Below are 208,669 nucleotides of genomic sequence, written 5' to 3'. Positions count from 1 at the left end.
TCAGAGAGAGCTGCTTTGGCCAGGAGGCACAGGGGCGTCTCCAGTCTCTGAACGGGGGAAGGCAGAGTGGGGGTGGGGTCGCTTGGGCAGGGCAGGTGCCGCCTAGGGCGCAGACCTCAGAGGGGCGCAGAGCTGGCACCGTTTGAAACAGATGCGCTCCTGGAAACGAAGGTTTTGCATTGGATTTGCCACTCTTGAGATGCACTTTCCCCCCCAGCTATATTCTCAAAACTCAACAATAAGCCGCCATGCAGAGTTTTGAGAATTCAGATGGGGGAAATGTGCATCTATAGAGTGACAAATCCAATGCAAAACCTTCCATGAATAAATGGCCAAAATAACAGACTCGTAGAGCTGGTCTGTGTTTAGCGAAAGGAAGAACGGTTGCTTTTAACCTCCTCCTAGTTGTCTTTATTGGGCTCCGTAAGACAACCAGGCACTTCAGAAGGGACCACCAGAGTCATCTAGTCCTACCCCCTGCACAGTGCAGGAAATTCCAAACAGCAGCTGACAATTTATATATATAGATATATATAGATATATAGATATATAGTTTTTTTTTTTAAGATAAGTACCACACTGTCTGAGAAAAATATACACAAGTACTACTGGGATAGTTGTGGAAATATAGTACTAGGCTCAAACCAAATAATATAAATAATATTGTCGAAGGCTTTCACGGTCAGAGTTCATTGGTTCTTGTAGGTTATCCGGGCTGTGTAACCGTGGTCTTGGAATTTTCTTTCCTGACGTTTCGCCAGCAACTGTGGCAGGCATCTTCAGAGTAGTAACACTGAAGGACAGTGACACTGTCCTTCAGTGTTACTACTCTGAAGATGCCTGCCACAGTTGCTGGCGAAACGTCAGGAAAGAAAATTCCAAGACCACGGTTACACAGCCCGGATAACCTACAAGAACCAATATAAATAATACACAAGCAAACTATGCAAACATATATTGTAAACAACGCGTAACATCTACAAACAGCATAATATCACTGCTGTTTTCACTTGTTTGTAGATGTTACACGTTGTTCACAATGTATGTTTGCATAGTTTGCTTGTGTATTATTTATATTATTTGGTTTGAGCCTCGTACTATATTTCCACAGCCTCCAGGTACTAGCAGGAGATGTCCTGCTATTACAACTGATCTCCAGCCAATAGAGATCAGTTCATCTGGAGAAAAATGGCCGCTTTACCAATTGGACGCTATGGCTTTGAAGTCTCTCCCTTCCCCAAACCCCGCCCTCCTTAGTGTATGTGTGTGTTAAATGCCGTCAAGTCGCTTCCGACTCATGGCGACCCTATATCCAGAACCACAGGGGCATTTTCTCCTCATATGGCATCTTTCTGTAGCGGCCCTCCTGGATGGCTGACGGGAGGGCTTGGCATCTGGCCAGGTGAAAGCTCTTCGATGTTTTGGAATTTCAAGTCTGCTTAGATACTCCATGGGAGTAGTAAGCTATCTGCGGGGTTCACTAATAATGAAGTTTGGTGTTATGGCTAGATCTGTTTGACGCTCTGTGTCGATGGTACGTTGTTTAATTGTTGCCTTAGCCCATGTGGATTAGTACCTGCGGTGTAAAGCCTAATGTAGACATTTTATCAATCACCGCTTGTTTCCATGAGGATTGGAAATCATCCTTAATAATTAAAGGAGCAAGGCCTCAAGGTTGGCAGGATAGCCTGAGCCAGGCATGAACACATTAAGCTCCTTATACTGAATCGGACCCTTGGTCCATCAAAGTCAGTATTGTCTACTCAGACTGGCAGCAGCTCTCCAGGGTCTCAGGCAGAAGAGATCTTTCACATCACCTACTTGCCTAGTCCCTTTCACTGGAGATGCCGGGGATTGAACCTGGGACCTTCTGCATGCCGAGCAGATGCTCTACCACTGAGCCACAGCCTTTCAGAACAAGGTGGTCATTTTTTCCCCTTGGTGGTAGAAAGTGCCATCAAGTCACAGCCATGTTATGGAGACCTCGTAGGGTTTTCAAGGCAACAGACCTAGGGATACCAGCCTCCAGGTGGGACCTGGGGATCCCCCAGAAGTACAGCTCATCTTGACTGCAGAGATCAGTTCCCCTGGAGAAAATTGATGCTTTGGAAGGTGGACTCCATGGCACTGTATCCCACTAAGGTCCCTGACCTCCCTAAACTCCATCCCCAAATCTCCAGGAGTGTCCCAACCTGGATCTGGTAACCCACCCCTACCGGTGGCCAGGGAGGATCTGATAACCACAATACAGACTTTCAGAGGTGATTTGCTTTTGCCAGCCTCTGCTTTAGCAAGCATGGGCTCCCTTTGTGGTCTCCCATCCAAATACTAACCAGGTCCATCCCTGCTTAGCTTCCAAGATGTGACCAGATGGGGCTGGCCTGGCCCATCCAGGTCATGGCAAAAACTATAGTTTAGTGCCTCTCAATATTTAGCGCCCACTAAATGAGTAAATATGTTAAATCACCCTCATTTTAAGATGCCCCATTGGGGAGAGAGTGTGGTAGAGTATAAACGAAGTAAATAACACGTGATTTGTTAGGACATCTTTGTGAGGATGCAGAAGTTACGGTAAGTAACAGAAGCTCTTTTTTTCCTGGCCTGTGTGGAAAATGTGGCTGTCTTGAGGGCTGGATAAGAGAAGGGACCAGATCCAGCCCTTAGGCCTTATGTTTGACATCCCTGGCTTAGACCCTTTCACCAAGATCCCAGTCTGAATCAGTCCTGCATGTTCCTGCATGTGCCTGGGAATTAAATTCCCAGCGTGGAGCTCCCTTTGTAATGTGGGGGGGGGGCATGATATCTCTACAACAAAAGCACAATCTCAGGGCTGATATCTGGAGTCTGGATTATATGATATGTATGGCTCACTGTATATTTATTGTTAAATTATAATCTGAAAGTTATAAAAAAAATTTTTTGCATCGCTTGCTGTCTTCTGCAAGTATAAGCCAAATCCAGAGTTGCAGCAAATAAGTTCTGCTGTGAAGTAAAGGGGAAATTAGAGGGACACGAGACACAAATAATTTCAAAGGTTACAAGATTCCACTGTGCATGGAACATGGGGAACTAGAAGAGTACAAGATAATAGCTGACGGATTTCATCTTATATTACCTGTTTTGCCAGAGGCAAATGAGACTTTCTTTTCCAAAGATGACTGAGAAGGAGGAGAGGGAGAAAGTTGCAGAATATATAACTACATCAATTGTACTTGTTAAAATTCTTGAGGAAGCGCATATGCTAATGTTAATGCGTAACAACCATTCTGGTTGTTTGGTTAAGTATATAATTTATCTAAGAAATCACACTATCCACATTATAGCCATTCAGTTTGGCCTGATAATGATATGCTTTGGGCACAAGTTTTTTTTTTTTTCTGTAGGAGAAAGATTACACTTCATTATATACCCTGCGTTCATGCAATCACGTATTTAAAACTTGTTAAAAGTTTGCTTTTTGTAGAACAGTAAGAGCAGCAAGGAACTTTAAGCCTGTAGATATGATGGATTTTGTGTTTGTGTGCGTACGTGTGTTTTTAATGTGATCCTATTCTGAAAATGCATGTGGAATGATATGGTATTGCCTAATACCATCAGATCTTGCAAGCGAAACTGGGTCGATACTTTGATGGAAGACTACCCAGGAAGACTGCAGAGGAAGGCAATGGCAAACAGTTTAATACCTTTTGCTGGAACTGCCATAAGTCAGTTACGACGTATGTATTCTGAACAATACAATGGTGTTGGTTTTTTAATTGAACCTACCCTAGGGCTTTATGAAAACCTTGTTTTTAATTCTTCGGCACGTAAACCTCAGAACATCATATGAAGAAGATTGCTGTGGGCTTGGGTGACTTCAGATTAATATTACGTATTTGCACTGAACAAAAATTTAACTGATAGGGAAGTAAAAGAGGAAGAATAAACTACAATACTATTGGGAATTTTATGATATAATTTCAAGTTAAATATGTTCTGGCTCCACTTCCCAGCCCACAGAAGCTCTGTCTCCATTACATGCAAGATAGTTCCTACTTGCGCAAAAGCTTTTACCCTCATACTGGAGAACCTCCACCTACAGAAGCTGCCCTGAACACAGATGTTATTCAAACAGTTTTAATATAAGCTTATTCTTCCATAGGGAATTGGTTTATTCCATTTTGGGTCAGTGGAGTTGGAATTCAAAGATCCGTCCTATCTGTACAAAATGCCCAGCTTCCTGGTGAATTGTGTTTTATGTCTAACCATATATGCTCTCTTTACTTTTCATGGTCTAGTAACATTTCCCCCCCACACCCGTTATTGGAAGGTTGTTTATGCCCAGATGGTACTATCTGCAGTTACAATAGGAGATGTGACCAACACAGAAATTATGTAATTTCAATGAACTCTGGGTAATTAATAGCTTTAGAAAACCAGTGAAACCTTGCTCAAAATTGTAAGTAATCCAACATACATTTGCCTAGATTTTGCTTCTGAAAGACAAGGTCTGAATGCAAAATTACCATTATGTTCTGGTCTGGGATCCTGACCTCCATATTTACCATTTTCCTTTATATGTTTTGCATATTCTGCACCCAGTTCTTCCAATGTACAGGCTTCTTCCCTGTTGTCTATATTTTGCTATTCCTAAAACATAAATTGTAATACTCACAATACTGTAATTACAAGGGAAACTTATTTGCGTGCATGCTTTTAACTCTCTGCCTTTTCCTTTATTCACTTTTTTTTTTTGCATAATGTAGACTACGAGGGAGGAATTTAGTGTTATTTTACCCTTTTTGAATAATTCCAGGCTTTATAAATAAAAATAATAACAGTAATGGTAGCACAAGCAGATGAAGTGCTGCTAATGTCATGGTTTGAGTTTAACATTCATACTTTGACCTCCTGCCCCTGCTCTCATTTTAATTAAGTTTTTACTTAGGATCCTGTTAGTGTTTTTAAATCGGTTTCTGGATGCTCCTTTATCTACAGCGTGATAAATGGAATACACTTCTGCAGCCATCATCAACTAACATTAAAATAATAGTGAAGTGGCTGTATGTCATCTGTTTCAGAGCAAGGAAATTAAAATTAAAATCTCACCTATTTCCATAAAACCCAGAGTCACATGTGCTTGTAAATTACTCACTAGCTCAATATTTATTTTACAGATTTATATCCCACATATTCCAGGATATGCCCAATTCTGTACCATTTCCACTGGAAATGATTGTGTTTGAATTGATACAGGTAAAACGAACGTTTCGACCTATCCAACATGAAGTTGGATCCAGGAGTTTCGTTTTCTACTCCCTTGTTCCTACAGCACCTTCAGCCAACTCACTACAGTGTCTGTTTCTGTCTTCCAGAATCTAAATTTCACACGTACGCTGTTTCCACACAGGATATCTGCTCCAGGTTTAATGCTGTTGGGAAGTGGGGGGCGGGGTTCCCGCTTCGCCACAGCACTGTAGTGCACTTCCTGGATTTTCCCCAGCTTTTCTCAAAACTTTCCCACCCCTGCATTAGTCCAAAGTTTTGGGAAATCCTGGGTGTCTACAGTGTGGGTAGGAATGTCTGGAATTTCAGTGGCCAAACATTTCCTTTGGAGTTCCAAAAACAGGGCATACAGGCTGAGGCCTTCCTCCTGTTGCCTCCTGGCACTGGGATTCAGAGGTTGACTGCCTCCAAACATGGAGGTTCCCTTTAGTCACCATGGCTACTAGGCACTCGTAAACCTCTCTTTCATGAATCTACCCAATCTCCCTTTTAAATCTGTCTATGCCTGTGGCCATCATCATACCCTCTTGCAGCAAATTCCACATTTTAGTCACTTGCTGTCACAGAATCATAGAGTTGGAAGGGGCCATACAGGCCATCTAGTCCAACCCCTTGTTCAGTGCAGGATCAGCCTAGAGCATTCCTGGCAAGTGTTTGTCCAGCCTTTGCTTAAAGTGTTCCAGTGAGGGGGAGCTCATCACCTCCCTAGGTAGCTGATTCCACTGTCGTACAACTCTTCCTGTAAAAAAAAATTCCCCAGATATCCAGCCGGTACCTTTCTGCTTGCGATTTAAACCCATTATTGCGAGTCCTATTCTCTGCTGCCAGCAGGAACAGCTCCCTGCTCTCCTTTAAGTGACAGATCTTCAAACTCTTCTTCTCCAGACGAAACATTCCCAAGTCCCTCAGCCTTTCCTCACAGGACTTGGTCTCCAAGCCCCTGATCATCCTTGTCACTCTCCTGTGCACCCGCTCCATTCTGTCTACATCCTTTTTGAAGTAGGCCTCCAGAATTGTACACAATACTCCTTCCTGGCCTTGCAACCCATGACTGGGTCCTGAGAATCACTGTTCTAAGGCTTGTCGATGTCACATATTCATGTCAGAGAAACAAAGACAACCAAAGGCAAAGATATCAGATTCTGAATATCCTAAAATCACAAGGATGGAGTCAAAAGGTGACCATCGTGATCTTTCCAGTTTTAACTGAGCCAGTGTAATAGCTGACTTCATAAAGAGCTGGGGATATTGCATTGGTCATTGATAATGGTGATTTATACTCCAGACTTTCTCATAGGTTGAATAACAGGTATTCTGCTATGGTTGTCTGGCAATGCTTTTTAAATTGAATTACTCCTCCCCCTTCACTTCTCCTTGGTATCTCAGTACAATACATTTTAATTTATTTTTTCTGTTGCTTTGCCTCATTATTCCTACTCTTCTCCAGTTTTTTTTCTTAGTAGTGATTGTTCAACTGTAGTTCCTCACCAAGACAGGTTTGAGACACAAACACGGTTTGTGGCATTAATTCATAAACAGAGATTTCCAAACTTGCTTTTATATTTGCAAGATCCTGGACCCACATCAGACCCCAATTTGACTTCATTTCAAGCTGTCTGCTCACAAATCCCACGTCTACTAGGAATAAAATCCTTACTCAATCATACATTTTCTTGTGAGAAATGTTTAGGATAACTGTAAGCTGGTTTGTTGCATGATAAACATTTGTGAACCCATAGTTTCATTTACAGGTTCTGCTTTCTCTTGCTCTAGGATGAGAAAAATCTCACGTGTAGAGGTTACTATTTTGAGAAAGGAATACCTATTACAATGAAGGTAATTGTATGACCCTGAGCCAGTCATCCTCAGCCTAACCCAGCTCACAGGGTAGTTGTTGTAGAAATAAAATTTGTAGAAATGGAAGAAGGGAGGAACAAACAGTTTTTAGACCCCGTTGGGGAGAAAAGTGGGTGTAATTATCCAGAATCTTCTGGAAGGTGTTTGGGAAACAGATACTATGAGGCACCAAACCATACCCATGTTAGTTTCTACAACTCCAAATTCAATGACTGAATTCTAAGGTTTAACCTGGGAAAAATTACACTGACCTAGACATTAAAAATCCTCTCCATACCTGTATGGAGTCTTTGCCTTACACGCTGGTTACAAATTTCCCTAGATGTCTGCTCCATAGGTAGGAGAACTTCTGCAGGAAAGAGTAATGAAATGGGGACCCCCCTCCCTTCTGTTTCACCTAATAATTAAACCAGCAGAATGGGAGTAGTCAAACAGCATATAAAGGCTGCTGGAGGTGGCCACTGCCATGTGCCAAACCGCATACCTGAGCAAAGGCTTCAAGGTAATAGGAACCCTTTAGAATAACTATAACCTTCTAAGCTAAAGAGCCTGCCTTATGCTAACATCCACTAGGGCGTGAACAGAGGGAGGGACAGATGAACTGCATTTTACTCTTTTCTTTTGTATCCCTTGCTCAATCTATGTCTGTGCTCAGAGTATGCATGTGGATATTTTCTTTTCAATAAATTCTTCATAACTTTTAAAGCAGGTAGTATTTCTCTGTACCACATTAGACCTCCATCATTCTGGACATGCTATTTGCAAAAGGAGTGCCAGGGGAGGGGGAAGGCAGTCAATTGGCAAGTGGCTACTCCATCAGTGGTGCACAAGGCAGTAAGCTGTCCCCATGGTAACCGGACGCTGGACAGTGGGAGACACAGAGGTGAGGCTTCAGAATAAGGAGAGGAAGCTGGGAGCCCTGGTCCTCTCGGTGTGCAATTCCTACAAAAGCCAGATGGTGGAAGTGAGTGAACCCAGAGAGGGAGAGAAAAGCCCCTCCAGGTGTTGGGAACATGAGGTGGGTAGCACATGCCAGGCAGAGACCTTAGACAGCCACTGGGACCCAGACATGTTGGAAGGCACAGAGGAATTGGGCCTGCAGATCAGAGCAGGACTGTTCTAAACTGTTCCACCACACATACTATAGGCTATATTCCAAAGCACAGAATTAAATGCTCAAGTCATACAGTTGATATGACATTTAGAAAAATTGACGGGCAATGACTCACCTCTTTGATTTAGAAACAGCCACTGAGAATAACAGTTGTCACTCAGTTTGCTTCTTCAGCAGTCCAATGTCAGCAACCTTGTCAGTAAAGCAAGTTCATTTTAATGGCTTCTCCAATAACCTTCTGAATCAGTAAAGTAAAACTCCATTGGTAGGGTTTCCAGGTCCCTCTTCGCCACCAGCAGGAGGTTTTGGGGGTGAAGCCTGAAGAGGGCAGGGTTTGGGAAGGGGAGAGACTTCAATGCCATAGAGTCCAATTGGCAAAGCGGCCATTTTCTTCAGGTGAACAGACCTCTATCGGCTGGAGATCTCCAGCTAGTACCCCTATTCATTGGGTACTTACAAAGACTTCATAAGAAGCATGGTGGCTTTGTCTCAACTGCAGATAAATATTAAGAAATGCTATCCTAAGCACCCTTCTTGTCACTGGGCTCAGAAGGATGTGACTCTCTTTAAGACTGTGCTGTTGGACAATGAATGATGGGGGGCTAAGATGATGCTGGTTTTAATTACATAATTGCAATGTGCTTTACTTGTTCAGGGGGGGATATTTTGGGTAACTCGTTTTCTTTTGTATACAGATATTTTACAGCCTATACTTGCATTTGCACATTCATTTGAATTCTTTGTTCTTTTTGTGTCTGTCATGATTACCTGTTGATATGTGTCCTTACTTTTACTGTATAACTGGGAATCCCTTGTTTCTACATATTGTCAACGTTATTAGGAATCGAACGGGGTAAATCTGTGCCACAAAATTACTGGACCACTGTTTGGAAACCAGAATAGCTCTGAGAAGGCAAACTGGCACTCTCAGCTTTAGACAGTGATAGCAGTTTGCTTGTAAATTCAAAACATCTTGTTCATAGACTTTGCTGTTAGCTACTTTGTATTCTTTGATTCTAATTCTGCTGTCTGCCTAAGCCTTCATTATTTTTGAGATAAACCATTTTGTGACACAGTAACCATCTTTTTAAAATCTAGAAAGGAGCTGCATTTGTTATCGTGAATCAAGCTTAACTTGTAATTATTTCATCATTATGGATTGCAATGCACACAGCTAAGGGCAGTAGGGTATCAAATGCATTTGTTACACACAAATTGGGGGGGGCAGAAACTAGATGTGGCTGAAATTTTCATATGTGCTTTCCATCAGACATCCTGAATTATTGCTCCGAATGCCAAGATTCATTTAGTTGATGCCCACAACACTCTCCAGATCTGCTATTTGCCAAATACCCAGTGGGATACTTGCAGATCACATAACAGGATCTTCATATTGAATTAGTATTTGACATATGCTGTCTAATATTACAACCATACATTTACCCATCGGCCTCTTGATCATAATTCAGAAATTGGAAGGAAATATAGAATTTTTTTTTCAGAACCTTCTTCAAAACCCCACCTTTATCATAAATCTTTTGGTTTAACACCTTAATTCCTGTCTCCAAAGAAAATGAATTCCACATTCTCATAACTGCATTTTGTTATATTTTTAATATTAATTTCCAGGCGACAGAGATCAATTTGCATGGAAAAACTGGTGGCTTTGGAAGGTGGACTCTATGGCATTATACTCCACTGAAGTCCCTCACCTCCTCAAACCCCACCCCAAAATCTCCAGGTATTTTCCAACCCAGAGCTGGCAATCCTAGTTCATAGAGAATATCCCTGCCATTTTCCCACTGCAAGCCTATAAGCTCCCCCACCCAAAGAGCTCCTACAAGTCAGGGAATATCATGGAAAATTGGTGCTGGAGGGGGGGAATCATCTCCCCTCTTCCTCTGTTTGTACCTCTGTATATGTGTGTGATTTTTCACCCTTTCCCTCCTCTAGTGATAGCCTGCTACAATGCATCCCACTCTGAGGGTAGCCTGGTCCTCAGGAGCAGGTCTGGAGGGTGGATCTAGTGGGAAAGGAGGCATCCAAGAGCCCTTTTGTGAGTTACACTCTGTCCAGGGTCCAAGGATCTATGTTTTGGTGGTTCAGGAATAAGCCTCAGGCTTGCAAGTGCTCTCTTCCTGTCACATTCTCTAACCCAGCGTTTCTCAACTAGGGTTCCACGAGAAATTGCTAGGGGTTCCATGAGAAATAGGCTGATCATATGTAAATCATATGGTAATCATATATAATCATATGTAGGGGTTCCCTGAGACATGAATATTATTTCAAGGGTTCCGCAAGGGTAAAAAGGTTGAGAAGGGCTACTCTAACCCATTCCTGACTGGTGGTTAACCATAGTTTGCCATTTCAGTTTGTTTGCAGTTGCCTTCTAACCCAGAATCACAAATCAAAATCTATGGTTTGCCACATTCTGGTTGTGGAATAAACCACATGCCTTACGGTGGAATCCTATGCAAAGTTACCCATTGAAAAGAATAGGCTTAGACTGTTGTCTGCCAGTTCAGACAAAATGAGAAACTACGGTTTACAGACAGTTCAGAAGTGTGCCAGAGTGAGAATGTATGAGCCTGAACCATGGTTTGGATCCCACAAGCCACTAGTGAAAAGCACTAATAATGGTTTGGTAAATATGTCTAAAACCTAAAAGGTGGCGTATCTCGGCAAAAATAAAAGTGGGTGTTCCCGGCTTGAAAGGGCTTTGGAGGCCACCTAAAGATGACTCCTCTCCCAGCCTGGCGCCAGAACGCCCCAGGAACACCTCCCGAGACGCCAGGACGCCCCGGGAACGCCTCCCAGGATGCTGGCGCGGCCTTTGACAGCCTTCAGACGCCGCCAGAAGGCCCCGTCGGCATCCCAGGGTGGTGCTTACATGGCAGCACCCCACAACCAGCGTCTGGGACTTCCTGCCGGCGTTTGGGCCACTAACACCTGCCGGATGCCGGCACGGGAGGCCCGGACACTGTCACAGCGCCTTCCTGGCCTCCTAAGGGCTTCTGCCCTTAGATCTCAGGAATGCGCTGTGAGTTCTAGTTGATGCTGATTTGATAGGCCCACATAAATCAGTGTGAATTAGCATCACTCTGCTTGTAGTGATGCCCATACAGTCCATCTAGGGGTGAAAGGCTCTGATCTTTTCACAGGAGGGATTCCTCAACCCTCGGTTGCTCATTACAGTACAGAACACAAGACAGCCATAATGAATGCCTTAAGCACCTAGAGAACAGCTGTGTAATTATTAACATGCAGCCTGGATTTGTTTAAAAGCAAACAACCCAGACAAATCTAATTTTCTTCTTTGATAATTGAATAAGTGGATAAAAGAACTATTTGTTTAGTCTTATCTAAGATCCCAGTGTCTTACCTCTGCTTATTTTAGTTTCATCTCCCTCAGTGTGTTGTCTCCGTGCCTCCTAAAAAGCCTTTTCTGAGTATCAGGAACTGTCAAAGCAGATATATGATGCAGTCCCGGGAGGCACAGTGGAAAGGGAGACATAGAACGAGAATCTCTTCCACCAACTCCAGTCTGTTCACGGTAGTTCAGATCCAGGATGTACATCAAACTCTAATGGGGACCTAACATCATTGATGTTTCATTGTTCTAGACAGCAAATGAATAAGCCACCAGGTTGCATATTTAAGATACACTGTACACAAGTTTTATTCGGTTATGGTGGCAACCAAAAGATAGATTTTTTTATTTTTGATCGATAGAAATTTTTGTTTGGACATTTTTTATTCCACCAAAAGGATGATTTACAATTTACTAGTGAATTAATGTGGTGCCTATTCATGCACATTCTGATCTTGAGGCTGATTCAATCTATCTTCAGATGGTGAACCAATATTCAGTCAGCAGACATCATATTCTAGGGTTGGAACATTAGCCAATTAGTTCCTTCCACCAATTTTCACTCCACCTTAATCTAAATCTAATCCAGTTTTCCTTATGATATGTTCTGCATATAGACTGAAGAAATAGGAAAGTAAAATACATCCTTGTCTGACATCTTTGCCAACTGGAAATGTCCATGTTCTGTCCTAACAGTAGTCTCTTGACCAGCATACAGGTTGCACATCAAAACATTCAGATGTTGTGGCACGCCCAGTTCCAATAATACCAGCTATAGTTTTTCTTTAGCCACAGTCAAAAGCTTTGCTGTAATCTATGAAACACAAGCTGATTTTCTTCTGAAATTCTCTTGTATGCTCCATCAATCAATGTATATTTGCAGTACGATCTCTAGTGCCTCTTCTGAATCCAGCTTGAACATCTGGCATTTCTCGTTCCATATATAGTAATAGTCTTTGTTGTAAGATTTTGAGCACCACTTTACTCACGTGAGAAATTAATGTGATGGTTTGGTAGTTACTGCAGTCTTTGGCATCTCCTTTTTTCCAGTCTGTGGGCCATTGTTTTATTTTCCATATTTACTGACATATGCTTGTCAAGGTTTTGATGGACTCTGTTTCTGCAGCTTGGAATAACTCTATTGATCTCCTATCTATTCCTTGTGATTTGTTTCTCCCAATTGCTCTCAGTGCAGCTTTCACGTCACTTTCTAAAACTGTAGATTCTTCTTCAAAAGATTCTTATTGAAAGCAATCAGTCATCCTTTCATCTCTTTTGTACAGTTCTTCATTGTATTGTTGCCATCTTGTCTTTAGTTTGTCCTGTTCAGTTAATGTATTTCCATGTTCTTTCAGCATGCCTGTGCTTTAAATTTTTATTTGATTTCCTGGATCTTATGGAACAGATCTCTTGTTCTTCCTTTTTTGTTGTTCTCTTCTGTTTCTTTACACTAGTTATTATAATAGTTCTCTTTGTCTCTACATGTGAGTTGCTGGAATGCTGCATTTAGACTGTGGCCAGACAATGATTCAGGACCTCTACCGCATCATCAGGCAATTTGCATAAGGATATATAGAGCTGAGTATCATCAGCAAGTATGACAACCAACCCCCAAACTACAAATGATTTGTCCTAAGGGTGTTGCACAGAGATTAAAAAGCACGGGGGATAGAATTGCACCTTGTGGAACTCCACAGCATAGGTTCCACACTGATGACAACTGCTTTCCAATAGCAACCCTTTGCATCCGATCCATGAGGAATGATTTGAACCAGCACATCCTCTGATACCTACTTCTGCCTCCAAGCTACTCAACAAGATGATGTCATCTACTGTATCAAAGGCAGTATACAAAGCCAATAAGAGCAACAGAGAGGCTTGGCCTTTGCCTACACTCAGACGGAGGTCATCAACTAAAGCTAGAAGAGCCATCTCTGTCCCATAGCCTGGCCTGAAACCAGACTGAAAAGGGTCTAGAGCAGATGAGTTGTGCAAGAAGACTTCAAGTTGGTCCACTACTGCTCTCTCAATCACTCTGCTCAGAAAGGGTAGATTAGAGACCATAGAATCATAGAGTTGGAAGGGACCACCAGGGTCATCTAGTCCAACCCCCTGCACAATGCAGGAATTTCACAACTACCTCCCACACACACCCAGCGACCCCTACTCCATGCCCAGAAGATGGCCAAGATGCCCTCCCTCTCATGAACTGCCTAAGGTCATAGAATCAGCATTGCTGACAGATGGCCATCTAGCCTCTGCTTAAAAACCTCCAGGGAAGGAGCACTTACCACCGCCCAAGGAAGCCTGTTCCACTGAGGAACCGCTCTAATGGTTAGAAAATTATTCCTAATGTCTAGATTGAAACTCTTTTGCTTTAATTTTAACCCGTTGGTTCTGGTCTACATCATTTTGTCATAGGGATGCATTTTCAAGTAGTGGCCAAATAACTGTCTTTGAGTGGCCAAGGAAAGGTGCCCTGAGTTAGTGACTGATTTATAATAGATGTTAAGGGTTTGTAGATATGGTCCTTACATGATTTTAGCAGCCAGGATGGGCAAAGATGGGCAAGGATCCACGGTACGAGTAGTGGCCTTTACAGATACTAGGGTTTTGTCCATATCCAGCATGGAAACTGGGTCAGAATGAACAATAAGTAGCCCAGGTGGTATATTCGGCCTTTCTTCTGGTATACCTATGTTATAACTGACATACAGATCAAAACATATACTCAATATTTTATCTGCAAAAAACTTGACAAAAGTATCACAGCTAATTGTTCCTGGGTCATTAGAGGCTCAGATTTAGGCAGCAAGCAAATGCTGAGCTACCTTGAACAATTGGAATGAATGTGAACTAGCTGATGATATAATAGTGGTGACGTAACCTTTCTTTGCTGCTGTCACCGCCGCTTCATAGGTCCTACAATGAGCTCTTTAGCACAGTCTGTCAAATTCAGTACAACTTCTATGACAGCACTGTTCTAGATGTCTTCCAACCATTTTCAGATCACCCAGCTTCATGGTAAACCTGGAGGCTGGGTTTTGTTCCATGGGCAGGAGAGGTCAAGAAGAAGGAAAAGGAGAAGAAGAGAAAGAAGGAGGAGGAGGAGGGTTGGTTTTTATATGCCAACTTTCTCTACCTTTTAAGGAGAATCAAACAGTCTTGTAATCTCCTTCCCTTCCTTTCCCCACAACAGACACCCTGTGAGGTAGGTGGGGATGAGAGCGTTCAGAGAGAACTGTGACTAGCCCAAGGTCACCAGCTGGATGCATGTGTAGGAGTGGAAAAAACAACCTGCTTCACCAGATTAGAGTCCGCTGCTCATGAGGAGGAGTGGGGAATCAAAACCGGGGCAACCTTGTTGATAGCTTCAAGGAGATTCACATTCCATGTTTCCACTGTGACCTCAACAGAACACGTGTTTGGAAACCTGAAATTCCACAAGGCATTCTGTCAGGGCCACATTCACCTTGGCTTTAAGTAGGTAAAGGACTGTGTCACACAGACATGAAATGCTACACACTGACTTGGCTTTTTCTTTTTCTGGTAGCTATAGATAATAAAGTCATAATTCACTTAGAAGCCAATACCCTTTCCAGGATGGGTCAGGCAATCATTATTGCAGTTAGAAGATCAACCTTCCCCTTTATGAGTTGTAAATCAGGTATAGAATGTTGGCTTCTCCTCTGAACAGAATATCCAAGCTGCAGCCATCAATCTTACTAAAGGCAACAGTCCGAACAATGCTAAGCCTTGATTCAGTATTCTGCAAATGTTTAGATTAAACGAAGCCTTGATTCACAAGCACAGTAAATTGGCTTGTTTTCATTTTGTGCCAATATAAAACAAGCTTAAGAAAAGAGAAAACAAGTAAACTTGGAAACATTTGGGTGCCCTGAAATGACCGTCAGTGAAACATCTTATTACTTTTATAGGCTTGGATCCATTGGAGCATTTCTGGGGTAGGACAATTTTGACCTACAGAGCACTTCCTTCCTCCTGCTCCCCCAAATGCTGTTCCTAGGAGGAGAAAAAATTATGCTCTGTGGATAGAAATAGTTGTTGACTGAATTGTTCTGGGCCGTGCTAGGAAACGAACCATTTATGACTTGCTGCAATCAAGGTTTTATCAACACGGATGTTTTATTTGCAATTTTGTTGAATTAAGTCATCATTCTTTTAAAAAGGATCAGTTCTTAACATGCTTTGTCTGTTCTTGGCATCACACAGCTGAAGTGATTACAGAAATGAATACATAGCAAATATACAACATATATAGCAGATACATAACATAGCATGCTTAGGGAGACTACAGTTCAATCGATGGAGGATTCCCGCATTAGCCCTCAAGAATGTGTGCGCGCGCGCAGAACCACACAAATGATACCCTGCTTGAGGTGGTGAAATGGCAGCTACATTGTACACATGGTTTGCTTAATCTGCATATTCCTTCCACCCCTTTGGAGAGGAGCAAGAGGATCTATACATGATGGATGAATCTATATGTGCAGTTCACAGACATGTATAAGTGGCCATTTGTGTTTGCTAGAGACGCATTCCAGGTTAAAAAAATGCTTTTATGGTCCTGAGTTTACTGGATGGAAAGATTTGTATATAAAACAGTTTTAGTGATCATGAACACAAGAGTCACCTGCATTCCATAAAACTATGGCCAAAACACCAAGATAACTCATTCAAGACATAGCTGTGAGCGCCAAGACTGGATTTTTCTGTAATGGTGCTGCAAGGGGAAAGAAGAGACTGCTGTTCATTGTACAAAAGCAAAACTGGTATGAACTTACCTCTGTTTCCCACCACACACCCCAGACTCCATTGGGGATCATCCTTCATTCCACCCATATGAATGTAGAAGAAGAAGAGTTGGTTTTTATATGCCAACTTTCTCTACCACTTAAGGGAGAATCCAACCAGCTTACAATCTCCTTCCCTTCCCCTCCTCACAACAGACATCCTGTGAGGTAGATGGGGCTGAGAGAGCTCTAAGAAAGCTGTAACTAGCCCAAGGTCACCCAGCAGGCTGTATGTATAGGAGTGGGGAAACCAACCCAGTTCACCAGATTAGAGTCCAGCGCTCATGTAGAGGAGTGGGGAATCAAACCCGGTTCTCCAAATTAAAGTCTACCGCTCCAAACTACCACTCTTAACCACTACATCATGCTGGCTGTCATGTAGTATGCAGAGGGTAGATAACACTGCAGTTTTTGCAGAAGTTTCTTATTTCAAGCCCACTGCACAGCAGAGATTATTTAATGTGTATGGAACTGGTTCACAAGAGTCCAAGCCACCATATAGAACTGCTGTGATTAACGCACATTTATATGGTGCTTTTGAAAGTGCTCAAGGCACTCCACATTTTGTCCACTATTTTCAACCACATCCCCCTCATGAATTTCCAACACTCCATTTTTTAAAAAGATCTGTATTTTTAAAAGCTTGTAGCATCTTTAAAATAACTCTAGCTTTTTCTGCTTGGGAAGGAAGGAAGAAAAATATACAGAGGGAGAGTTTCACTTTTCAAATGTAAAATTGGGTGTCATAGAGAAGACATATCCTAAGCCAGGATTGGCTGTGCATGTGTTTTTACATCCAGGGATATAACTGTCACCTAAAAACTCAGCTGCTGCACATCCCAGGACAGGGTTAGTCCAGAGAGAATTAGTGCACGCATTACTTTTAAGCAATTATCTCCCTCCACCAGGAGTTCTGAATGAGGATGTCATCGTTTCTGGTCTGAAAAAAGCCCAAGAGCTGTGCTCATCTGTCCCTACCCCACTACACCCTAACAACACCGTGTTATCCTATACAAGAAGAAAATCAAGCCACACATTTCCATTGGCCACAAGGTGGCACTCCATACCCCCGTTCAAAGTGAATTTTAACATGCAGGAGTTCAAGAAGGACAGCTAGATTTTGGTCTAGGAGCACCTTAGAAATGTGCTCAACGAAATGTCCAACGGGATTTTGGGGGTATGAGCTTTGACTCTCAGAAGTTCATACCCCAAAAATCTTGTAGGTCTCTAAGGTGCTCCTGGGCTCGAATCTAGCTGCTCTACTGCAGATCAACATGGTTAGCCTCTGAAACTCATAAAAACCCATAAAAGCAGCTGTATTCATTTGCTGCTTTGTTCTTTCACAGCACACACTTTGGAAATGCAAGATAGTAGAGAAAAAAGGGGAAGAGGTGAGGTGAATATTAATCTTCTGCAGAGCACATAGGAATACCTTCCTTCCAACATAGTTGGGACCCGAGAGGAGACAGCAACAAACAGAGAAGCAATAAAGTAGTATAACGTTTAAAAGCAATGAAGTAGTGTAAAATTTAAAAATAAATTTATTATAATAGCAGTACACACACTCAGCTAGCTAGATTATTTATAAACCTAAATTACAACCTCCCCCCCACTGTAATTGGGGGGGCTTTAACCCCAAAATAATATCCAGCCAGCTCAAAATTTAATTTTAATCCATTCAGGTTTACAGCTCTGCCAGAAGACTAGTTAGGCGTTGGCTTTTGCTCACCTCTTCCAGGAAGCTGTTCCAAAGAAAAGAGGAAGCATCTGAAAAAGGAGCACATTGGGAAGATGAAAACTCTGTCCTAGGTTACATGCAAGGAGAGACAGCCTTCAAATGATGGTTTATCCATGCATACAAATCTGCACTTGGTGGGCAGAGCCAGAGAGCTGACACTCTGAGCTCTGAGAGAGAGAAAGGATTCGAAGCTTGGGATCCAGCCTAGATAGAAGGCTGTGATAGATTGGAAGCTTAGGAACCAGCCTGAGAGAAGGCTGTGAAAGGAGTCCTAATATTGGAACCAGCCAGAGAAGGCTGTGATAGATTCAGAGCTGGGTGAGGAGACTGAGCAAAAGCCAAACTGTACTCTGTGAACCTGAGGGGTTCTGTTAAAGCCGAAGCTATTGAAACACACAACCTGTGGTAGTGACAGGAGTGAGAATTGGGTTAGAGAGGGCCCATTCTCAGGTCACAAAGGGGAATTAGTCTCTGAAGTAGAGCTATTCCGGTAGCAGGGAGGTGTGGAGGATTACAGCCACTGAGGTGGGGTAGTCAGAGAGAGAACTGGAAGAGGGATTTTGGATATTTCCCCAAACTTCTGTGAGTTCTCTGAGGAGAGGAAGGAACTCAAACTTCCTTTGCTCCTGTGAGCTAGGCTGGGGACAGAGTCTGAGAGTCTGAATCTGAGTAACAGTTCTGAGGGACAGAACTAAGCTTGTAACTAAGAACGAAAGGAATTTGATTGAAGAAAACATCTAAGCCATTTCTCTGAAGTAATCTTATGTAGATAAATCTTTGAGTTTTCCCTCCAATTCTGCCTTTTCCTTGAAAATCAATCTCTGTGAGTTCTGTTCAATAAACTTCCCTGTTTTGTCTGTTTAAGTTAAAAAGCCTCTTGTGTCATATTTCTCTCTGAGGTAAATACTGCTGTGGGGCTGGAGGAGAAGGAAAATAATCTCCTCACAAATACACTCAGACTAACGCTTTTCCCTCAGCATATACAGTCGGGCTGAGAGAGTGGGATATTGAAGTGGTTGAAAGAGGGGGTGCATCATAGATGACAAGTCTGGTCAGCACACTTTAGCCTCTACCCCTCTCAGTAGGGAATCCCCAATTACCAGCACACCTTCTCCTATCTTGGGGAGCAGACGTTTGAGTCCTCTTATCCACAGGGGCCTGAGAAATTTCCTTCAAGCTTCGGGGAGGCTGGGGGAGTAGCCCTTGTTCCAGTGGTCCATAATCAAGTCTTCAGTACTTTCTCTTTGAATTCCTGTTAACCTTGTCCTTCACATCCAGGTTTGGCTGTCCTTGGTCTCATAGGTGAGCCGAAGATTAAGAAAACAAGATAAAAAGTAAACAGTATGTTCAAATAGTCCAGAAGTACAAGAAGTATTACATGTAAAACTCCTCCTGGGTGGGACAAAATGCTTCGTGCACACAAAGAGAGATTTCGTACCTAAGGAAGGAGCAGAAATGAAAGACCTATGTCAGAGCAACAAAGAGTTCAGGTCAGGACTTGGTTGAAAAATGAACTCCGTTAACAAGGCCTTTGCATTCAAATGTTGTGGTGCTGGATTCTAAAAAGAGATACAGCGATATTTTAGGACACTACAGTGACATTGATTATATAAGAATACAGCACCAACACCAGTGCAAATACTTGTCAACAGATCTATGAAACCTAGAAGGAACCCCAGCAGCTATTGGAAGTCGGCCTGCTCCAAATTTTTAGTACTGCACAGATGCATTTTGTTATGGAGGTTTTTCAGGCATGCAAAGACATGAAATTTGAATCCAGTGATTTAGGGTGCAAGGAACTCAGATTTCTCCTACATTTTCCAGCAGTCCTTTCTGACACCAGGAAAGTTGATTTTCAGAGTCATGGCACCCGTGTAAATTAATAGCCCCATGGTTGGGGTGCTAGGCTCATGGCCACTATTATTCTTGCCAGCTACGAAATGTGTGGAAGACGAAATGATCATTTTTATCCCATGCCTGGTCACTCCCCACATAAACGCACAAGATAAAGCACAGCAGAGAAGATAAAATATAGCCAGACCTGCCAAAACAGTTTACCCTCCACCATGTGCCCTCTGAAATAAAACCATTTTACACATCCCTTTGAATGCGTAAAGTGAAGGCACCCTTCCACATCCCCTCTAGTAAGTAGGGCTGCCAACCTCCAGGTACTAGCTGGACATCTCCTGATATTACAACTGATTCCCAGCTGATAGAGGTCAGTTCACCTGGAGAAAATGGCTGCTTTGGCAATTGGATTCTATGGCATTGAAGGCCCTCCCCTCCCCAAACCCCACCCTCCTCAGGCTCCGCCCCAGAAACCTCCTGCCAGTGGTGAAGAGGGACCTGGCAACCCTACTGGTAAGCCAGAGGACTGGATCCACCACAGAAAAAATGTGCAAACTGTTGCCAGATGGACAATTCTAACAGAGGGCACCTCAAGGTCAGGGCTATCTGAGGAATGTGGCTGGCAAGGACTGAGGAATGTGGCTGGCAAATGGGCTACATTGCTATATGCAATTAGATCCACGGAGAAAATATTAAAGGAAAATAGTGCCATTGCTTTGCAAAAATAGGCCCGAATTTTCTGTGAGGTAGCTTTTCTGGCAAGCAAGCAGGTACAGAGCTTCACCTAGCAATATTAACTCAGCAACTGGCTACAAAGTTAGCCTAGTCACAATTTAACTAAAAGAGCATGTTTAAGATAATTGAAAAATTGACATAAAAGTGAAGACCTTTCCATGAATGCACATACATCCCCCCAAGAAGTCATGTCCTGAACCAAAGTATTTCCGAACCACATACCTACTAATCTTCCCCATTTTCCTCTCTCCATTTCTTGTGGATATCTGAATGTACATCAGACAAAGGCTCAGTTAAGGGATCCTGAGAAAGGGCAGAGGGTACCACCACAAAATGGCTATCACAGGGGAAGGGTCAACAACCAAGCGTCTTCTCCAACTAGGCTGATCACACATTGCTGTGTTGCACCTGTTAAGACTGAGCTCAGCACACTGCTAGTCATTCAGATGGTAAGGAGTAATCTGCATTATTCAGAATAGCCATTTCCACAACCCACTAAGGAAGAGAATAACAATAAAATTCAAAACAGTAATGATTAATTGCACATTTAGGCAAAGTCCAATTAAAACTTTTAAAGGTTCATTTATTCCACAAAATTGATGAGCTTGATCCAGTGATACCAGCTTTTCAAAGTCTGATAGTCATTTAGCAAGACTCTTAGATACCACATTTAGTAACTACTTCACCATTCAGTAAATTCTTAATACAATGAATGGGCTTTATGAAGTGATACCAGTTTCCCAATGTCTGGTTTACAGTCACTTAGCAGGAGTCTTAAATCAACCACACTTGGTAATCTGGAGTTGATTTCTTTACTTGGAGAGAAGTTGGATGACCACTCTAAAACCATGTTCCACCAAATATGGTTTTGGAAATCAATAAGGAGCTTCTTAACCAGTATCCATAGTAAAGGATAGTGATCAGAAATATGTTTCTGTAACCAAAACTCTTGGTACAATTTCTTAAACTCTGGCTTCAGGTCAATGTCATTTTGTAGCTCAATTCTAACTCCACTACCCCAACTTCTTCAGTATCTAAAAACTGATTTATCACCCAATTTGGAATTTCCATTGTAAGAAGAGCCTCAGATCGCTCAGACATATCTTCATGCAGCAGATCATCTTGTATCTTTATATTGTGTTTGGAATACAGTGAAATAAATGTAGATGACAGATTCAGCCTTAATAAGATTGTCCTCATTTCCTTGCAATCGCAAATTCATTTCATTGAACTTTGTAAATAGTTCTGATAAATTAGCGATGTCATGTCTGATCTCTTTGAGTTCATCACTGAGCAAAGCATTTGTGTCTTCAAAAAACTCCGCCACAATGTCAAAAAAGGTCGTAAAAGCATCTCACACAGGGATTTTTTTTTTTTATAGCCAACAAACTTTTGTATGAAGCAGCAACTGTTCAAAATATTTGTCATTCTCAACACAGAGCTCCCGGAATAGTCAATCATTAAGAGCATGGGCTCTTTAATTTTGTTCACTGCAGTAATGAAAGTGTGTAATGACTTGCACAGGTGGTCAGTGAGGCTTTTTTCAACCAGATGTTGGCAATGAATGACACAGTGAATGGAAAAGACATTTGGTGCTGCTTTTTTCAAGTAAGCAACACACGGTAATGACCAGTCATTGTTGGTGCTCCATCAGTTGCACAAGGAAGTATGTTAGTAAGCGGAATTTCCTTGTATTTGAAGAACTGCTCATTGACACAAAATATTGACTCCTCTTTAGTATCGGTTCTTAGTTGCTTTGCAAATAACAACTCTTGAGCCAAACTGTCATCTTTTATAAAGAACACATAAGCGAGAAGCAAAGATTCATTGCCTGGTAAAGTTGATTCATCCAGCTGTAATGCAAGTTCTGTTGTCCTTAGTATGCTGCACAATGCTACTTCCATATTTTTAGCCATTTCATCTATGTACCTTTGCACTGAATTGTTGCTGAGAGGTCTCTCAGGACTTACCAGCAAAAACATGAAAAATGACTAACACAAAAACACATACATGATGACACTTTCTCAAAACGCGATATACTTGTCTGGCTAGAGCTCTGGTGACATATTTATTTAAAATTCCAATAGTTTCCACCAGATTGCAGTACTACGCAGAGTATTTAAAGATAAGGCTATTACTCTATCCATAGGTTATTATTTAATGGCTGCTTTGAAGATACGCCGAAAGTTATAATCAAGTTATGCCTAAATGCTTATTTGCATTCAGGCGCTCATTTTGCACTGGAACTGCAACTACGCAGAGGCAGAAACTTGGAGTGCCATTTGCTAGCATGGTGCCATGACCTGGTCAATCATAAATAAGTGAACAATGTGGTCAAAGTGGCCCACCTACAGCACCCCCTGCCACCCCTTGCCTCTTAGTGCCCCCCTAGGTAATCCCACTGCCCCCAAGGGGCAGTACCACCCCCTTTGGGAACCACTAAAATTATTCTGGTCTAAAATTATTCACCAGTTACATAAATCATAATTTGGCTGGTCTCCATATCATTGGTCTAATGTTAGAATTATGTGGCTATTTATCTTCTACCTTCTTACAGAAGACAGAATAGCTACATATCTTCTTTTCCAATACTTGACAGAAGTATTATTGATATTTCCTTTCTACAAAAGATCATTTTTTCAATTGTTTTATTCTATTTGTAGCCCAAGCTTGACAATGCTTAGAAAAGTTAATTGCTACATCTGGAATACAAACATTACTAGTTGACAAAGGAAATTCTATCAATGCATTCTTACTTAAGGATCAAAACAGTAAGTTTTACCTGCTTTTAAAAAACAGAAATGAAATTGAATAATCATTTACACTTCTGTTCATCATACTGTAGTTACGTCAAAATGAATGGTATAAAAGCAGAGCAGGTTCCATGTTTATGGGTTATCCAGGGAAGTTGTTAAATGTTATCTGCTTTGATAAAGCTTATAACACTGAACACATCAGAAGTTATGTGCAAAATACGCAACGTGAAGAGTAAAAGGACATTTGATAGCAGTTTTTTTGTACCCACCTGAATGATTTTGCTTATCAAGTTATTTAACAGAACAATAGTTACAGTGGGTTGATACCGTTGACTGATAATGAATGTAACCTTGACGACTTTCAAAAGGAAAGGCTATAAAATCAAAAAGGGTTACCTGACCATTTCTTTGGGCACCAGCTGAGAAGTACTTGTTTTCTCAAAGGGATCCTTGTTTCCAGGAGTGGGTGGGAGAAATGGCAACTTTAAACGAAAAGAAGACCTGCAGTCAAAGAATGGAAAATTTCCAGCGTTTTGTGTGGAACCCAGATACAGGACAGTTAATGGGAAGAACCTTGATTAACTGGGGTATGTGGTCATGAACTTACAAAGAGGATAGAATATTGGCAATTTTGAGCTGCTGGAATCTGCTCATTTACAATGTTACTATATGATACAAAATACGATAAATGGTTAATATGCCTTATAAAAAGGGGGGGGGAATCAGTTACCAAGATGGTATAAGGCTGAAAAAGCTAAATATTATATTGAAACCTGTTTTACGAGTTCAACTGCATTGGTGCAGATGACTTTACAAATCACCTAGAGTGATTTGTAAATAGAATACAGAACTATTAACAATGCTAGTTTGTGGAAGAAGGAATACAAGAAACTGTGGAAAAATAATGGATCAAAAGAATCACAACAATTTCTATTCACTACGGGGAATTTGGAATGGTGTGGCAAACCTCTTGTGACTTAGGAGAGTTCCATATGATATGGCAGAGGGAAAATATATAAGGAAAATATATAAGAAAATGAAACTGGGTATGCCCAGCATAATCATGAACCCAATCCTTTTAAGATATGGTCTTTATCTTCAAAAGGGTGCTAATATTTGCCTCTCAACCACTGGCTTCTGAAGGACAATGAACTGATAATGTGATTTTTGTGTGTAATTATAGTATGTTATTATGCATTAGTTAATGTTAGATACAATGTATACCCCACTCATTCTAGCTCTAATACATTTTAAAGCAGCAAGCTAAATATTTGTTCCTTAGATTTCAACAGAAACATGTTATTCTTAGCCCTTTTACTGAGATTACAAATTTTGAATTGCAATTTTTAGTCCTAGATACTGAAAGTTGGAGATACCTCCACAACTTCCTTAGTATTTGAAAATCAACTTCAGTTGTCATAAAAGGTATAAGCAAAAACTATATGGATAGGTCTGCATGGATGAGTCTTTCAGGGCACATCTGGTCAGTCAACTTCTACAGGATACATTGGGGCATGTGCTGCAATCCTGCACATCTCATTCCACTACCACGTCCAGCCATCATAACTGGAAGTTCCTCCCCAATCTCATTAGTAACACTGTATAGATTCCTCCTGAATCACATTGCTTTGGGGCAGGAAGTACTAATATGCTAAACTGGGAATGCCTATAGTATTCTTAAGGCCTAATGTAATTTTGGCAATTTGCTCTTCATCCACAACCAATAGTACATACTTCACTGCTGTTCTAAATCTTAACTGTACCCTGAAGCATATTACATCAGATAACAATTGACTATCATGTTTTAAACCACAATTGCTGTAACCTATTTTAATGCTTTATTAATAGTATGGATCAGTCTTTTTTATGTTGCTTTCTACGTGGTGGTGACTGGGCTGTTCATACTCTCCATATATTCTTTAATGAAGACACTCAACCCATACACACCAGACTATCAAGATCGATTAAAATCACCAGGTACTATATGATTCTATGAGCTATAAAATGTCCAGATTACTAATTCTGTAGTCAACTTGAATGTATGATTTTTTGTGGCTTTAGTGTTTTCAGGGGGCAATTTCACACAGTCCAAATAATGTACTTTCAATCCACTTTCAGTGCACCTTAACGATAATTTGCAAGTGGATTTTGCCGTTTCACGCAGTAAAATCTACCTTCAAAGTGCATTGAAAGTGGATTGAAAGTACATTATTTGGGCTGTGTAAAAGTGCCCTAGCCTTAATGCTCATGATCTCTACATCTTTTTGACAGTGATGCTAGATTTTAGAAAGTTAGAGGTGAAGTTTTGATGGGAACATAGTTTATGCAATTTGGTTTTTCTGACAAATACCACGAGACAGAAACCAAGGCAGAAAAACACAGAAATATTCTTCAACTTGTGTGTGTGTAAAGTGCCGTCAAGTTGCAGCCGACTTATGGCGACTCCTTTTTGGGGTTTCATGGCAAGAGACTAACAGAGGTGGTTTGCCAGTGCCTTCCTCTGTACAGCTACCCTGGTATTCCTTGGTGGTCTCCCATCCAAATACTAACCAGGGCTGACCCTGCTTAGCTTCTGAGATCTGAGGAGATCAGGCTAGCCTGGGCCATCCAGGTCAGGGCATTCTTTAACTTAGTGTGTGAGATTTTTATGCGCAAATGTAAATTAAAACAATAAAAAGTGATAGTAGAGAGAATAGATGCGAAGAAAACTTGAACGAAACTCTGTGGTAAATTATATGGGAAAATACACAAAAGAGGTTTAAATTATCACACTAATATGAAATAAGCTCCTGCCTTTTTCATTCAACAACCCCCCACGGGTAAGAATCAGTAATCAGTGAAGATTATTTTTTGTAGCTGAAGTTACAAGTGGTTGGAAAAATGTAAAAATCATTATACATGTAGTTGGAAAAATTTAAAATCTTTTGAAAACCACTTGATTGCTAGGACCTGGTTCACAAATATTTTCCCTATAGCTTTATGATCAGAGAAAATCAATTTTAGAATCTCTTTTTATACACACACACACACACAAACCCCTCTCTGCAAACAGAAAACCAGCAGAGCAAACAAAGTAAGGGCATAAAACCTCTGGTCCTGATGTGCTAGTTTCCCATTTGTGTGGATTGTGTGTATGTGTGTGCATTCTCTTGCGCATTCTGAGAACCAGGACTAAGTTTCTGTTGCCAAAGAAACATCCAAAATAGGTTTTCTGTAGAATGTATAAATAACATTTCTGAAATAATTGAGATTTCTAGTAAGCTGAAGCCAAAGGTGGTTGCGAGGAATAAGGAATTGATACACATCCATCAGTAGGTTTTATTCATATAGATTTAGTCCGAATGGAAACAAACTATCTAATAACACAATTGTTTCTTTGCTTTCCCTTTACATTTGTATAATTAACGTTGTTCTTCCGATAAAGGGGTGACATTACGACCAGATAAGTATGGAGAGAAAGGACTGGAAATTTATTACAGCCTCTCTTCCAATAACTCCTGGGAAGGTTTTGTGACGTCGCTTGAAAGCTTTCTTGCAGGTAACCAAAAAAGAAAAAAAGAAAATGAATATAGTTACAAGTTTCTGGTGCTTCTGGAGATGTTTGGGGGCATTTAGTTGATGAGGCCGCGGGTCTAACCATGGAGCAGCTAGTCTGCCCCCTAAAGGGTTCCATCAGAGACCAGGAAGCAGGCAAAAGATTTAGAAGCAAGGTTGCAACCACGTCAGCGTCCCCAGCAACCATGCGGTCCTCCCCTCCAGGTCATATGGTGCGATAGCAGGGCTGCGATGGACAGAGCAGACAAAACCAGTCACAGGCCAGCAGGAGTGAGGCAGGAAGGAGAACATGTCACAGCTGAGGGGCAGGAAGGGGTGGGTCCAGACTTCAGGGCCCTGAGTGTGGTGCACACCCCCGCCCCCTGCAAGGGAATGGCTCCAAGAGTCGCCTGGCAAGTTGCTTCACCAAGTAGAGCGGGGCAGCTGCCGACCCCCCTCCCTAAACCACCAATGAGCCCTGTCCTGTCAGGAGGGCTCCAGGCAAAGGAATGAGCTAACAACCCAGTGTGGGACTTATAACATCCCCCCCAACAGTGCGCCAGGGAAACATTCCTGGGATCTTTTCCCATGGTATGCCACGGTGCTTGGAGGCCGTGGCTTATGCCGCCCCTTGCATGAACGCAGCAGTGCTGGGCTCGAGTGTGGGAGGCAGCATTGCTGGGGCAGTACCTGACCTCAATCTAGGGGAATGGGGAAACAGCTTGGGGTTCCCCACCCTTGCTTACCTGTCACCCCACAGCCAGTCAGACGTCTCTTTGGATCGAGCCTCCAGAGGTGGGGTAGCTGCTAAGAGTTCTGCAATCAGATGTGTTAGCCACACAGTATGGACTTTGTTCTCCCCCATGGGAGTTTGCACTGTGTGTTCACCCAGTTGTGCCAAGTGCCCTCTGTGCTTTTCCACCAAAGTGCCATGCCGCTCGTTCTAAGTCTGCATTGCAGGGAGGTTTGAGACAGAGTCCTGCGTTGTGCAGGCACTTTGGTGGAAAAGCACAGAGAGGGCACTTGGGCACCTAAAGCATTCTGAGGCATCCTGGCTTGGTTTTTTTTGTAGGGTTGGGGCCCAGCAATTGGGTGCTGGCCGCCACAAGAAAAAGGTGATTGGTTGCACCCATAGTGCTCCTCCAGGCCTTTTGGGTGTGGCCATGTGTGTGGGGGGGTGGAACCTACTTTTTTAGCTTGCATGGGTGCCTATGGGCTATGCCATATTTTTTGCTGGCATAACTTTCCACCACTGGTGTGTGTGTGTGTGTGCGGGGGGGGGGTGTATTCCTGGACTGAAACAACTTAGGTTGGTGACTACCTCACACCACACCCCCAGGCCGCCCACTTCCACACCTGCACTGGGACCTACACCACTGGTCCAATGGGCAGCTGCTGCAGGTCTGTAACAGTGGCTGAGAGCAGTGGGGCAGAGCTCGGGTGCTATATCAGCTGACTTATGCTGGATCTCCGAGATATGCCAGAGTAACGGCTATTTGGCTCCCTTAGCACTTTTGCCCCTCCCTTAGGATTGCCATTCTCATTCCTTCTGCTCACAAGTAGGATTAGTTGCTGCTTTACCTCCCCAACCTGTGTTTTGAATTGCTAGTTTAGCGACACAACTGAGCCAAAGAGGATGAGGAGGGGAGAGAGGATTCATTGTGGGACACTGGTTAAGTTACCTGCTTTGAAAAAGTTTTTGTAACACCACCTAAATATAATTCTCTCCTACTTTTTCTATCAACCCACGTAGCATACAATGAAAGTAAACAACGTGACAACATAAACTGTACTGGGGAAGACTACTTCACCCAGAACTCATTCCACCTTCCAAATCACACAAAATATTCTTGCAAATTTACACGAGAGATGCTTCAAAACTGCTCGGGTCTTCCGGACCCCACTTTCGGATATTCAGAAGGGAAACCATGTTTAATCATAAAAATGAACAGAGTAAGTATCAAAGTAGATATTTAAAAGCATGATTTGTTAACCTGTGTTACTAAATTCCCTCATCTGCAAAATGGTAATCTTTACTGACGATTTTGAGTCTGCTCGTTCCACAGTAAGAGTTCTTCAGGACTCTAAAGAGAGTCAAAAACATCTTAAGATCACTGTTTGTCTGAAAGAAAAGGGAGAAGCCCAGATTTATAAACAGCTAATACATTGATTAAAAAAGGTAAAGGTCCCCTGTGCAAGCACCGGGTCATTCCTTACCTATGGAGTGACGTCACATCCCGACATTTACTAGGCAGACTTTGTTTACAGGGTGGTTTGCCAGTGCCTTCCCCAGTCATCTTCCCTTTACCCCCAGCAAGCTGGGTACTCATTTTACCGACCTCAGAAGGATGGAAGGCTGAGTCAACCTTGAGCCAGCTGCTACCTGAAACCGACTTCCGTCGGGATCGAACTCAGGTCGTGAGCAGAGCTTTGAACTGCAGTACTGCAGCTTACCACTCTGCGCCACAGGGCACCCAATAAATTGATTAGTATAACTAATAGTCCTAACGAATAACACATCTCCCAGCATTCAAGCAAAGAAAACACAACCAGAAGACATCCAATATCTTAAAGAGCTCGTATGTCTAAGTGGCTAAAAAGGGCAGAAACCAATGGTTCCAAACTTGTAGAGCCTCCATATGAAGGTAAGTGAAACTCTCTCAACCATAGCCAGTGCTGAGCTCACCTAGTACCACTAGCTGGGATGAACCTTTACATAAACCAACTGCATCCAGGCCTGGTGTTTAAGTTGTAAAAAACAAAACAAAGAAAACCCCTCACTGCAGTGGTTAATGAAGAAATCTATTTATTACAGATTATCAATTTTCGCCCTGGCAATGGCACGGCACCTAGAGTGATTTGCACAACTCTGGTAAGTACAGGTGCCAAATCTATTTAAAAAATGTGACCGCTCTTTTTCTACAAATACCAAGGTCAGAAATATTTGGCACAGGAGAAGCTTTTTCAAGTAAAACTTAAAATGGTTTTGTCTCTTTGAGAGAAATGTAAAAGTCAAGTTAGCCGGCCTTCATAACATGAATGGGGTTTGCAACAGAACAGGAATGAGGAACTTATGATGGTTATATACAAGAGATATTTTGTAATTCAAGGTGTACCTAAGGTGGTTCACAGACAAGTGTTGACACTTTTATTATGTACTGAGATGGATTTCTCTTGGCAGTCACTGCTTAGTTTCATAAACATAAGCTTCTTCAAACAGTAGTTCTTAAATTAGAGGAGTTAGGGACGTTTGCTCCCAGTTTTCGTCTTTAAACTGTCATGGGATCACTCTTTTTTTCTTTAGAGCTATTTTCCTTTAAATGCATAGGGGTCATTCTGTAATCACTAGAGCAATTTTACTTCATAACTGGTTATGGATCCTACTTGATGCCAAACCAGTTTGTTCCTCTCACTCCAGAGGAGAATCCTCTACCAACAGCTTGCAGCTCACTCATCTGTCTTCAAATCTATCCATTAACAGCTCTTCTTCAACTGTCGGTTTTTAAACTGCCATTTAGAATTCCATTCGAACTCCCTGTCAATCAAGGGGTTCTATGACTGGAACAACTCAGAATGCAGCATTCCGTCTCACCCACCTTTCTGCCTTCATCAGAGCTGTCAAGGAAACTAAGATTAAAAACATGCACAATAAAAACTCAAAACAAAACAAAAAACACATTATTAAAACCAAAGCTAAAATATGCATACAAATCTTGTAGTGTGGTTATTCCTATTTCAGTTCTACCTGCAGCCCATTCCTATGCATTCAGAATGAAGATCCATTGGGCAGGTGTAGAAACTTGAGCTTGCAAAAAAGGGTGGAGGAGGGGAGCTACTCTGATGTAGAGAGGTATAGAGAGCTTATTGCCCCACCCACCACTTCTCTGCTCCGAAATGTCTTGAACACTCCAAAAGCTAATCTGTCCTTGCAAATGTGACTTGAGGCCATTAGTTGCAACTCCTTCAAAACCCATTTAATGCTATTCCAACATCAACTTTGTTTTTTACACACTAAAGACAGCAAGCAGCCAAAAGAACTGAAACTTTATGCTTCTATATTCTACAAGTATATATATCTAGTGTAGCCCCATTTGCAAATACCATGCCAGGGTCCAAAAATTGGATTGGAGTGATTAATTAAATCCGTGAAGATGAACAAACTGAAGTTGTCTCAACTAAATTATCTGCTTATGGTTCATATACTAGTACTGACACTTGCTTTCTCTGTAAATACTAGGAAGATGAAAAGCCAGTGACTGCTGAATATTATCCTGCAAATGGTACCTTTAGCCTTCACTACTTCCCTTATTATGGATGTAAAGCACAGGTATGTTTCCCCCCTCCTTTCAAAGGATTTATTACCAATTTTAAAATAATGGAAGAGCTGTTTATGCTTTTGTTTTCATCTCAGCCTAGCTATGTAAATCCTTTGGTGGCTGTGAAACTTCTCAACATTTCACTGAACAAAGAAGAAGCCATTGTTTGCAGAGTTGTTGGTGCCGGAATTACGTCTGGTAATGCTCACGACCCATATGAAGGAAAAGTAGAATTCAAAATTTGGATAAAAAATTAAACAACATTAATGAACTGAGAGTTCATAAATCACTGCAGAGTAATATTTATGTATCTTGTAATTTTGTGTTGCTTATAGTTTCCACTTAAAAACCTGTACTTTTGAACACAAAAACATGTTCAACATTTACCACTTGTATATTAGTGCTTTTAAAGACGTTAACACAATTTCTTCTTCACATTGAAAAACACCAAGAAGCATACCATCTTACTAAACAGGGCAATTTTTTTTAAAAAGTACATGTTTGTGTAATTTCATGAGAAGTATTTTAACCAATATAGTGTTCTTTTAAAAAATATTAAAATGAAATATCTTACGTTGTAATGCTCATGTATTATGTTTGGTATAGAGAGAACTTTGGGTATACGTGGGATATTCCTGACTGTTAAAAGTTTGAACAGCAAACCCCACACTTGAACATTTTCCCCACAGTTTAAAGATAGCTTAGTCATAGAATAGTGAAACTGCTGTTTGAAACAAACACATAAAGCCATACTGGGACAAAAGTTAGTTGCATGGAGATCTAATGAAGATCTAATGAAGGCAAAAAAATCCCCCACAATAACTGGTGCAAGGGAATTGTGTTTTTATAAATTCTGTAACCCAAACACGTTTTGCACAAGTTTCTTCATGGGGATCTAATGAATAAAAATAACACAGTATTAACATAAATATATGTGATACAGTTAAAAACACTATTTAAAGAAACTTGTAAAGAATTTACACATAGGACAATTCCTGAGCATAAACAGAGTGCAATATTAAAATACATCTTAATACTGAAAACATTAACACAATACAAACAACACTGTATTCTATATAAATTTACAAAAAAATCCCTTCTTTAAAATCACATTACTACTGACCTTTCTCCACTTCTGCGTCCCATGCAAGCAACTGTGAAGCCTGCTCCAGCAGCTGGTTTCTTATCTACATATGTGCTTGCCAAGAGTTCTCATTTAACCCTTTGGGTTCACAGTCTTTAGCTTCAGTACCCACTGGGCTTCTACCCTTAACAGATTTCTATTGTCCTGTCTGATTTATATATAATCCAAAACAAGAAGTCAGTAGGTTTATGTTTGTACTTTAAGAAGCGTTCTACCAGAGGAGCACCTATTCTTTGGCATGTTATATTACTCTTATGTTCCGAGAGCCTGCTTGTCTTACCTATATAGTTTTCCATAACCACAAGATATAGCATATACCACATGATCAGTATTACACGTTATAAATTGTTTGAGGTCATATTATTTTTTGTAAACAGTATTAATATTTCATAGATTTTGAATTTTTACAAAAATAGCAGTGCTCACAAGGGTGGTGACCTAAAGGTGGACTACAACCTAACAAAACAGACTGTGGTTTCTTGGGGTAATAGGCATTGCTGTGCACTAGAACATCTTTCAAACTAGCTGCTTTTTATAAGCAACAATAGGTCTCTTTTTGCACATTGGAATGTCATCCATATGTTCCAATTCCTCTAAATACTTTTTTTTAAAGCTACACTTACAGAATTGTAAGTTAGACTGCACATTGCCAAGTTTTTCTGTAAAATAAATGCTTGTATTCTCGTGCAAGATTCCAGGGCAGAATGGAGATTTGAAATGAAGGTCTTCCAGATTTCAGTCCAACACTATGACCACTGCACAGTGTTGTCTCAAACATGTATAATACCCAATGGCTTTAGATCAAGGAGTTAGGGGAAATAATTAGTTGTATGTGTCTGGTTACATGAAGGGCAAGTATTTTCAAAGAAGAATGTCTTGGGTTGAAGATTACGACTAATGGCTGAAAACATTTTTGCTACTGCAAGTCTTCTAACACCAAAGCAAGGCTCCATCGAAAGCTGACGAGAGTCACAGGATCCAACTCAATGACTGGATTCTTTAAATTGCATATGCAAGTATAACAAGTTACTGCACTTCAAAATCAACCAAGCAGTAATGCACCTGGGAATTTGGGAGTGGACACTAAGCTCTATCAAGGCCAGTTACTATGCAGTCACATACATGCCACTTCTCTGAAACTGCAGGGGTCACCTGAGTCAAAGTGCCGGTGCTTCCTTTTAAAACTCTAAAAGGCAGAGCCCACATACCTCAAAGAACACTGCTCTGTTACAATCTCTCAGCCACCTGCATTCTGTACATCAGGTACTGCTCCAGATGACCTTGGGAAACCCTTTCTGAAAATCAGAGCCTTTACTATGACTGCCCAGCCATTGTGGAATGATTTTCCTTGGTGTAGAATGGGATTTTTCTTAAGATTTAGAAAGCTTTTGGCTTCTGATTTTTGTAGAGATTTTCCTTTGTAATATTGGTGGTTTTGATTAGCACTATTAAAAAAAAACACCCAGCAAAATGTGTTCCATTAGCTTGTTTGTGCTTTCAAAGTTTTATTTTTGGTAAGCCACTTCAAGCTGCGGAGAGATGGCACATAAATATAATAAATATCAACAGAGGTCTATGTGCGAGAGAAAATCCCTTGTGATGAACAGTGAACATCAGCTACAGAATATGTACTGCTTTCTTTAACTGCCAGTAGAAGTTTGATAATGTTGTTTCAAACTATGTTAAAGCTAGGACAAAAAGTCTTCCCCCCCCCCCTTTACTGGTTTATAAGACATGCAGGCCAGGCATTCAAAACTGCAAGACATCAGTCCTGCAGAAATATAAACTTGGCTCTCTTGTTAAATTACAGGAGTTTAAGAAAACGGTAGTGAGTTGTTACTGGTTATTGCCTGAAAAATGAAGACAAATACTGCCAGAGGAGGATTTCTAACTAGCTCAATATGCATACTTTGTGTATTCAAGAAAATAGTTTTAAACAATATGTTAATTTTAAAAGGCATCCTGTGAAGCAAAGCTTTTTCCTGAAATATTGAAGACTCGCTAGCAGAATTATGCACAGCCTCAACCCCTGAAATTATGTGGTTGGTGTTACCTTCTGCAGAAACCATTTTGTGGTTGTGTCCACCTGTGTCAAAATTTTAAAGGTGCCAGCAGGCTCAAAAAAAGTTGGGGACCCCAAATAGGGCTTCAAAGGTAATCTTTAATACTGAGAAATACTGGACAGGCACATCTAACTGCATTTTAATAGCCTTACTTGTTAAATTTTGGGTATAGTTGGCCAGTGTGGTGTAGTGGTTAAGAGCAGTGGTTTGGAGTGGTGGACTCTGATCTGGAGAACAGGGTTTGATTCCCCACTCCTCCACATGAGCGGCAGAGGCTAATCTGGTGAACTGGATTTGTTTCCCCACTCCTCATGAAGCCAGTTAGGTGACCTTGGGCTAGTCACAGCTCTTAGAGCTCACTCAGCCCCATCTACCTCACAGGGTGTCTGTAAGCTGGTTTGATTCTTTCTTAAGTAGTAGAGAAAATCGGCATATAAAAACCAACTCTTCTTCTTCACTTAAAAGGTGAAATGGTAGCAACTCATGGTGTTTTTTAATAGAAGTTTTCTGGGGTCCTTACTTAGGTCAGATGACAGCCAGTCATCTGAAAAGCACTCTGCAATGCCCCCAAGAAGACAGACCATCTATCACCCCACTGAAAACCCTCGCCAACAACTTACCAGGAAAGGGAGACCTCCAAGAACAGCTGAAACTGGGAGGAAATTTGTGACCACGACCTCATATGAATGCATGGAAGTATTTCGTTCTGTTTTGTGGAGACCTTTGTGTCTAAGACAGCCCCGCCCCCCCAAAAAACACACACACAAACTCACAGTATCAGAAGACAGCACAGAAGCACTACAATATACAGAATTTTCATGCCTGCTTGAAAAAAAGAACCTTATTTTAACTTATCGATGAAAGCCAAAATATTTCACCAAAACCCTCTTTTTTATTTTGGGCATATTGCAGTAAAAGTATACACTTACGTACTTCTGTGACTGTTGGCAACCTCTTAAGGATCTTGAACTTCACAAACGCAGCACTGTTGTCTCTCACACTTAAATATACCTACATACCCACCCATTTAAAAGGACCCTGAAACTCTTCCAAACGGAAGAACAGTATCAGTCAGAAGAAAAATACGAGGTGAAAATAGGACCCCAGTTGGGCTAAGGAGAGCGTCGCAAGAGTGGCTGTGTTTTGTGAAAACAAGCATCTAACGATTAACTATGGCAAAACCAAAGTGATGGCCTTTGGCAAACGCCCTATCCATAGGAATTGGGAGTATCAATGAACAAAGGCTGGAACAGGTGACCTAACACCTATGTTGCCAATTTACAGTGAGGGAAAAAAGTATTTGATCCCCTGCTAAATTTGCCCGTTTGCCCTCTGATGAAGAACTGACCAGTCCATAATTTTAATGGTAGGTTTATTGTGAGAGACAGAATAACAACAGGAAAAAAACCAGAAACCCAGAAGACAAAAGTCAGAGATTGATATGCATTATAATGAGTGAAATAAGTATTTGATCTCCTATCAACCAGCCAGATTAGGGTTAGGGTTCTGCTGTCGACAGAAGCAATCAATCCATCAGATTCCAAACTAGCCACCATGACCAAGACCAAAGAGCTGTCCAAGGATGTCAGGGACAAGATTGTAGACCTGCACAAGGCTGGACTGGGCTATAAGACTATTGCCAAGCAGCTTGGTGAGAAGGTGACAACCCTAACCCTAACCCTGTCAACCTCCCTTGGTCTGGGGCTCCATGCAAGATCTCATCTCGTGGAGTTGCAATGATCACGAGAACGGTGATGAAGCAGCCCAGAACTACACGGGGGAAACTTGTCAATGATCTCAGGGCAGCTGGGACCATAGTCACCATGAAAACAGTTGGTAACACACTACGTCGTGAAAGACTGAGATCTTGCAGAGCCCGCAAGGTCCCCTTGCTCAAGACAGCACATGTACAGGCCCGTCTGCAGTTTGCCAATGCACATCTGAATGACCCAGAGGAGAACTGGGTGAAAGTGTTGTGGTCAGATGAGACCAAAATCCAAAATCGAGCTCTTTGGCATCAACTCAACTCGCCGTGTTTGGAGGAGGAGGAATGCTGCCTACGACCCCAAGAACACCATCCCCACCGTCCAACATGGAGGGGGACATATTATGCTTTGGGGGTGTTTTTCTGCTAAGGGGACAGGGCACCTTCACCACATCGAAGGGACGATGGACGGGACCATGTATCGTCAAATCTTGGGTGAGCACCTCCTTCCCTCAGCCAGGGCATTGAAAATGGGTCGAGGATGGGTATTCCAGAATGACAATGACCCAAAACACACGGCCAAGGCAACAAAGGAGTGGCTCAAGAAGAAGCACATTAAGGTCCTGGAGTGGCCTAGCCAGTCTCCAGACCTTAATCCCATCGAAAATCTGTGGAGGGAGCTGAAGGTTCGAATAGCTACACATCAGCCTCGAAATCTTACTGACTTGGAGAGGAGCTGCAAAGAGGAGTGGGACAAAATACCTCCTGAGATGTGTGCAAACCTGGTGGCCACCTACAAGAAACGTCTGACCTCTGTAATTGCCAACAAGGGTTTTGCCACCAAGTACTAAGTCATCTTTTGCAAAGGGATCAAATACTTATTTCACTCATTATAATGCACATCAATCTCTGACTTTTGTCTTCTGGGTTTTTTCCTGTCGTAATTCTGTCTCTCTCAGCTACAACAGACCTACCATTAAAATTATGGACTGGTCATTTCTTCATCAGAGGGCAAACGGGCAAATTCAGCAGGGGATCAAATACTTTTTTCCCTCACTGTAGGTGTGAGTTGAGCTTGCACCATAATTAATTTCCTCTGGACAAAGGGGGCACACTATGTTCTGGCTGCCCTTAGATTTTTTTCAGGCGTAAACACTAGCTCAGATGCTCTACAGAACGCACCTTGGCATTCCATCTCCTTGCTGTTGATCTGGTGCAATCTAAGTTCCTTAGAGCTGCCCTTCAGCTTCCCAAGATGAGTGCCAAATTCTTTGTTGTGATAAGAAACTGCATGATAAAGGTTCAGGCAAGGATCTGCTTATCCTCTCTTTATGCCTGGCTTAGGATTAATCTAAATCCTAAAGATCTTCTGCCACGTATTGTGTGATACCTTCAGGTCAAAGTGGATCATTGTTACAGAAGACAAATTAAACAGCTTGGGCCTTGCTCCCTCGGCACTCCTACAGCTGGATCAGTTGTAGGCCAAAGAGTTAAAGATACTGAGCACGAAGCAGACCTTTCGAGTTCCCCTACATTTATAGTGCCCCCATTATTCCAGGTACATCTTAACACCAGCAGCCTATCTGCACTCCCTGGAAATAAATACACACAGGAAGGCTTATACACTGACTAGATGTGCAGCCTTACCTTCTGCCATTTTGGAAGGGAAATTTAAGAGGATCCCTAGGGTGGAGAGATTTTGCCCCTGCAATGGAGGAGAATTGGAAACCACTGAACATGTTTTTTTCCATGATTGTTGAACCTCTTATTGGGAAAAAGGGTGCTGGTGGAGAGGGTGAATGGACTAAAAGGTTTCTGTTGGGAGATAATTTCCCAATTACCATTCAGGTCGCAAAATACTGCACAGTTGCACTTAAGGTACATCACCTTAGAGTATCTCCCCGAACTAATTTGGAAAATGTACAATCCAGTGTTGCATAACTGTGTTAGCCTTAGACTGTAAATTTATTCTTTGTAAGGTTTGTCTCTGTTTTATCTGGCATAATATCTGTAAATAAATTTTATTATTATTACAAGATGAAAACAATCTGATTAGAGAAACAAGAACTTGTTAAAAACGCCCACACACATTTTATTAATAAAAACTAATAGTGCCACAGTTAAACAAGTAAAACAAACTGCTTATATTCCATAAAATATTACAGAAAAGTTTATTTGTGTTTCAATAAAAAGACTACTGTCTTAGAACAGGCAGCTGACAGTATTTGTGCAGTTAATTCTTTGTGAATAGGTTTAAAAAGACCACCACCTGCCCTGATTTTTTTTATTTAAAAAATGAAGTATTAAAAATGATTGACAATTTTTTGAGTTAAACATAAAACATTTTCTATATTTAATTTCAACTTTATAATAAGATTATTGGAAGATGCTTAAGAAACAAATATAAACATTTGTTTCAGTACATGTCTTTATATGATAGACTTATTGGTATGTAAACAGCTATATAACAAATTGTTTTCAAAATCTACCTGTAAGAAATCAGGCAAATTTTCATAACCAAAAACACACTTCAAACCTTCAAGACATTTACACAGCTGCACCAGCTTGGCAACAAACATTTGCCAAAACTTGTAATTCATATGTCCTAACATTCAGCAAACACAATATATAAATTTGGAAATTTATATGGAAATACAATGATCAGTAAAAAAATTTAAAAAGGGAAATAAATTCATACTATTTTTTGCAAATTAACATTTAAAGGAGGCTCTCTTTGTGTTTGTTTCTTTGGACTCTGCATGATCAGCAAAACTTTCTTTGCTGCTATACTTCAGTTAGAAGTGTCACCTAAATGTACTCTAAATAAAATGCCATTCAGTGTATGCATTTTTGACAGGCGGACAGATTTTATTTTCCATTAATGTGGGCTACATTTTCAAACTTAACAGTAACACTTAGGGGCAAAAAATGCATTTTTTTCCTTCAAGTTAAAAATCCTAAGCAAGGGTAAATAAAGGTTCTGCATTAACACACCGGTATCAACACACACATCCTCACCACATATATAAAAAAAAACCCTACATAAAAACAAACAATTTGCTTACTTTACTGGAGGTGCGATTTCTAAATTCAGGGCTCTTACCAGTATCTCCTTGATGGGGCAATTTTAACAATTCTCTTCCTAGAATTTATTCCTGAAGCTTGCTGAATTTTAACATTAAAAGAGTCTACAGCCAAAAAATGCATCAGTCATCATCATCATTCTCATTAAAATCATCGTCGTCATCATCATCGTCATCCCCGACATAAGACACTGGCGTCTCTACCCTGGAGCCGCTATACTGAGATCCATTGGAACTTGTAGCCAACACCCCATCGCCTCCATTCGAATAGTCACTGAAACGTGAGCACATTTAGGCCAACCTTTTAGTGCAAGGAGCAGTCACACACCATGCAAGAGCAGCAGTTATGGTTTAGGTTGTCAGTACTCTGCAGAGGAGCTGTTTCACTTCTGCTGTTTGGCCCAGTATACACAGGAGTCACTACACTGGTCGGGCCACACAGTGGGTTGGATCCTGCCTAAAATTACCACCTGCTCAAGCGGGGGGGGGGGAGTCACTACATTGGTCGGGCCACACAGGTGGACAGATTGTATTTTCCATTAATGTGAATAACAGAATCACAGAATCATAGAGTTGGAAGGGACCACCAGGGTTTTCTAGTCCAACCCCCTGCATCATGCAGGAAATTCACAACAACCTTCCCCACACATCCCTAGTGATCTCTACTCCATGCCCAGAAGTTGGCCAAGATGCCTTCCCTCTCATCATCTGCTTAAGGTCATAGAATCAGCACTGCTGACAGATGGCCATCTAGCCTCTGCTTAAAAACCTCCCAGGAAGGAGAGCTTACCACCGCCCGAGGAAGTCTGTTCCACTGAGGAACCGCTCCAACAGTTAGAAAATTCTTGCTAATGGCTACATTTTCAAACTTAGCAGTAACACTTAGGGACAAAAACACATTTTCCTTCAAGTTAAAAATCCTAAGCAAGGGTAAATAAAGCGAGGGTAAATAAGGTTGGTAACCCTATCCCCTGCAGAGGTCCCACCCCCTCCCCAGGCTCCACCTCCAAATCCCCAGGAATTTCCTAACTCTGAGTCGGTAGTGCTGCTTTGCATATTTGCTTGGAAGTAAGCCCCACGACAACAGTTGCTTCTGCATTTTTGTCTGTTTCTAGCTAGTTGGCCCTCATTTTGCAAAACCTGAGCGAGGCTGTTGACAATAAGACGTTTTGGAAGACTCTTAGGGAGCGGTGCTGACCTGCTTGACATACACTGGTAGGGAAAAGGCACTAATTAAATGTTAAATCTGCACTAATCAGATGCCATCTATTAATCGTATCATCTTCAACTATCACTTTAGCTTAAGACTTTCTCTTGCATCCAAGAATGCTCCCAATCTGTCTCATCTCAGTCCCTTGTCTTCCACTGTCCTCTTACCTCTTTCTTTCTATCAACTCAACAGCGCCTTTTCGCTTCTGCATCTTGTAATACTGTCCCTCGCGCCTAGTTTTTTTTTAAATACTTCCATGGTTTGAAAGCCTTATGGCACAGGATCAGCTTCTTAGGAACAGCAGATGGAAGCCAGCATTCCTTACACTGTAATTCTATGCAGTTACTCATGAGAACATAAGAAAGGCCATGCTGGATCAGACCAAGGCCCATCAAGTCCAGCAGTCTGTTCACACAGTGGCCAACCAGGTGCCTCTAGGAAGCCAACAAACAAGACGACTACAGCAGCGTTATCCTGCCTGTGTTCCACAGCACCCAATATATTAGGCATGCTCCTCTGATCCTGGAGAGAATAGGAATGCATCATGACTAGTATCCATTCTGACTAGTAGCCATGAATACCCCTCTCCTCCATGAGCATGTCCTATATATGCCTACTAAAATTAATGGACTTAGAATAGCATAGGATTGCACTGCTTGCATGCTACAGAATGAGAGAACTCTATGATGCAGTCTATACTTAAAATTAAAATATAGATTTTGAGTGTGCTCAAACCTGTTAGAAAATCTTGTGCCATTTGAAGCAGAACCTGATGAGGATGAGACATAGACACTGCTGATTGATCCCTGAGCCATTTCTGTAAAATAAGAAAAGACATATGTGTAATCAATCAGAAAGGGTTACAACTTTTCCACACCTAGAAGTTTTAAAGAGAAACCCCATTATCAAGAAGCCCTAGTCCAAGGGCTTCTCGGGATGGGACAGCAACACACAAATTTACCAAACCCTGGGGTATTAATTCTCACACCTCAGTCTCAGTAGCTGCCACCAGCCCCTTTTTACTACCCAAACAGCAAGAAGCCAAGGGGCAAACTTCCAACCTTCCTGGGATTAAAGTCAAGAAAGTCACCCCTGCAAGGTAGACAACTTGCAGAATGAGTTTCACAAAATAATTAACCTGGTAGGGGTAGCCACTTAGGCCTAGGTACTGGAATTAGATTGAAGCCACCTGAAGATAAAACACCACAAGATATAATTAAAGCGATTTATTAAAATTGTGCAAGAATATTTATTAATAAGAAGTGAACAGTGAGGGTTAAAATAACAAAGGCTAAATCAAAATAACTGACTACACAGTAATAGAACTGGTTCAGTTTTACCAATGTTACTCTTACCAGTGTTACTTTCCCACTGAAATCCTCCATCATTCCAAGTCCATTCTTATCCAAGAGTCAACATGACAGACAGCATGTCTAACCCATAAAGCAGACAAGAATCAAAAGGTCCAAGGTGGATCAAGGAGCTTTGCTCTTGGTACCATGAATCAGGTACCAAGAGCAAAGCTAAACTAAAAATGCTAAACTTTATAGCCAAGGGTCTGAGTTGGTCTAAGCTCATTTGACCAATCTGATCCATGGCTGGCAATGTCAATTAACTACGTAACCCTGTTACTAGCCATTTAACCCAGGGGGGTCAGAGTGAGATGATGTGGTGGGGGCTTGCTTATCTGCAGCCAAGCCCACCCAGTTCTCACAGATGGCGAGGCTCATGATTTCATCTTCGTCAACTGGATGGAATGTGGTTCTCCGCCTTGAAGATTATAGAGGGGAGTCAGGATACAAACTGCCTCCTTTCAGCACCTGGACTCTTAACTCAGTTGCAAAAGGTCCTAACTTGCTGGAGCTGAAGCAACATCACAGTTATTTTCCAACTTAAACCTTTCTATTGTAGGCCTGACGCCTGAACCAATGTGTAAGAGAACAAGACATTGCACAAAGGGACTCAGTTTCTTGATACCCATAACGAAGAGATCCATTTTGCTATCATCTTATTAATGTCCAGACTCTTACAAAAAAATTTGTTCAGCATATCAATAATGTGTAACATGGAAAACTATAACGTGTTCTAAGTCAGTTTATAAGCTTAATCAAATCTTTAAACTGAAAAACACTGCCAACTATGAAACACAGCAAAATGTCAACATTAATTTTTGACACAACAGCCTCAACTGAGTTTTAATAATGGAAACCTGTTCCGTGGCAGAAAGAAAAGAACTGAGGATGAAAATGCTGTCGATAGTTTCATTATGATTTCCACGTTTTCAAATATGAAAGAATACATTAGTGAAAATTGTTTTCTCAATGTTAATGAACTTCAACAGTTTGCATGAGCTCAAGCTGAAGAAATGCCTTCCTTGCAACCACTGCTTTTTGGTTTTGCAGAACCATAGGTAGTCGGTAATGGGGAAGAGAGAACTCTAGATCATATTGTGAGTGCTAGAGACATCCTAGCTTGCACTGCAATTATTGCAGAAGCCCAGCTGCACAATGAAGAGACCTTCATTGAAGAGACCTTCTGCTGCAATCTTCCTTGGCATCAAGTTAGGATAACAGCATGTCACTCGTGAAGACAGTGCCCATTTCTCTAACATCTTCTAGGAATTATCTGGTCTCTCTGACCTCATGTGGCTGTCTGGTAAACTAAATTTATTATGACTCCCTTAGGGATCCGGAAGTTACTGGAGTATTAGAAACGTCACTGTAGCTACTGGGTCACTTAGGAAAAAAACGTGACGTTGCTTTTTCACTCTTAGCAGCTAGATTCGAGTCCAGTAGCACCTTAGAGATTAACACGATTTCCAGAGTATAAGCTTTCAAGAGTCAAAGCTCCCCTCTCAAAAGCTTATACCCCTGAAAATCTTGTTGCTCTCAGGTTCTACTGGACTCAAATCTAGCTGTTCCACTGCAGACCAACATGGCAACCCTCTGATACTATCACTCTTAGCAGCTACTTTACAACACATTTGTATTCTGTGCCGTTATTATGTACTGTAGTTGCTTCAAGCTCCAACAGAGGCATATTTGCTTCTCAACATTTCAAATATATTACAGAAACTTACCCGTCACATATGGTTCAAGAGCTTTGGGAACTAAGCTTCTTGCATTTTTTAAGTCTTCCGCTGAGCAACTTCCAGACTCCAGCCCAAAAGCCATTCCCATGCGCTTTAACACTTCTATATCGTCATGTATTTCAAATGCATTGTCAAAATTAAACAAGTATTCAAACCTGGAGATCGGAGGAAGATAACTGGTCAACAAGCTATGAACGTATATTTGAAGTTCTTTTACAAAGAATCAAAAAGGTAACTTTTCAAGATACAGCATAATTTGAAAACAATACACAGTTTCAATACAGACTTTTAAAAAGCAATTCTAGAATAAGGCTGTCTGGAACTGCCTCATATTGAGACACTTAGTCCCATTTAGCACCATCCACTCTTGTGGGTAGGTGACACCTTCAGAAGTTCTATCAGAAACTGCTACTAAGGCAGCTGCACAGTAGAATAAACTGTAGTATGTCAGAACATAAGTGTATCAAATAAAGAACTAATTTAGTCTTTGGTGAATTTGAGGGGGAGCAGGGAGATAACTGAAAATCCTGCTTCCCGCTTCCACAGAGAGTAGTGCCTGCAGGTGGAAGTTAGCATCTAAGATACCAAATCTGTCATGCAACCTGGACCATCTGGGCAGTGGATTCTGGTTATTTCCTTAGCCTTTACATCTCATCCTCATCTGCCAGTTATTGATTAAATGGTTAAAAGAGACATACTGATCATCTCTGAACCAGAAACTGGCTGTGCCCATCAACGTTGTGTTCTGCATTCCAACTTTATAAATCTTAACTTTTGTCCCCTCTTTTCACAAAAAACAACTGCAATCACAGATAGAGAACACATTTCTTTTCCCTCTATTCACCTACTTGTCGTTAGAAATGCTGCAGTCTATCACAGTCTTCTTGCTGGTGTTTACAATTATAAATGGCAGGTGAATCACGGAATTGGATGCTGGTGGTCTATTTGCCTGCTGCTCTGCTTGACGGTTTCGCTGAACAAGATTCTTGAAGGCAATTTGCTGTTAGGGACACAACAACTTAAACTTAACAACTTAAATACAGAGTTTCTTTACCAACAGTGAAACTGCCATGACCAGTTTCACTTTAAAAAGAAGCCCTACACATCTGAGTTCTCCAAACAAAGCAAAGTAAATATTCTTTGTATTCAAGAACTACTGAAAATGCAGATTAATCTGTGAACCTAAAATTAATTTGTGAACCTGAATGCTTAGCACATACCCTTCATGTTGCTACAGCAATACACATCAGAAGAATCTAGCAAGAAATTAAAACATTTTTCATTTTACACGGCAACATTTTTCCTTCTAACCTTTTAGACATTATTTCACAAATATAGGTCTCAGCCTCAATTTGAAAACAGTTGCCATTTTATGCAAATGAAGATTTCATGCAGTGCGTGAGCTGGGGAGAGTCAGGATCGCAAGTGTCCACCTTCAGACCCACAATGTCTGCATGTGAACATCCCATCTGAACAGAGGCCTACACACATACACACAATGTATGTAGGCCTAACCCATGCAATCATTAGCTCAAAATTTTGAATGGTGCCAATTGTATTGACTGAGCTTGCGTTAAAAACAGTGTGCAAACATATGGATGTCAGATGAGTTTTGAGGCATAATGGGCATTATTCTGTTTCAGTAGTTGTCCCTTTCTGACCCCAACATCCCTCTGGAAATCTGTCACACTCAATCAGTAGCAACTTCCATCAACTCTTCTTGGCATAAAATAGCTGTGGAAGTGGCTGAATTTTCCCAGCTCTTCCAAAAGGAACTGATTGGGATACTGTTGATGTGTATGTGTAGGGATGGGGAATTCAATTAATTATAGGGACAGAGGATTAGCAGCTGTTAAACGACATAGATTACAGAGCACAAATATAAACTAAAGCAGTCCAAGTAACAACAGGAAATTAAAAAGGGAATTTATCACTAAATGGGAATTTAAAGCCTATTAAAGGGATAAATCAGAAATTCAGCAGGATACATTAATGCTTTCATGACCAATAACTTATCTTACTGCATCAGAGATCTAATGTAACAATGCAAATTGATCTGCCCAGGAGCATAAAGTGTTCCTTGAGCATACCTGAAGAATTAGTTCTTGTAGCTGCGACTGTTTTTGCTTTATTCTTTCAAGTCTCCTCTGTTTCTCCACCTTAATAAAAAAGGAACTTTGTTAGTTTTAAAGTCTAACTGGATACACGCAAGGAGTACTGTAGATTTTAATCAATACTTTAAAACAAGTGTACCCTACCTATCTTCCAGACAAACAAGCCACAGTTCTTAAAGCAACCCTCTGCAACTCTGCCATTACTGGAGCAATGGCTATACATCTGATAAAAAGTCCTTACGCCAGCGTTAAGACGGTCCTGCTGCTGCCCTGGTTACTCTCTTTTAAGGGGCTGCAGTGAGCCTGGCAGGTATAACCTCCCCCCCTTGTTAGTTATGTATCAGTGAAAGGAATTAAATCAGGCACTATATATGGTTCAGGCTGGAAAGAGCCATGAAGCTAGGTCTGCAAATCCAAAAGACCTTTATTTACATTTATTGTTCTCAAAAAAGCAGCATCCCATACTGTCAAGGAATTGAGCCCCTTCAATCCTTTGTTTATACTTTGGTTCAGGCTTTGAGGCCCACATAGAATTAATGGTGTGATATCAACTCGAAAGAGCTGGAATGCTAAATTCTGATTTACAAGAACTTTCCACTTTTAAGGAGATAAGCCAGCTGACTCTAGCTTTTTTTTTAAAAATGTTTTTATTTTCAAACATTGAACAGCATAAACACAGACACCATGGGCTTTAATCCTATTTCAGTACCTTAACCTGGTGGTTCACTTACCAGAAACTTTATTTGTAAGCCCACCTTGGGAGTGGTCCGCTCTGCAGGGTTGGTGTTATTGTTTAAGACTATCTAAAGCAGTGGTTCCCAAACTTTTCGGGCCACGGCTCCCTTGGTTCCACAAACTCAATCCCAGCACCCCCCATGCTATCCAACAACACAGTTGAAGGGGGCTACCTCTAGCACCCCTTGCTGCCCCCTTGCCTCTTAGTGCCCCCTGGGTAATCCCCCCCAAGGGGTGGTACTGCTCACTTTGGGAACCACTGATCTAAAGATTGGTGGCTTGCTCTTTGGCCTCTAACTGAGTTTGGTGCTGAAAAAGAGCTGGGGGCAGTCAGACTACCTTGTTGGATCGTGAGAGATTTCAGGTTTGTTAACTGTGTACTTGATGCTACCCTAACGAGAACTCACAGGGTGGCTTACTCTGTGACCTTCTCCACACATACTGAGTAGCAAACTGCTTTTGAAACAAAGTGGAGTTTCAAGAGCAGATTGTCTGGCATGAATACCAACAGTTCAAAGAAAAAAATCCTTTCCGCTTGATATGCCCAAGACCTTGGGAATTCCTAAAGCACTCTGAACATTTCTCGTCTAAAAAATAAAGTTACCAACCCAAACTGACAATGTAATTTCTCCGCATAAAAATAAATATTTCAAATTTGCAACATCTGAACACCTAGAGACACAATGAAAGATGAACTGAAGACCAATGGGACGTTACTTTAAAACTTGAAAACCATTCAATCAGGAAAAATAATAATTCTGGAACGAGAAGAAAAGGTAATATTGCAAATAACAAATATGTGCTCAATTTTTACCTCTAAATTCTGACATTCCTGAGCTGAATTAGTGGGTAGGCCAATCCATTTGATTTCCTTCTTCTCCTTGGAAATAATATTCATGGCCATAAGGACATTTAAGGCATCATAGACACGGCGTCTAATATTCTTCTGATCATAAGCCTGCTATAGACAAAGTTCATTAATTAAAAGTGTTAGCTGCAATTATATTTCAGAAAAAAATTATACAGCAGAAAAAACAACTGAGTTTTACGTCACAACTATTCCAGCAGCATCTGTTTCCTCGACAAAAAAAGACACTAGAATTGTACAACAAATGCACACTCATTTTGGAGACAAATTCTGGATGCTTGCAGTTACAGGTTGTGCCCACCTGCGGGTATTTCTATGACACAGAAGGACACAATCTTTATGGGGAAAGTTTATCAATGACAAGGGACAGCCTGAACTTCCAAAAACACACCAGCCTCCTCTAGTGCATTCAGAACATGAATACACCTACCGATTCATTTGGTGAGATGTGGGTATCTGCGGTACTGAACTCTGCAACTAGTTCATCTGCTACCTCATTGTAGGAGGTGGTTCCTTTCCTCTGAACCTTTTCACAGACCTTCATAGAGAAATGCCGCAAACCCTTGCCATTCTTTTCCCCCTTTTTATTTCGCTTCCTATAACACACATATATATACACAACGAGTTATACAGGCACATAACTCCCAAGAGCTTTAAACAGACAAATGTATGGTTTACGCTATTAAGTTTTTCAGGTACTGAATTTATTTAATGCTATTATGAGAGACCGGACCCGGGCATTATCCACTGTAATGATTACAATTTTGGCCTACTGCATTTAGGAGATGTCTGTATAGAAGTAGGATACCTCAAAACCGAAACAGTTCTAAATATAAAGGATTTTGTAGCAGCAAGTTTTATAACAGTGGTTATAACAGTAGCTTTGTACACTCAGATTTTTCTTCCATGTCAATCCTCCTGTACTAGTGGAAGCTCCACCGGAAGGAGGGGGGGAACGCAGATTTTACGGATTCTTCCTCCTTTACTGCATCCCCGTGAAAAGGCTCCCAAAACTCCCCGCATCAGCATTTTGGAGATCTCAGAAGGCTACTGGAGCAAAAGAAAAAATCCATCTCCAGGATCTCAAGATCCAACCCAAGATTTTGAGGCATCTATTCTAAACATGCCCGTCAGGCAGCTGTAACTTAACTTAATTCTACTCACCCAGCAGACCAAGGTGAAGAATCTGCAGTCTGGTTCTGTGATACAAAGTGAGTATTAGGCGTGTGCGGACTTCCTACTAGTATAGTGTTGGGGGCAGAAGGTCTCTGAGGCGTACCAATAACCTACAATTAAGAGAAAACAGGGTAGAGAACAACTGATAATTAAGAAAGAAAAATGGGATTTGAAAAATGTGCTTTATTTAACTATGCTTTTCTTCCCCAGTGAGGACCCAAAGCAGCTTAACATTGTTCTCATATCCTCCATTTTGTTCTCACAACAACCCTGCAAGGTAGGTTGAGAATGTTTGGCCTTAGGTCACCCAGCAAGCTTCCATGGCAGATTGGGGGTTCGAAACTGGGTCTCACAGATTCTACTTCAATGCTCTAACCACTAAACGGATTTAATTTAATCTTCTTCTTTTTTGCTTCAGCTATAAGTTTCCCTTTTTTAAAATAATACTGTTTAAATGAAATTTGAGTTTAATGCAAATGTATAGGATTCAGTTAGCATTGCGGTCAGCAGGTGTGCAGCTGTCTGGTGCATTTTCCTTCACTCAGAGGTCCCTTCCAACCCTGAGTCAGTTGATTCCTGGGGTCACAAGATTCATGTGGACTAAAAACAACATGGGTTAGGGGATACAGTAAGGGGGAAGGATGAAAAAAACCCCATCCACCCTGTGCTTGCAGACAAGGGAGGCAATTTTACCCCCCTTCCCCCTTATCACTGCAACCCCTCAACCCATATGAGATCTCAGGAATAAACTTTCCAGTGGTCGGAAGTGTTTTCATCCCTCCAGCAATCAGAGCAAAAATCTACATCCATCAGCAATTCCACTGATGGACACCACCATAAAATTTCAAAGCCAGAGTTTATGATCCTTTTATGAATGGCTGTTTTCTTTTCTTTTTTGTATTGGAAGAATTGTAGTGGAAACCTCATCATACAGCACAATACAGTTCAAACACTGTAGCTTGATACTGGGAACCAGAGACCACTGATTCATCTGAGTGTTCTTGTGCCCCTTTCTATGCCTATTAACCATCTGACCTGTGCAACTTGGTCAGCATTCTAATCATAAGCGTTTATGCCTTCCTCTAACAAACCAACAACACAGATATTTATTTTTCATCTCCTCAAGAACACTAACCTGCTCAGGACTAACTTGTAGCCCTTGCTTCTGCCTATGTTTGTGGGGCGGGGCAGCTATATGAGAGCGCAAGACAACCAAAATCTGTCAACCAACCAACACTTCTCTACAAATTCCTATCACGGTTGCAGACGATAAAAAGTGAGTTAGGGTCATGAGCGTTTAGTTATCTAAAACTAACCAATGCACTGCACTTTATTTCATACAATAGTAAAAGTATTATTAAATATTTAAAGAAACACAACAATGTACCCTCTAACATTTATAATGGCTCAGTTTCAAATTAATATGTTTTATGCGTATTTTAAACAATGCATGGATTTTTAAAAAAGTTAAATCAATTTTTTGGGATGTTTTAATCAGGAATTTAAATCAATGTTGTAAATCCACCCACCTCGAAACTATATGGTTTAAAATGTAGTGAAACATCATCTGTACTATTCAGATGACCTATATCAAGCTTCTATTATAATTCCAATGTCCAAAATGTTAAAATAATAAAATCGTATCACATGGCACAATTAGATTTATGAATCCCACCTGAGAAGTTTCATGTGTTTTATCAAAATTTTGGCTTCCTCTCAGAATTCCTCAACTGTTTCCAACTCTAAATTCATCTGCAAGTTTTGCTTTATGCAAAAACCGGTCGGGAACTTTAGACATGGTATAAGGTTGATATCAGTTTCAGAATCAACTTCACTGCATGGCCCTCTTCTGAACGGCAAGCAGCATCCCAGTAATTTATATGCAGAACTCCAAAATATATCTTAGTGTGGGGTAAATGCCACAAGTTACGCATCACAGTGAATTCAATTTTGCCACAGAAGATCCTAGATTAAATCCCTGGCCTACCCACTGAAAGGATCTCAAGTAGCAGATTTTGATAAAGACTTTGTTTTGCTGCCAGAAAGCTCTTAGTAGTGAGCTGGTTCATTTCCAGATGCAAGGGTCACAGAAGCCTCACTATGCCGGCATTGTCCCAGTATGGAAAGAATTATACTGGGTCAACCCATGTGGAAACTGCTTCAGTAACACACAAATTGGGTTTAAAGGTCTGGGAATTAGAAGGGGAGAAGAGAGCAGAGCCAAGCCAAGGTGGTCCAATGGATATTATGTTGGATAGGTGGCATGAGATCAAATCTCCACTTAGCTATGATCTTGGGCTTGTGATTCTCTTAACCTCCCACAGGGTTGTTGCTGTGATTAAAAAAAACCAGGAAAGTGTATGTTGTCCTGATATCCTTGAGGGAGCAGATACAAGTATGATAAAGTTTCTCCTGGATTCACTCAAGGCTTGAAGCAGATTTTGCATCTATTCAAACGAATCTCTCATACCTTGTATGTTAAATTAAAAAGCAAGCACTCAAAACACTGCGGTATCTGCAAGTGTTAATTCAATTATTTTACATTCAGAAGACCTGTAGCTGATGCAGTTACATTCTGATTTCCCAGGAACACAGCCTCTTCTTCCTTAATTACATAAGCTAAACTAACCACAGATAAAACAGCATATCAGCTCATGGATTTTATACACACGTTTGAACTTAAATAAAATATAAAATGAGCAATGCCATGACCCTGTGCACAGGTAAGTTAACAAAGGCCACTTCAGATGTGTTTGTGTTTTTTATTTGACTACACATACGTCTTTTATGATATGCATATACTAATCTTAATTTTTTTAAAGTATAACAAATGAAGGGGACCTAAATACAATCAATTTGAAAGATTAGTAGATTTTCCACACAGGCCTCTTACCACTTGTTGTGCAATATTGACATTAGACTGTCCAAATGTTTTCGGAAGGAGTTGTTTTCCAAGAGTATTCACTGTGGAAGGGTGAACAGCTACTAATGAAACAACACCTGAAGACACCCAAATAATCACAATTAGAATAAAGAATAATTGACATGCAAGGCACTTAGCAACCAATCCCAGTACTGGATCAACTGAAAAGAGATCAGCACTTAAAATTGAATCCTGTTTTAATTCTATTTTACACAGCGGGTACTTTCATAATTAAACAACTAAAAATACTCATGAGAGGAGCAGAACTCTTAACTGAGTAACAGCCAAGATAAAGGATTGATGATCATGCAGTAGTTCATTTCCCCTCAAGGCAGAGATATCAAACATGAAAACAAAAAGAATCAAAATATACACCCAGGCTACATAATACACTATATATATATGCTGTAGCCAAGCTCTGACTTGTATTAAGACTCCCACACAACACCTAAGTGACTAATACAGACTGTTAACTGCCTTTGCTCTAAGATGATTACTCCTTGATAAATCACTGTCAGCCACCATTGATGAGAACATCCACAACTACCATCATACAGGTATGCAGCCAACTTTGTGGCCCTTGTTCCCTGCCATGGCTTTAACAGTCTCATTACTTTCTCAACCAGTTTACTGGAAAGCCATTCACTACTGTGCTTAGTGTGCAGAGGATGGCAAACTTTACAGCCTCGTCCCATGCATGAAGACCCACTGACTTCAATGGGATTTATTCCCAGGTAAATGGGCAAAGGATTGCCAACAATCTCCTAGCAGTCATGCAAACAGAAAATTTGAGCAACTGAGACCCGTTACTATACAAGTACTGCCACCTTGTGGTAAAAATATAAAATGTCAACAAACATTTCTGAGGGAGTTCTAAAATTAAATTATTTGAATGGTGAAAGAAAGGGGGAAAAGATTTGGGTTTTTTGTTTTTTTTACTAGGTATAGATAGATTTTCAGAAATGTGGAAATATTTTCCACTACAGAATAGTATTTACAAATAGTACCTACTAGGCAGTAGAGAAGTGAAGAAACGGAAAAAATGGGGGGGATCCCTCCAGAATATTTGGGGGAATTCTGAAAAATACTCCTATGATTTTTTCCTTTTATAATAAGCTAAATCTTTTAGACAGGGTTTACTTACCCTTCATGTACAGAATGAAAACAAATGTAAGAAAATCTACAGCACAATATATTGAAAACTCTTATATACACTATAGACATATACAACACATTTTTGAGGATATACAGTATATGTTTGTTGTTTAAATGACAGTAATTCTGGCAACAATTAATATGATGTAATGTATTTGATGACAGTACAGTATTAAAGAACTCAGTGTTTTCACTGAACTTGATATTTGTATATATTGGTAGTCCTACCTATTTTGGCTGTATGAGACATTTTCTGCACAAATAATACATCGTTTTTCACTACAAAATTTGTTTTCTAATTTCAACTTCTATTTGTTCTGACAGATGGCAAAAATTAAGATACAGCACAGGGTTCAGCAGATTGCAACTCCCTTTGAAGCACAGGCTATATTTGCAATTTTGCATGTACAAAACTAAGACATTTTTACTTTTAAACTCCATAAATATGCCAATTAGTCCAACTAGTGCTATCTGATAAATTATATATTCTGTTAAAGAAGAAAAATAAGTTTAGGTCTGACAGGAACTCAAGTTTTGTATATTTTGTATATACTCGCAAAATTGCATTGATTTCCCCTCAATACTGCCATTTCCCCCCAAAAAGGTTTTCTTTATGGTTTCAAAATTTCCAAAAAAATTTCCTCTCTAATTGAGGGGCTTCCTTGTGATCCATCAGAAGGGGTTTGACTGCCTACTTTTCATCAGAAGATCCTAGAGTTGATCACTGGGATCTTTCGTTTAAAATATCGCTGTTAGTAGGCCTGGGAAAGACCTGTGTCTGAGACCATGGGAAATCTGCTGCAAGATAGAGTACAGTGAACCATTTCCTACAGTTCTGACTCAGCATAAGGCAGCTTGATCATATACATTCAACCAGAGAACTTACAGCATTGCTGGTAGCATTGCTGTTTTGATGATTCAGCTTGTTAGAAACATAATGCCAGCAAAAGGTTTTTTTATGATGTATGACACCTTTAAGCTCTTACTATGTGCCAGGTCTGATATCTGTGCTGGTACAAAATGGGTTGCTTAATTTTACTACAAGTCATCCTCAATATTAGCAGTATTTTATCCACTGGAAGGAGCAACCCACTCCACATATTTATTTGCATGGCTGCTACCATTGACCACCACACTTATCACACAGCTGAGAATACAAATCTGAATTATTAATGTGCTTAACTAGTTGGCTGTAGAAGATACGAGACCAATATGCTTTGGGACGACAGCATCCAGCTAAACTGATGTGACTACAAAGACATGCAACAGTGCACATGAAATCAGTTTATCATCCGTAAATTAAAGGCCCAGCAGCAAATATGATGAGTCTCCTCTTCCCACACATAGACGTGGGGAGGGCCATGTGACAGATTGTAAACAACCTTGTACTGTGGAGGTGCTCTGAGCAGCCCATAGTGCCCTTTTGTGGTTAGGGGAGGTGAAGTGTGCCCACAAGCTTTGGTTAACTATCAAAGCTAGTCAGAACATGGAGAGACCCAGAAATCATCTTCAAAATGTGACAGCACCCTTAAACTGTAGAGGTATACCACATAAATGAAATCTTTGTTAAGACAAATCCTGCAGATTGGACAACAATCCATTTGAGGCAGATATGCCCCTTTTCATTTATTTCATTACCAGGCAGAACAATTCCATCAATTCTCAGAGTCAAAACACAATGTGTTTACCATACCACGTCCTCAGTATTCAACTGCAACTTACAGCAGATCTCCTATTACCAATGGAGATCTGAATAGATGAACTAGGGTAAATTGACATCTGGATATATACATTTAACTCCTCAGATGACAAGGAATACACTACAATAATGACACACTACTCTAGACAACTACAAATATCCTCAACACACTGCTAGCCAGATGTTCACTGTAATTTTCTTTACGTAGCTAAATTTCAACGAATAATTACTAGAAAGCATAATAATAGACCTATACATTTTATACATAACTAGAGTGAACTTCGCTCTTCACCTATATATGATGAGTGTGTATTAAGAACGTTACCAACATTTATGTTCAAAAAAGTGTTTCATAGTAATACTGTGCACAATTCATTTTTGAGAAAAATTACTGGAATGACTGTTACATCAAATTTGACGAGAAATTTAAACACATGCTTTAATCTCCCCCTCTGAAATTAAGGAGACTAACAGTACAATACTCTGCAGAATTACACCAGTCTTAAGTCCATTAAAATCAATGGGCAGAGTGGAATAGTTCTACATAGGATTGCACAGCAAGGCTGGAATCCTGTACCGGAAAGTGAGTCCCACTGAACACAATGTGGTTTACTTCTGAAGTAACAAGCACAAGATCGTGCTGTTGGCTGGATCATGCCCAATATAATTTTCTTGTAGTACTGGATGAAAATCCATTTTCACTTCATTTGGCTTATCATGCATTGGACTTCCACAGCAAACTCTATTGCGTACATGACAATGAATGAATCATAACAGATTATATATATATAAACTCCAAGGAACATTCTAAGTCACTTACTAACTTGCCAATCACACCATATTAATTCATTTATTAATTTGCCACTTACTATCATATGAAAAATTAACAAAGCATCACTAGAAAGGGAGTGGATTGGTTGAATGGATAAATGCATCCAAGCCTGATTCCATGCTCACAGTAATAGTGTGGATTTAACAATTATTATTTTTTAACTAAAAGTTGTTTGTGAAAACAATGAAATTTATTTGTCAATGAAAGATCTTACCTTTTCCAGGACTAAGATTTTGGTCTATAAAAACCTTCAGTTCTCCATTAGCTTCAATTAGGCCAGCCTTGGAAAGAAGACACATACTTGTAGTCAATAGAAAATATTTTACAATCAAATTATAGTCGTCAATCACGCTTTAAGGTAGAGAGATCAGTACTGCTATAGTTTGTTATTGTACATGTTTTGGTATGGCCTTATGCATTAAAACAGAATTGCTTTAAATTAAACAATTTGTCTTTTTGCTAGAGCCCATGGAAATCTCAACCACAAAGCTAGTTATTGGTACTGAGCACTCATACAAATGCAATATGCACACAATAGCAAATGGGTGTTAGGAACTTTCTCTGAAGCAAAAGGAGTTGCTACGTCATGCATCAGGAATGGCAAAGGAAGGTGAAGAGAAGCCAGCGCTAATCCACTTGAGCTCTTCCAACATCCTGCTACAGTTATAAGAACGTATCTCCCAACTATAAGTACAGGTAAGCAGCTACCTCTTTCATTACAAATTCATAATCAGGCAAGACAACTGATACTGTTGCCTGATTGATTAAATACTACTGTGCCTCAACCATTTTGTGCATCTCCTGCAACCCAGTGATGTTTTTTTTATCCTGTCCTCTTTCCATAGAACTTAGGGAAGTGTTCGTGATCTCCCCCTCCTATTTTATCCTCAAAACCCTGTGAGGTAAATTAGACAGAGAGACAATGAGTGACCTAATATTATTGGCCAGGTCCGATTGCCTCAGAAAGGGCTGTAGAACCAGCCTAAGTTGGAAAAGGGCACTCATAGCTACCTCTATCATCATCTATCTAACCCAGGAAAATGAGGAGTCCAGGAACACCTCCAAGCTGTATGCCTGATCTTTCAGAGCTGATGTTAAGGAACGGGTAGTGATGCCTATTACTGCAATTATTTATTTATTTATTTATCAAGTTTCTAGCCTGCCCTCCCCGGCCAAAGCCAGGCTCAGGATAACGACAATAAAATCAACATGATCGCTAAAACCATAGATGGTGCACAAAATTGCTACAGTACCCGCTGAGAAACAACAGGCAGGCAGGACCACACACCCCCTTCCCGGCATGAAATACACAAAACATCAGCTTTATTCACAACCCACATTTCCTTCTTGCCAGGAGTTAGTTTCAGTCTGTTCATCATCATCCTATCCTTCATTATTGTTATACAGTGATTTCGTATTTCTTGTTGTACTATAGATATTTCTATGGGCTCCAAAGTGAGGCAGGGAAGAGTTATTTAGGAAGAAGAGAGCTTCACCATGCCTCACCCCATCCCCATTCTGCACATACATGTTCATACAACAGACTACCTGAAGTACTGAATGTGCTGAAACCTATCAGTGCCAATTTAACCTCTGCACATGCACTAAGGCCGAAACCCAGTACGTGCAATTCTGATCCAGGTCAACCTTATATAATATGCAGAGGTGGAAACTTGCATGTGTATAGCTAAAGCCCCATCGCATATAAATAATTTTCAGCTAACAACTGAGTGACCCTCCCAGAAGCAATATTCTTATTCATTTTTGTCCAATGCCACAAGCCCCACTGTAATGATTAAGGATTGATATTACAAGTCACAGGCTTCCATTAATTCCCCACTTTCAAGGCCTTAAAATATTGCTAGGTTTTCTTTCCAGCTGCTTCTTCCGGGATCTGAAGTGAGTACAACACACAGCTGCAATTTTTGAACCACAACCAGACAGGCACAATTGGGGGGGGGGGGAGAGAGAGAGAGAGACTTAGGGAAGCAAAGGATGAAAACCTCTTCCTACACTCGGTGCTCTTAACAGCTAGTTAACTTGTCACAAGGCCTCAGACATTCAGCCTGGGAGGTCAGACCAGGGCATCTCTGACACCACCAGAACTTCACAACAGGTGTCCTGGATACCTGGAGAACACACATTTGTTTACTAGCTCTTTCCAGAACTAGACTGTATCCTACAGGGTGCTTCCAGCCAGCTTGCCAACTCCACACACCAACAGCCACTTCCTGAGAACTGCAGCGGGCGGAGTGGCCGTACTGCAGCACCTTCAAAGAGGTTTGGCTGCTGCAGCAAGGGGGGAAAAAGAGCCTTTAAAAAGTTAAATTTAGAAAAGGGGGGGAAAGCCCCATTGAAAACAGTGATGCTGCGCCAGCATACAGCTGGTACAGCACTGCTGTTGTTTAGGGGGGTGTTCCCGGGCTCAAAGGGGTAAGGAAGCTGCCTACAGGCAGCTACGCCCCCCCGAACGCCCTGGGATCGCCTCCCAGGATGCCGGCACAAGGACTTGCACCGGCAGGAGGCCGAGCCAGTGTCTAAGCGCCACACTGCCACGGCCATCCGGGGCGGCGGCGCAAGTTGCACTACATCAGCATCCGTGCCAGTTTGCACAGCACAAGTGGCACAGACGCCGGCTTAGGGGTCACAACGCCTCCTAAGGCGATTCCGCCCCCAGCCTCAGGAATGCACTGAAAGTAACACATGAACAGAGGAACTGGGAAAGCATCTCTCCAAGTGGTGTGAACCATTCTAAGCCACAATTTTAAACACGGCAATTATAAGTCACACAGTATAATAAAAGTCTGTAGTGTTAAATTACACAAGTCTACACAGAATTTGTTTAAATTGGAGTAAAAGTTAAGGGTGTTATGAGCTGAAGAGAATCCATTTTTATTTAGCCCAGGCAGTTTTTATCTGCCCTTTCAGCTTCCATAACCCAACAACCATGACAATGGGGAATGTGGTTAGTTGGTCTCTGCTAGCAACAAGTACGAGATATATTCTTCACAGCCTTCTGGAAAGGTCTCTTGAAACCTAACACACATTCTCTCCTCTCACCCATTAAAAGTTTTAGAGGATTTCCTTTGAACAACAGCTAATTTCAGAAATCCCTTTAATTAACATGGAGAGAAAATGCCCATCTCGCTAACAGCTAGTACAAACAGAATAAAGATATGGTTAATGAATTCATGGTTAACACAGCAATGCACACTCCCTGTTAAGACCCACACTAAGATGCATAAAAAGTGTATTTATAAAAAAAAAATTCAGAAATGCAAGACACCAGCTTGTAAGATGTTACTGAAGTTAGTGGATTCACTTTTCATCACTGCAGTCAGTGCTAAGGTGCCATTTTTCACAATTCACCAAGCTGCTCTGGCTTCAGTCAAAAACCTCTGCCAAACGAAGCTCTCCAACTCACCTTTCTTAAAGATTTTCCCCTTGGTTGCAGCTTGCTCCCCTCAGTACCACAATATATAAATTTCCGGAGATTCAACTATCTAGAGCAGCTTCTAAAAATTAAAGTCAGTAACACCCTTCCTATACATGATTGAAAATTTGTTCTAACCCACACAGGAAATGTGTGCCGTGTGTGGGTGTAGATCTTAAGATTCAAGCCACTGTGTTTATGTGTGAGGTGTTTTTGTTTAATCCCCTGTACCATAAAAATAAAGGCACAATGAAGACACAAGTGGTTATGGTCCACCATCCTTCCTTGCAGGGTCAGTGGACTAATTAGAACACTGATCATCACTCAGCAGCTCACAGAGAACCACATTTCCAACTATTATCAACCAAAATAGCCATATGGCTACCAGTGTGGTGTAGTAGTTAAGAGCGGTGGTTTGGAGCAGTGGATTCTGATCTGGAGAACTGGGTATGATTCCCTACTCCTCCGCATGAGCAGCAGACGATAATCTGGTGAACCAGGTTTGTTTCCCCACTCCTACACATGAAGCCAGCTGGGTGACCTTGGGGTAGTTACTCTCTCTCAGCCCCACCTACCTCACAGGGTGTCTGTTGTGGGGAGGGGAAGGGAAGATGATTGTAAGCCGGTTTTGAGTCTTTCTTAAGTGGTAGAGAAAGTCGGCATATAAAAACCAACTCTTCTTCTTCTATGTGCCCTGTGTGCCACTCCAACAATTAAGTATGTAACTATAACTTTTAAAATTACCAGCATACTTCTGCACTGATGAACTTTAGCCAGGCCTTGCGGATTTGAAGTGAGAAAAAGAATTTCCTTCTCTGCCTTCCCACTCTCTCCTCAACACAATACATGGTAGGTTGGGCAAGTGAGATTGCCAAGGCACTGAGAGGTGGGCCGGCTGGCCATAGAGAAAGGGGAATAAAACCCACTGTGGTCATCTTGCAAATGCGATCTTGGGCTCCATCAACAGACGTATAGTGTCCAGATCACGTGAAGTGATGGTATTGCTCTACTCTGCTCTGCTTAGACCTCAGAGTATTGTGTTCAGTTCTGGGCACCACAATTTAAGGATTTAGACAAGCTGGAACATGTCCAGAGGAGTACAACGAAGATGGTGAGGGGTCTGGAGACCAAGTCCTATGAGGAAAGGTTGAAGGAGCTGGGTATGTTTAGCCTGAAGAGGAGAAGACTGAGAGGGGGTATGATAACCATCTCCAAGTACCTGAAGGGCTCTCATATATAGGATGGTGCCTAGTTGTTTTCTGTTGCCCCAGAAGGTCAGACCAGAACCAATGGTTGAAATTAAATCAAAAGAGTTTCCATCTAGACATTAGGAAGAATTTTCTAACAGAGCGGTTCCTCAGTCGAACAGACTTCCTCTGGAGGTGGTAAGTGCTCCTTCCCTGGAGGTTTTTAAGCAGAGGCTAGATGGCCATCTGTCATCAATGCTGATTCTATGACCTTAGGCAATTCATGAGAGGGAGGGCATCTTGGCCATCTTCTGGGCATGGAGTAGGAGTCACTGGGGGTGTGTGGGGGAGATAGTTGTGAATTTCCTGCATTGTGCAGGGGATTGGACTAGATGACCCTGGTGGTTTTTTCCAACTCTATGATTCTATGCTCTCCTCCCAGCAGCTGCCTGGGTACTGGTATAAGAGTGCACAGGCTGAAGAGAAGGGTGAGGTGTTGCTGGAATTCAAGGAGACTCACACCATGTCCTCCAATGCCTTCAATGGCAGGCCTTTCAAGATACAACTCATCTACCAAACAAAAGGCCTACCTGGCAAGGGCCTTGCTCACTTTCTTGGAACTTGGGGTGGGTACCATATTCGAGAATGGAACTCACAGGAGCTACAGATGGCATGTCAAAGAGCCACATTAATTTTATTTAAAACATTTTAATGCCAGCTTTCCACCCACATGTTGCTCCCAAGCCAGGGTTGACCTGGAGAATCCAAATAGTAATTTGGCTGGGGCCCTGGTGGGAGCCTAGCAAGCTAGGTCCAAGGGGCAACAATCAGGTTTGCCCCCAGACACCCTCTTCTGCCTTCAAGGAGTATTCTGGCCTCACGGTTTACCATGGAGCTAGGCCAAATCTAAAAGAACATGCAATAGTCTGTGATGTGTTGCTGGCGTTACTCTTCGTTCCGAGTTTGGCCAAATGTCACTTGAAGCTAGGGCGTGGTTGGCCGCCTTTAAACTCCACCTTAAACTGTGCTTTAGCACTGAGGGGTTCCTAGCTTCTCTGAAGCATGACCCTTTCAAATCCTCATGGCAAAAAATCTTAGATGAGAAACTGGCGTTGCTGGGCTTCTCGCAGGATATGTTATCAGATCTTGGGAAAACTGAAGCTTTTGCCAAAATTAAAAAGCGCATTAAAGAACTCGATTATAACAGCACTACTTTTCGTGCTCGTCGTGTCTGTTCATCCCAGTTCTTCGGAATACCCCCTCCACGTGGTCTGCCTGCCTATACATATTATCTGACAACTCCTCGTCTCTGTAGAGCTTTTTGCTTGGCTAGATTGAATGCTAACCCTTCTATGGTAATGCAGGGCAGAATTCTGAATATACCATACTCAGACAGGATCTGCCCTTGCTCTTCTGGCTCTATTGACACATTAGCCCATGCCCTTTTGGAATGCCGCTTTTACGAGGAACTTTGATCGCACTATATTTCCCCCCTTTTAATATACAAATCCAATGCCTCTGTGACTGACATAATGCCTTTTTTACTAAGCGACAGGGACCCCAAGGCTACACTGTCAGTGGTAAGATTTGTTTCAGTCCTTATATCCCTCCAACACTAGATATATGCTGCTCAAGATCAATTGATCAAGGAGCTTCTAAGGGATAAAAGGAAAGGCAATAGTCTGTACTGAAAAGCCTAAGAGGTGGCAGTAGTGATGGCAAAGAAATTTTGGTTTTCTGCCTCCATTACACCAGCTGAATAACACCCAGCTCTATTTGGGATAGAGCTTCTGTATTTTTGGTAGTAGACAGAAGGCACCCAGCCAGAGTTCCTGGGGTATATCCACACAGATTTGTTTCTGTATATGTGTGGGTAATTACTTCATAATTCTCTTCAACATAATTCTGCTCAACTACTTCTGATACTCCACTATGGAGTCTGAGAATAGAGTGGTTTCTCAGTTTTCTGTACGTAAAGCAATAGCCCTTCTGTCAGATTCTTTGATTTGTCAGAATTGTTTTTGAGGTTGTATATGGCCTTCTCATTCACTGAGATTTAACTATCACAATGAGTCCAAGCCTAAAAATGTATTTCGCTAGGTAAATTGTTTAAAATGCAGGCTATTTTGTGAGCTTCTTTTATTGGTTTATCTAGTCCTCCCTTTGCAGTTGGTTGGGTGATATAAATCACAGCATGAACAATTAAGCCATTTGATTTTTCTAAAGCCATTAGAAGTGCAAAGCACACTCAAAATTCATCTATATAATTTTTAAAATAAAAATTATTATACAGTGAACGTAAGCACAGGAAATGAACATGAGTCAAACAAAATTACTAATCTGATCCTCTGCCTTTAGAAACTCTTGCCTACGTTGATGACTTGTCATAGCCAGCTACATAGCATACTGTTATTTGGAGACTTGCAGTATTCAATTATTCTGATTAATATAGTAAGCCTTTTGATTGATGGAAAAGGTGCCTTGATTAACTGAGCATTTTTTTAAAAAACAATTATTTAAAACAGTGCATTTAAAAATTCTTAGAAGTATAATTTTAGGTTAGATTTTTCTCATTCTCTCACGTAGTAGACAGAACACATTTTTAAGTTAATGCCTACTGTACCATATTAGAACTATATGGAGATTTAATAAACCAATTACAGTTTATAATAATAAATTACATTTTCATTAACTAGGTGACAGCCTCTAGGTAGGTTTCCAGATCATAAATATTTCTTAACTGGAAGCATGAAGAATTCCGGGAAAGTGCTTCTGGGCTGATCCACCAGGGAACTGAATACTACAGATTGCCACCATCAGCTCATTCCTGAGCCTTGCAGCAGCTGGGGACAGCGTGGCCGAGGTGCTGCGGTGGCACCTTCAAAGATGTTTCCTGGCTGCCACAAGGATTAAAACTCCATTTTTAAAAGTTAAAATTCAAAAATGGGGGGAAGCCCCATAGAAAACAGCGATGTTGTTTCGGAGGGGGTCGTTCCTGAGCTGGAAGGGGTTAGGAGGCAGCCTTCCGCAGCCCCGCCCCATGGGATGCCCCGGGAACGCCTCCCAGGATGTTGGCACAAAGGGTGCAGCTGCCCCCACTATGAACCCCTAGCAAGTGGGAGTCCATCTCCTCCTCCTGCTGGCTGGGACAAAGCTGAAGTTTGAGGAGTGCACTTGGGGGTCGCTGGGTTGAGGAGATATGATGACAGATGTTAGTGAAGAGGTTGGTGACGAGGGGCTCAGTGCAGTATATCTCCCATAGCAGGTGGAGGGCAGTGAGGAACTGCAGGGCTGGGTAAGAGGTTGGGTTGCTGAAGGAGCAGCACCAAGACAAAACCCATTCACGCAAATGCCTCTTTCTATCCTCTGCTGGTTTTTCTAGTGAGGAAAACAATTTTGTCTTGTCCAGATTCTCAGAGATAGGAGGCACCAACATTTTGACCACCCTTTTGCAATTCCATTTCTTAAAAACCTGCACACTTAAGTTTCACTTGTCCTTCCTATTTCCAGGGTTTTCAGCATAGCATGTGCCAATATCAACCTGAAGATCATAAACGCAGAGAGACAAAACCATCAAAACACCAAGAACCAAAGCCTAGTTCCAGATACCATGGTAATGCTGTAAGCTAATTAAGTAGATAGTAAAAACAAATTTAAAACAAAGGCATCTCATAGTAGTGCAGTCTCACCACAACCACACCAATATGCCTAATCTTTTTGAACACATGAAGCTGCCTTCTACTGAATCAGACCCTTGGTCCATCAAAGTCAGTATGGTCTACTCAGACTGGCAGCAGCTCTCCAGGGTCTCAGATAGAGGTCTTTCACATCACCTACTTGCCTAGTCCCTTTAACTGGAGATGCCAGGGATTGAACCTGGGACCTTCTGCATGCCAAGCAGATGCTCTATCACTGAGCCACGGCCCCTTCCTTTCTTCTCCAACCTAGCTATGTTCATTTCACATTCTCTCCTATTTTGCATCAACAACTGACATATTTTCTTTCTGTATAATTATTTGGTTATTTATAGTCCGCCTTTTCTGTCTCTGAGAGTCAAAGCGGATTACACAGTATAGGTCAAGTACAATCAACAGAAAGGACACCCAATGAACAATACAATAGGGTTTGGACTACAGAAACCGGAAAACAAACAGAAATCTAAAACTGGAACAAAGCTGGAACAAAGAATAGGCTGTTAAATATGATAATTAAGTGGTATAGATGCTAGTCTGGAGCATACGGTAGGGTAGGCCTCAGTCCCTATCCCTTAACAAATGCAACGTCCTGACCATTTCATTACAGTACAGTGTAAGTTAACATCTAGGACAGACTAGAATGCAAGACCTCTTCAAAACACACTAACAAAAATCTATAAGTCAGTAAAAGCTTATTAAAAAAAAAAACAAGCTAACCAGAATTTAAAAAGCATGAGCCAATTTTAGCAGAACTGTGAAATTTCAAAGTTTCCATAAAAACAGAAATAAAGGTAGGGATGGAATGCTATGATCAATACTCCTTTAAAGCCTTTTGTACAATACATCAAGAATTGGTGAATACATATGAATTGGTGCACACTCCTCATCTGAGTATAAACAAGTCACTGTAACACATAATTCATCAATTGTTCTCTAGACAAACATGAATACAAACATGAAATATGTTAGCATGAAGCATTACAGTATAGAACAGTCACAAATTTTTTAATAATCTGAAATGATGGCATCTGCAGACATAAGAAAGAGCTCCAATGAATGTATTAAAGATATTTTGAAATCATAATAAAATGTTTTTAAAGCAAGTAACTAATATTAAGTACTACTAATATTATATACTACAAAGTTTGCAAGCTACAGATTTACTGATTTATATCAGACACGTTACAACATTTTCTTTCCTACCTCAAATCTGCAAGACAGATATTCATAGGATGGATTAGTACTACTAATATTATATACTACAAAGTTTGCAAGCTACAGATTTACTGATTTATATCAGACACGTTACAACATTTTCTTTCCTACCTCAAATCTACAAGACAGATATTCATAGGATGGTTTAAGTACTAGATTAAAAATACATGGCATTAAATTGGGAGAAAACGCAGAATGATGTTGCTAAGAGGGCTTCACTGGTTATATAAAACAACAGTTCAAGTAGTTTTCTGTCATTCAGAAGCTAAATTCAGGTTCCAATGCTGACTATACTTAGTTGGATGAAAATTCCACTGAACTAAATGGTTTCAAACGAAGAAACCAGTAGACTGCCCTCAGAAGTCATATACGCCAATTATATATGAACAACACACTAATGGATACACTGTATAATTGGTCTTTGCCATGTTTCATCTTATTATATTTCTATAGCAAAGTATCTTTCAGAGCAATGTCAAGCACTGACTTCAATTTGTTTTGGATCCAGGTTTGCAGAATTAAAACTGCTTGGGAGCAAACATAATCTGTATTGCTCAATGTTCTATGTGTGCGAACAGTAAATGCAACTACTTGCCTCAGAAGAAAAGTCCCATCCAAACCACAGAAAACAATCATGCTTTTTGTAAGGAACAGGCACTACTGACACAAGTTTCTGCACCAGTATCAGTATACTAAGTTTTCATTTTTCCAACACAAGCATACTACCTGTGCCTTAAATTGCATTCCATGTAACTTGCACTTCTTTGGACAAACTATTTATGAATGCGTGGTATGTTCTAAAATGTTTGATCTGGACCATTTAGAACTAAGCTTCCACTAAACCTAGAGCCACTGAATTTCTAAAGTGTTCCAAGCATCCTGGGGAACACCAGTCCACATGAGCTTCTGGCCTATAACTTTAGGTAAAAGTTGAACTGCATAAAATAACATTTTATGCGTAACAATATCAATAGATTAGATTTGTACACAATCCTAGGTTTATACATACAGCAGAATGAGGTGGAAAGAATGCTGGGGTAGTAGTAAGACATATTTATGTAATTTATACCCCTCCCTCCCCAGCCAAAGCCGGGCTCATAGCGGCTGATACTGTACCACATCAAAGTTCACATGCATTACTGATTTCCTGCAAGGAGAAACTAATACAATCTGCAGAGTGTTAGGTTAAAATCTTCCCTTTTTTAATTTGCAGGGTATTTTTAAATGGTAGGAAATTAAAAATGTATTCACCTTCATATGCAACAGTATAGCTCATTCTACCACCTCAGGATTTTACCATCTCATTTTACTACATGTGTAAACAGACCCCAATGTCAGCTTGAAATACCTACTGTTTCTTAACCTTACTTTTGTTTCCATTATAATCCCACCAACATATCTGAAAAACAGCAGCAATGTATTGCTTAGCTTTCCCAAATCATATTCAGTGGTCAGTCTATTGTCACCAGTATTCACATGAGTTTTTAAACACTAAACTCAGGAACTGAGATGGAAAAAAGAAATAAGTACAATGACCAAAACAGAAAGTGTAATAAAATACATGGGCTGACCCATCCCACACATTGACTGGGTAAAGGCATATTCCAGTTTTGTGACCAAGAGCAAAAATGGCGAGATAACATGACTGAGCCCAGGACCAGTTAGTTATGAAACCGACTAAAGAAAAGGCATCCTTGGACTTGATCCAGAATGATATTCAGACCTAGTGTGAGATGTAACTTGCTGAAGTAACAACCACAATAATACTCAGTTAAGAATTTAAGTAAACAAGTTGCCCAAGAAGACCACGATGAACACATTTTATTTCAGAAGAGGAAACTTTGCAAAAATGAGAGGATTAGTAATACGGAAGTTGAAAGGGGGGTCAAGTCTCATCAGACTATTAGGAAGATCTTTAAATCTACAATAACTGACCCTTAGAACATATACTACAAATTAGGAGAGGTATCATAAAAACTAAGAGGACATCAACATACTTAATCAGCAAAATCAAGGAAGTAGTAAAACAGAAGGCATATTTTAAGAAGTAAATGAGTAAAACGAGAAAGCAACACAAGCCTGGAAAAACAAATACAGTGAGGGAAAAAAGTATTTGATCCCCTGCTGAATTTGCCCGTTTGCCCTCTGACGAAGAAATGACCAGTCCATAATTTTAATGGTAGGTCTATTGTAGCTGAGAGTGACAGAATAACAACAGGAAAAAACCCAGAAACCCAGAAGACAAAAGTCAGAGATTGATGTGCATTATAATGAGTGAAATAAGTATTTGATCCCTTTGCAAAAGATGACTTAGTACTTGGTGGCAAAACCCTTGTTGGCAATTACAGAGGTCAGACGTTTCTTGTAGGTGGCCACCAGGTTTGCACACATCTCAGGAGGTATTTTGTCCCACTCCTCTTTGCAGCTCCTCTCCAAGTCAGTAAGATTTCGAGGCTGATGTGTAGCTATTCGAACCTTCAGCTCCCTCCACAGATTTTCGATGGGATTAAGGTCTGGAGACTGGCTAGGCTACTCCAGGACCTTAATGTGCTTCTTCTTGAGCCACTCCTTTGTTGCCTTGGCCGTGTGTTTTGGGTCATTGTCATTCTGGAATACCCATCCTCGACCCATTTTCAATGCCCTGGCTGAGGGAAGGAGGTGCTCACCCAAGATTTGACAATACATGGTCCCGTCCATCGTCCCTTCGATGTGGTGAAGGTGTCCTGTCCCCTTAGCAGAAAAACACCCCCAAAGCATAATATGTCCCCCTCCATGTTGGACGGTGGGGATGGTGTTCTTGGGGTCGTAGGCAGCATTCCTCCTCCTCCAAACACGGCGAGTTGAGTTGATGCCAAAGAGCTCGATTTTGGTCTCATCTGACCACAACATTTTCACCCAGTTCTCCTCTGGGTCATTCAGATGTGCATTGGCAAACTGCAGACGGGCCTGTACATGTGCTGTCTTGAGCAAGGGGACCTTGCGGACTCTGCAAGATCTCTGTCCTTCACGGCGTAGTGTGTTACCAACTGTTTTCATGGTGACTATGGTCCCAGCTGCCCTGAGATCATTGACAAGTTTCCCCCGTGTAGTTCTGGGCTGCTTTATCACCGTTCTCATGATCATTGCAACTCCACGAGATGAGATCTTGCATGGAGCCCCAGACCGAGGGAGGTTGACAGTTAGGGTTGTTACCTTCTCACCAAGCTGCTTGGCAATAGTCTTGTAGCCCAGTCCAGCCTTGTGCAGGTCTACAATCTTGTCCCTGACATCCTTGGACAGCTCTTTGGTCTTGGTCATGGTGGCTAGTTTGGAATCTGATGGATTGATTGCTTTTGTCGACAGCAGAACCCTAACCCTAATCTGGCTGGTTGATAGGAGATCAAATACTTATTTCACTCATTATAATGCACATCAATCTCTGACTTTTGTCTTCTGGGTTTCTGAGGGTTTTCCTGTTGTTATTCTGTCTCTCACAGCTACAATAAACCTACCATTAAAATTACAGGCGCACGGGCGGCGGCCGCGGCGGCGGCAGGGGCCTCCTGCCTGGGCGGGAAGACCCCCCCCACGGCCGGAGGCACGCGCCCAGGCGCGTGGGCGGCGCCGGCGGGGGCCTCCTGCCTGGGCGGGAAGGCCCCCCCCGGCCGGAGGAACACGCCCAGGCGCGTGGGCGGCGGCGGTGCCGCCGGCGGGGGCCTCCTGCCTGGGCGGGAAGGCCCCCCCGGCCGGAGGAACGCGCCCAGGCGCGTGGGCGGCGGCGGCGCGGCCGGCGGGGACCTCCTACCTGGGCGGGAAGGCCCCTGCCGGCCGGAGGAAGGCGCCTGGGCCCGGCGGCGGTGGTGTTGGAGGTAAGTTCCCCCCTCCCTCCTCCCCCCTCCCCTCCCCCCTCTCCTACCGTATTGACCCGCGTATAAGCCGAGTTCGGCTTTTTCAGCCCTTTTTTTGGGCTGAAAAACTCGGCTTATACGCGAGTATATACGGTACTATCTAAGAGATATCACAAGCATTACAGAAAATGAAAAAGGTAAAGCTCCAGGTCCAGATAGATTAACAGCAATGTATTATAAATGCTTGGAAGAAAATATAATATTACTTTTGCAGAAAGTTATGAATTAAAAAAGTAAAGAGAAAACATTGCCACCATCACGGCAAGAAGCACATATAACACTGATATATAAAGAGGGTAATGATCCAACACTACCACAATCCTATAGACCTATTTCATTATTGAATGTGGACTATAAAAATTTTATCTCAGTAATGGCAGACAGATTAAGAAGATGTGTCTCTAAATCAATAAATACCAACAGGACTGATTTTGTACCAAAGAGATTTATGAAAGACAATGTTCATTTTATAATTAAAGCAAAATGTGCGAAAAAGAAGAAATCAGAATTTATGTTTTTAGACGTTGAAAAGGCATTTGATAATATTTCTTGGCCATTTCTATTGAAAACTAGAAAATTTAAGTTGCAGTTCAAGATTCATGAATTGGATACAAGGAATCTATACAAAACAACATGCAAAGATATTAATAAATGGAGCCTTAACTGAAGGATTTTCAATTGGGAAAGGAACATGTCAAGGATGCCCTTTTATTGCCACTTCTATTCATTCTTGCCTTAGAGACTTTGGCCACCAAGATCAGACAAGATCCCAGAATTAACGGCTTGAGAGTAGATGGGGAAGAGTATAAAATGAAAAGCTATGCAGACAATGTAGTGCTTACAATTTCAAACCCTCGACTGTCGACGCAGCACTTAATTGAGCGAATTGAAGAATATGGAGCTTTCTCAAATTATAAAATCAACAGGAAAAAGAAAAAATAACTTTTCAGTTCCTTGTTGAAACAAGAAGATAAAATCAGAAGGCCCACAAGATGTACAGTCATGAAAGACCCAATTAAATATTTGGGAGTAAACCTGACAGGACAAGTATAAATAAATGTGGGAGAAGATACAGAAAGATTTGCAGAGATGGACTAAATTAAAACTTTCATGGCTTGGAAAAATATAACCAATAAAAATGAACATATTGCCAAAATAACATTTTTTAATTCCAAATGTTACCAATTCACATACAGAACAAACACTGAAATAATAGCAAAAACAGATAAACAAGTACATATGGAAAAGCAAAAAAAACCCCAAGAATGAGTTCAAAGTTCTGCAAGATGAAAAAACGAGGATTAGTGTCCCAATATTAAATTATATTATCAAGCAGAGGGCTTGGTGTGAATTATGGACTGGATAAAAAATCCAGAACAAAGTGTACTTAGGTTGGAAACACCAGATCTGAAAGAAGGTTTACATAAATATCTATTTACTAAAAAGCCAGGAAAAACTCAGAAAGAAAACCATGTAATCTGGGATGGATTAATTAGAATATGGGAATCTGTTCGAAAGAGAGTAAGCCTCCCCAGCATCACCATTAATATCCCCTTTAGAGGCATATTATGACAAACATGCAAGAAATAACAATGACTATATAACTTATGGAGATACGATAACCTTGCAAGGAGAGATCAAGCCGTGACAAAAGTTAAAAGGTGAAGGTAAAAATATACAATGGTGGATATATTTTCAATTGATTTCAAGACTCAAGAAAGACATCCAGATGGCGGGAGGAGGAAAAAAGAATTGACTGAATTTGAAATGTCAATAACAAAGCAAAAAGGTCATCTATTAGGAAAATCTATGAATTGCTACTTCAATACGATACTGAAACAAAAATTAAGGAATGCATGATCAAATGGATGCAAAACTTTCAGATCTGCATCAAATGGATGCAAATCTTTTCAACAATGGGAATCCTTACGGACTTAAAGATATCAAATTTACAGAAAGGCAATCTTTAAGAGAAAATTGGTACAAGATGTTTTATAGGTGGCATATCACTCCAAAAGACATTGAGAAGATGGACAAGAATTATAAAAGGAAATGTTTAAAGATTGATGGTACTTTTTACCATATGTGGTGGACTTGTATAAAAACAAAGAAGTACTGGAAAGAAACACATGCTGAAATGGAGAAAATTCTAAAGACTAAATTTCCTATGGAAGCAAAAACTATGGTACCAAATATATCCCAAAAACTTTGGAAGAATTGTTTAGATACATGATAACGGCGGCAAGAGTTACAATAGCAACGAAATGGAAAGCAGAATTCCCTACCATAGCAGAATGGGAGAATACACTGGCTGAGTACACATCTATCGCAAATCTCACAAACTATGTTAACAGGAAACCATCTAGAGAATTTCAAGAAAAATGGAAATTATATTATTTGTATTATTCTTAGAATAAGATAAACAAAGAAACAAGTATATTATTACTTCAATTCAATATGGGGGGAAGACAAAATTAAACTTTTTAAATGGAGGAAGGGAATTTTTGTAATTGATATTTTATAACTTATATCTGACCCAATAATTCAATTTAACAATAATTTGGTTATATAATACTGTTTAATTTGAAAATGTTGTTATATAAGTATAATATAGAAAACCTGATTTATTATAAGATGGATATTAGGACTATTGAGAACTATTATGATTTCATTGATACTATGTATTGCACAGAAGACAGTTGTTTACTAGCTCTTGTTTATTGTGTGTGTGTGCATATATATATATATAAACACACACACACACACACACACACACACACACACATACATATATATATATATATATATATATATATATATATATATATATATATATATATATATATATATATAAAATAAAAATATACTTTTTTAAAGTGTAAAGATATGCATGGTACTGGGACAAAAAAACCCCACAACTTTCCATATACACTGATGGTGTCTGAACAGGGGGCCGCATGTCAGGAAAGAGATCTTGGACTTGTGGAGGGAAGTCCAATCAAAACATTGTCTCACTGTGGGACAATGGTGAAAAAGGTCAATTCTACAGTAGGGATGATTAAGAATGGAAGTACAAATAAAACAGCCAGTACTGTAATGTCCTTGTAGAAATCTATGGAGCAGCTGTCCCCCCACCTCTAAACAAAGAGATGAATCACAGAATTGAAGAGTTGGAAGGTACCACCAGGGTCATCTAGTCCAACCCCCTACACAATGCAGGAAATTAACAACTACCTCCCCACCCCCACCCCCACCGGTGCCCAAAAACTGGTGCCCAAAACTGTGGTGCCCAAACTGAATACAATACTCTAGGTGAGGTCTAATTAGAGCAGATACCATCACTTCGTGTGATCTGGACACTATACTTCTGTTGATACAGTCCAAGATCGCATTTGCCTTTTTAGCTACCACATCACACTGCTGACTCATGTTCAGTGTTTGGTCTACTAAGACCCCTAGATCCTTTTCGCACACACTACTGCTAAGACAAGTCTCCTCCAGCATATAATTAAGCATTTGATTTTTCCTACCTAAATGCAGAACTTTACATTTACCTCTGTTGAAATGCACTTTATTATTCTCCAGCCTGTCAAAATCATTCTGTATCCTGGCTCTGTCTTCTACCATATTTGCTACCCCTCCCAATTTAGTATCATCTGCAAATTTAATAAGCATCCCCTCTATTCCTTCATCCAAATCATTTATAAAGATATTGAACAACACAGGGCCCAGGACAGATCCCTGAGGCACTCCACTAGTCACTCCTCTCCAAGTGGATGAGGAACCATTAACAAGCCCTCTCTGGGTGTGATTTGTCAACCAGTTACAGATCCACCTAACAGTAATAGGATCTAAATCACATTTTCCCAATTTGTCAACAAGAATATTATGGGGAACCTTATCAAAAGCCTTACTGAAATCAAGATAAACTATGTCTACTGCATTCCCCTGATCCAGCAAGGTAGTAACTTTCTCAAAAAAGGAAGACAAGATTAGTCTGACATTATTTGTTCTTGAGAAACCCTTGCTGGCTCTTATTAATCAGATCCATCCTTTCTAAATGCTCAAGGACTGACTGATGATTTGTTCGAAAACTTTTCCTGGTATAGACGTCAAGCTGATGGGTCGGTAGTTATCCGTGTCCTCCTTTTTCCCTTTCTTGAAAATGGGGACATTTGCCTGCCTCCAATCTTCTGGCACCTCTCCTGTTCTCCAAAAATTCTCAAAAATAATGGACAGAGGCTCAGAAATTACATCTGCAAGTTCTTTAAATACCCTTTGATGCAATTCATCTGGCCCTGAGGACTTTGTTTCATTTAAAGAAACTAGGTGTTTGTTCACTACCCCAATGCCAATCCTAGGCTGCAACTCCCTTTCCTCATCATGTGTTCTTATTTTGCCATGTTGAGCACCATTTCCCTCTCAAGAAAAGTCTGAGGAAAAGTAGGAATTGAGAAGTTCTGCACTCTCTTCATCTGTTACAATTTCACTTTCTGTGAAGGTGAGGTGAAGAAAGGAGCAACAAATGTGATCCATGAGTAAAGGCTAATAGGGTTTTTTTATTTAGAAAAGAGATGGCTGGGGGTATGAAATGTATAAAATTATGCATGGCCTGGAGAAAATAAATAGAAAACTTTCTCCCTCTATTATTAGAATTTGATAGACAGAAGACAAACAAAAGGAAGTAGTACTTTACTCAAAAAATAGCTTGTGGAAGTCCAAAGAATACCAATGATTGCTTTTTAAATTGGCTTTAAAAGGGGATTAGACAAATTCCTGGAGGGTAGATCCATCAGTGAATTTAGACCTCTATCTTCATAGGCAATGCTGAGTGCCAATAGCTAGGGGCAGAATCAGGAGAGGTTTTCATCTCTGTTGTTCTTCTAGGGCATCTGATCGGTCACTGCTGGAAACAGGATGTGGGACTAGATGGACCACTGGTCTGAGTCAGCACAGCTCTTCTTATGTCCTTATAAGTAACAACTAGAAGTCTATACAACAGGGTCCAAACTGTAGATCTAGCAACTTGTGTACCCTTGCTTCCTCGTTTGAAATCCCTAGCCCTCCAAATCTTCCGCTTTTGGGCCTTGTAAGGTTTTGCCCTAATCCTGCTTTCTCCTTGGCACCTGTTTCCTTAGTACTTCAGCAATCTTTTCTTAACATCATCTCTGAAAGATCTACTAACCATCGCTTCTTGGTCAACTGCAGTAACACTCCTATCTTCCTCTCAGGTGTACAGCCCCTACCCTTAAACCCTGTGTTTTCTTCAGAGCCCTTCTTTCATTAGTCATACAGACTGGGGTCTAAAGCATGTTCATCACCAGGGTATTTCACCCCATCATGCTAGAGCAGCATACCATGCCATAGTCTACTCTTGAGAACTATTTGCGGGGGGCTATGGATCACAAAACAGCACAAGCCAAAAGCTCATTTTCTGCAGTGAACTAGCTGAGTAGTTTCTGGCCACATAAAATATGTGGACTTTAGAAAGCAAAACACCATACATTGGGGAAGCTGTCACTTCCTTGTGACATACAACCATTACCCCACCCCCCTTTTTTAAAAACTAGGACAATGTTATCAGGCTACTTAAATATATCTGAGTGAATTTCAGTACAGAATATCACATAAAGTGTTATTGATATTTCTTTCCAGTTTTACAAGTCATTTCATCAAGACATTTTGCTTCCTTTCTTGGAAGGGAAAAGAATTTTGTTTTTGACATTTCATTACTTAAAATGGGACTGCCAACTCTAAATTTTAAAAACAAGCTTTATATTCTTTAGCAGGCAGGCAGCAATGCATTTTGCAACTGACAGATCCTGAATGTTGTTTTCTCTGCTTTATACGAACCTTCAATCGCATGGACAGCCCTAAACAGTTCAGACAAAACTATCTATATATTTTAAGCATGTATTTAAAACATGTTTATTTTTAAAAAAATTCTTATTGTATTTACTTAAAAAAAAATAACCTGGGTTAAAAGAAAATCTGGAATTAATACAAATACATTAGAACCTTCAAAAAAATCTCCTAAAATTGAATCATGAAACAGACTGTTAAGGGCTGCATTTTGATATGGGAAAATTCCACTTCTGCTTAATCATTAGAAATGAAACAATACGCCATGGATTGTGTTTAATATGATAAATTTCTACTGGATCCATAACCAGTAGGTGGTAGGATTCAGGAGATGCCATCGTATTTATTACCAAGATCATAACCCATGCTCCTATTTTATCCTTTCAAAAGTTCTGCAACATGTTCAATTCCCAAATTATGAATACTTATGACTAACAAGTAAAGACATTTACTTCTCATTTCTTGAGAAATATTATTTTGTCCAATAACTTCCAGCCCTTGTTCATAGAACGGCCTGGATACTTGCAGCAAATCCTGTCTCACTTTGCTCAAATGAATTAACCTCCAAATAAGTATGCACAAGATACTTTGTACCTTAGCAATTATGCCATCCTGTTTTGGGTCTCTGAATCTATCAGAAACCACTACATAGAAATCTGCTTTTTGTTTCTAAGGAGGTACAATTTTGCAGGTCCCATGGGCTTCCGTACCAAAGGTTCTGGAATATGACCCTAGAGAACTCCCTAGTCATAAATTAAGATATTTAAAATTGCAATAGCAAGAAATTATTCTATAAGTTTAAGAATAATGAATTTCAAACTGGTTCACTGATCAAAAAGCCTTCACGAATATGTATACTTTTTTGTATTTAACACACAGAAAACACTGAAAAAGCAGCTTTGACTGCTTACAGTACAAGTAAGCAAGCAACCAAGTCAGCCTCATCGAAAAATTAAGTTATAGACAAATAGTTGATTGCAGCTTACCAAGTCAAACTTTTTGTGGTATACAAATTCTTTTTAAATGCCTTTAATGAAAACAGTCAAGTTACTGGTTCTTGTAGGTTATCCGGGCTGTGTGACCATGGTCTTGGTATTTTCTTTCCTGATGTTTCGCCAGCAGCTGTGGCAGGCATCTTCAGAGGAATAACACTGAAGGACAGTGTCTCATCATCCGGATAACACAGCCCGGATAACCTACAAGAACCGATGAACTCTGACTGTGAAAGCCTTCGACAAGTCAAGTTATTATTGTCAGTTATTATTGTCACAACTTTATGAGGCAGCAACCTAGCAAATAAGCACTGTTAAGAGGTGGAACCTCTTTCAACTTTTGAAAATGTTATTTTCCTTTCAAGTGAAACAGCAGGTAAAAACTGTACATAATTAGTTTGGCAGGTCAATAAGGACCCAAATAAGAGCAACTTTGGCTCATGATCTTACTGTCCTAAAGTGCAAACAACTGCAATAGTACAATGTTGCAACCCATGCTATTCTGCTAGAGTTTTAGTCTAACCTGATAAAGAACCAAAAGGTTGGCATTGTAAGAGCCAATACTGCCAGCAGTATGCCAGTGCTGCACAAACAATTGACTATTTATTAAAGGAGGACACATGAAGCTGCCTTATACTGAATCAGACCCTTGGTCCATCAAAGTCAGTATTGTCTACTCAGACCGGCAGCAGCTCTCCAGGGTCTCAGGTACAGGTCTTTCACATCACCTACTTGCCTATTCCCCTGAACTGGAGATGCTGGGGATTGAATCTGGAACCTTCTGCATGCCAAGCAGATGCTCTAACACTGAGCCACGGCCCCTTCCTCTACATGACATCCCAAGGCTATGTGTTACATCTGTGCAACTATACCCAATTACTATAAAGGAGCAGTCTCATCAAGATGTTTTGCTACATTCACGCAGCACAGGATGAGGCTGCTCACTTACCTTATAATGGATGCTACATCAGCATGTGCCCACCACCATTCAGTTACAGCTACACAAACACATAGGATCACAACAAATACCTAGCTTTCATTAATGGTAATTTGTATCTGTTGGACTCTTTTCTTACAAACATACTCACATCTTTTGCCATGTTACCAAATCCAAGAAATCAATTCTTCACTTCTGTGAGCACCACAAGAGGAACGAGGAAAGGAGTGCTATATTCTAAAACAAAAAAAATTAAAGAGAACAACAAAGTTAGTGAAGTGAAACACATTTTTAAAATGGAGTTTACTATTAGGCACTTCTTTACTTTCAACAAAAAAAGGCTGAAAAACAAAACACAGAGATGCAGCTCAAATGTTAAACCACTGAAGACTTTCAATAGCTTCCCCTCAAGTAGGGAAAACACAAACTTCAAGATATCTGGCTTCTTCCTTTTGAACCCCCAGAGAAGAAAGCCTGAATTGGCAGCACAGGATCACTGAAGGGACGAGGATACCTTCCAGGTATGTACTAGGGCAAAGAAAAGCATAATTATGCTTCATATATAAATACATCCACAGCCAACTCTGTACTGTGCAAGGGGGAGGGGGGGATTGCCTGTGCCCGACCAGCATTAGAGCAGCTAGGCCCTGGGGGCCCACCCCCTCAGCACTCTGTCCCAAATCCTAAACAAAACACACACTGCCTCGCCATGCAAGCATCCAAGCAGGCCCAGGGAACGCATATGCTGCTACATGCCGAGGAAAGGAGATTGAGCCTCAGAGCCTCTGCAAAAAAAAAGCAGCCAGGCAAACAGCATCTATGGTTCACAGAGCAACTCCCGCCAGCCCCCGCCCCCTGCACCTTCCCGCCCCCTCTCCAGGGCCTCAGAAGCCCGAGCAGAGCCCTGGAAGTCTAGCCCAGTAATAACTGACGTCTGAGGAAAAAAGATATGGGCCACCCATGCGCCAATCTCACCCTCATTCGTGTATCACCCGACCCGGGAAAGGAGCGAGCGGGGGGGGGGGCGGAGAAGGGAAAGGAGGAAGAGGATTTCTTCCTCGCATCAAACCGTCCCGCCTAAACGTTTCCCCCCGCAGCAGCAGCAGCAGCTCCCACCACTGCCTGTTCCTCTCCCACCTGTCCCCGCCAGCCCCCCCCCCCCCCGCCAAAGGCGCCTCGGTACCTGAAGAAGTGGAGGAGGAGGAGAAACAGAGAGCAAACTCCATCCCCCACAACGAACTCCCGAGCAATCCCCCACCCACAGCGCCGCTCTGCACGGGTGAAAAAAAAGAGAGAGAGGCAGAGATGCCAACTGCACATGTGCAATGCACGGCCCTCCTCAAAACCCCTTCGGGGGGTGGGGAGAAGCGAGAGGGGAGGTGTTTGCTGCTGGCTCTTTTTCTCTTTTCCCTCCCTCCCCCCCCCGCCCGGCAAAGTAGCTCTGGGTTTTGAAAGAAAGAGGTCTTCTTCTTCCTCCTACTCCCTTCTCCTTCCTACTAACCCTTCATAAGAAAGAATAAACTTGCCTTCGAGAAGCAGATGTAATAATATGTAAGAATAAACAAAGTAAGAATAAGTAAGAATAGCAAAGTAAGAATATGTAAGAATCACAAAGTAAGAATATGATTCACAGTGGGTCGCCGTGTTAGTCTGTCTGCAGTAGTAGAAAAGGGCAAGAGTCCAGTAGCGCCTTAAAGACTAACAGAAATATTTTCTGGTAGGGTATGAGCTTTCGTGAGCCATCTTCAGATACTCATACCCTACCAGAAAATATTTTTGTTAGTCTAAGGTGCTACTGGACTCTTGCCCTTTTCTACTAAAGTAAGAATATGTAAGAATAACAAAGTAAACAAATCTTCATTCTCCATTCTTTCCCCCGCGCCCCCCTCCTGTTTCCCCCTTTCTCTCTCTTTTTTTTTGCCCAGGATCCAGATACTTCAAGAAATGATTGGGGTGTCGCTAAGGGAAATAAGTGGCTGGGTGTTTGTTGCTTCTTTAAAACTCCCCCCCCACGAAGTCTCCCCCCCCCCAACCCACGAAGCCCCTCTGCTACGCTGTTCAACTGCAGCCCCCATAGCCCGGGACTGATTCCCCCCTCGAGTCCCTGCACAGTCAGTTTGTGTAATAGGACAGGGGCTGCAAAACTAGACCTGCTTACTCCGGATTCTTTATATATATATATATATATTTTTATAGGCACTGAAATTACTTGTGCTCGAGTCAAATTTGGGCTCGAACCAGGCTGCGATACTCACTCGGGAGTTATGGATCACGGGGAAGCAATGGGTCTCACTCCCAGGGCTAAGGATCGGGCTGCAATCCTGCACACTCTTAGCCAGAAGGAAGCCCCCCCCCTCCCCCGGGGTCGCCCCGCATTCAGCGAGACTCGCTTCCGTGTGCACCCTGCATTAAGGCCTGGCTGCAAGACCATCCCTCTTCCAAAGCGCCATCATTGCCTGCCCCTGCCAAATATTAGCCCAGTCAAGACAAGGCTCTCTCTTTCCGCCCCCACCCCTTCTCGCTCATGGCTCGGCTGTTGGCCCCTCACACCTGTTCACAGCCCCCCTCCGCTAAGGACAACTTGAAATTGGGGGGGTGGGTTGCGCGACGCGTGCCGTTTAACGGCCCTCCTGCCGTTTAACGGCCCTTCTCTCCTCCCCCACCCCTCCCCCTCAAAAAAAAACGACCCCACAATTATCGGCTTTTCGTCGGTTGGCAGGAAGGAGAGGAAAAATTGAAACTTACACTTTTGTGCGTCCCTCCGGCGTGACGCTGCGCGCTGACGTCACGGGCTGTAACGTGCCCCACATAGGCACACGCGGGGAGACGGCCGCTTCCCTCCCCCCGTCTCATCATCATCACCAACACACGCTCCGGCCAGCCTATGGGCCGAGGCGCGCATGCGCCAGGGTTTTCGCGCCTTCGCGACGGCGCCACGCCTTCCTCCTCCCGGACTGCTGGAGCGCGCGGGAACTTAGAGCGCGAGACCGCACGGCTGCTGCTGAGCGAGCCAGGTGGCAGAGCGGCGGTTGCTGTTTTGCAAGCAGGGCCGAAGGCATCCCCGTGGGACTCAGGGGGAACGGCTCCCTTCTTTATACTATCAACGTCCCCCCCCCACATCAGTTCCCATAGCTCGTTTGTAAGCCTTGCAGGCACGTTGACCAAAAGTGGTCTATGTACTCAGAGCTCCGCTGCATTTTTAAAATTGTTATTTGCAGTGCAACCCTATGGACCCAACTCCAACCTAAGATTACTGTGGGCTTAAGACTGGAGTAGGGCTGCAAAGGTACTGCAAATTAGAAGGTTCAGGATAGCAGGAGACGATGCATGTCATGCCTGGAGAAGGAGATTCTATTTATATGAGAGAATACCCAGCGTTTAAAGGGGATGCAATAGAGACTTGCAGGGCAAGATGGAACTAGCTCTGTAAACACAGACTTAAACAACAAGGAGTTGAGGTGATCCGGTAAAGTAAAAAAAAAAAAATCAATTAGTAGTGGTCAGCAAAGAGCCCCGTGGCGCAGAGTGGTAAGCTGCAGTACTGCAGTCGAAGCTCTGCTCACGACCTGAGTTCGATCCCGATGGAAGTTGGTTTCAGGTCACCGGCTCAAGGTTGACTCAGCCTTCCATCCTTCCGAGGTCAGTAAAATGAGTACCCAGCTTGCTGGGGGTAAAGGGAAGACGATTGGGGAAGGCACTGGCAAACCACCCCGTAAACATAGTCTACCTAGGAAACGCTGGGATGTGATGTCACCCCATGGGTCAGGAATGACCTGGTGCTTGCACAGGGGACCTTTACCTTTAGTGGTCAGCAACTTAAAGATAGGTCCAGGCATGTACCCCCCATCTGCTCTCTGAAACTTAGTGCTCATGATACAGAAAATCACATTCACTTCAAGGTTTCAAGACTTAGTCAGATTGTATGATCAACCTTATCCAATGGATTGCTTTAGATGAGCAGAATTATTAGTACGGATATAAAATGCCTTTAAAAAGTTTGCTTCCATATTTCCTTTCTCTGTCATCCCACAGTTAAAACTTGTTTCATCTGACCCTACCTTCTTGTTTGTTTTATTGCTAGTTTTTTTATATATACACATATATATGTATATATATATATATGTATGTATGTATATATATACACACTTCTAAAGTTGATTATTACTATCTTTGTAAATTGCTTACTGCCTAATTAGACAGAAAAGTGAAATACAAAAGTTTTACATAAATAAGTGGTAGATTTCTTGCTTGTATTAAGATGTGATATAATTGAGAATTACATTAAAGGAGTATAAACAATTTCAAAAACCAAAATAGGAAAATCACATGAGCAGCCTTTACAATATCATGGCAGATACCTGTTAGAGAAAAATCTGAGGTAAAAGTTCTTAGTATACTGAAGCAAAAATTTCTAAGAGTATAGAATGATTTCAGAAAAATTGTCAGGTTTGCTCAACAGGAAATAATACTACAGATTAACTTCTATTTAATTTTTTTAAAGGTTGCTTTGTCATTAGTCCATCAATTTCAGCTATAAAGAGGCTTCAGCTTTTAATAATGAAGTTCTATATGCATTTCAGCAAGCATTGCTCAAACTACTTACTAATTGTACAGGTAACAAACTGAGAAAGCTGTCTATACCAGTGCATTATTGCAAAAAGAATAACAGACACTCAAAGTTACATTTTCAGCTATAACTGAAAGAGTGTACTAGCTGAATACTTACTTTTATTCTCTCCGAGAATATATGTATGTTCTGAGTAATGAAGTTTTTGAAAACACTCAAGTTATTTCTTGTTGCTACTTGCTTAATTGCCTATCTGGTGAAGAGACAAAATCCAAATACATGTTCCCTCCCCTGAAAAAAATTCAATTTCTGTTGAGCTTCGGTCTCAAAGGATTAACATTATAAAACAAGGAATTCTTGATAACACATAAATTACAACGTCCATTTCTAATCTCAATAAATTATTTATCAATCAACAATTGTAGTATGACAAATCAAAGTTACAGTAAGTACAAGACATTGAAATGGATAAAGCAGAGGAAATACCATTTTTAGGAATATGAATTTTCAATCCTTAGATTTAATAGTTTTCAACTTTAAATAAAAAGCTAAACTTTATTTACCACATAAAATGCATGTTTTGTGGCTGATATTAGACTAGAAAAATATACTCAAAAATTCTATAAGTACCACAGGCACCATTAAATGCACAATTCTCTGCAGTGAATGCAAATAATGTTCAAAAAAAGGCACAGTAGTCAATGATTAGTTTTATAGATTGCTTTTTTTAGAAAAATCCAATTTTTCATAACCAATTTAACACAAATATTCTTTCATATTTTAAAATAAGAATATGTTTCATGAAAAATGTTCTTTTTAATTTTCTTTCATCAGTGTACAGCTTCTAACTAAATACAGGAACATAAAACTTTGTTTTCTGTGTAAGAAATGGAATGACTACAGAGCCATGTCCTACATGGAAGCCTCTGTAATAAACATCTTCATGAGCTCAATCGTCTTTCTGGTCTAGGAACACATTTCATAATTGCAGCTCTCCACAATGCTGGTGCAAGCAACAGGCTTAGAGTAGTTACACTCAAAATAAGGAGGTAGACCTGGAAATTGAAAATAAAATGGGTTATAATTGATATAAATCTCCATAGCAAACATCATATATTTGATAAAAAACATTGTAATTGTTTTAGACTATTATGAACATATGAGTAATATGAAACATGAGCTTGCCTCAAACCAAATCAGTCAAGTCCTTTTAGCCCAACCTTGGTTTCCACATCTCAGGTTGAGAAATGTCTCCATCTTGAACCCCAGATTCTCATAACTCAAGATGCTAAGAATACTATCCAAGTGAGGCTCCCCACTAACTGTATGATAACCCTGAATCACGTTTTGAAAATCTTGACAAAATTTGGGCTCTTCCTGAGCATTTTGGCTACAATATGTTCAAATGTATCTCTGGAAACCTTTTTGGCACTAAGAATCAAACAAGACCTCCTAGTAGGTCTAATGTCAGAGTGCACTGTAGACCACATACCGCTTGCTTCCACTACCAATACAGTTTCTATGCAGAACTGAGTAACCAACAAACTTTTGAAAATAAATCAATAATCAATTGATTAGCATCAACAAGATGCCATTTGAAATCCTATTGCATGAACAAGCACTTGCACTCCTTGGTCCTTAAAGTTCAAATCCTTTATTTGATCTTCTCAGATGTATTCATCTATATATCTAATTCTGAATCATATCCCATACTGTGGATCAAAAAGTCTGCACAATGGAGCCAGGTACAGAAAGAAACAATGTTTCTAAAATTGTGAGGAACTCCCAGGTTTGCATGAAAACCTTAAAACAATAAATAAAAGGAGAGAAGAAGAAGAGTTGGTTTTTATATGCCGGCTTTCTCTACCACTTAAGGAAGACTCAAACCTTCCCTTCCCCTCCCCACAACAGACACCCTATGAGGTAGGTGGGGTTGAGAGAGCTCTAAGAGAGCTGTGACTAATCCAAGGTCACCCAGCTGGCTTCATGTGTAGGAGTGGGGAAACCAACCTGGTTCAACAGTCCGCTGCTCATGTGGAGGAGTGGGGAACCAGACCCTGTTCTCCAGATTAGAGTCCACCATTCCAATCCACCACTCTTAACCATGAGATTTAAAAAAATTTAAATGCTGAGATCTTGCAACAACACTACCTGAAGAGATCCCAAGAGCCATTCTAGATTGCCCAAATCTCAGACAAATTGTAGTTGCCTAAGTAATTCCAAATGGATTGTTTCATATTGAAACTTGAAGTAAGGGGGAAAGAAGGAAGCTCAGGGGGGCAAAGAAAAGGGGAGCGAAAGGGAGAAGGGAAATGAAACGAAGAAGGGAAAGGTAAGAAGCTGCGAGGGCTGCAATGGGGAGGGAGGGAAAGAAGGAAAGTGGAAATAGCATGGGGAAAGAGGACCAGCTGTGAGAACTAAACTGTCCATCCCTAAGCTGCCCCACTCATTGATGATATTATAGCATATTAGACAAATGCAACCAAGAAACTGAATGGTTTAGCTTACCATAGAATGGATCAGATAAATGCATCAAGAGCTAGAAAGCTGGAGAGCTTTTAATGGGGAGAACAAAAATTCAACTTTCATACCAATGGAACATTTGCTATTCACATTTGAAATCAATAGGTATTATTTCATGCAAAGATTCTAAAAGTGTTCATCTAATTTTCACATAAAGGGTTATTAAAAGCCAATGGTCAATCTCTGCATGAAAGGATGGAAGAAAGGAAGTGCAAGAACCTAACAACAAGGTTTGCACTGGTCATCAACAAATGTTGACTCTTAAGATCTCACCAGACCACCTGCTTTGCCCTAAACTGTCCAACCCTAGAAGTATTATGCTGCCTCTGATTCTCCGACAGCGGAGCAGCTTCACCAATGCAGCCAAGTAGAAATTAAACGGCTGCATATAATTTTCACAAGAAAGTGGATAGTGAGTTAAAGCAAGAGGAACAGTGGGGGATGGAGGAGCTGCTTAATCCTTTTCCCGTCTAATTTCCAAATAATCCCTCCCCCAGTTTGTTATCTCTTTTAGGAAAGATACAGTATCTCAATCTTTTGCAGGTGAAAACGAAGTAGCTTGGAGAGCTAAAAGTGGCTGAAGAAGAGTTGGTTTTTATATGCCGACTTTCTCTACCACTTAAGGGAGACTCAAACCAGCTTACAATCACCTTTCCTTCCCCTCCCCACAACAGATACCCTGTGGGGTAGGTGGGGCTGAGAGAGCTCTAAGAACTGTGATTAGCCCAAAGTCACCCAGCTGGCTTCGTGTGTAGGAGTGGGGAAACAAATCCAGTTCACCAGATTAGCCTCCGCTACTCATGTGGAGGAGTGGGGAATCAAACTCGGTTCTCCAGATCAGGCTCCACCACTCCAAACCACCGCTCTTAACCACTACACCACGCTGGCTCCCTGGAAGGAAAAGAGAAAATTCCTCTTTTGTGTTCTACTTAAGTTTACTGCTGGGAGGGGGATTAAAGTCAGAGAAAAGGTACATACAGCCACACATATGGTTAACAGTTTTAGTAAAAAAAAACTTATTCAAAATGTTTTAAAAAATCCCTATAGTGTCAAAGCTCACCTCTCGAGAAATTATCCCTGCTCTGCGTGCTCTGCTTCCCAAGACAAAGGAAAACTCACTGACTTGAGCCAAACCTGCAGATACAATCCATTTGATGTATTGGCTGCTCTTTGGAAGAATCAGAGAAAGGACAAGTACTGCCAGGAAAAACTTTGACAGAAAGAGAGTTTGTTTTTAGACATACAGTGGAAAAATACAGACAAGTTAACTTTAAAAGAAGATAAGCACAAGGAATCACATCACCCATTTGTTAATGGTATAAGGCTCTTGGTTACTGCAACAGCAACCAACAACCATATATTATTATTTCTCACTGCTGCAATAGAAAAAGGGGGCAGTAGTTTCTCTGGATTAATCAAGTCAAACCAAGAATTAATGATTTGGTGTAGGTAGCACAGAGTAGCATTTCAGTTTTTTTGTGAGACATGTATTTCACTTATAACACTTGTCTATATTCAGCAAGTACAACCTGGCAAAAATGTACATGTTTATGTGAAATAAGGAAAACAACCTGCTGACTCCTGCTGTAACCCTGTCACCATTATTGCTTGCATTTTTATTGGTGTTAAAGATAGCTTACCATTCATAAACATAAGAATAGAAAATATTTTAATCGGAAAAGATAACCAAGTATTGAGTTTCACACCATCACCACAAACAAGAAACGTATATTACACATGCTAATCCAATAAATCTGCATTCACTCTGACAGTGCAACCACCAGCCTGCACCATTAGTACTACAAGAGAATCCTATATCTGGCAATCAAGGAAACCCTCTATCCCCATACACTTACAATGCAATATGCTGGATTGTACGGCCTTTCCTTCGGATGTGTGTGTGTGTAAAGTGCCTTCCAGTCGCAGACGACTTATGGCGACCCCTTTTGGGGTTTTCATGGCAAGAGACTAACAGAGGTGGTTTGCCAGTGCCTTCCTCTGCACAGCAACCCTGGTATTCCTTGGTGGTCTCCCATCCAAATACTAACCAGGCTGACCCTGCTTAGCTTCTGAGATCTGACGAGATCAGGCTAGCCTGGGCCATCCAGGTCAGGGCTTCCTTGGGATACTTCTTATTTAAAAAGCAGATAGTTGTTTTTACCCCAGCATTATTTAAGTACTTCTTACACAGGAAGCATCTTCCAACGTAACGGTACAAATAGGGCTGTCACTACATGAGGAGTAGACTATGGTCAAATTCCAGTTAAAAAGAAGCCATGGTACTCTTACACAACAAAATGGCAGATTACAGAATTGGCCAATATCAAATAGTCACCTGTAGGACTGACAGGGTTGCCAACAGGCATGGAGAAAAATGTCCTATCCTTTAAACACAGGCTTAATGTGTGGAGACGGGCCAGTGAGGCTTTTCATGGGATGAGGTAAACATCCCATTAAGCCTCTATTAAAATGGTAGGACTTTTTTTTTTCTCCAAACAGTTTGCAACCATAAGTACTGTGCAAGTAACTCAATGTATGCTCCAGGGCATCCAAGGAAAGACAGACAGAAGTGACGAGATATTGCTTCTGGTGCACAAGGCAAATAATAGTAATATTTGGTCACTCCTGTTAACTAGAATGCAGAAAGATTTTCCATTGGGCCTGGCTTCATTTCTTTTCACCTGAGGCACAATACTTCCCTGTGGAAAAAAAAATTAAATGGCCAAATTGATATGTAACCCGATACGTAAATTTTACATTTAGTTATATTATAAGATGTTAAAACATTTACCTTCATTATTACAACTGAAAGTGTAAGGAACAGCAGGACTGTAAGTTCGTATATTACAAACGTAGGGAAAACATGAAGACCTGCAAGAGAAGAGGGGGGGGGGGAACAGTTCTCTTACTTCAGTTTTATCTTTTATGTATTAAAACATTTAAGAAGGCAATACTGAAATGCTGACAGGTATTTTTCTTAATTTGTTAAATAAAAGCCTAGGATGTCAAAAGATTCTGATGTCTTCATTTTGCTACTAATTAAGAGATTTGATTGTTTACTTCATTTATACCCTTCCTTAATCCCTAATGGAGATCTAAAGCAGCTTATATCATTCTCCTTTCCTCCGTTTGATCCTCAAAACAAGCCTGTGGGGTAAGTTTGGCTAAGAGAGTAAGACAGGCCCAAAGTCACCCAGCCATGTAAGGATTTGAACCTGGGTCTTCCAGGTTCTAGTCCAACACTCTAACCAAGATGTGAATATTAGGGAAATACAAAAAAAGTAAAGCCCCTCCCCCTGCCTCAATCAGCCAACCAACCCCTGAGGCCTGAAGTAGAAAAACTAGAAATTGGAGGGGGGAAATCTTATAAAAGATTTTATCTTTCAAAATAGTGAATGAAATACTTTAAAGCGGTGTTTTAAAATTAGGATTGTTAAGTAAAACAGCATTTTTTGTATTTTTATCATGTTCAGTGTTCAGTGTAGAAAGAGGGTATATAAGGAAAGACTAAATGTTTTCCGAAGTATAGTCTACTGCCACTCATCTTGTTTATAGTCTATGTGCAACTGCTAAGTTCCTCATTTTGTTGCTTCAGGTCCAACTGTTTTGTAGTCCTTATATACAAGAGGGCATTATGTGACCAATCTCATTTGGTTATCTAACAGTAACTAAATTGAGTGAAGGCAGAAAGTACTGCCCTTACTCTGAACAGACACTGAATGAGTCCTCCCCAGCTAATATCAACAACACAGGGAAACATGGAGTAAAAACATTAGCCCACCCAATCTGAACTCAGCCCTGTTAAAAATAATAGAAGAAGAGTTGGTTTTTATATGCCGACTTTCTCTACCACTTAAGGCAGAATCAAACCAGCTTACAATCACCTTCCTTTCCCCTCACAACAGACATCCTGTGAAGTAGGTGGGGCTGAGAGATTGTGACTAGCCTAAGGTCACCCAGCTGGCTTCATGTGGAGGAGTGGGGAATAAAACCCTGTTCTCCAGATCAGAGTCCACCGCTCCAAGCCACCGCTCTTAACCACTACACCACGCTGGCTCCCTAGTACTGTTAAAGCCAGTTCACACTTCTGTAAGCCTCAAGGCTTGATTGAAATGTGAGGTTAATGAGATAAAAGAATTTAACCTTTTGTTTAAACTGGGCCGCAATTAGGGTTGTGCCTATTGATAAACCCGAACTGAAAATAAATCCAAAATTAGCTAGTACATTTCTGGATTTGGATTTACCGAACTCCAAAACCTGGGGATAAAGCTGAAGCCGAATAGCCGATTCCAGAAAAAGCCGTCGGGTTTGGCTATTCACCTTTGCTCAGAGGCATGGCTCTGTGCTTTCTCCCCTTATCTTTTTTTGGAACTGGTTTTGTTAGGGCTCCATAACTGGGGCCCTTTTGAGATAGGGTTATTTAAAAGATGGGGCTCACCCAGTCCTGTCCAGAGGGATAAAACACCCCAACTAAAAAGAGCCAGACAGCTGCAAACCACCAGACTTCCGAAGGAGATTTCTTCATCCACATGGATTAGCAATCTCCTTCAGACAGCCCCTGTGGTCATGACTTCAGTCGGCTCCAATATCACCACCCCATGAAAAGCTTCTTTCCAAAAATAAAGGTTGCCCTAAGAAGAGGCTCTGTTTCCCCGCACAGTAACTGTCTCATTGAATCAGATTTTTTATAACCACAATAAAGGACTGCTCACAGGTTGTCGTTTGCCACCAAAAGAAATGTTTTCTGTGCCTTATTTCTCTTGCATTTAAGCCTTTTTCCTCCGTTTGGAAGCTCATTTGCATGGACATCATGCAAAGCAACCCAGAAACAAAGTCAGACCCCAGACTTTGAGGTGCCAGCCTGGAATTGCCTCTTTCCACCAGTCCTCGGCAAGGCTGAACTTTTGAACCTGATGGACAGCTTGGCTCACAAATGCTTGGAGGATGGCGTTGACCCCTTTGTGGGCCCATAAAATTGGACCCCCTGTCCCAAAGTTCACCAAACTTTGGTGACTGTCGAAGAAGAGTCCCTTGCAGCCCCACTGCAAATTTGGGGACTCTACCTCCAAAAATGCCCCCCAGGAGCTTTGGGGAAAAAATACATTGGCTATAATGGGCCTGAATTTTTCAGGAAACCCGAAAATAAGCCAAATACCTTCAGGTTGCCTGAAAAAATTGGACCGAAAAAAACCCAAACCCAAAATTTTCTAAAAAATTTTTTTGCACAACCTTTGCCACAATCCAGGCTAAAGCAAGTCTGCTTTACACCCATTAGCAAAATGTTAGTGGGAAGCAGCAGGTGGGGGGGGAGGGAGGGCTGGGAAATCCCAATTCATGAGCTTGACCTCATTGGCAGTAGTTGGGAGCCAATCCATTACAACTGGTTACATTTCCACCCAAATCTAGAATGTATTTGATATTTAAGTCCTATTGTTCCAAACAACTGTTTCCAAATATCTGTGTTTATAATTGCAGCTTCAAAGAACATTAAGAGCCTGCAACTAAATCTGCAGCCATTTCAACATTTGAAATAGTCTCCTAATCAAGTTTATGTGCTTTCTTTTCCTCAATTTACCATTTCCCCCCAGGTTTTTGCTTCTCAGTCCATTATCTAATTTGCTTCCCATCTTCAACCACCTTACCTTCTTCAGTACCATGCCTTCTTAGTTCCCCTACCTTCTGGGGCCTCTTCCTACCCCTCACAGCCTATCCCATAAAGCTACTCCTGTCTCTAGGACCTGTGTGATATTTTAATCCCAACCAAACTGACAGCATTCTGTTTCCTCAGAGAACCAGACTGCAAATATTCTGTCACACTCAAAAAGTTAGCTTGTTTATCCTAGTCGATTTTCATACTCCTTTTCTTTATCAGCTTCTCCCCAAGCATATCACAAACTGATTCTGAATATCCTCATTTCAAAAGCCATTTACCATGAGTCAAGGGAGCTCCCATTCAAGAAAAGCATGCCTAATGGCCCCATCAATTCTTTGTTCCCTCAGCAACCGAAATGTTCATGAACATTTTGTGCCACCGCAGAACCTGATACAACTGCTACCAAGGTGCTCTGCTTCATCAGCACAACACAGAACATATTCTTTTTGTCTTTGCTTGGTAAATTAATGAAGTTAAACATTATCTGTATGTATTACTGTGACAGTTACCTACTGATGCAAAGAATATGATGGCAAGGAAGTCACGTATTGGTTCAATGCAGGACATGATCTCTTCGGTAACCATGTGACCCTGAGAAGAAATAAGTGCTCCTGCTAGAAAGCATCCCAGTTCCATCGAAACATCTAATAATTCTGTAATCTATTTGGAAAGAGCAAAGAAAAAGAGATGAGTTTTCTGAATGGTAACTTGCTTAAATCAACTTTGTATGAAAATGCAAGGTTATACTTAAATTTTACATACATAAATCTTACAAACAGAACAGAGATTAGGGATGTTAATTTCAGTTTAGAAAGTTCTAGTCTCTTCAGAGACAATGATCTCCTTGTCTGATCAAGTTTATCACCTGTTGGGAGTGGCCCATTCCCACTCTGACTGAATCATTTACTCATTTGACAGGATTCTGTTTTTATCCATTCTCTGCACAATAACGTTATATACCTTATTTCACAGTACTTCTTCCCACTCCCCTTTTGATCGTTGTAGCTATGTATATATTTCTGCTCGCTGAGGTTAACACTTCAAGCATCTGAAGAAGTGGACTGTGTCTTCCAAAAAGCTTGTGCCACAATATTTAGTCTTTGTAACGGACTAACGTGGCTACCTCCATTGGAAAGAAAGCCTACTTAATTTAATGTAAAGAGTTGCTTCCTCATTAGAGTTTCAATGTTTTTGAAATGTAATTAAAGTGTATCAATGAAAGCGCAACACAATATAGACATATGAAGCTATTCAATTCTTTTAGGACTTCTAAAAATTCTAATTTCACCTTTTTTGCTGTCAAGTCACAGCTGACGTATGGTGACCCCGTAGGGTTTTCAAGGCAAAAGATGTTTGGCAGTGGTTTGCCATTTCTTGCCTGTGTTACGCCCCTGGTATTCCTTAGAGGTCTCCCATCCAAATACTTGCTAGGGTCGAGGCAGAGAGTGTGTGATCGGCCCAAGGTCACCCAGCAAGTTTCCACAGCAGAGTGGGAATTCAAATCTGGGTTTCCCAGATCCTAGTCCTGACACTGTAACCACTACACCACAGTGGCTCTTTTCTAATTATAAAATGGCTCATGTTGCAACTGCAATTACCAACAGGGCTTGAGAAAAATGCCCTGTTCCCTTAAGAGAGGCTTAATGTGTAGAAATGAGCAGCTGAAACTTTCCATGACATGGAAGTAAATAACACCACCTGGTAAATAACATGCCATTAAGCCTCTGTTAAAGACTCCCCACCACCACTTCAGGCAGTTGACAGCCCTAGTTGCAACAATGAGACACAAACATGGATTCTGAACACACGGATATAAAAATAAACCCCACTGCACTGACATGCAAACCTAGCACTCTACTTTTATTATGCCTTGCTGGCTCTCCCATTGAACACAAAGAAAACTGTTTCCATATAAATGCATTTTGGACAGAGATGCGAGGCTCTGACTGTGAAGGGTACATGCACAAACGAGGCCTCTCTCAAATGAATGTTTTATCTGGAGGATGCCGTTGCAGTCATCCTGCTTGTGGCCTTCCTAGAGGCAGCTTGTCAGCCACTTTGTGAACAGGAGGCTGGACTAGATGGGCCTGTGGTCTGATCCAGCATGGCTCTTCTTATGCTGTTATCGTTCTCAAAATTGCAAACTACATTAGTTATTCTATTCCTTTCACTTCTGTATCAGGGGAAAAGGACTAAAATAATCTGCTTTAGAAAACTGCTTTATAGCCCAAAACAGAAACAATCTTAGAGGCTAATATGTTTATTGTAGAGTAAGCTCTCACAGGCCAGATATACTTCAGCAGACATATGAAGTGCTTACCTCTCAGTATGTAGTTATATGTACCATCAGTGCACAGAGGAGAAGAGTTTCTTTACAAAACGTTTACAAATTATGAAAAACACTGAAGACTTAAAGATTTAATAAGCAAGAGTACGCTGGCTATTAACTGGCAAAAACACGATGAATAGTTTACAAGTTTACATAAATTCTTAAAGAGATAAAAGCTTTCTATTTAAAAAAAAGTATAAGTCTAAGAGTGGCAAATTTGCTAACAAATTCCAGTTCTGATTGGTTCATGTCAGACTCTGCTTTGAAGTTACTTTCTGGTGAAGTACGGTATTCTTAACGCTCACTGCGACAGAATGCCACAGGAGACAGAAAAGTTCACTTACTGGTTTCTGAGCTTTACCAGTTTTAATTCCTGTGCCCATTTTTGCCCTTACAGGAAAAATTAACCTAGTTGGGCTACGTAAACAGAAGAACACCACTGTGGCTAATAATAGCTCTCATTGCATTAGAAGATGTCCTGATGAATGAGCTCTCAATGAAATGGCTGGACACACAACATTGTTACTGAAGCAGAGACTGTGCTGGTAGTGGATTTTGTTAGGGACTGGTTGCCAGGGGTTGATTTCCATTTGGTGGCCTGTTGTTTCCAGGGCAGAAGAGGAAGAATAGCCCACAAACGTTTATGCTGGAATAAAATATTGCTAGTCTTTAAATTTCTTCTAGACTCATGTTTATTTAAACAAAAATAGGCATTTAACCAAAGGGTCCTGAGGGAGCAAATCATTTTTCAGGTTGTGCTATAGGTCCTTGACCCTTGTAGGCTGGAGATTAGCCGAGAGCAGCTGGTAACATTCAGTTATTTTCTTCCTTGACCTACCCTGTACCTCCTATTCCCAAAGGCTGTCTTTGAGAAAAATCTATCTTGTACCCTGATGATCTCCACTTCACTATTAACAAGTCTAGACCATGTCAGCTCCTCTGAAATGAAGCAATGACTCGTTAGAAATGGTAATACAAAGAAACCAATGGCTAAATATTTCAGTTCCCCAAGACGTTGTGTAACAGAATCTAAAATCAAGATACTACAGAAAAAAGGGTTTTAAGAAACAGGAAACTGCTGGAGTTGATTAGCAGATTTCACACTGGGTATAGTCAGCTTACTACTGAAAGTAACTGTCTCTAATTATTTACACTATTCCCAATCATTAACAGTTGCAGTTATTCAGGTAAGGGCCACAACCATATTAACTGGATCTTATATTTATTTGTGCTTAGTACATTACATGGCACATCAGTTGCTTGCGCTTGACTCACTTGGCCATTTTGATTTAATTTGTTTGGACTTTTTTCTTTATTTCCATCAGAGCAGACTGTCCAGTTCAGTACTGTCTACTCTGGCACCAGCTCTCCAGTTTCTCAGGAACAGGAAGATCTTTCCCAACATCTGCTACCCGAGATCTTTTAACAGGAGATGCCCGAGACTGAACCAGGGACATTCTGTGTGCAAAGCCAGCGCCATACCACTGAACCTGGTCCCCTTCTGTAACATAAAGTGAACCTATGTGGAGCCTGAACTCATTAATTTCAATGAACTTAGACTGGCATGACTGGGCACAGGATTGCTCTAGTAGACCCCTCAACAGATAAAGTAGGCCCTGGCCTATAGCTGCTCATTCCACAATAACCTGATCAGTCTTTTACATGCCATAAGACTTGCTGTCGCTTTTCACAATAGATACATAGTGCGCACACAGAGAGCATCTTGCCCAAAGTCATTTTATGATTGTTTTCTAAACCTGATCAAATGGAGAACCCAACCACAAGCTCAAATGTTGTAGCATCTACTGCTGTTAATAGCACAACCGCTTTAGGAACAAAACACACCACAGAATTGCAGCCAGGCACACTTCTACTGACAGAACAACATGAAGGTTTTACAAGGATGGGATGCTCCTGCATTCATAAATATAAAATATTCTTTTCTAACACACAATTAACACATTCAATTTTAGAGTGTTAATATTAGGCTTCTGTAAATTAGATTTACTGATAGTATCAATTTAGGGGGAGTCCACACAAAGCAAACAAGAAAACGTGGTTGTCTTTTCACCGATAAGACCAGGTCTAATGGCCAAACTCTACCTTTCCCCAAGACAAAGTACCCTGTGTGCACATGAATAAATATTAAAATTTAGAAAGATTACCATTAACATAAAAAACATAAAAGCAGATATTCCTAGAACTAGGATTTCTTTATTTCCTTTGCTTTCCATATGCAACTTGCGGTAGTATGGTCCTATTAGATAAGTCTTTAAAACAAGACATATAAAGAAAACAGCAGCCAGAGAAAGGAGAATTTGTCCAATCAGCGTCAATATTCTCAGTATTTCCTTGATAATGCTGCAAAAGAGAAACAAGTCAGTTTTAGTGTCTTAATTCTAAAACGATTTCTTCCGGCAATTATTTTAACGACTAAAAATAATGTATGCATAAATCCACATTAATATTTACAGTTTCCTGCTATAGCTTTGTCTAAAAGGCCACAGAATGTTCAGCTTCAAAAAAACAGTTGAAGCTGTAAACTCCTAACAAATACATATATTTCTACTCGAATAAAGGCTGCTGTCAGCTGCTCCAAGTGCAAGGAACATAGCAGGATACAGATCAAATAAATAAGGTTCAAGTGTTTTACTCTAGTTTATAGGGGGATACTGAATAAAATAACGTTTGTAGTAATGAACTATTTAACATTTTTAAACTGTTGTTCTAACATTTCAGCTGCAACATGCTTTTTGATTGCATTTAACAATGCCAACTAAAATCCACAGCAATGCCTTATATAGGTATGAATGGTAGCACACACCAGTTTCTTGGTCAGCCTGTCTTCTGTAATGTCCATGCTAAACTGAATCGAGCTAGCATGGTGTGGTGGTTAAGAGCAGCAGACTCTAATATGGGGAAATGGGTTCGATTCCCCATTCCTCCACATGAAGCCTGCTGGGTGACCTTGGGTCAGTCATGGTTCTCTCAGCCCACAGGGAGGCAGGCAATGGAAAACCACCTCAACTCTCTTGCCTTGAAAACCCTACTGGGTTGCCATAAGTCAGCTGTGACTTGACAGCACACACACACACACAAACTGAAGAGAGTACAGTGTAGAGGAGGAAGGGTTAGGATTAGGGTGAAGAGGAAACTAACACTGCAATCCTAAACAGAGTTAGACCTTCTAAATCCATTTAAGTTTATGAGCTTAGATGAGTCTTACTCTGGTAAGAATCTCACTGTCATTTAGTGGCTGTACTGCAGGCACATGTCTGGATTGCCAAAAACAGCAAGTATACACCATACCGTGGATATTTGTCAAAACGCTTAAAAACACATTTTAAAAGCTGGAAAGCGCTTCAGTAATTCGTCATGTGTACTGCCCTAAGATCCTTGGAGGAAGGACAAGATGAAAGACAAGAAAAGTGAAATAAAAAGCACGCAGAGATGAACTTGGTACCTGGAATGTGTGCCAACTCCAGCCTGAATAAGCGTTGGCATGATAGCTATAAATAAGCCAAGCTGTACATCCTGCATTATCAACATTCCAAGTAGAACGCTGCTATAATCAATATCACCTGTTTTACCAGAGAACCAAAAATTAAATTAGCACATCACTGCAAATTCAACAACAATACTTCATTGATAAGGATCGTCACTTACTGAAGAACGAGCAGCCTATTAAAATAATGGCCAACTGCTCGTAGAAAGCTTCCATTAATTTATGCTTAATGGCTCAGTTCATATTGGCATGTATTCTGTTATACAGTTTCTATTTTGACCAACACATGATTTGGAAGTGTTAAAAATACAGTTAGTTTAATCATTTCAAGTAACTGTATACCGTAGCAAAGAGTTACAAAGAATGACACAGTTAAGAAAACAGTTACTATTTGGAAGTGAGGCCGTCTGCCTCCAGGGGGTATCTGGGAAGAAGCAGCTGCATTGTGGTTGTTAACATGGCTGCTGGAGTTGTTGCAGTTAAGACCTCTCAGCCCAACATTTATATATGTGAATAAAACCTGTTCAGTTTCTGGACAGTTGGGGAGTGGCCGTGGCTCAGTGGTGGAGCATCTGCTTGGCATGTAGAAGGTCCCAGGTTCAATCCCCGGAATCTCCACTTAAAGGGACTAGGCAAGTAGGTGATGTGAAAGACCTCTACCTGAGACCTTGGAAAGTTGCTGCTGGTCTGAGTAGTCAATACTGACTTTGAGGGACCAAGGGTCTGATTCAGTGTAAGGCAGCTTCATGTGTTCATGTGACAAGCAGCTGGGATCAACTCTGTGGAATCTGGAAGGATGTTCCTAAATTCTCATTACAACATATGTGTGAAGCTATTATTCATCTTTCTGATGGAGTTCTTGCCAGCCAGCATGGTGTAGTGGTTAAGAGTGGTGGACTATAATCTAGAGAACTGGATTTGATTCCCCACTCCTCCACATGAGCAGCAGACTCTAATCTGGTGAACCAGGTTGGTTTCCCCACTCCTACACACAAAGCCAGCTGGGTGACCTTGGGCTAGTCACAGTTCTCTCAGAACTCTCTCAGCCTCCCCTACCTCACAAGGTGCCTGTTGTGGGGAGAGGAAGGGAAGGAAATTGTAAGCCAGTTTGATTCTCCTTAAAAGGTAGAGAAAATCGGCATATAAAAACCAACTCTTCTAGTGTGAAGGTAGGAACAATTTCTAATTATAAAGTCGTCATGTAGTTTTAACTCTCAGTATACAAGCTGAGTTGCAAGATGTTGTAGACAAAGTCCTCCAAAGATTGATTTCAATATCACTTCAAGACATCTGTGAGGCACACAACGCTTAAGATCTATGAAGTGTATCATGGGAAAAGGAATACTTACATCCATACCCTAGGACCTGATCTCAACTCCACGTTCACCTCTACATACTTGAATTACATGAAAAACTAATGGGGGCCAGATCAGATTCACACACATATCTCACAGTCCTTTTTAGCTACTTCCTCGTAGCTTCTTAGAGCTACAGACTAAAACGAGTGCAACTGGCAAGGGAGAGTAGAGTTAGTAGTGCATCAAGGTTTGGGGTGATTTTCTTTGGACTACTTTGAATTCTCGCTGTGTGTCCCTCCTCTAAAAAAACCCCCTCCCCTTCCTGCTTCTCTCCCAATGAAGTCCTGAGTTCTTCCTTTAAGACCTTCATTTTGCTCAATGTATTTACATCATCCATTCCTCTCCAATTGGTACCGGAGGCTTGGAATTAGAAGAAGAGGGGCCAGGAGGTATCTCCATCCACCTGGTAGAAGTAAACCCTTTGGCAGTGTGGTAGGCAGCTGTACTACCTGCAGAACAGCCACTGGGCCTCAGAGAGACCCACAGGCACACCATAGCCATGGGCTATCAAAAGCTTCTTAACCTCCAAACTTTTATATTTGAAATGGTTTATAATTAGCCTGCAGCTATACTTCTTGAGGTCAACACCCCACATGCCTCAAGACCTTGGGCCTTGAATGCCAATGGATATTCATTTTTGTAGCACAGAAAATGCAACGAGGTAATTCCGTGACTGGACAAATTATTAGCCAAGGTCTCATTAACTCAAGTGATGTTAACTGATGATCCAGGGCCAAGGAATCTCCCCAAAAAGAAGTTCACAGATAGCATTACCTTTGTTTTAGTTTGGTTTTCAAGATGCTGGGCTGCAAACAGTGCTATGTACTTCATCAGTTCAGAGGAAGAAAAACCTGAAGGCAGCATTGCATATATGGTGAAAAGCCACCACTGGGCCTTGGCGAGAGACCGCATGGACACACCACAGCCATGGATTGTCAAAAGCCTCATCTCCAGCTTACACATGGAATGAGAGGCATTTGCCCAAAAGGACTGAAAAGATCAGATTTTATAACATTCAGGGCTAAAGTACTCTGAGGGCTAAAATATTCTAAAGCCCAAAGCATCCATGTTCAAAACTGTCAGTACCTTTCTACAACCAAAGGCATCCTTTTTTAGGCTAATTATTTTTGCTCTTATGTGTATATTTAGTCTGCAATCAGTATTCTAATTCAGAAGTAAAGCAGCACCTACCTTCTTTCTCTCCTCGAGAACTCCCTGCTAGAAATCTGGATACTAATGGTGTGCTTGAGAATGATAAACAAGTAGCAATGAAAACACTCTGAGTTGCTCTAATTTGTAGGACGTGTCCCCACAGTAGGCCAAATGCAATCATCAGCAGAGTCATGTAACAGGGTCCTTGCAATGATATCTTCCATACCTTTGAAAATAAATACTCACTTAGACTGGAACAATAGTCAACACTATCATGTTGATAATTTTCAATTCAACAGTGAAGCTTAATACAGTTTATGGTACGCAGAACACAAAAGCCAGAATGGTGTAGTGGTTAAGACTCTAATCTGGAGAACTGGGTTCAATTCCCCACTCCTCCACATGAAGTCTGCTGGGTGACCTTGGACCAGTTACAGTTCTTTCAGCCCACGCAGAGGCAGGCAATGGCAAACCACCTCCGAACTTCTCTTGCCTTGAAAACCCTATGGGGTTGCCATAAGTCAATTAATAGAAACCAAGAGCTCTTCAGATAAATTAAGTGTTCAATGTCAGAGCTTCTAGACTTCAGACATATTAAACACTATGAATATCTAGAAAGGGAGGGGGAAATCATCTGTGATACCCTTTTTTCACCATCATTAAAATATACTAGGAGCTCAAAATCTTTTCATCCTCATTGACATTACACTCAGTTGCGGTCTCAGAGCCTTGGACTTCTCGCACCACTGTTTCTTCATCCTTTAAGTGTATTTGTTTATTTATCTAATTGATTTAAAATATTTATAAGCTGCTTCTCTTCCTCATGAAGCTCAAGCCAACTTACAATATGAATAAAATACATAAAACCAAGTACATAAAAACATAAAACCAAACATTTTAAAATCACAATTTAGGACTGCTTTAATCAAATGCAGTTCTAAATAAAACTACCTTCAGCTCCCTCTTAAAGATCAAAAGTGAGGGACCCAGACACTGACGCGGAAGCCAGGCGGATTGGCAGCCTGTCCAGAATAACCGTCAGAAAGTCCTCTGCTACTTAGAAAAGTGTAGTTTATTTTACAGTGCAAAGATATAATACAGATACCTCTTTCACACACTCCGCTCATAGCATCCCACATAGAACTTTAGTTTCACTCCAATATATACACCTGGTGGACGCAGCCACCAATCACAGTAGATACCTAATCATCCTGCCATTGCTACTGCATTGCATCAGCCACCTGGCTATAACTGGTTCAGGCCAGCTTTCTCTAGCTCCCCAGGGACTTTCCAGGCTGATTGCATCATTATTAGATCTAACTGATCTAACCTGCACCTGTCAAACTAAACTGACAGACTTGTAATCTTGACAGACACACCTCCCTGGGGAGGTTGTTCCATAATCGTGGGGCTACCACTGACAAGACCTTCTCTCATGTGCTCACCAAATGAGCTTCTTTGATTGATGGGACAGTCAAGAGGGCCTCTTCCCGTGATTTTAATTCCTGGGAACATACGGGAGAAGACGGTTCTTCAGATACCCTGGTCGCAAGCCATGTAGGACTTGAAAGGTCAAAAACAACACCTTGAAATGGGCTCAGGAGCAGATTGGTAGCCACCATAATTGCTGTAGTATCAGGGTCACATGTTCCCTATAGCTGACCCCTGACCAGCAGTCTAGCCACGGTGTTCTACATTAGCCGCAGCTAGTGTACTAAATGCACTTCACAATATGAAACATCAAACGTAGAATTGAACCTAGTGACACTTCTGTAAAAGCAAAAGATGCAAGGCTACAATTAAAGCTTGCTTATCTGTCTACAGAACTCTCGGCCCGATTCTAACCAATATCTTAAGTCTGTATCTGAGCTGCCCTTCTACACACACACACACACACACCCCTCCACATAGAAAACGGCAATCCTAAGAACATTTTCCTGGGAGTAAGCCCAATTAACCGACCTGAGCTGGAATCTCAATAGAACTGCTTAGGGTAGTTCTGTAGATATCAGGAGAAGCCTTCTCCTTGACATGCCAAGTTTTGGGGTGTTTTTGAAGTGTGGTGAATTTTTTTATATATCATATTAACACAGCTGCTGCCTGCAACTGAAGTAGTACAGACCAGAAACAGGCTTACCATTTCAGGAAGAACTAAGACTCAGTATCTATGAATTCTAGAAAAACTAATAATTTATCCCCCAAAAGGCTATGTGTGAAAAGAAGAATAGGGAGGACAAAACATTTTTCATTCATAGTTCTAGTTAAGCAACACAAAAATAACGATACACCCTGAAAAATCCAAAACAGTTTTATTCTTCAGAAATTAATTGTAGTGTTAAAGAATATACACATTATGGAGTGATACCTTTCTTAATCTTTCAGGAGAAAACTCTAGGCCAACCAGAAACAGGGTGAAGAAAACGCCAAATTCTCCCAATGTCTCAATCTGTACGATCGACTGGGGGAAAAAACACATTTATTCAGTAAGCTATAGTATTCTTTCACTGTCTCATAGAACAGCTACTGTACAGTATTAACTTCTATACAATTAAGACCCAGAAGCCCAACCATAGTGTACTTTATACACCTTGGTAAATATAAGGGATGGGCCAAGGCACCACCTTTACTTATGCTCCTGTATCAGAAATAAGATAGCAGATTGGTTCCTTATCCTGATTATGACCCTTTCTGTCTAACAGTAGCATTACTTCAGGGAAAAAATGAAACCAAACATGATGGACGTGAGGTAGAAGATGGGAAATAAACTAACCAAGGTGAAGTATATGCAGGAGAAAAATAATGGGAGAAGCTCATATAAGTAAATTTAGGTGTATGGCAAGAGATTATCGGAAACGTTGCTACAAACAGGCTATGATCCAGGAATGTGGCACACAAGAGGAGGCTCTGCTGCTCCTCCAGAGCTCTGTATGAGCTGGGGCTCCAGCACTCATTTAAATTATTAATCCTCACTAAAGCACAAGGAGAATACCTTTTAAATGCAGGGCTCTACGTATATTAGCAGTCTCTGAACCACAGCAAAACTGCTTAAACGTTTGTTTTTGACTTGCGAACACCTAGTCAGATATCAAAAAGCATACAATATTTCCTCTGATAATAGTTTTGAAACTACCAAGGTATGTTTTTCATTTTACTCATGGGGAAAAACCAACCACTTAATTCCTGCTATAGAAACAATATGACACAGCCAAAGTTATTTCCCATTTAAATATAGCAGTACTTCACTCTTTTCTCATTTGTTCACACACATTATAAATACTGGATCCATAAATATAGTTCCCTTACCTTAATGCTGTTTAATCCCGATGGTCCCAAAAGTACTCCACAAATAATGTACCCAAACATAGTAGGCAATCCTATTGTCGTGCACAGCCAGCCACATGGCAAAGATAATATTCCTATGGTCACAATATCCTAATGAATAAAATAAAAATACTGTTTCATTCAACATACATACAATTAGTGCTAAAACATAAGGAAAGGAGACATACATCCTGGATAGAGAATGGGATCACACTGTCAACTATCAGCCACTTAGAATCATAGCGTTGGAAGGTACCCCCAGGGTCATCTAGTCCAACCCCCTTACTAGGCCTATTCAGTCCTGAGAAATGTAAACATTGTGGGGAGTTTTGTACAGGTGTCACAACCTGTTGCATTTCACTCATAAGAGCAAATAGCCTGTGGTTTGAAATCATTTAAGGTGTGGATCATGTTCTTTCTTGGGTTTAGTTTGTTAATATTCTTATTAGTCACCACTCTGATCAGTGTCATGGTTGAAATAAGATAACATTTTAAAATTATACTGAAATTTGTAGTGAGTACCAGTGAGAGCTGGCCCAATGGTACTCTGTAACCGTAGCCACTGTAGCTGTTATACATTGTGGCTGACCTCTCCACTAACCTTACAGATCCCCTCCCCAAAAAACTAAAGATAGCAGAGAAGCCTACTTATTTGTTAATGTTGAAGCTTATGTAGTACTTTTGACTTTGAACTATAAATCAAAGCCACAGAATTTTTCATGCAGATGTTATATACAGTACAATTTTTATTATCAGACCTTAGATTTCAGATCTATATAGTAGAACTAATAGGACTGTCAAAAGATTAATTTATTTAATGGTGGAGCCTTTCTATCTAGTACAGTTATCCCTCAATAGTGCAAGAAAGTCATTCACACTTTTCCCCGAACAAGTGTGAAGGCCAAAGTATACCCAGGATATTTTAGGTCTACATGTAAACAACCGTTATGTATATTACACAGCTGCAGTCCAAAGGCAACATCTTCCAGTTGATTGTACACTCATTGGCAAATCCAGATGTATTGTTTAGTAATGTCTGAAACAGCTTTCCAAGCCTACAGCCAAAAAGATGCTCCCCAAAATGTTCAGGAAGGGATTAGGGTCCTAAAACAAAATTTTCCTCTTCTTTTTGCCATTAAGTCACTGCTGACTTATGGTGACCCCTGGTGGGGTTTTCAAAGCAAGAGGTGTTCAGAGGTGGTTTGCCACTTCCTTTCTCCGCTCCACAACCCTGGTATTCCTTGGAGGTCTCCCATTCAAATACATGCCAGGGTCAACCCTGCTTAGTTTCTGAGATCTGATGAGATCAGGCTAGCCTGGGCTATCCAGGTCAGGGCTGTAAACAATTACTACCATGTGGCATTTCATGTAAATAGTACTACTTAATTCCCAGAGAAATAGATATGTTTCACACATTTAACTAAAAGTAAATTAAAAACTTTTTAAATGACAGGTCAATCTGCCATTTATCTATTTGTGAAAGATTAGCAAACAGACAGAGCTACAATCTTAATGCAAGCCTTTAAGTTGCTTAGAGTGGGTACTCAGTTCTTTTGATAATAATGTACCTTTATGAAATGGTGATCAGCACGTGGAATGGTTGAGTCTCTGGGCTTAGTAAGTATGTACTGGTTGTTTTGGGAGTCAATAAGCATGCTTAGACCCAAATCATCTTCTACCTCTCTTTTTGAAATATTTCTTTTCGTGTCTGTGTCATCCTCTTCCACTCTTAAAACTGCTTCAAAATTAACTCCTCTCACCTATTAAGGAAGCAAAGCATTCTCAGTATGCTTATATTTTTGTTCCAGCACTTCAAATAAGAAAAAGATTTCAGATGTTATTTGGCATCTAGACTTCACATCACTCTAGAACTTAAAGATGTACTAACACCAAACTCGACAGCACCATGTCTCTGACCCACTATAGTTTAACAATTCAGTTTTAATCAATTCAGTTGTGTTGCTGTGAACTATATTCTAGTCAATGACTTCTCTTTTGCTTATCTTCTATGTTGCTGTTCTCGCTCTGAGGGAAGGGCATCTTGCAATCTTGGGTAATTCTTGCTGCATGGCAGTGGAGGCAGGAAAGAACTTCCGCTTCCTGTCCCTAAGGCAGGAATCGCCCCCTCAATTTCTCTTCCTGCCTCTCCAGGGAGTGCACGCTAGATAGGACCTCTACACAGCAATTTCGTATTTAGAAACCCTTTCTTCCCTTTCTGACCTAGATCTCTCCTTAACCTATGACCTATCCCTATCCTTTTCCCCGATAGCCTCCTCAATGTATCTCTTTCCCCTTTTATTTCCTTTTGCTGCCACCTTCTATTTCCCCCCTCTACCTCAGAGTAGAAGGAACCATCACGGTAAATAATCAAGGTTCCGTTCTATAATCCTGAGCTCAAAACATACAGCTTTGCTGTTTTAGTTCCTGCAGTTACATAGAATAATACATACTTCCTCCTTTGTATTACTTGCCTCAACTGCATTCCTGGATTCGTCCCAACTATGCCATTTTAAAAATTTTATATATTTCTCTACAAGTAGCAGAAACATTAATCTTCCCCAGTATTTCTTCTACAAATATCCCACTTAGCTGTTTCTTCTTCCCAGTTTCTTCTTCCCAGTTAAAATTACTTTAAAACATTGATAAATAAATACTATTGCAAGACAGCTCACAACAGCTACAAAATCCATCGCTCAATAGACTTACTGACTTGTTGTCATCAAAGGCATGCTCTTCTATTTCTTCTTCCAGCCTATCGGCTGCTTTTCTAACATCTTCAAGAATCTCATCAAGAATGGACAGACTCTTATTTTGATGCTGCATGTTTTTCAGGGCTTCGACTTGGTGCTTTTCTGCTGCTAGAAGTTCAACATATTCTGTTTCTTCCTATTAGAATTTTTTAAGATACTAAGATTTTTCCAAAGCTCACTTGCATAAGGTCAATATTTCATTTTACTGAAGCTTTTTGACAAAACAGAGTTTATACTTTTGAAACGAGATACATAACAAATGTTCTTTGCAAAACTGCTTGTTGCCCTTGAACCCCTTTTAAGCCATAACATCTCAAAAGAATTGAAGTTTTCAATTTGTAAAAGGCAATTTTAAATTGAGAAGGGGCAACCAATAATATGGATGGAAAATTGGGACACATTCACATCACCAGCAGCTACCACTATTTATCAACCATACACTGGTATTTACCTTTCCTCAGGATGCTCAGGGTGGCTTACATACATTTATTCTTTTTTACCATCCTATCAGGTAGACTAGGTTGTGAGATCATGGTTTATGCCAAGGACGCTCACAGCATAATCCTATGATTTCACAGAGTTTAGACTGGAGTAACCTCTGCATAGGACTGCACTGTCAGTATGGTTACCAAGCACCATTAGGGGCCTGGAGTTCTCCCCCCGCTACAACTGCTACACTACACTGATCAGTTCCCCTGGAGGAAACAGCAGCTTTGGAAAACAGACTCAACGGTATCATATTCCTGCAGAGCTTCTTCCTCTCTCCAAAATCTACCTTCTCTAGGCACTAGCTCCCCCTCACACACACACAATATCCTGGAATTTCCCAAGCCTGAGAGGCAGCTCTGTCAGATGAACAAGCAGGACACATCATAATGTCACTATGAATACAAGGATGTTAGTATTTCTTTCCATTTGACACCCTCTCTGCACTGCTCTAGAAATTCTCCACTTTCCACATCTGACATCCAGACAGCTGGAACAAGGTTGAAAAGGGAGAAAATGAGTAACAGACCTCCGATTGCTATGGCAGCAGACTGTTTATGACCCTTGCTGGCCTCACTCCCCCTTACCTACCTACCTTGCCGAACACAAGTCAGTTCAGCATCCATAGTAACATTAGCTGCTAACCACTCCCAACCAGGATTCTTGCAGGGCCCAGAAAGATCATGCTAAAAAGCAGATGCTGCCCAAGACCTTCTTTCTTTAATAGAGAATTGTGCAACAACTGAACACAATGGAGAAGGAGCAGCTCACATTTGACAGTGGAAGGTCTCATTCCTTACTGTTGGTGGGGCTGCTTACTACTAATGCACGTAAGAGATAGAAAGAAGTACAGACACACATATGAAAAGGGCACAGCAGAATTTGTAATTTTTTTTAAATACTTGTCTTCAAGCCAAGATGCTTGTAATTTCAATTATGAGCCTCCAAGGCACAAATTGAGGTACCAAGAAGGTTCATTTGTTTCAAGGACCTTATTTGGCTGCACCCTGTGGCGCAGAGTGGTAAGCTGCAGTACTGCAGTCAAAAGCTCTGCTCACGACCAGAGTTCGATCCCAATGGAAGTTGGTTTCAGGTAGCTGGCTCAACGTTGACTCAGCCTCCCATCCTTCCGAGGTCGGTAAAATGAGTACCCAGTTTGCTGGGGGTAAAGGGAAGATGACTGGGGAAGGCACTGGCAAATCACCCCGTCTGCCTAGTAAACGTTGGGATGTGATGTCACCCCATGGGTCACGACACGGTGCTTGCACAGGGGACCTTTACCTTTTTAAAATTTTGAAACAGAATTTAACATTATATTTCACTGCTGTAAGTGATCAATCCAGTTTTATTGTATTTCTAGCCACAACAATTTTCTGTTAATGCTAAGAGAGCACTAAGAACTCTGAACGAAAAACTGAGATTTGCCTTTATCTGGACATACCTTGTATCTGGCTGCAAAGGAACTAATCTTCATCTAGCATTAAGTGGCACTTTCAAAGCTAATACCATATAGATGAACAGATAAGACATTTAAAGAATCTTATCTAGCCATCTATATGAAATATTAGCTTCATTTACAGTGCATTCCTAAGGAGAGTTACTCCAGTCTAAGCCCATTCATTTCAATGGGCTTTGACTGGAGTAACTCTCCTTAGGAATGTACTGTTAGAAAGCATTTAGCTTTTTATGCAAGGACAAACATAAAACAATAGAATGACCAAACTGCTATACTTCTTTGTAGTTATTTTTGCCTTTCCAATTAGTAAGCAAAAAGAATACAGACACAAATAATGAAACACTTTTAAAATCAAATTTTGTTCTTAGCATTCAAACAGCTAGTGTGAGTACTATCTATGCAGATCAGGCCACAGGCTCAACTAGATCAGAACTCTAATAGTGCAGAGATTCCCATTGGATGCTCACAAGCATAGAAAAATTAGGTTAATTGCATTAAATTGATAGGAACTCTTTCTTCTTGCTGAAACTTCAGTAATCAAACTCTGGTAGCTTATAGGTTCAAACATGAAAAGGAGCTAAGAAAGTTTGGTTATGGTTCTGACAATGGTGAGAAGTGCCAACTGACGGGGCAGAACAGTATCCAGAATTGTTCAGGAGTACATTTTTATAAAGAACACATGGCTACAGTATAACAAAATGGCCCAGCAAGGTGCTTTTATAAAGGGAATGGGCCTGACCTATACCACCATGTATAGTATTATCCTAACTTGTTTAAATAATTACATAACACCATTTTCTGCATTTATTAACATATCATGTCCACAGCTCTCGGCTTTGTTTCTGATTTCTGTAACCCTAGTCCTATTGTATTGCTTATCAGATGTCAGGTCCTATTGATTGCACTGAGTCACATTGTGTATTATGCCTTGAGTCTCAGTGAGAAAAGTGGGCTATAAATAAATAAATATTTTTAAAGCCTCCAGTTCAGAAAGCATCCATTGGATGGAATGGGAATTTAACATGTGATAAAACAAAGTAAAACAAAAACTAATGAAAGTCAACTTTAAGGAAATGTAGAATGGAAACATGAGGGGGGGGAAGAAGAAGCATCTAAAAGATAATAGCCCTCAAATACTATATGTACCATAACCAAGGAGAGCTAGTTCTGATTAATTTACTGCCTATTTGAGATATAAAAGTAGGATCACAGTAGCTCACTCCACCATATGTGAGTGCCAGACATCCATGAGTAGGTAATTCATGTGCATAATGCTTTTTGCACAAAATATTCCAAAGTATGTAGGCTAAAGCTGAGTAACTAACTGCAAGATATAATGATGGATCACCATCCCATGGTTTGAGACAAGACACCTTGGATTTTAATACAGATGTCTGGTCAGCCCCCAGTTAGGTATAGTGGTGCTGTCAAAGGTAGAGTTACAATCACACTCGCCAACCATACATAGTTGTCCAATTAACTAAAATCAGTCTCGTCTTCTATTGCACATAAAAGGTAGTCATCCACCCTTTAAAAAGGGTGCAAGCACCAGGTCATTCCTGACCCATGGGGTGACGTCACATCCCGACGTTTACAAGGCAGACTTTGTTTATGGGGTGGTTTGCCAGTGCCTTCCCCAGTCATCTTCTCTTTACCCCCAGCAAGCTGGGCACTCATTTTACCGACCTCGGAAGTATGGAAGGCTGAGTCAACCTTGAGCCAGCTACCTGAAACTGACTTCCATTGGGATCGAACTCAGGTTGTGAGCAGAGCTTGGACTGCAGTACTGCAGCTTACCACTCTGCGCCACGGCCTCTTATCATCCACCCTTTCCATCTGGAAATTTCGCATTCTGCACAAATTGAGATTACCAACCTTTATTGCAGCTTCCCTCAAGGCTTCCAGTCGTTGTCGACTACTTTCTTTCATGTTCACAACATCCTTATAATCACCTTGAAGAGCTCTTTGGAGTCCATGGACAGCTTGAAAGACTGAATTCTCACTTTCATTCAGCTCCTTTTGGAAAATTTCAAATGTGTGGACCTGAAAAGTCCTCTCTTCAAGTGACAGCCCGGAGTCCTTTTCCACTGCTCTTATTGCACTTTTAAGTTTGTTGAGAACTACATTCTTTTGACGAAGGAGACCAGATAGCTTTCTGCAATTTTCTACAAGCCACTGCTTCCTCTGAGCTGTGACAGCTCCTTTCCCACGATGTAGCTTTATTGCATGCTTTACTATATCCTCATGTTCTGCAGAAGTTATTAATTGACAGCACAGCAGTGAAGCCGACACACATAAGAAAATACATCCAGTGACTCCCATGGTCTAGTTTTTATTACCAATCGCAGGAAAGCACTCAAAAGTTATCCAAAACTCTGTCATATGCTTTTCGCATTTCAGATAGACATGTAGCGTGATGTTAATAAAAGTTAGCTATCAACTATACTATACTTTGGAACCACTGAATCAAATATGAATTCAAATCCCCAAAAGCATGACAACAAAAGAGGTTAAACATGGCATGCTCTCCTTTGTTCAGTTTTAAACTCCTCTGCATTAGCAATGTAGTGTTAGTTCCTTGTCTAATTTTTCTCCCAAACATAGCAGTAGCTAGCATATATCAAACTGTACTGAAACTATTCTACTGTTTCTCTCTTGGATAATATCGAATGCTCTTTAATTAAAATTAACTTGTAGCTTGATCTTCTTAGGTTGACAATGAATCATCGACGATCTCAGTCCTACATTTTAAAACAATAAAAGTAAAATAGGTTATTATTTACAGTTTCTTATTTAAATACAATCATAATACGTTCTTGCCATACATATTATCACATAAGAAGAATCCAAGTTTAACAGAAGATAGAGAAAATTTAAAGAAAAGGAGGAGTTAAGTAAGCTGCATTCATTTAAAAAGGTAATTTATATACAATAGCATATTTTTAAAAGACACATTATAACTTCAGTTCTTTTGTTGAAATAACCAATCCTCAAAAAAAAATGCCATAATTATCTGTAGTACTTTCATTTTCTAATAATTACCCTAGCTTTGGATAAACAAACAAAGACTCTACTGGGTTTTTAAGGAACTGTATTTCCTGATTCTCCTTCTTATTTCACTGTAGGGAACCACCAGGGTTCAGGCCTTTGTTCCCTACAGATTCTCTTTGTTGTTCTTATCTGTTCCCATTGCATCTACCACCCTCTTTATGTCAATAACTACATATTATTCTTTGCCACCCACTTTTCACCTTCTGGCCCACCATATATCTCGTTCTAGAAATCCTGCCAACAACCCAATGTGAACGTGGCAAACATACCTCCTAATTTTTCCATTCTTCTCATTCCATTGGAAATTATTCCGTTAACATGAGACTGGAGTGATGACTGTGGACACAGCTTTCTCTCCTCTCTACTCTTCAACCAAGCTGCAGAATACTGCCACATTTTTTCTTTTATCACTACAGAAATCTACTCTTTCCTATCTTTGCTTACTGCTAGTTACTTGCAGCCCATTCCTGAGACAAGATGCGGCTGGGGACAGTGTGGCTGCAACGCCTCCAAGAAGGTTTAATGACTGCAGCAAGCAAAAAAAAAGAGAGGGTTTCTAGCAAAGAAAATTGGTGGAAAGACACCATAGGAAACAGCAAGGTGGTGCAGCAACACTGTAGCGTAAGAGGACGTTCCCAGCCTAAAAGGGGTTACGAAGCTGCCTAACAACAGCTCCGTCCCGCCGGAATGTCCAGGGAATGCCTCCTGGTCCAGGCAGGCCGGTGTTAGAACTTGCAAGGTCCTGTAGGAGAAAATCCAACACAGTTATCCTACAATAGTCAGAAGGCACTATAGGACAGGGAGAGGCAGAAAAAGAAATCACTGCACACACCTTAAACCTTAACCTAATTTATTTCAGGGTAAGCTTTCAAGAGCCATAGCTAACTTCATCAGATGCAAGATCAAATAAAAATAGTTCAGTTAGAGCAGGCAAAGCTCAGTGTCAGCAAGGGCACCCAGTCAGGCCCCAGATAAGCAAGCTCCGTGTTCTCCCCCCCCCCCCGTCTTGTGGGAAAGTCTCTTCAGTTTGGGAGGAAAGTGTGAAGACCGGAGGCACTAATACTTCCACTTCAAAGCAAGCCTTCCTATTATAAATCTGCTAAGGTGTCAATTCTGCCAGAACCCTGGCATCTCTAAAAGCTTGAAAGAACCATGATGTTTTTGCATTTCAAAGCCATTACGTGTAATCAATTCTAGTGTGTGTCCCCTATAAAGATGACCTGTATTCCCCCACCTGTATTCTGACCTTAAGTTTGTATAGACCTACTGAACCCGTTTGCTTTCTTAATAAAACTTTAAACTCTCTGCAACGTCTGGAGTGAAGTTTACTACTGCTGAAATGCAACGAGGTACTGAAGTCTGACAGTCACCTGCCAATTATTTTAAAGGCTGTGGGGGGATCTGAATGCGGCCCACTCCTGTGCATGCTTGCTCTGAAGCACGTCCAGAAGAGTCCCAGGAGGCTTCTTAAGCACTCCGAGGAATGCAGCCGACCCGCGTTTCAACCAACTAATAAAAAAATTGGTTCTTGTGGGCTATCCGGGCTGTGTGACCGTGGTCTTGGTATTTTCTTTCCTGACGTTTCGCCAGCCGCTGTGGCAGGCATCTCCAGAGGAGTAACACTGAAGGACAGTGTCTCTAGTGTCAAGTGTGTAGGAAGAGTAATCTATAGTCAGAAAGGGGTTGGGTTTGAGCTGAATCATTGTCCTGCAAAAAGTATCAAAGGTAACGTGCTAATCATTGTCCTGTAAGCATCAAGATAATGTGCTAATGAGGGTGTGGCATGTTAATATGGAACCATTGTATCCTGAAGTGATCTGTTAATGTGTGAAATCCAAAGGATAACCTACAAGAACCAATGAACTCTGACCGTGAAAGCCTTCGACTATATTTTTAATCAAAAAATGTGTGTTGCCAAGAATGCAGCTGCGAAGCGAGTACTTTCTTCCTGCATCATGCGTATCACTCCTGGCTGGACTCCCCGTCCAGGCCAATAGGAAAACCCAAGGCCCGAAGGGCGGGCCTCACACCCCACTCACCTGCACGGGATGCACCAGGGACAGGTGAGCCACCGCTGTCCTGCAGGGCGAGAGCCACGTCCCCATCCTGCGCGCACCTCCTTCCCGACCCTGCCTCCTGAAGAAGAAGCAGGCACACGCCCCGCCCGACCCAACTAAAAGGCGACGGCTCCTTTAAATGCCGGCCTGCCCGTCACCTCACCCGCCCAAGGCAAATATTTACCACCGCCTCGGCTCTTCGGTCACGCCGCATCAAAACCCACCGAGAAGGGAGACGGTAGACACGCAGCGTCCACCGATCGGCTTCCTATTTCACCCACCCTTCTGCTGAGCCTTATGGGAAATGTAGTTCCCTCGCCTGAGAACTCGGCGCTCTGCGGGAAACGTCATGACTGTGAACAGGCTCCCCCTCCGCGCCTGCTTTCCGGTGCATTGTGGGAAGGACAACGGGGGGGGGAGTGCCCTCTAGTTTGCGGCGGAGTGCACTGTGGGTAATGTAGTTTCTCTTCCCCCCTCTCTCTCTTTCTCGTTGGGCCTTGTTGATTCCCTGGCGCGCTGCCTCTGAGTCGCAGCGGCACGGGGGGGGGGGAGACAACCACCACCACCACCACCAAACTTTACCGAAGTACCGGAGCGGACAGAAGAAGAAGAAAAGAGTGGAGTACGGGATTTCTTGAACGTTAGAGCCGGATGGTGGCAGGCGGTTGAGGGGACTGGAGGAGAGAGGGGGGAGGGGGGCGGACAGGCGAAAGAGCCCGGTACGCGCGTGCGCAGGAGGACGCCGTGGCGGCGGCGGCAGCGCTGGCGCTGGATAGTGAAGTTGGGTGAAAGCGCCGCCGATAAAATGGTAGGTTGGGGGGGGGGAGAGAGAGAAGCAGGAGAGCAACTGCACCGGTTGTGATACCCCCTCCCTCCTCCGTGTGGTGGTAGATAGGAAGCGAAGAAAGCTCATCCTGTGGGATGCGGGGGGGGGGGAAGAGACTAGGACAGCCTCCGCCTCAAAAGCAAAGTGCAGAGCAGCCGCCTTCCCTCCTTTCCCCCCCCTTCCTTCCCCAAATAACCCCGTCCCTCACTCTTCCCCTCCCCCCTTCGCCGCCCCCCGGGTGGATCAAGGAAGGTCATGAGGGAGTCGAGCAGAGCGGGAAAGAAAGGCTGAAAGATCTCTCTCTATCTTTATCTATCTTTCTAATCTGTATCTCTACCTATCTCTCTATCTTTATCTATATCTATCTAATCTATCTATCCTATCTGTCTCTCTATCTAATCTCTCTCTCTGTCTAATCTGTCTCTCTAATCTCTCTCTAATCTATCTCTCTATCTATATCTATATATCTCTATCTCTATCTATCCTATCTCTCTATCCTATCTATCTCTCTATCCTATCTATCTCTCTATCCTATCTATCTCTCTATCTCTGTCTATCTCTATCTATCCTATCTCTCTATCCTATTTATCTCTCTATCCTATCTATCTCTATCTATCTCTCTATCTCTTTCTATCTCTATCTATCTATCCTATCTCTCTATCCTATCTCTCTATCCTATCTATCTCTATCTATCTCTCTATCTCTGTCTATCTCTATCTCTATCTATCTCTATCTATCTATCTTCGCTCTTTTCCTCCTCCCGTGAAGGACTCGAGGCGGTTGCAAACCGACAAGCCGGCCGGCGGGGGAGGTTGGCATACCTGTCTGTCTGTGTCTCTGACTCTGTCTCTCTCTCTCTCTGGCCATGGTTCGTGTTTTTGGGAACCCCAGCCCCAGCGGAGGGCTCGCAGTGGTGGTACCGCTAGGACGGGGCTGACTCTCAGCAGCACCGACACGTCCCTTTCCCTTTTTTGGGCAGGGGGAGAAGCTGGCAGGTTGCTGGAGCCTGACCTCTGTTCCCCTTCCAAAACGTCGCTGTTGTTGTTTTGCCCCCCTCCCTCGCTGCGTTTTGCCGCTCCTGCTTTTTTACAGTTTAGCCCCAAGATTTAACTTTATAGGTATGGACAGTTCACAGTGGGTAGCTGTGTTAGTCTGTCTGCAAGAGTCCAGTAGCACCTTAAAGACTAACAGAAATATTTTCTAGTAGAAAAGGGCAAGAGTCCAGTAGCACCTTAAAGACGAACAAGAATATTTTCTGGCAGGGTATGAGCTTTCGTGAGCCACAGCTCACTTCTTCAGATACCAAATGCAGAAGACTCAACATCATACCTAAGGGACTAAGAGTAAAGAATCCACTGCAGTCTACTTACCCCACTAACCAAGGTGAAAGATTGTGTCATGCTTTCTCCAAGAAACTACTAAAACATTTGATCTGTATCTGAAGAAGTGAGCTGTGGCTCACAAAAGCTCATACCCTACCAGAAAATATTTTTGTTAGTCTTTAAGGTGCTACTGGACTCTTGCCCTTTTCTACTTATGTATAGACAGATATATTTTTCCCCCAGCCTTTCTTTGGCTTCCTGAGAAGCCCCAACCTGCTCTGTGGAAGAGCTGGGGAAAGTTGGTGTACAGCTGCCCCAGAGCTGCTGGTGTACCCGTGTGCGCGTCGAGGCTTTTTGCTTTTGCACCACAGAGGTCTGCCTGTCTGAGGCCAAATCATTTCCACATTCCTTTCTGGTTCCCTGCTGGCACTGTGCAACTATCTGTTTTCCCTGTTGTTCTCTCGCTGAGTCGAAATAAGCAGCTTCTCCGAGAGGAATCGACACTGAAGTGTCGATTCTCCGAGAGGAATCGACACTGAAGTAAAATTGGAGGCAGAAGAAACTGGCTTGGCTGCCCTAGTTCTGGAGTTGGCGGCTGTCATTCAGTAATAAGCGACAGATGATTTTATACACACACACACAATTTGCCTGTAGAAGCATTAATACTAAAAGCCTTTTCCATGCATCCTGTCCGTGGAAAGTGGGTTTTGAATGAAAATCACCAAAGGAGCTGCAAGAAATCTGGTCTAACTATACATGTTTGAATTTGGCATTGGTAACTGGTAAATACAGAAACATAGGTTTACTTTTTGCTAGAATTTCATCTTCAGCAAAGTAGCTGTAAGGATCAGTTCATACAGATGTCCTAATTGTAAAATACGGAAGTCTCACATGTAGCTCATCGTGTGGGATAAGCTGTGTAGCAATTTTCATTTAATTTTTTTTAACTAAAGTGACTTTTGTATAGGAAACTCCATCATGAGTGATGTCTCTACATAATAAAATCACAAGGTATTACAGGGTCACATAGATAATACAGAAATGTAACTGAAATATTTAAACAGATGGAATGCACATCTAAAGTGACTTCATCTTAATTTTCATTTTTGTTTTGTAACCAAAGACAAGTTGGATTAAGTGCCAACTGCTGAAAATGTTCTCTGCTGCATCCTTACATATATTCATTGTAAATAATTTCAGGGCAGAGATGTATTTTTATCCCAATTTCATTTATTACAGTACTTTCGTCTTTGAATAAATATAAGTTCTGTAGCTTTAATTGAAAGTATGTGAAGAATTTAGGTACTTTTATGTTGGACGCCAGTTGTACAACTAGGAATATAAAGCTTAAGACTGAAATTTATTGTTTTCAGATTTTTTTAAAAATAAAATGTACATATAGGTGCTGTCATTTCAGTTTTCAGAAGAAAGTACTGTCACAAACTACAGACGAACAAGGATTTCTTTGTTATTTTAAAGTGATATTTGTCACTCAGCAGAGGAACTAAATCCTTCTTAAAGATAGGCAATTGTAGTAGAATTCTGAAACAAACTTCTGGATTAGCTTCATTGGCTTTCCTGCTTCTTTTGCATCCCAAAGCATAAACTTAAATCGTCTCAGAAGGACAAGGTCCGCCAGTTTATGGCATTTACCCAGGCTGGTGAAAGGACTGCTATATACTGCTTAATGCAGAATGAGTGGAAACTAGAAGTGGCAACAGACAACTACTTCCAGAACCCAGACTTGTACTACAAAGAATCCATGAAAAATTCAATAGACAGAAAGAAATTAGAACAATTGTATAACAGGTACAAAGGTAAGGTTTATTTTTTCACTTTTTTAAAAATTTGATTTCTACTTCAGCTTAGACCATCAGAAGGGGGGAAAAAGGTTTCAGTCCTGGGAAGCAAATCCTATTGAAGTTCTGTGGAAGCGACTTTTAAGTCGGCATTCTAAGTCCCAGGCTATAAACATAAATATTCTGCTTTAATGATGTATCTGTATATTTCTGTAGCAAACGAAACCTCTTAAGGGTGAACTGGTTCCCCCGCCCCGTTATCTCTTACAGTATTCAATATAGAGTGATTTTATTTTTAATTTTAAAACAGTATAAGCAGCAGAGAATACGCAAGTGGTAAGGATAAACTCTCTAACCACTAAACTGTTGGTATGGATGAAACATCTCCAATTATGTGTATATTACAGTATTTGATTCCTTACACATAAAACCTGTATTGAGAGTTTTAATTTTTGCAGTGACCTGTGATACAACTCCAAGCACAGATCTCTTGCTTTACCATGAACTATGGGCATAAATCAGATGAGCATCTAAATACGGATGCTGTGTCATTCCATCCCCAACCCCTAGCATTTCTTTCAGTGGAATGTCCACTTGGATGCACATCCCAATGTGCATTACCAGCTGCACTGGGATACTAATATGTACCATAGTACAAATGAAAGTGGATGTTTATCTCATTTATGCCTGTGATTCTTGGTCTAGCAGGAATCTTGTTTCTAGTTGTGGGTATTCTTAGTTGCATCAAGGCATAAGTCTAAATTCTATTCTGTGGGTTTTTTTTAACTTCCAGTGTATACAAAAAGTTGTACTGATTTTTTCATTGGAATTTGAACTAAAAAATAATTCTCAGTTTCAAGAACTTAAAAACAGCATCCTTGGTTCCATCTTTGTGCTCACACGATACAGCAAAAATTATTGTAGCTCTAGACAGCTAATAAATCATTGACGGAGGGGGGAAAGTATGTGTTGAGCTTTTAAAATTAAAAATTAAGCAGGAAATTGGCATGAAGGACATTAAGAACTAGTAATGTAACAAATATTTAGTTCACAAATATAAATGTTTATAAATGTTTGCATATAAATGCCTTCCTCTCACAAAAGATTCCATCCTGAATTCATAGGTTCTTATTTATTGACATCAGCTAGGTGCATGCTACTGGGCATGAGAGTTTTGCCTACTTAACCGATAGTCAATGCTTTATCCTGGGGTTGTTGTTTGTTTGTTTTCCCTGTGCAGCATAACCAAATACGCCAATTCTGCATGGGTAATGTTTTTCCAGAAATAAATTTTCTTCCCATGTATTGCTGAATCTTGTAAGATCAGGATATTTATGTGTAATACATAGTTAAAATAAATTGAGGACAAATAGTTCTATTACAGACACACAGTAGCCTTAATTTCTTCTAAATGTTTAGTATCTACAGAAGCAATGGAGAATATGCTTCATTTGTCCCAATTAGACGTGCAGCTGTTTCATTGGTAAACTATTTTTATTTAAGTATGTACTTTGCTGGGATTTGTATTCTATGTCTCAGAAGTTAAAGTTAAATGATATCAGTATTTTGAAACTTATGTTAACTTGAAAAGTGAGTTGATCTTCCAGTCTTACACCTTGATCACAAGCATAGTGGTTTCTACCCAACAACCCTATTCTGCTGTCAGGAAGACACTTCCACTGTTGAATGGGAGAAACTATCTCCATCAATTTCTCCCTCTCACTGCAGATCTGGACATTGTACCCAATACTGTTCTGGGGGATCCCCTGAACTACGGAAGTAGTGTTTGGGGGGGGAGAGAGGAATACAGTGGGTGAGAGAGAAAAGAAAACCCTGTTGCACAAGTATTTTGCTCAAGGTTGTCATTGAATGTAAACTAGTGTCAAGAATCCAGAACTCTACACGTGCATTAGATCGGAAAAATTTACCAATGCAGTGCACCTGCTTGTTTGCTCATGTAATTGTTAATCTGTTTGCTAACACTAAATTGTTCACGTCTTAGTGGTTTTGTTTCTTTGTTAATACCAGTCATCGTTCTCTAAAATTCCATATTTACAAGATTTTCACTGTCATTGTATCCATACTTGAAATCTTCTCCCCCGGATCCTATTTTAGTCATTGCTTATATAAGGCTAGTGGGTATCTTAACCCTTTTCCAAAGTTTTTATAATCTTTGCCATTCTTGGGCTTTTGCCTTCTAGAGACATAACAGGTAAATTCGTGAAGCAAGAAGGTTCAATTGATTTACATTTTATACTGCACTTTAAACCCCTGTTGTATTTTATATAGGAGCGGGAGCATGTTTTGCATTCATAAGTTTGGATGTAGTTTTGTGGTACAATTTGCTGTGTATGTATGTATACACACACACACTGTCAGAGTGAAAAACTACATAGTGGGATCTTATAGTCCTGAAGATTCCGCTTCAGACTAAGCATACAAGATCTGATTTGTAAACCCTTTTCCATAAAATTCTTTTCCCTGTATCCATAGTTATTTTCTCTTTAGTTATACTCGTCAGCACACTTACTTAGCATTTCTATATTGCTTGTCCACCACCAAAACAGCACTCAGAGCAATGTAGATTTCATTGACACTTGTAAATTTACTTAGGAGTGAGATATTGCTAGCAAATAGCTGTCTCTTGTTACTGATAAGGTTCTGCTCTGTGCTATTTACTTTTCTAGAGGTATCAGCCCTGGGACAACCAACTTTAAATTGTTGAATTAATTAAATACTGATGAATAAACAGGTATACAGGAATGATTAGCTTGGTTGCCCACGAGACCTGGTTTCTTGCTTCCTATTCCCTTTTGTGCCTGATACTTGGTAAAAATTAATGGGGAAGAGTGGCAGGCAGGGCATGTGTAACAGTTCACCTGCATCCAGCCTTTTACTGTGATGCTGTTTGCCAGCACAAAATGGATACTGGCTTCCTTTTGAAAGAGATACCACTTCCTTGTGATGCTGATATCTTTTTGGAAACTTACTAGTGTAATAGAGTGTGCTAGACACAATTTCTGTTTGCCAGAGTTAAACACAGTCTCAGGATTGGTGAATCATTGCTAATTGGTGAGGTTGCATATTATGGGTCACATTATTTAATTAGGCTGTTTTTGTTATGGTGTGCTCCTATAATTCACCCCCCCCCCCATTAAGTCAAAGCTGACTTATGGCTACCCCATAGGGTTTTCAAGGCAAGAAATGTTCAGAGGTGGTTTGCCATTGCCTGCCTCTGTGTCATGAAGCTGGTATTCCTTGGAGGTCTCCCATCCAAATTCTAGCTAGGGCCGACTCTGCTTAGCTTCTGAGAACTGACGAGATCAGGCTAGCCTGGAGCTATCCAGGTCAGGGCTGCTCCTATAATTGGGAACAAAAATATATAATAAAGATTAAATTTCTTTTACAACTATGGGTGATAGTTTGCTAAAATATAGATTATCCTATCCTCCTGTATCTCAAAAAGATACCTGCTGATGTTTTGGTAAAGTGCAAATTGACGTATATTTCATCAGTTAAAAGAAAGGTGTATTAATTACTTTAATTAGCTGACTGCTCTAATAGCAAACATGCAGTAACAGCTTTCCTTTTATTGGTATTGTAGTGAATTTAAGATTAGCAATTATTCTCCAGTTTAAGAGAGGTCATTAAGAAGAGAAAGGATTTCTCATGTGCATAACTGCTCCAAAGGCAGGATGTTGTGGAAAGGAATAGAGATTAATCCATATTATTAAAAATAGAAAATATGTTCTCCTTGTGTACATTATTATGTCTTATTGCTTGTTAGGAATATGCCAGACATCCCCTAGTTCCCCGGCATGCCCATTCCAGTCAGGTGGATGAAGAAGCTTATCATTATTATGATTATGGAGAACATAAATAGCTAATAGTGGTGAAAATACTACCTAACCGATCAATGTAAAATACAAGCATAAAAGTTTATTTTAAATGTCACAGCAGGTGCTTCAGCTGTAACATTAACATTTGTAGAATATCTGTACAGTGAAATTTAAATGGACCATTTGAATGTTTCTTCAAATATTGTAAATGTTAAGAAAATCGGGGAACATAAACTTGTTGATGTTATGGCTAAGTTGTTGTGGCACGTGGAATAAATTAACTAAGTTAAATTATGTAGCTTCTACTGGTTTTTTGCCTTACAGAACATCCAGGCTGACCTTTCCCTAAGGAAGTTGGTAGGAATATGCTATTTTAAGATCTAATATTTTTTTCTGAATAAAAATATTAGGCATTAAAAACAGCCTGTGTTTGGGGTCTTTCTTGCATTGTACTTGGTTCTTTGGGATAGTAACTTTTATAGACGTATTCCTAATTAAACCAAGACTTTTGCCATTGGATTAAGCAGAGTGAAGGTTGGTCTACAAATTCCCTTTTCTAAGCCTCTGAGCTGGCATATTTGCCTGAAAATACTGTTACATCACATCTTGTGATTTTTTTTGCCACTAATGCCAAATGACTTGGCCCTAGGTGCTCTTGAATTTCTTTTTTTTTAATGTTATTTATTAGAAATCTTAGAGTGTTTAATTTTATAACAAAAAAGTTATGCTTTCTGCATTCTTGGAAAATCCCCTATGTAAAAATCCCTGGTTGGGTAGTCACATTGTACTGTTTTCCTATTGGAATTTGCCTATGAGATTTAAGATTAGATATACTAGAGTAGATCCTACCCGTATATTACCACTCGACTGGGCAGCGTTTGAATTTTTCCCTCAGCCTAACTTTAGTGGTTTAGTGGAGGAAGGCTCCTTAAGCAAAAGGTTAGATCTATACCACTAATTCTTTAAAATAGGGTTGTGTGTGTGTGTAAAGTTCTATCAAGTCGCAGCTGACGTATGGTGACCCAGTAGGGTTTTCAAGGCAAGAGAGGTAGTTTGCCATGGCCTTTCTCTGCATAACGACCCTGTTACTAGTTGATGGTTTCCCATCCAAATACTAACCAGGGCCGATCCTACTTAGCTTCTGAGATCTGAGTGACGAGATCAAGCTAGCCTGGGCTATACAGCTGAAATTATTCAGGGCCATTTTTTACCAAATCAAGTGGGCCTTAACAGACATAACTGCAGACAACTCGGTGTTTTCTTTTTAATCCACTGTTAACTTTGTGCAAATCTTTTTGCCCAGTGTCATTCTCTTACTAATCCTGCATGGGCTTCTCTGTTAATCCTTATTCTTTCCCCCCTCTTTATTGTATTCTCAGTCTTCTTTTTCAGACTGGTCTCTAGACCCTTTGTTCTCTTTCTCCAACTGTATCTCTCTGTGCTCCATCTCTCAGGTATATCCCACTGTTTCTTATCCTGTAATGTTGTCTGCAACCTTTTCCTTTTGTATAGTCCCCAGCGTTCTTTTCTACACCATCACATCTGCAGTCTGCCCCCTACTTTTTTTCAGTCTCTTCTCTGGTCTATTCCTGTCCTCTCCACCCCCTCATCTCTGTATCACTGAGTTTAGTGATTACACCACACAAGGCATTTGGTGTCTGAGCAGTTCATACACATTCTTAGATACAGGCAAGTTACACAGTACCTGCTGCTTGGCTGCAGCAGGCTGGTAAAAGTAGTGTTAATTCCAGCTCCACTGTGCTCCTCTGTATACAGAAAAAGGAAGAGCAATACATTTCATGATGCAGGCATTCCTCCTTCTCACTCCGCTTTTGAGGAGCTTGGGGAGGCCTACAGAGAGATGGGAAAGGACCCCAAACAACGTGTCTGGAATTTTCCTGGGGCTGCAAATGAGTGGGGAGGCACAGTTAGCTTATCGGCTTTATATTACACAGTGTTGCTTTAAAATATGTTTTCCTGTTATTGCTGAAGTTCACTGTAATTTACAAAGAAAGGGCATTTTATGTACACTCAGGCTCATCAGGTGATCTCTAAATCATCTATTTAGGACTTGGCTGACATAGGTATAAATCAAGAGTTTGTATTTTTGTAAAAGTTTATGATTAAAAAATAGATTAGCAGAATGATTTGGGATAATGAAAGTCTGAAATACGGCCTGCAAGTTCTTAATGTAAAGCATAACATTCTGTTTTGTTCTTTTTCAAATGCAGACCCACAGGATGAAAATAAAATTGGCATTGATGGTATTCAGCAGTTTTGTGATGATTTAAGCTTGGACCCTGCCAGTATCAGCGTTTTGGTTATAGCATGGAAATTCAGGGCAGCCACTCAGTGTGAATTCAGTAAGAAAGAATTTGTAGATGGCATGACAGAACTGGGGTGAGTATGGCTGCCTTTCTTAGTAGAAAGGTCTGTCTTTGTAGAACATAGATAACTCTTACTTAATTTGTATTTCCTTCCTTAATTTATGTTCATATGACCTGAACTGTCATCCAAGAAGTCATTTATGTATAAGGGAATCCAAGGATTTATTTGTGGCATTTACTGCCACAGCACCTTCAGCCAACAAAGTAAGCTTGCCTTGTTCACTGTGGGATCCGTCTCAGTAAAAGCTACAAAAACACTCTTAGCTGTCCAGATGGCTCCATCAGATGTCCATAAATGTCTTGGAGTTGGAGCTTTCCCCCAGTCACTGTGTTTGGCCTGTTCACTTTGATTTAATTCATACATACATTCATATATATGAATGAGTATTTTGAATTCATTTGATGTAAATTTCCAAGCCACCAGGTCACTTCTGTTTTTGTTTCACCTGAAATCTCATTTATCTGACTTAATCCAGAGAAGATGAAGATGGTGATATTAAAGGCACCCTGTTGTGGGAATTGCTTGTCTTGCAACTGAACAGCATGAATATTTCCTTGGTTCGTCTTCAGCAGTATTGAAACGCAAACATTGCCTCTCTGCGCACTCCAGAGAGTTGTTTGGGAGCATTTCACCTTAAAAGTAAATCTTGTCATGATTATCTGTGCCTTTGTTGTCCAGTTTATAGCATCAAACTTCATTAAAGTCAGATTTGAAGATTCAGAGTGTAAAGTAAAAATAACATTACATGTGATAGCCTATTTCTTTTTCATAATACTTTATTGGTGCCCAGTTGTTTCCACATAAAGTCCCCTGAACATCACAGTGTGAACAAGGAAGGGGAATAGTGCCCATACTGTACATAGATTTGCAGGCGTTCTGCTATAGCAGTTTGTTAGCACAGATGTGTGAAAGTGATGCCCTGCACAATTGTCACTGTAGACTGGTAGCCTGTGAGGAGGGCAAGTACCAGAGCCCACTTTTGTTATGCACACATCCAGGTCAAATTATGTGCAACAGGCCCTTTATGTCACAGTTGGGCAACATCAGGGGCTCTACAGAGACGCTGCCTGGAATGAAGAAACCAGCCAAACCAATTCTTTGGAGCGTCTTGACAGTTCATCCAGGTGCCAACTCCACTTCACTGCTTCCTCACATGAAGTGGTGGGTTTCTTTTGGATATAAGATTGTTTTGTTATTTGATGTATAGGCATTAATACACATTAGCATGGGTCTGGGATTGTTATATTTGCCTTATAGTCTCATATCACTAACATGAAGAAGGTGGGCATCTGTAAGAGACAGTCGGGGGGGAAACAGGGTAGAATTAGCCATCCTCCTGAACCTCCCTTACAAATGTCCTGATTTTTTTAATTAACTCAGTAAATGTGGATTTGTGCCATGCATTTACTGAGGTAATGTGCAGTTCTTCACTGTTTTATAGCTGTATTGTGATGGTAACTTTCAAGTCGGGGAAGGGGCTGTTTTGGGTCCTGAAAGCAGGATAATGAATGAAAGGAGATATGAAGTAGTTGTTCATTTCTTTGGATCCTGATCATATTCATAATCATAGCCTTAAGATAATAAAAATTACCTCAAAGAAATAGAAAAAATGTTGAAACTTTGTTTTCAGTCTTCTAAACCTGTATAATTTTCAGACTTAATGAGGTTAATTTGCTTAGTGTTGTTTCATGCCACACCTCTTTTAATTGTTTTGTAAGTTGCAGTACAATTTTTACCTCCCCCTTACATTGAATGTGAAAGTAAAAGGAGCTTGTAGGGTAAAACTGATGACTATTCCATTCCTGAACTGTCAAAGAAATATCCTTAATGAATTGTAGGGGTTTTGGTTGTTGTTGCTGCTGTTGTTTTCAGCTGGAGCCATGTTCAGTGAAACTTTTTATTTCTGTTACTTTGGGATATCTTTAACCCCCTACACTGAATTGGTACACTACACTTTTGGATTAGTAAGGTAAATGTTTGTTAACCAGCACTCAGTTAACTGGAAAACTAGATTAACCAGCATGCTAGGGAACTGATGCCTGCTCCACTCAGCCTGGCAACTGCCAGAGGTCAATAGCCATGCCTGGCACTTGACTGACACTGTTGCCCTCTTACCACCGCCAGGCTGGTCCTGTTGGCCAGAAGTAGCAAGCAGTGGTAGAATTGGCTGCTGTTCTTGGCTGGGTTTCAGGTCTGGCCACCTTGCACTTGGCACAGCTGCCCGATCGCCACTGCTGCCAGGGAAAAGCTTTGTTAACCAGTATATTAGGTTATCTGGCAACCCCTTTCCCCATGTATATTCTTTGTTAGAGAAAGTCTGATTTCTAAATGCGTACTAGACCTATTACTCTCTTTTTAATATTAACGATATTAATCAAAATCCATAGTGTATCTGTGAAGTAGTTCTTTTATAAATGTTTTTGTCTCCTTTTTATAATGTCTTATAGAAATAACATAATCTTTTCATCAGGTGTGATACTACAGACAAGTTAAAAGCTCTTTTGCCAAGACTGGAACAAGAATTAAAGGATCCAATGAAATTTAAAGATTTTTATCAGTTTACATTTAACTTTGCTAAGAATCCTGGACAGAAAGGTTTAGGTAAGTCCAAAGAGTATGCTGAAAGACTGAATTCAATTACTGTTCCTTCAGTAATACGCTTCTTCACTACATATATCTTGGGCAACTTCAAAGTTTGCTATGGCACCTTAATAATTTTTATCGCTTGTAGTTTGAGGCGTTCTGGCCAGATTGTAAAACATGGCCGTTGTAACCAAATGACTTCATTAAAAAGTCATCAATACTTGCACTTCTCTTATTGATCCTGACAATGTTATATATAAATACATTTTAAATAATTTTTTTAAAATTGTATTTGTATTTATATTTTACATAAAATGTTAAAAAGTTACCTTGCTCCACAGATTACCAAATCCGTTGAACCACCAGTTTCAGAGGGTTGGAATTTCTTTCTTCCAGTCACCCAGTTGGCTGTTCAGTAATATGAAAACTAAGTGGCGCTGGTGTGGGGCAGCATTCCTGGGGGTGGAGCTTATGGTAGTCAGCGTCCAGTGCCCCTCCAGCCCAGGAACGCCCCCTTGAACAATAGCGTTGCTGCGCCAGGTTTTTCCTGGTGCAGCATCACTGTTTTCAATGGGGGGGAAGCTCCATTTTCCTTTTTTACCTTTTAGGAAGGCTTGTGGCAACCGGGGAACCTCTTTGGAGGCGCCACAGCAGTGCCTTGGCTACGCCGTCCCCAGCCACCGCAAGGCTCAGGAGCGAGCTGTAAATGTTGCAGAGAGGTCTATTTACATAAGTCTGCTTCCATTTTGTGGAATATATTTTGTGAATAGGAGCCTGTTTCGGTGCCATACCTTATGATGTATCCGTTAGGAAATTCAGTTTATTTTTCTGAATAAGGGAAAGGCATGTGGACTTACAAGCTTAATTTTGAAGAGTTTAGAATGGGTATACAGGTCAGGCAATAACTCACCAAAACACAGTGCTTAAATAGTCACTAATCACCTTTTTTTATGAACAGAGATTTGTGAAAGCTCTTTTCCAGTTCTTGTTAAAATCTTCAGACTCGTTCTCTATTGGTTAGATCATGTATTCAAGGCCCTTTCTCGATTATGGTGTTGTAAGAGGTCAGGCTAACAGTGTTATGTGAAAATAACAGAAGTTGCAAGGGCCTTCTTCATGGGTATTGTGGAATATTTAGATAACTTGCAGTTTTTATGTCAGACTAAATATTTTTCTGTTGTAATTAAAAATTCCTTTTGGCAGAGCAGGGAATGCTCATCATCTAATAAATCTAATACAACTCTTTTTTATTTGTGCTAAATACTATTTGTTATGTGTTAAATCACCTCAGAACTACATTTTTCAAAAATATAAAGACATTTCTAAGAGCTTTTTCACACAATTGCTCGCATGATGACCTAGTTAGTGTTAGCCATTGCTTAGCATTCTAGCATGTGATATATTTTAGAATTCTGCTAGCAGCATGCTCCCACCACGCATGCCCCATAGGGGAAGCTCATTTAGATGTTAAATTTTCTCTGTTTATTCCTATAGCTGGGCGCTGTCAAAGGAGAATGCATAATCTCCGAATAATTTATTGAGTTTTAAAAAATTGAAAAGGTTTGAAAAATGGTTTGGCATGTTTAAATAACAAATGTGAACAGGGAAAGAGGAACTGTGTTACTTTACACTAAATATAATAGATGTCATACTTAGGCTGTCCATTTTTGCTAACAGAAGCTAAGTTTTAGTCCTGCAATCCAGGATTTGCACTGGAGGACAGAAGGGAGATTCAGATTAAGGCCTGACTGATGTTATAACATAGCCAATAATAACCCCGTTATAGTCACAGATTGTCATAAAATTAAGTGGAAAACTTTTCTATTAAATACCTAACACTATTCTTTTGTCACAAAAGCTTGTGTCAGACAGCTCAGAAATTAAACAAAATGTTGTTTTATACTAAACACACAACAGAATTTTATGGTGCCTTAAAAACTAACGGATTTATTGTAGCATATGTTTTCATGAACTATGCAGTGAAATATCAGCTGCAGATACACACACACACACACACACACACACACAAGAAAAAATATTCTGGAAAGTGGAACGTAAAGGGCATGAAATCTGTGACATTTTTATACGAACTCAAAAGTATAGAAGATAAGTAGAGTGACCGTTCACAAGAGCTGTAACTGATAACATTATCTTAGGTTCCCTAGAGAACCCTAACCTTGATTGCATTCTAAAGGAATGAGTAACACTATAAGCATTTGATGAAGTGGGCTGTAGCCAGAGTGTATGCCAAAATAAGAGTGCAATCCTACGCAGAGTTATGCTGGCCAATGGCCGTAACAATAAATTACTGCTACCTATGCAGTTACTCCAGTCTAAACCCATTGAAAGAAATAGATTTAGACTGGAGTAAAGCAGCATAGGATTGCACTGTAAGCCTTGTTAGGCTTGGATCCTATGATTCCCTTCTGTTTAGTGAGGACTCGTTTGGAGCAAGACCTCCTTACTCAGTGGAAGGGAGTCTCACAACCCATTCCTGAGAGCTGCAGCGACAATGGCAGCACCACAGTGTCTCCAAAGAGGTTTGGACATCGCAGCAAGGGTGAAAAAGGGCTTTTTAAGAAAAGAAATTTAGAAAGTGGGGGGGGAAGCCCCATTGAAAACAGCGATGCCGTGCCAACAAAAAGCTGGCGCAGCACCACTGTTGCTTAAAGGGGCGTTCCTGGACTGAAAGCGGTTAGGAAGCTGCCTATTGGCAGCTCCGCTCCCTGGGACGCCCCAGGAGCGCCTCCTGGGACCCCGGCATGAGGATTTGTGCCAGTGGGAGGCCAAGCCGGCATCCAAGGGTCACGCAGCCACGGCAGTCCAGGGGGGCTGGTGCAAGTGGCACTGCGCCGGCATCTGTGCCGGTTTGTATGGTGCAAGTGGCACAGAAGCTGGCATAGGGGTCCTAAGCCCATTCGGGGCCCCCAGCTCAGGAATCGGCTGATAGTGCTGCTAATTTGGTTACCCTGTGTGGTTTTTCTTTATACTGGTTGTTAGCTTACATAAAGTATTGTGTGTGTGTTAAGTGCTGTCAAGTCGATTCCGACTCATGGTGACCCTATGAATGAAAGTCCTCCAAAATGTCCTATCTTTGACAGCCTTGCTCAGATCTTGCAAATTGAAGGCTGTGGCTTCCTTTATTATGTCAATCTATCTCTTGTTGGGTCTTCCTCTTTTCCTGCTGCCCTCAACTTTTCCTAGCATGACTGTCTTTTCCAGTGACTCTTGTCGTCTCATGACGTGACCAAAATACAATAGCCTCAGTTTAGTCATTTTAGCTTCTATGGTCAGTTCAGGCATGATTTGATCTATAACCCACTGATGTGTTTTTTTGGCAGTCAATTACATTTGATTAAAAACCAATTGAAAAGAAAAATGCAGGAACTGCTTCATTAATTTATTCTTAGAACAAGGGAAATGGCAATTAATTTGTTTTTATAGCCATTAAGTAAAAATATTAATGAATTGGGCGCATAGTTCATTAACCTAGAACTTAAGACAGAAGTAGTTAGGGGAAATTTAAAGTTTGTGAAAATTGCAGAATGACAGCACGTTTTGAGGATAGTATGAGGGTTTTTTTCTTTCTGTACTGGAAAAAATAATGCTCCTACAACAAGAGGTGGTTGGATGGGGATTAGTAACACAGATTCAGCAGTTCTGGTGACTTCCCTTCCCCCTCTGTTTGCAGAGAATACGGTAGAGTACTTAATGTGTTAATTTGGATGGGGTAAGAAATGAAGGACCGAAAGTTTGAGACGCTAATAAAGGTCTGGATATAGTCATTGTATCTCAGTAAGAAGAGTTTGTTTCAAGAAGAGAGGAGTTGCAGTTTTAACTTGAGAATGTAATTGAATGGGTATTCTAGATTAAAGTATTCCCTGTGGACTCTTAATATTCTTCCAGAAAGAGAGCTTAGAGTACAGGGTTCTGTAATTACTATTCCGCATATAGAGATGCCTTGCTAATTCATTAGGGTGAACTGCTAAAAGGAGTGTGTTGTATTTCAGCTACACTGTGTGTTGTATTTCAGCTACACTGCGTATTTAAAGAGAGTTTGATGTGTTTGATTAAATAAGACATGACTCATTGCTACCATTCTTGCATCTAGATACATCAGGCAGGCTTGCTGTCCATTGTGATCACACACAGATAAAGATGAAGAGAGCCAGTGCGGTGTAGTGGTCAGAGTGTTAGGCCAAGATCTGGGAGACCCAGATTCAAATCCTAACTCTTCCATGGAAACTTGGTGGGTGACTTTGGGCAAGTCAAATACTCTCATCCAAAGCTCCTTCACAGGGCTGGGGTAAGATTAAAATGGAGAAGGGGAGAAGGTTGTAATCCACTTGAGTCCCCATAGAGGAGAAAAGTGGGGTATAAATAAATAAGAAGAAGAGTTGGTTTTTATATGCCGACTTTCTCTACCCCTTAAGAAAGAATCAAACCAGCTTACAATCACTTTCCCTTCCCACAACAGATACCCTGTGAGGTAGGTGGGGTGAGAGAGCTGTGACTAGGTGGCTTCATGTGTAGGAGTGGGGAAATCAACCTGGTTCACCAGATTAGCCTCCTCCGCTCATGTGAAGGAGTGTGGAATCAAACCCGGTTCTCCAGATCTGAGTCCACCGCTCCAAACCACCGCTCTTAACCACTACACCATGCTAGCTCTGTTGCTTTTACGTTTTGTCCTTGTTTGGCATACATATACACATGTGGTATAAAAATCAATAGCAATGACAACAGTTCACGATATTTCAAAACCCAACCCCTCTTCTTAAATTAATCTACAACTGAAAAGGAGTGCCAGCCTTATCTTGGAAGGTCAGACACAGTGGTGACAAATGTCATTTGTGGGGACCAGCAAGATAAGGATTGCTGTCTCCAGAAGGAATTGTTTGCAGTCATTCAATGAGAATCACATACTGTTCACAAATGACTAGCATACATATGGTAGCAGGCTAGTAAAAATATGTTTAGGCTAGTAACTTCTGCAGGGGTATTTGTAAGGTAATTTACATTGTTGAGGCCTGATTTCAGACCTGGGATTCAGATCGGGATAGTCTTAGGCAATCTTTTCCAGGATAGAGATTCGGCTAGCACGCGAGACCCTGACCTCTCAACGGCTTTTGGTACCATTAATATCCTTTAGGAGCCCCGTGGCGCAGAGTGGTAAGCTGCAGTACCGCAGTCCAAGCTCTGCTCACGACCTGAGTTCAATCCCAATGGAAGTTGGTTTCAGGTAGCCGGCTGAAGGTTGACTCAGCCTTCCATCCTTCCAAGGTCGGTAAAATGAATACCCAGCTTGCTGGGCGTAAAGGGAAGATGACTGGGGAAGGCACTGGCAAACCACCCTGTAAACAAAGTCTGCCTAGTAAACGTTGGGATGTGACGTCACCCCATGGGTCAGGAATGACCCGGTGCTTGCACAGGGGACCTTTACCTTTTTAATATCCTTCAGGACTAGTTGGCAGATTGGGGACTCCACACTCCAGTGGTGGTAATCCTGCTCGTTTGATCAGTTCCAGAAAGTGATTTTTAGCCCCGCTGTAGCTGAAATGCTGGTCCTACGCAATGTTCTTTTCAGTGGAAAAACATAAGATAGTGGATGTCCTGAATCTTTGCAGGCAGCAATGGGCCCACTACTGAATCTCAATACAGAGAAGGCTGATGAAGCATTGACTGATGGTAGTCAGAATTTGTGTGATCTTCCTGTTGTGGGTGGGGTTGCATTCTCCTTTTAAAGAACAGGTTTACAACCTGTGATGCTGTTATATATGCGTCTGCAGATGGAGATACACATCAGCTCTGTTGCATGTGGCATTTTCCATCAAGTTTGGCAGCTGTGGCTGTTCCTTGCAATGAACAAGCGACAGTGTAGTAGCCAGTTGAATCTGGCTGCATAATGGTACCGTTATGAGGAACTGTTTCTGTCAGGTTAATTGCAAGATGGATTTTTGCTAGTCTTTTTTTTTTTTTTTTCATCACGCTGTTACAGATTTAGAGTGAGGCATAGTTTGCAGAAGGTTGGTGAAGTCAAGTTCTGCATGGTTTGGTCAACATAACAAATGGCTGTATGTGAAGTAGTAGCCATGCAGTTTTTTGGTTACTCCAATTCATACAGTGAAAATAATTGAAATTTCATTAAAGGGGGCAGATTTCACAATGTACAGGAAGCACTACAGCTTCTTAATATCACTTTCAATGTAGCTTTGCATAAATTCATGTATAAATTCATGTATAAACACGTTGGGTTGCCAACGTCCAGGTGGGGCCTGGAGACCTCCCAGAATTAGATGAAAAGTTCTGGTAGTTGGTTCTTATCACTAAGAGCCATATAAAAATTATATAGTGCTGTGTCTACTGGACTGCAATGTGTTTGCTTCTCCCAGTGCCCCTTGTATTAGATATCTGTCCTGCACAACTTGTGCTATTGTGGATGTTTACCTGTCTCTATAGGCATTGTGCTTGTGTTGTTTAAACAAAAAATGCCATGCATAAGTAGGACTGGAGAAACTCCAAATACCATGGAGAAGCTTTTAAAGCAGATGCCAAGGATTTTGGAAATACTGTCTTCAGCCCTAAAGGGTTGCTGTACGTGGCTCACCGAAACGGCAACGTTGAATTCTTGGTGTTGTTAATCATGGAAATTATCAACTGTCAAATTCATGAGGATGCATTTCCATTTGTTGGCACCAACTATACTGTCCCATTTCCTTTCCATCTTGGCGGAGTATAATAAGTGTCCTTAAAATGTTAAATTATTGGTAAGGTCATCCCATTTCTGTACTGCTATGACAATGTTTACAGCACAGGTCAGCTAAAGCTTGATAAGCGTCACACATGCCTCAAGTTAGCTGATCTCTGATAAACCTAGTTCTCACGAATTCCAAGATAAATTTAGGTCTAAGACAACAGTTTTGAAACTGCTAAATTCAGTGAAGCATGAGTAAACATGTGTAGAGTTGGCTTGCAAGAAATAATAAGTGAAACAGTGTTGGTTTTAAATCTTAATTTGTCAACTAAAATATGTTTGAGCGAGACTATTCCCTTGGGTTTGTGTATTAGTGCGGTATGGTTACTTGGAATGGCAGGGGTTGAGACACATTGGAAACTAGTACATCTGCTCAACTGCTGCTCAACATCAGTAACTGGAAGTGTTTGAAACTCGTTTGTGAATTGTAGGAGAATATTTAGGCCTATTGTGTTGGATCCAAAGATGCCCTCTGACTGTAAGAAGGAGAATTCTTTTGTGAGTAGAGCTGCACCTTTGGTTCCAAACCATTGTTTTATTTTAATGCCATAATTGTTACTAATTGACATGCATTAATTATACAGAGGAAGAAAGTAATACAAAAGGTGTGTAAAAATATTTTCCATTGTATGTGAAATTACAAAAAAATTGTAATTTCTTAGGCTAGATTATATTGGAATGACAAAATTAGCTCCCCTGAAAAGTTACATTTGTGAGCATGTATCATGGAAGAGTATTAAACAAATATCAGTAGATGAATTTTGTCTGACTTTGTAAGCTTCCATCATACATTGGCTGTCCTAACCCTATTTTACAGAAACACATATAAAAAGATTAATTATTTTACATGATACATTTATTTCTTTCAGATCTAGAAATGGCAATTGCGTATTGGAATTTAGTCTTATCAGGAAGATTTAAATTTCTAGACCTTTGGAATAAATTTTTATTGGTGAGTAGATCTGTGTGTGTGTTGATGATTGTGTGACTATATTGGTGATTTCATAAAGGCATTTAAAATCTAGACTTTAACTGTTTAAAGTAAAAAAACATTGGGTTGGGTCTGCTAACTGTCTGCTAACTGTCAGTGCAGTGGATATTTCTTACCTTCTGCTGCAGCCCACTGAGCTCCCTGAAGTGTTGGGAGTTTGCCAATGAGATGGGGAAATCAGTGACAATCGCCCCCCTCTGTTGACCAAACAGATTCTGGATCCAACCTTTTCCAATCTAATCATTTTTCTCAGTGTTTCAGTTCAGGTTTTACAGAATTTGCTGGAAAACCATGGGTTACCCTCTTGTTGTTGTTTTTGTTGTTGTTGTTGTTGTTGTTGCACAGGAACATCATAAAAGATCGATCCCTAAAGATACTTGGAATCTTCTTTTAGATTTTGGAAATATGATTGCAGATGATATGTCAAACTATGATGAAGAAGGTAAATGATGTGAATGTTTATAATTAAACGCGGTGGTGCTGAAGTTGTGTTGTCCATTAACAAACCACCCTATAAGTCTTTGGGTGAACCTGAGTAAATAAAACTCCAAAGAAAATTATTTATTCCTAGAAATAACTACTCTCTTTTTAAATTTTAATATATGTACTTGTTAGGGGTTTTGCGATAAAATACAAATTATGTTTGGTTTTAAAATGCAGCTAAGTGCAGTGAGCCAACGTGGTGTAGTGGTTAAGAGCGGTGGACTCTAATCTGGAGAACCTGATTCGATTCCCCGCTCCTCCACATGAAGCCTGCTGGGTGACCTTGGGCCAGTCACAGTTCTCTCAGAACTCTCCCAGCCCACGTGGAGGCAGGCAGTGGCAAACCACCCCTGAACGTCTCTTGCCTTGAAAACCCTACGGGTTTGCCATAAGTCAGCTGTGACTTGACAGCCCTTTCCACCACCGCCAAGTCTTTACTATTAACATCTGGACATACAGTTTTGTCCTAATGGAGTGCATATACTTTCAGATGTCCCACTGAATAAAATGTGTCAAGCTATGAATAAAGATGACTGTTGAAAGATAAAATCTGCTTTAATAAACATTTGAGTGTTTTAATTCAAAACTGTTTGAGAGCCAGCATGGTATAGTGGTTAAGAGCGGTGGTTTGGAGCGGTAGACGCTAATCTGGTGAGCCGGGTTGGTTTCCCCACTCCTCCACATGAAGCCACCTGGGTGACCATGGGCTAGTCACAGCTCTCTTAGAGCTCTCTCAGCCCCACCTACCTCAAAGGGTGTCTGTTGTGGGGAGGGGAAGGTAATTGTAAGCCAGTTTGATTCTTCCTTAAGTGGTAGAGAAAGTCGGCATATAAAAACCAACTCTTCTTCTTCTTTAGGAGCGTGGCCAGTTCTAATAGATGACTTTGTGGAATATGCACGACCAGTAGTCACAGGAGGAAAGCGTAAAGCTTCCTAACCATAGACTCTCCTCAGTGGACTTTTAAGTTTGCAGTTTGAGCTGCATCAGGTAATGAAGACATTTTGGCCAATAACTGTGCGCACTCTTTGGTAGTCGTGGTGGGATGCCACCGACAGAATGGAGATCACTACTTCTGCTTCAAAGAAAATGATGGCTGATTCATGGACTCTGCAAGAAGAAAGTCAGAAGATAGCCCAGGCTGTTCGTAGGGTATTGGCTTCAATTATTGTACTGGTTGTATCATATAGGATGTAGATTTTGCATGATTTTATACTTTGGAGAAGTTTAACTAGAGGCCATTTTAGTAAAGTTTTGACAGCACAGCATGCCGTTCAGTTCATAACCCAGGGTGAACACCAGCAGTTACATAATTACAACTGTATTATATTGTACTTATATTAAAAGCAGTATTTGTGGTATATAAATTAAATCCCTGAATAAAACATGTGGTATGTGGTATTTTTATACAAGTTAAATAGCTTGTCTAGATCATGCAATGAAATGTTTTATTGACACATCTCTTCAGCTTTGTGCCAAGATTCTAGGCTTATGAAGAGATCAGACAAATCCATTTTAAAAAGTTTGATTTTTCTCATTTCAGCATTATCCTGCAAGGGGTTTATTTGTTCTTACTCAGTGAAGTCACATAATGCCTGCAGTGTTAAAAAAATTTAAATGTGGGAACAACCAGAGAACTCTTGATTTTTTTCTCAGTTAGTGGCTGCATATATTAAGCATGCTACAGACACAATTTCACCAGAATTGAAGTCTCAATAAGTATATTAAATATCCCTCAGGTGGAGATAGAAATGTATGCTTAACTCTTCCATTGAAGGTGCTTACAGAGAGGCAGTGTGGTTTAGTGGTTAAGAGCGGTGGTTTGGAGTGGTGGACTCTAATCTGGAGAACCAGATTTGATTCCTCACTCCTCCACATGAGTGACGGATGCTCATCTGGTGAACCGGGTTGGTTTCCCCACTCCTACACATGAAGCCAGCTGGGTGACCTTGGGCTAGTCACAGTTCTCTTAGAGCTCTCTCAGTCCCACCTACCTCTCAGGGTGTCTGTTGTGGAGAGGGGAAGGGAAGGTGATTGTAAGCCAGTTTGATTCTTCCTTAAGTGGTAAGAGAAAGTTGGCATATTAAAACCAACTCTTCTCGGCTCAGAGGGACAAAGGGCATCTTTATGATGGGTGTTTCCTTTTTCCTCTTAGCTCGGGAGGCAGGATTTAATATTTAAATTTTTTCCTGGCTTCTGGGGTAAACGCCCTCTATTGCCAGTTCTATTTCCTGCCTTGATCGGGAGAGCAGCCTTTGCAGCTCTCTGCTACTAGGATAGAATTTACCGAGCCTTACTTCTATTTCTAACTAACTCTTAACTATTTTTCATTTTCTGCTCTTACCTACTCCTATTCCTATTACCCTTGTCTGGGACATAGAAAATATTAGGAGTTTTGTACAGGGATCCCTTCCCGCCAAAACAAAATGGCGGATCGGCAGGGCGACAATTATATTGCCTCAGCCAACCTGGATCCTAGCCTCCTGAAGGCTATGCCTCTTCTATCCGAGGCCATCCAGCCTTCTACAAGTCAGCAAATTGACTTGAAGGTAAAAACAAAAAGAAAGAGTGGTGCAGGGGGCGGCAGCGGCAAGCGCAAAAAGGTCGTCTCGACCAGCACCAAGCGCGCTAAACGCCTCATTGAAACGGCGCGCGGAGGAAAGATTACAGCAGCGGGCGTCGCAAGGAGTTCAGCGGCTTCTCCCGCTCCCTCCCCCAAAGTATTCCGGGTGCGCGGCCAGGAGTATGGCGGCTCGCCATTGCCTTCGGGCTCTCAGGCTTGGGAAGCGGAGCAGGAGCCCGCTCTGGCACCCGGCGCCCAACCCCTGCAATTAACCAGGGAAAGGGCACAGGAGGCTGGCGGCTCGCCTTTGCCTTGTGCCGGTTCGTCCTTAGGCGGCTCGCCTCAAAATCAAGGACGACAAACGGCAGCGGAGACACCATCTACCGGTAGGATCTCCCTTCCCCCTCTACAGAACGAAGGTCTAGCCTTCCTAAAAGCAGAGCTCTCTTCCCTTATTAAAGACGCCTTCGCTGAAGGTTTGAGAGCGGTACAACCCATTCCTATACAGAATTGCCCAACTCAGGGTGCGCAAGCCCAAGCCTATTATAACATGGGTCCCCTCCCAAACCAATCTGTTTCAGGCAATGTTTCTGGGGCTGCACATGGGGAAGGAAAATGGCCCACCAAAGCGGCCCTTAAAGATGGCTCTGTACATCAGACCATGCAAGGGGATGAAGGTGAACAGTCTATATATTCATGTGATAATGACAGTGAAAGGGAAGAAGGCGAGTTCAGTTCTGATGGTGAAGATATGATTGAACAACCTAAGCAATCCAGGGTATTTTGTGCAGAGGAATTTCCTCTATTATTATCAAAGACACTAGCTGCACTTGATCTTTCAGAGAACTCTGAATCCCAGAACTCTCAGAGTAAAAAGGGATCAAAAGAGTTCTTTCACATGCATGATACGCCTGACAAGGTGATACCAGTACCAGACTATTTTCTGTCCCTCATGAAGTCAGAATGGGAAAAACCAATGACTTCAAAACAGTGGCCTATTACATCTAGAAAGTTTTACAATGTAGACCAAAGCACCTCAGACATACTCAAAGTCCCCCCGGTGGAAACTCCGGTCACTGCGCTTCATACATCAGACCTAGTAACTGCGGAAGATCAGACTCTAATCAGGGACCCTGCTGACAGAAAGGCAGAACTAGCATGCAAAAAGTCACATGAAGCATCTGCACTAGCTATTAAGGCTTCAGTGACGTCAGCATTGGTGTCTAGAGCTGCAATAATTTGGGCTAGAAAGTTGACTCAACTCATCCCACAGGAAGAAAAGCAGGCCAATGAAGGTGTGTCTAGGTTATTGAGGGCAGTTTCCTTCCTGGCCGACTCAACACTAGACACCATGACTTACGCAGCTAGAGCCATGGCTACCACAGCAGCGGCTAGGAGGGCGCTTTGGCTCCGCCCGTGGCAAGCGACCCACCGATCAAAATCGGTTTTAATGGGTTTCCCTTATCAGGGAAAAAGGTTATTCGGGGACAAATTAGACCCCATTTTAATTGAAACTAAGGATAAGAAAAAGGCATTGCCAAAAACTCTTCAAAAGGAATACAAAAATCAGACATTCACTCCATTTCGTTCATACCACACACTACCAAAGTTCAGACCTGACCAACGACGTGGACAATGGAACCAGAACCGTAACTCCTTTCGGAGAGGAGGAAGGTTTAACAGAGGTTCAAAGTTCACCCCATATCAGGGCGACAAAGGGAGTAAACCCAGTCGCCAAACAAAACAGTGACGCCACACTACAGCCTGTGGGAGGAAGGCTAAATCATTTTCAACCACAATGGTCGTCCTCCCGTCCAGACCAGTGGGTCATGAACATCATAACTCAGGGATACAAAATAGAATTTGCTCACATCCCATCAAACAGGCTAGTAACATCACCTGTCTCCAGGAACAAAGACAAGCTTCAGAGAACATCAGAAGCTATACAGCACTTGACGGATATCAAGGCTATAGAGACAGTACCTCCATCGGAACGCTCATCGGGAATCTATTCAGTATTCTTCACAGTACCCAAGAGAGACGGAGGATGGAGAGCCATCCTAGATTTGAAGTTTCTGAACAGATTCATTCCTTTGAGACGTTTCCGAATGGAGACACTGAAAACAGTAACAGAGGCATTACAACCTATGGATTTTCTTACATCCATAGACCTCACAGAGGCATACTTACATATCCTCATACATCCGCAGCACCGCCGCTTCCTGAGATTTCTTTATCAAGGAAGTCATTACCAATTCAGGGCTCTTCCCTTCGGGTTAACATCTGCCCCAAGGGTATTTACCAAAGTACTAGTAGCCCTAGTGGCGGAACTGCGCAAACAGGGTGTCAGAATACACCCCTATCTAGACGACATACTAATCTGTGCAGACTCAAGACAGCAAAGCGTACAACACACAAAACTAGTAATAGAAAACCTATCATCACACGGATTCCTAATAAATTACAAAAAGAGCAAGCTAACTCCATCTCAACGACTGACACACTTAGGCGTAGAGATAGACACACAACAAAACAAATTATTCCTCACAAGAGAAAAAATCGCTCTAATTTCATCACTAGCCAGAAAAACCTTTGTTGCCAGATCATCCAAACTCATGTGCCTTGCCAAACTACAGGGACACATGGTAGCATGCATACCCACTATTCAATGGGCAAGGTTACATGCAAGACCCCTACAACGGCTCCTCAGGCCGTATCAAAAGGACATACAAAAGAAAAGAGACTTCAACATCCTACTTACCAGGGATGCCAAAAACAGTTTACAATGGTGGTCAGACCCGAGCAACCTGTCAAACGGTCTTCGGTTTATTTACCCAATCCCAGATCAAATACACACAGATGCGTGCACAACGGGATGGGGGGCAACACTTCACAATCTCATAGCCCAAGGAACGTGGTCCCCACAGGAACAGAAACTCCATATAAACGCTCTGGAGATCAGAGCAATTTACAAGGCCTTACACAGTTTCAAGCAACAAATACAAGGGAAAGACATACTGATCAGGACAGACAATGTAGCCGCAAAGGCACATCTGAACAAACAAGGGGGGTCCAGATCATCAACACTACACAGGGAAATACTTCCGATACTCAGGTGGGCGGAGGCCAATCTAGCATCACTACGAGCAGAACACATAAAAGGAGCCACAAATATACAGGCAGATTGGCTCAGCAGGGAGACGATCAGCGAGGCAGAATGGTCTCTCCATCCAGACATCTTCCATTGCATCACTCAAAGATTCGGAACTCCAATAGTGGATCTATTTGCAGACACTACAAACCATCAACTCCCTCGTTACTACTCCAGGTACACACAGTTAGGAGCGGAACGGACGGATGCACTGACAGCACCCTGGCCCAAGGGGATGCTATATGCATTCCCACCTCTCCCACTCATACCAAGAGTGTTAAGGAGGATAAAGACGCTGAAGGCATATGTACTGTTCATAGCGCCGTATTGGCCCAGGCGCCCATGGTTTTCCACCTTGATTCAGATGTCGAACAACAACATCTGGAGACTACCGGTCAGACCAGATCTCCTGATACAGGGCCCAGTTTATCATCCAGATCCAGGATGGTACAAAATGACCGTATGGGAATTGAAAGGGACAGATTACATAGATTAGGGTACACAGAGGATATAATTAAGACCATTCAGGCAGCACGCAGACCTTCAACACAGAGAATCTATAACTCAACATGGAAGGCATTCACCAGATGGTGCAGGCGCAAAAACATCAACCCACTCAAACCACGAACATTGGGCATCCTTTCCTTCTTACAGGAAGGACACAGGATCGGACTAGCCACAGCCACCTTGAAAAGACAACTAGCTTCCCTAGCTACGATAGTACCACGAGTAGCGGGCTACAGAATAACCAGACATCCTCACATAAAATCATTTCTTAAGGGTCTGTCTATAACATCACCTCCTACAAGACACAGGTTTCCCACTTGGAGCCTACACACGGTTCTCACTGCACTTACAAAGCCTCCATTCGAACCGCTTTCACAGGTTGGATTAAAGTGGTTAAGAATGAAAGTCCTATTTCTAACCGCGGTAACCACAGCACGCAGGGTTTCTGAACTAGGAGCCCTCTCGATACGTCCAGGTCTCATCACCTTTCACAAGGACAAGGTAGTTCTACGACACGACCACTCCTTCATTCCCAAGTGTAATACAAAGTTTCACAGGGAACAAGACATAATCCTTCCTTCATTTTGTCCTAACCCTAAAACACCTTTGGAGAAGACTTGGCACTTGTTAGACGCTCGTAGGGCACTTCACATATACATGACCAAAACAGAAAACATCAGGACATCTGATTCGCTATTTATCAATATCTCCCAACCAAGGAAGGGTATGCCCATGTCAAGGGCATCAATTAGCCGCACCATTTCCTTATGCATAAAGACTGCCTATAAGGAAAGCAAACTACCCATTCCTGGAGGGGTAACGGCCCATTCGGTCCGTAGTGCAGCCACATCCACAGCCTTTGATAGACAGGCTTCTGTAGAAGAAATTTGCAAGGCGGCCACTTGGTCGTCTGTGTCTACATTTGTTAGACACTACAAATTAAATCTCTACTCTTCATCCGATGCCGCTTTCGGGCGAAGAGTGCTGCAAAGCATATTACAGGACGTCTAACCCTCCCAGGGCGGGGACTGCTCTTATATGTCCCATCATAAAGATGCCCTTTGTCCCTCTGAGCCGAGAAAGAGCCTTGGCTACTTACCGTGAAGGCTTCTTCTGCTCAGAGGGACGAAGGGCATCTTGCCCTCCCAAGACGTCCATCAAGGGTTCCGTTATATTTATAGTTCATGGTTATTGCTGAAGTTCATAGTTCGTATAGTTCTAATTGACAATTTCATGAGGTATAACGTATTTCTTAGTTTTCTACCCTACTAATCTTCTAAGGCTTGGAAAGTTTAGAACTGGCAATAGAGGGCGTTTACCCCAGAAGCCAGGAAAAAATTTAAATATTAAATCCTGCCTCCCGAGCTAAGAGGAAAAAGGAAACACCCATCATAAAGATGCCCTTCGTCCCTCTGAGCAGAAGAAGCCTTCACGGTAAGTAGCCAAGGCTCTTTCTTCTTCTTTACATCTGGTGGATTTGTGCCCATTGTCTGAGCGCTCAGTGAGTTCCAACTTGCTGGTTAGAAATCAATCGTTATTTGGTCTTCAAAAATTGAGTTATATCCTAACCTTAGGTAGGTCACATAAGGAACACTGCCATTTTCTTTCTTTCTTTCTTTCTTTCTTTCTTTCTTTCTTTCTTTCTTTCTTTCTTTCTTTCTTTCTTTCTTTCTTTCTTTCTTTCTTTCTTTCTGTTAAAAAGCTATGTTGTGGAAGTATGATTTCAGCAACTACACATTTTCTCACCTTTGCATGGAAGGCTGTGTCTTGTTCTAAACTTCCTTGTTTTAGCCAACTGTTAAGAGCCAACTGTGAGAGCCTTGCCCTCCTTTTTTATCGGGTAATACTAGAGATAAAAGGCAGAAGAGGCCCTTTGATATAGGCTGAGCCTGATTAGTTTGAAAGCAACTGCAACGGTGGTTTGTGGGAGCCTTCTGGGTGAGTTGCCAGGTAGCTAGCAGAGAACAATATTAGTCAATGCTTCAAAACAATAGCTGTGTTCTGCAAAAGTAAAAATTCTGCCTAGCCAGAAATTTGAGAACTACACTAGTTATGGTGGTGGAAAGTGGCATCAAGTCACAGCCCACTTATGGCAACCCCGTAGGGCTTTCAAGGCAAGAGACTTTCAGAGGTGTTTTGCCATTGCCTGCCTCTGCATAGCAACCCTGGAATTCCTTGGTGGTGTCCCATCAAAGTACTAACCAGGGCCAAACCTGCTTAGCTTCTGAGGGGTCTTATGAGATTAGGCTAGACGTGGGCCGTCCGTTCTAGTGCTGCGCTTCGAATGTTACCTTGCTTTTATTGCTCCACTAGATGTCAGTATGCTTATTCTTAGACATCTTGCCTCCTCTATCTAAGCTGTTAGACTGTCACTGTGAAATACCTATGCTATAGCGTTATCAGCGGAGGGCTCCTTGACTCCAATAAGTTTGTCCAAAAATCTTTCAGTATCATTTTTAAAATTGATACATCTCATAAGATGATGGAATGCCCCCTCTTTAAACACCACCAAGATAAATGGGTTACCCCCATATTGGCGAGAATTCCTGCCCCCATAACAAGAGACAAAATAGTCCCCTTTTTGCTGATGGATAGAGATCCAAATATAACATTGGCCATGGCCAAATATTCTCCATCATATTTTCCTCTAAGAAATAGGAGCAAAGAAGGGAAGGACAGAAGTATCATTTTTATTTTTTAAAGACTGACTTCTCAGCAAGGGAAGACAGGGGTTATTGTGTTGTTTCACAACCGTGCTTGTTCAGAAGTATAAAGATGCTTAACCTTGAAATGTCACACATTTAATGCTTTCTAATTATCATGGTTTCCCAGCTACTTAATCTAAGAATTACAATGTGCTCAACACACATAATAGATTGACTGAGAACCTTAGTAACGTACCGTGAACTAGTTGACATATGAGCGGCTTAATACACTCAGATGTTGGGAGTTCTCGTATATTGTAAATTTGGGTGGCATGGGAGTCCAAAAGTAGCTGGTGAGATGATGTGGCAACTGATTGGTAAACAATGACCTAAATAAGCTCTGCAAATCTGTGGTGTGAATTCAGCAGCCTACCTATTGTGTGGTGCTGCTGCTCAGATGCGACGAGGTCTGATAGAATGAGGATTAGCCTGTTGTGCATTTTTTCCCCATGGCCTTAAAAGAGCTCTCAGTTTTATTATCAATATATGTTTTAATTTACAAAATGCTTTTTGGTCTCCAGTTCGATTTATTTGTTTAAAATGGAACTTCATCAAAAAGTGTGTGTGGTGGTGGGAGGGATGCTACGTAAAAAATTTTAGACGGGCTCCCAGCCATGGGATGGAGCAATCATTTGTCCTGGGTGGAAGCAAGAATGACTCCTGGCAAATGGATTCAGCTTTACTGTAGGCCCATTATGGGAAAGGGGAATCTGAAGCCCAGGTTTCTCTCTGGTCTGCGGCTTGGGTTGAAAAGGAACTGGCTGAAGATAGTGTGCCACTCTGGAATTCTCTCTTGTCATATGATGATGTGCAATACACAGCAGGCAGGCTGGTCCTCTGGATTCTTAAGTCTAAAGACAACCAGATGGGACAGGGAGCCAGTTACATCTGTACCGGCCTGCACCATCAACAGGTCCAGGCCCAGTGAGAGAGACATGGGCATTTCTTAAAGTTGGACTTGATGACCCTGGTGGTCCCTTCCAACTCTATGATTCTATGAAAGTCCGCCCATACAGGCATTGCCCCTTACTAATACAGACAGTTCTGTCCTCAATCGGTCTTCCACCATTGGACTTCAGGACTCGTTCCTTCCACATTGGGTTCCTTCCACAGCGGGATCCTGGAGCTTGTCCATCTCTGATAAAAACACTGGGCAGCTGGTGGCCTTCTGAATTTAAATCCTATGTGCCGCCGCACATGGTGGCCTATTTCTGACTTTTGTTTCTCTAGATCCAGCAGCTAGAAGGAAGGCTGTGTGGATTTGCGGGCACAGCGTCATGCACTAGGGGAAGCCTCACGCAATGTGGTCTGGATGGGGGATCCCAGCTCAGTAATTAGACATTGTGTGGCTGGGCCGACGGTAGATGGTTGGGTGTCTCCCTATGGTGTGTGGCCCCAGTGGACCTGTAGCAACGCCTGCACTGATTCCCAGATATCAAGATCATTTGGCGATCCCCAAGAGAATCAGTTGTGCACAGAGAAAGTTAACAAGGCACTCGGCCTTTGTTTTAGCTCGTGGTGGTGGGGGGGTGATTGAGCACCCAATAATTTCTCACAAAAGGTAGTCTTTACAGACCAGATGGCATGCGTCTCTCTGCAGAGGGCAACAATATGTGGCTTGGTTGTCTCAGAGCTGGAGTGATGCACAAATTGCAGGTTCCTTTGGTTGGGCAGTGGAGCTAGGCAAGCTAAGTTGCTTGCCTCCTGTGGCGTTTAGGCATTGGCTGGGGAACATAGTGCAGGGTGGGCTCCCTGCATGACCAAAAGGAAAGTCCCCTTAAAGGGCTCGGGGGGGGGGGCGCAGCACAGTACAGCTAACTTCAGGACTGACACATTGGCCACGCCTCCAGGAGACCAATGTCAAGAATATGGCGATGTCAAGAATAGTAGTTTCTGCTGCTTCCAGCCCTCTGTCCTTGGTTATCCCAGCAGGTGGGTTGGGGAAGGCGCTGACAGCTATTGGTCTGTCAATCAATCAATCAATTCAATTTATTATGGTTATTGACCTGCAAAGTAGATCTACAAAGGGATTAACATTGATTAAAAAGATAAAATTATTTAAAAGATAACTGTTGGGCTGTCAACTGCACCTACTTTGGATCTACACCGCTCCAATACCCTGAGGAACCTGTAATCAATAATGTTGTGGCCTGAATCCTCCCAGCACAGTATGTCTGTGTCGTCTGCTTTGCCTTCCCCCATGGGCTGGTCTCCACTCCAGGCACAACATAATACTAAATCAATATTTTCTTCTGTATCACAAATCACAGATATCTCTGTATCATGTAAGTCTGGGTAAGAATGACTTGCTCAGGTCCCCAAGACAAGTCTAGCTTGCTTTTGTCATCAGTGGAGTTCCTGGGATTATCAAGTAGGTGCCGGTGACTGTCTCTCCACCACATTATGCAGCAACCTCAATAACAATGTAAATATGTGCTGCCCGGTAGGGGACTGCATTTTATCAGCATCACTGAAGTATGGTTTGGGTACTGAGTTCTGTGAAACAGAAAAATGATACTGTCTGTCATCTCTGCTGTAATTTCAAGTGTGTGCCTCTACCCCACCCCAAACCCCAACAAGGTAAAGTATGATTAGTTAAAAATGCCTTGTTTTCCTTTATACCAATAACCACTGCAGGGAATTACTCTTTTTGAAGTTGGGGCTTCCCTTCCAAATTACCGATGGACTATGAGCTTCTTTGATTTGTAAAGCAATTTTTGTATTACTGTAATAAGAAATATTTCATATTTCCAAATGCAATACAGAAAACATTAAAGATGCTCCATTCTAGCAATGAGTGCTAGCTTTGGTTAATTTGCAATTTACCTTACAAAACTGCCTCTTGGAGGGTCTGAAATACTTGATATTTTGCAAGATCTAAATTTATTTACATCTTAATCAAGTCGTTCAAAGTTAACAACCCTACTTCACTTTAATTGTGAGGTGTGATCGCTGTTTAAATTCTCAAGTGTCAATCTTGCCAGAGATTTTTAATAAGCAGGGAGAATCAAAGATCATAAATGGAGACCTGAAACTAGCGCATTCAGCGTCCTTGGGGGGATGCCTAGTTCCCCCAGAATGACCCATTTATATATACAAACTAAAGAAGTAGCTGTAATTTGGTGAATGATTTGTTTACCTCAGAGCATTTCTGAGTTACCTGGAGGGTAGGCAAATTCAAATGTAGTTTAATTTAGGGATCAAGCAGGCGGAGGCTTTCCAGAATGTTCTTGCAACTGCTGAGCCCCTCTACAACTTCCTGGTCTTCTGGCTGCTCTTTCCCCAAAAGAAATCAGTTTCTCTCTAATCTCTGGTCTATTTGTACCCACACTCACCCGCACAGAGTTACAATAGCCCCAAAATCAAACAAAAACATGCTCATTTGCACAGCTTTAAAAATAAACCTCCTGATTACAGCATGTGTTTTTTTAGGTATAGAGTTACTTAAACTGGATAGCCAAAATATTTCTTGGCTTGCTTTGTCCTGGATTATAGGAGGTCTTTTGATTTTTTGCTATGTACTTGTGCGTTGCGCACTTCATGCACTTGCAACTTAAAAATAAGTTAGAAAATACTTGCACTAAGAATTTTCATCCCTTCATTGGATGGCAGACAAGAGCCGGCATCTCCAAAGCCAGAAAAGGAAAGGCCCGCCTCGTACAGACAGCTCTCTGCCCTGACACAATGGCTCCAGTATAAAGTGTAGCTTGACGGGTGCTTGGAAGCAACAGCACAAAGAAACACCAAGTGGCGGTTTTTGAGACCAAAGAACATTGAAACGACATCAAAGTCATCTTGCGATGGAGAAATTTAAGGCCGCTCTGTTGCTGGCAGGGGTTGGGGATGCTCTGGGATATCGGAACTTCACCCGGGAAAACAATGCTTTAGGTGCCAAGATCAAAGAGGAACTGAAGGAAATTGGAGGGCTCGAGAACCTAGTGCTGTCCTCTGACAAATGGCCTGTGAGCGACAATACTATTATGCACATGGCTACAGCTGAGGCTCTCGTTACAGGTAGGAAAAACTAGATAGTCTGGATGCATGTTGGGATGGAGGAGAGAGACTGGAGAACTGCTATAACCGCAATGCCCTGCTAGCTGAGCAGAGCTTGTGCAATAATGTTGATTGAACATTAGTGCTCTATAGGATGTCTTTGCATATATCTTTTCCCCTTTAGATTAGTAAAATTTGTGTGGTGGCTAAATGCTTACACTGTGAGGCAGGAAGCCCCTGTTTCAGACAGTCCATAAATGTAAACTGTGGCATTATATAAGCCACAACTAGCTCCCTGACTTTTAATATGGGGAAGATAATGCTGGTCTACTTTATAGGATTGATGTAAGCATTGCAGAGATAATTTTATGTGGAAAAATGTGAACATCAGGATTTCTTCTGTTTTTATGTATATTGCCATTCGCTGTGAATAATGTAGCTAGATTTATGCACTTTTTCAGTTCCCTAAACGTATAATATACATTCTCTTATATGGGATACATTTGTGTGATATTGCCTTTAATGAAAAATTGATGAGGAAATGAAAATGTTTACTATTATCCTATAGCAAATAGTTACTAGTGTCTGTCTTGTATGAAATTAGCTTCCCATCTGAGTAAAAATGGATCTGAAAGTAATCATATTCACCTAATTGTACTTTACCATGCAATTTCTGTGCATTATTTGACAAACGTAAGATGTTGTTGCAGAACAAAACATCAGTATCTTTTGATAAGGACAAATGCATATGTCAAATAATGTATTGCATTTCTCTTTTGCTCCTGATGTTCTTTTCTAAAATCAAAAATGTCAATACGATTTTCACTTGTGTTCAGCTCTTATCTGGCTGCTGCTGAGAGGTACTAAATTTAGCTGCCAGAGGTCTGTTGAAGAGACTCTTGGATATTTCATGTCTAGCTACTGGTTAGCCAATGATGTGAGGAGGAGCTAATACCCTAAAGATAATGGCAAGAAGTCAGCCTATCAAGGGAAAGGATAACTAACATACTTCTGAATATAGTCTGTGAGTAAATGCACATCACATGTTTCCTACTCTTGACCTCTGTAGGAGCATAAATGTTATCTACAAGTCTTATCAAGAGGGTTTGTAACCATTTTTAGTTATGCCAGCCATAGAATAGCAGATTATTATGCCTCTGCCTATTGTATATAGCAGGGCAGCTGCTATTTAAAAATACACTTAGCTCTTGAATGACTGTGAGGATTTTATCACTCACATTTGCATTATTATAGTAGCTTAATACCTCTGTGTGGCCATGTTTTCTCTGCTTGTGCCTCTGTGTGTGTGTGTGAGAGAGAGAGATAACAAAGATGATTACTTGCATTATCCCATATAATTTTCTATTAAAAAAAAACAACATTGTGAAGAAAATGTTCCTGACCCGGGGTCAGTCTGTCACAAGCAGGCTTGGGTAGAGACCACACTTTAAACTTCACATCACACTGCCTATACTGAATTGTCAATTAAAACCATGACTCTCACAGGGCGACCGTTAGGAACAGGATGTGTGATGTGGAGGTCTACAAAGCAGGGAGGGAACTGGCAAAATTGCCTACTTTTTCTTCCACCAGTGGAAAACCCAAAGTGGGCACAAACCAGTGTAAAACTCAATGAAATATTAATTTTAAAAGTGCATTGACTTTGAGCATATCTTGGGGAAATACTCGTTTGGGGGAGGGATAGTAAGAGTGCTTTGTTAAACGGGTGCAGGAGGGGAAGGAGGTGGTCAAGCGCTGCACGGCTATTTCCCCGGGAGTGCATAAGTGCAGTAAAGCTGTCTCCATGGCAACCAGTGGCGGGATAGTGGCTGACGCAGGCAGAGCCTTAGGGGGTTACCGCATTATGTATTCCCAGCGATGTATTAAGATTTTGAAAATGTTATAAAACATCATCGCTTTAAAAGGGTTTTTGGATGCCACGGCTAAAAAATGGTTGGAAGACGTCTTCACGGCTAAAGGGGCCAAACAAAGTGCGAACAGTATTTTTTTTATAACAGTTTCAAACTCTTAATACATCGGTGGGAATACATCGAAAGTGCTAACAGGATTTTTTATAACGTTTCCAAACTCTTGATACATCGCTGGGAATACCTAGTGCGGTAACAGCCTTAGAATGGCAAAGCAGAAAGGGAAACTAGAAGTACTGGTCCTTTCAGCGGGTAATTCCTAAAAGGAGAAGTTGGTGGCACTGTACCAAAGAAGACATGAGAGAGAAAACCCCTCTGAGGATCGGGTGAGCTGGGAGAGCGCACCATCACTGGGCATAGACTCACGAAGGTTGCACCTAGACGCCTTGTAGGGTTGAATGGATTTGTGTTCATGTATCAGCGGGGCCATTCCACCACGGCCCCTTTCATTAATGTTGTTATAACTAATCTGAACTGAAAAATAAATTATGATAATATCCAGGTATCTTTGGATCTGGTTCTAGCCCTTGCCCTCTGGCTCAGAGTTTGAGAAGGTCAGAGGGTGGAGAAGGTGCCTCAACAAATATGTAACAGACAGGGACATTTACAAATTAGTGTAACTTTGCAGCCATCTTGCTATCGAAGAGGGTTGCACCAGTAGGCCTGTCTTTCCTCTAAAATATTTTACACCAAGCACATTGCTGGCTGAATGACTGATTTGCAGAAAGCACAGTAGCTGCTGATTTCTTACTGTGCGTTACGCTTGTCTGACAACAACTTTCTGGTAATCCCTGGCACTAAATTTATCCGGCTGTCCTCGACCAGGTGGAACTCTCCGTCTAGTGCACTGGTTCCCAACCGGGGGGCCGTGGACCCCCAGGGGTCCGCAAGAACGAAATTAAGGTCCGCAAAACAAAGTTATAAACCCATAATAAATTAATATTTTCAATTAAAAGTTCTCTATTATAAAAATATATATTCAAATATTATTCTAAGTTTAGTGTTTAACTATCAGTTATGATTAAAGTTTATTTTCAAATTCTCAGAATTTTTATTTTGAACCTTGGGGTCCCTGCGCCGAACAAAAAAGTCCTAGTCGTCCCTGGTCAAAAAAAGGTTGGGAATCAGTGGTCTAGTGAGACCCATACCCTGAGGGACTTGGCTCAGTTCCACAGGGTCTGTAATGCGGAGATATTCCTCCAGGCCTATGGTGGAGAACAGTGATGGGGGGTTACCGCACTTTGTATTCCCAGCGATGTATTAAGAGTTTGAAAATGTTATAAAAAACATCGCTTTAAAAGGGTTTTTGGATACCACGGCTTATAAATGGTTGGAAGACGTCTTCACAGCTAAAGGGGCCAAACAAAGTGCGAACAGTATTTTTTATAACGTTTTCACACTCTTAATACATCAGTGGGAATACATAGAAAGTGCGAACAGTATTTTTTATAACATTTTCAAACTCTTAATACATTGCTGGGAATACAAGTGCAGTAACAGCCATGGTTTTACATGCTGGCTGGCCTCCCCGCTTCCCTTTCCCTCCCCTCCCCTTCCTTTTTCCTTTCCTCTGGTCCTGGTCTCCTTCCTCCTGGAGCAGCTGAGACTGCTACTTGCCTGGTAGCCTACCTGTTACCATCTATTCATCCACCATTATCATGTAGAGGTTTAGTCAAGATACCACCTTATATTGTATTGTTAGATTAGGTTTATGGCTTTTAACTATATGTTTTTAACTTGTATATATAACACATAATGTGCATTTAACTATATGCTGATTGTTCTCACAATCACTACCCTCACAATCACTACCCTCCTAGACATGTTTATCCAGAATTAAATTCCATTGTGCTTAATTCCAAGTAAGGTGCAAAGGACTGCAGATTAATATCTGTACTTTATATTAATTAAAATTAAAGCAAAGTTTTAAAAAGTATGCTGTTATAATTTTCAAGGGTATTAAAGGGTAAAAAATCTATGTGAAATGATATTGACAAATGGGACAGTTACGTGGGTGACTTCTTACCAACTTGTTCACATTCCCTGCTGCCTTTCTTTGATTATATAGTTACAAGTGTCTGACCCTCAAGGGCTTGCGGAGGGCATCTAATTTTCCTTCCCCCACTATTTCCTCTTACCTTTATCTGGCCTCTATCTCCAGCTTTCCCTCCTTCCCGTACCCTGGCAGCCTCTCCCTGGGAAAAGTCAGGTTTGGCTGGGCAGTGCTGGCTCCCAGGCCAGGCCCAGTTGTGTGGTGGGGAACCAGAAAGAACATGCGGAGGGCACCCCATTTCCCCCTGTATCCCCTTCTCCACACTATTTCTTCTTTCCCTCCCCCAGGCAACCCCCATATCCTCACCTTTCCCTGCTTCCTTCTCTCATTCTCATTTACCAACCAACCTGTCTTTTATCTGTACCCATGGCTACATTTATTATTTACTTTATTTATACTTCATTTTCTCCACATTGGGATCCAAGGCAGCTTATATCCTCTCCTCTATCTTATCTTCAAAACAATCCTGTGAGCTAGGTGGGACTGAGTGTGTGTGACTGGCCATTCATTAAACACTGTACAAGGGATGGACTTGGAGGGAAAATAGTATGTAGGGAAGGCATAGAACCAGAGCTAGTTTATAAGTTTTACTACAAAGAAGGCTTAGTTAGTACAGAATTACAATTCTTAAATTAAGTTCCCAAATTCAGTTCACAGAACTTCCCATAGGTCTTCCTATTCAGACTCTGCTGCCTAGCTAACAGGGAAGGATGGAGATTATACAATCTCTCTCCCCCAGAAAACAAAGAAGAACGGAGATTGTTCCTCAAATCTCTCTTTCACATTCTCTCTTCCAAATTCTCTCTATAGATCTACCCCACTTTTGTGGCAGTAATCCCTTAACAAAACCCTGAATCTGGAATATCTCCTTCCCAGAGCCTGTTCCCTTTCAGTGACCTGAAAAAGGGTCCCTTTCCTCCCAATCTCTGCCTATCACTCCACAGGAGTTTCAGCAAATCTGAACCCTCAGGTTCCCAGAGTCAAAAACAGCTAGGGAACACGCAAGTTACCAAAAACAGACTCCCTCCCTTTTTCAGAAAAGAGGGAATGAGCTCGTTAGCTCTGCCCACTCCCTGCTAGTTTTTTATCTGAGTTTCTCTCAAAGATTAATTCTTTGTTCATCACACTGCTGTTGAACAGTAGCAAGAAGCCATGACCAGTTGAGTCCTGCAAGTCATGTGGCATCAAGTCGGCCGGTGGTTGCTCACATTCCTGGCCCTGATGAGTCTTCTCTTAAAGGCCAAAACAGCCCTGGAAAGGCCCCTCCCCTCCCTGTGCCTTTTACTGACAGAAGTCAAAGTTGGAAGGCTGGCAATACTGTTGCAGTTGTCTAGCAATGACTACTGAGGGCATTTGTTTCTTAAAGCTACAGGTGCTGATTCTATTATTTTGGTGGGTTTTAAACTCACAATTTTTAAATTTTATTTTATTTTTTAGATTTTAGATTTTTCTGCAAACTTGGGGCATTGTTCAGATTTGTGAAAAGATCTGTCTTGGATGTCCATGACTCCAGATTTAAGTATCCACAGATCTGATGATTTTGAGAGTTAAAATATTGATATTTTCTCAACAGATTACTGGTGTTTAGAAGATCTGTATCGAGAACTCGTAAAACGTTATTTTGATGTTGTTGACAAACTTTCTGGAAGATGGTCAGATCCTGCTACTATTGAGGGCTGCTCACAACTGAAGCCAGACAACTACCTCCTAGCTTGGCACACACCATTTAATGAGAAAGGTAGGGAATGCCTTTTTGCTTTTTTTTAAAGTTGAAACTATCCTTCACTATTGTTTGTTAAAGTAATTCAAAATCATTTCATTTATAAAGAACCACTGACATCTTAATAGAAGCCTGTCTATTCACATCCATCTATTCTAACAACTGGTGAACAGTTTCCATCATATTATCAACATCAGTTCCACTTCCATTAGAACTGTACGTTTTCCACCTTGCTGCTAGTCTACCTTACCACTCTGTTAAGCAATTTATGATGCCTTCCTCCAGCCTAACTTCCTTAGGCTGGAAGAATTTTCTCCACCCTAGGGTGGGAATCCACACAGTATCTCATTTCTAACCAATGTCAAGATGTTAACAATTAGAATGTCGATGCTTAAAGTCATTGTATTTATCACACAGTCCTTTAAACTTTCACATAGTCCAGAAGTAGCATAAAGGTTGCAGAGGTAAGTCATAATTTGTTATACTCTGTTATATTTTCTATTTGTAACACCTGCCTTTTGACAATATGCTAATCCATCAGGTACATAGTTATACTTTAAATTTTAAAAAATATTTTTCATCATGATGATGAAGGGTATTTTTTCACTCCTAAAAATAAATGATTATGCCCAAGGAATGTCTTCAACTTTTCCTAGCATTATAGTCTTTTCCAGTGACTTGTCTTCTCATAATGAGACCAAAGTACGACAGCCTCAGTTTAGTCATTTTTAGTTTCTAGGGACAGTTCAGGCTTGATTTGATGTAGAACCCACTTTTCTTTCTTTCTTTCTTTCTTTCTTTCTTTCTTTCTTTCTTTCTTTCTTTCTTTCTTTCTTTCTTTCTTTCTTTCTTTCTTTCTTTCTTTCTTTCTTTCTTTCTTTCTTTCTTTCTTTCTTTCTTTCTTTCCGGTCCATGGTATCTGTAACATTTTTCCAACACCACATTTCAAAGGGATCTACTATCTTCCTGTCAGCTGTCTTCATTGTCCAGCTTTCACACCCATACATAGTAATAGGGGAGTACTATGGCATGAATTACTTTATATTAGTTGCCAGTGACACATCCTTACACTTAAGAATATTTTCTAGCTCCTTCATGACTGTTCCCAGTCTCAATCTCCTTCTGATTTCTTGGTTGTAGTCTCCCTTTTACTTGATGATGCAGCCAAGGAATAGAAAGTCTTGAACAATTTTAATTTCCTCGTTGTCCACCTTAAAATTGAGTAATTCTCCAGTAGTCATTACATTTGTCTTCTTGATGTTCAGCTGTAATCCTGCTTTGGCATTTTCTCCTTTAACTTTCAGCAGTAGTTTTTTCAAGTTTTCACTGTTTTCTGCCAGTAATGTAGTATGTCATCAGCATAGCTCAAATTGTTAATGTTCTCCCCCACCCCCCATTTTCACTCTAATTTTCTAAATCTAATCCTGTTTTCTTTAGGATATGTTCTACATGCAGATTGAAGAGATAGGGAGATAAAATACATCCTTGTCTAACCCTTTGCCAATCGGAAACCATTCTGTTTCTCCATATTCTGTCCTAACAGTAGCCTCTGGTCCAGAGTACAGGTTGCGCACATCAAAACAATCAGATGCTGTGACACACTCATTTCCTTTAAAACCAGCCGTAGCTTTTCATGCTCCACACAGTCAAACGCTTTGCTGTAATCTATGAAACACAAGCTGATTTATTTTGTTTATTTTTATTATATTTTATTTTACATGGCTTGGATCCAAAGAAGCAATATTCGAATTCCAGTTGCGCAACAAGTTATCATACTCCAATCTCTTGGGGAATCCCTAATCCACTCCTAGGGTTGGGTGACCCTGTGGAATGGTGTGAGGATGGGGTTGCCCAACCTCACAAGTGGGGCCTGGAATTCTCTCAGAGTTATGACTGATTTTCAGTTATCATTTCCCACTGGAAGAAATGGCAGTTTTGGAAAGTGGACTCCGTAGCATCCTATCTTGGCTGAGCTCCCTCACTTCCCTAAACTCTGCCTTCCTAGGCCCACCTCTGATTCTCCAGGAATGTCCAAAGCCAGAGGTGACAACCCTACGTGGTGGGTTAAATCTCAGAAGGAGTCAGAGATGTTATCGGGAGGCATCTGGATTCACACATATGTTTGTATATGGGTATAAGAGAGCCAGCATGGTGTAGTGGTTAAGAGTGGTGATTTGGAGTGGTGGACTCCTATCTAGAGAACCTGGTTTGATTCCCCACTCCTCCGCATGAGCGGCAGACTCCAATCTGGTGAACTGGATTTGTTTCCCCACTCCTCCACATGAAGCCAACTGGGTGACCTTGGGCTAGTCACAGCTCTTAGAGTCTCTCAGCCCCACCCACCTACCTCAGTGTCTGTTGTGGGGAGGGGAAGGGGTGATTGTAAGCCAGTTTGATTCTTCCTTAAGTGGTAGAGAAAGTTGGCATATAAAAGCAACTCTTCTAAGATCCATAAAGTGAAGTGTGGGGCATCAGTGGGGAGTTCCTTTCTTTTGCTGCATCACACTGTGTATGTTTTTATAATCTATATTTGAGGTATTGGCTATCACATACAAAGCTTTTCATAGCCTTGATCCCTCTTATCTGTGGGAGGGCCTCTCCCCCTATGCTCCGCCACAACAGCTTCGCTCATCTGAGCAGGACTTTCTGCGAGTGCCAGCCTGCAAATGGGTTAAATAATGTAAATAAATAAATAAAATATTACTATTACTCTTATTATCTAGCCAAAAGAAAGACAGCTGTGAATGTAAGACAATCTGCTGAAAACATGTTATAACATATACTTGATGAGCCTTGGTCTGATCCAGCAGGGCTTTTCTTATGTTCTTATGTCTTAGGTGCTGTGGAACACAGGCAGGATGGTGCTGCTGCAGTCGTCTTGTTTGGGGGCTTCCCAGAGGCACCTGGTTGGCCACTGTGTGAACAGACTGCTGGACTTGATGGGCCTTGGTCTGATCCAGCACGGCTTTTTTCTTAATGAAACATTATAAATTACTGTACATACTTCTATGCAAATGTATGACAGCTCTTGTTTTTCTTTAACAGCATCCCAGGAAAAAAAATAATCTAGTCTGCGTTTTTGGTAAATATGTTATAGCCTGCTTGTTTTCAGAACATGGATTCTTAAAAGACTCCCTTTCATTCTATTTAAGTGTTCACTTCAACATCAAACGTATTTCACATTTCTATGTATAACCTGTCCTATTTTCCCTTTTTTAAAAGGTCTATAGTAACACTTGTTCTTGTAGGTTCAGGGTTTGGTGCTGCTACAAAAGCGATGTGCTTAGGGATGAGATACTGGAAGCCTGAGAGGCTGGAAACTCTCATCGAAGTGAGCATTGAAGTTGGGCGGATGACTCACAATCACCCTACAGGTAAAGAATGTCCTGGGAAATAAACCAATCTAATTATGCTAGATTCAGTTTTGTATTCAGCAAGCACAGTTTTTGGTAAGGGTAAATCCCTTGTACGCGTATATGAGATTTTTAGCAGGCTACTTTTACCCAGCACAAGTACACCTGGAACTGAACCTGACAACTTTTTGGAAGGCCTTCGTATGTAGATTCTGCAGTGTGCCAGATTCAGTTTTTGCACTGTTTTCTCAGATGTCAGATGTGGAGCATGAATGATGGCGCTAATGGGGCCATAAAGAGGTGGAGCAAAGGCCAGAACAATCTAATTGAGAGCCAGTGTGGTGTAGTGGTTAAGAGCAGTGGTTTGGAGCGGTAGAGTCTGACCTGGAGAACCAGGTTTGATTCCCCACTCCTCCACATGAGCGGCGGACGCTAATCTGGTGAACTGGATTTGTTTCCCCACTCCTACCCACGAAGCCAGCTGGGTGATCTGGGCCAGTCACTCTCTCTCAGCCCCACCTACCTCACAGGGTATCTGTTGTGGGGAGGGGAAGGGAAGGTGATTGCAAACCGGTTTGAGTCTTCCTTAAGTGGCAGAGAAAGTCTGGCATATAAAAACCAGCTCTTCTTCTCTTCTTCTTCTTCCTTCTATGATTACCAAGCCAAGAAAATATTGTAAGCAAAGAGGTCTTTAAGTGTTTTTGGTTGCTGTTGTTTTGGTGGAATGATTTCAGTGGCATAACATTTTAAGTTTTTATTATTAAAACAAGAATTATTTCAGTCTGGTGTTAAAGTAAAAAAAACTTCTTAAGGGACACCCATGAAAGTATTTCTCACCCTAATCTCAAATACACCAATATAATATTGAAGAGAGAAAATCACTTTCTAAGTGGTTAATTATAATTGCTACTTGGCCATTATTTTGTATAGATCTGCAAAATAATTTGTTCGAGAATAGTAACTTGTTTTATAAACAAATCTGCTTTAAAAAGTTTTCCATATTGAAAGACAAAGCTATAGGCTTGGATCCAATCCAAGGGGTTGGATTAAAAGATGCCATGAACAAAAGATTCCTTCTGTGGATGAAAGCATATTTTTGGATTCAACTTGATAATGATTTATTATTGCTAGTGTATTTTATAGTTGCTGGGTTGAAACACAGGCTTTTCTGCTGACATCAGTAGAAATGTGTGCATGTGTGTGTGGGTGCATTCCCACCGATTCTCCCCTGCCATTGCAGACTCCCCAGTATGTCCACCACGCTGCTGTTATGAGCATACCAAGAGCAGCATGTTAGTGCAATGTTCCCAATCTGTTGTTTTAATGTTGTTTATTCTATTGGTGCAAACATATTCCTGAAAGAGAATGCAGCTTCAAATGTGCACATTGGAGATCTTTAAACCAGTGAGAGCTCAGTGTGGTATAGTGGTTAAGAGTGTCGGACTAGTATCTAGGAGAACAGGGTTCAAATCCCCACACATGCCATGGATGCTCTCAGGGTGACCTTGGGCCAGTCCTGCTCTCCCAGCCTAATCCACCTTGTTAGAGGATAAAATGGAGGAGAGGAGCATGGTGCACTGGGGAGAAAGGCGGGGCATGCATGCATTAAACGAATAAACTTGAATTAACTTGCTTTCTTTTGTATTCAGGGAACTAGTTTTCTTTCTCTTTGTGCTACTTAATGGGATGCAGTCCCCCCTAATAGTTACTTTTATATGCTAATTTTAAGGTTTTTTAGGATCGCTGTGCACAGCGCTGTTTGTCTCCTATGCATTGCAAGGCAAACCACTTGCCCAGTGGGGAAGAGAAATGATGAAGGTTGTCCCAATGGCTGAAGAATTCTGCAAAAAGACTATTCGGCATATGGCAGGTACTATCATTAGATATACAATTTTCAAAATTCAGCTGCAAGGAGATTCGAGTTTTCTGCTCAATAATTTGACTTGGTTGCTTAATTTCCCCCTCCTGTGGCTTCAGAGGTTGCCTCCTCTTTAATCTGGGGCTGAGAGCCCATGTCTGAGTAGGTGGTGGTTCGGGGGCAGCTGGAAGGTGGCACAGTTGCACTGCCTCCAGAGCAAATTGCTATGTGGGGGCCACACTGGTTCCTTTGCAGTTCCATCCCCCCTTCAGGAATGGGCTGCCCTTGGTGTTATTCCATGACCAGGAAGCTATAACATTGCGCACACATTTAATTGAAAAAGCAAACTCTTATTGGAGCAGAGATCTGGTGGAACTAGCAAGAACCTTCAGGCACAGTGTTCCTTCACAGAAGTTCTACGACTTTTAAGTAAACCTTTTATTTTAGATTAGACCAGGTGCAGGATTAATGCGTATAGGTCTGCCTTTGACAGAAGGAAGCTGCTGTCACTCCAAGAACGCAATACCACCGCTAAGTAAAATATGTGAGCCTCCTGAAGCATGCGCTGGTCATACCAACATTGTGGCGCCAGAGGCTATTTTGAAGAAGAAAAACTCTGCTTGCAAAAGGATTGGGTCCTTCTTCTCAAGGGCTGTGTGTGTGTATAATACTTTGTGTTTCTTTAAAAACAAAACAATTTAACGTTCCTGTTTTTCCAGTAAGTATCTTTTCTGCAAAGCTTATTCTCACCCTGCTTATTCTCAGCACTAGACACCTTAAATAAATTAATATCTGTGCCTGCGCTTTGCTGGGGGTAGGGTAGGGTGTTCACAGCATCCATCAGCAATCCTTTCCCGGCGCTTTCTTGGCACCTTTGCTCCTTCTGCCCAGAAGCTGTATATACAGTAGCACAGTGGTCCTGTTGCAATAAAGGAAGCTGTATTGGGGAGGGCTGTAGCTCAGTGGTAGAGCATCTGCTTGCCATGCAGAAGGTCCCAGGTTCAATCCCTGGCATCTCCAGTTAAAGAGACTAGGCAAATAGGTGATGTGAAAGACCTCTGCCTGAGACCCTGGAGAGCTGCTGCCGGTCTGAGTAGACAATATTGACTTTGATGGACCAAGGGTCTGATTCAGTATAAAGCAGCTTCATGTGTTCCTGTGTATTCAGAAGAAGGTAGATTACAAGGAAAATTGGCCCAAGGCTATTTACAAGACGTAGGGTTGCCAAGCTTCAGGCGGAGGCTGATGTTCTCCTGAAATTGCAACTAATCTCCAGACTACAGAGATCAGTTCTCCTGGAGAAAATGGATGCTTTGGAGGGTGGTCTGCATGGCATCACATCCCTGCTGAACTCTGTAAACTCTGTTGAACCCTTCCTCAAACTCTGCCCTCCTCAGTTTCAGCCCCCAAAGCTCCAGGAATTTCCCAACATGGAGCTGAGAACTCTAATAAGACCTGAGTGTTCAGTAAATATGTATCAGGTGCAAGGCAGTTGGGGTGGGCTTGGGGGCAGCTGCCTGCTTTAGAAGTGGGAATGACAGGGAAAAGACTTGGGGAAGATCCCAACTGAACAAAGGACTCTGTAGGTAGATGATGAGTGTCCAGCACACCAATGTTTTCCAGGCTATACTGGAAGAGGCAAAACCATAGAATCATAGAGCTGGAAGGGACTACTTGGGTCATCTAGTCCAACCCCCTGCACAATGCAGGAAATTCACAACTACCGCCTCCAAACACACCCGCAGTAACCCCTACTCCATACCCAGAATATCCACCCCCCCAAAAAAAACCTCCAGGATCCCTGGCAAATCTGACCTAGAGGAAATTGCTTACTGACCCCAAAGTGGTGAACAGTATTTCCCTGGGCATGCACGAGGGCCAAACTGATGCAAACCTTCCTGCCCTCCCTTTCATGATCTGCCTAAGGTCATAGAATCAGCAATGCTGACCGATGGCCAACTAGCCTCTGCTTAAAAACCTCCAGGGAAGGGGAGGCACCACCTCCTGAGGAAGTCTGTTCCACTGAGGAACCGCTCTAACTGTTAGAAAGTTCTCCCTAATGTTTAGCCAAAAACCATTTTGATTTAATTTCAACTAATTGATTCTTGTCTGACCTTCTGGGACAACAGAAAACAATTTGGCTCCATCCTGTATATGACAGCCCTTCAAGTACTTGAAGACCCTTATCATATCACCTCTCAGTCGTCTTCACTCCAAGCGAAACATACCCAGCTCCTTCAACCATTCCTTATAGGACTTGGTCTCCAGACCTCTCACCATCTTTGTTGCCCTCCTCTGGACACATTCTAGTTTGTCTACATCCTTCTTAAGGCAACTATAGTATTCTGCCTAGGGTGCCAAAATATACTTGCTATATCCTTGTACTCTCTTCTGCAGCTTGAGAATAGGGTGATTATAACTTGAGAAAATGTAACATGCAGAAGATAAAAGCCTTCAGTTTTTGTTGCCATCATCAAAACGTTTATGCACGTAAGAAGCATAGAGAGATGATAAGTATCAAAAGGGATGTAGGTAAAGAGCATACATTTCTACTTCTCAGATAACTTTTTCCAAAACAGGAAGAATATGTACAGACATACAAAGTATGGTACAAATAAGTGCAGTGGTTAGAAAACCATTTTTGTGGTTCCTAATGTGTCCTAATCCTTTAACTTCTGATGAAATAAATACTTTGCAAGTGACAGTGTGCACAGATTTACTTCATGTAGTAAAAATAATATGTATAGCATCATCGGTTTCAGATTATGTATCTTTCAGAATTACCTGTATAGCATCTATCACACACTAGCAGTGCAATCCTATGCAGAGTTATTCCCATATAAACCCATTAATACAATGGGTTTAGACTGTAGTAACACTGCATAAGATTGCCTGTAAGTATATCATACATGAGTTGCCTGTAAGTATATCATGTGTGTGTGTGTTAAGTGCCGTCAAGTCACTTCCGACTCATGGCGACCCTATGAATGAAAGTCCTCCAAAATGTCCTATCTTTGACAGCCTTGCTCCTGTCAAAGTATATCATACACGAGAAATATTCCTAATAATGAATATTAGGGATGTGCATATGGATATTTACCGTTTGAATATTTATCCGATAAATACCATCTTGGTATTTTTCTATTATATTAATGTACCTACAGAGATATCTGGATTGTTTTGGAATGATCAGGTCCCAAAAAATTATGGAAATATTTAGGAATATTCAGGGCTGGCCTGTTTTTCTTCAATTTTACAGGTTTGGTTGGGCTTGCAGTTGCGTGCTTAAGTTGGTTTGGTTTGGATTCTGTAGTTTGATACTGGTTCCACTGGATTTGCCACATTGGCCCTATGTTCTGCTTGGCTTCTGTGGTTTGACATTGGATCTGTTGGGCTTGTAACACTGTCCCTTGCTTAAGTTGATTTGTCTTGGATTCTCTGGTTTGACATTGGCTAGTGTGGGCTGGCTCATGGTTCTTCTGGAATTATCTGATTTGACGCTGGTTCTATGGGGCTTGTTAATTATGTTTGCATTTGGAGGCTTTTGACCAGTGGTTGCTCTTGTGTGTTTGGCTATTGGTTTCTTTGCCCTGGAGAAAGCATAGAATTTTCTGCCCACAGGAAACAATGGACACAAGTAGGGGACTTGGAATTCTTTATCCAATTTACTTGAAACTTGGGGTCTTTAATGGACAGAAAGGACAGAAAGTTCTCTGCAATGTTAATGTCATTTGCTTTAAACAGCTGCTCCATACCCCTGGAAAGAGCCTCCCCCTCACAATAGGCAATAATGGACCTCCAACATTTTGGAATTCTGAAAAAAAAATCCAAATCTGAATTCTGAAATGATATTGGAGAGTTGAATAATCCAGAATATTGGTATAGAAACCCTTCTGATATCTAAATCTGAAAATATTCTGAACTTGAATATTCTTGAACATTCCTAGTGAATACTACTTGCTGCCTATGCAAATGTATCTTATTTTAGAATTCTGATAATTTTGTACATAATTTTGAAATTCTCAGAATGCTTTTGGTGTTAAATATTTTAGAAACTACAGGAACTTTATGTAGCATTGTAATTGTTCAAAAACTTAATGTGGAAAAGATCTTCAGATCTAGAGAAAAAAGGAACATGTACTCCAGTAGCTTTATCAGGACTAAAACTTTGTCATATGTTGTTTTGCTTTCTTTTTTACTTATTTTCTGCTATTAATTTTAATTATGCCAAGAAATAGCTATATTTTATTCTTAAATCTTACCTTGATATCATGTGTAATGTTAAGTATTCTGTATACCACATTGTAAATCAAAGGTTATTCAAATGCACCTATGGAAGCATTTCAAGAAAACATGCCATAACAAGTGTATTTTGTATTCAGAATATCAGGAACACTGGTTTTACTTTGAAGCAAAATGGCAGTTTTATTTGGAGGAGAGAGAAATCACTGAAGAAAATCAGAATAAACCTCTGTTTCCTGAAAATTATGATGCAGAGGAAAGAGAAAAGGTAAACTTTTTTAGTAAAACATCTGAAATGTATTTGTAAAAATGTGTACCATTAGGTATCTGTTTGAAAGTAGTGCAAATTATCTTGTAAAAGTATTCAGCCTCATTTTGACTTAATTAGCTTTTAGGTTTTAAATCTACCTTGCTTATATCACTTTTAAAGAGAAATAATTATGGCCCACTAACATAAATTGCTAGCAGTTACAGTGGACTGGATGCTATTGGCCTTTGGGTCAAACGGTGTAAAGGCAGGCCTTAACAAATGGTCTGTCTGAAATAGTGTATCAGGACAGGCGGCTTCGACTTTATTCTGCATTTATCATGGTTTGCTGGGGTTCAGATCCCAAGTAGAAGCCGGGTCAGAGCCCCATGGTCAGGAGGAGATAAGATACCATCCTTGTAGGAGCAGTCTTGGCTAGGGGAAGACCTACCCAATCAGAGTCAGAGTTAGGTCACTCATCACATTGGTGCAATGCCCCAGAGTTCAACAAGAACTCTATGGTTAAACCTAGAGTGCACACCAACATGATGATGGTACTTCTAGTTCATGTCAGAAGTGATGTCACAGTGATAGCATGATGCTGAATCACCTCCTGAATCACCTCCTTCATTTTCCCCCAGGAAAGGTTTTAGAGCTACACTCTGGATACTCTTGCTCCAAAGGGTTTAAATGAGGAAACTGATTGGCTTTGTCTGCATTGATTTTTGGTTTTCTGTATTTAACTCAGTATTTTATGGGTGCATTGCTGTATTTGTTGAGAAGACACAGCTGATACTTGTTCCACAATCCAGAAGCAAAGATCTTTATCAGTATGAGCGCAGGTGGAGAAATTATGAACTAATGGTGCTGTCATCTTCCTGGTTCTAATGGAATTTGTGCTCACAAATTCTCAACTGGTCTTGTAGTAGGGTTGCCAAGCTCCAGGGGGTGACTGGAGATCTGCTATTACAACTGATCTCCAGGCAACAGAGATCAGTTCCCCTAGAGAAAATGGCTGCTTTGGCAATTGGACTCTAGAGCATTGAAGTCCCTCTCCTCACCAAACCCCTAAAATCCCCAGGTATTTCCCAACCTGAAGCTGTCAACCCTACCTTGTAGACATGCCTACATACATCAAATTGCATGAACATTGTACTACATATATTATGCCACTGGAGTTATAATTGACAAAAGACTTAATATAGAAAATCCTGTCCCTAGTTTAATTCTGAACAGCAAAATATATTGTATTAGATCACCAAGGAAGGCCTGAGGGCTGAAATGTGTTCAGCATGTGGTTTTTAATTATCAGCCCTGTATCTTTTACCAAATAGGCTTCTTTTTAATATATGCACAAGCACATTATAATAAGTATAATTCATTGTTTTATTTAGATCTTGTTTCACCCAACCTTTTGGGTATCCAACAGGGGCTTGGTAATAAACCAGAGCATTTTTTGTATGCTTTTTTTTAAAGGTCTCAAAGTTGTACTGATTTCCACTAATCCTCCCTCCCCCCTCACCGTGCAAAGACTTGTTAATTGGTAATAGAGATTTAGTCAAGCTGGGGGCTAATCTTTGTCTAAAGAGCACACTAAAAATACAGTGGGTTTTTTAAAAAAACAACAACAACACCGAAGTGTTACAAAAATATTACTGAGAACTCTGAAGCATAAAAACACATTCAAGATATAGAGTTAAGTAAGATATAGAGTTAAGTACAGTCCATTCTAATGAACAAACTAAAAATTCATATTTTAAATATTATTTAGTTGTTTTTGCTTTCTCAGATGAACTTTGTTTTGGAAATGTTTCCCAGTATGGAGTTTTCCTAGTTTCCACAATTGCTTTTTGTACTGTGAAAGCTATTGCATTAAACATGTTGGCCAGTGGCTGCCATCTTAATTAAACATGGTGAAGTAGACATGTGTGTGTGTGCTTGGCATAATGTGATATATAAAGGCAATCATATTCTGCCCCCCCCCCCAAAAGAAAAGAAAAGGGGGGAACTCAGTCTACAGCAGATGGGAGGAAACCAGCTACAAGTCCAAGCTTCTGTCTACAGGATTATAATCACCCTCTCTTCACTTGTCTTCCTCTTCACGGAGTGTTCTGCAGCCAGTTAATGAAATAAGGTTGCCAAGAACAACAAAAACAGTACCATACAGTTCCCTCTCCAAGGAAGCAACCATGTAATATCATGTATAGACCTAAGTGATTAATGACAGACAAATGGCTTGACAACAGTTAGGCATGTTGCAAATAGTATAACCGTAATCTCAGAGAAACAGCTCAAGGCAAAATAGAAGTGTCATTCGAACAGGGGCTCCACTAAAGGCATCAAAAACACAATGACATGATTTAGAAATGACAACCTTCTTTCTCCTGCAACTGCTCCCAAGCCAAGCAAGAGTGCATCCACCTTGTTTCCCACTTTAATATTTCAGGCGTTCCCCACTTTAATATTTCAGGCATCAAAAAATATTTAGGGCAAAACCAAGCCCGACTGCATACCCAAGAAATAGGTCATAATAGTTCATGTTGTAACTCCCCACTCCTACACACAAAGCCAGCTGTGGACCTTGGGTTAGTCACAGTTCTCTTGAAGCTCTCTCAGCCCCACCTACCTCACAAGGTGTCTGTTGTGGGATGGAGATTGTAAACCTGTTTGATTCTACTTAAAAGATAAAGTTGACATATAAAAACCAAGTCATCGTCGTCTTCTTCTTCTCCTTCTTCTTCTCCTTCTTCTTCTCCTCCTCCTCCTCCTCCTTCTCCTTCTCCTTCTCCTCATTTTTAAACGGAATTGTAAAATATGTTAAAAATGCCTGTCACTTATCTCAAGCTTCAGGCCTAATTCTCCAACATTATAGTTTCCCATCCAGAGCACCCAACCAAGTGTGTTAATTATCCCTTCAGACTTACAGGAGATGGAGTTCTGAAGGCCGTGGTGGAAGGAGAGGTCACGATGCTCCCATGATTGCATATGATGCTCTCTTGGGATGTGGCGGTGATTGGACCGAGCTTTGCAACCGTGCCATGTTCCACGGTGGTGAGTAACCAAGTAATTATTTCATAACCTACAGAAATTTAGTTCCTATAACCTTTACAGCATTTTTTTTCTTTCTGATTCAAATAAATTGGGTTATCTTAGGTAACTCATGGGCTTAGGCTGCAATAATGCTGAATGGGATTGCGCTGTTTATCTCATTGTGGTTATTATGTGTGTTAAACTATTCAGCTGTTGAAACGTGTACCTTAATGAAGCTATGCATTATATATATGACACAGAAGGAAAAGTTTCACCCACTGATTTCTACTAGATTATTTCTACTGGATTATTGATGAATTTACCACCAAGCTTATACAGTCTGTGATCAGGCACCTTTGTGGCTCTTCCCAGCACCCCAGGAGGCTTTGTGGCTCTTCCCAGCATCCCAGGAGGCTTTGTGGCTCTTCCCAGCACCCCAGGAGACTTTGTGGCTCTTCCAAGCACCCCAAGATCAGGAGCTTGTTTTATAGGAGGGCCACTTTAAGATGGACATGATCATGAGGTGAGGCAGGCCCCATCCCAACCTGCAAAGGGCACTGCCAGCGAGTTTCGTTTTCATAGCCATCCATACGCGTCTCTTGCCTCTGGATTGGCAGCAGGTATCGCTGTGGCATGAATTTGGCTTCGTGCTCCTAGCTGATGGTCTTTAGCCTATGCAATTCGAGAGATAGTGTTTTAAATATTATTTTGTTTTAAATTTATTAGAGAGCCAGTGCAGTGCAGTGGTTAGAGTGTCGGACTAGGATCTGGGAGACTTATGGTGCAATCCTGGGCACCCACAGTGGCTAGGGACGGCGCGGCTGCAGTGTGGCTGCGGCACCTCCACAAAGGTTTCCCAGCTGCTACGGGGAGGGAAAGGGATGTACATTTTTTAAAAGCCCTAAAATGGGGGGAAAGCCCCCATTCCAAACAACGATGCTGCTCCACCAAAAAATGGTTGCGCAGCAGCACTGTTGCATTAAGGGTGCTCCCAGCGCAAACTGGGGTAGGAAGCTGCCTTATGGCAGCTCCACCGCCCGAATGCCCGGGAACGCCTCTCGGGCCACCAGCATGGGGACTTGCACTAGGAGAATGCCAATGAAAGGTTGCACCAGTGTCCAAGGGCTGCGCTGCCGCTGCGGTCCAAGGGGGCCGGCGTAAGTGGCCCTATGCCGGTGTCCGTGCCACTTTGCACAGCACGAGTGGCATGGACACTGGCGTAGGGGTCACACTGGCTCCTAAGAGCATTCTTCCCCCCCTTCAGGATTGCAGGGTAAGATTCGAATCCCCACTCTGGCCAGCCGGTAGTTTGCTTTCAGCCTAACCTGCTTCACAGGGTTGTGGTGAGAATGATGGAGGCAAGGAGGACGATATAAGCTGCTTTGGGTCCCCATTGGGGAGAAAGGTGGGGTGTAAATGAAATATATAAATTAAAAAATATATTAAAATGTATGTAAAAATCTCCAGGGTTCCCAGTGATAGAACTTCCTGATGGACAGCAGAGAGAATGCTCTTTGAAAGATTCCTTATGTCCCCATAGGTACTCAGAAGCATTGCCATAAAACTCCTGTTCACCTGGTTTCACTGCTACACAGACTTCTTTGCAAGCCAAATCATACAAGTGATGTCTAGCAGCAGAGTAATGCATCAGCAGAAAGCACTAGTGGCGCATTTCTCGCTATAGCTGATTATTAGGGTGAATGACACCTTCTTCTCTTTGCGCAGTTTTGAGAGGCTGTACATGAAGTGTAAGAAAGAGTTGTACAACGATTCATTTATTTAAAGCTGCAAAATGTCCTCGAGCCGTCATTCTTCAAAATTCTTTCCCTGTTGTCATGTAATTCCTAGGTAGGCCCAGAGAATTAATGCAGTGGGTCCGGGAGGCCTCTTTTACATTGTGGGTCAGGCTTTATTCACAGTGCTGGCGAGGACGGATGGTAGAAATCCCACTTTGATGATAACGTTAATACGACAGTCCTGAAGGTTTTGTTAGAGCATTTCACAGATACAAGCAGAAAGGCCGGAAGACATTCCTCCCTCTTGCTTGTCAACAGAGAACATACTGTTCTCCCTCCAGCAGATGAAAGGCACGCTAATGGACCTGGGTGTGTGTTTGTGCTTGATTTTACAGGTGAGAGTGCAGCCACCGGAACTATTGCTGCCTGTTTGTATGGATTGCTTTATGGCCTCAACAAGGTCCCGAAAGGCTTGTATCAGGATCTTGAACAAAGGGAAAGGCTAGAACACTTGGGAGAGGCTATTTACCAACTGACTACCGAGGAAAAGTAAAGATGTTTTTTGCCATATTATCTTCTTTTTATAAGTATTATAACACACATCCTTGTAGCCAAATTCGTAAGAACCAGCCCCTAAACATATTTGTAACCCTATTTCACATCAAATGCCGGTTTAATGATTCAGACCTAAGAGCCACTTCACACACAGCGTTTGTGTGAGTGTGCACATAAGTTTTTAAAGCAAACGCCTTCAAATGTAATATCAAGCCAGTTACCAGTCTATGGAAACACTAGTATCGTATAAGTACATTCATCGGATACCAGAATTGTCTGCAGCTCCCTATTAAATATGCCCTTGGTTACAAAACAGGATTTGCTGCCATGTAATGTGTAGCAAGGTCCTTAAATTTAATTATAGTAATATTGTTGCAGGCAGGGTAACAAGAAAATGTTGCGCAGGTATAATTTAGAAGAAAAGAAGGGGGCTGCACCAAGGCAAAAGGAAGGCAAGGAAACAAATGGTGTAGAAGGAAATGAATTCTTTAATAATATTTGCAACCCCTATACGTTTTGTGTGCAACTTCATCGGGGGGGGGGGGAATCTAATAAAATGAAAAAATTAACAAAATAATAATCACATGTGATACATCATTAAAAACATTTTTAAAATTATTTAGAAAAATTATATGTGGGACAATTCACAGAGCATGTACAGAGTGCAATACCTCATTGCGTCTTAATATTGAGACAATTAAGTAAACAGCAATGTATACTATGTATTGTTAATTTACAAAGAAATCACGTTTAAATTAACACTAATTAGTACTGACCTTTCAGATTCTTTTAGTAACAGTCCCCACACAAGCATTAAGGCAAAAGGGAGCTGTTCCAACTGCTACTGGCTCTTATCTATAGAAATGCCTGCCAAGAAATGTTCTCATTTAATCCCTTAGGGTGCAAAGTTAATTTTAAAATTTTATTAGATTCCCCCCTAAGGAAGCTGCACGCTAAATGCATAGGGGTTGCAAAAATTATTAAAGAATCCGTTTCCCTCTGCACCATTTGTTTCCTTGCCTTTGTTCAGGTATAATTTAGATCCAGATCAGCCTTCAATATTTTAGAATGCTGCTTTAAGTATGGTCCCTATAATTTGAAAATGGAACCTTCCGACTTACTCTGTGAAACTGTGTCTCATTTGTAACCCTGATCCCATTGTTGACTTATGTCAATAACAGTGTAACCCTAAGGAGTGCCATACCCTTCTACATCCATTGTAGTTACTGGGTTTACACAGGGGATTAAGTTGGTTTAGGATTGCACTTTAATTATAGTTCTTTTCGGTTGTTAATTTGGGGAGGGGTGTCCAACTACACACACTGGGGACCACATGCTACCCACAATTCTCCTGATATGCATGGTTGCTATTTAATCCGAATATGGTACAGGACATATTTTCTGCTTCAGTAACCATGATGGTTTTGTGTAGTGTGTCCTGAAGCAGAAAATATGCATGGTCCCTATTCTGGTGAAATAGAAATCATGTACATCAGAAGGATCATAGGCAGCCTGCACTCCTGGTATGCATGGTTGGATCCTCTCCCCTCCCCCCAACATAATGAACATAAAGGGGTTTATATGCAAAACGAATACTGTTTGCACAGTTATTTAAGCCAAACAAGTTTGATCACCTGTCCAAAGACAAATGTTTCTGAGATTCTTTCCCCCTCCTGTAATATTTATAATGAAGTCTTTCTGTTTTCCCCTTAGTTCCTTAAACTTAACATCTCTTTTGTACCACCTAACTCACAAATTCACTTAATATTGTTCCTTTCTTAAAACGGCAGTCTGAAATTAAAGCCAGCTCCAGGAAGTTGTCCAAGGTATGGCAGTATACAAACAGATACAAAGAAATATGCAAATACATATTGCAAATCATTTTATATATTTTTGGAGTGTTTAAAAAAAAATCCTAGACAAACTTTTTAAAGATTTGACTAAAATACTTGTAAATAAATTAATCTTATGCCTCTTCATAAGCATCTTTCTTTATTTTCACCACGGCGCTTATTGCATGTTACTGTGTCCTTGCTGGAATTCTTGCTTGCCCTCGTTAGCAGCAAACTGTTGGTCAAGATTAGGATGAGTTTCAAGTCACCAAAAATGTGTCCCATTAAGAAGTCTGAGAGATCTTGTTCTGGAACAGGAAGAAAGCAGAAAAGATAGCAGCATAGGAGATTTAAGCCTTTCTGGTATCAAAAATGTCAAAACTCCACATTAGAACAATGTGAAAATTATCTGTTTAATTATTCTGGCTCACCCTGCCCCAGAAACTCAAGATCAAACCAATATTATACCTTGCTAGCTAATGATCTGACCATTGGACAAAGTAGGACAAGGGAGGTGGGAGATACAGAGTTCCCTAATTTCCCTTATTCCATTCACCCCACTCTCCTGAGATCCCCCGGCTGCCAACCTCTGGTTTATTTGCTTGTTGGTCCTGATAGGCTTTAGAGTGTTCTAATTCAGGCAGGGAACAGGTGTATGCTGGGATAATCTGGACAGGTGTGGTCATTGTTCAGAGAAGCCTTGCCTTTGACTCTTGAACGGTCCAAGACCAGCTCAGATGGACAGAAGGGAACAACTGGGGACGCTCAGATGGCTCTGTCTATTTCACACATTAAGACAACCAGTCACTCCTTCCCACGCCAAGTGTTCTCTGGTATTGTTTCCTTCACTTCCTCCTTGGAATATGCAAGTCAAGACCTTGATTTCTTAATGTTCTCTTTCTTTTAAAACACAATTATACAATACAGACAAAAATCCTAATTTACATATCCATTTTTACTGCTGCCGCGTTAAGGGAAGTGGGCAATGCCACTGAAAAAGACGATCCTTCTAACTGTGGGTAGAAAATGAGGCAGCCTATTTGTCATCACTGGGTTGGATCCGAACTTCTGTAGCACAGGCAGAAGGGCGCTTCTGCTTGCACAAGGGAGGGGAACGGTTTCTGCTGATTTCTTTTTCTCACTACATGCTCTCCCCTGACACACACAGCACGTGTTCCTGGGCTATCTGGTGGCTTTTAGGCAAATGCAGCCAGTTCCAACATGAAAGGCAATTCTTTGGATCTGACCCACTGTTTTACAATGTTTTCTTTGCTTTAAAACCATATATTGGGCAATACTTTAAAAAAATTAGATGTGAATGTTTTTTTTTTAATCTCACTTTCTGCCAAAGTAATGCACTGAAATTCCAGTGACTTCAGCGTGAGACAAAGTATGTTTAACTGCCCCAGTGAAATAAATGGGATGTACTTTCCACTGAATCCAGTCCATAGAATAGAATAGAATAGAATAGAATAGAATAGAATAGAATAGAATAGAATAGAATAGAATAGAATAGAATATATTCCTCAGAAGTAAGTCCCACTGAGTTACAGGGCGAAAACGCATGGTCGCTTTAGCCTCCTTTATTCCCTGTTTCAGCCAGGATTCAGCCAGGATTGAATGCGCGTTCGGCGAAATGCATGTGTTCTATTCTGGCTGAATCCTGGCTGAAACAGAGAATAAAGGAGGCTAAAGCAACCATGCGTTTTCGCCCACTGTCTGGTGATAAGTAGTTATATATGCACCTACTGTTGTCGACTTTTTGCAAGCTATAAATAAATCCATTGTTGTCCTTTTAAACAGCTATGTCACACTTGCAGATATAAGCAGTGGGAAACCAAAAAAAAAATTAATTCCCATAAATATTATCTAAAAATGCATCCTAATCCATATTTGAACCGAAATGCTTCCATGTCTCTCTGATCTGAAGACTTCCATAATCTATTTCTGTTAAGGGACAGCAACCAGACACAATAAACACACTCCTCAAAGCAGTGACTTTATCCATTCTTCCACGTAAGTGTGATGGCACGGCTTAAGCGAAATGGTGCTTTTTATAAATGCATCACCATATGTGTTATTCATGGAGAGGGGGGCGGACCCCTGTCTTACAATGAGATCCAGTTACTCTTTTCTATACCGTGATGCATATTGCTTGTTGTAGCCAAGTAAAGATCCTCCCCCTTTTACAGCCTTTAAAAAAAATTATAGTCTTTATAAACTATTTTCAGAACAACTGCTTCATTTCAATGTTATTGTATGTAATGTTTATCTGTGAATAAAAGCTCTGAGGAATAGATTCTGCCATCTTTATTTACAAATCTTATGTACGATTTAGACAGGATGGAGAAGGCAATCAGCCCCGTATTACTGTTACTCTGGTACATCTGCATTTCTGGTTACTGTGAGGTATTAAAAAATAATAACCACAAGAAATGCTCTTAAAGCACACTTAACTTGAATAGATCCAAAAACAGACCTCTGTGACACTTGCTCTGGACTTCCCCCCTCCCAAGCACTCTTGTGTCCTTCCCCCACTCATACTGTTTATAGGACATGACCACAAAGATAACTGATCACCAACACATTTTGATCATCCCAGCATGATGTAGTGGTTGCCCTGACTCTAATCTGGTGAACCGGGGTTTGTTTTCCCCAATTCTCCACATGAAGCCTGCTGGGTGACCTTGGGCCAGTCACGGTCCTCTCAGAACTCTCTCAGCCCCACCTACCTCACAAGGTGTCGGTTGTGGGGTGGGGAAGGGAAGGAGATTGTAAGCCACTTTGAGATTCCTTAAAGGTAGAGGAAAGCGGGATATAGCTCTTCTTCTTTCTTGGTATCCACCTACAGCGAGGTGGACTGGCTGGCTCACAATGATATGGATGGCAGAATCTATCTGAACATAGCAGCTTATGCTGATACTTGAAATCTGGAGAGCACTTCTTAATGATCTGAGCGCCGTATTGCTATGCAATTGGGATCCAATGCTGAGCTCCTAAAGATAAAAGTGACATTTGGTCTTGTATTCATCATCAGAGCCAGGATTTCATCCCAATATGATTTGTTGTCTTGCTTCTGTTCGTATATGAAGAGGTATAAAAAAAGTATGTATGTAAACTGAAACCCATTCACATGCTGTTTTATTACCCCATGAATTAACCTCTCAATTTTTATTTATTTATATTTGGTGCTAGAAAGTTGAAAACTCTAGTGTGTGCTTCCTCCCTCTAGGCTATTGTCTATTGCTGTTGACTTCACTCTGCAGCTTTCACACTGAGTTCACTGTTTTATTTAGCAACTTATCCTCACCAGTTAAAGCACTTCCTAAATCCCCAGCTGCCTGTAGGCCTAATTCTTCAAACTGTAGTTATAGCCATGACAGGCTGCCAACTCCACTGAAAGAACTGAAAGGAAAAACAGAGGTCAATTGATACTGCTGTGGATATAAAATATTTTTACTCCTGCAGTCTCATTGGGATGATACTTTGGGAAAATGGGTTTTAAGAGGACATGATCCCGAATAAGTAGTGGGATGTCAGGTTTGATTTTCATTTAGCCCAGAAAGGGTCAAGTTACATTGGGCAAAAGTATCTACTACCTGGCTTGGTTTGCGTTGCAAACTTTCACCCCTAATTAGATCCTGAACTTAGGACAAAATAAAATAGTCTGAGAAGTCAAAGAACTGTGCAGCTGTGCAACATAATCTAGTCCCCCTTCTCACAGCTCCCTGTTACTCTAGTATCATAGGTATAACTGTGCTTGTATGTCTCATATATTGGAAGATAGGTTTTGGAGTTTCAAAAACAGTTTCTGCTCTATTGAAAGAGATAAAAAAAATTAAAACCCATTGTGCCTGGAATGGAAATGTTTTGCTGGGACTCCATAATATTTTGCCAGTGCCCCATGCCTCACTGCTCCTGCTCACTTTAGCCAATGCACAGAAGAAAGATATGTAAACCTCTGCACTACCTGATATCGGCTTGGAGCCCAATAAACGGCAGCAGATCCTTTCTAATTCCCCTTCCTCTAGCCGCTCCCTGTGACTGCTGAAGAGATGCATAGCGGAACCAGCTTTCCATTCATCAAGAGGGGGGAGGATAGACTTTCTCTTCCTCACAGCAGACTCCCAAGTCGCTTGGCACTTTGTCCATGAGGGTCACCTAGTCTTCAGGATCAGCTTTTCAGGGAGTCATAGGAAAACTACTGGGGGCAGTGGGAGGTGGAAAATATCCACAACCACAAGTGCCTTCTGCTTGCAGTTTGTATGAAGCCAACCACTGGTTTCCTCCCCACTCTAGTATAACTTCCTGTTGGCTCAGTAGTAGGATGTTAAGGGACTAAGCCCCTGGAAATTTCTGCAGGGGTGTACTCTTTCAAAGTATTTTTAAAAAATCTGCATATGTACCATGCTAGGCAAGTACCACTAACCATTGGTTGATGATGGCCTCTAGGGTGATTGTTATATTTATCTTCCTTTTGCACTGGACAAGCGTCCATAACAGCGTGTCACAGTAAAATACATACTTAAAAACAGTAAGGAAGTAAAAGCAATGCTGATGGCTTCAAAACAGGCCTTTTTCTTTCATGCAGAAGCAGAAAAGGTACAAAGTTTTGCAGCGATCATGTGCTGATCGATCCCATAGCACTGAAGAAGAAGATCAGTAAGATGTCGACTGAACTAGGTGCGTTTGCTGTCCTGAACAGCCTACTGCTCTACCTCACAGAACTCATATCCAACCACCCACAGGGTCAGAGTAAGACGGTGAAGTGGCTAGAAGGCATAGAAAATAAGATGAATTTGAGGCGTGAACGCCAAGGTGCAACCAACGGCATCCGCCCTACGAAATTTCAACTTCTGCAGTCAAGGTTTATGAACAGCAACCGTGAACCTTACAGAAAGAAGGTGAGGGAGGTTGGCAAACTTATCGTTAAAGAAAAGCAACCTGCCAACAGAAATGGTCTAAATTCCATTGTAAGCAAGCTAGACAGAAGATCGTTAATAGAAGAAAGCCCAAAAATAACTCCTCAAGAGAAAGTCAAATGTGGGAAAAATACTGTGAAGACCATTTTGAAGAAGTTCCTAGCTGCTGAGGAAAAAGAAGCTAAGGAGAAGCAACCGACCCCGAAAAAGAAGACACCAGACAATAATCTACCCAAAATAACCAACAGGAACTTCGTCATGTCCAAACTGAGAGAAAGGTTTGAACAAACCAGTAACATTTGTTCAGCTGTTGAGGTGAAAGCATTGCTGCCGTGCAATGGGAAGAAAAAGAACAAAAAGGCCCTAAAGACAAAACCCATTTACAAAGCAGAAATCAGAGGGCTACAAACAGACCTGAGGACAGCCTCAAGCCTCGATAGCCTCGAACCTCAACATTTGGTATGCACAACTGTCCCCCTGCCTAAATTTCGTGTTGCGACTGAAATTAGTCACCCTTGGAGTTGGACTGCCAATGCTAAGTGCATCATTCAGCCTTCTGATCATAGCACTGAAGTGAGGGGGACAAGGGATTCCCAGAACACATGTGACGTTTATCCTGATGAGAATGGGAGGCCAGAAGGCCTGGCACATGGACAACGGAAAAGACAGTTGCAAAACAAACATAAAAGGCCCAAGGTTGTGGCTGATAGAAAGGACATAGTTGAGATGAACGTAATGTCAGCAAGCCCAGGTCCTAGTCTGGACAGCTGCCCACCTTCATGCAAACATGAACCCCTTGCAGAGAGCATTCCCCCTACTATATCGAAAGACAGCGTAGGCTACAAAAAGAGTGTCATACCAGTGGTGTCTAATGCATTTTCTGGCTCCAAGGATAAAAATGCAGCACAAATGATTAACAAAGAAAACTTATCTCCTACCTGTGACTCTTCTAATTCAACAAAAGGACCTAGCGCTAGACACAGTCACCAGGATATTAAGGGGGATGAGATTCCTGGCATACCAGAGGGCATGTTCAGTCCAAAGGAGACAGAAATAGAATTCACAGAGCTTGTAAAAGATCACCTCTTTGCCAGCCAAAAATGTTTCCCTGAACAGAAAGTGACGGAAAATACTCCACCATTTTGCTCTCCTGTAGCTCAAGCGTCTTGTAACACAGAGTCTCCAATCGATGACCTACCACCAAGTGTTGAACCAGCAGCTGTTGACAAAATGCCTCCCCTAAACCCAAGCAGTGTAGTTCATATAGGAGAAAACTTCCCCGAGAAAGAAGAAACATTTTCCAACTCTATAAAAAACGAACAGATAACAAAAGCAAATCAGAAAGAGTCAAGTCCAGAGGTAAACCAAGGCAAGATCCCTGACAGCCAAGTAGAAAGTGAGCAATTGCTCCAGAAGCCACAAATCCATCCAGTAATGGGTCACCAAAATAACTTGGACAATTCTAGCCCAAACATATCAATCCAGAGCACAAGTCAGGTGAATCAAGCCTCCACTCCAAACAGAAGCCAGGCAGATAATGGAGGAAATGATATTTGCTATGCTTTTGAAAAGCATCATTCCCCTTTGTCTAGCGATTTAGTGAAACACAATTCTGCTACAGCAGAAGAAAATATTGGCAAGGCCAAAGCATGCTCAGTTAACAAAATGACGAACTCTGAAAACAATAATGAGAAGAGCAGTGTGAGCCAACTAGATACCTCTCAAATGCTATTAGAAGAACTCATCACTCACGAAACCCACATTCCAGAGCAAAATCCCTGGCCTGCCTCTGAACAATGTCATCCCCTCTCATTAGACCATTCAGCAAGGCTTGAAGGGAATACTGCAGTAGTCAATAGACCTTCCTCATCAAATGAGCCAACAAAGAATGAAAGCTCTATTAGAGAAGATAAGGTGACTAGCCAGGATTCCGACAAACACCACTCGTCTTTTCCTAACAAACCGCGGAAACCCAGTGATATTACTGGAAAAGAAAACAGAACAACGTGTAATTTGACATCATACAAGGATTTGAACGAGAGTGAAAATAATGCACCAGAAGGCAAGGATACCAAGGAGCAGGCACAGAAGTACCAACCATCCTCTTCAAGGGAGTTTAGAAAGCCTGAAAACAACGCTGCAAGAGAAGGAAACCCCTTGTGCATTACAGAGAAGCATAAAATGCCCACTGAAAAAGAAACTGGGAAGCAAGAAAGACATCTAGTGGAAGAAAAGTCAGAGAAAAGGAGTCTTCCCTCCCAAAATGAAATGGTGATACAGCAGAGACGCAACAGTGTTGCAGGAGGAAGAGATTTGCAGAAAACACCAAAGCATCTCATTCCTGTCTCTGCTGACAAAAGAGAGCAAGAAGATGACAGAACAGGATGGATAGAAGGAAATAAGAAGGTGGGACCTCACTCCAGGCCTCACCAGAAATCTATAAGAAGTGACTTTACAAAGGATGGTGATGACGGTACAGACACAGATATTTCTCCAAGTTTTAAACCACAGCATTTACCTCCATTAAAGCATAAAGCTAATGATCCAGGACTGATACATTCCCCAGGTAACTCAAAATACCAAATGCCACCTAGTGAGCCAAGGAAACATGGACCTGCTACCACAGGAGATGAAAATTCTGGAAAATATCAAGCATCATCGCCCAAGAGTCAAATGAAGCATGAAGGAAAAGGTGGCCAGACTAAACTTACTAATGAGACAACACCATCACCTGGTGATAGAGGGAAGTCTGAAAATAAAACAAGGAAGAAATGGGGGAACGGTAGCAATTTGGGGCAAAACCAGTTTTCTTCTAAAAATGGACTTCCAAAGAATACAAAAAACCCTGGGAGAGGCTGGAACCCTTTGGGTGTCTTTAAGAAAGATGAAATTCCATCTAATGAAATGAAGTTTAATCAAATACGTCCTGCGGCAGGGAAGCCGCAGAAACCAGCCTTAAATGGCTCTGGAAATGCCAAGGCCATCGCTAAGGATGACAAACAGACTGCATGGCATTCGAAGAACTTCCAGACGCCCTCATCCGATGTCAGACTGGAACAGCAGCAGCAACCACAACCTTCAAAAGATTATATCAAGCCTCAGACTAGTGTTAGAGACAGAAAGCACACACATCCTAACTCTGAGATGTGTAGTTTGCCCTCCTCAGCGGCATTGAACTTGCATGAGAAGAACGTGTCTGTAAACAAAGGCTTGTTCAATGACTTTGAGAAAGGCACGACTCCACCGCTGAGTAATGACAGAGTAGTACAGAAGAAGAAAACGGATCATGTGAATGATACAGGCCCAACGAACAAGGGTTCTCCTTCCTACCAGAGGAAAACACAACATAGTTCCGGCAAGTACCAGATACGATCATCCGATCAAGTTTCTGGTCCTGAAAGTAGTGAAACGCAAAAATGCCCGGCTAGTACAGGGGATGAGGAAAAAACTAGATTAATAGGCTTGGAAAAATACATAGCAGAGAGCTATAGCGAAGGACCGTTAACACTATCTTTTAAGCCAGTGGTGGTTCGAGCAATCGATACAATTAAACTTGATAACTAAAACATAGGGTCGCCAGGTCCCTCTTTGCCACCTGCGGGAGGTTTTTGGGGCGGAGCCTGAGAAAGGTGGGGTTTGGGGAGGAGAAGGATTTCAATGTCATAGACTCCAATTGCCAAGGCAGCCATTTTCTTCAGGCGAACTGATCTCTATCGGCTGGAGATCAGTTGTAAATAGCAGATCTCCAGCTAGTACCTGGAGGTTGGCAACCCGACTAAAACAGCTTGGATGACTGGAATAAAAGCCCGAGTGTCAAATTCTTCATCCACTACGTCACTTCAGAGCATTAAACCACGATGTAAATCACACTAGACTAGTTACTCCCTAGTGATCAGTTATGGATTTTATCTACCACACTAGCATCAGCTAAATTCTCAAATCTATTACATTTTATCTGAGAGTAATTGTAAATCTGCGATTAAAAAATGGCAACTCTTAGATGTAATATTTAGGACAACAATACAGCCTAAGTTAAGCATTGTTAAGTCCCATTAATTGGAGAGTCAATCACATGTTTCACTTTTAAAAGTTATGATCAGATAGTTTATTATTGAGGTTCAGAGGTGGTCTTAAGCCGTGGAGAAACTGGAACAGCAGCCCCGGCCCTTCGCTGGAGGGTGACGTGCTTAGGGCTGTCAACTCCCGGCTAGGAAATTCCTGGAGATTTGGGGGTGGAGCCTGGGGAGGGTGTGATTTGAGGTGTGGGAGGGCATATAATGTCATATAGGGCACCCTTCAAAACAGACATTTTCTCCAGGGGAACTGATCTCTGTAGTCTGGAGATCAGTTGCAATTCTGGAAGATCTCCAGGCCTGACCTGGAGGTTGGCAACTCTAGGCATACTAAGGGTCCTGACCACTAAGCAGCCCCCTTCCCTGCTGCCAGCCTTGCACAGTAGGCATGGATGGCAAGGGGCTCACAACAGCAGTCAGTCAGCTGTAGGTCGTGGGGGGGGGGGCTCACCACCTTATAGCTGATTTGATCAGCTGTAGGTTGGTGGGAAGGGCTCTGCTTTCTCATGCCCAGCTCATGCTGACACATTGTCTGCCATGGCCAGCGCTGCCTGACAGGAAGGGAGCCAGCATGTGCAGAACAGGGGATAGGGATGGGGTGCGAGGGCCTCCCCACCCAGATCATTACCACAGTGACCAGTAGGGGCTCCCCTTCCACCCCTGCCTCCTTTGAAGCTCATGTTGGCTCACTTCCTGGTGGTGTCAATGAGCTGGGCAGGTAGTGGGGGGACTCTGCCCCCCACACAGTGGTTCTTGGGCCCCATTATGGGGTTTTGCCTGGGGGCCCAAAATCACTTAGATGGGCCCGAATGAGGTTTTTCTTATTTTCTTAATTTCCCTGTATTTGTATACCCATTTTCCTAGCTGTTCAAAGCAATTTACAATAAAGCAATGCCAGTGAGCTTTCTTACAGACGTTTGATGCTTTGAGACACAGAATGCAGCTCGACAGATTTTGGGAGGGAGGAAGTGGGGCAATTCTAACCTTCTTACAGTTTAATGCTTCTGCTCTATCATGCCAAAGATGGGGAGAAAATGGGGTAAAAGTACTGAAATAAATAAAAAAGTCCACCTCGCTGTAATTCAGTTGGTTGTTCTGAGAATGTACTTTATATTTACTCATTCAAATATGATGTTATCGGTCATCTTCCGGGAATTACTTTGGATGTGGTCACTTTTCAGTCAGTGATAGGAAGAATTTGAGAGGTTATACATGAACATTGTTTGAACTGAATTTTTTAATTGCTTTGAAAATAGGGGTCCTATAGTACAGAGCATATAAAACAAAAAGAAGCAGAAACATACTGCGGAAGAATAAGAGAGCTGTGGGAAAGATATAAATGCTATGTAACTTTATAAACATTTGTACTTGTGCAGCAAAGGACTCTTAAATTATATTGGAGAATATATATGATTTTTTTGCTTTAAAAACAAGTTCAATATTTAAAATAAGGAGAATCCCACTATAAAATGATACAGTGGCATCCTCAATGAGTAGTGTTGCCAGGTTCCTCTTTGCCACCGGTGGGAGGTTTCTGGGCGGAGCTTGAGGAGGGGGGTTTGGGGAGGGGAGGGACTTCAATGCCATAGAGTACAATTGCCAAAGTGGCCATTTTCTCCAGGGGATCTGATCTCTATCGGCTAGAGATCAGTTGTAAAAGCAAGAGATCTCCAGCTACTACCTGGAGGTTGGCAACCCTGTCAATGAGCATCCATTATAAAGAAAAGGTGCTCTTGGAAATGTATAAATATTGGGGAAACGGTGGTCAAATCTGCTTCTAAGGTACCTATTTCCCATGCATTCATTACTTTCACTTGCTTGTCTGTACAGGCTTATCATTTTGTTTGTAGCCCATTATTATTGGTGTGGCAAGTACTGCAGTGCCGGATGCTGGAATTGCCTGGAATTAGCAGAACTGGATCTTCAGCAATTGAAGAAGCACATAGAAGCAAAACAGAACCATTAGAATTATGTCAAGCAGCTAATTATGGCGCCAAGACATGGCTGCCATTTCTAGGTTGGGAAATTCCTGGAGATTTGAGGGTTCAGCCTGGGGAGGGCAGTGTTTGGAAAGGGAAGAGATGTCAGTGGGATATAATATCATAGAGTCTACCCTCCGTTTTCTCCAAAGGAATTGTCTGTAGTCTGGTGATCAGTTGTAATTCCAGGAATGTCCAGGCTTCACCTGGAGGTTGGCAACCCTAAGGACTACAAGGAGGTCTCTTGGGGAGGGGGTATCTGTTTCTCATCCTCCAGTATTTTTGGCTAAAAGAGAGTGAGGCTGACTTAGGAGCCAAAGGTGGCACAGTTTGCTGTAAGCACTTCTGTAATGTGAACACATCAGAAGGATGTAAGGCAGGGCTCGTATTAAGGTCAAGACCACAGCAACAGAATTCTGTACTATAAAATGAAACTCGATGCTAACAAGCAGCCCGAGTTTGTGAACTGCCCTGAAGGGAGGTGACATTCAGAATGTCAAGCACAGATACAACCTCTGGACGAAGTTCGTTTCGGTCAGGCTTAGAAGAAGAATTTGGTTTGACTTGTTCCATCAGAAGAGGGGTTAAAGAACTAATGTTTATCTCTCCTATCTTTTAAGCAAGTCAGGTATTTTATGTGCCTCCCATTTTTATATACTGAAAACATGCATTTCCTTTTTTTCCTTTTACAAGAAAATTTAATGCTATCAGTTATTCCACAAGAGTCTATTAAACGCCTCAAAGAGCAACATCTACACACTCAATCGCATGACAGTCATCACATAAGCTATTTATTTATTAAAACATTTTATGTCCCATTTATTTGTAAAGCTGACACAAAGCACCATCCAAATTCAATTAAGCAACTTCAGTTATCAAGTGATTTTAATGGGAGACTGTTACACAGGTACTTAAAATCCCATTACAATTAATGGAAACTTAAAAGTGCGTAACTGGCTGGATCTTCTCTATATTTTTTCATAAAAGATAGAATGAAGCAAAAGATTACTGTGATCATTAGATCTACTTTGGAAAGTCAATAATGCTTGAACATGCATGTTATAGCAATTATTGCTTCAGTCATTGTGGTGAGAATCCAGTGCTGATATTTACTTCAGAGAACACTCTCCATCAGAAGTCAGCCTGTACATTGCATGCAGTAGAACTAAGTAAGCCGAATAATGTAATGCTATAAGTATACCTGAAGCCCCATGGCGCAAAGTGGTAAGCTGCAGTACTGCAGTCCTAGCTCTGCTCATGACCTGAGTTCAATCCCAACAGAAGTTGGTTTCAGGTAGCCTGCTCAAGGTTGACTCAGCCTTCCATCCTTCTGAGGTTGGTAAAATGAGTACCCAGCTTGCTGGGGGTAAAGGGAAGACGACTGGGGAAGGCACTGGCAAACCACCCCATAAACAAAGTCTGCCTAGTAAATGTCGGGATGTGATGTCACCCCATGGGTCAGGAATGACCCGGTGCTTGCACAGGGGACCTTTACCTTTTATAAGTATACCTACTAGGAAACAACTCAGTAGGACTGAAGCAAGTTTAGTTTGGGGGTATTAGGCAGAGACCTGATCAGCTTCCTGAAGCACTTACTACCACGGCCACTTTTTAAAGTTTATTCAGCCCCACTAGTGTGATAGGACAATCACCTTTCATTGTCTCTCAGGTAGATATGAATTTGCGGTTATGGTGTTTTTATTAATTGCTAGAATTACTCATGTAGTTAGACTCGGGTCCAATTCAAACAGAACAGCCACCCGTGGAAGCCAGTGAAAATGATTCCATCTAGTAATGCATGAACTAAAATATTTGAAAACAACTGGGTGTACTGGGTGCCACTGATCATTGGGTGTCTCCATGTCAGCATTGCACATGATTGATAGCCACTGGTACTGGTGTTACTGTGAGTATCTGTGCAGTGAACATTTTTAACATACAGCCCCCCATGGACTGCAGCCAGGACCAAAGCTGTGTTTTGGAGAGGGCTATACATGGGAGAGAGGGAGGCATTTTCAGGGTGTTTGAGAAACCATTTGGACACTTAGCAGTTTATTGATTTATTATTTAATGTGTATATATCAACCCACCCACCCCCCGAAAAAAAAATTGAATCCTGATGAGTGAAACCAAGCTCACATGTGCTGATAAACTGAAATGCAACAGTACAATTTCTGGATGGCCAGAAACCTGGTTCTAGCACATTTAAAACTGCCTTTCTGGTTTACACATGTCACACTAACAGCTGAAGAGAGGCTGAAAAGCATGTGTGAATTTGGCCTCAGCCATTGCCTGAAATGGAGCAGCTTCATGGCTCTACTCAATCGCATGACAGTCATCTGGAAACAGATTGTAATGTGACTATTATAGAAAGGTCTGTAATTCTTCTATATATCTGGATTTGTATAATGTGATAATCTATTAATGACTTTTTTATACATGTTACATATTTTGAATAAGATATGTTTGGTCTCTTTATAATTTGTCCTACAAGTTGTAAACATTTCATCTTCTTTTATATATATTTAAAAATAACTGATTGCATTTTATATGTGGTACAGTGGCGATATCCTGAATAGGGAGATTTTTAATTTCTTATTATGACTCTCCAAACTAGCCAACAATGGGGTCTTGTGGGAATAATTGTTCTGACTTGGTTAGTCTGGTGCCAATAGAAAAAACACAGTCCTGGGCTGGTGTTAGGGGAACAAGACTGATATTGGGAGAGAAACCAAAGTCTGACAGTGATTAGTGGTGATGGGAGTAGGAAACAGACAGGTACGGGTGGCTGTAAACACATTTTTTTCTGTGTGTAAGTGTATGTGAATAGTGACTGGCTGCTTATGTGCAGTAACTGAGCAAAGTTTGAAGCCTTCCTCCAATTTAAGTGCCTTTTTCTTCATAGGAAAAGCCACTTAATTTGCAGGAAGCCTAGAGAAAGGCTTCAAACTTAGCTGAATGGTTATACCTTATAGTAACAAGAATATACAATAACCTGAGGAATAACCAAATATATTCTGAAATACAGGGAGGAGGGATCATGACGACTTTCCTGGCCTCCTTAAAGGACATATCTGCTGCTGAATAATGTAAAATACTTTGGCATATTTCAAATGGAACAAGAAAGATAAGTGACCTTTTATATGCAAAGCTGACTTGAGAAATGGTTGATTCCATATGTATTTAGCATCAGCACATCTCACAACAGAGGAATATGGGCATTCCTCTTCCCCTTTAGGACATGACAAAAAAAAGTTAAATTGTTATTTATTCATTTATTTTTTCTTGCACTTTATACCTCTTTAACAGCCATTGGTATTGACAGATTACATAGTATAAATGAGTGATTCTAAATAAGTGACAAGGAAGCCAAAGAGAAGAACATTGTGTTACTTAAGATGCAAAGATCTGGATCTGACATACATTCATTTTAAATAAAAATCACATCTCCTCACGCAAGCATTGATGCAGAAGAATCGGTGGACTTCAAGTTTCAGACACTTCTTAAGGTTTGCTGGATATTTGTGAGAACACCTCACAGTTCATTAAAAATTATGGTGCTTTAAATTTATTTATGGGTGTAGCTTTGGCTGGAGATAAGGAGTTTTGGGCTTTTGGATTGGAAGGTCAAATATGTAATGTTCCCCCCATGGCTGAGAAAATTCACTCAATTGAAGGAGGAATATCCAGGAAGGTCCCATCGCCACGGATACTCTAACATTTTATGCTCTAACATTTTATACAGTTGGCATTTTTTATTAAACCAGGAACTGAAGAGAAATCACCATTATTGGTTCATGTAGGTTATCCGGGCTGTGTAACCGTGGTCTTGGTATTTTCTTTCCTGACGTTTTGCCAGCAGCTGTGGCAGGCACCTTCAGAGGAGGAACACTGAAGGACAGTGTCTCTCAGTGTCAAGTAGGTAGGAAGAGTAATATATGGTCAGAAAGGGGTTGGGTTTGAGCTGAATCATTGTCCTGCAAAAAGTAACAAAGGTAATGTTACTTTTTGCAGGACAATGATTCAGCTCAAACCCAACCCCTTTCTGACTATATATTACTCTTCTTACACACTTGACACTGAGAGACACTGTCCTTCAGTGTTCCTCCTCCGAAGATGCCTGCCACAGCTGCTGGCGAAACGTCAGGAAAGAAAATACCAAGACCATGGTCACACAGCCCGGATAACCTATAAGAACCAACGAACTCTGACCGTGAAAGCCTTCGACAATAATCACCATTATCTTTGTAAGCCGCCTTGTGTTTCTAGAGATGCAGGATATCAATGTTTAAAATAAATATAATAAAATTATCCAGTCAGTTATCTCCAAGGCCACCTCTGAGTCTCTTGGGCCATACTTGCAGCATGTATAAATATACCCCATCATGTATCTTACATTTGGAAAGGAAATTGTTAGTATCTTTCAAAACCATACCTTGCTGCTCATTCCTACAGGGAAATGTGGTTGCCCTAACCTCTTACTGGTTTTATGAGTATGAATGAAAGTTTTAATCATTTACTTCTGTGGAACGGGCTATACTGAGAGAGAGAGAGAGAGAGAGAGAGAGAGAGATTTCAAGTAATAAAAAGTTCAGATTATTTGTCCAAAACTTCTAAGAGTACACTTTCTTCAGGACCACAGACAGAAGAAAGAGAAGAATCTCCCTTCATCAAATAGCAGAAGCAGCAGCTATGTCTATGAGAGCAGGAACACTGATCTGAAGATGTCACATGGAACATGTTGTTCCTGGGACGTTAAAGAAGGTGTCATTTTCACATTCTTTTGTGAAGGCACAGGATTAGCAGGCTTGCCTCACATCAGCAGCCTTGAGGGGGACAAAGGTGCCTTCTATGCTCACCAATCCATATCGCATAAACACAGGCTTAACCAGAGTCAAAGCTCATCAGGGCAGCCTTGGGAGTTTGGTGAAATGCCAAGATACGGTCCTGAAACTGTAGCGCAGACTGTTAAAGTACTTGGCTTGATTTTGTTAAAAGGCAATTTCCCATATTCTGTTGCTATAATTTTTCTGACAGAGGCACGGAGCTTTTAATAAAGGCCTTTTATGAATGGCTCTTTCCCTTGCAGTCACCCCCTCCCGCCCCCCGCATTACTTGGGGACTTTGTTTTGATTAGGCATACATTTTACGACCTTCAAAGGTCACGTTGCTATCCCCTTGCGTTTCCCCACGTTTCCCCCACGTTTTCTGGATGTTGGCTAAACAGCATCCAGAAAACACAGGGAAAACATGTGGAGAGAATGAAGGTCGGGAAATGCATGCATAAGTCAAAACAAAGCCCCAAAGTAGCCACGCATAAAAGGCCTAAGAGCCCTATAAATGGAGCGGGGCACTCACACCCCTCTGTGTTTCAGACCACATAGGATTATTTCTCAGGACCACCAATACAGGTTCTACAAACCGTTGTAATGAGCATTTCGATGGGCTGCTTGTGTAGAAAGTGCGCACGCCAAAGATCTCAGCAAACACCCAACAGCCACATAATGCCAGATGGACACAGGAAGCTGCCATGACTCAGTCCACTGGTTTATCAGTATCATTGTCATGGCCCCCCCTGTGACAGACTTGGAGGAATCAGCAGAACTGGAACAGCCGACCACACCTCCAGGAAACGTGGCAGAGAAGCTGTCGGCTGATTTACAAGGGCCGGTAGAGGCTTCAGCAGCTAAACAGCGTGATGGATTCCACCCTTCCTCGGAAGCCAGAGGGAGGGAGACAGCTGATGAGTTACAGCAAGAAACTGGCCCCATAGAGCTCCGAAGAAGAAAGCAGTGACAGCTGCTTAGTGAAAGACGGCACTCGGCGAGATTATTCAGACGTAAAGAAATTACAACGGCTGAAGATGACAGTGAGTAATGGCAGGATCAAGCTCACTCCGATAACCAGCCAGATTTAAGGTGTGGCAAAACCCAGCTGAAACGTGGATGCAACGTGCTGAACTCCGGCATCAGCCACACAGCCACACGCCACTCTAGCTTGCGACCTTGGACTGACTTCCTACACCGACCCGCTGACTTACTAGTGACCCTAACCTCGGACTGCCTATTTGATGCCTCTGCTGTTTAGCCTTTGATAAGTACCAGCCCCGGCCTGACTTCTGGATTGTTTATCGGACTTTGCTTTCCCAGCTATCTCCACTGTTTAGTGCAGCCGTCCGGCTGTAGAGGTTTTGGCTTCTGTGCTTCCCTTGCATCTTACCACTCCCTCCCTCAGCTCCCTCTGCACCATGCTGCAGTAGCAGCCTGGCCCGCCTGCCTGGCCAGTACAATCATTTACTGTAACTAGCAGCTGTTCTCCCAGAGTCCAGTTGAAGTCGATCACATCACTTGACCATTTTAACTTTAGATATTATATTTTTGTATGTATGGTTATTTATGTATCATGGAACGTTTTGAATTTGTTTTGCTTATGACCTGTTTGTCCACAAGCATAAAGAATTGAATAAAGGAAAGGACCATTTTAACAAGAGTTGCCAGGGGTTGAACCTGGGATCTTCTGCACACAAAGCAGATGCCACTGACCTATGACTTGAAACTGTCAGCTCTGTATTGATAACATGCACAAATTAGGGTTGCCAACCTCCAGGTACTAGCTGGAGATCTCCTGCTATTACAACTGATCTCCAGCTGATAGAGATCAGTTCCCCTGGAGAAAATGGCAGCTTCGGCAATTGGACTCTATGGCATTGAAGTCCCTCCCGTCCCCAAACCCCCTCCCTCCTCAGACTCTGCCCCAAAAACCTTCCGCCTGTGGCAAAGAGGGACTTGGCAACCCCAGGTAGATCCAAACCACACTGAATTGCATCCAGAGACTTATAATGCAGTAGAGTTCTCATCTGGCAAAAGGAGCTTCCTGCTAGTGGAAGAGAATCAATGCCAAAGGAAAGCTTTTTGAACCAGTCAGTAGAACGGAGCCATGGGACACATTCTATAACAATATAAGCTAATACAAAGAGAACTGGAGTTTCCCATGTTTTCTTCATTTTTAAAAAGCCCTGCCAAGTCTGTTACAGCAAAAACAAAAACAAGCCTTGTGGTCACCTTAAAGACAAATTTGCAAACCTCTTTTTCTAAATGGATGATCAAAGAAAGAAATACGGACGTGAAATAATCCTTGCTACTTTTGTACCAGTTGTGCTGAACAAGAAATAACAGCTACTCTGAAAGGCTCTGAAGGTGTTTTCAAATGGAAGTCACAATTAGATACTAGGGCTAATTTGAGCATTCTTAAGTGCCACTGATTGCAATGAGATAGTTTTGATCACATGCTTAACTTTCCCACAAAAGTCATGTACTGCATTCCAGCTATGGATGACATGCACTGTGAAGCAAGAAGCATATCTTTAGCTAGATGAAGCTCTTGAAGATGCTGCAAGGCCCCTGATAGTGTTCTTGTGCTTGTCAATGCACCATCAATACAATATAATGAAATATAAATCGACTATGTTTACTTTATGTGTATTCAGGATGTTATGTTTTTACTAGGGTATATGTTAGACTGAGAGAAAGGAACGACATTTCTCTATTTTAAAAGTCCCCAGTATTAAATTTCCCACCATGATTAGCCTGTTGATTAAAATTCCAAGATTTGCAAACCACCAAACACGGGCCAAAAATAATCATGAACATTTCACCAGGTGCAATGCATTTTTGCCAGCAGCTCCTTCCCCAGCAGTTTCCTGACTTCTGAAAAGTTATTGCCAGTTTCAGGGGATTCTTGTATACAACACATCATGCTTGCCAGGGAGGCTGTAGTGGGGAAGGGAGTCAGGCAGTCTTCTGGGCCATTGAGGACTGTCAGCTCTGGATTGTGAAATTCCTGGAGATTTCATGCCATAGAGTCCACCTTCCAAAGCCAGCATTTACTTCAGGTGAACTGATCTCTTCTACCTGGAGACCAGTTTCAGAAGATCTCCAGCTACCACCTGGAGGCTGGCAACCCGAGGGACATCCATAGAATCCAGTCCTTTACTATTTGTGACTGCCTTCCCCCTTCTAAGAAAAATGCATATATTTTATCTTAGCAATTATACATAGCTTAGAGAGGGATTACTGTATAGTGAAATGTTTTCCTAATAAAAGTTTATAAGAAAAGCTGTAGGATACTATCCAAAGAACTCCAACTCCAATTTTTCTGATTGATCTTCACAACTATCTTAAGAGGTAGGTTAGACTACAAAGTTTGATCAGTGCTACCAAGTGAGTTTCATGACAGAGTGAGGGTGTAAATCCAAGATTCCTGTTTTAAAGACAATGCTCTGTATAGCATGCCAATTCCTGTACTGAATTTGCTTTGTCTTTTAAAGGGTCAGTCTTTTCATTTGCTCAACAGAAACCTTAAGAGCTTTAGTTCCTGCCTTGGGCTCTGTAATGGAAAGGAGGAAAGCGCCACCTTGTGGTATGATTTTATCTTGCGGGTAGTAATTTAACAGAATGAAAATATTTTGTGGTAACTGAAAGAGTTGTGTGTGTGTAAAGTGCGTTCAAGCCGACTTATGGCGACCCCTTTTGGGGTTTTCATGGCAAGAGACTAACAGAGGTGGTTTGCCAGTGCCTTCCTCTGCACAGCAACCCTGGTCTTCCTTGGTGGTCTCCCATCCAAATACTAACCAGGGCTTAGCTTAGCAACCTTTTATAATTTGGAGCAAGAGATGAACAAAGAACCAGTATAAGAATACCCATCTGCAAAACTGAAAATATACAGCTTAACACTACTTGCAGAATGACTTGTTGATTAATGATCCATAAACTTCTTCGACTCAAGCACCGGCTGTTGCAAGTACTTTATTACGAAGTGGGACACACATGGTCTTTTAACAAGTAATAAAGTGACGCAGGAGTACCTTGTGCAATTGTTTTTGTATCCTGCCATAAATGCATGCTTCAAACCTGGATTACTGGCAACTGTTCACCTCAATCATTCCCTTTTCTGTAAAGCATCTCTAAGAAATGCCTTTAGTATCATAAAAATCTTTGCCTGATATTCCCTTCTCATACTGGTTATTCTAGCATCCTACATGCTCTTCCGTAACATATAGATTTCATTGTCTTTTTAAAATAGCCACATTTGATTCTAGAGCCATAGGCTGTAGACCCCTGGACTAACCAATCAGCCCTGCCCTAAGAATACTTGAGCTAGAACTCACGTTGTCAGGTTCATGCATTTGATGAAGTGAGCTTGGAATCATATACTCACAATATGCTACAATAAACGTGTTAGTCTTTAAGGCACTGGACAGAATAGAGGGGAGAAATGACCCAACCTCGAAACAAAGTTGGGTACCCAAAAGCTTGGGTGAAATAAAATCCAATTCAACACTGAGATATATGTATCACAAAGCCCACATGCAAATACATATTAAAACCAAGGTCATCACTAGCTAGGGTTGCCAGCTCTGGGTTGGGAGATTTTGGGGGTGGAGCCTGAGGAGGGCAGGGTTTGGAGAGGGGAGGGACTTCAATGCCATACAGTCCAATTGCCAAAGCTGCCATTTTCCCTAGATGAACTGATCTCTATTGGCTGGCGATCAGTTGTAATAGTGGGAGATCTCTAGCCACCACCTGGAGGATGGCAACCTTGATCCCCCCTGGCCTCCTAACTTAGAGTAAATTTGCATAGGATTGCGCTGTAAATCCTAGGAATGCCTGTTTGAATTATATGGTAATTACCTGGAGTTTGTAAGGACCTTGGTCTTTATATTTCAAATTAATAGTTTGTATTGCACAACCATGATTAAAATAACATTTGGCTTGCTTTGAATGTTTAGTGTGGGCTTTTAAATAAAGTATAATCATTTCCACACAGCTCGGTCTAGTCAAGGAGAAGGACGTTAATTATAGTACCACTCAATTAATTTCTATGTACAACCAGCTTTATGAATCAAATGATGGTTGTATGCCAAACAAAAATATTTGCATAATCCAGCAAAATGTTTTCTTTGCCACAATAAGCAAGAAACATCCAGACATTCAGATAGCAACACTGTTGATTCAACTAGTAACGAAGGTCCAGGAGAAATGTTGCCCGTTCTCTAACCTGTCCTTTTTCGGCAAAGGTGTTGAGAGGGCAGTAGCGGTGCAACTCTGTGGCGTGGATAACACATCTGCTCTGGACACTTTTCAGTCTGGCTTCCAGCCAGACTGGCTATAGGAAAGAGATGGTTCTGCTAGCATTAGTTGATGACCTTCGTCTGAGTGTACACAAAGGTCATGTCTCTCTGTTGCTCTTATTGCTCTTATCTGCAGGCTTTGATACAGTAGATCATGTCACCTTGTTGAGGAACCTGGAGGCAGAAGTAGGTATCAGAGGATGTGCATTTAACTGGTTCAAATCATTCCTCATGGATCAGAGTCAAAGGGTTGCTATTGGAAACCAGTTAGAGGAACAACACCAGAAAACCGGAAGATAAGAGATTTGAAACACCAAATTGATGTGATTGAAACAGAAGAGATGCAGAAAAAGACTGAGATTTGTTAAGCAGAAATACTTTGAACATGCAAATAAGCCTGGGAGACTCCTCACAAATACACTCAAAAAGGAATCCGAAAGAGAAGGATCCTAGCTGTATATAAAAATAACCCGTTATCTAACAGAGAAGTACAAGAGGTATTTAATCCTTTTATTCAGAATTAATCAGGAAACCATTTAGATTCAAGTTCAGTAGCAGAGACCACAGTATTCTCGAGGTATAAATTTTCGAGAGTCAAAGATCTCCTTTTATTTTGGAGAAGAATAATATTCTGTGAAACGCTGCTTTATACTCATGTACATTCATAATTTGACTGAAGACAGATCATAATATTTTAGTGTAATATTATAATGTAATATATAGGGTTGCTAACCTCCAGTTGGTGGATGGAGATCTCCCACAATTACAACTGATATTGAAGTGGCTGGTTGTCTCATAGAGTCCAATAAAGACAACTAGGAGGAGGTTAAAAGCAAAACAGTTCTTTATTTAGCTAAACACAGACCTGGGGTGAAATAACCCACAAATAAGATGCATCCTTCCGAGGTCGGTGAAATGAGTACCCAGCTTGCTGGGGGTAAAGGGAAGATGACTGGGGAAGGCACTGGCAAACCACCCCGCAAACAAAGTCTGCCTTGGAAAAGTCGGGATGTGACGTCACCGCATGGGTCAGGAATGACCCGGTGCTTGCACAGGGGACCTTTACCTTTTTAAGATGCAGAGTTACTCACCAGAGAAACAAAGGAAGCTCAGAATTATTTATGCATTCGCATGGGGCAGGCCCATGGCTGCTGACAAGCAGATTGATACACAAAAGCACCAATGCACATTAGGTGTCTACTCCACTCTAATTAGCATAACCTATAGATATGGCCCGAAGGTGTCTCTAAGCAAGTGCTCTTGGAAGTAGGTCTTGTGATCTTGGAAGTAGAAAACACATTCCTAAGGATGAAGGTAATTCAGAGCTCTCTACTGGTGAAAGGCCGTACCAGGCACAGAGAGCATGATTAGTTGGTTCATGGCTCCCGGGTGCCAACTTCCCCAAAGCTTCCATGTGTGTGCATATATAGTATTTTATACCAGCCCTTATATCTGGGCATTACAATATCCAGGCGATAAAAATCAGTTCCCCTGGATAAAATGGCTGCTTTGGCAATTGGACTCTATGGCATTGAAGTCTCTCTGCTCTCCAAACCCTGCCCTCCTCAGACTCCACCCCCAAAATCTCCAGATATTTCCCAACCAGGAGCGGCAACCCTGGTATTATAGAACTAAAAAAGAAGACCTTAGGAAATATTCATGTAATAGAATTCTGGGAACCTACTGAAAAAGGGAGATTCCTTTTACTTTGCAGTGATAATCTCTGAAAATCTATACGCAGTTGGTTAGAGTTTAGGTGTTTTTAAAAACAGTTTCTAGTTTCCTTCCAGATGAGGTATTACACTTTAAGCACATTCTTTACAGCTTTTTGTATAATTGTATTCACAAAAAAAGGCAGTAAGATTGAGCACTTCAAAATAATAACAACAAATGGTTATTGTCAGTCATTCTGTACCCAATTTGGAACCTTAAGAAGATATTAGTAGCCTTACAAGAACAGACTATGCCAGGGGTGTCAAACATAAGGCCCGGGGGCCAAATCTGGACCCTTGAAAGCTCTTATCTGGCCTGCAAGCCGGCCAAGGCAGCCACCCTCCCCACTCTCGATATGGGCTGGCGTGGCAATGCCCGGCCCGATCAAGTGACATTTATGTCATACCAGCCCTTGTAACAATTGAGTTTGACACCCTTGGACTATGCAGCTAATGCTGTACTTGTAAACGAAACTGTTTCATCTGATTAGATATTTTTTTGACACAAGGTATTAGAAGCAAACTTTTTTTTTAATAAAATTTTTATTTTTCAAATTCATTCATATTCAATTACATGTGTCCATTGACCAATTATATAATATAACAACGTTTTCTTGTCATATCTAATATATATTTCTTTAACTTCCCCTCTCCCCTCCTCTGTCTCTTTATTATCATTGTTACTCTCTTTTTATTTATTGTATAATTCTTTATAATAAATCACCCGTATCGACTTCGACGAATCTGAATTGGATCAAAATATATCCTTTAATATCACAATTAAATTCATCCATACAATATTTTGTCCATGCCTCCCATTCTGTCACAAATTCAATATCTTCTTCTTGATTTATTAATGCTGTACGTTTTGCCATTTCAGCTAGTTCCATCATTTAGAAGCAAACTTTTTGAAGACAGACAATGAAAGACACGACCCAGCTAGGCTTAGAGCCAGACTAGACATTTGCTTCTGTAAAGGATTGGGGCCACTTGTTGCTGTTACACATGCACAGAATATGTGGAGCAGCAAAAATGGGGAAATAACCCTCACCCACCACACTCACACTGTTTCGGCACAGAAAACGGCTGCGGGGGTGTGTGGAGTCCTTCTCCCCCCCGCCCGACACGCTCAGTTTTATTTTTCTAATAGCCATTGCCCACAGCTGCTGTATGGCTCCAGGAAACCCAGTCCCAGCTCTTTAAAAAAGCTACTGTCTAGTTTGGCCCATAAGCACTTCAGATCCCATTTATCTAATGGGCAAACAAAGCACGTTTTAAAAAGTCTCCTTCCTGATATCCGTGATACCTTTAGAGTGCCATCCTAAACAGAGTTATACCCTTCTAAGCCTGTTGACTTCAGTGGACTTAGAAGAGTGTAACTCAGCTTAGGATGGCATTGTAACAGGGCAATCCTACAAACACTTTCCTGGGAATAAGCCCCATTGAGTAGACCTGAGGGGTTACCACATTATGTCTTCCAAGGGATGTATTAAGAGTTTGAAAATGTTATAAAAAACACTGTTCGCACTTTGCTCGGCCCCTTTAGCTGTGAAGACGTCTTCCAACCATTTTTTAGCCGTGGCATCCAAAAACCCTTTTAAAGCAATGTTTTTTTATAACATTTTCAAACTCTTAATACATTGCTGGGAATACAAAGTGCGGTGACCCCCCTGAGTAGGATTCTGAATAAACCTGCTAAGCTACTTACTTTGAGCCCTTTCCTGCTGTACTAATTTTCACCTCGAGATGGTGCATTTTCCATTTTGCAGCATCTCTTGAAGGAGAAGCCATGGGGGAATTTGTTTAGAATATTTGGTTTATGACCACAGCAGAACACGTCCGACTGGATGATGCCTTGAGGCAAGGCCTATAGCGCAGTGGCCTAGGCAACAGAGGGTGATGAAAGAAGTAATTTGCATGAGGAAATGGCACACTGTGAAATAGGAGCGTACCTGCTTATATGCAGTCTGTATGTAATAATGCACATTATCATATGCAATTATATTTATGTAATATAATCAAGGGAATTTTATTTGTTACTTTTTTTATCCTGCCTTTCTTCCAAGGAGCTCAGGGGAGATGTACGTTGTTCTCCCCTCCTCCATTTTATCCTCACAATAACCCTGTGAGGTAGGTTAGGCTACGAGAGAGTAAGTGGCCCATGGTCATCCAGAGATCTTTGTAGCAAGAGTGGGAATCTGAACTGAGATCTTCCAGATCCTAGTGTGACACTCGAACCACGGCAACATACTGTATTTTAACAACACTAGTTGAATCCCATCCCAGTATACAGAAACTGCGGGTTTCAAAAAGGAGAGAAGTACTATAGGTGTATACTATTAAGCTGAAACTTTAGTAGTTAGATTTGCCAGGCTGGGCCTAGCAACCAGCAGAAGAAGAATTGTTGGATTTTTATACCCCACTTTTTCTCTACCTTTAAGGAATCTCATAGCGGCCTACAATCTCCTTCCCTTCCCCTCTCCACACCTTGGGAGGTAGGTGAGCTGAGAGAGCTCTAAGAGAACTGTGACTGGCCGAAGATCACCCAGCAGGCTCCATGTAGGAGTGGGGAAACAAACCCAGTTCTCCAGATTAAAATCCACTGCTCTTAGCCACTACACCGTGCTGACTCAGCAGGGTTGGCTGTGGACATGGGGGGGGGCATGACATCGGCTGTATCACTACCACACTTCCGGGGCAAACCCAGAAGTGACGTAAGGAGTTCTAGGAATTTCTGGAAACTCTATGGTAAAAGAGCTACTTTACGTCACCTTAGATCATTTCCAGGTTTTCCTTGGAAATGACATAGTGACAGCACACGTCACTCCTGCCACTACTCTGTGCTGCAGCAGGCAACTAGGGCTGCTGGCAGGAGAGCAGCGGAAAACCAAAAGTGACACAGTGGAGTATTTTAATTGGAAACGATGTAAGCATGAGGGTGCCCCACTACATGCCAGGCCCTGCCCCCCCCCCATTTTCTCCCATTGATTGCCGCTGCAGCCTGGAAACTCTATGCCTTACCCAGTGGTCTGACATGCTATTCACTGTACCGCACTGGCTCTCACCGTTCTCTAACTAATGTTAAAGATCATATCTATCCCATAAGCTTAACAGGATATTTAAAAACCCAGTTCCATTTTAAAGGTCAAGGTAGTCCCCTGTGCAAGCACCGGGTCATTCCTGACCCATGGGGTGATGTCACATCCCGACGTTTCCAAGGCAGACTTTGTTTATGGGGTGGTTTGCCGGTGCCTTCCCCAGTCATCTTCCCTTTACCCCCAGCAAGCTGGGTCCTCATTTGACCGACCTCGGAAGGATGGAAGGCTGAGTCAACCTGGAGCCGGCTACCTGAAACCGACGTCCGCCGGGATCGAACTCAGGTCGTGAGCAGAGCTTGGACTGCAGTACTGCAGCTTACCCCTCTGCGCCATGGGGCAGTTCCATTTTAGCCATCATAAAATTCTTAGAAATTCAATAATTTCTAAATCAGCAAGATAGCAAACAAAATTATGGGCATAATGATAAGGGGGGAAACTGCATCACACACAACTTTCAAACTCAGGGGAAATGATTAGTACTTATTTTCAGTCACACAAGCCTTCCCCTCCCCCCAACTGTTGTTTTCTGAGTTGTGCTTCTCACAGAATGATATATGGTCAGGCTGAGATGGAAAAGAAACAAATAGTGAGGGCACTTTTCACACATGCTGAATAATGCACTTTCAATCCACTTTCAGTGCACTTTAACGATTGTTTGCAGGTGGTTTTTCCATTTCACACAGTAAAATCCAGCTGCAAAGTGCATTGAAAGTGGATTGAAAGTGCATTATTCGGCATGTATGAAAGTGTCCTGAGTCCTGTTACAGCGTACAGAAAACACAGCCTTAAGAACAGACAACAACCCTACTATTAGGGTAGCCAACCTCCAGTTGGTGAGAATAGTTGACCAACAAAACAAGAACCAGCACGGTGACCAAGCTGCAATTAGTTATGTAATGAAAATCTCATAATATGCAAGTAATATACAAAATTACAAAAATCCACAAGGTGGATAATTTGAAAAATCTGTAAGAAAGTAGTGTAGCAAACTGTGAATCTATAAATTGCATGGAGTGCTATATAGCCAAACAAGTCTAACATACACTATACATTATAACACGCTCCATGTTATGCTCCAGTTAGTACTGGAAAAACGCTTATGGCAAGAAAAGTTTCCAAAGGTACCTAAGATTAACCATGGCTTTAAGCATTGAGTGCTTTGAGACTTTGGCTCCATAGGAAAGCGTTTGATAGGAGCTCGTGTCCATTTCACTGGCGTCATCGTGACTGAGGAAGAACGGTTTGAAAAGGATCTTTTGAAGTTGGCCGGCAGCCGCTCCTTTTTGCTCTCACTTCACCAGTTGGACTTTGAATTCATATAGCACAGTGGATGGATTATTGTTTATTTATTGTGTACCTTTTCCATTACCACAATGTGTGCTAAATATGATTTTCTGCCATGGAGCATGTTATAATGTATATTGTATGTTAGACTTGTTTGGCTATATAGCACTCCATGCAATTTGTAGATTCACAGTTTGCTATACAACTTTCTTATAGATTTTGCAAATTATCCACCTTGTGGCTTTTTGTAATTTTGTATATTACTTGCACATTATGAGATTTTCATTACCTAACTAATTGCAACTTGGTCACTGTGCTGGTTCTTGTTTTGTTGCTCAACCTCCAGGTGGTGGCTGGAGATCTCACACTATTACAAGTGATCTCCAGCTGACAGAGATCAGTTCACCTGGAGAAAATGGCCACTTTGGCAATTGGACTCTATGGCATTGAAGCCCCTCCCCAAACCCCACCCTCCTCAGGCTCCACCCCAAAAACCTTCCGCTGGTGGCAAAGAGAGACCTGGCAACCCTAACTGCTAGGAAGGCTGCCAGGCTTCCTGTAATGCTGTTGCATGTTCTCCCCTCCCATTTCCCCCTCCCACAAGGCGCTGGTAGGCAAGCAGACAGGATTCCAGGAGGCCTCTCACTATGGTGGGAGACCAGGCATTCCTAGTAAGGAGGCCAGGTCTTCCACTAGGGTTGCCAACTTCCAGGTGGTGGCTGGAGATCTCCATTACAACTGATCTCCAGGCGACAGAGATCGGTTCACCTGGAGAAAATGGCCACTTTGGAAGGTGAACTCTATGGCATTATACTCCATTAAAGTCCCTTCCCTCCCCAAATCCTGCCATCTTCAGGCCTCAGCCCCCAAATCTGCAGAGCTGGCAACCCAAAGTACAGCCATAAAGCTCCCTAGATGACCTTCTCCAGTTATTCTCGCTTAGCCTAACCTACATCACAGGGAGGTTGTGATAAGAAAATTAAGGCAGGGAGAACAGTGAACAATTGCACTGAGCTCCTTGGAGGAAGCATAAATAAGTAATAACTAAAATACATATTATTATATTACATATGCATTACTACATATTAAAATGTAGTTCCTGCCCTAGATCTCCCATTACCCATTGCTCAACAGGATGGTAGGGGAATGGGGGGGGGGGGTAATTCGGTATCATGCCAACATCTTGACATCACTGGCATGAGCCAGAAATAATGTCATCATGTCAACATGCCACTCTATGAGTCACCAAAAACTCTTTGGTTAAACCATAGAGTTTTTAGAGATGAATAGAGTGGCATGCCGATGCAATGACATCACTCCCGTTTCATGCCAGCAGTGATGTCACGTCATCAGCCTGATGCTGATCTCCTGCCTAGGGTTGCCAAGTCCAAATTAGGAAATTAGGAAATGTTATCAAACATTGGGAGGCATGGTTTGGGGTAGGGAGGAACGTCAGAAGGGTATAATGCCATATCCATAGCAGCCATTTTCTTCAGGGGAACTCATCTCTATAGTGTGGATATCAGTTGTATTTCTGAGCGGTCTCCAGGTCCCACGCAGAGGTTGGCAACCCTATTCCTGCCAGGTGCCAGCACTAGCAACCCTACTACCGGGGAGTCACAGGTTCAAAGCCTTACTAAGCCACCTTTGACTAGTCATTCAGCCTAATTTACCTCAATGGGGTTGTTGTGGCAATAAAATGGAGACATGTCATGTATACTGCCCCAAGCTTCTTGGAGAAAGGATGGAATAAAAATGCAATTAATTAATGTTATTAGCTCTGACCTTTAGAACTATGCTGTGAACTTTACAGTCAATGACTGTAATAATTTGAATTGAATTGATATATGAGCAGTGAAATTCTGAGCACCCTCAATTTTTGAAAACAGACATCCACACCATCAAACAAGCTAACACTTAAACTTGAGGAAGCTCTAGTCGTAAGAGGTCCCTACACCAGAAAAAGAAACAAAAAGCTTGAGGCACGTGCATTTTTGGATTATTGACTATACGATGTTGATTTTTTAAAACTGCACGTTCTTTTGCTTTTAAGTTAACTACCATAATGCAAAGGCAGAAGAAATATAAATTGTTGCAAACTAGGAAAGGTTCTGTAAAGGATGCCACCAAATTACCAAATCCCCACTTTTGTAAAGGATGCCACCAAATTAACAAATCTCAAAACCATCTCGCACAAAATTGCTGTCTGCTGTAATCCTGCCACATCACATCTCTGTTGTCCCTTCTGGCTGGTTAAAGGATAATGCTAAGACCCGGCCTCTAAAAATAACCCTTTTATGTGTATAGCCTGTGGAATAATGATTCAATTATTTAGCCTTGCCGCTTCCTCTGAAAATATGCGCTGCGTGGCCTCTGAACCGTAACATGCAGTTGACCGTTACTATCATCATCTAGATTTCATGGTAGTCAAAATCACATTCTCTGATCTTTTTAGCTTTGGGAAACATCTGGTTTTTAGACTAGCAACTAGCAAAACAAATTTACTTCGAACCATTGGATTACCATGATGATAACACAAGAGCTTACTGTTGGAAGCTGCTAATATAATTAGCTCTGAGTCAGGAGCAATAAACAGCTGTATTTAGATCTGGACCCGAAGGGTCTCCAGTTCTTGGTTTCTAAGGTCAGCAGCTTGAGCTAGAAGCTGGGAACTCACATGCAGCAAGCAAAAATGTATGGCTCTATTGATCAGGGAAAACTCTAGATTTGTTTCCATTATGTGCCATCAAGAAAAGGAGAGAGGAATCTTAAATATGTAAAGTCTCTAACAATTCCCAGTTGGCGCATGGGATACCCCACCCCAAGCTCCTGCTGCCCACTACCACTCCAAGTGGTGGTGGTGGGATATTTTTAAAAACTCATTGGCATCATGAGCATGATAATGTCACTTCAAGGGAAAACCTAGAGGTGACAGCAATAGCTCTAGGAACCACTGGGAAACACAAAGGTAAAACCATAGTATCTGCCAATTCCTAGAGCTACTTCTATCGCCTCCAAGTTTTCCCTGGAAGTGACATCATCACATTCTGGGTAGGAAACCCTGATAAAGGCCTGTCTAATCCAGGGGCTTTATGCTGCTTGTCAGTCACAGAAGCTGATGTTGTATACCCCGATTACTTTCTGCCCCTAAAATCAGATCTGAGGCATAGCCACATACCGGCCACTGTAGCCTAGTCATCTAAGGCTCAATTCACATGAACACATGAAGCTGCCTTATACGGAATCAGACCCTTGGTCCATCAAAGTCAGTATTGTCTACTCAAACCGGCAGCGGCTCTCCAGGTTCTCAGGCAGAGGTCTTTCACATCACCTACTTGCCTAGTCCCTTTAACTGGAGATGCCGGGGATCGAACCTGGGACCTTCTGCATGTCAAGCAAATGTTCTACCACTGAGCCACGGCCCTTCCCCATTCAGAAGGGTCCCTCTTTTGCTGCCTGCTGTCACTCAGCAGGGCACTGTGTGTGAAGGGTTGGGTTTGCCATAAAAAAGATATCATGCCATCACTTCCAGCAAATACCTGGAAATGGCATCATGTTGTTGCCGTGACCCTGTAGGAAGCAGACAAAACTCTATGGTTTACCATAAAATTTTGGCAAATCCCGGAGCATCATGCCAGTGTCACATTGGTGACATAATGACACTTCTGGGTATCTGCCAATGGCGTAAAATCAGTCCCCCCCTCATCCCCACCATCTTCCTCTCCCACTGGCTGCCAGCCCCCCTGCAGTTATCACATACATGAGAATGAGATAGCAAAGCCCTGCATATGGAGGATCAGGTTGTAAATGGAGGATCATTGAACATCACATTTTAGAATGTTAGTGATGTTAAAAAGTCCCTGAAAAACAGAAAACCAGCACAGCAAAGTAAAATAGAACTGACAGAAGCTTTCTTCTAGATATGCTAGTTCTCCAGTTTCCTGGAGTTTTTTTATGCAAAGAGGCACGCTGTGCTGGAATTCCATTACCACCCCATTTCCCCACATGTGTGAACTACACCTAGGTCTCAGCTTCAGAAGAACCCATGAAGGATATAGTGTCAAATCTGAATGGTGGGTTTTCAGCTAACTCATTCCTAAATGCTCTCATTCATTAAGGTTATTTATTTATTTATTTATTTTATGGATTGACTCAGTAAAGGAAGCCACAGCCTTCAATTTGCAAGATCTGAGCAAGGCTGTCAAAGATAGGACATTTTGGAGGACTTTCATTCATAGGGTCGCCATGAGTCGGAAGCGACTTGACAGCACTTAACACACACACATTTATTTTACAGTATCTATAGCTTGCCTTTATCAAGAAGACTGAAGGAGTACGTATCTCAAAAATATTTTAAACCAGTAGATAAGAGTAAAACCAGTAAAACCCAATAAAAATCAAAATGTTTGAGCCTAATAAATACCAATAACACTTCTATAAACAATATTAGAAACATCAGTCATAAAAGGGCCCTCTTAAATAGTTCTGTTGCCAAATTCTTGTGGGGCCTGGAGATCTCCTGAAATTATAACTGGTTTCCAGACTACACAGATCAGTTCCCCTGGAGAAAATGGCTGTTTTTGAGGGTGGGCTATATGTCATTGTACCATGCTCCACAAACCCCACCTCAAGTCTCCATGAATTTCTCATAGCAGATTTGGCAGCCCTATTTATATATCCTATTTACCTGACAGGAAGACTAGGTTTTTTACATATGGGGGCATGTGAAATTTGCATGCAAGTTATACTTATGGACAGTAATCTTTTAAAAGAGGAAAAGTCTTACATTCAGAGTCATCTTTCTTTTGGGTAAATTTGGGCACTCTGTGGAAGGATGGAAGAAAGGGGGATTTCCTAACTTCCTCTGGTATGTTGTTCCACCACGTAAGAGCTACAGCTGAGAGAGCCCTCCTCAGATGAACAGACGTAACAGAGCAGAGAGGTGGTCGTCTGACTAATTCTCAAGTTGGACCAAATAGAAATCAGGCACATCCAAATAATATCATTGCATTCAAGCATCGTGAACAAATGGGTAAGAGCAAGGGTGTCGTACACATTTGTTAGGAGGGCCGGAAAAAAGACCTCTGTGGGCCCCAAGTGGCCTGCGGGCCGCATGTTTGACACCCTTGGGTAAGAGGAACATGCAGTAGGAAAATTGTCAGGAGGCACTTTAGAAATGCCTGAGGCATCCTCCATATTCCAGATTGTAATTATGCATTCCCTCTTGCAAACTCTGGTCCCAGCATAGCTTTCCTGCGAAAGTTATTGGCCAAGACTGCTTACTTCAACAGTATCTATTAGGGTTGCCAACCTCCAGGTACTGGCTGGAGATCTCCTGCTATTGCAACTAATCTCCAGCCGATAGAGATCAGTTCACCTGGAGAAAATGGCCGCTTTGGCACTTGGACTCTATGGGCATCCCTCCCCTCCCCAAACCCCGCTCTCCTCAGGCTCTGCCCCGAAAACCTCTCGCCAGTGGCGAAGAGGGACCTGGCAACCCTAGTATCTATTCACTTTTCTTTTTACATTGCACAAATACTTCTTATGTTGTAATAAATCACTATGTTTAAATAAGGAGGAAATACCAAGTACATTTTGGAATGGAATGCCATGTGTCAAGTACATGCAAATGATAAATGGCTTCAAATGTAATCTCATGATCGGTAATAAGGTATGCAGATGCCACATATCAAAGGCTGGTACTAAAGGCATATGTTGCACCCTAACACCTAAATGCAATAATGGATTCTTGCATAACCATCCCCTACTAAGTAGATCTTCCTGCTCGACTCCTCTCTTCTCTACCTCCTTCCAGTGAGTCATTAATCTTCTGTTGAATGTTATTTACTACTAGCAGACTGGAATAACCAGTATTACTCACTCTGTAAGAGCCTAGAGGCTGAACATAGTATTAGAATGCAACGCTTCTCTCCATAATCTCCCCACCCCATGTTGAGCAGTGTAAAAAGTAACTCCTGAGTAGTATTTAGACTGTGACTGAAATGCCATTCTGACAACTGTATGTGCTTTCGGAAGATACTGTGTTACTCTACATCAGCATGTTGTAATGTTTTGCCACCAGCAAATCCTTGAGGGTCCTTACAAGCAAATTCCTTCAAATGCTCCAAGGTGGCAGGGGTAACATAAGAAACGGTAGCCTGCCTGCATGTTGTTATTTTGTAGTTTCTTTGAAGGAATCATAGATGAAATAATTGCTCCACCGTTGGCCAACGTACAAAAGGCCTGTTCATTGAAAGAATCTGTAACCTTTTTTTTGTTTGATGGAGGGCAATGTACACATTATAGAAAGTTTCAGAGGGTAGCCGTGTTGGTCCGCAGTAGAACAGTTAGATTCGAGTCCAGTATCCCATTAGAGACCAACAAGAGTTTCAGGATATAAGCTTCAGAGAATCAAAGTTCCCTTCGTCAGACTCTCGAAAGCTTATACCTTGAAACTCTTGGCAGTCTCTAAGGTGCAGTTACGGGACTCAAATCTAATTACAGAAAGTGTGGCTGTAAAAAAATGTAGATCCTTGATGCTGAAAGAACTCTATTAAACCAAATATCTACAAGTACTATAATTTATTTTAATGACTGTATTACTGAAAGGTCTGTTGACCGAATAATAAAGATGATGGGAGACTGTGGCCTTTTATGCATAATGTTGCTTTGGGGCCCAGATCTAGCTGCTGTGCTGCCAGTTGGACATCCCTACTTTCAAACAGAGAAGATATGACCGATCCTGCTTGCTCCTGTCCTTTTCCCCCTCTAGCCTGTTCTACTTTGCTGGCATTCAGTGCAGAGTGCCAGATACCAAAGCGAGCTTGTGAGCTCTCTGGCATTTTTGGCCCCAATCAGCAATAGATATATGTTGGCGCCAGCAGAATACCTGTCATTCCTGGAAATAAACAAAGAAAGAAGGGCTTTTTCGTTAGCCAGAAGTTCTGCCCTACCTTCGGCGATTCTAGAAGCCAGATCCGAGAGGCTATCAAGATTAGAATGGGGGTGTCCCTGTAAGTCAGGTGAAGTTGAATCTATTGCGCAAGTTTTCTACAGATGCTCTTTCTATGAATCTATGAAGCAAGATTTAAGCTAATTTCCCCCCTCCTTAATCTAACAAAGGACAGCTCTGAGGAAGGGAGGCTGAGGAATCTCCTATGGGGTCAGCCCAGATGATGAAACAAATAGCTAAATTCTGTGCTGCAATGTACAAGATCTGCCAGACAAAGCGGGGGCTTGGAAATCTAACCCCAAACGGAAAGTGTTATATTAATTTGAGATTTTTAGCTAACAGTAATTTGTTCAATTTATTTAAGAATTATATATCCCGTAGTTTTAGATATTGTATCTTTTAATGCTATTTTGTAATGATATGAATATTTTAATGGCTTTGCTGTATTAATAATAATAAATCTGAGTGCCAGATGACCTTTGTTTGTCCCTGCGATCTTAGTAATGTACACAGATGAGCAATCTGATCATATGCATCATTACTAGTCCAACATTTGTAAGTTTTAAATGGAACTCTCTGCATTTTCAGCCCAATATTTTCAGATCATGGAATCTAAGCAGGGTGCCCCTGGTTAGTATTTAGATTAGAGACCACCAAGGAAGTCCAGAGCTGCTACGCAGAGGCAGGCAATGGCAAACCACCTCTGAATGTCTCTTGCCTTGAAAACCCCATGGGTTCATCTTAAGTCAACTACTGTATATTGTTCATGGAAAGACATGCTGTTGAAATCAATGGCACTTATGTCCAATACAATTAGAGCTAGGATAACAACAATATTGATCTCCTGTGTAGGTTTGAGTGTTTAGCAAGTACCCATCCTTGCCTTAGAGACCACAACTTCCCGCCTGGACTGTGGTCTAGACAGTGGCTTCATGCATTCCTAGTTGAGGGCTATGGCACAATCATGAGCATGTTCTCCTACTTGGGTCAGCTTCCTCCTCTTCTCTCATAATTAAGAAGCTGGACCAAAGGTGTCAGTCTGTGTGATCCAACAAGCTGGCAACAAAGAAAGGTAGAAGGATCACTCCTGTTGAACACATCTAGTGGCTGTTTTTGCCTTATTTCCTGTTCCCTCCTTTTCCCTTTCATCATGTTTGTTTGCGCGCTTTATTCTCTAAAGGAGGTCTTTCAATTGTAGCCTGTATTAGTAAATGCCCAATTGCCCACTGTTTACAGGCTTTGTGCAAACAGGACATAATTGTTTTTAAAAGAATGCTATATGTTGCTTCATTTTCAGTTTCGAGGTCAGGGTAACAAAACTCTAGAAGTCCAGAGTATAACCAAGACACAATATGGCGGCAAACGAAGACACAATATGGCTGCAAACGGACAAGTTGCTCCCACACAGCACTGACCTCGTTGCCTGCCTTAATAGGTCCTATCTTAATGCAGACCAGCTGTTGGTCATTAGGCTGGTCAGACATTCCCGGTTTCATCACCACTGAGTGCTTTATGCTGAGCCTGTAGCCTTGCACTCTTTCGATGGCTTTCTATCGCCGCCCTGATCTCTAGTGTTTCTGTTCAAGTGATCTCGGCAACCCTCCGGGCAATTCCACCTGTGGCTGAACCCCAGAAATAGCCGGTTCCCCTGGGCTGGCAGGCTGCAGACCCGGTGGGGCTTTGTCTGTCTGTGCCTGCTCTTTGCTCCTGTGACTGACTTCTGTCTGCTGCGACTGCTTCTCTGTTCTCACCCTGCCGTCTCCCTCTAGTTCTTCATCTGAGGAAGTATCAGCTGGCTGACCCACAACACCAGGCTTCCTCCTGTTGGCAGTCATTCTTGCCTGCTACTATTGGCAGTCATTCTTGCCTGCCACTGCTCACAAAGGCAGCAAGAAAGTTTCTGAAAAGAAATGTTGGCATCATGTATGCCACTATGTCACTTTCAGGAGAGACCCAGAAATGATATAGAGTAGCTCTAGGAATTGCTAGAAACTCTATGGTTTTCCCCAGATGTGGCATAGCATAGCACACCATATTGTGGCTTCCTCTGGTCTCCACTGATGATAGAGACCATCAGTTGTGTCACTTCTGGTATTAACACATTGGTGTTAAACACACTGCTCTTCTGTTCTCACCCTGCTGTCTCCCTCTAGTTCTTCTTAATCTGAAAATGTGTTGGCAGGCTGACCCACAACATCATCCCCCCCTCAGGGCCCCCCACACCAGACAGACCGGGACCTGGTTTCTGGGGTTAGGTGAGGTAAAATCGGCACAAGAGGTCTGGCACATGGAGGTGCTCAGCGGATTCCCAATAATGTTCATCAGGTCTGTTCCCCTTCCAGTCCACTAAAATACTGCAGCTGTCCTTGCCAGCGGCAGGAGTCCAGGATGTCTGCCACCTCATATTACTCCTGTCCCGCAACAATGACTGGAGCCGGAGCCAGCGTAGAGGTGTGCAATGGGTATGGGGGAGCAGCTGGGGTCAAAAGAGTGTGGTGGAAGACTGGATGAATACACATCATGGGGGGCAAGTGCAGGCGGTATGCCACAGGGTTAACTTGCTCCGAGACCTGGAAAGGACCAATGAACTGGGCATCCAGCTTCCGTGAGGGTCATTTGCTTTGGAGGTGACAGGTGGACAGCTGTACTTGGTCCCCACCCTTCAAATCTTTACCTGGCCTGTGCTTCTGGTCAGTGACCTTATAGTCTCACCTGGCCTGCTCCAATTGTTCTCGGAGGGCCCGGTGGAGTGCTGGCAGCACTTGGAGGATCTCATTTCCCTGAACGAACACCTTAACTCCTTTGCCTTTCACATATAAAACAAAAATCTGTTATGAATTGTGCTTTTACCATATTAATTCAAAACAAAGATGACCCTGAAAGTAAGATGACCCCCACAAATGTTATAAACACCTACAAATACTATTACTAGACACAATTGTAACTTATGTACATTTGTCAGCTGACCCCCTCTTTCCTCTTGATGGTATACGTAGAAAAACCTAGTCTTGCATTTGAACAAATGCAGCATAGAATGTAAATACAGTTTTATTTGTACATGAACATGTGCTTTGCCTTTATGCTAATGGTAACTTTGCAATGAAAAAATAAAAATGCCTCTACCCTTAAGCAACAAGGGAATACAGGTGTGCTAGTTATAACTACACTGAAAAACTGCAGTTAAAAGTACAGGTTGAGTTCCCCTTATCCAGACTGCTTGGGACCAGAAGTGGTCCGTATTTTGGATCTTTCCGTGTATTGGAATATTTTGGAATTTTTGCATATACATAATGAGACATCTTGGGGGTGGGACCCAAATTCATTTATGTTTTATATACACTTTATACATATAGCATGAACGCAATTTTAAACAATATTTTTAATAATACTGTGTACGTTGAACCATCAGGAAGCAAAGGTGTAACTATCTCACCAGAATACCAGCTGTTAAACAAGAGCAACAACAAACAACGGCAAGCTTTCAGCGTCCACCTACGATGCAGTGTACACTGTATGTTATTTTTTTAGGTGAGAGGAAGCATTGGGTTGAAATTAAATCAAAAGAGTTACCGTCTAGACATTAGGAAGAATTTTCTAACAGTTAGAGCGGTTCCTCAGTGGAACAGGCTTCCTTGGGAGGTGGTAAGCTCTCCTTCCCTGGAGGTTTTTAAGCAGAGGCTAGATGGCCATCTGTCAGAGGCCATCTCTATGATTCTATGATTGAAAGCAAGCAGCACAGATCTGCTTGCATGCCAGCTCATAGGGTCAGGTTTTCGGATCGGTCCGGATATGGGATGTCTGGATAAGGGATACTCTACCTGTACTGATGGTTAGATAGAGGGTAAGTAGAAAGCAACAATTCCACCCACCCCCAAAAAACTTTCAAACAAGTTTGCAGATTTATACCACTATTCTTAAGGCCAACATTTCGAATCTCAACATTTTGTATCTTACACCTCACCAGTGACTCTATCAAGGAACCTGGGTCCTACCTTGATAGAAATAAAAGGCCCAGGTTTGTTTGTTTTTCTGAGAAGGACATTTATATGTTTACAGGCATTTAATTATTACACGCATACCATAATCCATGGCAGATAGGGCTGGCAGGAGACACCATACTTGCAAGTGGACATGAGGACTGAGGGAAAATGAATATCCCATACATTAGTTCCATAGATAGAATGGAGGCATTTTTCACCAATTATCCCCCTCCCAGTGGTTTCTGGTGGTTCCCTTCCCCCCAGGTACAGCATTTTGGGGAGGCAGGAAATCCCTTCCATTCATGGAAATCTTTGGTGGATGCAAGCCAGTGCCCAAAATATATTCACTGTATATATGCTTCTATATATACATAACCCACTTTCCCAGATATCCAAAGCACAAACAAAATGACACCTATCATGGGCCATCTGCTAACACTCCCTCCTGTCATTTGTGATATCCTGGGTTCAAAAAGGACACCGCACTTCACCCAAACTCATAGACTCCTTTAAAAAAAAAAAACACCTTTAATTTAGTTTTCCTGTAGGATATTGCAACTGACTAATCTTTTGGCTTGCTGATTGCTAGCTTTATCCTTGGGATCTTAATATATCCCACTGCCTCAGGAAAGGAGAGGTTGTTTATAATTATCCCTTTGACAACATGTATTGGATTTGCCAACCCACCTACATGTGGTGAGGGATTTGATCCAAATTGCACAGTTTGATTTCACTTTTCTGCATCATAGCATAGACAGACCTGAGCATCCCAGTAAAGATTTGTTTCAAGTGTAGGTTAATTGTGTTCAGAAGCATTTCAACTGTGCTTTCACAGTTGTGTCCATGGTGTTATTATCAAAATAAAAGCCCTCTGTCCTATAACTCCACTCTGTCCTATACCTCCAATCCTCTAGTCTTTTTGTTCACTTCCAAATGTTTACATAAATATATGAATCTGCCTTATAATGAATCAGACCAATAGTCCACCAAGGCCAGTATTGTCTACTCAGATGGACAGCGGGAACACCAGTGGAAAAGTGTGTCTATGTGCTTTCACGGCACGTGTGCGTGTGAAAACAAACATGGACAGAAGCAAAACTAGGATGGCACAATTTTATTCCATTAATGATGTACATCAAATGGCAAGAATCAATAACCTAAGTTAGAAAAGGCACACCTTCAATTAATTTAAATGATTGTGCTGGTACACAGATGTGACTTAGGATATTGTTTCATTCAAAGTATCCTGCCTCATTTCTAGCACAAAGAAAATTAAAAGAGAGTAGTGATTCAGTTGCATTCTTCACAAGTGAACCAAAGTGGTTTATTAATACAACCAAAGTCTTCTGAATGGTTCTTTTCACCAAACTCTCTTCCGAGGACGGTAAAATGAGTACCCAGTTTGCTGGGGGTAAAGGGAAGATGACTGGGGAAGGCACTGGCAAACCACCCCGTAAACAAAGTCTGCCTGGTAAATGTGGGATGTGACATCACCCCATGGGTCAGGAATGACCCGGTGCTTGCACAGGGGACCTTTACCTTTACCTTAGAGGAGAACAATGTAGGCTTCTTTGGGTCCCCATTGGAGAAAGGTGGGGTTATAAATTACATAACCAAATAAACACAATAATAAGCAAGAAAACCACATAGGAACAGGCTAACAAAATGGAAAACACAAAGAGGAATGGTGTGATAAAATCAATCTCCTTCTATGGTGATTAGAAAGAGTCCTGGTTTGCCACAAACAGATCTGAAAGTATGTTTAGGATTGTCACAAACAGATCCCTAACAATTACATTTAGGATTGCAGCCTTGATTTTATTTCCAACAACATTTAACATTTTACTATTTTTCTTCCATAGATGCAGCTCCCAATTTGACATAAAAACCTGTCACACTGAAACTAGCAATTTTGAGATCGTATCTTGGAAAATATGCAGAGAGCATATAATTGTGACAATCATCTGCTTTCCTACTTACAACCCCAACTATATAAAAAAGATTTTTTTGCGAATCGTTAGGATAAAATTGATACCTAAAGCCATTTTACATTTCTAAAGCAATATTTTACCCTAGTGCATTAGGAAACTTTTATTTCTGAATCAAGTCACATTGAGATTAAACCATAACATGTAATACACAACGTTTTTCACTGATAGCTGTTAACTTTCATTGATATCTTTCACATACTGTTATCCAGCTGGCCCAAGATCACCCAGTCAACTTCTATGACAGAGTAGGATTTAAAACTGGTTCTCCCAAATCACGACCACCACTTCTGGCACTGCAACATCTCTTCAAGAGTGACAGCATGGTATAATGCCTACAGTGATGAGTTGGGATGTAGAAAATTTTGGTCCAGACCTCTGCTGTGAAGCCCACTGGTGACTTAGTGCAAGCTATTGGGTTGGATGCCAAGTGGAACTTTACTTGCACAATAGAGTTTTGCTGATTTTCTGTTCATATTACAGACTCCTGCATAAACTAAAAATCAGTCCTAAAGGTCAGGGGGACCTGTTTTAAATGTTCTATGGAGGTTGCAGTAGGAAGGGGGGAATTGATGGAAACTGCTCCCCTATTTTTGTTCCTATGGAACTGCTTGGTGGTGGAACCAGCATGGTGTAGCAGTTAAGAGCAGTTTGGAGTGGTGTACTCTAATCTGGAGAACCAGGTTTGATTCCTCACTCCTCCACATGAGCGGCGGACGCTAATCTGGTGAACCGGGTTGGTTTCCCCACTCCTCCACATGAAGCCAGCTGGGTGACCTTGGGCTAATCACAGCTCTTGTAGAGCTCTCTCAACCCCACCTACCTCACAGGGTGTCAGTCGTGGGGAGGGGAAGGTGATTGTAAGCCGGTTTGATTCTTCCTTAAGTCGGCATATAAAAACCAACTCTTCTTGTGTTTTCACAATGCAGGCTTTGATCCAAGGCACACTCTTGCTGCTGTGAGGATAAATGTGAATTTTCTGCAAGCCATTTTTGAACCCCCAAAAGGGAAGACATATATGATGAAGAAAATAAAATACTAGTGGTGGGAAGTGTGGGCCAAAATGTGAATGCTGGCCTTACTTTCAAGAATCCAGTGTTGGCGAACCTGCAGGCAGCACGGAGCAGTTCAAAGCGCACCCCCCTTCCCTGGACTCCCCACCACCCAGCTGGGAGGAAACCTCAGTATTCAGGTTAAATTGCCGTGTTGGCACTTTGCGATAAATAAGTGGGTTTTGGGATGCAGTTTGGGCACTCGGTCTCTAAAAGGTTCGCCATCACTGGTCTACCATATGTTGCAAATCTCATCCGTGATGAATCCAAAGGTGCCTTTCTGCAGACAGCCATTTACGGAAGATTCTTTTTGCAAGGAACAAGGGCAACTCTTGATCCAAAATGTTTTCCAGGACCAATCCAGTGTACGAATTCCTCTGAAAATTAGAATTGGCTCACAGAAAATATGAATCAGGTTGCCTTACCGATGAAGCTTTACAGTGTTAAGGACATCATGTTTATTATTTATTAATTCATTTTGTTTAT

At 41.5% G+C, this 208,669-nt stretch overlaps 5 protein-coding genes and 1 non-coding gene across 9 annotated transcripts; 4 read left to right on the top strand and 2 right to left on the bottom strand.

The window, feature by feature from the left end:
- Positions 1-23,972: 23,972 nt before the first annotated feature.
- ATP4B (ATPase H+/K+ transporting subunit beta) lies at positions 23,973-31,604 on the top strand. The gene is made up of 7 exons (XM_056862059.1): positions 23,973-24,084; positions 25,346-25,474; positions 26,922-27,035; positions 28,785-28,984; positions 29,847-29,903; positions 31,269-31,358; positions 31,443-31,604. Exons 1-7 carry the CDS (start codon positions 23,973-23,975, stop codon positions 31,602-31,604), a joined length of 864 nt encoding a protein of 287 aa, XP_056718037.1.
- A 6,723-nt stretch (positions 31,605-38,327) lies between these two features.
- Positions 38,328-79,199, bottom strand: TFDP1 (transcription factor Dp-1). Of its 4 annotated transcripts, none has more exons than XM_056861904.1 (12): positions 79,099-79,199; positions 76,505-76,590; positions 55,360-55,426; positions 51,430-51,536; positions 48,525-48,646; positions 47,791-47,956; positions 47,307-47,453; positions 45,734-45,802; positions 44,492-44,643; positions 43,632-43,798; positions 41,288-41,369; positions 38,328-39,616 (listed from the first exon to the last, which is right to left on the bottom strand). In XM_056861904.1, the coding sequence occupies exons 2-12, from the start codon at positions 76,514-76,516 to the stop codon at positions 39,466-39,468; spliced, it is 1,242 nt and encodes a 413-aa protein (XP_056717882.1). In that variant the 5' UTR covers positions 76,517-76,590; positions 79,099-79,199; the 3' UTR covers positions 38,328-39,465. The 4 variants fall into 4 exon arrangements, with proteins under 4 accessions (XP_056717882.1, XP_056717885.1, XP_056717884.1 ...); XM_056861907.1 differs by having other exon boundaries at positions 47,307-47,450; XM_056861906.1 differs by lacking the exon at positions 79,099-79,199 and adding an exon at positions 77,537-77,572.
- A 2,636-nt stretch (positions 79,200-81,835) lies between these two features.
- Positions 81,836-110,609, bottom strand: TMCO3 (transmembrane and coiled-coil domains 3). Its single transcript, XM_056862146.1, is given in 13 exon segments — positions 81,836-81,975; positions 84,504-84,653; positions 86,235-86,314; positions 89,606-89,756; positions 93,591-93,786; positions 94,889-95,006; positions 97,480-97,666; positions 99,806-99,898; positions 100,744-100,872; positions 102,330-102,521; positions 103,468-103,647; positions 107,329-107,838; positions 110,544-110,609. Coding segments are annotated over 13 exon segments (2,166 nt in total). The 3' UTR covers positions 81,836-81,861.
- A 644-nt stretch (positions 110,610-111,253) lies between these two features.
- On the top strand, positions 111,254-132,926 carry DCUN1D2 (defective in cullin neddylation 1 domain containing 2). The gene is made up of 7 exons (XM_056861707.1): positions 111,254-111,369; positions 114,310-114,526; positions 120,579-120,747; positions 123,206-123,336; positions 130,939-131,021; positions 131,406-131,502; positions 132,401-132,926. Exons 1-7 carry the CDS (start codon positions 111,367-111,369, stop codon positions 132,478-132,480), a joined length of 780 nt encoding a protein of 259 aa, XP_056717685.1. The 5' UTR covers positions 111,254-111,366; the 3' UTR covers positions 132,481-132,926.
- Positions 132,927-143,993: 11,067 nt separating this feature from the next.
- ADPRHL1 (ADP-ribosylhydrolase like 1) lies at positions 143,994-165,222 on the top strand. The gene is made up of 7 exons (XM_056861706.1): positions 143,994-144,481; positions 150,015-150,179; positions 153,410-153,535; positions 155,244-155,384; positions 159,755-159,882; positions 162,780-162,912; positions 165,023-165,222. The coding sequence occupies exons 1-7, from the start codon at positions 144,268-144,270 to the stop codon at positions 165,178-165,180; spliced, it is 1,065 nt and encodes a 354-aa protein (XP_056717684.1). The 5' UTR covers positions 143,994-144,267; the 3' UTR covers positions 165,181-165,222.
- TRNAG-GCC (transfer RNA glycine (anticodon GCC)) lies at positions 156,319-156,392 on the top strand. Its single transcript has one exon. It is a non-coding gene; the product is annotated as a tRNA-Gly (tRNA).
- Positions 165,223-208,669: the final 43,447 nt, after the last annotated feature.

This window comes from Euleptes europaea, chromosome 16 (genome assembly GCF_029931775.1).
Source record: "Euleptes europaea isolate rEulEur1 chromosome 16, rEulEur1.hap1, whole genome shotgun sequence".
NCBI classification, from domain to species: Eukaryota; Metazoa; Chordata; class Lepidosauria; order Squamata; family Sphaerodactylidae; genus Euleptes; species Euleptes europaea.
This window is presented reverse-complemented; position numbering and strand designations above follow the sequence as displayed.

What these genes read in the sequence shown, in the direction of transcription:
- ADPRHL1 (XM_056861706.1), top strand. Translation starts at nt 144,268, where the DNA reads ATGGAGAAATTTAAGGCCGCTCTGTTGCTGGCAGGGGTTGGGGATGCT. An exon ending in GACTATTCGGCATATGGCAG is followed by an intron (nt 155,385 to 159,754) that starts GTACTATCATTA and finishes TTTTGTATTCAG; the next exon opens with AATATCAGGAACACTGGTTT. An exon ending in CCGTGCCATGTTCCACGGTG is followed by an intron (nt 162,913 to 165,022) that starts GTGAGTAACCAA and finishes TTGATTTTACAG; the next exon opens with GTGAGAGTGCAGCCACCGGA.
- ATP4B (XM_056862059.1), top strand. Translation starts at nt 23,973, where the DNA reads ATGGCAACTTTAAACGAAAAGAAGACCTGCAGTCAAAGAATGGAAAAT. An exon ending in TAATCATAAAAATGAACAGA is followed by an intron (nt 28,985 to 29,846) that starts GTAAGTATCAAA and finishes TATTTATTACAG; the next exon opens with ATTATCAATTTTCGCCCTGG. An exon ending in GAGTGATTTGCACAACTCTG is followed by an intron (nt 29,904 to 31,268) that starts GTAAGTACAGGT and finishes TGTAAATACTAG; the next exon opens with GAAGATGAAAAGCCAGTGAC.
- TFDP1 (XM_056861904.1), bottom strand. An exon ending in TACAAGAACTAATTCTTCAG is followed by an intron (nt 44,644 to 45,733) that starts GTATGCTCAAGG and finishes TGTCCCTAACAG; the next exon opens with CAAATTGCCTTCAAGAATCT. An exon ending in TGCAGCATTTCTAACGACAA is followed by an intron (nt 43,799 to 44,491) that starts GTAGGTGAATAG and finishes TCCGATCTCCAG; the next exon opens with GTTTGAATACTTGTTTAATT.
- DCUN1D2 (XM_056861707.1), top strand. An exon ending in ATTGTATAACAGGTACAAAG is followed by an intron (nt 114,527 to 120,578) that starts GTAAGGTTTATT and finishes TTTCAAATGCAG; the next exon opens with ACCCACAGGATGAAAATAAA. An exon ending in GTCAAACTATGATGAAGAAG is followed by an intron (nt 131,503 to 132,400) that starts GTAAATGATGTG and finishes CTTCTTCTTTAG; the next exon opens with GAGCGTGGCCAGTTCTAATA.